General features: G+C 40.9%; 13 protein-coding genes and 1 long non-coding RNA gene across 31 annotated transcripts; 8 read left to right on the top strand and 6 right to left on the bottom strand.

The window, feature by feature from the left end:
* Positions 1 to 49606: 49606 nt before the first annotated feature.
* On the bottom strand, positions 49607 to 103034 carry LOC116061373 (glutamate receptor ionotropic, NMDA 2C-like). 2 transcript variants are annotated; one of them, XM_035997691.1, is made up of 17 exons: positions 101712 to 103034; positions 93243 to 93600; positions 92634 to 92732; positions 83605 to 83670; positions 82544 to 82732; positions 80103 to 80443; positions 79534 to 79648; positions 74941 to 75152; positions 68963 to 68980; positions 68384 to 68552; positions 65827 to 65980; positions 65233 to 65358; positions 61876 to 62105; positions 58843 to 59003; positions 57451 to 57638; positions 53707 to 53939; positions 49607 to 52509 (listed from the first exon to the last, which is right to left on the bottom strand). In XM_035997691.1, exons 2-17 carry the CDS (start codon positions 93582 to 93584, stop codon positions 50965 to 50967), a joined length of 4188 nt encoding a protein of 1395 aa, XP_035853584.1. In that variant the 5' UTR covers positions 93585 to 93600; positions 101712 to 103034; the 3' UTR covers positions 49607 to 50964. The 2 variants fall into 2 exon arrangements, with proteins under 2 accessions (XP_035853584.1, XP_031171398.1); XM_031315538.2 differs by lacking the exon at positions 68963 to 68980 and having other exon boundaries at positions 101712 to 103033.
* A 14081-nt stretch (positions 103035 to 117115) lies between these two features.
* On the bottom strand, positions 117116 to 138491 carry LOC116061102 (regulator of G-protein signaling 9). Of its 4 annotated transcripts, none has more exons than XM_035997407.1 (19): positions 138456 to 138491; positions 132581 to 132682; positions 130356 to 130452; positions 129424 to 129474; positions 129202 to 129308; positions 126958 to 127146; positions 126806 to 126882; positions 126640 to 126721; positions 125257 to 125319; positions 124420 to 124449; positions 124196 to 124257; positions 123392 to 123505; positions 123193 to 123308; positions 122942 to 123029; positions 122393 to 122531; positions 122187 to 122269; positions 121642 to 121759; positions 119374 to 119777; positions 118869 to 119031 (listed from the first exon to the last, which is right to left on the bottom strand). In XM_035997407.1, exons 2-19 carry the CDS (start codon positions 132647 to 132649, stop codon positions 118869 to 118871), a joined length of 2052 nt encoding a protein of 683 aa, XP_035853300.1. In that variant the 5' UTR covers positions 132650 to 132682; positions 138456 to 138491. The 4 variants fall into 4 exon arrangements, with proteins under 4 accessions (XP_035853299.1, XP_035853300.1, XP_031170865.1 ...); XM_031315005.2 differs by lacking the exon at positions 138456 to 138491 and having other exon boundaries at positions 126958 to 127016; positions 127095 to 127146; positions 132581 to 132742; XM_035997406.1 differs by lacking the exon at positions 138456 to 138491 and having other exon boundaries at positions 117116 to 119031; positions 132581 to 132744.
* Positions 133458 to 144114, top strand: LOC116061103 (guanine nucleotide-binding protein subunit alpha-13-like). The gene is made up of 5 exons (XM_031315007.2): positions 133458 to 133934; positions 134838 to 135064; positions 138998 to 139048; positions 139879 to 140079; positions 141727 to 144114. The coding sequence occupies exons 1-5, from the start codon at positions 133652 to 133654 to the stop codon at positions 142096 to 142098; spliced, it is 1134 nt and encodes a 377-aa protein (XP_031170867.1). The 5' UTR covers positions 133458 to 133651; the 3' UTR covers positions 142099 to 144114.
* Positions 144115 to 144998: 884 nt separating this feature from the next.
* Positions 144999 to 152010, top strand: si:dkey-21c1.4 (endochitinase A). Of its 3 annotated transcripts, XR_004896410.1 has the most exons (6): positions 144999 to 145216; positions 147777 to 149192; positions 149968 to 150081; positions 150337 to 150453; positions 150553 to 150823; positions 151137 to 152010. XR_004896410.1 is itself a non-coding variant. In XM_035997792.1 (5 exons), the coding sequence occupies exons 1-5, from the start codon at positions 145207 to 145209 to the stop codon at positions 150579 to 150581; spliced, it is 1683 nt and encodes a 560-aa protein (XP_035853685.1). In that variant the 5' UTR covers positions 144999 to 145206; the 3' UTR covers positions 150582 to 152010. The 3 variants fall into 3 exon arrangements, 2 of the variants coding, with proteins under 2 accessions (XP_035853685.1, XP_035853684.1); XM_035997792.1 differs by having other exon boundaries at positions 149971 to 150081; positions 150553 to 152010; XM_035997791.1 differs by having other exon boundaries at positions 150553 to 152010.
* Positions 152011 to 155006: 2996 nt separating this feature from the next.
* On the bottom strand, positions 155007 to 164148 carry bicral (BRD4 interacting chromatin remodeling complex associated protein like). 3 transcript variants are annotated; one of them, XM_031315440.2, is made up of 13 exons: positions 163928 to 164148; positions 161683 to 161736; positions 161416 to 161461; positions 161052 to 161100; positions 160866 to 160931; positions 159378 to 160649; positions 159217 to 159265; positions 159073 to 159125; positions 158900 to 158949; positions 158654 to 158799; positions 158405 to 158499; positions 158212 to 158314; positions 155007 to 158119 (listed from the first exon to the last, which is right to left on the bottom strand). In XM_031315440.2, the coding sequence occupies exons 3-13, from the start codon at positions 161454 to 161456 to the stop codon at positions 157647 to 157649; spliced, it is 2397 nt and encodes a 798-aa protein (XP_031171300.1). In that variant the 5' UTR covers positions 161457 to 161461; positions 161683 to 161736; positions 163928 to 164148; the 3' UTR covers positions 155007 to 157646. The 3 variants fall into 3 exon arrangements, with proteins under 3 accessions (XP_031171300.1, XP_035853657.1, XP_031171302.1); XM_035997764.1 differs by having other exon boundaries at positions 159073 to 159104; positions 163928 to 164147; XM_031315442.2 differs by having other exon boundaries at positions 159073 to 159113; positions 163928 to 164145.
* tbcc (tubulin folding cofactor C) lies at positions 162376 to 166848 on the top strand. Its single transcript, XM_031315449.2, has 2 exons — positions 162376 to 162392; positions 165421 to 166848. The coding sequence occupies exon 2, from the start codon at positions 165522 to 165524 to the stop codon at positions 166563 to 166565; it is 1044 nt and encodes a 347-aa protein (XP_031171309.1). The 5' UTR covers positions 162376 to 162392; positions 165421 to 165521; the 3' UTR covers positions 166566 to 166848.
* Positions 166849 to 169240: 2392 nt separating this feature from the next.
* On the top strand, positions 169241 to 176252 carry prph2a (peripherin 2a (retinal degeneration, slow)). The gene is made up of 3 exons (XM_031315450.2): positions 169241 to 170219; positions 171836 to 172082; positions 174906 to 176252. Exons 1-3 carry the CDS (start codon positions 169639 to 169641, stop codon positions 175110 to 175112), a joined length of 1035 nt encoding a protein of 344 aa, XP_031171310.1. The 5' UTR covers positions 169241 to 169638; the 3' UTR covers positions 175113 to 176252.
* A 5912-nt stretch (positions 176253 to 182164) lies between these two features.
* qki2 (QKI, KH domain containing, RNA binding 2) lies at positions 182165 to 196213 on the top strand. Of its 7 annotated transcripts, none has more exons than XM_031315444.2 (9): positions 182165 to 182765; positions 185241 to 185389; positions 186498 to 186614; positions 190244 to 190387; positions 191539 to 191626; positions 191852 to 192130; positions 193344 to 193367; positions 194009 to 194083; positions 196081 to 196213. In XM_031315444.2, the coding sequence occupies exons 1-9, from the start codon at positions 182624 to 182626 to the stop codon at positions 196101 to 196103; spliced, it is 1041 nt and encodes a 346-aa protein (XP_031171304.1). In that variant the 5' UTR covers positions 182165 to 182623; the 3' UTR covers positions 196104 to 196213. The 7 variants fall into 7 exon arrangements, 5 of the variants coding, with proteins under 5 accessions (XP_031171304.1, XP_031171303.1, XP_031171307.1 ...); XM_031315443.2 differs by having other exon boundaries at positions 194006 to 194083; XR_004107695.2 differs by having other exon boundaries at positions 182166 to 182765; positions 193344 to 193856.
* Positions 196214 to 202221: 6008 nt separating this feature from the next.
* timm23a (translocase of inner mitochondrial membrane 23 homolog a (yeast)) lies at positions 202222 to 208111 on the top strand. Of its 2 annotated transcripts, XR_004896346.1 has the most exons (8): positions 202222 to 202643; positions 202836 to 202894; positions 203002 to 203095; positions 204100 to 204184; positions 206085 to 206143; positions 206384 to 206494; positions 207265 to 207454; positions 207587 to 208111. XR_004896346.1 is itself a non-coding variant. In XM_031315315.2 (7 exons), exons 1-7 carry the CDS (start codon positions 202538 to 202540, stop codon positions 207384 to 207386), a joined length of 636 nt encoding a protein of 211 aa, XP_031171175.1. In that variant the 5' UTR covers positions 202222 to 202537; the 3' UTR covers positions 207387 to 207587. The 2 variants fall into 2 exon arrangements, 1 of the variants encoding a protein (XP_031171175.1); XM_031315315.2 differs by having other exon boundaries at positions 207265 to 207587.
* Positions 208112 to 208130: 19 nt separating this feature from the next.
* Positions 208131 to 212075, bottom strand: zgc:112285 (uncharacterized protein LOC561476 homolog). Its single transcript, XM_031315314.2, has 6 exons — positions 211842 to 212075; positions 211612 to 211721; positions 209526 to 209620; positions 209114 to 209394; positions 208696 to 208859; positions 208131 to 208597 (listed from the first exon to the last, which is right to left on the bottom strand). Exons 1-6 carry the CDS (start codon positions 211975 to 211977, stop codon positions 208418 to 208420), a joined length of 966 nt encoding a protein of 321 aa, XP_031171174.1. The 5' UTR covers positions 211978 to 212075; the 3' UTR covers positions 208131 to 208417.
* Positions 212076 to 213634: 1559 nt separating this feature from the next.
* LOC116061241 (mucin-5AC-like) lies at positions 213635 to 217670 on the bottom strand. The gene is made up of 3 exons (XM_035997471.1): positions 217323 to 217670; positions 214832 to 216255; positions 213635 to 214423 (listed from the first exon to the last, which is right to left on the bottom strand). Exons 2-3 carry the CDS (start codon positions 216238 to 216240, stop codon positions 214186 to 214188), a joined length of 1647 nt encoding a protein of 548 aa, XP_035853364.1. The 5' UTR covers positions 216241 to 216255; positions 217323 to 217670; the 3' UTR covers positions 213635 to 214185.
* A 589-nt stretch (positions 217671 to 218259) lies between these two features.
* syt15 (synaptotagmin XV) lies at positions 218260 to 221684 on the top strand. 3 transcript variants are annotated; one of them, XM_031315312.2, is made up of 8 exons: positions 218269 to 218480; positions 218559 to 218745; positions 219460 to 219596; positions 219748 to 220040; positions 220122 to 220289; positions 220863 to 220971; positions 221112 to 221294; positions 221408 to 221684. In XM_031315312.2, the coding sequence occupies exons 1-8, from the start codon at positions 218471 to 218473 to the stop codon at positions 221545 to 221547; spliced, it is 1227 nt and encodes a 408-aa protein (XP_031171172.1). In that variant the 5' UTR covers positions 218269 to 218470; the 3' UTR covers positions 221548 to 221684. The 3 variants fall into 3 exon arrangements, with proteins under 3 accessions (XP_031171173.1, XP_031171171.1, XP_031171172.1); XM_031315313.2 differs by lacking the exon at positions 221408 to 221684 and having other exon boundaries at positions 218260 to 218480; positions 219748 to 220289; positions 221112 to 221125; positions 221212 to 221295; XM_031315311.2 differs by having other exon boundaries at positions 218265 to 218480; positions 219748 to 220289.
* LOC118494240 lies at positions 218767 to 224333 on the bottom strand. Its single transcript, XR_004896347.1, has 3 exons — positions 224112 to 224333; positions 221375 to 221542; positions 218767 to 220265 (listed from the first exon to the last, which is right to left on the bottom strand). It is a non-coding gene; the product is annotated as an uncharacterized LOC118494240 (long non-coding RNA).
* Positions 223488 to 227084, top strand: nat9 (N-acetyltransferase 9 (GCN5-related, putative)). Its single transcript, XM_031315096.2, has 6 exons — positions 223488 to 223721; positions 224141 to 224250; positions 224785 to 224925; positions 225088 to 225147; positions 225906 to 226000; positions 226092 to 227084. Exons 1-6 carry the CDS (start codon positions 223645 to 223647, stop codon positions 226239 to 226241), a joined length of 633 nt encoding a protein of 210 aa, XP_031170956.1. The 5' UTR covers positions 223488 to 223644; the 3' UTR covers positions 226242 to 227084.
* The last annotated feature ends 4432 nt before the right edge of the window (positions 227085 to 231516 follow it).

The raw sequence follows: 231516 nt of genomic DNA, 5'->3' as shown, positions 1-231516 counted from the left end.
CGACCAAACACTGAGGCTGCGCTTCAGGCGTGGGTGTGCATGTAAGTGTGTGTGCAGTGGCAGGTTGGTGGGAGAGGAGGCCATCTGTCCTGGCCTATTACGTCCATCACAGGAGGGCCTTTACATACATACACACACACACACACACTGTGGCTCATAGATGGTGTCAGAAAGGACTAATTGTGGACTTTGTTTTCACGTGCTGTGTTTTGTTTAATGGCTGTTTTGAGGGAATATTGCATTTTGACATTATCAACGGGGGAAAGCGGGAACATGGCGAAGGGACACGGAGAGAAGGGCAGAGCGGTGGCGCACAGAGATGACACGGCAGATGGTTGATTAGAGATTATCACCGTGGGAGGAAACACCAGGAAGTCAATTAGGGGAGGGGACGGTGACGCGGGAAGGATAAATACTTGAGGACTCCATACTTGATCATGTATTTCAGATTTGAGTACTGAGAGTTTTAGAGTGTAAATCTGACACAATTTATTTATATATTATGATGTTAATTTTCCAGACATATGGAACAAAAGATTGTGTGTTTGTGCGTGTGTAAAGATACATGCTGCTTGTGTGTGTTTAGTAGTCCAAATCTGTGGAAGTGTGCAGTGCGCTCCTAGCTGCTGGTGAGAGGAAAAACCAGAAAAACAACAGATTGAAAGACAAAGATAGAGGCTGCATATTGTAAGATGAGTCACTCACAAAGCAAACAGAAAAGATGGCAGCAGCAGCTGTAGCAGCAGCAGCAGCGGAGACAAGTGAAAATAGAGAGCTGACTTTGTCAAACAACGTCAAAAAGGTCCTTGAGCTTTCTTTTCAACCTCCCGTTTTTTCTCCATTTCATTTTTCCGCTTTTGGTGTCTGTTTCAGTAAAAGTCTGTGGGCATAGAGTATGTGTTGCTGTCATCCTGCTGAAGAGTGAGGACAGTGTTAGTAAGCATGGCTATCACTTTGTTTCCAAATGACTACAGCTCCCCTGACAGGGTGCACCTCGGACAACTCTCACTTCCTCAGGGGTCTGATGCAAAATCAAAAGTTCCTTTCAAATATACTTCATATAGATGTGTACAACGTGCACATACAACGTTAGAAAGAGCAAACAGTTTCTGGCAAGATGCACACACCTGAGCTGAGGCACGTGTTTAAAGTATCAAGGCTTCCCTGGTACCTATGACTCACCAGGGGCCTCATTTATCAACCGTGCGTATGCACAGATGTGTGTGTATGTAATGCGTAAGAACATTGCTACGCAAAGTGTGGAATTTACCAACTTGTACTTAAACTTAGGAATGTGTGTAAATATAAGCACAGCTCTGGCCATGCTTACGAACAGAATGTAGTGGTAGAATAGCGATACTACAAATAAAAAGCATTTAAGAGTGTCACAGTACGCATTACGCAATTAACATCCACATATGTCCTGTGTTTCCTTTTATTAGAAAACACCCAATTAGTAATTTGTCTAGTTTTCAACAGAAAAGTTGCCTAATTGGTGTCAAACCCTATGAAAGACAGCTGTGACAAATGTTTGAAATATAGTGGAATGCCTTATCTTGGAAGACTTGGCAAACAATGCGCTCAAAGATTGCTCTGATCTGCTTGGCGAGGGCACAGAGGGGCTTCTAAGTAGGTACCGCTTCCCCAAAAATGTACTGCTGGATTTGTGTCGTGATATTCGTGACCTTCTCCCATGCAGCATTTTTTTCTTTTGTTTGTAAAACCTCCTGGACTGAGTGAACCAAACAATATTTGTTGGTTGGATCCAACCTCATCTACCAGTACCTCCATTTCTGTGTTTGAGAAGTTCCTCTTCTTTGCTCTCTTTGCCATTATTGCAGTGAGGGAAAAAACACATTCACGTAGTTGATAAAGTGATGTATTGTTACCATATATGGTTAATTGGAATTTGAATCTGGCGTTTCTGAATGCAAGTGGCCTATGTAATCGTGAACGAGCATGGTTGTTAAGAACAGGTGGGATTTATCAAGATTGATTACTTACTGATGTGCACACGATTGGCTTGCGCACGTCTGATAAATACAGATTTTTTTTGTACTTAAGCACATACTAAATTTCTTTCGTAAGACAGAATTTAGAACAATTTCTACACACTGTTGATAAATGAGGCCCCAGGAGTTTGGAGCTCAAGCCAGCGGCTCCTAAACACAAAAAACAAACTCCATTTAAACTGAAGAAGATAAATGCAATTGAGTTTTGTTCTAAAGTGGACCAATTGTTTTTAAGTGGAGGAAAAAGACTTCAGTGAATGTGTGAAGGGCAGACGAGGAGAGTGAGAGAAGCCGTGAGAAGGGGTTTATGCTATGTGTGTCTCAGTGCTGCTCATGTCCAGGATGTGTTGGTCCTGGAGGAGGCAGACCTGAGAGTGAAAACCATATGTGACCCCTGGATAAGCACTTTGCCCGACACTGGGATGATTGACTGCTCGGCAGCTAAGAATATGCTAATTTATTTAACTTCTCCACGGTGCAAGGTTCAAATTTAACATGGACCAAATCATACAATTAGCTTGGACGAAATGAGAAAAAAATACTGTTCAACCTGCTTCATATTAGGCTTCTTTTAAATTATTATATCCACAATTAGCAGAATCATACTGCTGTCAACCAATAAAACAAGACTAAGGCTACATCCACACTAGTACATTTTTGTTTAAAAACGCATTATCTTTTGCAAAGTTTACGAGCCCCTTAAACAGAGACATTTTGTTCGACAAGTCTGGTGCGTTGCAGTTCAACGTTTTTTAAGCCAAGGACCCCTTAACTATGAGTGAGATGGAGCAGGGACCCCCTACTACATATATTGTATAAAGCGGGACTGTCGTCAGTCCAAGCAAATAAATCCCTGGTCTTACTTTTCGCCATTGTCCTTTCTCCAAAGTTTTTTCTTCATTTTTACCTTATTCATCCATGATTTTCGACCGCACACGCATACCACGTGTATGCGAATGGTCATGTGATATGCGTTGTTAGATGTGTTAATATAGACGGAGATCATTTCTGATTCAGAGCCTACACGCTTGTGTGGACGCTGATTTTTCAAAACACAGTTTAAAAATGAATATGTAGTACTGTGGATGTAGCCTGAGAGTCTATATCATGTTAGCACCTCTGTGTAGGCCTGCTTAGGCACAGCAGCACGTTTAGCTAAATACCAACATGTTGATGTTTTGCAGGTATAAACATCTCAGTTTAGCGTGTTAACATTTGCTCATTACAACTAAACACAAAGTACAGCTGAGGATTATGCGGATGTCAGTAGTTTTGCATGCATTTGGTCAAAATTTGTCAAAACTCTGAACTGATGGCGCAAGATGAAAAAATGATGGAAGTAATTACAATTCATCCTGAGGGGGATGATCATCTCTGCACCCAATTTCGTGGCAATCAATCCAATAGTTGTCAAGATATTTCACTCAAAACCACAAATGTTACCCTCATGGCACCAGTAGGAGTGGATCACCAAAGTCATTAGGATTTATCCTCTGGGCACCATGGATATATGTGCCATATTTTACAATCCATCCAATAGTTGTTTAAACATTTCATTAAAAATAATTCAACATCACACCAACATTGCCATCCCTAGAGCCACTCCACTAGCACGGCTAAAAAAATATACTAATACTAATATAATGTAACAGTGTTTAGGAAAAATCCATCTGTGTTCAAGCCTATAATCAAAACGTGTATCAATACATTTTCTCCCTCCCAGTCAAAGTGTGACTGACTGAGGCCAGGCGGAGCGCTGCTCTTCTGCAACCCTCCCAAGCCTAATTAAGATACTCGGCTGATTACAGACTTGTCTGATTAGGCCGTTCATTATGTCGGCCCAGGGTGAGAGCTTTCACACTGGCTGCAGTCCATCTTTGATATCATTCAACAACACCGGATGAATAGAAGCTTAATGGAACTTAATGAAGCATATTTTCAGTCTTTGATCCCTCTTGAAAACATCATTAACAAGTATAGGTGGCTCCTGATCATCCACAAGCAACACGACCGCCACTCGAGCACCACAGAATTTGTTTTTCTTTCTGCTGTCCCCACCTCCTGCATCTCTCCGGATTGAAAGACAAAGCTGCCAGGCTTCCCTTCCCACCCTCCTCTCCTCTTATTTCTTCTCGTCTCGCCTCATCTGTCAGCGAGTGTCTCCCAGCCATCACTCTGTCTGACAGACGGAGTCGTCAGTCACTCCACTGCCTCTCTGCAGCCGTCATCTCCAGCCAGCAGGGACACCCCCTGCAACACAGCCATCACACTGCAAATGAAGAGAGGCCCCATGTCTCCTGAAACAGGGGGGAAACATGAGAGGAATATTCTACTGATTAAGGAGCCTCCCTTCTCATGTGGTCATTAGCATCGCTATCAGTGGTTGTAAAGTGAATTTTAATTGTCGGGATGAGGTTTGACCTTGGAGTTGGAGTGTAATTCTGCTTTAATCAGATTGAACACACTCTGAACCATAATAGCCAGACTCCCATCTGAAACATGCTATATTTCAATAAAATACATCCTTTTTTCAATAAGTAAAAAACTTCTCAGGTTAAAGAGCTAGAGAGATATGTTGAATACACTCATTTTAAGAGCAGATTTTTCTTGCACATAAGAGTCAAGAGTAAAAAAATAAATTATGTGTAAATAAATACAACCGTATACAAAGTGAAGCTGGAAAAAAGCCAACCCCTAAAAAGGAGGAAGGCTCTAGTGGGTGCAGCTGATTGACAGAGGAGTAATACACAGACACATGTCAGTGACTGGCAGAGACAAGAATTGCCTGTTGCTTTGTATGAAATGGAATTTCCCCTCAGCAATGACTCTTTCTGACAGAATTAGAAGTGAAAGGTTAGCGCTAAAGTGACAGAGAAGGTCATGCTCTGTCAAAATAGTTTTGAACAGGTTGCCTTCAAGTTATAGATGTAGGAGGTAGCTGAGCTCTTATGTGCCTCCGTTTTTCAAGAGGTTATTTACAGGCAACACACACTGTTAATTCTAATATTTTGAAAGCTTCTTTAAGCATCTTTGGCAGATTGAATAAATGCTAATACCGAAAACACCAAGTAATCAAGAAGCATGAGACACAGGTTGCTAACCAGTTGCATAGCCCACCTCAAGATGTAGTAGCTATGCGATTCATTTAAGCCAGATTTTGAAAAGGTGTAAAAATCATTGTGTTCTTGAAACCATATTGTTTACTCATCCTAACTGAGGCAGACTACAGTGCATTAGGGCCTACAGGTCTGCAGCTTGGACATACATCGCAATGTGCAGAATAGGGTTGGGCATTTGGACGAATATATTGGCTTTTTTTCAGATTTTTGTAATTTTCATTTTGGCAATGGCAGAGAGAGACAGCGGAGAAAACAGAGTTTAGAGCTAGCATATTTTAACATCTAACTTGATGAAGTAAGGTTGTATTTTGACCAAACCAGAGATGGTGATTGTTGGAACAGTGGAAAGACTAACCAAGACTGTTTTAGTGAGTACTATTTTGATTCAGTCGAGTTTGAATGAAGGGTATTTTAATGAGTTAGGAAGGCAGTTTAACTAGTCTTAGTTCAGTGAAAGAGAAGCAGTTGTATTTTGCTGTTTAATATGGAAAATAAGTATAAGAATATTTCCTTGCTTGACATTTTGCGAGTTTATTTTGTTGCTTTATTAGACTAAAAATGCTGAAGGAACGTAGGGAACTCGCAACTCGAAGGTTTGAACACATCTCTCAGCTGAAACTATGGGAACTCTAATCCTAACTCCACAGACCTGCACGAATGTATTGGCAATCGGCAGTTGAAAGGCTCAACATTTTAACAATATGGACGTAATTTATAGGATGCTGGGCTGGCATAAAGTAGAATGCACAAGTAAAGTGGATAGTAATCTGGACTTTTTTAAGATAAGGCACATGAAAAATCCAATGTAAATTGAGACATTGAATGGTTCCTCAACTCTGTATGTAGATGCAGGTAAGGCAGTTTAGTTCTCATCAGAGAGGCCTTAAAAATACAAAGAGTGAGTTAACTGGTATTTACACAAAAAAACCTTCTTGAATTTGGGGAAAAATAGGCTGTACCTCTCATCACGGGTATCAGCAACAACATTACAATTGGAATCAATGGTATGAACCAGCAACAGAATGATCCAAAAATAACATTTATATTTCTGATAATAGATAAAGCAAGACTAGCTGTGCTCTCCTGCATCAGTTTTCATTGTAGAAACCATATTTGGATTAAATTGGTTTTCCTGCAGTGTATTGGCTGTAGGTAATGACACTCATGTTTGTGCCTTGTACAGTCCGATGGAGTTTGCGCAAATTACTTCTCTGGTTATGCCAATAGTGTATCCCTCGGAGGCAATTACCATTTAGACCGAGGCGGCCAGATGGAGATGTGGAGAAGACAGGGAGGTGTGCATGTGTGTGCGTATTAGCATGTGTGAAGCCATTCTCGATATAGATATACCCACTGGAGCTTGCACTGCAACTGCACTGACTGTATACAATCTGGGTGTACTTTATAAATTTTCTGTCTATAAATTCTGTCTCTTGTCTTTATCTTTCATCAGACAGTTTTAGTATTCTCAAGTTAACAAAGACAACAAACTGTTGGTCACTGCTCCAGCAGTCTATATCCTTGACGTTCCACTTCCGGGATTGCTTCGTTGCTGCCGGAAAATCCGCTGGATTTCACTCATTTAGGCCGGATATCCGTTGCCTTGGGCTTCCTTTGTGTTGGCATTTTAAACTCCGGTCGATATGAGGACTATGGTTAACCTTTTCTCTCTGCAAGGTAAATCCAGACAGCTAGCTAGACTAACTGTCCAATCTGAGTTTTTTGTTGCACGAACAAAAACAACTTTTAAATGTACACGTTCCACCAAAACAAGTTCCTTCCAAGCCTATTTTGCAGCGGCACCGGGGCTTTTCTCCGGTGCTTAGCACCGCCCAAGACGATTGTGATTGGTGTAAAGAAATGCCATTAAACCAGAGCACGTTTTTCTCCCATCCCTGAATGCTATGTGGAGTAGTCAGACTCTCCTCCAGCGCGCTTTGGAGGAGGGTCTGGCAAAGTGAGACTACTGCTCCAGTTTGTGCTCAGCCAATTAAAGCAGCTCTTCTGTCAAGTGAATGAGCAAATAAAAATAGACACAAACACAGAGGACAATTGTTTTGTGCAGTCCGTTGTTTGAAGTGGCATCAAGTGCAGTTTCCAGGCCAAACATTCAACACCGCTGCTCACACAGATGCCCACAGTGACCTTGTCTGTGTATCCACAGATGACAATGTTTGTGTGTGTGAGTCAAGATGACATCAAGTCAAAAACGAAAACTAACCAAAACAATTGTGTGTACTTACAAAACTAACTAAAATAAAATAAAACTATACAGAAAATGTCTTCAGTTTTAGTCTTTGCCAATTTGGTCAAATTTGAGGAGGCATTGGTGCATATGTTTGAGATGGATGTTGACATCACTGTGAGTCAATTGCCTTCACAAAGTGTTGTGCTGGTACTGTAATACCTATTCTGAACTTCTTAAATCAAACCCCCTGAAATACCCCCCCCCCACACATTTTGATTCAGAGCAGGTGTGTGATGGGCAAAGTTGGGAAAGGCAGCACAGGAACACAGGAGGAGCTAACTGCTATGATTCTTGACTTTTGCGCCGCTTGTTTTTTTCTTTTTCGTTTCTCTTTCTATGTTTATTATTGTGCAACAGATACAGAGGCAAATTCCCTGTATTTGAAAACCAGGCAATAAACCTGATTCTGATTTTAAATTGTTTTATTTAAATCAGAAAAACAGACAGAACAAAGCAAACATACATTTTAATTTCAATTCCTGCACGCTCACACTGTGTAGGGTGCTTCTATAATGACAACCATTAGTTATCAGCATCTGTCTCCCTCCACAGATCCCAGACCAGCAGCCCTGTGCTGACATGTAGGCCAGCTGTTTCACAGCCGTCTGATTAAGACCAGAGAAGGGGAAGGATGGCGTTTCCTGGTCGAAGACAATATGAGAGGAGAATGGATGGCTGTCTGTCCTCACGGGACCAACACAATACTTTAATCACCTCACACCTATCTGCCATTTCATCCTCCCATCCCAGATGCCCAAAGCAGCCAGCCAAAATCTGAAGATCATTTTTTATCTCCGGTTCTCACATTCCCTACATTTTCTATCGCCCTTCTGTGCCCCATTTCACCGTCTGTTTCTTTCTTCCCATGTCCTTAACTCTATTTTCCATCTTGTTGTCCTCACTATTTATTACTTATTGACCATCTCTCTGTCACTTTCTGTTTCTCTTGCCCTCTTTTTTCGTGTCTCAACATGGTACCTCAGAAGACAAATGTCACCCCAAGGATACACGATACCTATTTTCCAGGCAAAGTCAATCTGCCACCATGTAACAAGAATAGATCCTCATTTAAAAGGATAGAGAGTTGGAGAGAGAGAAGATCTTAACAAAACAAAATATTAATATTTTCTACACAAGCATTGGCGCAATTAAATAGGAGTATCCAGCTCTTTCCTGGAAGGAGAGAACATTTTATCCATTCATCCCTTCTCTTGGGAAAAGGATAAATCTGGTTTATTATTACAACCTGGGTCTTAATTTCTTAGTTTTGGACATCATTTCCATCAGTTATGATAACACTGTACTCACAAGAGTAATTGGTGAGATCTGGAAACAAGATGACATCGCTACAACAAAGTCAGACAGCCGTTTGACAATCAGACAGCTTGTAAATAAGCCAACAATTATCTACAGCACTTTACTTGGAGGTAAAACTGAAAGGGTCAATGATAACCCCACATTGCACAATAAGACTGTGTAGCATTCAACCACAGCAGGTGCAAAGAAATTCTAATGAAGCTCAGCGTAAATTCTTTCAGGGAGACTTCTATAACTTTATCACCTCTCTCCTGAAACTGATCAGCTGTTTTGTGGCATTCACTTTTCAGTTAAACCAATCAGAATCAGCCATGTATTTCACAAGCCAATCACAGCATGACATCCCTGTTTTAAATGTGTTCTCTCCTCTGCGGCTGTCAGTAAGTCATTTCAGGCAACGAGTGCGAGTCTTCTTCCAGCAGACCGCTACCATCGACTCCTTCGATCCGGTCTTCATGCTCCTTCACCACCACCACCAGTGTCTAGACTCCATCAGGTGGATATGTCTGGGTTTCTCTACCCCTTTAAAAAATATTTGTTATACGATGGAGTCTAATCTCCAAAGACTTTGTACATTTCATATTTTGCATATCTTACGAATAAATCTTTGCATATCTATATATTGAATTGATATATTGCTAATTTGTTTTCCCAATTACTCTGTGATGGAAAACACAATTTCTCACACAATGTTTTTTCACAAAATGTTACATTTTCATACAAGGCACAGGACTTTGATACTGGTGGAAAACTGGTTCAAAACCTGAATCCTGCATGCTTGGCAACAAAAGCACTTTGGTCAAGGTTAGTGAAATTCTGTGGTTTTGGTTATATGTCAATACAGTCAACAGTGTCTCGTGCTTCAAGTTACTGTAGACTTTTTCTATATTTAACCAAAACGATCTTTCCCTAACCTTAGCCAAGTGCTTTGAGTGCCTACAGCTATACATACATACATACAAATGTGTAGTTGCTATGAGCAGATATCGTGGATAAACAAATGAAATACGTTGCCAGTGAACATTTTCCATTTGCCTCCACATAGCCTATTTTGTGACTTGCCAGTAACTACTCATTAACTAACCATTCGTTCCTCGTTTCTCATTCGTTAATCATTAACTACCAACTAGATTGTGTACCTTATTGTAAAGTGTTACCGATTTAATTAACATTTCCTTATAACATTGATAAAAAAAAATATTATCAGGGCAGCATTCCGTCAAAATGTAGGGTAATGCTTTAGATTGCAAATGAGTAGTCCATAAATGTAATTTCTAGGAGACAGGGCTGGCAAGTACAATCCGATAAGTGTTCATCCAGATCTCAATTACTGTAGGCTAACTAATACAATGTTATTATTACTGTAAGGGGTGATGGCCAAAGCTACAAAAATAAGACCCAGACCAGAATTATACTTCAATGAGGCTGTTTGTCTTCCTGTTTGGTCTATTTTGTCATGGAATTGAAATTAATTTACAGTATTACCAGATGTTAGTGCATGGTGCTTGCTTCTAAACATAATAAATGCCAATGTGTGTGGAGGAATGAGTAGCATACAGAGGGTGTGTGTGTGTGTGTGTGTGTGTGTGTGTGTGTGTGTGTGTGTGTGTGTGTGTGTGTGTGTGTGTGTGTGTGTGTGTGTATTCGGTGCATGACAGGCTAATTAATTCTGTTGTAACAATAATTCTGAGGGATTGTATTGATTGGTCCTGATGGAGGCTGAGATATCAAGTAGAAGGACACTTGTCTCTGTCTGTCTTTGGCACACACACACACACACACACACACACACACACACACACACACACACACACAGATTCAGAGATGTGTCTAGAGTTGCCACATCAGCGGATAGAAATAGAAGTAATTACATAGTCAAGTGATTAGATGACAATTTCAGTCTACGAACCATTCTTTGCCTCGCCCTTGTGAAGTCCCCTGTGTTATAACGACTGAAAGGGGAATTCGGTGGCTGCTCACTTCATCACTGCCCTGCAAGAAACAGTCCCTGGATAAATGTTCTTTTGTTTTACATCCAAATGGCTCGTTTTGGAAAGCTATCTTTAAAGGATTATTTTCTGACAATTTCTGATTTATGTGTTTGTCATCTTCACCTGCCGTTCACTTAAAAATGAACGAATATGATGTCAATTACATGATAAGCCGTGACCGTCTGTCATGTCAGTGTCCATTTCAGCACAACTCAGCGGCTGATAGTGACATCTGGCCATGTGGCTTTCCAGTAAAACTACACTACTCAGGTGTTGGGTGCGCTTTGTCTGTTTGCACAGGTTGGTTCTGACCTAACAGGTACCACTCTTCTCATTATTTTGTAATGGATCTTTAATTGGTCTTTTAATAGTGCTTTTTTTTATGGCCTAATTGGTGTTTTGCAGCGTAGCCAGCAGTCCCTTCCGGCTGCCAGTGAGAGTGGGAGTCCTTGGGGCGCTCTCAGGTGTCTGAGCTGATTGCCTGCCTGCCTATTTGCTCTAAATCTGTCAGTGGCCAGCCATGCTGGCAAGGAAGGAAGTGAAATAGCAAGAGAACATTGTGTGTGGCTTCCTAGCAAAGGCGTCTGCATGGCACACCATCCTTCAGGCGGCACTACGACAGGACCCATCTGCCAGCCAAAACAGAGGGACTGGTCGGAGCAACTCTGTCAAAGACTGGCACAAACACAGCTCTGCCTCACCTCTCCAACTCCCTTTAATAAGCTGTTTCTTTCTCATCTGCATTCATCCAGTTATCACTCTCCTCTGCTTACCTTATCCACCCTCTGCTGTTCATCTTCACCCTTGAATCTCATTTCCACTTTGAGAGCAGCGACTTATCCGGCTCTCTCGTGAAGCCTCTCCTCTCACTACAAACAGATGAGCCTGTCTATTCTTTGTTTAAAATAAGAAATATATAAAGCACACTCTTAACTGGAATCTATTTTTGACTCGTAAAATGTTCCAAGTTATATTTTATTTTTTGCATTTAATCCCTTCTTATATCCATCAGTTACTCCCTTTATCCCTCCCTCTCTGAAACAGGTGGGTGGATTAGCCCAGTATTCCTTATTGATTTATCTCACTGAAAAGGCGGAATGCAGTGGGTGTCTTGCAAACCCATTAGTGTTATATTATACCTGCAGCCTTAAACTGTCTGCACTGTATCCCCTACCTCTGCAGGTTTGACCCCTGGAGTATAAAGTAAGAAGTGTGAAGAGTCAAAGGGGGTACAGGTGGGTGACGCCAGAGTTGGAAATAAGGTTTCTGAAAACCGAGTTGTTGCTAAAGTCCATAAAATTGCTAAGTGTTGTTGTTGGCTTGTTTGGCCCTAGACCGCCTAATTGGGAGGTGATTATCATCCCGTCACTGTTGGAATGTGACTGACAATGAGTCATTCACACAACAACACACACAAACAGGTAGTAACAGCAAACACGGAGCAGGAGCTTGTACATAAATACTTACAGGGCTGATTCGTAGTTAAAACAAAACACATACTATAAATAAATGTAAATAAAGAACACAGAAATACGAGGAAATACATGTATTTGCAAGGGCATACACACACACACACACAAACACATTATTCTGCTTACCTGCTCTGTCCATGTCAATGTTTTTCCATGAGCTTAATTTTTTTGAGAGAGAGCAGGTTCAACCTTTACACATGATGGACTGACCATGATGCTTTCAGGAAGACTGTCCACCACCAGGAACACAGCGAGGAGTTTTCACTGACTTTTACATTCTTCATTTAGCTGTTGTGACGTTGTGAGTGTGCCATCGAACACTGTCAGGTCTGGTTTGGGAGAACGAAGCCCCTGTCCAATAATTGGCAAGCTGCTATGGCGGACAGACTGTTGGGACATGGCTGCCAACATGACGCAGCAAAATTCAGAGAAAACTCATTTTTCAAAGGGGATTGTGTTAATGTTGTTTGCAGATTAAATGTTGCAGGGATTTCTCTCCATGGCCCTCATTTATGAAACGTGCGTACGACCTAAAACAGGCGTAGGATGGGCGTACGCCGATTCCTACGCAAAGCAAGGCATTTATCAAGTTGAACGTGAGCGTAAGCTGCGATAAAATCTCACGTCTGGTCTGAACTTGTGTACGCAAGTTTTCGAGTCAGTGTGGACTTGCAGTGCAGCATATAATCAGTTTAACAGGAGAAGGAGAAGTCATCAGTTGATCACTTATCAGCAATGGCAGATCTGGCTCTTTTAGAAGACCTCTATTCGCCGGTACAACAGTGCACACGTACGCACACGGGCCACGGTGGAGCGCCCCATCGGATTGATTAAGGGCAGATGGCTCTGTCTTGCATCAGCGGGGGGACCCTACTATACACGGCAGAAAAATTCTGCAACATTGTTTTAGCCTGTGGGGTTCTGGAGCCAGATGACCCGATGCCCACAGAGCAGTGTCCAACACAGCCCCAACTGGGGACTATACGAATGAGACAGGATATTATTCCTTGCTATTAAAAGGTATAGTGTTATGTTTGGCAATGATATTCAATACAGGAAACATGACGATGCACAACATTTGTATTTATTCTTCAGGTTTTCGTTTCTCTTTTAAAGTGTTGTCAATGGCCAAGTGAACGATTTATTTCTGCCATTGACAGTTATTTCAGCTTGTTTTTCCAGCCCCTCTGCTGTCAGGAGACACGGTCGGGGTGGTGGTCCAGCACGGGGGGCGGAGGACACGCGCTCTCCCTCACAGCTGTTGCCTGGCTCTGACTCATGAAAAAAACACGAGTAAAATAAAAGACACTGCATAAACTCCGCTACTGTGTGTTTATTTAAATATAGGTAGGCTACACCATGTAGGCCTAAGAGATTGCAATATAAGCATGTATATTACAATTAGGACTATAGCATATGTCAAGGATGTATAAATTAAAAAAACTTCAGCTGGAGTCCGATTTACTACGGCAACGCTGTTGACAGCATCAGTGATCTCTTCCATTCCGCATTCTTTCTACAGCCTTTAATACCAGTTTTCAGGCTGCCGAATCTACAAACGTTAGTGCAAATGAACCTGAGATATCAGGGTTTCAATCTCCACCTCTGAAAAGTGCCGCTTCTTAGCCGGATTACGTCTCACCATGTCGTAAATTGTAGGGGCGAGGCCTCAAAACCGAGAATATATTGGGGCGTGATATTTAAATTACGATCAGTTCCAGCCGCTGCATTTATCAATGTACGACCATTCTCACGCTCTGATTGGTGTGATACGAACGTTTAATGAATGGATTACACATGAAGCCTGTCGTAAGAGGATTTCTGCGCTCATATCTGCGCTGGTTTCTACGATAGATTGATAAATGAGGGCCCTCATCTCTAAAGTTTTATTCATCAGCTTTAGTGACACATTTATAGATCAGTTTTAAAATGATTAAACTTATACCTAAAATGTTCATCGACGGTAGTAACGTTATTTTTGAATAATAAATTGGATATCTTTAAATGCTTTTTCAGTCCTTTATTATCCATTTCATTTTATTTCATTCAGCTCTGCTTTTGTGTCTTGATTTCATTTGATTGTTTACCACTTGATCTCTGACATTAGGCTACATGATGGATCCACTTGAAGAAATGGAGGAAGGTGACAACGGTTGGTACCAGTGCACCTGTCTTACAGTAAAGGTATAATTTTGGGGCTGTGTAACCCCAAATCAGATGGGCTGTTCCAACATCTAGCGTGCCATGGCTGGCAGGCCAATTTTGTTTCTTTTTCATACATTGCTGGTGGTGGCCTTGCGGCACAGGTGGGCCGGTCCACCTGGCATTTGCCAGAATTGCCAGTCCGAGCCTGCACGCACAACAACGAAATCAGTATAAACTGGCATTCTAACAACCACCTAATCAACATAGGTTGTTTAATGTACAGTATTTATTTATTTCATTCACTCTGTGGTTTGGTAAAATAAAATCAAATTGTGTGTTGGAGTCTCCAGGCTGATTTGCCATGGCCAGGCAGCTTACTATTTATGGCTACAGGTCGTATTCACAAGTGTATTCCCCTGTTTGGTAGCCAGATCTACAATAATGACTCACCAGCCAAATTTAGATTTAGGATTAGAAAATACCACACAATGTCTTGCATTTGGCTCGATTTTGTAAACCTTAACAATTTTGAATGACATGATTGGACAATATTTATAACATGTAATTGCACGTTCTTACTGTAGTATGTCATATCCTTTTAAAAACACGCACACACATACACACGCACACACACACACACACACACACACACACACACACGCGCACACACACACACACACACACACACACGCGCGCGCGCACACTCTGTTGTATAAGTGTGAGACATGACCTTCCACAAGCTGTACTTATCACCTCTTATGTAGTGAAAGCTCTCACCTCTGATATCAGTTTACATAATCAAAGATGATTTTGTGATGTGTCGGTCATTAAAAAGGGACAAAATGTTGAAAGTGGAAATCAGTCAGAAAACTAGCTTAGAATAAATGCACTTTTTGAGTTAGTAAATTACATACCAGCCACAGTTATCATTCAAATGACATCGTCGATAAATAAACAGACATATATGTTTATATATTATGAGTGTACATGGATAATGTGTCCTTCTAATGAAGGTTGACATGAAACAGACATGTGAGTGTACAGGCCACACATGCAAGAACAAATGACACCTAACAGTTATTTATGTTGGGAAAGCCTAGATTTCGAAATTGTGTATTCAGATGAATTCATCTGCAATATTTTATGTTATTATGTAATTATATGAACTTGTACATTCAGAGAAAGTAAATTACAACTCATCCTCAGTGAGATCCATCACCATCCCGTTACTTCTGGATTTAAATCCTACATTGGCTTAATGCCTTTAATGATATAGATGAATTAAAGGATGTCTTAAAGGATGTCTTGCTACGTCTAGGACAAAGAGCACAGCTACTTCAGTGAAGATTCAGGTATTAACAATTCTGTAATTATCATTAGTGTCATTATGTCCCTTCCTTTCCTCTCCCCCTCCTCCCTCACTGCTCCTGCTCTTCTCCCCTCTCACATTGGCAAAGTATAATCATCTGAGTTATCAATCACGGCGCATTGCCCAAGGCACACAACTGTAATACCTGCAATGACGGAAATGATTCATATCCACAGCTTGCTCATTATATCAACACAGACGCATTGCACTGGCTCAAACATTTATTCCCTCACTTAAAGTTTGGATTTTGATTCAGTACACAAGCTTCTTTTATCTAAAGTCTAGAGCCTATGGCGGGGAATTAAAATGCCAACAAGTCGGAGTGGTTTGATAATACACATTACATCTGAATATTATTTTCTGTCTGAGGTGCATCATGTTGTTTCATTTCAAACATTGTGTACAAACTAATTTTAATCAAACCACAGAGCTCATCTGAGGCAGGTGCAAATCTCTAAAAACAGCACATTATTAATAGCAAAGTGAGACAAAATTCCTGTGTGCAGTCTTAAGCATATGTTGGGTGTAGAATATTCATGTACAGAAAGTATTATGCAAGATTATCACGCCTTTAGGTGTACTGGTGGGTACGTGCTGTCGACACGGTGGACATCAACTTTCAGGCTATGATAATACTCTATAATCTCATCTGCTATATGTATGTAATCCCATGTTTTGTGTAAACCTTTATCTACAAGGTCAAAAGAAACTACAGTATAGCTGTCAAATAAACGTGAAATAAAGGGCACATTTCTCTCTGAAATGTAGTGGAGTAGTAGCATTCGGAGTACATAAGTGACATAAAAACTGTACATGAATAAACACAAATATTTAATTATAGTTCTTGAGTAAATGTACTTAGTTACATCTTGGGATGCCAAAGTTAAATTCAATCACTAAATAAAAAATATAAAATAAGATTAAATTTCACATTGCACAGTGTGAAAATAATGTTTGAAAGTCAGTCTCTCGTCGACCTCGAGCAAAACTGTCAAGACATATCTCGTAAACCGGTCATGATGAACAAATTGTGACTATAATTGGAGTGTAGTAGTGCATCCCCATCAGAACAAAAACAGGACAATTAAAAGCATCAGCCAGAGGTTTCATGGCTCCTTGCGCATGACCTACTACCCTATTACCTCCCTCTACTTAGCTCTGTCACTTTGATCAACACCTCGTCTTACGCTGTCAAACTCTGACCTTCGGCGTGCATCTGATGGATGTTTGGGAGACATCGGTATGGATGGAAGGCTGTGTAATGGAGGCAGCAGTGGTGCTGCAGTTAACGGGGCAGAGGCTGATTTCCTCCTCACCTTTTATTATGAATTGACATCCTGAGCCCATCTGTGTGAGTAAATGTGTGCATACATATAAAGATCCCCTTCTTTGCCTCCATGAGTGGTTGCAGTCAGTCATCATTCTCCTGGATGACCTATGTCACAACAAGTGCCATGACAACTATTCTTATCAAAACCCAATTTTTTTGTTACTTTGCTAACAATTACTTTCCCCTTCCCTTCCCCACCGTTCTCCTGCTCTGGTTTCCATACTTTTCTTAAAGCATCATACAAGTTGTTCAGTAGCCAATTAGTCTATATCCATGATGTTCCACTTCTGGGATTGCTACGTTGCCGCTGAAAATTTCGCCGAATTTAACTGTTTTCGGCTGGATGTCCGGTACCTTCCGCTTTCTTTGTGTTGGAATTTTAAACTCCGGTGGATTTATGAGGACTATGGTTAACTGCTCCTCAGATCTCTGCAGGGTAAATCCAGACAGCTAGCTGGACTATCTGTCCAATCTGGATTTTCTGTTGCGATTGGTTTAAAGAAATGCCAATAAACTAGGGCTGTCAGCATTAACGCGTTAATCACGATGCGATTAAGGGGCGAGCATGACGCATTAATTTTGTTTAATAGCATTAATTGCATGCCGCCATTTATTAATTTATTTTACACTTCACTCGGCTTTGCGTCGTGCCTAACAGGCTACTATTTTAACCCTTTGCTGCACCTTTACTTATCATCAAGCTGCCATACTTCCTCGTAACAAATCCTGCTGCTGCAGGCTGCAGACATGATGGAGATAGACAGCAGCAACACAATTCTGAATGGCGCTTTTTATTTTCCAAAACTCCTGGACAGCTCATTAGACAAGTCGAAAGCTACATGCACATTGTGTAAAGCCGAATTAAAATATCACCGAAGCACGTTAAGCTTGAGCTACCACCTAAGAGCTAATTAATGTGACTCAGGTGGATGCTAGTCGGCTCAGGGAAAGCACTATTTTGGAGAGTGCTACTCGCCGACCTGTTGATGAAACCAAATCCCCAAAAATTACTATAGCTCTTGCGAAATTGGTGGCAACTAACTGCAGACCTGTCAGCATCGTAGAAGACCCGTCTTATACATTGCCGTCGAGGGTGACAGTAGTTTCACACATACACAGCCTGTACGACACGGAGAAAGCAGCCCAACTGTCTCCTTAACCGGTGATCACTGGACGTCAGTGAGTAATCAAAATTATTTAGAAGTTACTGCACACTATATTGACTCTGGTAAGGATAGGGATTTTTTGTTTTTTAGTTAGGTACTTGGAGGAATTGTGCAATAATGACATTTTTCTTTTGTTTACAGTAAATAAATAATAAACAAATACAAATCTTAAAGTCAAGTTCATAAAGTAACTTTCCTTGCATTCATTTGATTCCCAGTCAAGATACACTGGTAAGAATTGCTTTCCATTGTTAATATGTACTTAAAAACTTATGAATGCATTTTAATCATGTGATAAAACATGCGATTAATCGCGATTACATTTTTTTTATCGTTTGACAGCCCTACAATAAACCTATCCCGGAATGCTGTGTGGACTAGCCAGACACTCCCCCGCAGCACTGTGGAGAAAGGTCTAGCAATGTGAGACTAGTAGCAAATTAACTAAAAAAAATCTATCTAATTTAAATTGCTGTTGACAATTTTATAGGGCACACAGCAAGTTTTTTTATTTTGAAAATTCAGATGAACTTCTGGTATTTGGGACTTGTTATCTGCTGAACATTATCATTTTAATTGCAACGACCAAATTCACATACTCCGTTTTTATAGTTTGCCCATTATCTATTTTCTTCCAGGTGACATACTGTAGCTCATGAATGCAATGCATTTCAGCATAAAACCCATGTTAAACTCTCTTAAACATTTGTTTCTAGCAGCAGAATGCCGCTGTTTTGTGCAAATAAGCTCTGATAAGAACACTACCTGCACGGCACCAAATGCCAGACAGACAAAGTTACGGAGTAAATGAAGTGGAGCATTTTCCTCAGGAGCTGGTGGAGAACAAACAAAGCTAAAAGACCAGTGAAAATTGGACATACATTCCCCAGGTGGCCAGCAATACAACTCCAAATGAATACTAATGATTGACGTCTGCTGGATGTGTAGATGGAAAGCTGTTTGCAAACACAACATTTATAAGCTGTGATATGATCGCGGCTGTGTATCTGTAAGCTTGTTTTGATATTGTTCTGGCCTCTAGTGGCCAAACAAATTAATAATGCAGCTTTCAAAAAAAAGAGTTTTCAAAATGACTGGATAACCTGATTAACAAAGGAAAAAAATTAAATAATAACTCCCTGTGAAGGTTGACCTCTAGGTCCTTGCAACATGATTTCATACTGTGCTGGCATGAACTGAAACCACTGGCTGCCAAGAAGGTAAATATCAAATATACACAATTTTCAATTGTTGAGCTAAAATATGCAGGCTGGTCATTTTAAACAGCCCCAATGGCTTCCACACCATCCTCCGCATCTCTTTCTGTGCTCCCTTACAGTCAATCATCCGCCCTGTGGTGAGCTGCAGGTTGGAGGTCATGTATCAGGACAAGAAGGGGGGTAGGGGGGAACCACCCCTTTGGGTTCTCCATCTGTCTGACAGTGGGGTCGAAGTGATCTGTGCCATAATCTGTGTGTGCATGCAGAGTGGGCAGCAACACTGATTAAGATCACCCATGTCATGTGGATGCTTATGTGCACTTGCATGCTTGAGTCCAGTGTTGTAGTACTTGAGATTGGTCTTGGTCTCAAGAACACTTTTTGAAGGTCTCTGTCTTGTCTCGGAATCGACCACATTTTTACTCGGCCTTGTCTAGGTTCCTGACATCTGAATTCCCTTGTTCTCAGCCCCAGAACACATATGTAGCTCCCATCTCACCTGATTAGGAGATGCGCTTCAGGTGTGTTTGAGAGTGTCCTCGTGCCAATCCCACACCTCTCCCTTGATTAGGAGATGCGCCTCAGGTCTGTTTGGAGGTGTCCTCAGTGTCTGAGCCAGGCAAGCATAGAGAACAACAGCCAAAAGCAAAACAACACACTATATACAATAAACGTATGAAGAAAACACTTGCTGCCTGGCTACACTTAGTGACATATATACTGTACGTTTCAGGGATCTAGTTTCAGTTGTTTGGTCTGGTCTTGGTCTTGACTCTATCTCGCCCTGTCGTGGTCTTTGTCTTGTCTCAGTCTCAACCCCTCAAAGTCTTTGGTCTTGTCTTGGTCTCGATACACTCTGGTCTTGGTAATGACTTGGTCTCGTTTAGGTGGTCTTGACTACAACACTGCTTGAGTCCGCAATCGAAAATCGACAGCTGGTCTTGTGTTCAAATTCTCAAAACAACCAAACTGTCAAAGAAGATGTTACAAAAGTATGAAAGTGGTTCACATTCTTCTCATGCACTATGACCACGATCTTTCCTCAACCTTAACCAAGTAGTTTTAGTTACAGTGGTGTCAGATCAGGTGTTACTGTGTTGGTATGACAACTTCTAATACATGTGTGTGGGAGTAGTAGTGAAGTGTGTATGTACCTTTACATGGTGCGGAAAACCAGGTCAATTAGGTAATATTTTATAGTTTTATTGATGCAGTTTTGTCCTCTGGGATGAGCAGCCTCGCCGCTCTGAAATGGCTTCAACTGTTTTCTTTTAGCTGCATTTCTTTGTCCTGTCCTACATGAAACAATCTAATGATCATTTTCAACTCGTGTGTGTGTGTGTGTGTGTGTTTTATCATGTCTATCTAGCTGTATATGTATGTGTGAGTGTTTTGTTCCGCCATTGGGGAATAATGGATATGGTGTCTGATCTTGAAGTTGACATTTATAGCTTTATGTTGTCATGTATGAAAGGATAAAGAGGACAGACTAGGAAATTTACTTTATCTCTGTCTATGTCCCCCATTCCTCCAGTGGGACCGGGGGGGTCAGTGTATGACAGATGTCCATTTTGACTCCATTGCTTTTGGGTGACACTCCGTAACCACTATAGGATGCCTTATAAGTGGTCGACACAAGATGGGAGGACAAAGCCAGAGAAAGTTTGAGTGAAGGACAAAACTGAAGTGGGGTACTTTACGATAAGGGTACATGATTTATGAATTCATGCATGAATTAATTCATTATTTCATTCCATTATATCTTATGAATCATCAGGAATTGACATGAGTTCATAGCCTCTCATTCATGACCTCATGCGTGAACAACACATCAACTAAAGCATTAGGTAAGGTGGCTACATCATTATGCACAAGTTGTGTTCAAATCAGAATTTGCGCAGTGATGACCACATTTTTTTGCAGAAAAATAAATAATCATGATCGTGCTTAATAATTCATAATGATGTGCCCACGTAACTAATGCTTTAGTTGTGTTCATGTATGAGGTCACGAATGACAGATATGAACACATCAATTCCTGATGATTCATGGGATATTAAGGAATGCAGTAACACATAAATCATTAATTACATAATGCATAATAATACATAGGCTTACATCAATTAATTCATGCATGAATTCATGATAATTCATGTACCCTTACCGTAAAGTGTTACCAGTGTTATTCTAACCAACAACACACACACATAAATGTAATCTCATTTGATAGAGCAGATAGCTTCCATATTGAAAACATTCATTCCGTATATTTGTTAGAGGAGTGAATTTGCTCAAGAATCAATATGTTGGCTGAAAGCCTACTGTGAAATTGTGCACTGGCGACAGCAAAATTGGCCTGTGTGACGAGTAGTGTCTTTAAGGTGGGAATGGGAACGGAATCTCCCTGCTTTTGAAATGTGCGAACATTTCCAACCAGCGCTCGTCCGCTGACTTTCCAGTGGACCTGGAGGGACTGGTTAAAACAAGACAGATAAGAAGAGGCATTGCGACAATGTTTACAAATATACATTGTAACGCTGGCTGGAAAGATTATGCAGACGCAGACCGCTATGATTGACTGACACACACACACACACACACACACACACACACACACACACACACACACACACACACACACACACACACACAGATAAAATCATACGCTGGACGCTCTATTAGTCTTTCTACATGGGTTTAGTTAATGATCGGGCTATAATAAGACCACGTCGGCTATGTAATCGCTGACAACTGGGGCAATTTCATAGTGGTTGGTGTAAACCGGGACATTTTAGCGTCCTGACAGGCTTTTGTCAGGACTTGGGACACGCAACTCAGAATTGGGACTGTCCTGGTCAAACTGGGACGTCTGGTCACCCTACCCTAGCGCCACCTGCCGATCAAACTTTTCACACATTTTTTGAAGTATTTCAACATCTAGTAGATTGGATGAAATACATTTTAAAAAGACAATAACAACCATAATAATAATACTTATATCTATTTCGACAGGAAATGTAATATGGCACATGCACAACATAAAAGTGCTTCTAACATGTAATTCTGCAATTACAAATGATAACAAGTATAACCGGAAATTGAATGTAGACAGGCTCCATTTCATTGTTTGGAAATTAAGAGACACCTTTTAGGTACTTTTTGGTTCTACAGATTAACCTGAAATGACTCTTACGTGAGTTTCTTGATTACAATTCTAATTCAAATTCACCAGTATGAGGGTTTAAAACTCCCCCATCTGCTTCCATCAGTCTTTCCCCCTGTGGTGGGCTCCAGGTTTTAAGTGTATCAAGACAGGTGGGGGGGATGCTGTTTCCGGAACAGACAGACCCCCCCCCCTCCCCTTATGTGTTCCCATCTGTCTGCCAATGGAATCGAGTTAATGTGTTCCATAATCTGTAGTCATAATCTGCAATCTGATCTGACCCATAGCCTACAAAAAAATCATAATCTGTCCCATGGCTTGCTTATCACACAGAATGTGATATTGGGTGAATCATCACTCTGAAAACTGAGTTGGAATACTGCTAATAAATCTGTCACTACAATATACATTTTAGGAAATTGGTCTTCATAAAAATGTGATGTAGGGAGGTCCCACTGAGTTACAACTGAGTTTTCCTTTGACCCATTGGAGAGCAGCAGTCCCTCGAAATACTGCAATGACTTTATTCAGTAATGTAAGGTTAATCAGCATTGTAGTAAAAAAAAAGCTTAATAAAAAATGAAGCAAGGCCAGACGTAACTGAAATTCTTAAAAAGAGAAAATGTAAGGCTGAGATGTAGAAAGAAATGATGGCTGTGGCAAACTGAACAGAAATATGACTTTGTTGTGTAGCTGTTACTTTACATTTCTTTTTTATTGATTAATGTGCCCAGTTAATTTGATATGCCTTATTAAATATTTTGGTTAATTCATTTTTTGGGGAGAAAGGGTTTTCTACTAAACTGAGGACATTATTATGAATATTTCAAATCAAAGACTATAGAAAATGGTAAATTACACAAGAACAGACTGCGATACCTGGGAATTTGCGTACTAAACACTTTTTTAATTAATTTCTAAATAACTTAAGTCAGATGTTAAATTTCACATAATCAATATTATTTGCCTTCATTGCACATATACGTTACTATTTCTGTACATTCTCAAGTAAAGTAGTACATCATACCAACTTCTTACTCCACCATGACTTCATTATTACTTTACTTTTTTGTATACCCTTCAAAGCATCGTCCTACCAAATGACAAGGAGAGTTTTAACTGATACTAGATCACAAATGGCATAAACCAGAAACAAAATGACTTGTGAAAGCTGTGTTCAAAAATGACTTCAATCAGAGAGAATTTGGTGTGCCCTTTTGTAAAGTTGCTGACTTTAACATGACAGTTGAGAAGAGAATAGCGGGTGGGGGAGAGAGAGAGTGCAGAGAAAGTTTGAGATGAAGATTGGCGTTTTATTTAGAAGGCAAGGGAGACAATCCTCCTCATCTGTCGACTGCTGCACCTGTTCTCTGTTCACAGCAACCGAACAGGACTGACACTTCATCGCCCTGCATGAAGCCACTGTGGGGAAGGACTGAAGAGAACATACTGTGTGTGTGTGTGTGTGTGTGTGTGTCCTCCGAGTTCTGCCTCAGGACTGTGGTGTTGGGTCACTTTGGGCTCAGTCAGTTTGTGTTTTAGAGGGAGGAATAACGCAGGTTAATGTTAGGGCAGGAATTTATGGACTATTGCCCTACAGTGCATGTACATCCAAGGGTCACCTTGGTATGAAGAGGAGCTATTATTGAACAGCACTAACCTAAGTTATTGTGCATTTCATTTTATGTTTTTTGGTTTGGTTTCTTGTCAATCCGTCTGTCAAAACTGCTGTAGGGAAGGAAGTCTTTTAAACTAGACTGAAAGAAGAAATTTTGTATGTTGTTATTGTATGTTGATATTTTGAATGCATGTTGTGTTGTTTGAATGTATTTGTGATCCCAATAAAAGAATCCTAATGTTTTTCATAAGAAACACCATGATGCTAATATTCCCACTTGAACACAACAAATAAAAATCTAAAGCATAGCTTGCTATGGATTTTATGAAGCGCGTTCCTGCTCCCCAGAAGATAAACCCCTTTACAAGGTTGGGCAGTCCATGAGTTTTTAGCCTAATAGGCAGATTATCATGACATTTGCTGAGCTCAATCGTTCTCCCAAAAGGCTAAACCCTTTTGATTTAGACAATATCATGGCCTCTCACAGTTTAGTGCTTGCCACTAAAGGCAAGACCACCCCTGGGGCTGACACTTTTAAGGTTTAGACGTTGGGTGTGTTTTTACGGAGAGAAAATTCACTTGCATTCCAGCTCTGCCCTTCTTCACATTCATACAGCGGTGTAAATCCACACGTGGAAGCTGCCCTGTATATCTACTGTTACCCAGCAGCCCGGCAGGCATCTCAGTGGCGATTATGACTGGAGAGATCCCCTCCTACACCAGCTGGTAAGGGCATTACAACTGGTGACACTGTTGCACACACATTTCATGTTTGTGTGTAGATACATTATTTTCATTTGCATGTGTGTAATCAGGCTCAGAGTTCTAGTATTTGGCAGCAATGGAGAAAGAAGAAAGCAGACCTGCCAAAGATAAAAAGCCAGGCAGCTGGCGATACTGCCACATCTCAGCTGTCTTCTGGCTGCTTGCTGAAGATGGTGCTATTTGTATGCATGTGTTTATGTCTGCAAACACTGAAAGTGCTAAAGAAAGGCTATCACCTACATTGGTAACTATATACAGTGTGTCATGTCAAATCAAGTCAGCTCTGTTTTTGGTCTGTACAAACGGGGAAATATCTGGCTCTTTCTAGCTGCTAAATGCTCCACTACAGTAGGTTCACCAGCTAGTCACTACAGGGTTTTTAGAGCTTTTTCACTGAAAACAGCTGCCTGTTGTGGCCCAAAACAATGGTATGAGAGCGGTGAGAGTAACCTAAAATAGTAAATTTACTACGGGACAGCTAAACAATTAGCTAAAACCTGCTATAAAGCTCTGCAAAACCTGAGGGATGCTGCGGATTCAGATGATAATTAAGGTTACAATTGAATCCTTCACATTATTATTTTTTTTTTTACATTGTCATTTGATACAATGTTATTTTAATAGTTGAGTTTAAATATGCTTTGTTGTGTACTTTCTTGGTGACTTTGATAAGATAATACTATGTGGTTGCTATGGTGCTCGGAGAATTTGCAAGGGGATGATTAACTGGTAACTAGGGTGTTAAGAATGGATGTGAATTGCTATGTGGTTGCTAAGGCATTTCTAGGTGGTTGTTAGGTCGCTATGGTGTTCTGTGTTGTTGTATAAGGTGTGGCATGGTGCTTGCTTGTGTGTTGTTGGATGGTTGCTTGTTTGAGTGTATACGGTTTGCCATGGGGATCATTGTTTGTTTGCTACAGAGGCAGGGACACAATGAAAGAGCTACTTGACAAAAACCTTATAATATTAAGCAGAAATATGTTCTTTCCTTGCCTCAATTTAGATTAAAATTACAAAAGCTAACTTTTGTATATTTACTTTTTAGAATAAAGTAGCTGTGAAATATTACTCTTCATCACTCTCAGTCTCCCGCCCCACATCTTTTTTTCCTCCTCCTCTGCTACTCATCCACTCTCACATCCACTTGCCAGCCTGTGATCGCCTTGTGATCTCGCTTAACTCCTGTTCCTGCAAACATATCCACTGTCCCTGTAGGGCTGCTCTGTGGCAGCTCATCCACACATCATAAATGTGTTTGACCCTCTGTGGAGCATCAGACAACACCCTTCTTTGTATTCTTGTTTGCTTTTTTCACAACGCAAAAGCCCTAGCTTCGGTTTGCTCGTGGCTCAAACGCCTTTTGAACTGTCTGTTTTGTAAAGCTACAACATTCTGAATTTCTTTTGATTGTGGGTTTATACTTACATCCTTGAAGCTTGGTTGCATTTGGTTTCTGTGGTGTTATTTTTTAAAAGAACTAAATATTTAAAAAGATAAAAATACAATACTTTACTTTGCCTGAATTGTGACATTTGTTATTCAAATATCCATCTGTAATTCCTCAGAAACTTTACGTTAATTGTGATTACTAAGTTTCCCTTTGTTTTTTTCAGTGTAAATTATTATTTTGCCAATAATAGTTCAGCAGCCAAGCAGACAAACTGCAATACAGTAACAGAGAGTTTAAGAATGTAGATTTTTCATAGGTTTTACACTTAGTTATAAATACATTTTGGAGTGTTTTGGGAAGTTTCATAATCAAACTACAATGTGAGTCTTGAAAGCCAGAACCCTCAAAACACAAAAAAATGTTGAGTTAATTGTTGGTATTTAATTGGAGTGAGGATGTGAGCGTGCCTTTTAGGAGTTGCTCAGTGCCAGAGTGATCACCTGCAAACAATCACCTGAGCAATCAAGCCAGTCAGGATTCTTTAGCCTCAGTCTCCCTCAAGCCTTTGTCACATTGTCTTGTGTTAATGCCAAGCTCTCAAGCCACTTGATAAAGCCTTCTTTCTGTGACCCATTAGTGACTTTGAGCCCTGTTTTCTAGACCAGGGTTTCCCAAACCTTCCTGGAGTGTCCCTTGTCCTGCATGTTTTACATCTGTCCCTGCTCCAACACAGCTGATTAAAATGATTAACTTGTTATCAAGCAGCTTCAGGAGTTCATAACGAGTTGATCATTTGAATCAGCTGTGTTGAAGCAGAGAGCGATGTGGATTTTGCCCAGCCCTTGCCTGTACCTAAAGCCTGGTTCACACGGCAGGATAATTAGGCCGATTTTAGCCCCAATTCACCCCTTCCGACAATCTTAAGGATGCTCCGATTATCGTAAAATAATCTGATCTGATATTCCTGCCGTGTGTGGTGTGTTAAGACTGCTCTCGTCTGCTCGGAAGGACGTCGGGACCGCTCCGATCTCAAATCGGGGATATCCAACATGTTGGATTGTTTTGGCCCGATTTCTCCTCGTGTGTGGTGTCCCCCGGGGACAAACGAGCACGCAGCCTGTGGACTGTGGCGTGTAGCCATTCAGAAAGCGAGGTGACGAGGCGGCGAGGAAAGCACCGGGAAACAAAATCAAAACAGCCGGCGGCATGGCGGACCAGAAAGTCCGGTGGACGTCGGAGATAAGTATAGCAAGTATAGTCCATGCTCGCGTTGTCTCCACTTCTTTGACCATCGCCTTTTCTTTTGATAACGTTTTTTTTCGGTTAAAAACAAACTACAAATTATCGCCACTGCATCCTCTTCGTCCGCCATGATTGTTTACTCTGAAGTCACGTTTGATCTCGAGGGATTTTGCGAGATTTCCCGTCTGACCTGGGAATGCTCGGGAGTCAAATCGGTTCGTGTGTGATGTGTTGATTTTGCCGTGTGCTGCGCACCACACACTGTACGACCAAAACTGTTAGACCCGTGATTTTTTATCGCCGTGTGTGGGGTCTCTCAGGATTGGAAAATCGGCCAACAATTTTAAAATCATCCCGTGTGAACCAGGCTTTACTGGACCAGACCTTTTGGATGTTTGAACTGCTTACTTTTTACCTCTGCCTTGTCCATTGTTCGCCTGATGTTTTGCCATTAAAACTCACTAAAAAGACGTCTGTGTTTGTGCCTGCTTCTGAGTCCTCTCCATGCCTGACGTAGACTGCAGTAGTGATACAAGCTTTAAAGTGCTCATATTATGCTCATTTTCAGGTTCATAATTGTATTTAGAGGTTATATCAGAATAGGTTTATATGGTTTAATTTTCAAAAAATACCATATATTTTTATTGCTGCAGCTCCTCTTTTCACCCTGTGTTGAGCTCTCTGTTTTAGCTACCGAGTGAGGCATCGCACTTCTGTTCCATCTTTTTTGGGAGTGGCACATGCGCAGTACCTAGGTAAGGACTACTAGCCACTCAGAAGCAGAGTATGAGGGCATGCCATGCTAGCAGCTAGGTGAGCATTATAACGTGTGTTACAAAGTGACGCACGTTAGTCACAGAAGTAAAGGCTGGACTACAATAGAGCTGTTTGGAGCAGTTTGTGAACAGTGTTTTCTGTTGGAGATGGTAAGTCCCTTTGGGGTGGACTTTGGGCTTTTTTCACTTTGTAAACCTATTACATGCACAAAAAAGATATATAACACAATAAAGGAAAGGGAAAAAGCCAAAAAGCATAATATGAGCACTTTAATACAACAGCTACTATTATTACAACAACCAGTTAAAACTACACTGTAGTTAGACGGCACTTAGCGGCAACATTGTTTCAGAGCACCAACTGTATAATGTGCAGCTGTTTGTACCACGTTAAGTTTATGAAAATGTGACCTTTACCTCTCCCCCGTGTCTCACTCTGCAATATACATTTAAATTCGATAAAACGGCCAAGGTCGACTCTGCCCTCTCTGCACAGCACTGACCTGTCATATTCTCTTATACCACTCTGCACGCGCACACACACACACACACACACACACACACAGATCCCTCCTTACCTCTCACATTCCCCACACGCTCCACAGACAACGTAACTGTATGATGTCTACGTAGCATTGGCTGCAAGGTTAAATTGTTCTCTACTGATCGGCACTGTGAGGACATATCTACTCTTTTGCTCACATATTCTTTCTCTATACTGTCTTCCATCTTACATAAGCAACATGGCAGAAATTATTCTTGCTAAACATCAGCATTTTAACATTGTCATTGTGAGCATATTAGCATGCTGATGTTGGCATTTGCAGCAGAGTTAAGGTTATCCAACATTTAATTATGTTATGTTTGTAGGTTGAGATGCAACTTTCACAAAGAAAAGCGTGAATGTGTTTACAATCAGGGTGAAAAAATCAACACTACCGACAGCCAAATGGCGATAAACCTTGGCTGTCACTGGTACTACATCTGTTACCACAACACCAGACACTTCTGCAAGTGTAATTCCCAGTCATATAACCACTCTGGACAAATGACAATAAAGTTACTTTCACATTTCTTCCCCATTTTCACCATATTTAATTATAACTTTGGACTGTTTAGAAATAGAATATATTAAGCGTCTGATGCTGCTTTGTTGTAAGATAAAGCAGGTTTTTCATTATTCTCACCATTTAGCATGTTTTTTTTCTATTCTTTGCAGGCTTTCTGAAGAAATGAAGACATTTCATCTCCATGTTTCAGGATAGTCCAGAAACTTAATAATATAAAACTATTAATGTTTCCAAAGCACAGTGCAAGTGCGATTTACAGTACAGGAGAGTCAACTTTCCAATGTGTTCATGTAATTGTGTGCATGTTCACATAAGGTTGATTCAACAAGCAGCCAGCCAGCTCTTCCTCCTCCTCGTTAACATCTTGCTTTTCGGTCTCCCTCCCAGCGAAGCGAGAAAAAGATGACGAACAGAATAGGAAGAGAGAGATGGACGACTGATGTTCCCATTACTGCTCTGTTCATTTGAGCCTTGGAGGGGAAAAAGAGAGAGAGAGAGAGAGAGAGAGAGAGAGAGAGAGAGAGAGAGAGAGAGAGAGAGAGAGAGATGTAATAGACCACTATACATTTGTGGACAGATGAGGAGTCTGGGTACTATTAGTATAGGTTTGCCTAGAGGAGAGGAGCATTAGAAATTAGACATTATAGTTCACACTTCATGTACAGTACTTATGTATTCAAGCAGGCGTTTGAATTTATAGTTTTCTTATATTATGAATCTGTTAGCATCAGTGTGATCTAAATCTCCTGCAGGTGAAAAATGAATTGCCTTTTTCTCACATGTCAGATTTTGCACTCAGAGACAAGACACGAGTGAAAGGCAGATGAAAGACTACTTGAAGGACTACGATTCAGGAGATGCTGTCAAACCGTCTGATTGGCTTGACAAGTGGCTTGTCGGGGGCCACATTCGCCTCTGTGTTAGCCGAGTGTGGATCACCTTTTCATGAAAAAAGAATATGGAAGGTACCTTATGTCAGCCAGTCAGCAGAGGAGACAGTGCTTTTAAAACGGGAGGTATCGGGGTCAAACTACTTCAAACTGTTTATTTTAAGAGGCAATTATGCAGATATGTTTATGTCTGTTTATAGTAAGAAGATCTGTTGAATGGTTGACTTTCATGGCCTTGTCAAAGCATAAATTAAAAACCATGTAGACATAAAGGCGTGTTAAAAAGAGACCAAAGGGTAGGCCTAATCATCATAACTAGTAAAAAATGTGTGATAAGCTTTCATAAAATGTGGATACAATGTAGGACCTAGAAAATGTGTGTTATAATTATCTTATTTGTGTCGGTCAAAAAAAAGGATAAACCGTAATAAGTGTTTTAGTCACCACAACCTAATACCATTAGTTACTTTTGTCCCTTTTGATTACTTCTAATAATTTACTGCCTTTAAAGCATTTACTAAGGTTATTGCAAATGACTCACAATGTAAACAAATTAAGTCTTAATGACATTGTGATATTGTGCTCGCAACACTTTTATAAACTTGGTCACAGTTTTGATCAGTTATAATATTTTTCTTATCAAGTTAATCGCTGATATTTGGGTCCAACACAGCCTTAAGTTTAGTCATTTTATCTAAACGACTCATTTGGAGGTAAAATCAAAATAAGGGTATCTGAAATGTGACTTATAATTATGCATTGCATTAAAACAACTCCACATACAGAAAGTCAAAGATCCAAGACGTTAACCTGTATTATACCAAAACTTCTACCAAAAGAACAGAGCTAAAGCTCTGTTATTCCAGAGTCGTTTATTTACATGTTGTGTCTTTGTTGAGGTTCGGGACTCATGAGGAGCTTTGTGCAGTCAATAGAGTTCTGCACTGCCATATTTTCATTATTCCTTATTCATAGACGTTATATCCTTGCTTTGGAAAGGCTTTCTCAGTGGCCCACCAGCAAAAAAAACACACACATACACACACACACACACACATATATATATCTAACTAACTAAAATTTAAAAAAAATAATAAAAAATAAGGAATCATTGGGGATTTTTAAAAAGGCAAACTTTTTTGCAAATTTTTGCTTCATTTCATCCATTACTGGCCACTGGCTCACCAGGTTAATTCAAGGCATTGGCTACGCTGTCTGTCATCCTGGGGCATTCCCAGGGACATTGGGTATCTACTTGTAACACATGACACGCACTGAGGCAAACCATTTTTAGACTGAGATAGACAATTTTCTTATTAAGTTGCAATTTTCTGATCACTCGTTCATGCCATACTGGACATCATTTATAGCATCTCCAAATCTCAGAAATGGTGGCAGAAGCTACTAGAACAGAGTAATAAAAAAGTAATTTCCCTAAAACAAAACCTCTTTGGTCATCATTAGAAACAAAAAGGAACAGATACATCAGCTAAAGTAGGGTTTATCATGAACACTTGAGTGTGCGTGAGAACACACACACATACATTTTGGTTTAGAATACTTTTAAGGCATTGACTTAAATTCCCTCCCCTCCTACCCCTGGAGGAGGGTTAACCTACACTCACCCCAATTACTAACGTTAACCTAACAGTTAAGACAGAAACCACTTTACATCATGCTGAATGCAGCTGCAGTAAAAATCAATTGGGGACACCAATTTTGTCCCCAATTAGACATGCAGTACCCAGAAAGAATGCACGCACACACACACACACACACACACACACACACACACACACACACACACACACACACACACACACAATTCCAGGTATAGGAAACCACGGGCAGGGGGTAGTTTGACTTTCATTTGCCAGCAATTGCATAGTCCCATTTTTTGTTCCTAAGGTTGCAGGGCACAATAGATGGGGAGGGTTGTAGACCGTGAAGCCATTTAAGTGGGGTTGGGAGTCACAGTGACAGTCTACAAACCTCACAGAGATATTCATTACCTATCCTACTCCCATCTACACTCATAGAAATGCACTCTGATGTCCCTGCTGTATGTACGGAGGCATGTTCGAAGTCATTAGAGTGCGGGGATAGACAAATGGTGTCAAACTTTTGTTCAGCCAAATACAACAAACAAAATAACTCTTCTTTCTGCTGTGGTGAATTTGAGGTTGCCTCATTGTTTGGGGGTCGTGGTATTTCAGGGAACGTCACAATTTTCACTAATTTGTTTGGGGTTCTAGGAAAGAATTATTGGCTTTTTTGTAGAAAAAGTAAAATAACTTTACTATAGAATGGGACCAGAACCAATTGTAACAGTGTCTGTAATCAAGTGATTGTACATATAATTTACTAATTTAAAAGTGGATTTATCGTAAACATTTTGTCCCTTTTTATTGACCGATACATCACAAAGTCAGCTGATAATGTAAACTGATAGAGTTGAGAGCTTTCACTACATAAGAGGTGATAAGTACAGCTTGTTGAAGGTCATGTCTCACACTTACACCTGTGTGTGTGTGTGTGTGTGTGTGTGATCAGAGCTGAGCAGATGGATGTGGACAAGTTTGCACTCTAAGAGAGATAAGATAGGTGTACCTTATCTGAGTCAGCACAAACCACCTCTGACAACACTGATAGTTCTCTCTCTGTGTGTGTGTGTGTGTGTGTGTGTGTGTGTGTGTGTGTGTGTGTGTGTGTGTGTGTGTGTGTGTGTAAAAGACAGGGAAGATAGCTACCAAGATAGCTAAGACCAATTTTCTGAGTTTCAAGCGTAAGATATAGACTCACTGAACATCTCTTCTGTCACACAAACACACTCATCCACTTGCTCACTAAATCAGGTCAGCTTGGGACCACGTCTACCCATGCCATTGAAATATGAAAACGCTTTTTACATGTGAAAACAATAGCTACAGACAGTCCGGTTAAATCTCTGTTCTGTCCTGTTTTACAGTAATAAAACTCAAAATTCAGTTGTTTTACAGATTTTTTTTGTTTCGGTTGTCAGACATCCTGAATTAGTGTAAATGCATGATCCTGTTGGACTTGCAATTTAAGAGCTATGATCTATCACAACCCCTGCCAACTCTTTTATTTTTTCATGGCATATCACTAGCTCTTCTGTCATTTCAGATCCTGTCACTCCCTTCTGCCCTGCAATCATCTCATTCCCATCACCTGAGTGTCCCCACCCATCTCCCCACCTGCACCTCATTACCTCATCAGCCATACCGGCCCAGATCCACTGTTCCTCTGCCAGATTGTCTAATGTGCATTGCCTTATTTTTTCAGTGTTTTTAATTTCAGTTTTGCCTGATTCTTGGATTTTATGTTGCACTGCGACATGAATCAAATCAGTATTTTATGATTGCAAAGACATCTGACAAAATTACCAAAAATTTAAAAATAACTTGATGAAAACACCTCTATTGTGTTATCAGCTATACTGACATTTAAAATGACCCTACAGAATGGGTTTTATGTAACAGAAAGTTGTCTTCTTAGCATGCGTTTTTAAATGTATCTATGATAGAAAGCTACATTTTTGGGGAACAATGCGCTGTTGAGACCAAAAACAGCACGGCATTAAAAAGGGCTTTCGTTGACATGGGAGTGTTGCCTCTGATGGGACAATCAAATATGATCCAGGAAAACCGGTTTGAGCGATAGTTTGATCACTGTGGTTTATAATACAAGGAGGAACAATTTTAGCTAAAACTTTGTAACAACACAGCTGCTAAAACAACGGAGATAAATCATTTTATCTTATCCTTGACGATTGCAAGGTAAACAGTAAAAATGTGCAGCTCATGTGACAAAATAATCTGTGTTCTTGCACATATTTGATTGGCCAACACAGCACCTTGCTGGAAGATGTTGCGTAAAATTAGTCAAGTTATCCCCCCCCCCCAACAACCCTCTGCTGGAACCCTGTATTGGCTGTGCCAACCCACAGTGGTCTCATAGAAATGAATTTCTATTCTAAACATATTTTTATTGTCAGTCTGATGCTGCGTTCCAGGCAACCCGTAACCTGTGTTTTCACAACCTTCTACCCGTGAAAGTGCCCTGGAATGGCAGTCAAACCCGTAACTTACTACCCGTGAACTTGTACCAGATCGTTGTACTCCCAGTTACAGTTTTTGACGTCACACACACATAAACAACAATAGCGACCCCTGTTGATGCTACAGACGCCAGTGATTAACGGTGAGAAATAGAAATAAATAGACATATATAGGCAACGTGAAGTAATTCCGCACATTGTAATCAAAAGAATACACATACAATTGTGTACTACCATAGGTTATGTTTATTAAAGGAACACGCCGACTTATTGGGGACCTTAGCTTATTCATCGTATCCCCCAAAGTCCATACATACCCTTCTCATCTCCGTGCGTGCTGTAACGCTGTCTGACAGCTCCACCAGTAGCTTAGCCTAGCACACAACATGCAGGTGAATGGTTCCACTAATCCTACTCCGAATTGTGACAAAAGTGACAAAATAACGCCAACATGTTCCTATTTAAATGTTGTGATTTGTAGAGTCACATCGTGTACAAAAAAACAACGTAACATAGCGATACGACACAACGACACAGCCATATTCTAACCGTAAACAAACCGGGAACTATATTCTCAGACAGGCTTGCTGCAAAGCAAATCATTCTGCCCAAGTACTATATTCTTCCGCCTGAGAATATAGTTCCCGGTTTGTTTATGGTTAGAAGATGGCTGTGTCTCATGTTACGTTGTTTTTTGTACACGCTGTGACTCTACAAATCACAACATGTAAATAGGAACATGTTGGCGTTATTTTGTCACTTATTCGCCGCAGTAGGATTACTGGAACCATTCACCTGCATGTTATGAGCTGGCCTGATGCCGCTGGAACCGTCAGACAGCCTTACAACACGCACGGAGATGAGAAGGGTATGTATCGACTTGTCTAACTCTGGGGGTTACGGTGAATAAGCTAAATTCCCAATAAGTCGGCGTGTTCCTTTAAATGAAGCCCAAAATATGTCGCAGACTAGAAATCGCTAGTATCAGCTAGCGCTAGCTAACTTTAACGTTAGGTAGCCGCTAGCTAACGCTAGCTAGAAGGGTTTGTCGTGACTTTGCCTGGAACGCTACCAAGTCGTGAATCATGACTTGAAGTCGTAACTTACAGGCTAAAAATTGTGTCTGGAACGTAGCATTACAGTGGAAGAAATACCAAATCTGAGACAAAATTATGCATTTTGAGATTCAGCCAGCAGTGTGTGGAAAGCCTCAAAAGGCATTTTATTGTATACGTAAACTATATTGTAACAAAAAAAGACATACTGACTTGTAAAAACGAATCTACACAAAGTGTAAACTTCAATTACCACTGACTCACTGAAAGAGACATCGACTGAAGCCATTTTGTGTCTTTGTCTCTACTGGTTAGGCTTTAATCTCTCTCTCTCTCTCTCTCTCTCTCTAACACACACATGTATGCACACACTTATTCACTTTCTTTTCGCTCGCATGTCTTCGCCTGCACTTGCCTGCTTGTTTCGTTTCCACTCTCCATATATCTGAGCCTGTTCATTTACAGAGGAGAGAACATCGCACTTTCTGATCACTCTCCCTGAGTCATCGGCCGCCGAGCCGAGGACATGAAGCCTGAAGTACCTGTCAGCGCTTGGGGAGAGAGATCACCATCAGGCAGAGATCAAACCAGACTCAGTGGATTGAAAGTAATGAGAGAAGAGGAGAAAAAAGGAGGGCTGGAAACAAGGAGAAGAGAGGAGACTAGGAGAAGAAGAGAAAACAGGAGTAGGGGAAACAAGGAAAAGTTAGTTGCAGAGGAAGAAAAATAAGGAGGGAGATAACAGTAGGGGAAAAAATGGGGGGAAAAGATGAGACAGTAAAGGAAATAGAAAGGAAAAGGGAAAGGATACAAGAAAGGAGGGGAGTGCAAAATAAAGTAGAAAAAGAGAAGAGGGCAAGAACAGAATTGAAATGAAAGGAAAGAGGAAACAAGTAAAGGAGAGGACAGAAAGTAAAGGGAAAGGAAGAGAAGGAGGAAGTAGAGAGGGCAAGCAAGGAAAGATAGACAAGAAGACAGCAAAGGATTGGAAGGGTACAAGAAAGGAAAGAGAATCGATAGGAAAGAAAAGGAGAGGTGGAGGTTGAGACAGATGTACACTTGGTCAGTTCTCCCTGAAGCACTGACAGGTGAACATGCACACACTGGAGAGCTGCTGCACACTTGCCAGCCTTTGTATACAACTCTTAATGTGTGCCTGTGTCTCTGGTATCACTTGTGTGTGTTTGCATGTGTGAGTGTACGGGGACTCTGTCTACACTGTCCAATCAGCCACGCTTCATTACTTTCTTTGTGTGCTTTTGAATTTGTTTATGCCTGAATTAGCACATCCAGTGAGCCATGCGCAAAGCACCACCTCGGCCAGCAGAGCCGAGCCAGGACTCCATTCATCTTTACCTGTCTGCTGTCACCTCACACCATTGACCGCTAACCTGATACAACAACACGGCGATAAGAGGGACAAAACAGCTACAACAGGAGAGAGAAAGGAGGAGTGAAAAGAAAGAGCAGACAGAGGAGGCCATCAAACGGGTCAAACGAAAGAAACAGAACAAAAAGGAGAGACAGTGGAATGAAAGAAGCAGGGGAGCAATTGAGAGTGAACAATTCTTAAAATCCAACGAGAGAGCGGCAGAAAGAAAGCAAGCTCTAGCAGGACCCCTCTGAAATTGCTAATTGTCTGCTGCTGTTCTCCTCTTTTTAAACAACATCAGGTCGAAGATGGAAATCGCTGCTATCGATTAATATCCAGCGAGCAGGCACTTCTCATCATTGTATAGCCTGGCTGTTGCAGTTTGTTTACTTATTTATCATGCTGATTTTGTTTCTGGTGAGAGAGCCAGTCGCCTCGCTGCATTTAAATAAAGCCTGATGTATTCATCTATTACAAACACTCACACAGTAAGGGAGTAATTGCAGCACAGCATTTAATACTCTTAAATTCAGCGTAATCACATTATGCACTGCCGGTATGTCTGGGTCTGTTTCCGAAGGCTTTCTTCCTGTTTATCTTGTAGAACTTTCTTTGCAATTAATTGACCCGAGATTATGTTTAATCTACAACACTGTCTGGGTTTCGAACATCAATACTTTTTGGTACTGACCAAAATATATCCGTAGCCTGTATAGAGTAGCCTATCAATAACTGTCACGTTGAGTCAATCACGTTTACACACGGACTCAAAACTTTCATCCGTCATTAAAGTTTTCGGAACAGCTTGGATTTTCTGCGTTTTTTCACATCCGTAAAAACCTTTAGAGTTGTTTGACCACCGTACATGCAAACGTCATCATCCAAAATTACCTCTAATAAACTGATTCACTTCGTCTTCCAGCACTAAGCACTTTAAGACAAAAAAAGTAGAACTTAAAGATAGATTGTGACAGGTGATTGCAGATTAGCTTGGAATGGAAGGATGTGCAAAAGATTAGACAGTAGTGATTGTGCTCAAGTCAGGTAAATTATCTCACTCGTGTCATTAATTTATTAGCCCCCGTTTGGGATTAGCGCTATCCATTGCACCCATGTAATTAATTCAGGAAGTGAGAGGACCACAAAATCATCGTCACTGCTTGACGACTCCAATGTTTTCGTATTGCAAATGTTCAAAACAAATAAGAGTAATAAAACACATCGGACTCAGTGTGCAAGAATTCTGTGCATAACGTTTTTTTTAAATGAAATGACGGATTAAAAAAATGCATAGGAAAAATACGGACTTGGTGTGCAAAGGCCTCTACATACTGTAACTTCAGTTCTACGAATTCTGGATGATCGTTGCATTAAGACAGATGAAAATGGGTTGAATATGAGATCCCGGTTATCCAGAGCAGTTTAACACTGCACTCGATTTATTTGACAACTCAGCACATTAAAGAAGCTGCAGGGTGAGAATATAAGTGGAAGGTCACAAGTATAGATTCTGCAGCAGTCAATATGCCCTTCTCCGCTGAATCGCCCTTGCTCCAGAGTTCGACCTCTGTGGTGAACTGCGAGAATTTCTTAACTACTGGTTGTCATATTTAAAAGTTTCGAAAATTGTATCTAGCTGTCCTGAGGAAGCATGTCAAATGCATTGTATAACAGAAAATCAATATCAAACCCAGAGGCAAGAATTAGTTTCTCAAAAGTTTGGGTGGACATTCGGCCTGTGTAGCCGCCTGCTGAGTCTGTATCCTTAGTGGTTGTGTTCAGTTTCACCAACATAACAATCGCACAAATTTCCCCTGCCATTTGTCGACTGATGCCTAAAGAACAATTCCTATCAAAAATAAAGATGAGTAAAATACAGAGTGTGTGTGTGTGTGTGTGTGTGTGTGTGTGTGTGTGTGTGTGTGTGTGTGTGTGTGTGTGTGTGTGTGTGTGTGTGTGTTTTGACAGACGATGACTGCGGTCCCAATGAAGGTGGCTGTGTCCCTGTACCCACTGGGTCGGAATCATCGTTCCAAATATCTAGTAGTTGCTGCTTCTTCGTTGATTTCCTCGGGGGGTACAGACTGAAATGGACTTCGCTCAACTCAGGATTTTTTTAACTTCTTTACTCTTGCCCCTCTAACAGTGCTCTTAAAGAGCCCCTTACATCAAAGTCAATAATGTTTTAATCACTATTTATATGTTTTAATATATTTATATTTATATTTCACTTGTTAAATGGGGTCAATACTTTTCATGGTTTATTTTGTTCTGCTTTATTTAAGCTGGTAACAGTCCACTATGTCATCGTACTTAAACCTACAAATCTTTCTTTTTTTTTGCACTTTGGGGCGCCAGAAAAAGCTGTAAACACAAGACAGACATGTTATCAACTTCTAAGGGCGTTTTCACACCTGAAACAACGAACCAAGGTCCGGACCAAGGTTCATGTTTTTGTTACATTGTATACATTTGATCCGGTAAGTTTTGGTTTCACACTGCAGTTATGCAAACGCACTAAAGAACTATACATGACAAAACTACATCCTGCCGTCATCACATACGTGAGCTGCGTCTCCAGATACTATAATTGATTGGGTTGTAGACGGGTTTCCCCATCCTCTCGTATCTCTCTCTGTGTCGGAGTTTTTTCAACTGACTGCTGCTCTCCCCTACTGCCGCGGCTCTTTTTTGTTTTGTTGTGATGTTGAGAAGCAAGACACGGGAACTTTCTTTCTGGAGAATTTATTCAGAGACAAACGGAAACCTACACTGTACATTTACTACCACTTAACAAATAAACTGCTGATGTATTCTCTGCTCTGATAGCCGACAGCTGTCTGCTCTGAGCGCATTCACCGTCACTCTCTCATGTAGCCTACACACTAAGCACCGAGCTATTCCTTAAAGGAGCTTCCCTGGTCTTGTAACACAAGGAGAGCCTGCCAGAGCTTCTTGTATTTGGTCCGAAAGTCCGAACCATCCAAAAAATGCTTTCACACTATAAACGAACCGGACCATGGTTCAGTTTGGTACAGACCGAGACCACCTCTTTTTATCGGACCAAAATTTGGTCTTTTGATCCGGGCCGTGGTCTGGGGGAGGTTTCACACCTGTAATTTTGGTTCAGATCAAACTGAAAAGTCCGAAAATCCAGACCAAATGAGATATGTGTGAAAACGCCCTAAGTGGATTTGGTAAACTTTCTGGTCTGGTCAAGTCCAATATTCACTCATTTTTTCGCTCAGTTTTTGGTCTCCACCAACTCCTGACAAAAATAAATGCTAAATGCTCCAATATGTCCCCCAGCTAGTCTCTAATTGTGTCTGCTATTTGGTGTTGGGTCAATTGTTAGGGAAGCCTACGTCATTTTAATTGTTTCAACAGACAACCAATGTTGTCTTATTGCTGGTGAGGACAGTCTCAAACAGACCTTTATGTTATTAAAATCTACAAAGACTAGACACCCCACACATAACTGTCACAGTCTGGCTCTGTGTCCAGATGTCCTCAGACTGTTTGTGAAGGCTGGACTGAGTTGTATCTTTAAAAGACTACCTGGCATTATAGTCATTTAAGTTGACTATATTAGTTAGTCTGCCTTTGTTTTCCCTCCGGTCTCCGGTCAGTGTTGTTGTCGTTACTTAGAATTCCTCACGGGGTGACAGAAACTACGCACTATAGATTTAAGGTTTTCTGTTTGCTGTGTTTTTTCTCCTGTGTTCCTGTGCTGCCTTTGCCCATCACATACCTGCTCTGAAGCAGCCTTGTTAGTCCTTCCCTACTCCCAGAGTTTTTCCCAGCCAATCAGCTCCTTTCCTGCCTAATCACCTCATTCCCCTCACCTGAGCTTTTCAGCCCAGCTCTCCACCTGCACTTCATCCTCTCGTTAGATTGGTTTGTATGTGTTTTTCCTTGCATGCACTAACTTTGAATAAAAAGTTATTTCTTTAAGTTCCTGTTACCTGCTCCAGTCTTTATGACACACACCTACTATATTTCAAACCAAAACACAGAAGTCTTGAGTCATAAGGAAGCACATAAATACAGAAGAACATTTAATGATGGTATGATGGTATGAACTCCATCTTCAACAGTTTGCCTTGCTAATTTATGCTGCAGTTTGTGTTGAAAAGGCAACAATAAAAAACATGCTTAATGTAGGTGAGAATGAGGATGGAGAGATGTGGATGACTGCCTATGCTTTTGTGCAGCGAGAATTTGTGTGCTCACACGTGGTGACCTAACGGTTAAAGAAGCGAGCGTGTGACCGGGAGGTCGTCGGTTCAATCTCCAGACCGACAGGATAAAATCTGGGTGGGGAAAGTGAAAGAGCAGCGCTTGTCCCTCCCTCATTACCACCACTGAGGTGCCTTGGAGCAAGGCCCTTAACCCCAACTGCTCCAGTGGAGCTGCTCAGTGGCCAGCAGATCAGATTGTGGTTGTACTGTATGAATGTGTAACTGTGTGAATGTGATTAGGGTGTTCCTGCAAAAGAGAGGTTGCCTTTCAGTGAATCTTGGGGGTGTCTGATCTTAGGTTTCAAATCATCTTAAAATCTTAAGTAAACAACATTAAAAATTGACTCTGTAAAAAAGTACAGAGTCACAGTGTTGCTGAACTAAGAATGAGCAACAAGACAGGAAATGGAACTAAATAAAAGTTCAAGGTAGGAGAAAGACTATTTTGAGTGAGTAAAAAAAGACAAACTGCTGTTAAAACTGTCCCATCTCCAACTGACATATCACCACACACCGATGTTAAGACGGGTCAACCACTTTGATAACAACACAAGTTTCCATTAATAGAATCCTAACTCATATCTTTCTCCGTTCTCTTCTTATTTGGCGGTCCTCCTCCAGGATAGCAGAGTGCTGAACCAAATTTTAGCAGAGCTCAAAGACTCAGAGAGGGGTAAAGGTCTGGTTGATAATAAGGGTGCTCTTGGCTACTGGGTCAGGAGGGTGGGACTGGTTAATTAGAGGGCTATGATTTTGGCTTCTGTAGCCTGCAGTGTATGTGTGTCTTATTGGCAGATCGGAGGATGTCTGTTCACACTCTGATGATATGGCGTGTGTGTGTGTGTGTGTGTGTGTGTGTGTGTGTGTGTGTGTGTGTGTGTAGGGCCTGGTTCCTTGGCTGTGCTTTAGGCGGCTCATCGTGGGGTTTTTGTTAATTTGCTGAAGTAACCATTGCCAAAACAACCCAGGAGCTGTCACCTTGGAAGAACAAGAGGAGAGGCGACAGTGTGCGCTTTATAGTGTCATTCACAGGAAGTCAGCAGCGCAACACCTGCTAATCACAGCTGCGGCTTTCATCTGATGACCTATGTACTGTATCTTTTCAGGCAGAAATAAAGATCATCCAAAGAGCTAATTTTCTTTTTTTGTTAACGAGGTGGCAGTGAGCATAGAGGACTTGTTGTTCCTTTGTGTTTCTGGTTGTGGCTGCATCCTCAGACCGATGATATATAGTCTGTGTATACACAACCCAGACCTGGATGTACCACACTGAAATTGCTCCGTGAAAAACTCATTGAGAGACTGGTGCACTTCAGGATTGGAGCCTCTGGTCTAATAGAGATCGGTGACAGTTTGGAAGGGATGAAAAGTCAGGTTGATCAATATGAAGCTGAGGAAAAGCCACATGAGTTGCAGTGCGTAGAACCACTTCATTGTTCAACACTGCCTCCTAGAAATTATTTCTGATATACTACTAATATGTTTTCACAGTTTCAAGTGAGAGTGCTGTTTGTTTCCCGTTTCCAATCGGGAGTCAACTTTGTTTGTTTTTTTCATTTTCAGCATGATCATGATCATTCCCAAACCTTAACCACATATTTAGCATTGTAACCATGACAACAAAGGTTCCCTAACTTTATAGTCAACTTCTGTAGTCATTTAAACCCAAACTACAATTTTCCCCTAAACCTTACCTTGAATAACAATGTATCAAATGAAAATTTTTGGTGTGAAAGGGATGGCTCAGCTTTACTGATCTTTATACTGTCAGCTCATTGCATAGCTTTACTGTTTTGGTTCACTCTCACCGCTCTCATAGCGTCGTCTTCAACCATGGTAGGCAGCTTTTTATCGCTGAATATCTCTCACTGTGCACTACCTGCTCAGCACAGCATTTAGCAGCTAAAGAGCCAGCTAATTCCCTCGGGTGTTGGTAGAGACTTTAAACAGGTCTAAAAGAGAGTGAATATTGGTTTCATCAGGTCCCGTTCATTTGGAGGACATTCCAAATTAATCAAAATGTTTCTCCATAACTGCTGAATGTGTAAAGAAGCTACTGTTTGCTAACAAGTTTGCAACTTAGAATGATATGTCAGTGTGAGCAGATATTGCTACATTCTGAATCAACATTTTTGCAACTTAATACATCAATCAACAATGTTTCTTCGTTTTGTTGATAAAAAAAAATGCTGGGCATTACTTTAGTTACTTTTCCTCAGTGTATTTGCTGTTGGTTGCAAATTAGTAGTGTAAAAATGTAATTTCTACACGGTTGTATTCTTCATTCATCATTTTAATTTTTGACAGTTTGGAGAAAAATGAAAGCCTGGTTTATAATAAAGTGTAATGCTATAAAAGATTTTTATTTCTGTAATTTTTCCTTGATTTGTTAAGATACATTCTGTCTGATTAAGTCAGTGTAACTCAAAGTCACTTAGCGTCTGTTTAAAATTCCCTGACAACCAAAAAACATTTATTATTCATCATTGTCCCAGCTGTTTTGGAGAAAAAACAGCAAGGAGAATAACTTTTCCATCGCTAACATGCTCGGGACTCCATCTGTATTGGTCTGCTTTCCTTCTTCCTCAAAACAGATTTAAATCGGAGGCTCGTCTGGATCTAGACTTCCTGAATGGCCGAGCTCATTCCCTTCCCAGAGATGGGAGCGATTGTGGGAATTGAGCCTGAAGATTGCTGAAGTAATTAACGTTTCTGCTGGCTGGCAGATCCAATCGTCTCAGATAGGAGACGAGTTTCTGACACACACACACACACACACACACACACACACACACACACACACACACACACACAGATACATACAAAACAGAATCTGAAATGCAAAGTTTAATTGCGTACTGTAGCACAATAAAATGTGTCCTCATATGCACAGACAGCTGTCACACTCAGGGTGCTGTACTGCTTTGATGATTTAGTTAATGTGATAGTGGAAGGCAAAACAACCAGAGCAGCTGTCATTTACGTCACGTTTCTGCATGTATGTCAGTGAAATAGTAATGATGTTCGTTTGGTTTGTGTATCTCCCTTTTAATAAGGCTATCATTGTCAGGAAATGAAGATGTGTTGGATCTCTTTAGGCACTCCTGGAAGTTTTTTACTGGTTTTCCAAATTATTATCATCATCCTGCAATATATATATATATATATATATATATATTAATCCTTTTTCTAACAAACAAATAAATCCCTCCGTCCCTCTCTGCTCACGTCTACCTGTTCTCATATCAGCTGACTTAATATCTTTCTTTTATGTTGCCCTCTTTCAATCTCCTATCCCTCCCTCTCCTCTTTCTCTGCGCCTCCCTTCCGTTATTCTCTCTATCCCCTCTCAAAGCCACCTCATCGCCTTCCCTCCTCCTCTCTTGTAACTTATTCTATCTCTCCTCCTCTGACAAGTCTCAGGCATCTCCTTCGCCATCTCTAGTCCACCTTCTCCTCCTCCTCCTCCTCCTCCTCCTCCTCCTCCTCCTCCTCACAAATACTCTCTACCATTGTCCAAACAATTCTCTGCTTCTCTTGATTTCTTCCCACAGTTTTTTCTTCTTCTCATCGCCTCTTCTCTCCTCTCTCCTTCCTCCCTTTCACCAATGAGGGAAGGGCGGGCCAGCCTTTTGTCTCAAGGTGACTCAGAGCATCTGGAGCTGTTGCTGCGATATGTGAAGCAATTTATTCGCAGGCAGGAGGTGTGAGCAGAGCGGACTTCGGCCCTCTGGTGACTCTGGTTGTGGCCGACAACCCTGTCAAGGTTGCTGCTTGTTGTTTGTACCTACATATAGACAGCATCTGTGTGCTTAAATCAATTGCACCACTTTCTGACATTCATCTAATTTAAAAAGAACACATTGGATTAAAGAGCGGAATATCCCTGGTGGCAAATTTATGAAGTGACGTGTGTCTCTGTGTGTGTGCGTAAGTGAATACATGAATAATGTTTTAGCTTTGAGGGTGGTCCTTATGGACTCCTGTGTCCCCCTGACATGAATATTAAATGTTATGCTGGTTAGGGCGCCTAATTGTTCTTCATCTCTGCCTTTGCTTTTCCCCTCCTTCGTCTGAGATGCTATATTTCAACTTAGCGTGTGTTTGTGAGAGCAGATGTATGTTAGAAAAAGATTATTTGAATATCCACATGTTTATGTGTATATATTAGTGTGTGTGTTTGTGTGTGTGAGTGTGTGTGTGTGTGTGTGTGTGTGTGTGTGTGTGTGTGTGTGTGTGTGTGTGTGGGCTTGTTTAACTATATTCATGGGGTCCAAAAACTGGGAGTCCAGTATACTTGTGGGGTCCCGACAGCTTTGTGGGGCCAAAATGCTGGACCCCACAACTTTAAAGGGATGTTTGAGGGTTAAGACTTGATTTTAGGATTAGGGATATAATTAGGTTATGGTTAGGCATTTAGTTGTGATGGTTAAGGTTAGGGTAAGGGGCTAGGGAATGCATTATGTCAACGGCGGGTCCCCACAAAGATAGTGCCACAAACCTGTGTGTGTGTATGTGTGTGTGTGTGTGTGTGTGTGTGTGTGTGTGTGTGTGTGTGTGTGTGTGAGATGTCTGCAGCCTGTCCCAGGTGCTCCATTGATGTTTTCATATGCACAACTCACATCTTTCATCATTTGGCAAGACAGGCCCTCCATCAATCCTGATGCAACCACTACACACACATGGCTTTTCATGACTGGAGTGACTGCAGTGAATCCTAATTACTGTTTGTTATTACATCCAAACCCAAATTACCATGCTAATTGGCACCAGACACAAAGAACGAATATGGGAATGTCATTAGTTCAGCAGGTATTTGGTCATAAAGGTATTACACAAAGTGACCCCAGTTCATCCTAAGGGGAACGAATGTCAGGATCAAATTTCATATATTAATCCATCCATTTGTTAATTATTTCAGTCTGGACCAAAGTGATGGTTGCTGCCATTATGGCTAAAAAGGCATGATTTACCAACCACAGCTAAACACTAAATGTAAGAAATGTGCATGGATTTAAAACTGGCAGTTGCACAGACATAAACAGTTACACATAACACTTAGACATAGAGCCCCAGCTGGCCTCGTATTGTGGGTGTTTATTGTCTGATGGCTGTTGAAATGAATGACTTCCTTTTCTCCCCTGGAGCGACATGAATACGCTCTTCTGGATGATTGGTGGACAGTTCATAAATACAACCCTGTTTTTTTTTTATCAGTATAACGATGAAACATTTATATTAAACATGCAAAATGCCTCCAACCTCTGCTGTCAACATTTGGTAATGCTTCAGATTACAACTAGTGTAAATATTTTGCACATAAAGGGTATCAAGGAAATATTTACTGGGTACGTATAGGTACAAATGTTTAGGGGAGACCTAGAAATAAATTACTTGGCAATTATACTTTACCCAGTATATATTGAATAATTACAAGGAACAAACAGACTCAGGCTTTATGTCCTTCCACAACAGTTATGATATGAAAAGGAGTCAAAATACATGCAGCACTTAAACTTTAAAACCCAAAGTGTTTTTTATCTTCTCTTGCAGTATTTCTCCTTGCAGAAGTTGTATCTTATGCAAGTGTAAAAACTGATTAACTAGTCTGACTATGTGATGATGAGCTACTTATTTTAGTAATTGATAAGCAAAGTGCTAAAGAAAGCCAACACCTTTTTCCAAAATTTGACAAATAATTATTTTTAAGTGAAGTTGTTGAAGTGAAGTGATGAAAAACCTTCACACAAATAATTTGTTCCAAAAATACAAAGTCAAGTTTCAAGTTACTTTCATTTAATCTGTTATAGGGTATAGTAAGCGATGTTAATCTAATACACTTTTTGTCAAATTCAGCAAATATGTCCTCACGGTCACCTAGCTAAAAATCTGGTGTTCCTACACAGCCCTGGCTGTGTAAATGCAAAACAAACAGAAAGGTGTACACAAGCCAAACAACACTATTCCAGCGAATCAGCACCAGGTGGCGCGTGCAAGCAAGTGATGGCCGCGGAGGGAGAGAGTGGGTAGGCAGCGGCCGGGGCCAGGAGTTATCAACAAGAAGAGTTGGCAGATAAACAGCAAAAGAGGAAAAAGACTGAAGAATACAAATTCAAAAAAGAAGTTCTATGACCAGGAAAGGAGGAAGAGCCTTGTTTCAACCATGGTTTCAACGCTGCAGTAACCTCCGTGATAACGAAGGAATGAAAACTGATGAGGGCACTCGTTATGGACAAGTGAGTAATAGTCTATATCCACGATGTTCCACTTCTGGGATTGCTCTCGTTCTGCCGGAAATTCCGCAGGATGTCACTCTTTCCGATGTCCGTTTTCTGATGTCCCGGTACCTTCCACTTTCTTTGTGTGGTAATTTTAAACTCGATTTATGAGGACTATGGTTAACTGCTCCTCAGATCTCTGCAGGGTAAATCCAGACAGCTAGTTAGATCTGTCCAATCGGAGTTTTTTGTTGCATGACAAAAACAACTTTTGAACGTACACGTTCCACCAAAACAAGTTCCTTCCCGAGGCTATTTTGCAGCGGCATCGTGGCTCCGCTTGGCGCTTAGCACCGAAGGCGATTGTGATTGGTTTCAAGAAATGCCAATAGGTCAGTTTAACCTCATCCGTTTGCTATTGTTTGTTATGGCTGCTCCCAAGTGGTTAGCTTTACAGCAGTAGCAACAGTTTGCTTATGCAAGTCCATGAATCTAGGGGTGGAGATTCTGAAGGGGGGGGGAAGTTGTATTTTTTTGGCAGTTGAGTTCAAATATCTTCGCCCAGTATTGCTTATTGCACCTTTAACCTTTTTAGGAGAGTTTGAGAGAGACTAATTGTACCTTTTCCATAAGTGTCAGGTTTAAAAACATTCACAACTGTTTTATATGAAAATCTGTTCAATCTTTGTTTCTTAGCATTAAAAGTAGATGTCAATTATAACGACCCAATTAAAAAAAAAAAATAGCTTTGTAATGTACATTGAGACAGCTCCTTCTTACTTTCCTTCCTTCTATCCACGCTATCAGATATTAGTACAAAGGATTTTTTCTTTTAAATCCACTTGTACCTGTGTAAATCCAGGCTTTATGTTGGGCCAACAAGCAGATCTTAATTACAGAGAATGCTGAGGCCTTTCTGCTCTTCAGCAATGAAATGAAGTCCAATTACCCTGAACTCAAAGAATATGGGATCAGTAAGAGAGTAGAGTATTACATCCATATTATGGTCCAATCTAAAGCAATGCTCCAGTAACAAAGCAGAGAGTAATGGAAAAATCAAAGCCCTCAATGTTTGGACTCTCCAACATTACTCACCTGGCCTCCTGAATTGAGTCTTATCTCATCATGACAACAGCATAGAGAGAGGGTAATTGCCATGGCAACAGGTCACCTTGAAATAGAGAAGCATATCTTTACCTAAACTTGCTGCAGGCGAGCGCTGACAGATGTTTTAAGATGTGCCATGACTGCTACACTGTCAGGTTCAAGTTTGACAGAAGATTAGAAGTAAAAGAATACCATCGTCACAACTTGGTTCAGTCTCTTTTCTGCTGTGTATTTGTGTCAGTCACAAGCTGACATGTGGCCCAAACACCAGAAGGATATTCCTCCAGGATGCTGCTGCAGATGACTGACCTCCATATGACAAGATTTTCTTCATCTTTTTCTTTCCTTTCTACTTCCTATTTTTTCATCCTCTGTTTCCACCGTATAAGAGTTCTGTTACAAGAAAAGATTAATACCACTCTTACATATGTGCGGTAAATACAGCCAGCAGATGGTTAGCTTTACTTAGCATAAAGACTGGAAACGAGGGGAAACAGCTACCCTGCTCTGTTGTTTAATTTGAACAAAAACAGTAATACTCTAGCCTGGTTGACACCAGACCCACTCTCAGTTGTAACTGAGAGTGGGTCTGGGGAAGGTTCATTCACAGCCCATTTCCAAAGGGGCGTCACCAACGGATGCCGCTCAAATGCCTCTGGGCGCAATTGGATAGTCCTTCAACCAATCAGACCAACGATCCGGGTGACGTAGCAGCGACAGCGGCATCAACGGGTTGCTGCGCTTCGGTGGCTGTCATGTTGAATGTAAACAAAAAGCTGCTTGCCGTCTCTGCTCTATCGTCATCGTGTAAAGCCCGCCTCAACGGTTGTGATTGGTGCCTCGATTTGGAAAAATTGGAAATGGGCTCGAATGGGCTCTTGGCCAGACTGACTTGCAGAGCAAATCTCAAATTTGCCGGAAGTTCGTCAGAGTATTCCCAGGCTATGAACGATTAAACAAATGACATATAATGTGTAAATTAACATTTCCAATCTTTATGCTAGGTTAAGCTAACCGGCTAACCATCTGGCTGTAGCTTTACAATTACCAAACAGAGAGTGGTACACATTTTTCTCATCTAACTCTCACTAGGAAAGTAAATAAGTTTTCCAAAATGTTGAACTGTACCCTTTAAGACTAGCATGTCTCGATTAAGATACAATTTATCTCTACAAAGTAGGCATGGACAGAAAGACAAAGGCTCTACAAAGAAGAGGCGCACGTGCATGTTCATCCAAAAAGGTTCTTTAATTAGTCTAAGTGATTAATTACAGGTTGAGGGAGCCAGGTAATATAGATACTAGAATAGCTTTCAATTACCTCATTTAAATTTGATCATTTAACAGTTAGAGGGAATGGGAAAAACAGCGATGATGAGGGAATATAAAAGAGTGGAAATGAGAAAGTGATGAAAATCGTAATATAGGCCAACAGATAGTTAATACAATAATAACAAATATGTAAGTAAACCAGCAACAGCTTTACAAAAAGAAAAATGTGCTAGAACTGTGTGATTAGAAAATTTTAAGAGTGACTATAAATTCTTATCATATGTAGAATACATGAAAATGACACTAACCAGCCTCAAATTACACATTTACTCTATTGACATAGTATTTAGATACAGAATTTATTTATTGTGAGGCCCTGTGTGATGTTGTGCTGTACTGCAGCCTCATACTGAGACTCAGTGAGGAAAAAGAATCCATGGTTTAAGACACCTAGTGCTGGTCAGTGCTGTCCCAATACTTTCATCATTTTGCAGATTGTGATCATATGGACTGCTTTCACAAAGTCTCTGCTTCCTCTGACTCATCACTAAATGACGACTTGAAGGGATTAGCTCCAAAACATTATAAATCTTGAAAGACGCTACCTGAAATTCATTAACAGACACGTTTTTTGTCTTGAAAAGACAAAAAACTGCTGCTCTTCTGTGTCTGGAGTCAAAATGTTTTAATATTAATTGTTTTTTTTTTTGGAATTAAACTCTTGTTCATCACAGCTGTCTTCACAAATATTGCTACAGTGGCTGCTTGTTTTTGATGGCTGATTTGAAAGAGACAATCCCTTATTCCTCCGCTACTTCTCCCTAGATGTAAACGGTTCATCTACTTGACGACACCCAAGACTGAATCCCAACTATCCACGATAAAATATACACAACACACACAGCATGAAAACTGGTTATAGTTTAACCATGCGCCAACAACGTGGACTGTTGTAAATCTTAGTGCACATTAAAGCACAGAAAACACACAAGCGTTGTAGGAAAGTAGCAAGTGAGTAAAACCTGCCGACTCCAGCTTTCCAAACCTTTCTTGAGGATAAATTGGTAACAGTGCAGTCTTCTTATCTTACTGTAGTATACATCAAAAAAGTCCTAAACATCTGTAAAATTTGCAGACCCAAACTTCTATTCTTTACCACACAAAGTCACATAGAAAATCAACAACTACTTCAAGTCATAACTTCTCCCCCTTACAATAATCTAACCACTTCCCCCTCTCCACAGTGGTTATTTTTTAAGAGTCTTGTCCTCTATTACTCCACAGTATCCATCTTATGAGGTTCCTTTGGTTTCCCATCAGACCTCAGACTCCAGGCTGGACACCCGTCGCCAGGGACGAAGTACGCAGGGGCTCCCCACAGGCTGGCCTCCTGCTCCCTTACCTGCCTGGGCCTCTGATCCAGTCTGGGATCCCTGATAGACCCCATAGGCCCCATACACACTGTCCTGGTACAGCAGAGCCCGCTGGCTTCCACATCTCCCACCCCCACAAGCCAGCAGCTGGCACACTGGGCTGGTGCTCGGGTGGCTACTGGAGGCCTGGCTGTGGTTGTGCAGGTCTAGGGGCCCGTGGTAGAGGGGTAGTCCAGGGTATGAGTTCAGGTAGTGGGTGTACTGTCTGCTGAGCAAGCTGGTGGCTCTCCGTACCATCCCCCGCCCTAACCCAGTCCCATGTCGCACTGCTTCTCCGTACGTGGGGAGGTGGGCGGAGTGAGAGTAGCGCAGCTTCTGGCCCTTACGCCCATTGGGCCTCCTCTGGTCCTCCCTTATGTGGAGGTAGGCCTGGTTCCGGGGGAGGCACAGGTTGTTTCGAAGGTGAGCAGGGTTGCAGGCCTTTGCAGGTGTGGTTGGTGTAAGAGTGCATGGGAACAGGTCTGGCAGGGTGGAAGGTGATTGGCTGGACAGGGATGACTGGGATTCGTCCAGCTGGCGTATCTGCTCGTTGCCCCATGTGGCTTTGAGGAAAGAGGGGCGGCGGTGCCTGCGTCTGCCTCTCAGCACCAGGTCCTCCGGGGGCCAGGATCTGTAGTTCTCTACCCGAGGACACATCCCCTCCCCTGAATAGATGTTGTCAATGCTGGGGGCGGAGATGTGGTTATCTTGGAGGTGGTTGGCTTTGAGCTCACTCAGATAGATGGGACTTTTGTCATTCTTTCCCTGGTCCCTGAGTTTTCTCCTCCCTGCATCCTCATCCTCACACTGGAAACTCTTGGACCTCCTTTTCCGTCGGGAGAAGTCCCCTTGGACATACTGGTTTTGAGACAAGGAGACCGGGTGAGACGCGTAGATGTCAGGTAGTTGGAGATCGGTGTAGGGAATGAAGGGCGAGTGAGGATGGGTGTCTATATAGAGTCTCCCTGTGGTTTGGTAGTGGTGCGGGTGCTGATGAGGAAGCGGCTCACCCACAGCCAGGTGGGGGCTGCTAAGGCTGGACACAGGAAGTGGCCGGTCATACAGACATGAAGAAGAGCGAGTCGGGAGTGTGTAGCGCAGTGGCGTCGGCCTGGTCACACCCCTCTGCTGTTTCAGAGAGGTAACAGCAGTCAGAGGTGGGGTTAGGGAGCAGTGATTCTCCGTAATATAAGCAAATCCTCCTGGCACGGCCTCAGTGGCGACTTGTGGAATACGAACAGGCAAGCTGCCGCCATGACGGCTCAACTGCTCTATCGTCTTGGTGGCATTGTCCAGAGAGGTCTCAACATTAGCAGTGGAGACCAGGCCCTTGGCAGTGCGAAGCATCTTCAGCATGTTTGCTTGAGCGTAGTTGGAGGTCAGGTCAGGTTTTGCCAAACCAGATGAACGTCCAGGATCCTCCATTCCATTGAAACAACTGTAAATACCCTGAGAGATGAAACAGAATGACACAGAATGAATAAGATAAAGAAAAGAATGAGGATAGAATAAGAAGTGAGAAAAGACACAGGGGAAAAGAGAAGTTGAGTATAAACACGTAATCCTTTGTAATTAAATCAATAGTTAGCCACAAACTGTTTAACCTTGAATCAACATAGCTGTCCTAAGGAGACAATTTCACAGACAAAATTTCTATTTGTGCACTCAAAGTGACTCCTAACTAATAAAAACCCCACCGGCAGTTAAATAAAAAATAATTTCATTAATATCTCATTTTATCACTGAGGCAAGACTTAGTCACTAATTCATTATGCATTCTCCTGGGACTCAAAGAAAAGCAGTTTAAGCTCAGAGGATTGCACACACACGCCTAAAGTCCTGTCTCTAACTTCATGGACAAACAGAGAGCCAAATCCCATGACTGCTCTCTGCTTACAGTTGGCTGGGAGATCCTGAATGAGCCAAATTTAATTTGGCCCTTGGGGGCTGCCCCATACGGATTAATGATCAGATAGTCATTTAGCCTTTAATCTGATAAAACCCCAATCCAGACACAATAGTGTAATTACACGGCAGAGGCGCACAGAGGCTGGAGTCCGTAGACATTTCCCTGGCTGCAACTTCAGCCAGAGCTTTTTGCATCAATAACCACATTCCCAAACATCAACACACTGGGTACTGATTAAGGCTAATTGCAAATGGACATTAAGCAATCAAAGTTAAATGCTGAATTAGTGTTTCTTTTTTCTCCTTTTATCTCTCCCCTCCCATCTCATTCTTAATAACAATGCAATGCCATTTTAGCTAATATTTTAAAAAGACCCTCTAATGTTACCGTGTAATTACATGCAAATTCATCCATTTGTGCTTATTTATCATCACCTAAAAGCCACTTGATGTAAAACAGCATATTTCACTGAAAAAGCAAGCAAGCAAGCAACCACATAGAGTATAAATAATCAACCTGCCAATCTTTCAATATCTCAACTGAGCTGTTTACTCAACTCATCCAATCAGCCTCTTAACAAAATAATCAATGTAAAAATCAGTGAAGCAATTTCTCAACCCGACTTCCATTAACCAAGGAATCAGCAATCAAAACAACTGAGGAGTATCCCTAAACAACAAGCTACCTGGCTTAAAAAAACCCAACTATCAATCAAATGACTAATATGCAAATCTCACCCTACTGATGGCCAACAGGAAGTCAAGTTTGGGAGACTTGCGAAGGGAGTGTCGTAGTTTCCAATAAAGAAGGTGTTCCCAGGCAAAGACCAGCATGCTGAGGCCCATGGCCACTAGCAGCATGTAGAAGACGCCTGCCATGTTGTCAATGTCCAGCTTGCTGCTCATTACTTCATTCTTTTCGTTCTGGCAGATGCCTGACAACCACACCGTCTCCAAGCGCTGGGTGTCTCCTGATGGGACAGAGGCATATGGGAGGAAAAAGGGAAGAAAGAGAGAGTATGGGATACCTGACAAAGTGAAGAAGAGAAAGAGATATGACAGCCTACAATAACCTGAAGATAACCATCTCTATTGTCTTGGATGTGTTATACAGTGCATACAGTTGTTGTTGTTGTTGTTGTTTCTCTGCTCCTTCACATGTCAAAGTGTCCTAGCCTAGAAAGCTAGACGCACCCTAGCGGCAGCAAATGGAATTTGCAGCCAGGGGGTCTAGCAACTCTCCGTTGGCTTGCGAGCTGGAACAACCAAACTCTGGCCGGGCCAATCACATTGTGTATAGAGTCGGTGGACGGGCTTATGGCTGCTGCTGCTGGGGAACAGCGGTCTTTCGAATCGGCTTTGACCGCGACTCTGGAAGACTTGGAGTTAAAGCCCATGTTGCAGGGTTTATTTTCTAATGAATTTGTGCAATTTGCTTGTTGGTAATAAACATTTAAACTGTTACCCAACAACATCAAATACAATGGATATCACAAAACGGAATAAAATACGAAAAAGTAGTACTATTTTACAGCGGTTTGCAATGATTCTCTTTTCCCCCACAATGCATTGCACTACGTCACGTTGGAGAGACGACAGACGAAAGCCCCTTCTCTGTTCACTGTCTATGGGCTCGTCTGTGCCACTGGTGTTGCAAAATATGGCTTTTGGTCTCGACCGAGTCCATGTGTCTTTATTATGTGTATAATAATATTGGAGGGAAAGTGAAACACAGCTTGGACGGGGATGCTGTTCGGCTTTTCACAAGTTTAGACAGCTAGCTACGCTGACGTTTGCTAACGTTAGCGCAACAGCGTTAGCCTGGACTGCTAGCTAGGTAAATATTACGACTGCCTTCGTTGTTTCTTATATCTGCGTCCACGTTGTCAACATAAGACATGTTGCGTTAGTGCTCCTTTTGTACCATCATTTTATTGAATGAAATGTTAAGCTTCGCTCCTACGAGATGGGTGGGTTTTTGTTAGCTACATACAAAGCTAACTGGCTATAGTTAGCCTGTATGCTAGCGGAATTAGCTAACGTTGCATAACCAGCCAACAACTTCATCAATCGGCAGTAGTTTCGGTAAGCTAACCACGACAGTATTGTCGCCCACAATCAACCTCTCCTGCTAAAAGCAGTCAACCTGCAGTGATGTTTGAAATAGAGACGCTTGTGGATGTGTTAGCTGTCGTGGTTAGCTCGCCGGAACTACTGCCAAAGCTGCTGGCTGGCTACGCAACATTAGCTAATTCCGCTAGTACAGGCTAACTATAGCCAGTTAACTTTGTGTGTAACGTAGCTAACAAAAACCCACCCATCTCGTAGGAGCGAAGCTTAACATTTCATTCAATACAATTATGGTACAAAAGGAGCACTAACGTCACATGTCTTATGTTGACAGCGTGGACGCAGATATAGGAAACAATGAAGGCAGTCATAATATTTACCTAGCTGTCTAGGCTAACGCTGTTGCGCTAACGTTAGCAAAACGTCGGCGTAGCTTTAGCTAGCTGTCTAAACTTGTGAAAAGCCGAACAGCATCCCCATCCAAGTAATAAATAAACACTAGGCAAATATGTTGTTACTGGAGCTAGTAGGGTCCATCAAAACGTGAGATATCTAATCGAAAATGTGTTTACAACGTCGGGGGATTTCACAGGTGGGACTGACTGACAAGTTAGCCCATAGCTAGCATGATGCCTTTTATTTCTAGATCTAGCTAGATTACCAGTACTTATCTGAACTAATGACATGATCACTGTCACTAAATATAAAGAAAACATTGACTTTCACTCGGTGCTATTCACTGACAGTAAAAACACCTCTTCCACCTCTTCCTCATCCCAGTCAGTCACCATAGTTCTAGTACTAGGCTGAGGCACGTCTCCCCAACGTGACGTCATCACCGAATTGCGTTGAAAAACCCACTAAACGACTAAAACGCTAAAAACTGGCCTTTAACACTATTTGGTGACATTTTTAACAATGATATACATATGTTGAGTGCTTTATGTACCCATTAATCAACAGTGGTGGTTAACCTGTAACATGGGCTTTAAGCTTTTCTTTGAGACAAGAACAAAGAACGGCACTGAAGTCATTCTTAAAAAAGGAAGATGTGTTCGGAGTTTTGCCGACCGGATACGGCAAAAGTTTAATCTATCAACTGGCTCTGCTACCTTCTTCTTTGCTCTGCTTGGTTGTAGCGCTATCCTATTGCATGCAGAGAGAATTTGAAAGACAACCGTTTCTCCCGCCCCTCGGATTGAGCCCTGTCAATGGTGAGTTCCCAGACCCAACATCTTGATGTGGGTCTGGCTTGTCAGGCTAAAAGTGTCCCTGAGCAAGACACTGAAAACCCAAGTTACTCCTACTACTAGGATGGGTTAAACTGCAGAAATAAAACTTCACTCCATTGTACTGTGTGTATGTGACTATTAAGAATAAAGTTTTTGTTTTTTTAAATAATGCGGAAGGGTCTGAAATATCAAAGCAAAATGGATGCTTAATGCCAGCCAAAGTCAAGACGATTAAAAGCTAATTTAATAGGATATAGTGCTATATTGACCATTCACTACGCTGCATTCATACAACAGTCTTGAATTGTCTGATGACAGGAACGCTTGGAGAATCTTTTCCTTTATCACCATTCCAGTTTAGCTTTAATAAAAATCTGATGTTATGATTTCCTTGTTTTGATGTTAAGTATTCTTGTACTACCAAATTACTACTACGTATGTACAAAATGAGCTACAATTCCTACACTCTAAACGCTCTTGTCTTCTAAAGTAATTTCTTCTTCATGCTTTTGTCAGCGTAAAAGCATCTTGCCATGCCAACGAAGCACCTATTGAACGAGAAAAAATTCTAGTGTTTAAACACATCACCATTAGCTATCATTGACACATAAGCTACTCCTCCAGGCCTCTGAACAGGTGGCGACCTCTTGAGCTGCGTCCTCCCCAGTGGCCCTCAGAGAGCACGGCCCATTTTATCTCTCAGTTAGCGTATGTTGACCATAAACACACTATTTATTATATCATCGTGGAAAGCTCAGAGTGAGCTGCGAATGTGTGTGTGTGTGTGTGTGTGTGTGTGTGTGTGGGTTGCTCTTAAGCTCTCAGAGGAGGGAGGATATTAATTCCACACTGGCGGCTGTCATGGTGAGTGTGTTTGTGTGTATATAGGTAGGAAGGATATGTGTGTGTGTGTGTGTGTGTGTGTGTGTGAGTGTGTAGTGGTAGATAATCATATCCCTAACACTCCCTGCTGTTCTGCAGGATATTAACTCTTCCCTGTAAGCCCACTTCCCTGCTGACACAGCACACATTGAACTGGACAGACGCCAATTCCACGGTTCACATACAGCGTGCCAGTCAGACAGAAATAAATACAAACAGATAAAACACAGGAAAGTGTACAGTAAGAGTGTGTGTGCTGGCACGGGTTGTGCATTTTATCATGTAGGGTTTGGATCACCGTCTCCAAGGAACTGCAGCAGTGCAAGGTCAATAGGCCGTTTCCAGCGGGAGTCCTTCTGCAGAGCAATGCCGTATCCTGTGGTGGCAAACACTTTCCCGCTGCCGATGGTCACCAGCTTGCAGCCTTCGTCCTTCCCGGCCATGTAGTTCAAAACAGCAGCGTCGTAGATGAAAGCTTCCAGCTTCCTGCATGCAAACAGATCGTCTGAGAGAATGTTTAGCTCCTACAAAGTTTAACAAGTTCTTACATCGTGTTAGAATTATATTTATATCTCTATGTTTCTCCCTTAAAGGATCCTGCAGCATCAGTGGTTTTGCATGTTCTACGCCATTAAATAGTGGTGTATACTTTACATTGCTGCTGACCACTTTCAAGTACACCACAGGTTTTTAGACTGTTCCCACCTTGCAGGCTGCTTGCAGAGACTTGAAACTAGCTTGAGATTGGTAATCCATCACAGTAAACATTTAGTCAGCTCTTTATAGAAATGTTATGACAAAATTGCATGTGATAGTACCAGCTGTGAGCAGAGACTACGTGCTCATATTAGCTATTTAGTATAAACAAAAAGAACATAAGGTGAGGCTGATGGAAAAGTCGAAAGTCATTAGTTTTGCAGGTATTTGGTCACAAACCAAAGTATTGGACACATTTACATTTTGAACCTCTTGTACTTGAATGTCTGTACAAAAATGTGTGCCAATGTGAGAGATATTGACATATTGCCATTTACAACGGATAAGTAAAAATGGAAACCTGACCTGCTGGTATTTTTAGATTAGAAGTAAGGGAGTAAGGGGATCACCAAATTCCTTAGGATTCCTCTGGTGACCATGAATATCTTTACCAAACCGTATGGCAATCAATCCAACAGTTGTTGAGATGTTTCAGTCTGGACCAACTGGCCGACATTGCACCACTAGTGTGGCTAAAATTGAAGGTAAAATTTACCTAACCCTAACCCTAAAATTAAAGGTAACAAAATATTCACACTAATGGATTAACTGTTTCAGGTCTCTGAAAGTAAATTGTTATTCCACACTGGCAAAAAGAAAACAATCAAACAACATAAAGTACACTGTACACAATTTGTAGTTAAAGGGATGAAAATGTGCACAATTACTCCAAGTGTGTTTTTGGTGAAGGTTAGATGTTTGATAGCACTTTTCTATACAAAGTAAGCAGCACTAGACATGATTTTATTTTATCTAAAAATACACCCATCACATTGGCCTAATTTACAAATAGTTGCTACAACACAAAGCAAATCTCTGCTGTATTACTCAAATTATGATCATTATTACTCATGTCTTCAATGGCAGGAGGATCAGTTCAATTTAACCTCTAATCTAATTGTGTAATACAGTTAAAATGTTAGTAAAACTGTACCCGTTTTTGAGGCTTTCTAGAGCTTCTTCCACCCCCTTCTGGTTGTATTTTATCATGTGTGTGTGCATGTCGGGGTAGTTGCTGCGGATGTTCCTCTCTGTGCTCCCGTTTGGGACCGTCCCGAAGCGGAAAGGAGGGTAATGCTCATGTGGTTTCTGGAACTGTAGGGAGACACAGGATGAGAGGAAAGGGAAAGGAGGCAAGAAGATATGAGGAGAGGGAGACAAGAGAATAGAGGGAAGTAGGAGAGGAAGAGGTTTGGTAAGGAGAAGGGGGGAGAGAGAAAAGTGAGTAAGGATAACATGAAAGGAGAGGAGAGAGACTGAAGGGAGCGAGAGCAGAATAGGGGAGGATGGGAGAGAGGAGGAGCCAACAGAAAGAAAAAGGCAATAAAAGAAAAGGATGAAAGGGATGGGAGGTAATAAGGAAAGAAATGAGAGGGTGACAGAAGGGGGGATGAGAAGAGAAAAGAGGAAGGGAAGAGATTTTAAACAGTAGAGAGGGAAAAGAGTAGAAGAAAGTGAAGATATGAGTGGGAGGAAAAAGGGTGAGTTGGGTAAGATAGAAAGGGGGGACTCAGAGGAGAGTAAGGAGAAGTAGGGCACGATGAAAGATGAGAGGGAGAAGGAAGTAAGTGGAGAGAGAGCAAAGGACAAAAGAGACAGGGAAAAGGCGAGGAGAGGAAAAGAGAAGAGGAAAGGAAACAGGAGAAAAGAAAGAGAGGAGATAAGAGTGGAGGAAAGGAAATAGAAAAGAAGAGAAGAAATGGGAAAAAAGAGAGGAGATAGAAAAGGAGAAACATGGAGATGAAAAGAAGGAAAAGAAAGGAGAGAATGTAAGAGAAAAAAGGAGAGGAGAACGTAAAGTAAAAATAAAGAAGAAAGTAAAAAACAGAAAAGCAAAAAGGGACCAGAATGAAGACATGGGGTGGAGAGGAGTAAAGAGGACGAGGGACTACTCAGTTAAATGAAAGACTGATTTAATCAGCAGCCAAACTCAATGTGGATTGAATGGACTCCATTCAGTTCACCTCCAGTTGATTAAATCTGATATAACAACACACATCTGTTTGAATCATTTCGCAGCCCACAGATGATCCTAATCCAGTTCAATTTGTACCTGATTGAAGTTCACATTTCACGAGCAGATGTATTAATGCAGGATGAAGCAGAAATACGTCTCTTAGAGCTCAATTAGACTGTAAACAGGAAATATCTATTAATCTTGCTTACAGCGTTGACCTTTTGAGCACAAATGAACGGGACAATCAAAATGGGAGCGTGTGAGTCAGTGTGTGTGTATTCATGTTAATATAATCACTGTTCAGCTGCAATTGCAATGGATTCAGTTGGGATGTTACACGCCTTTTTTTTTTTTATCAGCTGTTTGAACAAAATCAAAAGTTATCGAAGTAAGTGAGAAATTAAAGGATAGGTTCTAATTTTTAAAGTCTTAACACAATGCTTACATGCAGATAACCTATATGAAGGCACTGGCCCTCCCTCCATGCCACCAGTGTCCGGATTTGATAAATACAACGCAGCGGGGGAATTAACAGCTCTGTGAGGAGGAGTGGAAATTCTGGACCTTCCACTCTGCTCACATACATTCGTTATTGAAACACAGACAGATAGGCAACTGAACACTGTTTATTGACAGTAACGTGCTTGCAAGAAAAAAAAGAAAAAAAAACAGCAGTGACACAGTGATAAGCTTGACTTTCCGGTGGCCGTGAATTTGTCTACATTGATAATAAAGAATTAATGGACATTTACTTGCTGCTCATTAATTGGTGGTTCATTATGCTGCTGCCGGTGTTATCATTTTCTATCTATTTGGGTCAACTGCATTTTGAATCAGGTCTAATTATCCTCGGGTTTATTCAGATCAGGTTCCGACTATCCTCAGGTCCCTTCGGATCGTGTTTCTGTTTAAAAAAAAAAGATTCATGCTTGTTAGGTTTGGGATGTTTTTTTTGTTTTTTTTTACAGTTCTGTTTCGGATAAATACTTCAACATTGTAGGGAAGTTGGAAAGTACTGAGAGATGGACTAACACATTGATTTTCATCTTTTCATGGCATTTATTCACAATAGGAAAGATATAGAAAAACATTAGCCTTATCCTTTAAACCTGCGAGATGTGAACCCAGCCAGCCTACGACCTAAACCCGCCTAATCCTTTGTCGTGTAGGATCTCTGAATTAAGGGGCAGCTGAGGTTGTGTTGTGCAGGGTAATTTATATTAGTCCCTTATGCTGTGGGATATAATGCATCTGCATAACGTTAATATAGTCAGCTAATACAACCATAGATCACTGAGGTGGCACTGCTGATCCCTGCCAGGGAGTTGTTTTAACTCTGTGAAGAATGAAATGCTTTCTTGTGAAGCTCCTCTGAGGCTCTGTTTCCAGGTTTAGTGTGTGTGTGACTGTGTGTGTGTGTGTGTGTGTGTGTGTGTGTGTGTGTGTGTGCCACGCATTTAAGTGGTAGAAAAAGTCTGCGGGTGTTGTTTTTCCTCTGTGGCTTGACTGTTTTTAATCGCTTGACATTTCGCAAGCTTGTTTTAACAGTGTGAGCGAGTCGAGAGATGGAGACAGCACATGGGGAATATTGATAGACGGACCAAAAATACTGACAGGACAAGTGGAGACTCAGACACCATCTGTATTGACAGAAGGCAGTAATTGATTAGTCATTCATGCCACTGGGCTCTCCACTGATAGGAAAGGAACAGAGACAATCACAACAAAGTCCTTTTACTTGACTTCATCTTGAAGGCTTTTGGCTAGTCTTTTGTTTCTCTTCCGTTCATGGTTTATAAGCCAATGCAGAGTGATGAACAGAGAAAAGAGGAGATGATGCAGCTGGATTTAAACACAAAGACGTGGTTTGCTCTGTATCTCACAGCTCCACAAAAACAGCATGCTTTCTGTATGTCTGCGTGGACACTCAATAAATGTCCTGCCTTATAATCACATACAAACTGTAATTACGAGGTTATTATTCTGAGTGTTGTTTATTCAGTCTCTTACCTTCTTGTCAGAGAGCCCAGACACTGTGTCGATATATTGCTCCTGGATCATGAAGGCAGCCAGGTTGGCAGTGTAAGAGGCCAGGAAGATGACAGCAAAGAAGGCCCAGACCAGGACCATGATCTTACTGGTTGTTCCTTTAGGGTTTTCAATGGGGACCGAGTTGTTGAAGACAATGCCCCACAACAGCCACACTGACTTCCCAATGGTGAACGTCGGACCACCAGGAGCTAAGGAAACAGAGGGAGGAGTGAGTCAGAGAGGCTGTTGCCGTGTAACGAGGTATTTTATTCAATATGGAGACATCCTTAGCCCAGAGTGAAAAAAGAAGGGGCTCTGTAGGGGAATTTCTTTAAAGAACTGATTCATGTCCAAAAAGACAATGGTGTGCTCAAGGAGTAAGTCTTTAGATACACTCAAGAAAAAAACACTGATTCTCTTGAAGATTTTCATAAATGTTAGAAATACATTTTAGTGGTCTAGTGATATCTAGACATGTAGAAAGTTTTAGTTTTATTTGCCTGGGTGCCTGAATACAAAAGAGGTGAATGGAGAAGAAGAAAATCAACGGCAACATCTCTTCCAAAAAACAGCACATTTGCTACTCTTCAGAAAGTTTTCATTTCTCATTCTCCTCCAAACTAACACGTAAGTGCCTATCCATTGGCAGCACTATAGATAGACATTGTCAGTGGCCTTTTCAAACCAGTACAAATTGTAAAAATAAAAGTTTGTTTTCTTACTGAACACAGCTATGGTTAAAGCTTGGTTGGGTTTAGGCACAAAATAGTCTTGCATTGCCAGACCTTCCTCCACAGCGCTGCGGAGGACGGTCTGGCTAGTCCACACAGCATTCTGGGATGGGAGAAAACGTGCTGTGGTATATTGGCTTGTCTTTGAACCAATCACAATAGTCTTGGGCGGTGCTAAGCGCCGCACGGAGCCCGGGTGCCATTTCAAAATAACCTCGGGAAGGAACTCGTTTTGGTCGAACATATGTTGGTTCAAAAGTTGTTTTAGTTGTGCAACAGAAAACTCAGATTGGACAGATTTTTGAGGAGCAGTTAACCATAGTCCTTATAAATCGATCGGAGTTTAAAATTACAACACAATGAAAGCGTAAGGTAACGACCGTAACGGACATCTGGCCGAAGAGAAGTCACCCAACTTTTGTATTCATGAAAATAGCAACATTTCAAAGTGGCTTGTTTGGTGCATATTTTTTCATGTAGCTCTCAGTCTCGGCCCTCCTTCGCTACCAGATGGGTCTGACCCATGAGTTTGCTGGGGGGCAGAGGGAGCACTGCCCCCTTGGTGGCTGAAACAGGTAATTGCATTGTTTAAAAAAAATTGTGGAATAATTACATCTGGCATGACCAGATATTTTATAAATATCTTAAATAACACAAAACAACTAAATGGTGGTAGGTAATACATCAGATTTTATATACTGCTTTAGTAAAAAAAATATTACCTGGCTGACGATGGGAGCAGCAGGACGCAAAAAACGAAAATGACTGTTGCACTAGTCTGGACATCTTGCCATGCCAACCTTGCAATAAAGGTTTCCTAAATGCCATGTATATAAATGTGATGTCAGCTTACTAATTGATTGCGGGTTTTGTGTAGATTTGGACTTTTATACGTTTATTCCACTTTGTTTAAACGGCGAAGTTCACCTCGTTCACCTGTTTGGAGCTGGCTGGTGAATGTGACGCTCGTATAGGCCTTGCTGGAAACACCGTGACCGTTTTTGTGGATCTACTGATCGCTGTGGATTACTTTTATTCAGTGTCATTGGACCACCGTCTGTCTATTGTGTTCCAAAACAGCCGTGCCGCGATTGGATTTCATAAGGGCGAATTGTTAAATTGTTACAATGTAATTTAAAATCTGCTTTACAAATAAACATATATGTTTTGGAATATAATGTTCAGCTTCAGCAGCGTTACTTATGTGCTAAAATATACAATGACTGAGGAAGCCTAGTGACAAGTCCATAGCAACCAGTGTTGAATTAGTTATTTCCCAGCGTCCTTTGCTGAATGGTCTCAATGTTTTATTGTTTTATTTCATGTGAATACTAGTTTACTAGAGGAGTAACTTAGTATTTGAAGTAATGTAGTAATGCATGAAGTGTGCATTTAGTTTCCATGCTTATTGTGTTTCCACAACAATGTTAGTGAGTAAATCTACTGAAATGTCCACCACACCATAACAGAGGAGTGTGATGTGTAAGATGAGAATGCAGAGGTTAACTCCTATATGTCATGGCTGTAAAAATCAAATGGCATCTGTATATCTTTGCTAAGCATAAACTAGCACATAAGGGGAGGGTCATGCCTCTTTTTCAAGTCATTTTGAAGGGTCATAGAAAAATTATTATTGGCGAGGGGAGGGTCAAGTCTTTTTAGCCTAAAGGTCCCAAAAGTCCTCCGGTGGCCCCTTAAATAAATAACGAGTAAATTGTAGTGGAAATAAATCTAAATCCAAAACTATCTTCATAGCCTCTAGAGGTACATGAGAAAAAAAAATCTTGTAATTTGGGTGAAACAACCCTTTACGTCTACAGTCAACATATTTTGCCATAGATGTTGACTGTCAGTGTGATGATTTTAAGTCACATATTTGTTTTGACACATTCTCTCATCAAGCAAAACATGTCTACAGTTCATCATGTAAGTATTCATGAGCCATCTCATGCCCTTCTGCAAACTTTCAAACAACAGAACAATTTCACAGCCTCAGCCCGTTTCCATCGCTCTCTGCCACCGTTGTTCTTGTGCAGCAACGGAGGGTGCCACCGCCATCAATCACACTTCGATTAGCGCAGCGACGAATGCTAATTAAAACAGGAAAATGACCTTTCGGACCCGTAGACGAGGCACGCTCTGTCAGCGCTGCATTCTGGGATTGATTAGCCCTCTCCCCAAAATCCTGTTGAGGAACTTTTAACGTTGCAGGACGTGCAGACTGGGCTGGATTTAGCGGCATGCACGCAGGCTTACAGTCAAGTGCTTTGTAAGATGCAAAGTAAGTACATTTCATGGATGGATGTTTTTCTTTTTTTCACAGCTTCTGGCTATTTTTTAAAGAAATATATACAAATACCTAAAGTTATTCTTTCCGTATTATACTCAGAACACAGCAGACATCGCAAAATATGATATATATATATATATATATATGGGTTTTATATGGGTATCTGTGTGATAAATATGGACTTTACTCGAGTTTACCTCTTGTTTACCTCTGTAGTGATGATGCTGTAGTGACCATTCACTCCTCTATCATCCACTGTACTCAGGGGAAATAACCTCTACCAGTAAAAGTGAAACAAATAGGTTTAAAACTCACATTTGGCGCTGACCAGACTGCGGTTGTAGCCGACTGGACTTAAGTATTCGAACACAAAAACCGTCACCGCCACCACGGTCAGGCACATCACAAACATCATGACCCAAACTGCTGGGCTGTAGGGCTCTGAAGGAGGAGGAGGAGGAGGAGAAGTGAAGGAACAAACATAAAGGATTAAAGTAAGTCTCTTTTGTACTTCCTGCTTCTTAACCTCAGCCTGTGATGGGGGTCACCATATGTGGTACGAGGATAGCAAGATGAGAAAATGAGAAGAGAGAAATACACTGTTAAGGATTTTGTGCTGAATATTGTTGTTTGGGGTTTGGAAAAGGGATTTAGGTGTGTGTGCGGTACGTGAGGGGATTTAGTTGTAGGCTACAGTTATCGGCAGGATAAAAGCTTAATGGGAAGTTTCCTGAAGCGTCTGCAGAGACAGAACTCGTTTAAGTAGGCCATCCTGGGAGAAAGTGGTGAGAAAGAAGATGGCAGCAATATTGGCTTACACATACTGTACATCAAACTGCAGGATAATGGATGTTATGGCCGGTTTGACCCAACAAATGGATGTAGAATAATCAGTTGTTTTTTTCTTACCAAGAAAGGCAGATGGGGAAACTGTCCCATTGCTGCGGGCTACCATGACGCTGATGCCTGTCTCAACAAACGGTACGGAGAAGTCGATGATTTCCGAACGCTCCTCATTGATAGTGAGAGAGCCAATGGCCATGTCAGCTCGTCTATACACAACCTGAGAAGAGAACAACAGACAGAAATTAAAGTAAAGCACTGTAGAGGCATTGGTAGTTGTCAGTGGTGTAAAAAATGATTTCCTTTATTTATTCAGTAAACTATTTTTGCTTACTGTATAATTTTGTGAAATAGACCTGAATGAGTATATATCATCATAACTTCCCAGTGTCCCAAGCTCGTCTTTGCTGGAAAGAGAGCAAATTCTGAATTTCATGAGCAATCCTTTTCGAACATTGAAAGCCACAATGCAGCAAACTGTGTGCTCTACAGTAAGAGATGGCTCTAATCACGGCTGTCTGAAGAGATGCGAAACATATTTGTCTCATCATCCAAGCATCTAGAGAGAGAGATGCCAAGCTGCATCTCAGGAGTGCTCATCCAGGCTTGCTTTCCTGAAAATCTTGCAGAGAGAAATATGTTTTTATAAATGTAGCACACACACCACACACACACACACACACACACACACACACACACACACGCACACACACACACACACACACACACACACACACACACACACACACACACAGATACAGACTTAGAGCAAAGCGCCTGCAGGCACAGAAACACAAGCAAGAAGGCTCTCCTGAGGAACACCTGTTCAGGGTGTTTCACTTTCAGATGCGTTTGATGTGGCTTGGTGGGTGGGAGAAAAGTGTGTATTTGCTCCAAATGTGTATGCATGGCCTCACACCACTGACCTAGATAAAAACCCATCAAAGAAACACTTGGCCATGCAATGCTAGTGCCATTTAAGACACTGTGCATCATTACTGCCATCCACCAACTGTACTGGAGTCCAGATGTGGGGAGCTACTATATTACTTACAGCGACTCAAGCACTGCCCTTGTGCACAGCCTTGAGGTACTTACACCACTACATCAGCAACTGGGTTGACATCTTGCTTTATATTTTACAATTAAAACAAGAGAGAGGCTGATAAAATATGACTGTTGATGGACAGAAACCTTGTATCATTCCACTTTTCAGGAACCCAAACAGGAAAAACAGCCTGTTTAATCTTCAAAACTGCATTTTAGCCATTATAACTTTATATAACTTATAACTTATTCTCAGTTTATAGAGGAGCATGTAATCCTGCGACTGGTCTGGATGTACCAAAACTCGGTTTCACACGTTGTCCTGCTCCCTTTTGATGGGACTCGTGACTTAAAGTGCTCATATTATGCTTTTTGGCTTTTCCCTTTCCTTTATTGTGTTATATATCTTTTTTGTGCATGTAATAGGTTTACAAAGTGAAAAAGCCCAAAGTCCACCCCAAAGGAACCAACAGAAAGCAGTGTTCACAAAGTGCTCCAAACAGCTCTATTGTAGTCTGGCCTTTACTTCCGTGATGAACGTGCGTCACTTTGTAACATACGTTATAATGCTCGCCTAGCTAATAGCGTGGCACGCTAGTAATCCTTACCTGGGTAGTGTCAGGGCACGCCCTCGTACTCTGCTTCTGACTGGCTAGTAGTCCTTACCTAGCTACTGCACTCCCAACAAAGATGGAACAGAAGTGAGATGTCTCACTCTGTAGCTAAAACAGAGAGCTCAACACACAGGGTGAAAAGAGGAGCTGCAGCAATGTGCAGTACAACACAAATATGGTGGGTTTTTTTTAATTAAACCATGTAAACATATTCTGGTACAACCTCTAATTACAATTATTAACCTGAAAATGACCATAATATGAGCACTTTAAAGCTAATTTAAAGATTTGAAAGCTGCTCTCTCTCTCTTGGTGAAATTAAACTCATACTGACTCATCTGGTGGCAGCTGTTCAAATATCTAAATATATGAATAAGCATATTGGACTTTATCATATTGCAGTTCAGGAGCCTCCTGGATCAGTAAATAAGCAACCATTTGCCGAAATAAGTTTATGAAGTGATAATATATCAGTGTTGTGTTTACATTTTTGCTGCGCTGCCCCCAAGAGACAATCAGTTAATTCAGCTTTAAAGTAATGTCTTACTTTTGTTGTTTGACTTTGTATTTTGACTACATGGCGCTAAATTCATGCCTACAGCATATCTTTTAAAAGGGTATTCTTTTATTTCCCCCTGTTTTAAATATTGTTGTTTCTTGACCTCAACAGGATTATTTTGGTTAAATAAACTGAGAAGACAAATAAAGAACAGTAACTATCACTGCATATACTGCTGTTTTTGATGATATCTATAGTACAAACAACACTTACCTCTAATGTAATTAGGGCATGCCATAGCCCAAAGCTACACTTATTTTAGTAAGATCTGTGAATGAACATTTTTAAAACACCTTGCTCTAATAATCGTCTGTAGATGGCCACTATGCGACTCAACCCAGTCACACCAGCTGCTGCATTCAGGGACTTATCCTTCTTTAAATAACTCGGCCCTCAGTCTCACCTCCCCAATCATGCCGTTCCAAGTCCCACGAACCAGCTTGCCATGTTTCCCGTTGGTGACCAGGTAGAGGTCATAGGAGAACTTGATGGTGCGGGACAGTTTCTTCAATATGTCTATGCAGAAGCCCTTACAGCACAGTTTGATGTAGGACCCTGAATGGCCGATAATACTGAAAGAAGGATGAGAAAAAAAGCAGTGTCACACATACGGTAAATAAATACAGGTTGTTTTTTTTTTACATCTCAAAAAACCCGCTCTGGCAGCTGGGACTATATTTAGCTTTGTAAACTTGAAGCTATTGTTTTTCTTTGTTTCAGAGAGTGTGTGAGCTAAATAGTTGTGGGCTCTCATGCTGACAGTGACTACTGTTTACGGCAGTGAAGGGCAGGCGATGGCTGGTTCATTAGCTAAAATCAATGTCTATAACAAGGTGTCGATGGAGACAGAGGAGGCGCCAAAAAATTGCAAACACACACACACACACACACACAGAGGCAGTGTGGACAGTGGATGGTTGAGTGACTGTGATGGCCTCTAATCAAAGGCCATTAAGGTGTGTAGCATGTGAGAGACACTCACTTCCTCTGTGTGGCCTCTCTACTTAATGGGGTGTAGAAGAAGAGAACAGAAGGACAGGAAATGGTGAAAACATAATAGAATAAAAAATAACGGAGAGACACTAAAAGCAACAGTGGACAATAAAAGTTAAAAGCACACAGATTGAAAGACACGTCGACAAACGTCCTGAAAAAAAAAACAGCTAGGGATGGAAAAACTACAAGGCTGTGTGTGTGTGTGTGTGTGTGTGTGTGTGCATGCGTGCTAACGTGCGTGTGTGCTTAATTAAGATAACCTCAGCATGTCAAGAGTCAACACAAGCTCAAAAAAGAGCATGTGAGTGAATAAATGAGCGAGACATTGAATGGAAAAAGAGTCAAGCGAGTAATTAACATTCAAGTTGATTATTTTCAACGAGTTCATTTCAGGCACATTTTAAGTGTTTTTGAAAGGCTTGCTTTTTTCACAGGAGTCAATAGCTCTGATAAACGCTGCGTTAATTAATTGCTGCAGGAGCTGGCCACCTGTTGTAATTATACACACTCCACTAACAATACACACACACACACACACACACACACACACACACACAAAAACACACTTACATTGGGCCGTCTCTCCCCACCACACACACAAACACATGCACACATACAGTATCCTTTGAGGATTAGCAGCAGTTGGGTTGTGTGGTGTGTTCTTCATAAAATGCCCAGAAACTAGTGTAGCGTGGAGGGGAGCCCCATGAGGGAGTGGGAGGATTCTCAGGTGAACGATAGACAGGAAGCACACAAGAACAACCAGCCTGACAAGGCGGTGGCTTCAGTTTGGAGGGAAAGGAGGGCAAGAGCAAAGGAGAACCGATGGAGGAGGCGGAAGAAGAGGAGGAGCAGGATAATTGAAATAATCACCACTCTGATCATGTAAGAATACATGAGGTAAAGTGAAAGTCCTACAGTCAACGTGAGTGGGGACACTGTCATGTTGAATTCCGAATGCCACAAAGATGCAACTCCAAAACATAATTGTATGCTGTAGCAAGATTTACCTTGATTAGATCAAAGGGACCAAACCATTAAAAAGAGCCCCAGGCCAAAAGCACACAAAGATACAAGCAGTATATTCATACTGCAGTACACAATTTACTCCCAATGCCAGTTGCCAGTACAGGACGTTATGTAGCCTTTATGTAGCAAAGGGTGGAGGTCAAGGTGGTGAATTGATATGTAGTTCACTTGCCAATAATCTCCGTAAACACATATTTGCATAAGAATGCACAAGGCAACAGGAAATTAAAGAACATTAACCATTATCCAGGTTTTTCTAAATTTTTTAATTCATTAATTTTGGTTTGGGACAAAGCCTGTGTCCACACTCTTTTTACAATATAATGTGTTTAATTTACAATTATATTAAACCCAGAAAAGATTAGAGAACTAGCAAAATAAACAAAACATTTTTGCTGGCTATTTAATATTATTACTCAAGCAATTATTTGTTCATGAAAATTCTTGGCAATTCATTTTTTTCTCCAAAAACTAATCAAATTATCAACTAATTTAGCATCTGGTCACTGCATGTTGTGCTATATCACAAAGCCGAGATCTTTAAAGTAGGATTTTAGAGTGGTACTTCTGCTCTTAATCAGCGCAGAGAGGTAGGCTCAGTCTTCTGGCAAAGAAGGCCATCATCTGTCCAAAGACAGGATTTTTAATGAGCAAGACAAAAAGTTCTAATCACCCTAAACATCTGCTCTGTGGGGAAGCTGCTCCGACCATACAGCAAGATTAACTGATTTAAATAGCAGCAGTCCTCTCACCCTCTCTCTTTCCTTCTCCCTGTTTGTTGGTCACCGTCCAAATGGGACATGCCAGCCTGAGAGAAATGGTGAAAGAGAAACAGAAAGAGGGTAGGATGGGATAACATTGTCCCATGCTATGACAGATGTCCCCATGTTGGACAGATAAATCTTCTTTACTGGCAATCAATGTGCCATCGCGCCCAACAACAGCCGCACATATCTCTCTCTGTAATTAATGTGCCAGCCATGGTCAGCTCTGCAATCTGCATAACTGACACACACACACACACACACACACACACACACACACACACGTGGAGTCACCGAAGTGAACATGAACATGGCATTTACAGGCTGAATTGTTTGTTTTCTGTTGTTCAATTGATGAAAGGTGATCAACACAAGTTATGGTGTTACATGTGAGGTTTGCTGGGTAAAAGTTACCAAACAGTCCAAAACATTACATTCTTAATCAACACTTCAATTAAAGAAGTAAGACATTTTGGGAAATACATCGTGAGTGTTAGATGAGAAGATCGAAACCACTCTCACAGACTTCTCATCTAATGCTCTTCCTTTAAAATATAACATACTTAAGCTTATTTTTTGACGTAAATCAATATGTTTTCTTATTTCTACCACTCTTTCCATCTCTTTGTCGTCATTGTACTTTTGTCTAAGTAGTGTAAGCTTAAAATATGACAAATTAAAAGCTTTTTCACACCTATAGTTAATTTGCTCTGGTCCAAATCAGTTGATGACATTTTTAAACTTGGAGGGTTTCCCCTTGGTTTAGTTTCTTTTCACACAGAGACAAAATGCATCACTACAAACCATTTCACTTATTGGTCAGATGTTTCTGGGGCCGGAGCAAGAAAGTAAATACAGAAAGAAGTTCCTGTGTTCTGGACTAGTGCATATATCTGTGAGAGAAACATTGTTATGTAATTTAACAGCAGAGTTGGCATTAGCTCATAACTGTGGTAATAATCTAGGCAATATAACAGGCAAAACTATACCAGCAGAATGCCAAATGCGCCTGGAGAAAACCGGACTAAAAAGCATAGACATGAAGACACCACCATATATACCATAAAATCACCTCTGCTAAACAGCTGATGGTTCACATTTTTTCATCAAAAAATGTGGTAATTAAAGGAACTTAAGATGCATGCATGAAGGTTGCCACTGGATTTATTTGTTGTGCATTTTGTTTGGCAGCGGCCAAATGTTGTCATCTAAAAGTAAGATTTTTCAGTATGATCGTACTGTGGCAAATGGACCTGGCTGTACAATTGGTAGGGTTCTACTCTTGGGTAAACTCCGTGCTGCAGGTGAACAACATAGCAGCATAAATACATAGTAACATGATCAATAACAAGCTCAGAGAAAATCCTCCAGTGAGAATTAAGTTAGAAATAACAAAACTCCAGAGTGCAGAGAGGATCTACAGTAGGTGAAGGTTGGGCTCCTATCTTCAGCCACCTTAAGGCCTTAAATAAATGACCAAATCAGTGCAGTGAGGTGTAGTGGGTGTGACATTTAAAGGGCTGGCAGCAAATTTCAGGTTTTGTCTGTTCTCATGTGATTCCTGCATCTCTTGGTATGCTGAACAATATGTGCGTCCTCTGCTCACAATCACACATCATTAATAGATCCTTGGAAGGAGCACATTTCTTCTCTTGTGTTGTACCTCCAAATACTGTACTACAAAACAGCTGGAGAAGTCATTGCATTATGAATATTTTATTCTAAGTCCATAATTCAAACTGTCGGAGAATCAAAATCTCAGTTCCTCAGTTGCAAAGTTATTGTACACAGAAAACATGAAAGCTTTTAGAAACCTAATCTGCTCTCCTAGATGTCTCAAATATGCACACACATCATAAAGAAAACCATAAAAAGACTTTGTAATCAATAATTAGCATTTCATTTCACGCTGACGAACAAAGTAAACCACTTGAATTAAATACATAGATATTATAAATTAACACTATCTCGGAAGATCCAAGAAGAAACAACAATATGTCTGTGATCAGAAATATGTGTGCCACCTCTGACTTATTATTCCAAAATGATTGAAGAACAGCTGGTTTTATGCATCACTTTGTCTCAAATGTCATTTGCAAAGAACGGACTTTCAAATACAAATGAGAAACTGCAGACAGGAAGATGAAGAAGAGGTATTATGTGGTGTGTACTTCTCATAAGTCCAGGTACAAGTTATTGATGAAAAAGATCAGTTATAATGTTCAATTATATTCTAAATAAGTAAAGTCAGGAGCTAATGTCCCATCATGCACACTTGAAACAACCATCAATCTGAAACAAATAGACAGAGACCAGAGATCTTCATAACAACTGGGTTCAAATTTCCAGAAAAAAAAAAAAAAAAAGCTTGGCTCAGAGTGTATTAGTCATAATTTGAGCTCACATTTTTCATCTCAAAGGACATACACATTTTTCATCTCAAAGGACATACACTATTGATTTTAGCAGAAGACCGTCATGTTGTATAATATATTACAGACTTGTACTTCTCTTCTCAGTGTTTTTATCATGAAGACATTGCGTATTCCTGACGAGCACCAGTTGTTGGTAGTCAGAGGTAATAGCTGTTTAATTAAATACCTGTTTTCTGCCATGCTGCGCTCTGAGTTTGACACCAGAGGTGTGGTTTTAAAGTGCTTAGACACTCAGCACACACAATTACTCTGTGTTTAATGAAGTGTGGAGGTTTGCAGTGTCTACTCAGAACTAAACTGGGGCAGAAAAACAGGCACAAAACTGTTTAAATCAGAAACTTTCTGTTCAAATAAACAGTTGAGCCTGACTGAGCCTGAGTTCATTCCTGACACTAAAAACAGCAGCTAACAAAACAATTTCAATTCGAGTGTTTCCACTGTATGGTACGGCTCTGCTTAAGTCAACTCTATTCACTTTTTAGGTAATAGTACTTTTTCTTTTTTCGTTTTGTGAATACAACAATTGCGGTTGCTATTGATGATCGGCTTAAGTGGACTATGAGTTAAATTGCGGTCGCTATTGATGATCTTGGCTGATGATGATCTTGGCTTGTGATGATCTTGGCTAGTGATGATCTTGGCTAGTGATGATTCTCTCTGACAAATCGGGGGTCTACAGTGTTTTAACTCCACCTTTTAGTATTGGCTTAGCTCACTTGGAACCTTGAACAAGGTGGTACCAAAAAAGTACCAGGTACTAGCCACAACTTTTGCTAATGGAAAACCATAAAAGAGCGAGTTGAGTAGAGTTGAGCCGTACCATGCAGTGGAAAAACAGCTGGAGCTTCTGGACTAAATGGACCTTGCATTTTGTTGTTGTTTTGCCAACTGTGTCAAACTCAACTTTTAAGTCAACATGGATGCGAGGATGCTCAGAATCCTGGAAAGTTTGATCCTAGAACTACATTTTCATTGCAACAGAGCAAACTGAATCTGCTGTTATCCAATTGAAAGCTCCAGTACAAAGGCCCCTGTGTGCTTTCACGCTATCCAAGCCAAAAGTAGACAATTGTGAGAAAAACATGTTGAAATGTTTTGTTGTCCAAGATCGTCCACCGAAAAAAATCAGACAATGTAACTGCTGCTACAATCCACATTTAAAAACCAACCAATCAGAATTGGCACACAGCATGACACACAATACCTTGGCACGCTAGTGTAATGCTACAACACATTTACCTCAAACTCACTTTGCTAAATCAGGATTTTATGATACCTTCTTTTCCTAGAACCAAGACCGGCTTCACAATATTCTCCTCTTTATTTGAAGATGTCAAAAAAAGGCAGCAACATTTGTAGCATAAAGAACGTTTTCGTAGGACCAACGTGTTTTGTGTTGCGGCGTGGAGGTCCTTGATGAAGGACACAAATGGAAATGCATTGGTCCCAAAATTGATGTTGTATAGTCTGACACAGATTGGCTTAAGTGGACTATGAGTTAAATTTGGGTTAGGGTTAGGGTTAGGGGAGTCGAAAATTGTATTTGAATGAAAATTAATAAAAACATTACAAACCTGACCAATATTCAATACCAGCTTCTGGTACTTACATTTTTCCATACCCCAAAAATATTGGGGTTCAATACCCAGCCCTGTCTGTGTCAAATATGTATGCTTACATTTACATATTTGTGCACATGTAACAAGCTGTACATGTGTTTGCGTTGCTGTGTGTACCTCTCTGTTTGATTGGACTGCCGCCTGCAGGGCACCGTGTTACGGACACATGTACCAGTGCCCGGGTCCACATTCTCAACCATGACGAAGGGATGCTCCTCCAGCGTGGCCACAGTCAAGTGACGGTCATCAGACACCTGCTCCAGGAAGCTGCCATATCGAGGCCAGACCGGGTAGCGAACCTGAAGGATCCCTCGGGCGTACGTACCCACCTGGAGATGGAGGGCGAGAGACAAATAAGTCAGCGTTATCCTGCACACATGTTTGAATCTCAGCTTTGACCTTCTCTGCATATCAACCCCTTCTATCATCACCTGTCTTATCTTACAGTACTTCACAGGATGAATGATTTTTTTTTTTATTTTAAAAAGAGGAAATTTGCATGTGCTGACCTGGCTGAAGAGGATTCAAAGATGAAACAAGAGTAGAGTTTATTAATGAATAAGGAGACTGTGAAGTGTTAGAGTAAGACATTTAAAAAAAAGCCAGAATATAAAACAAAGAGCAAGCCAATTGTATCACATTAATAATACATCCCAGCATGTGTTGCCTTCAATCTGTGTTCATTTTGTTGACTGATTATTTAATTATTAATTTTCTTTTTTTCACTTTAATAAACAAATTGAAATGTCAATGTTCATAAATGGGAAAACTGTTCAAGTGATTAGTGCTATTTATTATCTGTGTTTTACGTCCTTGTGCGTTTAAAGTATTTGCTGCTTTTGTAGAACTGCTTTAATACTGGGAAAAAAAAGCTCACTGAACTAGCTGGAATTGACAAACAGATACGCTGACAGACAAAGAGAGACTGTACTGAGGTGACTATTGAAAAAAACAAACAGCGTATTGAGATTTTTTATGTCACAGGGAGCCACTTCAGAACAGAATTGCTGTATAATGTCACATCATGCAATGAATAATCCCATCGATGTCGGCACTAAACTCCGTGAAACCCTCTCTGTGAGAGCCAGGACTGTTTGTCATATTAACCCAACCTAATGAGCCATACTGAGCTCAGCCAGCGCTGACTTACTGCACGTGAAACTCGCTCCCTCACAGCTTTAATGAGACCTCTTTTTCATACCAACTCTTGATCTGTTCTTCTGCGCGCTCATACTAACGTTCTTCCTTCGTCATACATGGATGATTTAAAATCTGCATGAAGGTACAGTATGATGTGCAAGACGGTGATTTGTTTCTCTGCACAATCTGTGAATGGCAGCATCGCAGAGATGCGTTGTGAAGATCAGTCAATTCAATCTGTCTTTTATGGGATGTCTCATCCTCTCATGGAGCTTCTTAAGCAGAAGCTCTGTCATTCTCACACTGTTGGGAAGTGCCAAAACTGTTATTGATTATTGGATACAATCACAGTATGAGGATCTTGGAAATGTCCCAATACTTCATGTTAGAAATCAAAGTAAATGGATTATGAATGAATTTTTTTCATCAGATGTGAAACTTCTTCCCACGACAGCCAATTCAAAAATAATGTAGCGCACTACCTGGAAGTATACAGCTGCTTTTCTTTTGATGGATGTCATACTAATGTTTAAAATCAAAGGATTTATAGACTCTTTACACTGGCTCCCCGCTGCTGCCCACATCCAGTTCAAAACTCTGGTGCATCTGGTACATGCTGGCCTACAGGGCAGCAAAGGGAGCCATTAGTCAGAGGCCCCTGTAGTTGCTAGTCTCGGTCAAGGCTCTTCTCAGTGGTGGAATGAGCTCCCCACTGAAGTCGGGACAGCAGAGTCACTGCCCATCTCACGCCACGGGCAAAAAAAACACCATTTCAGATTACATATCAACAACCTGTTGTAGCAAATACATCTCTAAGCACATTTACCATTTCACTGAACATGCTTGTGGTTATTGCTCCTATGTGTCACCTTGGAAAGAAGCTTCTGCCATACCATGACTGTAATGTAAGGTAAAATGTAATGCCTCATGAGTCAGTTGTTTCCTCCTAAAACAGTTGTCAATTTACAAATCCAACAGACATTGGAGCAACATTGGCATTTATTTGGAGTCGTGTTTCTGGCCACCTGACGAATGTAAGTCCAATAGTCACTCTCTTTTTAGCTCTGTCTTTGGTCTCCACCAACTTCTGAGACAACTATCTAGCTCCTCGATGATACACTATGTTCAACAGCTGGTCGCCAGCTTGTTGTTTGGTGCTTTTGGCTAAAATCAGCTACATTCACATTGTACATAGTCTCCTTTTCCCAGACCTTCCTCCACAACGCTGCAGAGCTGCGGAGGAGGGTCTGGCTAGTCCACACAGCATTCCGGGATGGGAAAAAAACATGCTCTGGTTTATTGGCATTTCTTTAAACCAATCAAAATCGTCATGGGCTGCGCTAAGCGCTGCACGGAGCCCAGGTGCTGCTGGAAAATAGCCTCGGGAAGGAACTTGTTTTGGTGGAATGCGTACGTTAAAAAGTTGTTTTAGTCATGCAACAGAAAAAAAGATTAGACAGATAGTCTAGCTAGCTGTCTGGATTTACCTTGCAGAGATCTGATGAGCAGTTTACCATAGTCCTCATTCATAAAATTCCAACATAAAGGAAGTGGAAATCCGGTTGAAAAAAACGACATACGGCGGAATTTCCGGTGGCAACGTGGCAATCCCGGTGGAAGGTTGTGGATATAGACTACATTGTACATAATCATTGATCTTATAAAAATATTGATTATTGCAGCCTTAAACCTTTTAACATATATTTATTCAATTGGATTCCACAGGTAAAATAATAGAGATGAGAAGAACAGGAAAAAGAGAAGAAAGAAAATGAAGTATAGCAGAGGGGCCCAGCAAAGAAAGGGGTCTTTCCTCCCCAAAATGTTACCCAGCAGCAGCCTTCAAACAATGCTAAGGAACAACATCATGTTAAACTGTCAGGGTGTCACAATGGAGGAATTGAAAAGAGCAAGTACACCAACACCTGTCACTATTACAGATGAGCTACATGACGTGAGGAGGGGAAAGAACAAGTAATAAGAGACCAGGTTGTAATAAGGACAGAGTGAAGAAGAATTTAGACACTTTAGACAAGTGCTGTGTTGTTGTCGATAGTGTGCAAACAACAGCAGTACATCTTAACCACACCTGACTCTGAGGACATGAGGAATTGATCTTGTGTTGGCTGCACAAGTGCGACTTTAAGTGCTACACATACACACATACAACCCAAACCCCACTTTAGCACAATTGCATGCCTATGTTCATACACACACATACATACACACCAGCCAGGAGGTGACATTGATAAAGTAGGTTGCGCTTTCCAGGCCAGAAATAAATGAGTTCAACTGTAGCTGTGAGATTAGGTTCAGGTCTCTCTGTTTAGCAGGACTTTTTCAATACACCCTTGGGCTTTGAAAAGTGTGTGTGTGTGTGTGTGTGTGTGTGTGTGTTTGAAAATTGCAAGGAGTAAGAGAAGTGAGTAACTATTTTATCAGGAAACAAACAGAACTTATTGATTTAAAATTAGGCCTACACTTATATAAAATATAAGTATAAATAAATATAATCTGTTGGTGATGGTGATTACATTTTTATTGTAGCCACTTTCCCTCAACCAGCCTTATATTTTCAGCTTCTTCCAAAATGTAGCTTGACATCTCCAATGCAACAGGCATACACTTGTTGCATCCAGTCAGATTATATGTTTTTAAACTGTGTGGTGGGGGGTTAAAGAGGGGCTGCAGAGGAAGAGACGTGAGGTAAAGATACTGCGTGAGGTGAAAGAGTGCATGCTGGTGTTCTAAAAACAACAGATAGATACTGTTTTGAAGGTTGCCGCGCTGATTTTACCAACACGGCCAGAACAGTTGGAGCTGCAGCAGTGGATGTGACACACAACTCCCTGAGGCAATTAAGATACTTGAAAACCATTAGCGTCTGATTGACGTAACTTACATACAAAAATCTCCAGTCAATATAATTCAGTCATAATTCAGTCAAAATATGAACACACAGACATTATACACATTATTATCTCTGATATCTATCGCAATTAAAGTCCAGAAATCCGCCTAGAGATCATAGAGGAAAACACGCTCCTTAAAACTCCAGAACTTGCTTCAGAATCATAATTTTTTTTTTTGATTTTTTCTGTAATCCAGTTATAGTTGTTTGTACATCCATGTACATTGTAAACAGGAACTGCTAATCGATAATTCAGCATACATTTATGGTGTCAATTTGCCAAAAATAAAATATTCAAAAAAAAACATCGGGAGCAATTGCAGTTCAGTGTTTCGCTCAGGATGTCAAAATGACACCTCTCATCTACATTTGGCCTTTTATATACAGGAACAACAACAATACGCAAAAAAAGGAGAAAGATCAAAACACAGACTACATGGCCAACAGCTGTTGTTAACACACTCACAACACTAAGGGGCGGTTTCTCTTGAACCTGTTCCCCTAAAACTAGCCTGAACACTAAAAATATAAGTTATTTTCATTGTCCATAAAACACTCCTCGCAAATGTCACTGTCAGCCTCAGTAACCTGTGATTCCATAATGTGTCTGAGTCCTCCGTATGCAGTGTTTTTGTGTTCCAGTTTCTGGTGCCCAGTACCTTGTCCCAGAGTCTATCCCGGTCCAGAGCGATAATGACCATGGAAGGATTGGAGAGGAAGCCTTGGTTGTTGAATGAAAGATCTTTCCTTTCCCACGTCACATTCAGCATGTGTCTGCAAACCCACAGAAACATAAAGTCATACAAAAGTATGTAGCGTGCAATCAAGGACTTTGATTCTACATCACTCAAGAATTTGCATAATTATTAACACAGATAAACAAACACACACAATGATCACCTCCTAATTAAACCTAAACCTCCCCTCGAGAGCTTAATCTAACATAGGAAACTGGAAGTAGCTCATTAGAGGATGGGAGAGGCAGCTGATTGGTGGAGGCCAGAGTGTTCCTACTGAGTGATTTCGCTGTCTGTTAAGGTTTACATCCTTGACAGACTGGGGCTGTGAATAATGAATACAGGTCAATTTGCATTTCAGAATGTGAAAAAGAGGTACAACATACTTTCACTTTATGCTGTGTAGCTGAAGCTGAAGATGTGCTCTTCTGTTCGTGCATCAGTAATGATCACTAAAAGGAATTGTGTTTACTGACAAAAGTGTGACTCACCTGAACAGAGTATTGTTGTCTAAGTGTTTAGCAGGTTTGTTGCAGTCACCATGTCCCTCAGGAATAAACCCGTACTGCTTCTGGAAGCTCTCAGCCCCTTTAGCTACAATGGCGACACCCTCCCTCACCCTCTGCCGCAAGCTCTTTCTCCCCTGGTCCGTAATCACACCAATAACACCGACAGGGAAGCTGTCAGGTGGAGGGCTGTCGGGGTTGCCCACGGCCTGACTGGTGAGGATCCAGATGTAGCCTGGCCCCAGCAGACCCACCTCAGCTGCCTGTTGAAACAAGTACTGTGCCTCCTCATAGGAGCAATACGCCATCAGGACCTGAGAGTCCACCTGCAGACAGAAAATAAGTCTGTCAGAGAGAAAACATCCTGAACATGCGGCACTGCTGTAGATCTTAAAGAGCCTGTAGCACCAGCTGTTCCTCTGATAAACTTCAACCTGCTTACAAACTTTTTGCTAAGTGGAGATTTAGGCTTTACAAAATTAAAGCGACACCATTAAAAAACTAAACCGAAAGACTGCATCACACAGACTAGTTCTTATATGGACATTAGTTGATTTTAATTGTTTAGACCCAGTAACTGCCAGTATGACTGTTGTAACTGAACAAACCGATGCAGCTAATATTTGCTTGCTAACATATTACCCGTTTGGACGGAAAAGTAAAATAGGTAGGGAATATGGTGGACATCTCTGATCTGACACTTCATCAACATGCTTTCTTTTTTAATTATGTAAAGTGGGAAGATTTTAAATTACATTTCACAAAATAATGTCAACGTTTGGCAGGTAGGGTTAGTTTAACGTTAATCAGATAGGCCTATTTCCCAGTCACTCTAAACTGCATGAACACATATTTGTCCATGTAGATATAATTAAAGCTGCAAGCAGCGTTGGACGGGGCCTCGCTCCACTGTGCGCGTCAGGGTTATTGGCAGATGCTGCTCCTTGCAACCATGCATTTGCGCGGCACTCAGACACTGCAAATCATCACCATTGAAAAGGGAACTCTCTGCTGAGTTCAAAGATACTTCACACAAGTGTCTACGTCGTACAGTTCATTAGACCAAAGGGGGTGGGCCAAACCATGACCAATGAAAACGGAACTCTCTGCTGAGTTCAATGATACCTTACACAATAGTGTACATCAAACGGGTCATTAGTTATAAAAGGGGCGTGGCTAAATCAAAGTGGGCGGGTCAAACCATCACCAATGAATAAAGAACTATCTGCTGAGTTCAATGATACCTCACACAAGGGTCTACATCAAATGAGTCATAAGTTATAAAAAAGGGGCGTGTCTATAGCATAGGGGGCGGGTCAAGCCATCACCAATCAAAAAGAAACTCTGCTGAGTTCAATGATACGTCACACAAGACTCGGGCTTGGCATGAGTAAGTGGGCATGGTTAAAGTATAGGGGGCGGCTCAGTATCCCATGTAGACCACACATTATAAGTTTCATGTAAATCGGATGATGTTTGTCATATAGGGCTGATTTCCTGTTACCAGCAGGGGGCACTATGACCAAAATTTTGGCCTACAGATGACCTCAGGCCTGGACTCTTGTCAATCGTGAGAATTATTGGCCAAATTGGACAATGTACACTAAAGTTACAACAACTTCTTTGTTCATCGATGAATGCTCAAAATGGCCGTCACGCCACGCCCACACCGTTGGACGAAAAGTTTTGCTTTTAATAACTTTTCATCGTTAAAGTCTTTAGATGATACAAACCAAATTTGAAGTCGATCTGATGAAATCTCTCTCCTCTTTTAGGCCTACTTCCTGTTGCCACTAGGGGGTGCTATGACTTTGAGGAAATATCGGCCTTTATATGTCTTCAGGGTTGGACTCTTATGAATCCTGAGCCAATTGGCCAATGTACACTCAAGATACTCCCACTTCCTGTTTCGATGGTGAAACGTACATAATTGCCGCCCCACCACGGCCCCGCCCTATGACGAAAAGTTTTTCTTTTAATAACTTTTCATCTTTAACGTCTTAAGATGGCACAGACCAAATTTGAAGTTGATTGATTTTGTGCGCCTATTCCCGAAACCCTCAAAATACGTACATTTACACCAGGATTGATGCGACCGCCAATTTCGGTGAGTTTTTGAGTATGTTAAGCCCCTCAAAAAGGCGATTCATTTGCAGAAAAGAATAATTATTCCTTCAGTTTCAATATATCAAAATATTTTCAAAATATAACAAATCATTCCTACATTTAATACATATTAACAGCACGCAAAAACTGTTACATTGGCAGTTATGTTACAGCTAATGCTATGTTGGTGGTGGTGGTGCAACCGCATTTAGTAAAGTGCTAGTTTGAAACTAGTAAGAATTTAACTTTACACACAAAGTTAGTGATGAATTTAGGAGTGCTTGTGCAACCCAATCTGGGATTTGTCTATCTCATTGTACCTGTTGCAGCATGCGCTTCGTCCTCCCATCATTTGACCCGACAGACATTTCTAGAGACAAGACATCCTGTAGATTCCACAGGAAATAGGAGGTATCTGTATAGGACTGAACTATATCCACAAAGGTGTCGTAGCCTGGCAGCAAGCTGGTGATCACTGCAAACTCGCCCCAGTCATACTCCTCCATGATCTGAAACATGGATGTAAAGAAATAAAGGACTGCAATGATATTATCCAAGGTAAAGAGGTTATAAAATGTGGGAATTAAGAATGATTGCAAATATAAAATTGTGAAGGACTGATGATGAGATGATCAGTACTCTTGCATCTGTACGGTAAATATGTAGCTTAAGTCACCAGGCGGTTAGCTTAGCTTAGCTTACTGTAAAGACCAGAGACAAGAAGTTGTTTTGTTTTGGTTTTTTTACATATCTGTTTTGTATGGATTACATTTTTCTTATATACTGTTATATGGTGAGCTTTGAGGTGCTCACGGCAGATTTTGTTATATGTGGACATAGCAAAAGTGGTATCAATCTTCTTATTTAACTGTTGGCAATAATTTCTCTGTTCTATATTTCATTCTAAGGATGTATGGAGTCTAATGTTGGGTTTGACCACATCAGTAATGACAGGAACAAACTAGAAAGCTTTTATTATCCTCACTTATTTAAAAAAAATAAACAAACACAAAACGCATTTCATCACAAATACATCTGTCAATTTCACACTGCATATTCCTCAGTTGTAGAAATGCTCCCACGCAATGATGGCGAAAAATTGGACGGAACTGAGATTATCTTGTTGACTCCCAAAACATCAGTGACATTAAGCTCTCTGATCTCAAGAGAATTACAGATTGTAATAGTTTGTGGAAATCGGGCCAGAACTTCAGATCAGGGATTCCCCGCTGATTGTTGTCCCTACATGGTGTTAATCAGCCTGAGAGGTCCCTGTTGTCAGGCTTGACCCTGTAACATTTTGGTATGAAAACCTAGATTTCAACCCCCAAAATATTAGGTTTAAATGAGGTTAGTGACATAGATACGTGCTATTCTGTACCTTAAACATGCAGACAATCTGCTGCTCCAGAGACACTCCCATCTGCAAGAAGGAGGATCCCTCAGCCTGTAAAGAGTAAGAGATTCCCATTTAAGGATTCAGCTGGGAAAAAAACTTTATGGGGTGAAAGGTGAATGACGCAACAGCATCTCTGGAGATGGTTTTGCTCAAAGACGCTTCAGCATGGTTTGCCATCACAGGGCTTTAAAGCAGTTTCTTGACGATAAAGTACAGTTTTATTCTTTATTTAAATTATACCATGATGCCCAATTGCTGATGCATTTCTTTTAAAAAGGTGAAAAAAACATTTTTATTTTAAGAGTGTCAAATATGCACTTCTGAAAGTTGAGTGCTGAATCGGTTTCATGGTAAAAAAAATATCTTGAATAAATCACCAAATGAACATCTACACAGCGTTGAACTTTTGCGCCACAACAGAAGCAAACTGATGTAAGGTTTTTCAAATGAACTCGTCTGCTGCTCTTCATTTTAGCAGCACCTTTGACATTGTTACTGCTGCGGAACAATTAAATTTGGATAAAACCTCACAGCAACTAGGATACTGCATTTTAAGAATTTGTCCTCTTGTACAATCAGCATACTATCGCTGTTAAAGGTCATGACAGAGTGGAACAGACTTCTAAATCCAATTAATTTGATGAGAAGTGACAAATGGGGGGAAAAAAAGAAAGACTTCATTTTAGGTGCTCTGCTTGGAATGGGGCACTTGATATAGCTTAATGAAATATTTAATCTTCAGAAATATCTGCAATGTCCTAAAAAGCATCATTGGAAAGTTAAATATAAACAATAAAGCATTACAAATTTGGAGTAATGGACACAACACAGAAGATGCAGTTTCCACCTCTGTAGTCGCTCACATTCAACGATAGAGCTTTGATTGTCCATATTCTGCCCCGATCTGGTACAAGTGTCTCCAATCTGCGATTATCAGTCCTGCTGCTCTCTTTCTGTCAAGAAGGGGTGGTCCAAAGTATGCATGTGTCTGTGTCTGTTAGCATACATTTGCATACCTACACGCTGTGTGTTGACAGATAAGATGGACGTTACTAGAGCCCACTGAACCCATGTCCTTCAAATAGCATTCAAATAAAGTAGGCTATAGGGATGAGAGGACTATTGAGATAGATACTATAAGAGTGAAAGAGGGACTGGATATAGACACAAAGAGCAGAAATAATCAACTGATAGAGAAGAAAAGATATTTTACATATAACCTATTTATATATAAATATAACCCTAACCCTAACCCTATATATATAACTGAGAAGTCAGCTAGCATCACAACACATTTGTGTCAAGAGTAACAGGTATATTCCAAGCAATGATTTGGTGATTTGCAGGTGAAAAGATAATTAGACATCTCTGACAAAACTGGGTCAAATGTGGATGTAATTCAACACTTTCTTTTAGACATTTAGGTTACTTATAAGTGTTGTTTCAACAGCAAATGTAAAAATGTAGTAATTTAAGCTGTTAAAAAATGGGTGTATGCAGTAGGCGAATGCCATCCCCCTTGTTGACTCATTGATACTTCATCTGACTGAGGTTTGTGCATGTTAGAATCTATGGCTCCGACTATGGCTCTGAAATATTTGTTGCCTTACTGTGCTGTGTATTGTTAAATTCATGGCGCTGTCCATGGTGCTGAAGTAGCAGACGGATTTGTAATTGCGCCTTTCTGTCAGTTTTGTCTTGGATCTGTTAAGAATTGCCTACTGGTTGTATGTCTGAAAAATCTTCATTTGTCAACCAAATTCAGCCTAGTTTACCTTCACAGGTATAGACAGTTTTTAGCCTCCAAATTACCAAAACCAAGTTTCATGGGCAGATGCACAGGACACACAAACAACTGCATTCAGTTGTGAACTAACCGCAAAACTAGAAACTAAAAGTTTACAAATTTAAATGAAATTGTTCCACAGTCTGGATGCCCTGTCCCTGCCTTTTTTTTTTAGATGGGACTGTGTATTAACAGAGCATGGATGGAAGATCTAAGCGCTGCAGGGCATAAGTGGACCTGTGATGTAAGCAGGTGCAATACCATGCAGGGCTTTAATACAAGTAGTAATATTTTGAATTTGATTCAATAACAGACTGAGAGCTGGTGCAAGAAGGCGAATATCAGGGTAATGTGGTATCTTTTTTTATATCTGTAAACTGTACAGTAGCATCCTACACTAAGTAGGGACAGGAAGTCTTAAAATACAGTGAAACACATGCATGGAGAGTGAGAGAGAGAAAGGGACACAGAGAGAGAGAGCAGATAGTGTTAAACTGCCAAGTCCCATTTGGGACCACATCTCAAATCTTCTCAGTCTGTTCTCGTCTCAGAGGTGACTAACTGTCATATCTCCTTCCTGTTGCTCTTCCCTCTCTCACACACCTCAGAGGCTCTGCAAAGCCCAAGAGAGCTGTGCAGCCCGAGGAATACCACAGGAATATCACAACTAGACTATCCTTCACTCAATTTTACCAGTTTTGTTTGAGACTCACCTCTGGAGGCTGAAAGTCAGACCACTGACTTGGCTTAGCACCAGAATAGCTATATAAATAGCAGTGCACAACCATGTCAGGCTGTCACTGAATAAATAAAAAATGTCTCTGGATTGGCAGCCCTTGTTAACTATAGTGTCCCATTTCATGTGATATGGCGGAGGAGTGGTGAGGTGCACATGTGAAGAAGTGTAATTAAAATCCAATTAGTTTTGTCTGAGCTATTAAACACACAAATAATGTAGTGACCTCCCTCTGGCCAATAAGTGTTCATCAAGTTCATCATCCAATTAGCAGCATCTTAAATTGTGAAAAATCGAACAAACTCAGAAGCAAATGTGATGAAAGACATCCACTCTCCTCTTACACAGTGAAATCAAGCAAGATTTACAACAAAATTACCTTCTTTTCCTTGTCCAACTCTCACACTCACACGCTCACATGAGAAGACAGAGTTCACCCTCCACCCCCTCTCGTCCTCCACTTCCCAGCCGTCTTGTTCTCACCACCTTGGCAGTGCGGCTGTCACACACAGACGTAATTAGCAGTCCTACTGCAGGAGCGTATGGTAATGTGACAGGAGGACGGTGGACATGGTGGTTGCTCACATACTCGTCTCCTCCCACAGGGAGAGCTCTAAGCTGTACCAACCCCGTCAGCGGAGAGACCGGTCTAGGTCGCTCGCACACACAAATGCTCACTCAAATCATATGGACCCGATACATCTAAACATTTACAGTATATGTCATTCTTTCTTCGTAAAGCTTATACATATGGAAGCGTCCATCTCCAGAGGTGGAAAATACATTTTTTCAAGCTTTGGTTTCATTATTACCATTTTTTCTGCTATGTAATACTTCTGCTCCATTACATTTCAGTGGTAAATATTGTAATTTTTTACTTTACTACATTTTTCTGACAGCCGTAGTTACTTTGCACATTGAGTTTTTGCATACAAAGCCAGCAGCAGTATGTAAAGTACTTAAACGTCATCTCAATCAACTACAACAGTAATAATCCAATAATATGAATACTGTACAGTATATACTGAAAGGGGCTATGCTGCATAATGACTTGACTTGATTATTTTTACTTTTGATTACACTTTGGTTAATTTTAATTAGGGGACATTTTGAATGTAATTATTTCTACACTACTGTAATTCTACATTAACTTTAAAGGGGCCCTTCGACAAACTTGTTTTCCACCTCTATGACGTTAAAGCTGTGGTAGGCAATTAGTTTTTGGTGTCATGGGGCAAAAAATCCATCATAACCCTTCAGTTTATTGTAATGCAATTGGTCTGAGAGAAAACTACGGCTTCTGCATCTCCTCTTGGCTCTGTTTTCAGGCTTTAGAAAATCTAGCCTGTGACTGGAGACTTTGGCCGATCACATGTAATTTAAGAGAGAGGGAGAGCGTTCCTATTGGCTGTTCTGCGCGTGCATATGCCCTTGCAACAGAGAGGGGAGAGGGTGGGCTGCAGGAAGAGGGTTAATTTTACTTCAAATCCTGACAGCTTTACACCACTGAGTTGCAGTGGAACTTTGAGCCAAATGCTAGCAGCTCAAAACAACAATGCTGATGTTTAGCAGGTAAAATGTTTACCATGTTCATCATCTTAGTTTACTGTGTTAGCATGCTAATTAGACATTTGCTTATATGCACGTAACACATAGTACAGCTTAGGTTGATGGGAATGTCATTAGATAAGCAATTATTAATTCATAAAACAAAGTATTGGACCTATGATAGCCACACCAGCTGCCACACTGCAGATTGAAATGTCAGAAACCCTCCTGCACAATTTAGTTTTCTTTATATTTTACATATAATAGTTCATTTTCTCCTCATTGACTTTTGCGCACATCAGAAAACAGATAAATGATGCCACTAAGCTTTTGTTTCATACATTATACTCAGTATATTTAGTAATTTTATTTGTAGTGCATACATTTAGTTAACTCCTGTGCAGTCACACTTTAGTTTGTCCTTATAATTATTTTTTGCAATTGGGTGAACTGACCCTTTAAATAGACAATCCCATTTTAGTGTTGGTAAATGCATTTGTAACATGTCAACACAGTTTGTTTTAACAGATAATGTTGCTCTATTGTGGTAAATTAAACATTTTGTGTCCTCAATATGTTGGCAAAAGTGCTAAAAAAATTAATTTTCAACTGTGGAGGGAAACATCCCCCTGGATATAAAATCAAACACTCTGACTGACTACCTTATTAAAATTATTAGGCCACCAATGCTGTGAAGCTTGTAGGTGGCCTGGCCATTAACGTGCTTTCATTCCCTGCGATAAAATCTGTTTCCAGTGGGAAAACTGTGCAGCGAATCTAGGCTTCTCATGACCTGTTTATGGAGTTGCTGGTTTGTGGACCATGAAGCCAAGAGAGACAGAAGTGAGGGGGCGGAGAGAAGAGACAGAAGTACAGAAGTACAGAAGTACAGAAGGACAAATGGAGAAAGCGGGTCAGTCTGGCCATAATCTATATCAACGCCACTTCCAGGATTGCTCCGGTGCCGCAGGAAATTCCGCCGGATGCATGTCTTTTTGCCGATGCCCATTTCTTTTCGCTTTCTTCGTGTTGGAATTTTAAACTCCAGTCGATTTACAAGGACTATGGTTAACTGCTCCTCAGATCTCTGCAGGGTAAATCCAGACAGCTAGCTAGACTAGCTGTCCAATCTGAGTTTTCTGTTGCACGACTAAAACAACTTTTGAAGGTACACACGTTCCACCAAAACAAGTTCCTTCCTGAGGCTATTTTACAGCGGCTCCGTGCATAGCTTAGCCCCGCCCATGACGATGGTGATTGGTTTAAAGAAATGCCAATAAACCAGAGCGCGTTTTTCTCCCGTCTCGGAATGCTGTGTGGACTAGCCAGACCCTCCGCAGCACTGTGGAGGAAGGTCTGGCAATGCAAGACTAGTCTGGCCACAGAAACAAACACCCAAAAAAGAAACTGTGATCCAATGAGACACGTCTGGCTCATTGGATCACTTCGGTCCAATATCACAAACAGAGTGTGACCTTAGACTGCAGCCAGGACTGAGACTGTAACTCCTGGAATATAATCTTCTACTGACAGCTTCAAATTGTAATAAATGATGTTATACGATCAAATACTCAACCTCAAAAAACTCAAAAATCCATCATGTGCAAACTTAAAAAGCACTTTTGTTCCTGTTTACTGGCGAACACATAAAGCTGTCAGCTTTGTTTATTCCAGACTTTATCATGGTCTACAACCACGATCACTCATTATTGGATGTTTGTAACCGTAATGAACAAAAAAAAATGGTTGGTGAGTGATCAAACATTCATGTATTTCCTCAAAAACAGAGATTTACTCTTATCTCAATATAATAGATACAAGTTGTCATCTCTAGTTAATTCATCTATTCTCTCTCAAAATATTTAACAGTAGCCATAACAAAACTTTTTTTTTTAACTTCACCTTTTAAGTACTTAAACAGTAAACTGGTTTCACAAAAGCAATTATGTTCTTTTATATGTCCTGTGAAAATCATTTATCTACAATATGCAGCCTTTCCAAAATCTCATCGTAATTAAGCTTGGCGATAATGGTTTTTGAGATAGTCCAGTGTGTTTTGAAAGGGTTGTATCATAAAGTCACAGGTGGCTGTCCAAATGATCTTTGCCGCTCGTATCAAGTCATAGCTACACAGAACATTATTTTATTGGACTCCTAGCAGCCTTTACACAGTGAGTTGAATTGGCTTCCATCAGAGTGCAGGTTTTACCTCCCAAGAAGTGGCACTGACGTGTGTGAGATCTTCTATTCTAAGTACTGTACAATTATACAATAACGGGTTGTCTAATGGTTTTTCATTGCTTACTTTTTAATGGTTTTGGTGATCCTGATGAGGATGTCAACCTGTGTATAACTGTATGTGTGTTTTTTGTATTTATTGCTGTATTTTCTTTCAATGGCAATGTCGGTCGTCCACCTGTTTCACTGCCATGAAATATGGTACAGATATCCATGGCCAAAGCTTTCCAACTTCCGGAGCCTGTCTGTGGCTGCATTCATACATGCTGGAATCTTAAAATGGGTCACAAATAAATACTTTTTTGATTTATTTTTTAAAAGGCAAAATAACATTCCTCACACTCCCTCATTTCCTCCTCTTCGCCTTCGCTTGATATGTGTGCGCCATCTGACAAACAACACGCTTCCTCTCCTGCCTTCAATCTTCTCATCTTTGTTTCATTCCGTCCTTCCTTGTTGTTTGCAATAGAGAGATCACTGAGACAGGAACCATAAATAGGAGGCTCGGGCGGGTGCTGCTTCTTTTCAAACCCGCCATCAAAGATATTCATCGTCATCAGGCTATTGATAATCAAGCACTATTGAGCTCTTTTATCCCTGAAGAGAATCATGCACTCACACATATGTCTTTCTCCGTCCAATCCACCTGTCCCATTGTGCCAGACACCTCTGACAAGCTTTTTTCTCGCTGCTGACAACAAAGGAGTGTATAAGAGAGAGAAAGAGACTAAGGTGGAGTGTGAAGAGAAGGGCTGAATGAGGCCTTCAACAGGCAGGCCTCAGAGGAGAGTGCTGGTACTCTTTGTGCTATATAGAGAACTGTCACTCAACACGTTGGGTTCGTCAGACAAACGGTCGCTCAATATGAGAGATAAAGTCCCATCTGTGCGTTTGTCTTTTGACGCTGTCAAGCAGAGAGGTTAAATAACCCAGACTGAACCTGCCGCGATGAACTCTGCAAATTAAAAACCAGAGATTGTTGATATCTGACAAACATTGCCCCACATATTTTGGAGGCTCAGAGATTTTACACAGGGGAAGAACTGCCAAAAGCACTTCTGGGGTAAATACTAAAACCTCCTTGCCAATTTTAAGATGAAGCAGCGACTGGTAGGGGGAAGAGGGAGGTTATGCAAGGCAGCAACGCAGAAAAATAAAGGAAAGGAGAGTGAATGGTTTGGATATTTGCGTGAATGATGAGAGCTATGGGAGGCCTCAGCCTCCTGAAGGGTCTAATTAACAGTTTAATGGGGTCCTGGAGCTCAGAAAGAGCAAAGAAGAGAACAGGCCTCTCGCTTCTGGCCACAGCCTTAATGGATTCATCCAGCGCACAACGGAGCCCCAAAAAAACTGGATTGAAATGTGTCAAGAATAAAGATGATGGAGGGAAAGATGGTGAAACTGGAGGGATAGAGAGACTTGTATTGGTGCAAATATGGAAAGGAGGGGGAAATGAGACAAAGTGAAAAGTGGACAGAGAGTAGGAAGACAAAAATGGAAAAGGAAAGAAAAAGGAAGAAGTGGAGAAACAAGACTATGACTATTTCACTCATGAAAGAGGGAAGGGAGACTTCTCTGTGAGGCAGTAAAACACTGCCTTCAGGCAGCTGTCAGCCAAGCTCCATCGAAGCGTCTTTCTCATCTCTCTGTCTCTTTCTCACTCACTCTGCCTTTCCCGCTTCTTCATGAAAATACAGCATATCAATCACCCTCCTGCAGCTACAACTCTTCCTGTTTAAAACCCATCTATGACGTGACATCTGCAGATACCTTTTGATTAACAGGAAGTGATAAATACAACATGCTTTGGTTTACAAAATGTTGTAGCCACATGCTACAAATTGCAGCTTGTTTTCGATGCTTCCTGTGGTGGATACGTGTAGGAATGTGCTCTAATATGTGAGGGTGTTCATTTGCATGTGTGTTTTTATGTGTGAGAGTTGGCTCTATAAATACAAGGTGTTGATGACAGTTAAGCAATTAAAGGAAGGATGGGAAGACAGGCGGAAAGCATGGAGCATGGAGAAAGAAGGGGTGAAGCCATTTTGCAACTCAAAAGTAGAGAGAAAGTATAGATTAAGAATCTGTCTGATGTCATCAATCTCCTCTTTACAATCTAACTACACAGCTCACAGCTCTCCATCTCTATTCATCAATGAGATACATGCTAAATCATAGCAGGAAAAACCTGCTGCTCTTCAAGTGCGCCAGGATGATTGATTGAGGCGTAGATCGCCCACAGCACTTGTCTCCCCTCGCAAAGTTTCCCTTCCTACAACAGACTTTTCCCAGCCAGGGATTAGAGGAGCTGATGAGGGTCGATGGCTGCAGTCATCGCTGATAATTCACCCATCTGTATTGCTCATATCGTTTCACCGCTCTGACCTACGTAAATTGTTTTAAGCTGAATGACAATGGTGTAGAAGAGTTCTGACTAAGACAGGAGGCTGTGAGCTGGTGGTGCTGCTGCTGACAGGGTTTATATTACAGATTTCTGTTCATTTTATTACTAGAATTTTGCTTCCTAAATTGCTTATTATGCTGTTTGCGACACGTTATATCAACACCTCTGGGACACAAAATGCATTGTTTGTGTTTTTTTTACTGTGGCATAGCAAGAACGCAGACTACTCTAGCCCCGGTTCAAGCTCTAGGGTGGTGATGGACCAATGCTGAAGTGATCGCTCATTATTTTGACAGTACCTTGTATGGTATGACAACTGCAGAGCCACCACTGATGCCTACGATTGGCAGAGCTGTCTGAGTGGAGAGGAAGTCCAGGATCTGTGCCACTTCTGCCACCTGAAAACAAAACAGACAGATTCAGTGATTGCCGAAAGAAAGTTTGTTTGAACTAGTGATAGTGCAGCCCTATTTTGTTTTTGTTTTTGTTTAATAGTGCAGCACTATTGTGATCAGGTTGTACAGTTACCTAAAATTCAATTAGATTCTAAATTCAGATTTGTGCACAAGTAATTTTACAATTAAGTAAAATGTATTTAAAGTGACAGTACTTTGAGCCCTGTTTAGCCACTATTTACATTTCACTTTCATGATTTGGTGTTACAACTTCTCCCTTTACAATCAGAAACCATACTAACACCATAATTTAATTTGAGCAAAGATGTACATGCTTGGCATCTCAATTAGTTCTTTTTTGCAACCCTCTTTGTGATTTAAGCTGACAGAACAGGTGCTATTTTACATAAACATGTTGCCTTGTGCAACTTTAGAAAACATGGATGTGGGTGACTGAACACCATGACTCTGGAGAGGATGTTTTATCAGAAAGCCTAAAAATGCATAAATCACCTGAGTGTCTGCACCAGAGCCCACATCATCCTCAAACACTACGGCGTGCAGCCTCTCCGTTGCCATGGTTTCGCAGAGGCGTGTCAGCAGGTCGCGGGGGTTGGTGTCATTGACCAGCACGGTCACTGGGCTGACCACAATGGGCAGGTCGACAAAGTTTTCCCCGCTGAGACGACCTCTGACCTCATTCTGGTAGCTGGAGCCACTGAACACCACCGCCACATTGATGGACGGGTGGAGGAGGAGTGGCCGGGCCTGCAGGGGGAGCGGGGAGGAGATGAGGAGCAGGAGGAAGAGAGGAGGCCAAGGAGAGGGAGGAGGATGTCCCCTGGGAATGACCATGTTGGTGGCCTACTGCCTGGAAAGGACGAGTAGAAAAAGTGTGAGAGAGGACAAGGGAATGAAAGGAAAGAGCAAGAGTCAAACACAAGATGCTTTCCTTATCTGATGTTTTTGACATAATTCATCATAGTCCATCTATACATACTCATCCCTTATATCTCTCACCTGGTCTGTCTCTGTCTCTGACCCTTTTGTATGACAGTATAAGCCCTGCATTTTGACTCTTGTGTCATGTGTTAAACTGTGTGTGTGGGTGTGTCAATGTGTGCAAGTATGCATGCATGTAATCCTCCATAATCCAGCCCCCAGTGTCATGACTGTAATCACCTCTTCATCTCTACACATCTCTGATTCAGCACACACAGACTGCAAGCGAGATGCCAAAACTGTCACACAGGTCCTCGACCCTCATCACTGGGATTACATTACATGACATTACTTCAGCCAGCCTCTCACCAAGTGGGGTGATGTCATCAGCATATCCACAGCAATACAAGGAGTGAAAAAGCTACAATACTAACTGCTGCTGAAATCTGTAAACTTGTATGGCTGGTGAAAATGTAAAACTACAGTTTTGTTGACTTACATTTGAATTTAATTGCATGTGCACATGTTGTCAAAACCACTTGAATAATTGTTTAGTTTTGGCAACACTTCAAGGAAGGTTTAACACAAGTTTGGTATCGCCTTAAACACTAGGTTTAGAGGTAAATACATTTATGTTCATTGCAAATAGTAGTGGAAGAACTACTCACATCTTTTAAATAGGTAAAAGTAGCAATAGCACACTATAGAAATTACCATAAAAATACTTAAATCTCCTCATTATGCAGAATGGCCCATTTTAGAATAATCTAGATTGTATGTTTGGCTTATAATTATTAATGCATTAATATATGCATCACTTTAATGATTTTATTTATACTACTGCATAGCTTGTGAATGTCCCCCAGAGATCAAATAAGTCTTATCTTAATCTATAATAATACATCCTCATTTATTTGTTTGTTTTAGCTTTATAAATATAAATCGGCAAAGTTGTGAAAAATAAATGTACCCCACATGTGCATACAGCAATGCTGTCATTTCACTGAGACATAAAATATATATATATATATATATATATATATATATATATATATATATATATATATATATATATATATATATATATGGTTTAATGTCTCAGTAACCCTAATCTTTAAAAATGGTTCACTGCTATAATCAACACACCATACAACTCACAAGACTCTTATATCTTCAACATTGCATTTGCATTTTTCATTAAAATGTTAGCTGTTTGAAGCTCTTCCTTATTGAATCAATACGTTTGAAGCATTGATAAAAGAAGGTGGGCTTTCTTATAGCAAATAAAGATGTCACACATATTTGGAAGGGGTTTTATATGAGTGTCGGTCTGATCTGGGGCCATCAGAGGCACCCTGATAATTAACAACACCTCCCAGCTTTGATTCAAAGCTGCTTTCAAAGCAACACTGGGTTAAATGTGTCCCACCTCTCCTCACCATGCTCCCGGCATATCAATCATTCATCTTAATAAGGTTTTCAACTCCTGGGCTTTAGGTGCCCTTAGAAATAAATATAGTTTGAACCTTTGAAAGACAATTCATTTCTGATGTTATTAGATGCTTCTGATAGATTAACCTTTAATTTATAAAGGGTTATAATGGACATGGAGCTGCCTTTATTAAGGATTACTTCACAGATCTGTGTTGTTGTTGTTGTTGTTGGTGGTGGTGGTGGTGTTGTTAAGCGTTTATGTTTTGTGGATGATGTTAGGTTCCACATTTCAAAGACATTTTGTTGAAGATATTTGGATTTGCAAAACGTAAACGATGTTGCACATTTTCCTTTTGTAAAACTGAATTCTGTAATAGCAATATATTGAGCAGTGTCATCTGCAAATCGTGACATTTTTAACATTTGGCCATTTTAGCTGTAGTATCAAGTCCATATATACCTGGGTTTATTGGAGGACACACAAAAGAACAACGACTCAAAATCGGAAATATGATTTATGCAGATCCTGGGGAGTTTAGAAGGTTCAGAAGGCTGTTATTTGTCTCTTATAAATCCTGGGATTACTTGTTTTGACTCACTGAGATCACCTTTTCTCTCTCCAATGAATCATTACGTCTTGATGTTAGCACAGTGCACCCGTTAACTCACCACCCACTTGTGCTAGGTGGAGATTAAAAACAAACAACCTCCTCCACGCAACTCAAAAAGGAACAGATTCTAAGAGTTTCAGACATGAGATAAACAGCATTTGATTGTATTTTGAATCATTTGTGGAATAACAGACAAACAGTTAGTACTATAGATATCAACCTTTATATACAGCTAAAGCAGAACTATAAGGTAACATGTATGACCTCCACCCACTCTTTAATGTACCAACCGCTGTGCATATAGATAATTTTACAACCTGGGAGGTACAGAGGGTGATAAATATTGTAAACAGAGACGGCTTGAGGTGGTGAGATGCTGTTGTTTAACATTATTAAAGTCTGCGGATCAAAATATGTTTATATTCTGAAGTAGATTTATGACCGAGCTGCAAATATACACTAATTAGTGAGAGTAATTACTCTGAGTGTCTACTATCTTAAGGAAAAAGATTATGAGATTTTTTTTGAGGAATTTTTTTACATCTATGAAATAGGTACGTAAAGTAACACTCTTCAGTGCTGGACTGCCAAAAATGAAGTATACTTTGTTCATTCTAATTATTTTGTAAATTACTGCGTATTTTAAAACAACCAGAGGAAACTGTGAAGAGTTTGCATTCATATATCTCTATTGAATTTTACCTGTTGTTAAGAACTCAAGCTTCCTGCATTTGCAAACAGTACTACACAAATGACAGTGGTTCGGGGAAAGCAATGAGCTTCAAGTATGGTTGTTTGCACGAACACTAACAAAGCAAAAGTAATTTTAGAAGTAATCATATAACTCAAAGTATAAAACCTTTACGGACCAAAGTGTTGCAGGGAAAAGTTAATTGTGTAAAGGACGACGATAGGACGATAGCAAACAATAGTAACAGCAAAAGAGAATGCTGACTGGGTAGATCATTTGACTGCAGAGCAGATCAAGTGATCATTTAATCTAATTTCCAGGGAAAAAAAAGCATCATATTGGGGCCTCAGATTAGCAGTGTGTGTATGTGTATGTGTGTGTGTTTGATGGAGTGGGTGTGTCTGCTCCAGATTAGCATCAATATTATAGTTATAGTGTGATTACAACACAGAAAGCATGTGAACAAGAGGGACAGACCATGCATCTAAATTTACACACAAACACACAACAAGAGTCAGCTGATTATGTTCAGCTCATCTTTTTAACTGAATTTTTAAAATTACATAAATGAAAAAGGACGACTGACTGGCAGCCAGAGACAGACAAACAGCAAAACATCAGACTTCTTATTATCAAAAATTGTGTAATCCTTAAATCCTGTTGTGTCAGTGCACTTACTTTCCAAAATGATATTCACGTGTGCAGATTGAGCGAGTGAGTGTGGTGGTGCAAGCACAGGTTTTCTATTATTATAGAGACTTCCAGATGGAGTGCAGCTCTGCCATGTGGGATACACTCTCTCACTGGGACCGCGTCAGACTGTACCTGCGTCAGCATCAATATGACTACACACATCCAAATTCATCATACAATGTACTATTAATGAAAACTAACTGTAGTGATACATTTGGAAGACATGATGAAAAAACATGTAACATCAGAGGAGTGTATAGCTAGTCACCCTTCATCCCCCTGCAGCATCTATCCTCCATTATTGTTGGGCCCTCTTACTACCCAAGTCAGAAACCTTATATTGCAGCTCTCAAGAAGATTTTTGGAGGATTTATTGAATGACAAAAACAAACTATTGATATGCAAATGTATGATTGCTTTTTAGTTTTTTTCCTTCAAGAAAAATATTTCATATTTTTAGCCTCTTAGCCTCTGATAATTTATCAAATAAAACATTCTAAAAATGCTAAATAATTCTTCCATTAAACTGTTAAACCTCTCTGCTCGTGCAGCCTGCAGCAGGCATTGATGAAGGTGTTGTGGTATGTACATCTTTGCTCAAAAAATGTGGGAGTATAAACACAATTGCTTGTTTGTCCAGAATTAATACACAGTTACACAGTTTCACTTTCAGGTGACTAAAAAGAACATAATAATATGATTTATCCTGTAACTCTTCCATAACAAAGGGCACATACAATTACCATGTATGTCTATAATAAACAATACTATTATGTATATGATGAGAAAACCTGTAGGACAAGCTGATGCTTTATTTCTGTTAAAGTACCACATACCTCCTGGGCCATAGAGTATATATACAGTACAGAACATTCCGTCATTTAACTACTTAGCTGGGATATGATGTCCCTATATTGAGTCCCCAGGGGGTGAAGAGGAAATGAGCAGAGAGGATCTAGTTGATCGGATGAGCATCATCACCAGAGAATTATCAACTGTCTGGCTTGAACCTTTTTTTTTTTTTTTTTTTATAAAGCACCTTCGAAGCTGATTTAATTGCATTAATTAGGGAGCTTGAATTAGTGGGCTAGTATTAATGTAGTAGACGGCCTTCCTCTCATCAACATACTGCAGGAGTTCTGCTCTGACAGCTGCATGAAACATCAGGATTCTCTAGAGCCTCATTTATGCAGACTTGAGATCAGTCCAAGAAATCCCAGTGTGAAAACTTATTCTGCAGCAATGATTTCATTTCTTGATGCTGGTATTCTAACTGATACTTAAAATTCCTATTTAATGCTTGATTTTTGCATCTTGCATTATTTTAATGTTGCACGACTAAAGGTTTATTTACTGTACACACTGCTGGATAGCTTTTGAATTTCCCAGGTTTAAGAACATCTTAACTGATAATACATCATAATTAACGTGTTGATTATGTTTCGTAGTATTATAATCTGCAAAGTAGATCATAATTTATTTGATAACTTCTTATCAAATGAACTGAAGTTGTGAAAAAAAATGTAGTGGGGTAAAAGTATAAAGCAGACATGTAATGCACAAGTACCTTATCTAATTGTATAGAACAGTAATTGAGCAAAGTTACTTAGTTACTTTCCACCACGGAAATACTGATGTAGGAATATAAAATATGTTCTATATTATAGTTTCCAGCGACAAGTGGCAGCACTGATCTGAATGCTGCAGCTTTATACTCAATGAATGAGGAAAAAATGATACACCATCTTGGTTTTTGCATGATTTGTATCACCTATTCTATCTGGGCAGGTTAGGTTAATCAACAATTTCATATTGACAGTGGATCAAATGATTACATATATGTGAAAGGACGCGTTCGTAGTGACAAACTCACAGGCAACTCTCACCAACTCTACAGTTTCTCTGAGCTCTATGGAGCGTTTCATTGAACCTCATTGTTTTGCTTCACTCTCAGCACTCTGATCAGTATCATCAAACCCACTGTACACCACCTGCCCAGTCCCAAACAGCCGACAAACAAAGTTAGCCACTAGCTGGTGAATATAGCAGAGCATTTATCAGCTAAAGATCCAGATATCGCCACCATCGGTGTTTGTGTGCGAGTGTGTGAATGAGAGGCAAATTGTAAAGCGCTTTGTCAGGTATGGTTGAAAAGTTCTATATAAATGCAGTCCATTTAACATATTTGCCTCAGGAGTTGGTGGAGACCAAAAACAAAGTGAAAAGGAGAGTGAATATTGGACTTACATTTCTTAGGTCGTCAGAAAACACAACCCAATATACATGTTAATGTCGCTCTGTATCAGCTGGATGTTTTATTAGGCAACTGTTTGCTATGTAAATGTTGTGTTTACAGCTTGTTTGTGCTGCCTCTAGTTGGCAAAAAAAACAAGGAAAGTATTGGGAGGTTTACTAAAGCATTTTTGCTTTGGTGTTTCCATTGGATTTGTTAAAAAATCTTTAGAAATTAAGAAACAATAACATTAACTTTATCGTTTATCACTCCACTTCCACTCCTCTGAATCACCGCCTACATCTATGATTTTTTCAGTGATAGAAAACAATTACATAAAAAGAAAATATCAGGCTACACCTTATTGTTGGTGACTTCACCTTTGTTTTCAACATTCTTTCAGTAACAAATTATGAGTAATAGATGTGTAAAATGGGTGGGTTCCCTCAAATACCAGTACAGGCGTAGATCAGGGCTACATTGTCTTGTGCCTTTGGACATGTGGTTACAAACATTTAACAAATTGGTTAGAACTCCAATACATTTCAGTACACTTTGGATTAATGTGACTCCACTCAATGAAGCACTTTCATCACTCTTCCCTGAAGTCATCATTAAAACAGTTACATTAACAGTTATGCATATGACAGTAAACACACCATAGAGACACTCCGTCAATGTCAACCAGCTCAACTGCGTCACCCTTCTTTTCCTAATTTTATCCCTCCATCCCTCCGTCTCTCCTCCCTATGGATGGATTGTGAAAGACGAGTTGATTTGCACACACACACACACACACACACACACACACACACACACACACACACACACACACACACACACACACGCGCACAGCTAATAAACCTTCACATACAAACTCCCAATAATAATAACCCCAGAGCTTATTATGTAACATATCACATAACGTCTGCCACATACATTCATCATAATTAGGGGTTTTAACTGCTAACATTGCAAATCCATTTCTCTGTGGGTTCCTGCTCTCACACATAAAGATCTGACAGCTTTACAGGAAATCGTTGCAGGCCGGACGTATCAGTCGAGATGAGTGAAGTTGATGGGACGAGGCCATTTCTAGATCGGCTTGGCTCCCTGCCAGTTAAACGTAAAGCAATCAGAATCTCAGTGACACCCAATCTGCTGACACACATACCAAAACATACATGAAGTGATCCAAGTATGTATTCCTTCACACGTTCACACACATACTCCTGATTGTCTGTGTTAGTAATTCCAACCCTTTTTTATCTCCTGACCATTGAACACACATCACAGTCTACTTTTAACCCCTTTTTAGTGTGACATTAGTTGTGAACAGCTACAGTTTTGTTTTTTTGAAGGATTCTTAACAGCTTAGAAAGGGTAAAAATATAAAGTAGAATTAGACAAAAGTCTAGTTGTAGATAGTAAAAGAAATAGTTATTTTAATATCTAACACCCTGTCATCTTGTGATCCCAAGCCCCATGTTGGGAACCACTTGTCTACTTGTCTATGATGTTGCAGCATGATATATTTAAACAGGAGCAGTTTGCAGCCTCGGAAAAGATTTCAGAAGCTAGTATTTCACATTCACAAAAACAAAAGAATTAGACAAAGAAGACAATTAAATAAATATAATTTTGTGCAAGATAAATGTGTTTTTTTCCTTCATCTTGGGACCCTTTTGATTTATCTTGGGACTCTTTTGATTTATCTTGGGACCCTTTGGGCGGCCCCGAACCACATGTTGGCTACTACTGATCTATGTTACTGTGAACTATGCAGCTAAAAGAAACTGTTGTACATGATGCTGCTGCAACATGATGTATGCAAACTGGAGCAGAAAGCTTCTGTCTCTAATGGAGAAAAATGAGAGCTGCTGCATGCAATTTATAAGACAAATCAATGAGAATTACCAGATAACTGATACAACAGTAAAACACTGCAACCATAACATCTATAATCCATAAATCATATTGAGTTAGCGTGCAGGTAGATATGGAAGGATTGCGCACACAAACACACACACACACACACACACACACACACACACACACACACAATACAGGCCACCAAAACTCAGAGTGAAAAATGCTAATATGTCCTCTTACACTAGTTCCTGTTATTGTAACAACTGGCTGTTCTGTTTCTGTCAGCAGCAGATGGGAGATTTCTCTCGAGGAAACTCTTCACTTATGAAACCTGCAAGTATGACTGCACTCAAACTGCGTGTCTATACTGAGCTTCTGGTATAGTATCTATTCTGTCTCTATTGCTCAATATCACACATATATTCCTGACAGTGGATCAGATTAAGTGACAAAATACGAGTGTGAGGGAGTGTGTATATATGTGTAACATCTTTCTTAAGACTTACCTGTGCTTTCTGCTGTCATCCAACTTGAACTCCTGCTGCTCCACCGTTCCCAGGCTGCTTTCCTCCAAATGTCTTTCTCTCTATTTCCTTTTCACCTGGTTTTCACCCGCCTCTCTCAGCACCTGTAGGAGTATGCATCTAGACCAAGTCTCTGTGTGAGAGTGAGTGTGAGTGAGTTATCAGTGACTGTGTGCGTGTGTGTGTTTGGCAGCTTTGGATGTCTGCACACTCCCCTGGAGGACTTCACAACGTGACAGCGAGTGTGTGTGATTCTTCCAAAAATCTCTCTTTTCTAACTCCACAGTTTCATCACCCCTTCTCTCACTTTCCTCTTTTTCCGTACGTGTCACAGATTTACAAGTGGTCATGAAGGTGAAGACAGGACATCAAAATGGGAAAGGAAAGTGAGGGAAGAGGAGGGGGATCGAAGACGAAAGGTGCGGGAGCCCCTAGAAGAGCAGCATGTGTGCGTGTGTGTTTGTTTGTGTGCATATGTGCATGAACCCACTGTGTTTAGCTCCCTGTCTGTATTCCTCAGGCTCCCTGCTGGTCGGATGAGGAGAGGAGCGAAAGGGGGGGAGGAAGAGTGATAAAATGCCTCTTCAGCGGAGGAGCACAAACGCCGGGAACACTTCAGCAGCGGCGGCGGTGACGCTTCCCCGCCGTCTCCTCCTTTCTCCCCCTCTCCACCTCCTCTGTCTCCTTTTCCCTCTCCCTACTCGGGGGTAACAGACACAACAGATCCATGGGAAGTTAGAAAATCTCACAGACAGATAAGAAAGGGTCCTGTGCATGCCTCTGCATCTTTGGAGCAAAAGTTTTTCCCTCCTCTGGTCCAGTTATCAGCCCTGAGGTGATATACTCCGCAGCAAGGGATCCCCAAGGTGATGATGTGCCTTTCTCAGGTCCTGTGTGATCAAAAAGGATGAGTGGTGGATATGATTTGGATTTTTTTGGCCCCCCTCGCCCTCTTTCCCATATGGGGATGTGAGGTTATCCAGATGTTGGTTGGTGGTGGGAGCGTCGGGAACGCAGAGAGAACAGCGGGACAGATGGCAGGTCTGCGGGGTCTGGCCGGCTGCGCACTAGCAGGTCCTCATCCTGTTGCACTGATTTGATGTTTTTTTTTCTTTTCCCACTAGAGTACCTCTCTCTCCCTCACCGTTGCACTGCCGCTCATCTGCCGGTGCTGTCACACCAGTAATCCTGCTTTCCATTTCCTCTTTAACTCCATCTTTTCTTTATCTCTTTCTATCTTCTCTCACTCCATCACAGGAGGGGCTGCATGTGAGTCTTGATAATAATGGTGTGAGGATTAAGCCTGCCTCTCTTCCTCTCCTCCCTCTCGCTCACTTCAGAGCAACCCCTCCTCCTCTCCCAGCCCACTTTTGCTCCTGTTTTCTCGGTATTATTCACCTTCATCCTGTCACGTATCCTGCCTTCTTTCCCTTAAATCACCTCACTGTATTGCTCTGCTGTTTCACTTCCTATCTCTGCCTTTTTTCTCTTTCCCTTCACCATCAACAGGTCCAAAATTAATCCCAATAATAGTATTGTTCTTCCAGTCTGGAGCCCTTAGGCTATGTCCTTTGTTTATCAATGTGAATACATTTTTACAAAGGCTATAACCCAACATGCATCTCATTTTTGGAATATTGACAGAAAACACACAAGCTAGTACAGCAAATATTGCTATGATCTTGGTGAAACAATTAGTCAATTTAAGGGGAATTTCCACCAATTTTACAGATGACGTTCAGACAGAATACAATACAAATGTTTGCCTTGTGTGATTTGCATTAATTTGACTGGGACTGTTTGTATAGTCTGTGTTTGTTCAACCAATGTAGCAACTGCCATTTGCTATGGCTAGCTAGCAACATGCATGTGTATGCAGTATGTTCGTGTGGTCGCTCAGCCTCTGACAGATCTTACCAGGAAGTCCAAGTTGAAAACAAGTTGAACTTCCGTTGACTTTTGTATACAATCATTCCGCTTCTGAATTTGCTTCACGTTCCGTATGAACACACTTTAATGCCAAGTTACATCACTTCCTTTTGCATAAATTTGCTCAAGAATGTAAAGTCATAGAGACTCGGGACCAAGACTGGCGTGGTCAGCAGGTGGGTTAGGGTTAGGGGGATTAGTGGAGTTTGGGTTAGGGTTTGGTAATTTGGACCCCGGTGACTTCCCTACGCGTCCAATGACTACGCAGTTGAAATGGAAGCTAAAGGTAATGCACGGGCCGGCGCATGTCAATCAGAGTTCTCCCTACTGTATGCCACTGAACCCAATGAATGAATGAAGAGGTGAATTCCTTATGCTATCAATTTGCATTATGGGAAATGTAGGATTTTTCACAAGTTTCCCAACTTTGTGAAACTGTAATACATTATTATTTATATTCACTAGAAGAAAAAAAACATAGTCAACAATTTTAATAATCATAATGTTAAAGTTATTTTCAAACCACAGTGTCAAACATTCACTGGTTCCAACTTTTAATCTGTTTGTAAACAAAAAAAAACACATCCACCAATTTGACAACACACAAGCGGCATAAAAAGTGTGGTACAAATACCGAAACTGCATGTCTCATACACAAATGCTTCTGAAAGTTTCTGGAAGATGTGCAAGTTTACAGTACAAAACATTGAGCTTAGTGGTGTTGGAAAACGATAAGTGCATCATGAGATGTGGTTGAAAGCTCAAAAAGCTGGTAAGTGGACCTTTGAGTTGAGATTATTTTGTTTCAAGTTTATTTTAATTTATATATTCTAATTGTATAATGCTGGAGATTGTGGATATATGTACTGTAAGTTAACCTTGAACTAATAAATAACATGTTGTGTGGGTGCTGCATGCATTTGTTTGTGTGTGATCTATTTGCAGCATTTTTTTTACACGGAGTGAATCGATGAAGAAAATAAAGTCAAGCCTCCAAACATCACATTTACCTTGGATTATCGACAGGGAAAACACACAAGCCAGTAAAGCCAAAGAGACAATGCAAATATGACAATGGACCTGGAAGTCCTACACCCATATGTGTAGCTCGGAATTGTATGCTGTCCGCTTCATTCACGGATCAAAGTGCATATTGTGAAGGCAATCATCTGCCTGAGAGGAAACTGAAAAGCAGGAGGGGAAATTAAAAAAACGACCTCCAATATAATTCTCACTCATCACACATGGTTTTTAAATAACATTGACTGGAATCGTGTTGACATGCATGTGTGTGTCTGTGTGCTGAGAGGAGAAAGTAGAGAATAATACTGAGTGAGAGAGAGAGAGAGAGAGAGAGAAAACTGTCTGATTGCCTCTCACTTTTTTCCCTGTCTTCATGGCTTACTTGTGACAGTAATTTTGCATTGAAAAGACAAACAGTTTTGCTTTGCTCTCCTCTCCTCTTTCACTCACATTGTCCGACAGGCGTTTCATAGTTTTAAAGAGTGCTGTCGTTTGCAGGTTACCATCACTCCTAATAAAAGCTGTTTTCTTCTTTTTGCTCACTAGGCAGGCCTTTTAGCACAGCGCTATAAATACAGGCGAGTTGTTAAAATAGATTTTTTGTGTTTTTTGTTTGAGATGTGAGACGTGTGACTGAGGTGTCTATATCTGTATGGGATGTGTGTAGTAGATACAGTGATACCTCTGATGAATGGAAGCAGACAATAGGGGATAGATGTTTCAACAGATAGTCTCTCTCAGCAGCTGGACAGTGCGTAAACCAGCCAGTAGAGAACATGTGTTCTCTGGCCGGCAGCCCGATCAGATCCACAGATTAACTTAGATTGATTCAGTGAGAAACAAAATGATGTTTACTGGGTAAAGCTTGCTGGTAAATCATTAATTCTACAATTTTGAGTTTTGTTAAGGAGGATTTATGTTTCTTGTGAGATGTGTATTTGTTGAGAACCAACACTGTGTGCTGATACCACATTGGTTCTTCTGAGATTGTCAACAAATCCTTTGTATGTACAGCTCCTACCGCGGATATCTGCAGCTCTATGCGTAACATACTCAATGTAAAGTATTAATGTCTGAGGTTGGCGTGCGTAGAAATGAAACAATTAGTTAAACAACAGTAAATTTACAATTTTGAAGATCAATTAATTGTTTAAGACACTTTTTCAAGCCAACACTCCAAACATTTGCAACTTCTCAAATGTTATGATTTGTTGCTTTTCTCTGGTTTATATCTAATTTAAATGGAAGGAGTCTCTGTCTGTGTGTCTGTCCTTCAATTTTCTTGACAACCGTTCATCCAATCGCACATTTGGTGGGTGTATTAGAGACGGCCCAAGGAAGTGCACTGTCGAATGCGAGCTCTTTTACAGTCTACGGGACATATTTAGAGATGTTACATTGTAGCAAACTCAAACATTTCAAACATCAGCGATGTAACTTTCGGAATTAACCCTTGATAGCCTGGTCCCAAAAAGGTAATTGTTGTCAAATGATGGGTAGAATGCATTGCTAGGAGACGCAACTATGGTATGGCAGGTGTATTGCTCAGGACCCACAGTCACAGTGTCCAGTGTGAAGTGATTTAGATGAAAGATTCTCTAGTAAAGCTGCTGCAAGCAGCAATATCGAAGGCCAAGAAATCGGCCCGTACAGACATGTTTTGTACAGGCACTGCACTAGTTCAGGCTATTCTCATGAACCATTCATACATGCTACGAAAAGTAATGCACCACATTGACTGCTGCTGTATAAGACCGCTCAGGTCCGCGTAGGGAGGAGCTTTATGGGTGGGACAGTGATTTGTAATGTTTTCAAAGGCACTGACAAGATATGTTGTCCTTCCAATATGGCCGTCAGATCAGAAAAGGTATACATGAGTCTACAAGCAATGTATTTTTATTTGGAGAAATTGTTGGACTAGAAAAGAATAAACCATTAGGTAATCAGAAAAATCATCAACAGATTATTCCATTATGAAGATAATATTTAGTTGCAGCCCTAATCATGTGTAAAACAGCTTGACAAAGGATTTAGCACCATGGACAGTGCTTCACATCGTGGCCACTCAAAAGACTTCCTCGAGGTCTTGGCATAATTGGTGAATCATCCTCCTAGTTGACAATTCTGTTTTTGTTTTAGAGGTCAGGCTATTTTTAGGGTTAGTTGTGCAACTTGTTTTGCAATGGCTCTCTGTAAAATAGCAGAATGTGCATTTAGTTAATAGAGCCAAGCCTGCAAGCCAGATCAAGCAGTCAACTCACGTTGTGCTGCTACATTCATACACCGCTCTCTGCAACACATACGCAATACACACTTTACTATTTAAAGCTACACTTTTTCTGGCAAAGAGTTAGATAAGAAAATTGACATCGCTCTCATAATTACAAGCAGCAGCCGGCTAGCTTATCTTAGCATAAAGACAAGGACATGGAAACAGGGGGAAACAACTAGCCTGTCCAAAGGTAACAAAATCCACCCACCAGCACCTCTAAAGTGTTGTGTGGCAGACAAGCACATAACCCCCGTAGCCAGTCAATTGTAGTTTTTACTCAGGTTTTGTACGAATTAAACAAACGAGACATGACGTGTTCATTTGTGAGATTTGCCTCAGCTAACTATACAGATACAGAGAGTGACACCGATCTTCTCATATAACTTTCCACCAGAAAGCGAAAAAAGCGTATTTCCCAAAATGTCAAAACTTTCCTTTAAGCCGCTCAAGTACAAAATAATGTCCATATATGAGTGTTTTCTTAATTTTTACTGCCTTCAAAAAAATAATTCTGTTTCAAATAATGTAAAGGTCAGGTGCCTTTTCAGAATCAGAATCAGAATATTTGATTGATCCCCTCAGGGAAATTGTTTAGTTGCAGTTGCTCACAGTCAAATTCAAGGTAAAAATAAGAGTAACAAAAGATCAAGTCAATAAGTGTAAAAAGTAAAATAAAGTAACATAGCTACAGTGAAATAAATAAAAATGTTAAGTAGAAGTAAAGTGAGATTAGGTTGAAAAGTAAGATCAGGTTAAAAAATGGATTAAACAAATGCTATTGTAATGCAGTGTGAATTTAAACAGCAGCAGTGAATAAATAACAGATATTGCACAGGCAGCTGATAACTGATAACTGTAACTGATTTTCTAATCTGACAGAGCTATGGTCACGTTTTGCTTAAGTTTAGACACACAAACTACTTAAAGTAAGGAAAAGATTTTTTTTTAAATAAATACTTAGCTATGTTAAGAGAAAGATTATGGTTTGGGTAAAAAAAACTTGGTTCAGGTTACAGAAAGATCGCAGTCATGGTTAAAAAAACAAAAAAAACAAATCACTGTTGGAAGGAAACAGGATGTTTGTCTGTGAAATTTCACAATGCTTGTTGGGTTAATTGACCCAACCACCCATCTTGACCTAACAACCCCACACTACCTCCTTTGCTCTAGATAGTCAAGAATCCCAATTCTCTAAAAAAAAAACAGGTCATTTTAGGCATTTAAATAAACAACTGATGCTGTTGTTTGTCTTGGACGGGCAGTCTCCAATAGCTCCGTTCTCATTCTGCTAAAGGACCACAGTTTTTCCACAATAAAAGATTGTAACTGTAAACCCAGTGAAGTGGTGCAAAGTGGGTAATCGCACAACACCAATGAAATAAAGGACTAAAACAAAAAGAAAAAAAGAAACACGTTTTTAAAAAGTGATCAAATAGAACAGAAAACACCTAAATATGAGGGATACCTTGTTCTTTAGGTTTAATAAAATATGCTTTTTTAAAGAATTTTAAAGAAGACTTTAAAAGACTGAAAAGGAAATACTATGATACCCTGACTGGGCTCCTCCTCCTGGGCTTTAAACCACAGAAGCTCTAAAACTGACAGAAAACCAGTAAGGACAGGGAAAGATACAGGTGAGTTAGATAAAATGCCCGCAGGGAGGAAATTGCCTTGATAGTATGGAGTAAAGGCCGTTTTATGGTCCTTCGTAGAATCAACGGTGTACCCCCGCAGACTCCAGCAGATTCCTCTGCGTCTACGCCGTAGCCTGACATGCACCTCTCAAAAAATGTAACTACACGTCACGGCCACACACGTTGTTCGGCCGTGGGTTAGTAGCGTTGCATTTCCCCCGACTCATTTCCTGGTTCTCCTTCTCCATTAACAACATGAAATCAAGGAGGGTTAACTTTTCCTGCTACATATTTCCCACCGTGGTCAGAAAGCACAGGGGAGACACTTTGTTTCTTTCACTATGCGTCTAGAGTCACAACTTGCTCCAAAGACAATTGCCGTCACTCTCTCACTTTCTCCCTCGCTCTATCACCCACTCCCCACACACACACACATGCCGGCTCAAGCATGGATGTATTAAGAGAACTGGATACAGTGTTCGGCGGGAAGCCCCGTACGTTCCAATGAGAGTGCTCAAAAGCGCATAAAGCAAACATGGAGCTTGGCTTTTCCGCATTGTTGGCCCATAACGCTGGTTGGCTCACGATGGGCATGCGCACTAGCAACAATTTGTTTGCGTTGTCGTAGCAACCGGTAGCAACATGCGCGTTCATGAGCTTCTCTGTCGTGTCTCTTACTGGCGAACTCATGAACTCGCCGTTTTCATTGTCTAAAATATTCACTAACGTTAAACATTGTTTTCCTTGTTCCCGATCGTTTACATGCTTAGCTAAATAAACGATAGATATATTTAGCTAGACAACCAAGGAGATTTAATAATTATGTTGTGCTACTAGCTAGCTACCTACTAACTAGCGCTAGCTAGCTGTTAGCCTGCAGTTTCGTGAACAGAGCTCATCCATGGCTTCAGCTCTCATCCACGTTACAAGCTTTACAGCATACAGCCTTCGGATGTATTATAAGAGAGAACCAAGGTGATGTAATCACTATGTCTGTAGTAACGTTATGTAGGCATATAGCTAGCTATGTATAGATCTTAATACAGCCATGCTAGCTACCCCTGATGTTAACAACTAGCTAGCTAGCCGATAGCCCGCCAGTTTGGGAAACGCTAAGGACGTTACATCCACGTAGCTTACATCCACGTAGCGTTCATCATGCCAAATTTAATAATTCTGGATTCGCTTCTAGTGAATGTTAAAAATGTTAAAAACGTAACGTTTTAAACAAGGACCCTTTCAGTGTTCGGGCTGGTAAGTTGATATACCCAGAAACAAATTATCCGCTGAAATATAGACGTTTCTTTCGCCATGCAAAGTCTATGTGAAAAGTCTTTCTGGGCCATGGGGTGCAGTACCACCGTTATCCGCTAAGCCCATGGTGGCTTTTAGACTCGGCGCTCTTCCTGGGGGCTTGGGCTCAAGGCACACACCAATGCACAAGTAAACAAAGAGTTTCGCGATTGACCCTCTGGAAACCACAACCCCCCCTAGCGTTCCGAACTCCGAAAGGGTCACGATGTTGTAGGAGCGACGGCGTAGCTACGGCGTGGAGTTTACGCACAACCGTAAAACGGCCTTTAGAATAGTCTATTTAAAGATGAAAACCTTCTGAAGTGCAGCCTAAGAATGAAACCCCTAATTTTAGAGATGTTCTAAAAGAAGACTGAACAACCATCTTGACCTGAAAATTAAAAGAACAACAAGACTCTTAACCATTGAGACTATTGAGACGCTGTTAGTGATAATGGTGTTAAAAGTGACAAACAAAACAATCTTTGATTTGAAGCAACTACAAGGAACTTTAATTTTACGTTGATTTTGGCGGCCCCTGTGGATAAAAGCATTGTGTTTCCATGAGCACCACCGACTCATGTCATAAAGATCTTGATCTGGCTAGCACATTTCTTTTAGAAGCGAGTGAAAGAAAGACGCAATTGATTTCTAATACTATTTTTCTTTTTTAAATACAGCTGTTTGCAGGATGGGATGAGGGAATGTATCTATGTGTGGCTATGTATGATCAATAACTTTAATATGACGATGGGGGAACAAAGCAAATATTGTTTTAGCCACCAACATTAATTCATATATTGATGTAAAAAAGAAAAAAGAAAAATATCCTCCTGCTTCCTTTTTGTAAATCATTTCGTTAGCCTGGTTGACACCAGACCCTTCTCAGTTGTCACTGAGAGTGGGTCTGGGGAAGGTTCATTCGCAGCTCATTTCCAACGGACGCCGCTCAAATGCCTCTGGGCGCAATTGGATAGTCCTTCAACCAATCAGACCAACGATCCGGGTGACGTAGCAGCGACAGCGGCATCAACGAGTTGCTGCGCTTCGCTGGCCGTCATGTTAAATGTAAACAAAAAGCTGCTTGCTGTCGCTGCGTTATCGTCATCGTGTAAAGCCCGCCTCAACAGTTGTGTTTGGTGCCTCGATTTGGAAAATTTGGAAATGGGCTTGAATGGGCTCTTGACCAGACTGACTTGCAGAGCAAATCTCAAATTTGCCGGAAGTTCGTCAGGGTTTTCCCAGGCTATCGTTTCGTCTGATTTCACGGGGAATCTGACCCAGGGCCAGGCATTAAGAAATAGTCAACGTTCTCGCTGATGGTCTCGTTTGCTTATGTATGTCATCAGCATCAGTATTAAATTGAGACTGTTTAATAACCAGTTAAAAACTCCTTGTAGCTGCTTTAATGTCACTGAGCTAGAAAGTTCTTAGACATACAGTTAATATATGAGAAACAACAAGCCAGCAGAATCACTGTGTTTCAGTTCGACACAAACCTGAGTAATCTGCATAACAATTAGAAACAATCTTATGCTTACAAATGATGAGCCCTAAAGGAAGAATGCAAATTTAAAACAATACATCCTAAAATTGAGCCCCGGGGAACAGAGACAAGTGAAGGGAACCAGAGATGAGCAAGCATTTCTAAAACTCTGACTTTTTTACAGGAACATATCCACTATAAGTCACAGTCTGTGTTGCCAACCCCTTTTATTCAGACAGTTGATTAGGATTGTAAGGTCAGATGTGTTGAAGGCAGAGCTACGGCCTAGTAGCATTAACATATGTGAACAATAAGCTTAATGACAGTAAAAAAAAAAAAAAAAAAAGCTGAGAGATGAACCGCAGAGTCGGGTGATAATTCTCTGTGGGTCAACTTGATTGTCTATACATCTTTTTGGCATTTTAGGCCTTTATCGGATAGGCCAGTTTAGGCATGAAAGGGGAGAGAGGGGGGCAATGACATGCAGCAAAGGGCCGCAGGTCAGAACTGAACCCTTGGCCACTACGGCCTCTGTACGTGGGGCGTACGCTCTACGAGGTGAGCTACCAGGCGTCCCTATACTGTCATTTTAATGTTAGTCTATTCTGTTCACACAACATCTATCGGTCTATCCAGAGAGGGAAATCCTTCCTCTGTTACTCTTCCTGAGGTTTCTTTAATTTCTTTCCCCCTTTAAAGGGGTGGTTCAGAATTTTGGACATAGGACCTCATTTCCAAGTTAGCCAGTGTGTTATTTATCAGTGGAGACCATTTTCAACACTTTTCATCCAGTCCTTCCAGTTGCAGAGTTCGCTGGTGCTAGGCTAGCGCAAGTCAACAGTATCTGCTAGCCTGCCATTAAAAACAGTCTTACCCACTCCACAGTACACCCGAGGCAAATAAATGAACGCCAGACTATCGATGTAAATGTCTGTGTTGATAGAATAATGTTAGAAATAAAACTACCCTTGCATCGCATTGCAATAGTTATACTTTGTTCCCTGTAGTTGGTAGCATAGGCTACAGCAGCGGCGGAGTGATATTACCTAGGCTACTGAGAAAGCCGGTTTCCATGACAATCACACAAGTTTATTTACCTGCCGCTGCAATTTGCATGTAAACTGTCCGAGCTTACATGACTTTTCTGTCAGCAACTACCTAAAGTTAGCGGTTAGCCCAGCCATAAGTGTAGCTATACCGTTAGCCAATGTTGTCACTCTCCACAATGCATTGAACTGTAACATCATCTCCACTAATGTTGTCAGTCTCAATCTATCAGTAGCAACTAGGCTAACGTTATGAAAGGGGCTAGCTTTATTAGCTAGAGTAGCCTACCAAAAGTTATTACCTGTTCATCAGTAGCTGTTGGTGCATCTGGAAACCGCATTCGTTGTTAGTGACTTGTGGTCCTTTAGATTGCGGGGTTTTTCAACGTTTTCTGGTCTAAAATGATCACTAGACATTTGCCACTTGAGTAGAGTCTCCGTCTTGATGTCCAAGCCAGCCAAGCAAGAAGCCACAGTTGGTTTGGTTTATTTTTACAATTTCTAAATGCACACTGAAACACCATGTTGCCTAGTCCTTAGTTTCCAATCCAATGCTTCAATACCACTGTACTAGGCTACTACTAGGTGTCCCGACTGTAGTACGCTTCTCTGTTTACTTTTTGGCGCAGTACTACTAACCGGAGCAAAGTAAAATTACGCCGCTGCAGAGAAACTAGTCCCTCAAAATGTAATGCGATCATTGAGATGCAAGGGTAGTTTTATTTCTAACATTATTCTATCAACACAGACATTTACATTGATAGACTGGCGTTATAATTTATTTGCCTCGGGTGTACTGTGGAGTGGGTAAGACTGTTTTTAGTGGCAGGGCTAGCAGATACTGTTGACTTGCGCTAGCCTAGCACCAGCGAATTCTGCAACTGGAAGGACTGGATGAAAAGTGTTGAAAACAGTCTCCACTAATAAATAACACACTGGCTAACTTGGAAATGAGGTCCTATGTCCAAAATTCTGAACCACCCCTTTAAGTTTCTTTAAGGAGTTTTTCCTTATCTGAATCGAGGTACAGATTGTAAAGCCCCTTGAGACAAATTTGTGATTTGTGATATTGGGCTTTGTAAAAAAAAGCTTTTCCAATTGTTAATTTCAAAATATAGATTAGTGCAGCTTTAGCTTCAGTCATCTTTTTTTTGTTATTTGTCAGTCCTAAAATGGCACTGAATATAGTTGTTGTAGTCGACGTGAGACAATTTTCCTTTGACTTTAATCGCTTGACCTGCTTAACATGATATAATTGGATATCCAGTTGGAAATACATTACATGTTCCATTTGAAGGCAGCATGCAGCTAAAGCAAATTCTCATTTGATTCAGAATAATTACAATAAAGAGTATATGCATCAAATATATATTCCCAGTATTCCAGTACACTAAGGTTGATTATCAATGTGTTTGAATTACTGCATTAGTAAATCTTTAAATCTTAAAGCCAAGTAGACACTTATGTTACTGGCTTTCTGGGATACAATCTGGCAGATGTGTGTGTGTGTGTGTGTGTGTGTGTGTGTGTGTGTGTGTGTGTGTGTGTGTGTGTGTGTGTGTGTGTGTGTGTGTGTGTAGCTGTGTACACTGGTGCGGACAGATGTTTAAACAGGCAATCATCACTCAATGAGTAAACAGCTCTGGAGATTGGCCTAATATGTGTGTGTGACCGTGGAGGTGAATACTAAGAGAGGAGGACAGAGAGCGAGAATGAAAAGACAAAGGAAGCCAGACAGAAGGGAGAGTAAATGAACTCCATCAGCTCATGTTAGAAAGCAGCCATAAGGGCTGGATGCAGATTTGTGATTGGCCCACATTTGTGGTATTTTTATCACCCAACGCAATTCTTTGATCTCGGCCATGTGTCAGAAATGAAAGAATCGTCTGAAGGGACATTTTATCCAAAGTGTGGGTTAAAATACCAATTCCTCAGGGCTTCACTGGTTGATCCCTTTGGCTGCCGGCCCACACTCCCAGCACTCGGTCAGTTTGTCTGTCTGCATCTTCATCTTTGCCCCATCCTCCTCTTCTCTTCCTCCTCCTTCTAAAGACACACTTTGAAAACAAAAATAGCTTGAGAGCAGTCGACATGAGAAGTGTCAGATCCATAAATAAATTGGTTTCTTTGTGCACCTTGTTTGAAACTAGCTGACATTTTAAAGCCTGCCAGGTATTAATACCATTTCTCATGAGACAAAGATTGTATGCGTGGGCATGCATAAGTATGTGTGTGTGTGTGTGTGTGTGTGTGTGTGTGGTTGGTTTGTTATTCTTGTGAAACTTCACCCTCCGGCATCGCTGTCAGAATTCTTAGTGTTTTATTCTGGCTGAAATTCATGACCAAATTGCCTTGCCTCTCTCGCTCAAATTTCAAATTCAAATAAGCTTTATTGGTATGAATGTTTAAGTTACATTATTGCCAAAGCTCAGTTACATATTGAATAAAACAAGCATTGATATTTAAGTTTTACACAAGAAAACAAAATAGATAATCACAAGATAGCAAAAACACTTTCACCACACACTCTCTCAAATCAGAAATAAAGTGCAATACACATTGTTGTATGTATTTCATTTTTATGTATGCATTAGCTAAATAAAACATTGGTCATTATGTACTTATCCTTATAAAATACCTACTAAAATACATAAAATCTATATCTCTTGCTCACGACTCCCTTGAAAATCAGATCCGTCTCACTACCTAAATAAACATGATTAAAAAATGTATATGAAAAAAACTAAATATCACTGATAATTTACTAGTTTGTGAAGTTCCTTTCTTCATGCGTAGGTTGAAGAGTTAAAGGAGCTCAAGAAGGTGTGAAGAAGGTTAAAGGCTAACACAGAGGAAGATAAGTGAGGTGTTGTGAAGAGGAGGCCATAAAAGGTGGCCTAAATATAGTTGAAGTTTCAAGGTCATTCTTCCTCTTCCTCTTCATGGCTACTCGCTTTCTGTCCTCGGTTGATTTTGTGTGGGGTCACTGGTAATTATCTGCTCTTGTCAAACCTAGGAGGCTAAGCGAGCCACCAGGTCACCTGTGATTCTGATTGAGGTCCTCACACACAGACACACACACACACACACACACACACACACATGCATACATAGGGAAGCAGCAGGCGAATGTGCGGCGTTTCATTATGCTTCTGATTTGGTCATTCATCATGTCACAGCGAGGTCACACATGGCGGCCGACACATGTTTATGTCTGCGGAGACTGTGTGTGTGTGTGTGTGTGTGTGCGTGCGTGCGTGCATGCGTGCGTGTGTGTTGGCTTGAAGGGTGCTTTGTTTTCCTGTTTGTCCTGGGGTCCGGTTTTTTAGTGTCTAATCAGATATTTAGGTCATAGAATTAGATATGTTTTTTTTAGTTTTGGCTACAATTTCCTGCTTAAAATACTGATTTCTCTTCTATTTTGCAAATGCAGTCCAATAATTCCAGCCATCAGTAAATGGTAAATCAATGAGTCAAAGGCAGAAAACAGATAATGAACAAATCAAACTAAGGCTGTGTGACAGAAAAACACTGCAAAAACAACATAAAAGCCATGATAAGTGTGTATATGGCTTTTGAAAAACTCATTCAGGTGTAACACCAAACACCAAGGGCTTCATTAAAAACAAATGTATTTTAATATATGCACACCTCAGATGAATGTTAAATGTGTTGCATAAATTCCCTCCGCCTTGGTAAGCTAATGTATGAATGGACTGTGTGTGGACGTCCCTGTATGGGTATTGTGAGATAGCGATCAGACGGTTCTGCTCGGAGACATCAAAGCTGTGCCCCGGCCTCAGTTCAGTAACCTCGGTGATGGCAGAGAAATGATGTTGACTACAAGCACACATGCCTGTTTTTATTTACTCTGCAGTAATATCTGCATGGACATGAGATTGTAGAATGGTCCTGTTCGTACCTTTACCGAAGTATTGACCTTGGTTAGGTTTATGTGGAAATTAGAGCATGGCAAATTCACTCAAACCTGTTTCTGTCAGCTTGATAGTCTCTGTTCAAAATATTTCACATAATCTAAATACTAATGACCGGAAAATGTATACAAACATTCTGATAAATGATAAATGCAGATTGTTTCTTTTATTATTTCAGGTTTTAGTGAACTAATGCACCACATCCATCCACCAGCTTGTGTTACTTTATGTAAATGGCGTCTTGATCCCATTGCCATTGTTATATCACCACCTAGTGGTTAATCACTGTCATCACCACTTACTGAGGCTGGAGAGGAATGTTACATAAAAACATCTTAGTATAGGTTTTGATCTGTCTCTGAGATTTCTGCCACCAGATATGTTTGTTTTTGTTACCCACAGCATTAAAAAAATGACATTTAAAAAAAACTTCAACAGCAACGTCTATTTCTAAATTAAGTGTCCATGTTGCTCTGAACAATTTACAGAAGTCACTGTGAAGAGTTGGCATCGGAACCTCTTTCTATCAAAGAAATAGTCCCTATAGATAAACTGCTGGATTGACCAGTGTAACCAGAACACTGTTTCTGGAAAGAGACACATACATTCCCTTCCCCTGCATTGTTTAAGATGGAGGTAGACAGATCTGAAAACCTGGCAAAAAAACTATCTGCATGTACAGATAAGTGAGAAAATGTTAGTTTTTTTGTAATTTCACCGTTTAAGTTAACATGTAAAGGCAACATCTAATTAAGAAGGTGAACATTGTTTGTTAAGACAGTCATTTATTGAGGCACTTGACACAAGCCATGGAATGTACAAATCAAACACAATAAATTCAAGGTATTTTTCACATTCTTGCATCTGTAAACATGGTAAAGATAATACATTCTGACCGTACTGTGTCTCCCCCCCACCCCCAACGGAGAGAGACGTAAGAAATATACCAAGACCTTGCTCAGAGTAGTGCACAGTATAATACGGCAGCTACAAAACACCAGTGGACCTAAATACAAAACTATCACCCGACCCCACGTTACAGTAACTCTCTGTCGGGAGCGGATCAGAAAAAAAGCAACATGCAGACAAGCTGTCTCTGTGCTCTTATTTTACCTAAAACTGCATCTCTTCAGTCATTTTCACGTAATGTGTGTAAGAGGTAAGTAAATTGCGGATGAGGCATCTACAGTAAGTCTATTGAGCAGCACAAGAACACTTCTCTACTTCAGAAAACTGATCATTATTCAATAACTATATCAATACGTAATCTATATTTTTTAGCAGGCATGTGCACAGGCAGAGTCCAAATATGTCTGTCTGCTTTGGCTCATCACTCTCTAGGATGTAAACATGCATTTTTTGGATACTAACTTTTATTTAAGCTCCTTGGCAATCACAAAAATAATGCATTTCTTTTCATTTGTAGTTTTTGTTATCTTGAGGCCCTGAATGTCTGTGTACATGCCTGCTTTGTAGACACTTCTGAGGCCAAAAAACACAAAATATTTCAGGTGTGTGAAGGTGGATAAGGCTGCTGTCGGGCTACTGTTTGTTAATAAATACAGAATGAGGTTTGAATGTGAAAGCTACAGCTCAGTTTCCCAAAGGGCTTGGATGTTTGTGCACCCTGTTGTCCTCTAGTTGAGCTGCCATCCAACCTAAACAGCTGGCTCAGCTGGTGCTCACCTCAATAAAGGCTCGTGTCAATAAATTCAGTTCAGTGTATTCCTTTCAAAAGTTAAAGGAATACAGTGAACTGCCTGTTGGCTTTTAAGATGCAGGTTCGTTCCAAACACCAAATGTGCCAAAATATGGTTGAATATAACTTCTGTTGCTGTGCCAAAGACACCAAGATCATGTCCTCTGTATTTAAATTACATACAAATTACTAACAGCGGGTTTAGAATTATAATCCTGGCTGTAAAGAAGGCTTTGAAACAGCCAATCAGCTGGAACACAATTTAAAGAAAATATAATCGAACAGTTAAATGAATAAACAATATTCATCGGTTTATTCATTGGTCTTGAATATTCAATATTCAAAAAATCTTTACAGCCTTTTTTGGTGGCTTGCCAAACATTTCTTTGAGGAGAAGAGTTGCACTTGAGGAATTGGGAGAGTATTAAAAAATACTGAGCGTGGACAGTGGAAAAGAGGATTATACTGCAGCAGACATAAAAGTGGGCCCTTTCAGACCTACAGGCAGTGTGTTTGATGCTCTAAACATACAGCAGGTTTCCTTTAAGGAGTTAAAACATGGACACAGTAAGTACTCAGTCTAAACAGCCATCTCTACAGTGTCCCAGATTGACCGTTGTGTCATGTTGTTTGGTATTTATGTTGTGGCCTAGTGGTGAGAATGCGGCCACATTTACACAGGGATTTTCCGCCTTTTATGCTCTACGTGAGATCTTTTATCTCTGTCAGAACATGGGAAAAATCTGCCTGCTCAGACAGACACATGCGACACAGATTTAAAAACCCCACCTTTTTTTTTTCTACCTGCGTAAATGCAGCCGATTAGCCCGTCCCGTTCTGTGGAGTGAGGCTCTCCCAGGGACAGATGATCTCTTTGGCTCCTACTCCTCCCCGAGAGGCAGCCCTGTTCTCCTCGTCCTCGTCCTCAGACTCTATGGGGTAGATACGGCACTCTGGAGGAATATCCACTTTAATCTGGAAAAAACTGTGGAGGGTTGCAGAGAGGACTTGGTCAGGCACGTGTGTGATATCCATAGTCATATAACATAATAACAGTGAATTTGAATTGTAAAAAATGAGAATGACTTTCAGCTTTAATTTGAGGGTGTTTGCATTCATATTAGAAAAACTATTTAGAATTTGTAGTCCTTTGTATACTTACTCCCCCATTTTAAGCGGACAGAGTGTAATTGGATGAGTTAACATATAACCTTAAACTAAATCATCACATTTAAAGAGTAGAGTAACTGGATTAAAGAGTATCTGACTGCAGTAAGTGAGAGGACTGTTTTTGTGTGCAGTTTGTTGTATTGTGTCTCACACTCACTTGCCAATCCGTCTTGGCGGAGCCTGGCTAGGTTGATCCGGGCTGATTGGCTGAATGCGGCTACTTGTCCCGGCAGCTGAGTGGCATTTGGGCGATAAGCTGGCGAACATGGTTGCGGGGGTGCAGCCACGCTTCAGCAGACGGTGCAGGGACAAAGCCATGCGAGACTTGGACACATTTCCACCTGCCGCAGCCTGAGCCGCAGGGTTCCCCTCGCCTTCCCCTTCACCGGCCTCCACACGCCGCTCAGAGGCCGACGTGCTGTCCAAGGCCACGCTGATGGGGGATGGACAAGCTGGGGAGTGGGCCAGGAAGGGGAGAGAGGGCGAGGCATTGGCAGACGGGAAGTCAGTGATGCCAGAGTAGACGGCGAGGTGGGGGACGGGAGTGGTGAAGCGGCACAGCTGTGAGGTCAAAGGGCAACAGACACAAGTCAGGAAGAAAAAAATGCATTTTTGAAAACCTTTCAGCAGACACTTCATTGAAAATGTTATACTTACTTAAACAGCATGATGTTCAGAACATGTCCACACCAAATAGACATTATAAGCATAGAGTATTATAAGCAATACCTAATTTGATATTAGAATCAAACTTATTAATACATACTAGGCTCCAACTAACTATTTTTGGGCTACATGACAATCAAACTACATGAAAACAGTAAATGAATGACAACTCAAGACAAACACATAAACATGAGGTGGTTTGTGGGTGTTTTATTAGCTCATGAAACACAAAGAAAACACAGTACAATAAAAAAACAGTGTATGCGTGAAGATGTACAGTACAATGTGTGTATTACAAGAAAAGCAAGACAGACAACAGTTACAGCTTGTATGGACAGAAATGTAACAGATAGTAACAGATGTCTCAATATGGCCGTTTGTCTAATGCCTGTTGTCAGTTCTCAACGTGACTTGTGTTATAGACATGTGAGAAGTTTAGGATGTGTTTAAAGGCTCAGTTCACACAAATCACAAACCTTACTTCTCATAATAGTTTTATGAGACATTTGCCAGGTAAATACATTTAATATGTGGTGGAAAAACACCCAAAAGTCTTACATGTGCAGGGCTTGTTACCATTAGAGGTAGGTGGGGTGATGTTGGGTGAGCTTTAAAATAGCCTCATATTAGTTTACTATTTGTACTTCCACTAGAGTTCCACTTTTTTGTTTTTTTCTAGACGATTTATGTGATTTATGATAAAAAAAATTTGATTCAACCTATGTGTCGTATTTAATATATGCCTGTATAATATTGAGCTGTATGTTTCTAGTTCCTTTTCACAGAAGCATGCTCTGTCTCCTGTGTGGGAGTATCAGGCGGCGTCATTCAGCTCTGCTGTGTCTATATTTTGCTCGTTCTGCTTTGTGGTGGTGATTTGACAATGCTGACCAAGATCTCTGTCTCTCTCTCGCTCTCTCTCTCTCTGCTCAAACCATTACACACTTAATATTGCTGTGAGCTTTTAATACAGTGTGCAGATCTTTTGTCTGATTCTTGTCTCAGTAGTACACGTTCCCATTCCCAATCACTTTACGTATTGTAAACGTACTTGTACTTGTTGAAAGAAATTTACTTTTTAGATGATGATGTAGATCTAATTTTATGGCATTTTGTGGCTGAAACAACCACCAACTAAGAGGTTTCTTTCCACTGAACGTCACATTGGAAATAGATATTTGTGATTCTTTGACATTAGTATGGATAAATGTACTGTATGTCTATGAGTATTTGAATATCATTAAACTTGCAGGCTGTAAACCCAAAACAACGAGCTGAAAGATGCTATAAAGCTCCCTAGAGTTAACCTGCAGTGAGGTTATAATTTTCTGCAGGTTCATCACTAAGAGCATTTGATCCATTGTCATTATAAAAAACATTTAAGTAAAAGTAAAATGGCATTAAAATGTAAACATTAGCATTAAGAAATAAACTGCAGCGTCTATTTAAAATGATTCCACTAAATCATTTCTTAAAATCACTGAACAACGTGACCGGGTTAGCTCAGTGGGTAGAGCAGGTGCACACATACTGAGAGGCTTATGCCTCAACGCAGCGGTCCAGGGTTTGAATCCGACCTGTGACAATTTCCTGCATGCCTCCCCCTTCTCTCTCACCTAGCTGTCCTATACATTAAAGGTGGAAAAGCCCAAAAAAATTATCTTTAAAAAAAAAAAAATTATTTCTTAGGTGGAGGACAGGGAGGAGGACAGGGAGGAGGGGGCGCCTCCTTGCGCTGCTTGCTGAGTTTGCTCATGACCTGTGTGATGTCGACAGTGGCGGCCATCTTGGCCCTCTGCTCCTGCTCCATCTGCCGCAGGATGATGGGGCTGAGACTGGGCCGTCTCTTCTTTGCATTTTGCTCCAACTGGGCATCCCTGGAAGACGACAAATAGGAGAAAGGAAGGATATAGAAACAGGAGAGGGATGGAAATAAGAAAAAGAAATAGACCAGCAAAGGGAAGAGGAGGGAGGAAAAAGCAGCGTTAAAATCAAGTTTTGGAAAGTGATGGATGTGGTGGTTTTAGGGAGCTACAGGGACATTAGTATCAGCCAGACAGATGAGACACATAAACTTGGTTTCCCAGACCAATGTCACTCCTAAGTCATCCTTTGCAATGAATAGTCAATGTTTTTTTCCTCCTCATTTGGCATTCTTTATCAGGCTGGTTGAGATAATCAAATCAAAAGACAGACTTTTTCAAGTTTATTTCCCAATTAAAGGGAATAGATTAAAGCTCAATGTCATCTAACAGAGTGTCATTAATCAAATGCAAAATGTATCCATTAAAAGCTGTCACTCACGTGAAATGGTGCTCCTCAGGACAGATGGCCTTCTTCACTGTTTCCTTAAACACTGGAGATTTCTGGTACCGGCCATACGAGTCCTGCAAAATACACACAGACTCATCATGAATCAGTACTTGTTTTGATTGTGAGTACAAGCTTGCGGGAACTATAACATCATACTTATCTTGTGTTTAAAACCGACTACTGCTGTGTTTACTGACCTTCTTCATGAGCATGTAGATGTGAGTTTGGGCTGCGTCCAGGACGTATCTGTGTGGGTGTTTCAGGCCCTTCACCGTGATTTCCATCGTCTTTCCGTCGATGTTGATCCACCGCGGTGCACCACGTGCCAGGAATGTCCTGGGATCAGGAAAGTGGAAGAAACAGATGTTATTACTAGCATCACGCACTAATTTGAGGGACTTGTAATTTACTTGTTTATGATCTTTTCATGCCACTCCAACATATTTCAGAGGGAAATGTACTTTTTATTCCACTACAAATATCTGACAGCTATAGTTCATGCTACTAGTTCATCGTCAATGAAATGTTTAAAAAAAATTGTGAAGAAACTTCCAAGATGTCTTGTTTTGTCTGAACAACAGTCCAAAACACAAATATATGATGATAAACTGCAACCAGAGAATGTTTGGCTTGAACTAATCGACTAATTGACATAGATGTTAGTGATCGATCTATCACTAACATCTATCAACATTTATCAGAAAAGGATTAATATATTCTACGCAGATAATAAATGAAGACATTACTTGTAGATATGCTCTGCTTTCTCACTCATCGTTGCAGCTTCGCCCCACTTCAGATCTTCACAACTCTCCCAGAATGCCAAGTTCTCACCTATAACGGTTCAGAATAGAATCGAAAATAATAGAAAACTATTCTTAGCCCTTTCTAATGGCAAAACATATTAATGCTGTGTGAGCAGAAACAGAGCAGCATGTTTGCAACAGTAACACTTCTGTAATCAGAGCTGTGATCTAATTATAAATAACCATCGTACCACTGAATTCTTTCTTTAGGAAGAGTCTGAAATCATTTCGTCCTCGAGGGTCTGAGAGCAGCTCCGCGAAGCTAAACGTCCACCTCTCCACGCGCATTTTAGTTGGCATTTCCACACTGTTACACACGCACATAAAACGAACAAGTTATTTGAAATTATACTCAGAATATAGATTATGTATCGTCGTCAGCTGACTCACTAGGGCATGTTTAAGGTCCAGTACGTGACATCATCAGTGAGCCAGGGGTTGCTGGGAAGACACTTGGAGAGGAAAGGGTCATGGCTGTTATAGGTGGCACAGTACTTCACCAATCTGCAAAAACAGCAAAAAAGAATTTACTGTCTGAAGGAAAGAACTTTAAGATCACAGACGAGGATGCAGCCAAAGAGAATGGAGCCGTTCTTCATAATAAAAGAATAAATCTGTAAAAGAATAAGAAAATACATGTGGAAATATAAAAATAAATAACAGAATATAAAAGAATAATTACAAGCATTTTCTGTATATATATATATATATATATATATATATATATATATATATATATATATATATATTTTAAAATATTTATTTATGTGTGTTTTGCATAGAAATTACAAATTATTATATAATGTCAATTTATTTTGATCCCTTTATTTTTCCTCATTGTTTTCCCTATTGCCTTTGCTTTTCACATCATTTCAGTCATTTACTTATTTATTCTTGTATTTATTCCTCTTTATATTTCCACATTCATTATATTATTCTTTTACAGATTTATTCTTTTTTATGGCACTCGTATGACTCCATAATAAAGACTTTGACATACTTTTAAAAAGTAACATCAGTATTCTCCAGTGTAAAAGGGAATTAATCCCTTACAGGAGTGGCCATTTATTTTGCTCACACCACTAAATGTTAAACAAAGTGGTAAGTTATGCACAAGAGTCACCACAAGAGTCACCACTGACTGTGGTTTTGTCACAGATAAAAGAAGACGGAGAATATCATGGACAATCTTACGCGCCAATTGACACCGATGACTTCACTCTGGGCCTCATGATGGACTGCTGAGTAAAGATCATCTACAGGGAGGCGGAAGAGAGATGACAGCTATAAAGAATCTCAGGAAAACAGATCTGTCTCTAGGGATCACTGATGGATAACATAACTATTGGTTTAGATCAAACAGGATGACAATAAAAATCATGGAAAAGTCAGTGAAAGTCGACTAAATTCTCACTCACGATTCTCGCATAGAAGTCGGGTGTTTTGGCCTGGGGCAGAAAATATATGAAATGTTACATTACAGATTACATGTCATATCACAAAAAAATCTATCTACATAGACAAAGAGGGATGTTGTGCTGTACGTGTTTGTGTATTTGTATCTTTCTGAGGACCATTGTGAGGTTTAGACATTTGAGAGAGGATATTTTGGATAATTCATACTTCTTCAAAGGGCTGATTGAGGGTTAAGAGTTATGGTTAAAAGAGTACTTCACCCGATTTAGCATTGCACTCCTATAACATTGTTGGATTCATAACAATGTTATTTCATGCATTCTTCTTCCTTGTCAAAACCTGATGCCTACTTTACCCACAATGCAACTCGACCACCAACAGTTCGGTCAAAGATTTTGCTACTGCCTTTTATTAAATCAAATAATTATTAATGTATTACAGTGCATTTTAACTGTTTAGCTTTTTAGATGTTTTGTGTAAAGCACTTTGAATTGCCTTGTTGCTGAAATGTGCTATATAAATACATTTGCCTTGCTTGTGTGTGTGTGTGTGTGTGTGTGTGTGTGTGTGTGTGTGTGTGTGTGTGTGTGTGTGTTCGTAACCAGTTTAAAAGTCTGAATACAAAAAGAGTCATGGAAAATGCCTGCAGAAGAGAAGAAAAGAAAGAGAGGATAAATTAACTTTAGTAAAGGGTAAGTTAAATGATTGAAGCAGCAGACAGATAAGGGAAAGGAAAGACAAGCAAAATTTACTGCACCTAGCATTAAAGCCTCTTATTTAATATAAGCTGATTGGCAGGAATTATTTTCATACAGGTCACACAGAGACTCACCTGTTACCTCGTCTGCGTTGGGATCTATTAGTCGATCCAGTCCATAGTCCATGGCGCTCACTGTCCCTGGCTACACACACACACACACACACACACAACCACAACAACAACAACAAATGATTTCACATTGTGTGTTTACAAAATGACTCATTAATTAAAGCAGATGGCTCTTTTATAATGGTAATCACAGGCTGCTAATGTGTCACACTTTTTGTGAATTCACTGTTCGACATTACAAATACAACTTAAAGTAATGTGTTCGTTTCCAGCAGAGGACTTAAAAATGTATTGCCACATTTAACAACAAACAACTACAAATAGACTCAGGAACAGCTTCTTTCCGCAAGTCATCACCACACTGAACACACACAGTCACTAGCACCCCCCCCCCCCCCCACACACACACACACACACACACGCGCACACACACACACACACACACACATACACATTCACACCTTCACATACGGACCACGTACAATAACTCATGTACAATAATAGTACTTTTAGTGTTTATATTTCTTCTATTTATGATTGTATTGTTTTACTATTAAATTCTTGTCTTTTTAGATTTAGATTTATGTTTACTGGGTGAACTGCTGCTAAGAATTTCGTTGTTCATTTTTGTGCAATGACAATAAATCTGCTGATTATGATTATGAAAAGGATGAGTCTGTGGGACAATAAGTGCAAACAACAAACTACTCAAGACAGATTCATAAAATGTTCACACAAAAGTAGAAACAACAAGTACTCAGACTGAGCTAAAGGCCCCAGGTTTCTTGTGTGTCAATTAGTTTGAGATAGTTTGATGAAATACTAATTTATTCAGGAATATGCAACATATTAACACAATTTGCCCTGAAATAATTAACGTCTGGGCCTCAAGATTATGTAATAAAGCAGACATTAAGGTTTCACCATATCAGTTGATATTTGCTTTAATGGGAAATTGAATTACCACAAACTCAATAACACTTAGTCAACCTGAGCCTTCAGGGACCCTGAGGGATTGGGTTAGCCTCCTAGCCTGGTCAGAGATCCAAACAGGGTGAAACTCAGACTCACGATGCCGCAAGCTCAAGTTGCAAACCGCTGCAACCCATTTCTCCTACGCAGTGTGAAATATTAATCAGCGGTGCACTTTTCCTCTGACTGGACATGTAATGGTAATGAGGCATCATGGGTAGAGATAATGAGATACCCTGGGAAGTATAGAGGTGGAGTGCAATTTATTTTTCAGACATCTGTCTGCTGGCAATCCACTTACAAGCATGAAGCTGTATCGTGTGTGAGCAGTGCATGTCTGATAACTATCTGTGTGTTGGTGTGTGTGTGTGTGTGTGTGTGTGTGTGTGTGTGTGTGTGTGTGTGTGTGTGGTGTTCTCACCGGAGGTCTATGAACCACCCAGTAGGCTCTCTCCTGACAGTCAAATACCACACGGTCCGGTTTCTTCCTCTCCTTCGCAGCTCTAAAAGTCACACACAAACACAGAGCATCGTAACACCTTCTCGTCCTTTAAACTGAGTGATGTCCGAGTATCTCACACACCTACCTGTACTGTTCTTTAGCTTGCATCACTATGAAATCCCATTTATGATTCATCCACTTGTGAAGACGGTTATAGTGCTCCTGAGGACATAAAATAACACCTCAGCAAATGCCAGCAGACAAAAATGAATCACTCTCATTTAGTAGCGTTCTCACCTGCTCATGCAGCTCCAGGATTCCCTTCTTGCGTATGTTTCTTTTCGCCAGGTAGATTGCTTTAATAGTGTAAGGGAAAGTGTAAGTGTTGGTAACAGGATGTGAGATAAAATGTGAACGACTTCCGTCACACTCACCATAATCTGTATCCTCCACAGGCCACTGCTGTGTGGGCCAGAAGTACGGTGTCTAAAGAGGACAAAAGTCAGAAGTTTTATTGTGATTTATTTTTACACACCAGAACCAAAGTAAGATTAATGTATCATTGCTCAGGAAACTAAAAGCTGACCAATTTGACATTTTACATAACAAAAGGAATAGTGACACTCTTCTCTTTGCTTATGGTGAACTATTTTACAGGCAGTTTTGCAAACATATTTAAAGCTGGAATGCCCTAAGTTCCTCAGTGAAGCTTCACTTATCCTTCTTTTTTTTGGTCAAATATCAAGAAAAATTGATCACCAGTTCCAGCTTCTCATAGATTAAATATCTATAATATAAGGCTTTTTTATAAGGGTTTTTGGAGTTTTATAGACATAACTATCAAACTATTAGTTCAACAAAGTGATCAAAAGATGCATCCATAATGATCTCCTTAGAAGTTAATGTGTGCTTAAGCCAAGAAAGGCAGCAATGAAAAATGCAATGAGTCTCATTATCACGGTACTATGGTCCCTACCCAGCCAGCTTCCTGATATAATTATAGAGCATATTTAAAGCCAACAAATGTTGACTGATGCATGTTTTTATCAGAATTTAGCTTTGATTGACTCGGGTGAAAATGCACATTGCATCGAAACTTCAGCCTTTGCACCTAATAAAAACTGTCCATGGATTAATGTTTAAATGTACTAAAAAAAATCATAATGGTACATAATATATCCATCCATCCATCCATCTTCTTCCGCTTATCCGGTAACGGGTCGCGGGGGTAGCAGCTCCAGCAGGGGTACATAATATAGCCTATTAATAATTTTACTAAGAGTTTCAAACATATTTTAACAGTCAGTGAGTTTAAAAAAACATCTTGTATTGTATTGTGGGATGGGATGTGGCTGTGTTTAAGGCTGTGTTTAATTTAAACGGTTACCTGTGGAGTTTTCTTTAAAACAAACAAAAGCACATTTTTTTTATATTTAGTGTTTCTCAACAAAATGTGTATTCTTGCAGATTAACAAATGTGTGGAATTCATTTCCACCACCAACACCACCAACTGTTGTTTTAACTGTTGTGCATCCCCTTTCAAATGCACGATACAAACAAAAACTGTGACCCATTTGGAAAAACATTGCTCCATTGCGCTATTCAACGTATTCTCTCATATGAAATCTTACGAAAAGTTTCCTTCCTATGAATGTTCATCAACACGAGTGATCAGTGTGCCTGTGTAAGCCCCAGCAGTGAAGAACCGCGTGGTTTGGGTTAAAAGAAGTAGTTTTCTTATGTAAAGTAGATAAACGTACTATATTGCTCTTTATACTACGTCAACTGACTTCCTCCTTAGAGGCAGCCCTGCGCGTCCTGTCTCACGATTATATGGGTTATATACAAATTAGTCTAATAAAATATAATAATCTAAAATAAATATAATATAAAATATATAATAAAATATAAATTAATATATAAAATAAAAAATAAAATAAATAATCTAAAATATTTCATTTTAAACACTGGTGGATTTATGAGGACTATGGTTAACTGCTCCTCAGATCTCTGCAGGGTAAATCCAGACAGCTAGCTAGACTATCGGTCCAATCTGAGTTTTCTGTTGCACGACTAAAACAACTTTTGAACGTGGTTCCACCAAAACAAGTTCCTTCCCGAGGCTATTTTGCAGCGGCACCGTGGCTCCATCCGACACTTAGCGCCGCCCAAGACGATTGTGATTGGTTTAAAGAAATGCCAATAAACCAGAGCACGTTTCTCTCCCATCCCGGAATGCTGTGTGGACTAGCCAGACCTTCCTCCGCAGCGCTGTGGAGGAAGGTCTGGCAATGCGAGACTATATACAAATTAAATAGTGCATTATTTTTAATAGGTATAAGTAGGAACAGTGAATTAGAACAGTCTTCGCTATTAGTGGTTACAAACTCTACAGGGCAACTTTAAATCAACAAAAAATGGAAAATTCCTGCATCTTATCCAAAGTGCTACAAGGTGAAAATGACATCAGTCAAACTAGATATACAATTTTGGAAGATAGTTTCCTTGGGGTCTGCGATTTTGACATGTGGTGTGTTCACCTGGAAGCGATAGAGGGACGCATCTGGTTTGATCACCAAGCGTTTGTGGTCTTGTAGAGGGTAGATGTATCCTAGCGCCACCAGCATTGAGCCAAAACTCCTCGCCTCTGAAGACAACAGGCGCAGAGACGAGCAGAAATGTAATCAAAAGAGGCACTTTCAGCTGGCTCACTCTGTATGTCATGTAAATATATAAATGGCATCAGCTGACACATCTCTCACCTTGTGTGTCTACTTGGAATCTGTCTGCTAACCACGAAATTATGTCTTCCCCTGAGGAGGAAAGACGGAAATGAGAAGTCATAGGTGACAATACCGTGATCAGTGACATTGAACATTACGAAATAGGTTTTCGTGTGTCGATAGGTAATTGGGCTTCTAAATGCCAGTGATCACAGGCCTGTGAGCCTCTGCAGCTAATGTGGAGGAGGAAGCACAGCAAGAAACAAGGAGAGGAGAGAAAGGAAAGACAAGAGGGGGAAAGGAAAAGAGGGGAGAGAAGAGGAGAGAAAAGAAAGGGAGAGTCTAGGAGAAAAGGAAGGCAGAGGAAAAGAAAAGAAAGGAGGGAGGAGTAAGGAAAAGAGAGGAAAGAAAAAAGAAAAGGGGAGATAAGGTGAGGTGAGGAGAGACAGAAAAGAGAAGGAGAGGGAAGGAGGAAAGGAGATGAGGGAAAACGAGAGGAAAGGAGAGGAGAAAAAGGAGATAAAAAGTAGAGGTGAAAAGAAAGGGAGATAAAAAGGAGAAAAGCAAAGGAGAGGAAAAAATTAAAGAGAAATGGTAAGGGGAGGAATAAAAAGGAGAGGAGAAGCTGTTTGCATGTTTGCTTGGTTTCTTCATTCAGCTGTTTTACACTGCCTGGATTCAAAGTTCACTAGGTTTCCTCTCTTCTCCTCCACTGTCTCTCTGCTGTTCCCTTGTTTCTGTCTCTGCTACTTGCTCTTTTCCTCTTGCCCGCTCAATCATCCTCCTCCTCCTTCACCTCCTACTTTTTCCCTCTCCCTGACTCCCTGAGACCGCAGGGGTTGTCATGGAGATCTGTAGCTCTTGAGTTTGAGCCCGGAGCTCCAGTATCCTCCAGTGAGATTATGCAGGCACACTCACTCAGCAATATGAATAACAATGTGTGTGTGTGTGTGTGTGTGTGTGTTTTTTACCAGTAATAGCATGTGGTATTGTTGTAATAACCAGTCTCTGGGGCTGTGACTTAACTCCTGTTTTGAGGTCCTGCATCTCCAGCAGCACCTTCTCTGCCTGCAAAGGAATATGATTATGAAGGGGTGAGGAGGAGTTTACCACGACAATTGATTGTGAGTAGGTGTGTGGTGGTGGGGAGGGGCAGAGGTCACCATGCCAACAGGTTGCTTTGACAACAGGTTGTGGAGGCAGCCTCCATGATGAGGCTGATAATAATTATCATTATCCCCATGATGCACAACATCCCTGTTTACCTCTTTTCTGTTTAATACAAGATTTGGAAAATGGCATCTAATTGCCTTTCATAGATTTGAAACCTCTGAGGCAAATTGTCCACATGGGATAATAAGGATCGCTATCAACACTTGTAATTAATACTTCTTATAAGGAAAATGCTGCATGATTAAAGACTCTCTCAACACAATTATACCAAAAACTTCAACTTAACTCTGAACCTCAATGCTGCATTTAAACAAGGAGAGAGGTGAGATGAGAGGTCTGTTTCATGCCCTGGTCTCATGGCTTTTGTTTGGCTTGTGTGGGAGGTTTTGCGGTGAGTCACTGCTCCTAAACAGTTTTTTTTATTTATCATATCATCAGATCCCACAGCTCAGGTGTGAACTGGAAAGCAAGAAAACATGCAGTACATTCTTTCAGCTTGTGTGTGTGTGTGTGTGTGTGTGTGTGTGTGTGTGTGTGTAGGCTTGTTTAACTATATTCATGGGGTCCAACAACCGGGAGTCCAGTATACTTGTGGGGTTCCGACAGCTTTGTGGGGCCAAAATGCTGGACCCCACAAGTTTAAAGGACTGTTTGAGGTTTAAGACTTGGTTGTAGGATTAGGGATAGAATTAGGTTATGGTTAGGGTGAGGGTAAGGGTTAAGGTTAGGCATTTAGTTGTGATGGTTAAGGTTAGGGTAAGGGGCTAGGGAATGCATTATGTCAATGACTGGTCCCCACAAAGATAGTGCCACAAACCTGTGTGTGTGTGTGTGTGTGTGTGTGTGTGTGTGTGTGTGTGCATGTGTGTGTGTGTGTGTGTGTGTGTGTGTGTGCGTGTGTGTGTGTGTGTGTGTGTGTGTGTGTGTGTGTGTGTGTGTGTGTGTGTGTGTGTTTATGAGACGGCTGACTCCCGGGCCTGTTTGAAGTGGCTTTGTGCTTTGAAGTCATCCTGGAGAGGCTATAAGCCCCGGGCTGAGTCGGACCAAAGTGGGCTTTCATGGACCAAAACACAAAGTTCTCCTGGAAATGAGTTAGCATTATATCTATGGTTAGCATTTCCCTGGTGAGCAGGACATTGTGAGTGCTTTATCTAGGATCAATAGACTCTGAGAATATTTTGCTAATGACAGGGCTTTTGAATTATTTCCTGTCCATTTTTTCTTATGCCAAAGTTATTTTACTATGATACATATTCCAGCTCCTGAAGTGGATAGAACTTGAAATGTGAGATGATAAATTGAGCCCTGCTCTGTACACAGGACCGGGCTTTTGCCGTCCAGTACACAGTGCCTGGATTTACTGCTCTCCAGCAGCTGGTTGGTTGGTGTATATGGAGGCACTGATACTGATCCAGGCTTAGTGCTTATTAAACTGAATGACCTTATCACTGTGATAGGATGCAAAAAAACAGTTTAGTAACATTTAGTGTGACAAACAGATTCAGTTCCCACTGAAACCAAGATGACATTTGTTTGCTGTTCCGACGTCTTGTCATTCTGTTACATGTATTTCTAAATTCTTGGTACTTATGAAGTTTTTTTTTTCACTAATTCTGACCAATCGGGTAACTACAATTCAGATTTGCACGCATTTTTGAAATATGGCATATAGCCTACGTGTGATCTGTTTTGTTGTATTTCCTCAAAGCATTCTGTAGTCCAAATGGTACCTGTAAGCGTTGTTACTTTAAAAAAAAATGTCTAACCTAAATAAATCTCTACACTTAAGCTTAAGGAAACCAGGATTCCCCTGAGGACCTGTGGAAAATACAGATAGGCTAGTTTTTTTCTGAGCTAACGCAGTTTATATGAACAAATATCAACAGCCACGGTTTATGAGGATACAGCAGACAACTCAAGCCCAAGCATTGCGTTGGAGAATTACCAATCTATCATATCTATAGGTATAGTCCAGCCTAAGCAGGGCTGTGGTCATCATCTCTGATGTAAAAGGATAGCCTACCTTCTTGAGACAAGCGATCCTTGGTCGATACCTCTGTCCGTGATCCCGGAGAGGGTTTCTAATGGTCATGGTGTCTAATGATCAATCTCCCACACACACACACACACACACACATGTAATGCCACTGTCGCCTGTGAGCCCTGTGTTGTGTGGGGATGCTGAAAGGAAAGTGCAATGATAGACACTGATGCTGCCTTCAAGAGTTCACCATAAACTCCTGTTTGAAAGGTTGGATATTGTAAATATACTGTCATTTTTCGCATTAAAGTGGACTTTAAGATTAAATTAGCTTTGAGACACTTAGAAACAACTATGCAAATGCAATATCATTATACAATATAGTACAATATCATCAATAACGATACAATATCAATCAATGACATACAAGTATAAAGGATATTCCAATTTAATAATAAAAAAATCATACTTTATTCAACAAATATTGACAACTGTTTTGTGGTCGAGTCTTTTCTGTCTGCATTTTACATTTTATTGACCGTTTGAAGTACGTTCAAATATAAATTGTCATATTTTCAACAGCCTTTAAAGGCAGCATACCTAAGAGAGAAGGGGGATCAACCAATCAGAGCGCGGCTTTTTCTATAAAATACGCAATTACCAAAGTGAACCAGCAGAGGGCGAAATAGTACCGTGCCGTTATCAGTCAAGTCTAGCGTTAAATTAACTAGTAAATGTTGTATTATCTTGTCAGTAAAACACAGTACATAGCGTTTGAATTGAGTTGCACATGCACATTAATGTGTGTTTTAATCATAAACTGTGTGTTAGCGTCGTAAAAACCGTTAAGACTGATAAATGCTTGAATTCAAATATCAACTGACATATTTCTACATCGACCTCATGTAAATATAGTTGTTTGTCAAGGCATACGTGGGATACAATGTTACGTTTGTTTGAGTCAGCAAGACATAAACGGCAAAGCAAAAAGTGATTTAAGATTGATGGTAAACAGTCAGCAGCACTACTTCCTGAGTTTAGGGAAGGGGCTTGGTCCCGTGCCTGAGCTCCGCGAACGCGCATCAAATTAGCATCGATGAAGTTTGTGCGAACATGGCGGATTTCCTGCCGACCAGGTCCGTGTTAAAAGTTTGTCTACCCGTCTGCCTGCTGAACAGCGGCGAGGTGGAACAGGTCCGAAAGTCAAAGGAGATCGACAGATGTCTCTCCCGGGAGAAAACATACGTGAAACGGCTGGTGAAGATCCTGCTGCTCGGCGCTGGCGAGAGCGGCAAGTCGACTTTCCTCAAACAAATGCGGATCATCCACGGCCAGGACTTCGACCAGCAAGCCCGAGAGGACTTCAGAGCCACAATTTACAGCAATGTTATCAAAGGTAACCTCGCTGCTAACGTCAGGTACATTAGGAGACGAGATAAGCCTTGTTTTTGCGACAGAGGGGCGCTTAAAATGGTTTGCAAAGTTTCAACATCTGTTTAGAGGACACATAAACAGTCTACATCTGCTGTCGGCACACCCATATGAAACGTGTTTGTACTGAAATCTCCCTTTTTAAGAGTTATAGCCGTGTAGCCATAACATATTTAACGTTTTAAATTTGTAGCATAGTCATACACACGCCAGTAGTTTCAAATGGCCATCGGCAAGTTTAGTTGCTCAACAGCTAACGTTAACATAGGGATGTAGCTAGCTAATGGAGGGTAAACCCACCACCACCAGTGTGCTGTAAGGTGTTCCTGTTTGTCCAGCCTTTGTATGTAACGTTACAGGGAGTACTCTAAATAACATAGACAACTTATAAGACTTTATAATTTAGTGTAAAAAAAAAAAATGCGGTTAATTGAATTAATACCTGTATCAAAAATTATGAAAATGTAATATAAAATATTAAGACCTTCACAAATGTATTTATTTGTACCATTTGCAAGATCAGCTGTTGCTGTAACTGTTTATGAAGTGAATTATTATTATTATTATTATTATTATTATTATTATTATTATTATTATTATTACAGAAGCAGTTTCAAATGAATGTAAATCATTGGAAAATCTGCACAAATATTTGTGATACAGTTTTATGTTAATCTTGTGGTTGTGGTACCTTTTTAACATTTTACTCTTGTCAAATATAAATATAGGACACCTGTCATTTTTGGTTGGCATGCAGTTCACCTGCTCTTCTAGTCTGTCTTCCACAATAGGTTTCCATTACATGTGGTCTATTAGATTTTACTACCAGTGGGCCTCTCTGATTGTGAAATCTTCCCTTCCTTTCCAGGTGTACGTGTGTTGGTTGATGCCCGGGAGAAGCTGCACATTCCGTGGGGTGACCCAGAAAACCAGAAGCATGGGGACAGCCTGATGGCGTTCAACACCCGGTCGGCTATGATGGCCAACGGGCAGCTGGAGACACCCGTCTTCTTGCAGTACCTGTCCGCCATCAAAGCTCTGTGGGACGACTCGGGCATACAGAACGCCTATGATCGCCGCAGGGAGTTTCAGCTGGTAGGTGGCTGTTCACACTCACATTGACGTAGCCTTACTGAAAGACAGTGGTGGCCCAGTTCCTCTCTTTCACCAAATCCAGTAATAGTTTTCTGGCCTTTTTAAAAAAAGTCCAGAATGAGAAAGATGAAAGTCTGTGAGGCGGTGGTGGAAATGGAAAGTGAAACTGGTTTTCTTTTTAATTCAGCCTCCCTTTCCTCTCTCCCTGTAATTCTTGCTCTGGTTCTCTCTCTCTCTCTCTCTCTGTCTGTTGAGCAGTCAGACATGTGATTGACTCAGCTTCCTGTTTACACCTCTCCCCGCTCCTTAAGGCTTGCTGTCAGCATGCACACACTTGACGTTTTACCCCAGAATATCAGCCTGTGGTCGCCGGTATGTTCACGTGTACTTACCGGGACCTTCCTGTGCACATATTTTGCCTGGTAATACTTTCACAATCTGCTGTGGTTTTAAACCAAATTTGTTTAATTTGATGTGATTAACTTTCTACATTATCCAGCATTTCAGACGGAAATAGGGGACACATTTCTCCAAGTTGCTGTCACTAATGAGACACAACCAGAACATTTTCATTTTCCTGTCAGTTGCATAAGGCCGAACTGTTCTCAATGGCGTTTTGTTAACAGTCTCACACACACTCAGCTTGTTGGTGTGAGCTTGTTGTGCAGACCGAAAGGGGAATAAGAGTGATCAGAGCTGGAATGTTGATCTGTAGTTAAACAGCTTTATGCTTACAAACAGAGCTCTGGCTCTCCCACTCAGCGTTATTTGTTCACAAACATTAAGAGAGTCACATCTCCAGCTACACAAGTACAAGGACACACACATATACATTCTGTGTGCATGTAGGGCTACAACTAACCACTATTTTATCATATTTTGGTATATTAATGTCAGAAAAAGGCCCATACAATAGTATGACATCTTCAAATTGCTTGTTTTGTCGGACCAACAATACAAAACCAAATATAATCAAATTACTATAATAGAAAATTAAAAAATTAAAAAAACAGCAAATCTGTTATACAGTTATTTTTGCTTTAAAAACAAAACAAAAAAAAAACAATCATTAATCAAAATCGTTGCTGAAAACCTTTTTTTTTTTTTTTTTTTTTTTTTAGCAATTGTTGGTCAATATACATGTACTGTTTCTTCAAAGTCTGTCATCTGGGATGTTACTATCATTTATGTTAGTGCAGAAAACTACTTTTTAGATTATTCACTTAGTCAATTTACAGATAGAGATAATAAATTAACAACTTGGTCATTTATGAAGCACAAATAACCAACATTTGCTGCCTTTCTGTTTTTTTATGATCCTATATTTGATCTTTCAGTTTAGGAGAAAAAAATTGTTGTAAAAGTTGAAAAAATGTCTGACATATTTTGATTGTTAAAGTCTTATTCCTTGTTTACAGTCAATGTATGCATAACACAGACACAGGACTACACATACATACTGTACATACATACATACTGTACATACATACATACATAGATTAATTAGTAAGTCAATCATCAGACAAGTAGTCAACGACGTTTCACTTCCGGGATTGTTCAGGTGTCGCCAGAAATTCTGCCGGATGTCACTCTTTTCGGCCGGATGTCCGTCACCTTCCGCTTCCTTTGTGTTGGAATTCTAAACTCTGGTGGATTTCTGAGGACTATGGTTAACTGCTCCTCAGATCTCTGCAGGGTAAATCCAGACAGCTAGCTAGACTATCTGTCCAATCTGAGTTTTCTGTTGCACAACTAAAACAACTTTTGAACCTACACATGTTCCACCAAAACTGGTTCCTTCCCGAGGCTATTTTGTAGCGGCGCCGTCATTGTGTCCGAGCTAAGCGCCGCCTAAGACAATTGTGATTGGGTTTTCTCCCATCCCGGAATGCCGCGTGGACTCGCCAGACCCTCCTCCTCCGCAGCGCTGTGGAGGAAGGTCTGACAATGCGAGACTATCGGATGCTAAACAAAATGCCAAACATTTCATGGTTCCACCTTCTCAAAAGTGAGGATTTGCTGCTCAACTAAATATTCTGTTTTTTTTTTTTGACAAAACAAGTAATTTGAAGATTGTGATAGACATTTCCATCTATTTTTGACATACCAAACAATTAAACCATTAACTGAAGAAATAATGACCAGATAAATTGATTTAAAAAAAAAAAATAATAATTGCTGCAGCCCTTTGTAGTGTATACAACCCTGGTGTATGTATATATATATATATATATATATATATATATATATATATATATATATATATATATATATATATATATATATAAAAAACCAGAGGGCATCATCTCTCCTAAACACAAGCTCTACCATTCAGACAATAACACATAAAACCCAGAAGCAGCAGCTGAAGAGTTGTTCTGTTGGGAGCGGTTTAAATATCCCCTGCTCTTGTTTCCGAGGACTAATTTGTTTTTCAGTTAGCAGATACAACCCATTGTGTTTTGGCATATTTGCATTTAAGTATTTGCATCACAAATCAGACGTGCCCCTAGACGTGCTTGTTAATTATCATTAAAAACACATGTTTAGACTGTAATCTCCTCTGGGTCCTCTAGTTTTGCATAGTACAAAGTTCCCACAGTCTTTAAAATCAGCCATACACATTTACTCACTTACTTATTTTTTGCAATGTAGTAACATGTAGTTATGATAAGATGGTAAAACACAGTAGACCTGCCTAAATATTAAGTGTCACAATTCAATTGGCACACACTGTTATGTTTCAGTTTTGCTTTCACAGCACACTCGTAAAAACTGCAGGCGTTGTCATGCTGTATAATGAACAGAAAGAGCTGAGAGTGACTGCTCTTCTTGTTTCTCTTCTCCTTTTTTATAATCGGACAGATTTTTGAGGATTTCAAAACCCCCAGTCCTGTTTCAGATTTGAGCTCTCGTATACCGGCGAAGCCAGAAATGTGTACAGAATTCAAATTAGCTTCACCGAAAGGTAGCTCTTCTTTCTTTTGGCTTAAGTGTACCACCACGCCAATCTATTCCTCCCTTGTGTAATCTTAGCCTTGCACACAGTTTTCACGTGCGCGCACACACACGCGCGCACACACACACACAGGTTTTACAGGTCAGGTTAGTTTTTTTAAAAGATCAAAAGGTGAGTATAGAAGCTTACAGTGAGGAAAATGCATGGTGCATGCCGCTAACACTCAGAAATACTACTACTAATAAAATGTAGGTTTTATAGCAAGGTGTCTGTGTGCTGTGTCATTAATGCAAAACACATGCAAGCAATCCTCTGTAAAGGCGTGGTGTGGTATTGTAGAGAAACTGCGGGTCACAGGAAGGACGGTAAGGAAAATCTGCTTTGCTTTTTGCAGTCAGTTTTTGGTTAATGTGGAGGACAGGACTCTCACACACACACACACACACACACACACAGACACACACACACATAAAGGAATGCATCTCAGTCTTGGCAGCCTCATGTCCGGACTTGCACTAATTGCGTATGAACAGCGTTAGAACGGTCTAGAAAAAAACACCCCTACACACACACACACACACATGCAGAGCTAGCCACACTTATACATCAAAGACACACTTACAAACGAGTCTAGTGCAATACCAAATACTTTGCATCCTGCTTCAGCTACTCAGAGCAGACTCAGCTCTCAGGAGACAGTTTTGGTAAGGAAAACAGATTACCTGTGTCTGTGTATTACTCGTGTGTGTGTGTGTGTGTGTGTGTTTGTGCGTGCGCTTGTGTGTGTTTGTGCGCTCGTGTGTGTGTGTGTTCGTGGCAGCTAAAGTGAGATTTTGTCCTGCTTCTACAACAGCAACACATGTATTCTGTTGAATGCAATATTAGCGGTCAGTAGCCTGTGCTGTTTATGATTAAAATGACTGAATCTAATAAATTGTGTAGAATTAACAAATTCCTCCTCTGTCCTGTCGCAGGGTGAGTCAGTGAAGTATTTCTTGGATAATCTGGATAAGCTTGGCGAGCTGGTAAGTTGTTTCCGCCTGCACCGATTGTTATAATCAGACGTGTACATGTTATAGTTAATATTGCAATGCATGGCGGGGTGCCTGGGTAGCTCACCTGGTTGAGCGTGCGCCCCATGTACAAAGGCTCAGTCCTTAACTGCAGCCACCGCGGGTTCTACCTGTGGCCTTTTTCTGCATGTCATTCCCCCTCTCTCTCCCCTTTTATCTGCCCAAAAGATCATCTTTAAAAAATAAAATGAAACAAATATTTGAAAAATGTCTGGACAATTTTAAGGTTAGATGATGAGCAATTAAGATGGCTGTTTGAAAACCTGTACATAGTAACTCAACAGATGCTCCACCAGGGTATCTGCAGGTCTTGAAAAGTCAAAAAAAAAAAGTCAAATTTAAATTACAAAAGTTTTAAATATTTCTTCTTGCCATGTCAGTTTAAAAGATTGTGTATGTGATTGCAGGCTGTAGGGAGATGTTATACACCTATAATCAAAGAGTGGCATTGTTGCAACACTGGATTGGGCGCCCAGGAGATTATTTCTTATTTTATTTAGTGGAGTTTCAGTCAGCACCATCAGACCTACATCAATCACTGTCACCACTGCTTGCAGATCTCCTTATCATAGGCCTACTAATTCAATGCAAAACAAGCTTTCTCTACTGTACTTTCAGCTGTAATATGTTTTTCTTGGGTTGTTGTTTTTTCTCTTTGCATAAAAGCAACATTTTTGTCTTCATATTGTGATTGTAGAAAAATTTGTATTTTTTCTCAAATTCATCTTCTGTAAATGTAGCTATTCATATATATTCATTGCGTTTTTCCGTGTCTCGTCTAGGATTATCTTCCCAGTCAACAGGATATCCTGCTGGCTCGTAAACCCACCAAGGGCATCCACGAGTATGACTTTGAAATCAAGAGTGTTCCCTTCAAGATGGTGGACGTGGGAGGGCAGCGGTCAGAGCGGAGGCGCTGGTTCGAGTGTTTCGACTCGGTCACCTCCATCCTCTTCCTCGTCTCCTCCTCTGAATACGACCAGGTGAAAACGTGCCGCTATGCCGAACACTGGCCATGGCGTCTCATTTCTTCTCGCACGCATGCAAGCACACACACTTGAGATAGCCTGATAAGTGGGTCATTAATCCGTTTGTTCTAACAGATAATGTTTGGTGACTTTTTGATAAGTCGTCGTCATCGCTGTGTCTATAGACACACTCTTATTCTGTTGTGCTTCATTCCACACCGTGTGTAGATTGCCTCAAATAAAACTGTCTCTTATTTTGTGCTCATGTAAAAGTTGTTCTCTGTCTTACCATTAAAGCGTAACTCTCGCCAAAATGCAACCTAGGGTCTTTTTGTGAATGTACCCGAGTCAAACTTTCGTTTAAAAGCATATTTAGGACGGAATCGCCACTTTTAAGATTTACCGTATTTTCGTTTTTCGGTCAAATGGCCTTTTGAATGGGAGAGCTAGGGGCACTTTTATGATCACATCAAAATAGCTATTTTTAAAACACTAAGAAGGCTCAACACAACATGAAACTTTGCTCGAAGTATCACCAGGGGCTCTACACCTTAACGGAAGCATTGAGAACATTGTTTGTATACACAGAGTTTACTAAAAAGAAAGGTTTTGAGCAACTCACTGTAGCTGTTGTTGTTTACGCTATCAGCCATTTTCCCAGTGAAAAATAGGCGATCTCCGAATGCAAATGAACGGACTCCATAGGAGGAAATGTCATTCTTATATAAGGCTCCTTTTTCAACTACAAGGTCAATATTGTGTTTCACTAACGACAAAACAACAAATTATCCGTGCATTTATATGGAACTAAGCTTTAGGAGCTTTTCATCTTTACTCTCCTCCCTCGACTATTTTTGACTGGCTCGATAGACGGCGACCGGAAAACCAACAGCTACAGTGAGTTGTTAAAACCTTTCTTTTTAGTAAACTCTGTGTACACAAACAATGTTCTCAATGCTTCCGTTAAGGTGTAGAGCCCCTGGTGATACTTCGAGCAAAGTTTCATGTTGTGTCGAGTCTTCTTAGTGTTTTAAAAATAGCTATTTTGATGTGATCATAAAAGTGCCCCTAGCACTCCCATTCAAAAGGCCATTTGACCGAAAAACGAAAATACGGTAAATCTTAAAAGTGGCGATTCCGTCCTAATTATGCTTTTAAACGAAAGTTTGACTTGGGTACATTCACAAAAAGACCCTAGTTTGCAGTTTGGCGAGAGTTACGCTTTAACAAGGCCATAAGTCTAATTTAGTATATTATATATTGTCTTTACAGTAGGAGAGAAAGGTTACCCAAATGTATAGTTTAATGTGCACCTTAGTTTTAGCATCATGGTTCAGTCTGGCAAAACGCAAGAAATGCACACACACTAACATTTGTCATTTATTCATCCATTCGTCCACGTACATTTTTAACATAAACACGTAACATAAACTAACTTTTTTGACAGTATTCCTTCAATTTGGTTATTACATAACTATGCCCAAGATATGTACTGAGCAGGAAAATATTAACAATTGGAAAATAAACTGCCTAGGGTGCCATTAATTTCTGCCTGCAACTATGTTTATTTTCATCACTAGTTTAAATTCCATCTGGTACAATAGCAACAGTACTAGTACTCGCAGTAGTAATTGTACTTAATCTCTGGGTTGCCTCTGCCAGGTGCTGATGGAGGACAGGCAGACCAACCGGCTGCGCGAGTCGCTCGACATCTTCGAGACCATCGTCAACAACCGCGTCTTCGTCAACGTTTCCATCATCCTCTTCCTCAACAAGACGGACCTGCTGGAGGAGAAAGTGAAGAGCGTTCCGCTCAAGGACTACTTTGCTGAGTACACTGGGCAGGAGCACAACCTGTCAGACGTCCAGGCGTTTATGGTGGAGTGCTTCCGGGACAAGAGACGCGACGCCACCCAGAAGCAACTGTACCACCACTTCACCACGGCCATCAACACGGAGAACATCAGGCTGGTGTTCCGGGACGTCAAGGACACCATCCTCCATGACAACCTCAAGCAGCTCATGCTCCAATGACCCCTGTCAACTTGTGAAAAAAAAAGAGGACCTGAACAGGGACAAAACCCCCCCCCCCCCCCCCGCTCCTGACGAGGACTTGACGAGACCTTGAAGAATCAGATAGACGTCAGCATTCTTCTTCAGCCGTTTTTACTGTATATTAGTTTTTACACTCTTCTTTGAAGAGTTGGCCTATTGTTGGTTCAGAGTTTGGTAAGGGAACGAGTCAGTAGGGCAGTCTGTGGTTATAAAGAAAGACGAGCAGGCGGTTTTAAAGTTGGATAACATTTGAACTTTGCTGCTTTGTCTAGAGACTCACTCCTCTGGTCAGAGCGCCACCTTACAGCACAAGATTTGCTGCGGCTTTTCGACTCACAAGTTGCCGGTGCTGGCGCAAACCAGCAAAACCTATTACAAACCGGGCACATGGTCTCTAAACCAGATGCATAACTTGCCAAGCAACACATACAGGAATTAGTTTGTTTAAACAACATGTAAGAGTTTAGGTGGTCCGAGATCAGCTTTGCGCCCACGTTGATTTGCCAGTCTGTGTACACAAGCATTGAATTCATCTAATCCAAGACCACTCCATTAGTTCTGTTGCACCCCTCTAGTGCTGCTTTGTGAACATAGTTTCTAAGCCCCTGTAGTTTGTAGAAGGGTTTGCCAACTTGCGGATGATCTGGTGACTGCACGATTGTCCTCATTTTTTCTCATATTGCAGCACCGTTTCCTCCCTCTTCCAGACCCAGTCACAGAGCCATTTTTTGCCGGGACAAGGACTAGCTCATTGATTGCGAAAGCTCTCAGAACGGTTCAAATATTTGATCTGGAAAATGGCTCCAGCACTGGTACCTTGTCTGTGGAAAAATGCTAGAAAAGGGCACAACCGCGAGACTGAACCTACAATACCTTTTCCCTATATTGTCTTATGTAGACCTAATCACTGTTTAAATCCTGCATTTGTGCCTGTGCCTCCTATAGAATTAAAGCCAATCCTAGCTGCCTTCGACAGATAATTAAGATGCAAGTTGTCCCTTGCTTTTGGTTGTAGGACAAAATTACCTTAAATGGCACATTAGGCAGGTGTGTCAGCAAGTGAACATGCAGTCCACTGTTTTCTCAGGGTTGAATCAAAACCAGCGTACATGCTGATGTCATTGTTGGTGAACTAACTGAATAATTTAATCTTTATCTGGGTGGCAGAGCGGCAAGACTCAGCCAGGCCTCAGTACAGTTAGCTGGGTGGTGTGGTGTTTGGTACTGTATCCTCCTGGCTTTGACCCTTGAAAGTTGACCCAGAGACCCCCCCCCCTCTCTCTCTCTCTTTGTTTTGTATCTCTGATTAGATGACTTGTAAAGGGACAGACCTCCCCTGTTTGCCTGAATGATGAATGTCTGTTAATAGATGTACAGAGATTTGATTTTACTGTAACCACCATTGTAATAGTAAGCTGTAACTTACCGAGTTGTGATTCCAGGCGTCTCTGAAAAAACCTTTGTAGGTTTGTTTGTGTTTTACACGCCATCTTGTCCTGTTTAGTAGTTCACTTTTTTTTTCTTTTTTTTTCTGAATTTGTTGGGGGGAAATTAGGGGGAAAAAATGCTACTGTATTTTGTAGGGGGCCAATCTTTGTTAGAGGACAACTTCCAGGCACTGTTCAAATCTGTGCTTCTCTGCCAAATCACCCCATGCTTTCTTGGGACCGTTCACATCGACAGTTTGTAGTTTTTCTCCCAAAATAAACCTCCTGTGAGCTTCAGTTTGCTTCCAGTTCTGGCTTTGTATATACTGTAATCTGTTGCCATGTAAATAATATTCAGGATTATCTCTGTGTATGTAAATGGTTGTAGAAATGGAGTATTTTTTTCCATTCTGAATGTGTTTCAAATCACTGCTTTTCCAATGAAGATGACCTTTTTTTGATTTTAGATGCATTTTTGTGTATTTCTTTCCATCACCTTAAAATTAATTCCTGTGCCAAGTTCCATGCCACTCTAACCCTATCAATAAAATACACGTTTCTAATGAAAGTAGGCTCTTTTTTTTCTGAATATTACATATCATTAAGTATTTAGCCTCTTCATGATTAACATTGGCCCAGAAGAGACACGTGGATATGCTCAGAGATATGTTACAAAATGAACAACCACATTTAGTATTCCTACATTAAAAGTACCGCTAAACTAAACATTCTCTGGACAGTTTTTTTTAAAATACAAGTTGACAGTCAAATATACAGGGTCAAATATGATTTAAATTAATAAGGTGGATTTTTAAATGTTTTGAACCATATCCTTAATAAAATCTTATTTCTTCTAATAAATACAAATATGTATTTATTTCATTGTACACCTTCATCACTTGTTTTCATCTCGGAGAGAACGAATTAAAAGTCAAGCATAGTTCCTGGCATACATAACCCAAATACTACTCATATGTGGCTGAAAGCTTCAAAAACATCAACCAACTTTATCTTGTGTATCTTTATCTATGCTGAGATTTGTTTTTGTCGAACTTTTTTTTATTAATTAAATGACTTGTTCTGCCAGATAATATCAACACTACTGTGAACAACTTAAATACCAATTTGACAGAAATATCAAAGGCTTTAGTGGGAAATTTTGACCGACAACATAAAAAAAACAAAAAAAAATAAAAATAGCGGTTGGGTTTGTTCGGGGATTTACGCGAAGACGGAAGATGGCTCGAGTGAATCATCTCAATTCGTGCGCCACACCCACTGAACAGATCACTACATGATCATACAGGTATCTAACTGTACCAGACAACCCCGTTATAACCCAGCATCACTTATGAATATAGTTTTTAAATCTGCTGTTTAATTATACAGCAATACGTTTAAGCTAGTTTAGCGACATTTATTTAGCTATTTACACTCAGGCTCCTAACGCGCTACCTCCTACAGGGTCCTTCCCTGATAACAGCAACAGTTTTACGAGCTGAATGTGAGAATGTGTCTTAACTAAAAGTGTTTAAAAGAGACAACCCCTGCGTATAAATGTGATAATTGATTATTGTTTGACGCTGGTACAACTTTCCTGTTCTAACTTTTTTGGAAACATGATTCAACCTGATTGCCTGTTTTTACAGACGCATGCAAAATGAGTTCTGGTAAGTGTCTCGACGTTGTTTTGTCATTCAGAAAAGCAGAGCCACCACACATGCCCTGGTCACAAACAGTATTATATGCGTTTGAACTTACTGCCCTGCTGAGTAATGAAATACAGTAGAATATACAGTAGAATAGCCTCTACTGTACTTTCCCTTCAATGTCAAGGTCAGCCCATAAAGTAAAGAAAATGTGCATCATGCAATAAATAATACAAACTGTAAGTGTCATCTTTAAAGCAAAAATGACAATTATATCAAGTTCCAGCTTTTCAAATGTGCCGTTTTATGACTTTCTTGTCATGTGTATGATGGTAAACCAAATATATTTGTGTTTTAGACAATATAAGACAATATAGGCAATTTATATAACCCAGGGCTCCAGACCGCGACCACCATTATTAAGACGAGTCATTTTTTGAAACTACTCGCAAATTAATTAATTTCATATTGAGAAGAAGGAGAGAGCGAGTCTGTCTGTCAGAGTTGGCCAATGTGTGTGAGAGGGGGAGGGTCCGTGAGGCGTGATTAGTCAACGTGGTTAACGTCATCTACACATGGATCTCATCTAGACTCGTGCGTCCTTCCCTTTCGTAGCGTGCGTCTCACTCATCGTCCGCACATGCTGTTGCACATGCACAGCGCTGTATATACAGTCTAAGTGTGTTACCGTGTTTCCGTCAAAATCATGATGTTGCATTCCATAATACATTTCCGAGTGGTGAACCGTTCTCTTAATACATCCATGGTGAACTGCAGCCATCCATTTTGTTTGCTAAAGACCGTACATTGGCAAGAAAAATGCTGCGTAGTAATAGCCGATAAGAAGTTAGCCTTAGCCTAACGTTAGCCCTCCTGACGTCTTTGTTTACGGTCTTACAGCAACACTGAAGAACTTTTTCTCTCCGAAGGAGTTCTCTCTCTGTTTTTGATGCAATACCTTCAGCTGTCGTTGCACTCTTTTAAGGTGTTAATGGAGTTGCATGTAATCACCCTATATTGTTAAACGTGAAAGAAACAACTGTTGGGAATATTTGTTTTTCACTACAAGCTAAAAGTAAGAAGGCAACTGGTCAACTTTTTCAACAAGTACCCCTGCTGCTGTATCGTACTGGTCTTCATATGTTGAAGAGACTTGTTGGGAAAAGGTTTGGCTATTGCCACACACGTTTTTCTTAACCAACAAAGTTAAAGAGATCTCTTTTAAAATGCTACACAGGTTTTACCCAACTAACCATTACCTGCAGAAAATGAAAAAAGATATTGATATCTCTGTACTTTTTGTGGAGAATTCAACTAAACACTAGTACATTTATTTTGGTCTTGCCAATATACCAAGAAACTTTGGAGCAGATTGTCACATTTTATTGCTGTTCATATTTACCCTCAATTCACATTACTTTGGAAAAATGTATTGTTTGGATTCACTCAATATGATATCAAGTTTTACTCAGAGTATTATGTGATACATTTAACAATTATTTTAATAAAATTTTATTTACATAAGTCAAAGTTTTTGAAAAAGAAGCCAAGCTTTTTGGAACTGGCTGCCAATATTAAACAATACATTTGTTTCCATATCTAACTCTACAAACCAAAAAGCTGTTAGATCATATGACCTGTGTAAGCTTTACAAAATATTTATATGAAGTTTTTTTTTTAGTAACCCCCTGGCTTGTTTATGAACGTAGACTCTTAAAGGGTCTGACACACCAGCCCGATTATCGGCCGTCGGACAGTCTGGTGAGGTCGGTGACTCGAGTCTGTTCGGTGTGTTCCGTGCCATCGTCAGTCGGAGGAGCCGTCGGTGTTCATTTTGGCTGATTTGACTTGTTGAATCGGCCAGTGGGCAGTCGGACTCAATGACCAATCTGATTGGTGGAGTGCTAGCCCTTGACTAGCGAATCAGTGCTTCTTCCACAAGAAGAAGCCCGAGAGCTGACAACGGCAGTATCTTCTTATTACTAGCGTATTTTCTTCCGTTCAGCGAGTAATGACAACAACGATCCTTCTTGACTACTATTAACACTCTCTGATGAAAACAATGACTGACGACAGCATTTTTTGGACGACAATACAGATTAGCGCCGCCTGCTGTTATGGAGACGTATTACGTCTTGCGAACTCGCAAAACTGCTGGATATCGCTTAAATGCCTTTGCATTTACTGGTTTATTTGCATTTTTACATCTATGCTAACATTGCTAATGTCAGCTCCGACATTTGCCACACGCTGCGGTACCGCTCCCTCACTTGGGCCAGAGAGGTAACGTTAGAGACAGAAGGGAGCGGAGACCACTTCTATGAAGAAAAAAAATACATACAGGCTGCTAAATATTGAACTATTTACCTCGTAAAACAAATTAGTGCTTGTGAAATTAGTGCTTGTTTGAGTGTTGTGAGCTCATTGTCTCTGGCTCCCTCATCACTCAATATGTTCCACACTGGGTGTTAGATAGTTAGATATATATAACTGTACATATTGACCACATCTAAATATAGATGGGTTTTAGCCATGCCATATTTGTTTTAACCACACACTCTGTCACTGTTCTTCCCCACAGAGGTGTGCCCATTCTGCGGGAAAACTTACAAAAGGTTGAAGAGTCACCTGCCACATTGCAAGGCAGCAGCAAGCTCCAAAACACCTCCAACCAAACATGATGTCACAGTGAATCAGACAACACTGTCTTCTCAGTTGGCCGCTCTATTGTCCAAACCGACAGCAAAGTCCACACAGACATTGTCAATAACGGCAAATCCACTATCAAAGAAGAGTAAAAAGATGTCTGTGGTATCATCAGCACCATCAAATGCATCATCTTCGTCAGAGTCATCATTGCTGAGTTCTGCATCACTTTTACCATCAACTAAGAAGAAGAAACAGAAGCTGTCCGATCAAATCAAGACAGCCAACATGCCCTCCTCCACAACCATTTCCCTCACCTCCTCCCCATCACTACCTCTGTCTCCCACCACCTCTAAGCCCAAAAAGCAGAGTCTCCGCGCTTTGATAGAAGCTGCAAAATCCAAACAGGTTTCTAAGGGATCACTGAAGGGAAGTAGATCTGCCTCAGAGGACCTGCCTTTAGGTTCAACTCCATTTGTGGAGGATCCTTTCAGCTCCAGAATTACAGCTGGGACCAAAACTAATCCCGACAAAGACTCGATAAAAGATGACGCTCATCCTGCTTTTCAGTCCACAGACACCAAACCCAAAGCTGTCTCTAAAATGAAGGTTTCTAAGACGAAGAAGGCTGCACAATCCCTTTCCAAAACCAAAGATACCTCTAGCTCTCTGGACTCTAAAGTAAATGAAACTACTAGTGCAAGAGCCCATGACGACTTCTTGGTGGACAACGAGTGGGAAGTCGAGGATTTATATGTGAATAAGATGCTCTTGAAATCAGGAAGTGGTCACCAGGCCAGGATTACCCTCCAGGATGTTAAAGCCACGTTAGGCCGAGCTAACGCCACCCGTCAGTCTAGCAGGCCAAGCATCCTGAGCCAGATTGAAACTACTGATGATCGAAGCAGCAAAATCCGACTTGGTACAAGTCTCAGTCCAGTTCCACTTCCAACAGGGAATCAAGGTAGCTGTTTGGTAACAACTAAAGCTCTGTCAGATCAGCCGCCCTGCAACAGTTCACAACATACAGAGCTACAGGCAGTTAAGAGACAAAGTTCAAAGTCTGAACAAGCAACTTTACTCCCCCTGCAACAGCCTGAACTAACCTCCCCTGCTGCTCCTCTCTTTTCTGGCCATCTATCGTCTCTGATGAGCAAAGCCACATCCCCTCCACATACTGTCAGCATGAATGAGGGGCTGAAGGTGACAGGACTCCTTACGATATCACCATCACTCACAAAGTTGTCTAGCCCTTTGCTGGCGGCGAGGGTGGAGACATTGAGAGCTGATGATGGGTTGAAGTCGCAGCTCGAGGTCAGGAAACAAAACACTGCTGATAATGGAACTAAAGGTCAGTATTTGACAATAAAAAAAAGTGTTTATCCAACCTTGAACCTTTTTTGGTAGACTGAAATGTATAAGACTACAGATTTGTAGTCGTATATACTTAATCTTCAATTTCAGTTTGTGATTAGTCTATATCCACGACCTTTCACTTCCAGGATTGCTCCGTTGCCGCCGGTAATTCCGCCGTATGTTCTTCTTTTCGGCCGGATTTCCGTTACCTTACGCTTTCTTTGTGTTGGAATTTTAAACTCTTGTTGATTTAAGAGGACTATGGTTAACTGCTCCTCAGATCTCTGCAGGGTAAATCCAGACAGCTAGCTGTCACTAAAACAACTTTTGAACGTACACATATTCCACCAAAACAAGATCCTTCCCGAGGCTATTTTGCAGCAGCACAGGGGCTCCGGTGTCGCCCATGGCGATTGTGATTGGTTTAAAGAAATACCAAACCAGATCTCCCATCCCGGAATGCTGTGTGGACTAGTCAGACCCTCCACCACAGCGCTGTGGAGGAAGGTCTGGCAAAGCGAGACTAGTTTCTGATTGATCATGACAAATGGTCATTTTGCTAACCAAAGACTACTTATTTAGGCAAAGTTCTTATTCGAACTTAGGCTTCTACAGTTAAATATTCAGAAAGGGTTTCCTAGAAAAACATATTTGTATTCCTCAAAGTGAGGTACTGAAAAAAAACCATTGTTTTGGTATCTGCAGAGGATGTGTTTTGAGTGTGTATTCATCTGTGTCCGTGCATTGATTCTTATGGGTGTCATTATTAGTAGGTGGTCTGACACAGCGGAGTCTTGGACAGGTGAGACTGAGGGAGTTGCCTGAGTGGCTGGCCTGCAGAACGCCCAGCCATCCAAAAGATGTGGTGGAAATGGTGCAAAGAGGTGAATAACACACTCATCTCACACACAACAAATATATGTATCACTCAGAAAACACACCACTAGGCCTACTGTTTGTGTAAGCTAACCCGGCTGCTGGCTGTAGCTTCGTATTTAACAGACAGACATGTGAGTGGTATCAATCTTCTCATCTGACTCTCGGCAAGAAAAGAAATGTCAAACAATTTCTTTAAGTATTTAGTAAAGTGTAAGGTTTTTATGTATGTTTTTTTCTTTCCTCTTCTGTGCTTCCATCAGGCTGGCAGTGGTATTACAAGAGGTATATTGATGTGAAGAAAGGTGGTGTAGGTGGAGTGGGCATGTTGTTAGCAGGCTACTGCGTGCTCGGCTACATCTGGAGTTACCCTCATATAAGTAAGTGTGTGGATTCCTCTTAGTGTTGCTTTGTGTACTGGGCTGCATAGATTTGGAGCTAACTGAGCACGTTTGTGGCTGTTTTCTTTTTTTTTTTAGAGCGTGATCGCTGGAGGAAGTACCACTAATGTCAAGGGAAGATGTTTGGATAAGCGTGACTCTGTACGAGGGAACAGCAGCTTTGACAGAGGGAGGGTTCAGGACTTTAAGACATCCATCTCTTAATAATATCTTATTTATCCAGATCCAAACATTTCCACAGGGTTTATGTCCGAGAAATTGATTGAAATTGATTGGCGTCAAATCAAAAGTTAAACAATTTAGATAATGCACTTATTTGTTTGATTTAGATGACAAGATCCATATGACTGTCATGTCTGTCCGTTAAATATAAAGCCTCCGCCAGCAGCTGATTAGCTTAGCTTAGCTTAGCATAAAGACTGGAAACAAGGGAAACAGCTAGCCTGGCTCTGTCCAAAAGAAACAAAATTTTACCTACCTGCACCTTTTAAAGCTCACTGATTAACCCGTTCTTATAACTTGTTTTTCAAATCCGTACAATTTAATCAGGATACCATGACCAGTAACTTCCTGGTTTCTCCGCTGGTTGCCTGGTCACTGCTCAGAGTCAGTAGTCCTTGACAAATTGTCTTTTTTTTTTTACACTTCAGTTTTTGGTCCAGATTAAACAAACGAGCCATAATAAAGCCAAATTGGGTTACCCTTTGATAGAGCCAGAGTAGCTGTTTCCCTCGGTTTCCAGTCTTTATGCTAAGCTAAGCTAACCTGCTGCTGGCTGTAGCTTCATATTTAATGGACAGTTATGAGAGTATGGTGTCAATACCCAATATGAGTCGAGTGCAGATGTGAGTTGCGCATGCGTCACTTTGCGACAGCCCCACACAGGTAGGCTAGGCTAGACCCGTTCTCTTAATACATCCATGGCTAGACCAGATTTCATGCAGATCTGCTGTTTTGCTGTTAGCCACAGAATAATGAGATAGGTACATTACATAGCAGTAATTTATGATTTAGCGTAAGGCATCACATTTTCACGGCATGATCCCTGATGTCAGTTCTAGATTAAGGCTGAAGTAGCCTACAAGAACCTGCTAACGAGAGACTTCTGTAATGTCAATACAATAAAAATGGACCTACATAACGAAGTTCGTTCACTGCTGGCTACAAGTTAGCAATCAATCACAACAAAGGCTGTCACTAGAATGGCGTTTTGAACTAACAATCGCAATCAAACAATCATAGATAGCTAAAACGTTTGCCGGATCCGGATCCCTTGGCGTTATGCCGTAAACCGTTTAAATCTGAGCATGTGTAACTCACATCTGCACTCGACTCACATCGGGTAGTGACAATGGTATCTATCATCTTACTTAACTCTTTGCCATAAAGGAAATAAGCAAATTTCCCAAAATGTCTAACTTTTCTTTAACAACTGGAAGAGTTGTGATTCTGATACCAGCCGTTTCATTCTCAACTGATTTGCACCTGCATAGGGCATCTGAAATAAAAGCCTGTGGGCACTGCATTATTTATTTACTTATCTGTTTTTATATTATTTAGTTTACTTTGTATCTTAAGCCGCTTTCCGACTGGAGGGATTTTTGCAGTTCCTAGAACATAACATTCCTAGAACCCTTTTTTTCTCGTGTTCCGACTGGACCAATTTGGGGATTTTTAAGTTCCTCTGACCGCAGTTCCTGTAACTCTTTCAGCTCCTACTTCAGGGCAGGGTCTTTTCTCTTTTCCCTTTTCAGCATATGAACCTAGGTCAACGAGGGTCGGGTTTCCGGTACAGACAGACCAACAACGGGACAATTTTAACAATTTTCGCCATCTTATTCATCACTAAATTCACTTCTGACAACGTTTTAGGCAAGAAATGAAATGTTTCGATTTCGAATATAGGCAGTCTTGCGAAAACTGATGCCGAATTGACAATTTGCTTCAAAGTTTTCGAAGTTGAGAAGCTCCATGAAGTGAGGTGACAGCCAGCAGGCGCCTGCCCCGGCCGCTAGCTCGTCGCTCAGCCAGTCATGCTCAGAGACCCCGCTGTAAGCTGGAGGTCTCTCAGACCGGTCCCGTAAATAAGAGGCTTTTATTTCACCGTTGACGGTTTGTTTGTTTAAATATCACAACACATGTCCATCGTAAGATTAACGGGAACCTGTGGTTAACTGTCTTTTCGGAGTTAAACTCCACCTCGCTGGCCGCTGTTATGTCCCTACTGGTTTCCACACTAACTGGTTTCCGTATATTGTGTTTACCTAACAGCAGCAGTTGTTGCTGCCTCTCTCGCCAGATTCGTCACACAATCACAAACATATTACTTGAAATCTCTTCCCAGATCTACTGCGGCGAATATGATGGTATAAGTAAGTACTACATCACAGCCACATACAAAAAAGCAATTTAAGTTAATATAATGATTGCAAGATTGTGTCAGGTGGTTTCGATCTCACAAGGGCAAAAACATACCTGTTAACAGCAGCTCTACGCTGTGAGCTACGAAGTTCATGGATCTTCTGCTTTCCAGTCACGTATTAATTAACTACGTCAGCACCCAGGTAACATGTTGTCTTGAGTTGATCTGAAACAACTGGTTACCTGGGTTTAGTTTAGAAAATACCCAAACGTATTTCACGTTTCTTTCCTCGCGGCTACGGCTATATTGACCACTGTAGCCTACATTACAGCACCCTACGACACTACACAGGTCTAAAGGTAAAAAAAAGTGTTTTAAATAGTGACAATCTAACTCAGGTAAAACTGTAAACATACAGTTCGAGCCGAGCAAGCCACTGAGCCAGGAAATGTCGAATACAAGTGGTAATATTCTACCCACAAGTTCTGAAGGCATGGACGTAATGATTTACAGTAAAGCTTCATTTTGTGTAGCCTATATTGAATAGTAAAACATACCTCTGTGTTTGCAATACAGTGTTATTTGAGCTTGTGTGTCTATCGAATGATTCTATCCAAAGCGATGTTCTAATCATAGACTGTTAATATTTACAGTCTATGGTTCTAATCAAACTCCAACACAGCATATAACGTTATTTAAATTTTTAAGGAGCATTGAGCTCAGGCGATATATGTTTCTCTCTGGGTTCAATAAGTGCGCCCCTCGTGGACACAATAAAACACTGCCTAAGCCCAGGGTAACAAGTTGTTTTAGCTTTTCATGTGGCTCAGTGTTAGCTTGTCTGAGTTATATCGTTACTGTTTAAAAGTATTTATAATCATATGTGTAATGTTGTAGGGGCTGTAATGTAGTGGTAATATAGCCGTAGCCGCTAGAAAAGAATAGTGTATTTTCTAAGAGTAACGGTTTTCTACAGCCTATGGGAGTAACCAGTTGTTTCAGACAAAACCAAAACAAACTGTTACCTGGATGCTGACGTAGTTGAGTAATGCCTACTGGAAATAAAGGCCGACAGCGTTCGAGTATCTCGCAGTGTAGAGCTGCGGACACAAAGAGTATGTATTTTTGCTTTCGACAGTTCGAAACCAGCTCAACGCAAACTTGCAATTATTGTATTTTCTTAAATTTATTTTTTGTATGTGGCTGCAATGTAGTGCTCATTTATACAATCATATTCGCAGCAATAGATATGAGATGCCACCTGAAAATTGAAAATCGCCAGTAATGTGTTTGTGATTGTGTGATGAATCTGGTGATAGAGGCAGAAACAACTGCTGCTGTTAGGTAAACGCAATATATGGAAACCAGTTAGTGTGCAAACCAGTAGGGACATAACAGCGGCCGTCTCACACACACACACACACATGTCCACAGCGCAGCAGGCAGAGGCGGGGGAGAGAAAGATACCCGTTTCTCTCTGGAGACTTGTTTAAATTATGACAAATATGCTATATACATTAGATTTAGTATTTAGGTCATACTTTTTTTGGTGTATTTGTTTTCTGATTTTAACGCTATGAAGATCGTTGCCGTGCTTGCGTCACTCCCTTACCCCTCCTATGGCCACTTGGCCAGTGCGAATGCAAATGGAAAAAACGTATAACTACGTTCCTGTAACTACTTGGTCGGAAAGCTGCTTTAGTTTGAGAAGGGAAAATGTTCACAAGAGAACTACTGAAGTTTTAATTAGGATTTTTTTTGTTTAGAGTCCCACTGTTTCCCAAGGGCTCCACTAGGTGTCATTGTTGTGTTGTGTAACCAAAACCAAAGGGGCTGGGCAGCCAAATGTTAGAGTTTTCTTTGCTTCTTTGTGCAGAGGCATTGGTGCTGGGGTCCATGAGAGGATTAAAGGGAACCAACAGATTTTTTAACGTGATTAAAATCTTACTCTGGCAGCCTAGATGTAGAAAAAACATGGGAATCTAAATGTCCTGACTTCACTATCCGTGAAAAGATCATATCTGTGTAGCAGAGGGTTACAAATCTTGTTTTTCTTTTCCCTGTCACATGATGTTATTATGCATGCTCAGTCTGTCAGTGCCAGTATGTGAACAGTCACAGAATAGTAATGGAGGGACGCTGAAGGAGGTTCTGATCTGGACTGGAACAGTTTGTTATTGTATTCAAAATGAATTTATTGTTGACTCTCCTTGCTGCTGTAGTGAACACACATTAGCTACAAATGAAGAAATGACAGTATTTTTTGTAATGATTTTTCTTGACGCCACCGCTTCTTAGCCAACACAATAAAAAACAATTTCCTTTTTTTTGTTTTTTGTTTTTACATTCTTCTTATTTTCTCCATACAAAAATTATAAATATTTTGTGTTTCACTTTTCATTTTTGTACAAAACAACAAACAACAACAAATCAAGTGAGACAAAACAGTGAAAATGAAGACAGAAAAAACATCTCTGCACTGAAAACAGGAAAGAAAAAGCACAGTATGTTCCCACCAAGCCCTCAGACAATGATGTGCATCCAAATAACGCGTTTCACCAACACGTCCCTACTTTGTGCAAGTCCAAAACTAACTTTCTTGTGGATATAAGTGCTAAAGAGGCACAAAGTCTTGCAGCAACCACTTGAAGGAGCAAATAACAAATCTGACCCTTACATGTCATTAGAGAAGCAGGAGTTTTCTCAGTGTGCACTGGTAAATATAAGAGGTCTATAAGGGTTGAGGCAGAGATACAGGTGGGCTGCTGGCCACTGGCACTCAAACACAAAAATAGAAGACAGGTGTGTTCTCTATCACCTCATATAAAAGGCCTATAGTCTGCTCCTGTAGCCTATTGGCAAGCATATTTCATAGACACGTTTATAGGAGAAAGGTGACACTATCTAGAATCAACCCCAAGAGCATTTAACCTACGCTTTGGTTCTGTGTTGGCTTTGGCAGAAATCACCCTTTCTTGCTTATACCATAGATTTCTGTAGATTTGCATAAATGCCCTTCGAAAAACAGAAATACATAGCCAATATTTGGGATTAATTCTTTATCATGATGACATATCACAGTAAGTGAAGTTTGGGCTCTAAGAACTAAATGAAAACTCAACAATTCTCAGACAAAACCAGAACACAGTGGGAGCTTTAGGGGCACAGCTTCAGAGGAAACACTACAGAGCTGTTGTCACCAGCACAAAGACATAAAGATCTGACGGTGATTCTGGACAAGGCCACACTCTCTCCTGTCTTGAGTTTTGGTTGCGCTGCTGAGAGGGAAAGGAGAGGAAATGTGGGAAATGCTTCAAAAGAAACACGGGAAAGTGAGAAAAACATCATGGGGGACCCAGCCAACACTTGGGAATAAAGTCAAGAAGAGTATGGCATCAAACAACCAAACACGAAAACACATAGTCATAGACCAGTGTGTATGTTAAAGATTAACGCGCGCGCACGCACACACACACACACACACACACACACACTGAGAGACATGTCATGTCAAAGCATAGATAGCTGGATATGATCAATATAGAATTATATGCAGAAGGCAGACCAACATACGTACAATCAATGATCATCATTTGAACTAATGATGATATTGTCATCTTCACAAAGCCGGGGAACACATCATAACAAACAAAAAACAGTCATCTTTTTAAATGTCATTTCTAAAAACAAAAATAAAGAAATAAAAATCTAAATTAAAAAAAAGATACTGTAACATATCTTCCTCAATCTGAGGACTAAGCTCCCCTGACACAAACACACTGTGAAATGATAAAAGTGGTTGAGATCGAGTAGTTGTCTTGTGTCTGTGTCAGGGCTTGCATACCTTTAAGGTACAAAAGAAAAATGCCAAAGAAAATGTGACTTAAGCACAAGAAATAAAGCATTGCCGAGTACAGTAACACTACCATATATGTATATGTGACTAGTTTAAATGGTTTCTAGTGTGATTAAGAGGCTATCCTTGTTGCAGGCAAGTGAAAGCAGACAAATAGATTTTGGTTCTGTTCCAAATATTCACATTCTGTTTAGCCTAGCAGACACTGGATATCAACGACAGCCACATATTCATATAGTTCCTGAAATAAGCAACAGTACGTTTAGTGCAATTGGTCTATGTGAATGTGTCTCTACTGAAGCATGGATCTACTTAACACGTTGTACTAAAGCGTGGGTGTGTGTGTGTGTGTGTGTGTGTGTGTGTATGTTTGTAATGCAGGAAGGAACTATAAGTAAATGGGTATTTTCGAATAGAGCTCCTTCATGTAAACACTTCAAAATAAAAACCTAGAATTAGGCACAGAGTCGTCATTTTGTCCCTCCTCCCGCTCCCTGTTTTTCAGCATAGGTATTGGGGGTATTCAACAGGCACAAAATTAATGAGGCTTTGTGTGAAGAAAGGGACACTCTTATATTCAAGCTACTGGAATTGCAGACCCTACTCCTTTAAAATAATGTTGAAGTAAACAAAACAAGAACATTTTCCACCCGTGCGTACATTGCATTGCACACATTCCCGGTTCTTTATGGGTCATTTTAAGAGCCTGCATTCATCTGGCACCTTGATGCCTCAAAGCCCCCCCCCCCCCCAAAAAGTAAACCAAAACAAACTAAATACATGCTACATGGCCGGAGATCACAAAGATAATAGACCTGAAAGACGAGTCAACCTCTCTTCACACAGGGTTGTGGGGGAATTCAACAAATATTACAACAGGAGAGTGGGACAACGATGACAAAAACGTACACACACAAAAGGAGTCAAAACCATACATTGGGGGTGACATCAGTCTTAACATTCCAAGATGCTGTTGACTGCCGCCTCTAGAGCAGAGTCTGTGTCGGTGTGAGGGGGTGAGGTGAGCTGAGGGGGGTACTGGGGCTGGATCGGTTGAGAGGACAGGGGGTGAGACACCTGGTAGTGCGTCTGTCCTCTTGACGTTGCTGCCATAGGTGAGGGGTTACCTTGGGGAAAACTGTTGGCAGCGATGAGGCTGTTGTTGCTGGCGCTGCTGGGCCCGTAGTGTTGCTGGGATCTCTTCAGTTCCAGGACACTCTTGTTTTCTAAGAGTGAAGGGTGGAGTCTATCTGCCGCACCTGGTACTACAGCTCCACCCCCTCCCGGGTCCCCATACCCGGGCTTGGAGTCTGTCCTGTACGGCGGCTCCGTAGAGCCTCTGTCTGACTTGGACGACGACTGAGAGGGGAAGGGATCTTGGAAAAGTTTTGATTTCATCCCACAGCAGAAGTCTTCCAAGAAGGTGTCTAAAAAAAAAAACAGAAGAAGAGAGGGAGAGTTAAATAAAACGTCTGTGAGAAAATTATTTGCTTTACTCTTACTTTTTTATTTTATTTACCTGGATCCACTAATACCATGCGTTTGTCTTGTGTCAAGTTGCCACGCTCCTCTTGGTTGAAGGTCCTGTCAATCATCACCATTTCTGATGACGGACTGGAACGCTGCAGGGAAGGGAGAGGCAATCTGTTAGCCCGGTGCATGTCGTAACATGAAACGTGTGTATGAAAGTATTTGCTCATGTGTGTGCCTACCTCAGCTTCCACCAACAGTAGCCGTCTGTATTTGTTCACCATGGCATGGGTCCTCTTTAGCACTTGAGTTGCAACTACCTCAAATTCTTCATCCACTGTAAAAAATAAAATAAAAAATAAAATAACTTTTTGGAAGTACAAGTACTTTAATTCTGCAAAGGTACATGCATAAACATGCTTTACTTCAGGACTGCAGTTTTCTGCCTTGCCTGCAGATTTAGGGTGAAGCTAATCAATTTAAGGCTGTACCTTGTGAGAACTCCTCCTGGCTGGGTGGTGCCCCCTGGAACACGTGGTACGGGAGGAGTCTTTGCAGTGCATCATCGATTGAACTGAATCGACGCTGATCTAGGGTCTGAACTCGAGCATGATCCTTCCTCAACTGTTGTAAAATCCTACAGGAATGACAGGAAAAGGAGACAAGATCTTTCAATGGCCAAATGACAAACACAAGACAGCATTTGACATATGAAGAAATATATCTTTTTTTCTCACATTTCTCCTCTTGTAAGTGGCGGAAGGGCAGGTCTCTTCTGAGCACTGACCTATAAAGAGAAAGTGTACATAATAAATTTAAATACCATATTTACCCTATCAGCATAATCCAACTTAAATATACACCATATACATGAGTGCAAAACAAATACGGTGTAGGATGAGTGATATACCTGAGAGTTCAGCTTTGAATCTTGAGTCATGGTTGTCATGGCTAAAGGGAGATCATGCAGACAACAAGGCAATCTTATTTAGTGTGACAGACTACATTTAAATACGTCATACTTTGACAAAAAAATGTTATCAGTCTTTGTTACCATGGATGCCGCTGAGCTGTGCCTGTTTTAGGGCAGGTGATGAAGAATTCTGAAAATGTTTAATGAAAGGGATGTCAGATAAGAGTTTTCAGGAAAAAAAAAAAAAAAAGGAAACAGGTGAAAATGAATGAAATGCTACCAGTAACTTGTTGTGATTGTACCTGTCTGTAGTCTTGTTCCTGCGTCACAGTACCAGCTAAAGGGGACAGAGAAGTGCAATTCTGAGTTTGAGTCACTAGAAGGCGCTGAACGGGGCTCGATGACACTTGGCTTTGACCGCCGATCCCTGCCGCCGCTGGGCCAACGAGAGTCAGACGCCCAGGAGCGCACGATGTCTGCACAGGGTTCGCACAAGAAACTCCGGTCCATGTTTGAGTTACAACCCCTCCAACCTGACTCCTACTGACTGCTCCCTGATTAAAAATTAGCTGGCCTCCTGGTGGTGCAGAGAAGTTCTGCCCCGCAACAATCTGCACCGCGTTTTGACTGCTAATTAGGGCATTTGAGTTGGGGTCAGCGGGGCCATTGTGGATGGTGTTAGCTGGAGTGAGTGCCAAAGAGCTGGGCAGCAAGAACTGTCCCTGTGGTATATTTGTCTGGGCCTGTGCTTGTTGCTGCTCCAGGGGCGACTGCACTACAATGGACCCATTGGCTGTGTACTGTCCCCCAGGAGAAGCAGTGTTAGCGTTAACTACATTAGCCATGGTGGTGGGAGTGGCCTGAAGACCAAGGCTGTAGACAGTTTGAGCCCCAGCTTGAAGGGGTTTAGGCTGGATAGGTCTGACAAGAGTCTGGGTCCCTCCCGGGCCTCTCTGGATGATGATGTTTTGAAGGGGGATGTTTTTGAACGGTAAGCCAACTTGGCCTACCTGCCCTTGGTTAGGGGCAAACACCTGCCCCCCTGTAGCGGCCCCCGCTGCAGCTACAGGCGTACCCGGCCTCAGCACAAGCTGAGAAGTTCTCTCCAAGCTACTCAGAGTCATCACACCACCACCCGCCCCAAAGGAGCCCAACACCTGGATGTGCTGGGCGGAGCCATTTGGCAGCTGGGACACCCCTTGCAGGAATTGACCTGTGGGGAACGCAGCTGTCGCCGTTGTTACCACACCCACTCCCCCTCCATAACCTCCAGAGACCAGCTGGGAGGGGAAGGAAACAGGAGCCTGCACCAAAGTGGGAGCCGGCTGGGAATCTAGTAAGGCCTCCTGGGCCAATGTCTGCTCCGTGATGTCGGCCTCCATGAGAGACTTCTGTAGGATGTCAAAGGGCTGGTCCTCTCCACCGAAATCCACCCCTCCAGGGGAGCTCCCAGACCCCAATTCATCCTCGATAAATGAAAGGGTGCTGGAGAGCTGGAGGCCTGCCCCTGTTGAATCCTCACAGAATTCACCCATTGTTGAAGAGCCATCCTTGAGGCCAGAGTTGGAGCCAACCTAAATGAAGCATTTAGAGCAAATGAGCAGAAAGTGGAGAAAAAAACTGTTTGCATGTGAACTGCGTATAAGACAGCCTTGTAGTTCTGTCTCATAACACCCATGATGGTTTTTATCACCTGTACAAAACAGGTAACTATTCCATGAACTTTTTATAATATCATTTGTATCATGTAGTTTGTTTTGTTGGATCAAGGTAATCACAGGTACACTCACTGTGTCACTAGAAAAGAAAGATCCATCCGACCCATAAGCTGCATTTGTTACATCATCCTCCTCAATCTGCAGAAACAAAAGAGGTAGTTTAAAAGAGCTTCAGGGGATTCGTTATGCATTAAAATGAAGTATCCATTCAGAAAAACTTGGCAAGGAATGACTGTAAATACTGAAAGAGATACTAACAGACTTGCTGTTGCTGCCATGGAGATAGTCATTCAATGCATCCACATCTCTGAAAAGGGTACAGAACAGATTTTAACATAACATAAGTTTCTTTTCTCTTATGTATGGTTTAAAAATGGCTTAACTGGTCCTGGAGTAGAGTGACAGAAAATACTTTGGATCAGACATTGGATTATTAACTTTATCTAATTCAACAAAAGATGAAAAAATAAGTTTGCAGATACTTGTGCAAAACTTAAGGACAAATGTAAAAATGTGTGGCCACACTGTGAATTGCATGGTGAAGACAAAGGTCAGTGCATCCATTCATAAAGTGATGGTATGTCCATAACATAAATGCCAGTTTTATAAAGGGTTTTTTTACCCTAAAATATCCAGAAGATGGCGATCGTCCTCATCATCCATGACACCTGAAAGAGTATGGGGGGATAGAATGTACCAGGTGAGAAGATGGTATGGCTGGTATGAATTTTAGTATAGGTTATTCATGTTTAAATTTGCATTGAGCAATGGCTTCATTAATCATGACAATGAACCCCAATTGAACACTTTTTTTCTGAAGTAGTAGTGTATGAGCTGTAAAGCCTTAGCATATGTAGCATTATGTTAGTAGTAAGTACATCTCACTCACAGATTTCCAGCAGGAAGCATGAATTCAGTCATTTAACACCCTTTGCTTCCTGGGCTGCAGGGTGAGAAACTGCATTTAGTAATATTACGGAAATAAACATGCGAGATAGAGGGTGAGATAAAGTAAGAGATGAGTGTGTGAAATGGGGGAGTGGGGAGAAAGAGGCGGACAGATATGTTATTCAGTGCTATGGGAGTAAGTTAAGGGCAGGATGGCCTTCATCCCCTCCTACAGATGTTTGTCTGACACACAAACTCCCACCCATTACCCTCCTCTGCTGTCCCACATTGGTTGTCTGCCCAGACTGAAAATGGCCAATCGAGTGTAAATAACTCCACCCTGCTTCCTTTATACCTTGAATGGTTGTTTGAATTTCTACTAAGCGGTGTTGGCTTTATGTTATGTCAGCCAGCAAAAGTATGCAGCTATATTGGTGGTACATTATAAAAGGGGGACAAAACTAAACCCATGAGCACTAATTTGATTTGAACAGAGTAATGGGTTATGAGTGTTTGGATACCTATCAATTGACTTTGTCTATCGTAGCCTAATAGTTGTTTTAAGCAATGTGGAGCACATGGTGAGGGAATGTCAGAAATTCAAAATTCCTATAGTCAATTAATCCAGGATTTAAAATATATATGCTCTTTCAATCATAGGTTATGTTGTACTGTGTTGAAGTCATGGAGAAACGTAGGCTGTGTTCCTGGGTAAGTGCAAAAACGTTGCTGCAATGCTTACAAAATGGCTGTTACCATGACATAGGCTGTCTTTACAACAGAGCCACGTTCAGCCTCCATCTTTAGTTCAACGAGAACAAAGAACGACTGGGCTGCTGTACAAAATATGCTTTTTAAACGTACTGCATTGTGACTTTTTAATACCAAGAAACCTGCTATACGCTCATTATATTACCGAATATTGTTTTCTTTTTTTTCTTTTTTTTTTTAAATACCCACACCAAATAGACTACATTTTGTCGTCAGAGGGTATATGCTACCACAGGCAGTGAGGCTACTTTGTCCTTCAAAAGTGGACAATGCTTTGTAAAATGTGCGGAAGCAATGTCGACCTTTCCAAACAAAAAAAGTAATCCAAACGATTAACAAAGTAATAAGTTTATTTCACAACAAAGCTCCAAATGCGGACGGTTTATATGCAAAATAAACAATAACGCCCCAATCCTTTCTCTCAAAAATCCAAAAGAATCAAACCAAAAATGCAAATGTTAATACCAACATGTTACCAACGTTAACGTCAACAGTTGAGCACTTTATATTCCACTAAAAAAAGCTAAAGCATGCCTATTCTGACAGAAATTAGCGTTTTATGTAGCTCAAAAGCACTATTTGCACGTTAAGCGACAATATTGATCAGGGTTGTTAAAATAAACACAATCTTTTCTAGAAATGTGTTTGTTAGAGCTCAAATTCTTAAGTCTCCGAAATCCGCCCTAGCATGCATGTCTCGACGCAGAGCAAGCTAACGTTAGTCCCTGCTGTAGTCCTGCTACTGTATAGTGCCGTATGGTTGGTTTAGTAAGCCAGCTAATGTACAGCTTGCAAGTTTTATTTCCAAAAATAGACTGAATCGACAGAATGATAATCGCATTCAAGCAGCACAAAACGCCCGTCGCTGACGTGATCTTTCTTTCTCTGTTGGGGAGGCTTTCATTTGTCCTCTATGTGGCTCATCTGCCAGCATGAAAAACGTCACATTTGTCTCGATATACTGAACGGACGCGTTTCAATCGGGGGATTCTGTACCAGCCCGTGTTCTAGTCGGGTAGCTCTCCGGACTGGACGCTCCGCAACATTTTAACGATAAACACCGGCCTGTTCTGGTAAGCTAGCCGCGATGTCGACGACGCCTATTTTGGAAACGTCGGGTGGAATCCGTCGAAAATGCCAGGACTAAACCGTGTCGAGCCATACATATTTATCCCGATTTGCACAACATAAAGACGACTCAAAGAGGCAAACCCTTTACTCCTGTCTCACTCCTCTTGAAACCCAATATCTCCATTTGGCAACTTTTAATTTGCTCCCCCCTCCTTCTCCTCCTCCTCCTTCTTCTCCCTCTCCCACTCATATATTTTTCGCACTGTCCCTGTTCTGTCTCGGATAGATTTTTCTCTCCGCTCAAACTCTCTTCCCTCCCTGAAGGAAGGGAGGAAGGAGGTTGTGTGTGTTTTTTCCTTGAAATTTTTATCACAAAATTATAATACACTCAAAGGGAAACTCACCGTCATGAAAAAGCAGTGCCTTGTCAACGGGGTTTCCTCGCCATCACCGCACGGGTTGTTGGGGTAGTGCACAGAACAAGGCAACCCAAATCATCAGTCCACAACGGTGGCATTCAAGTCTCTAAATTTGAATAAGAAATATAAAAACAACGACAAGTTGTTAATAAACACATTTTTTTGTATTACTATGAATTATAATAGCATGATTCACTGGCCTAATGAATACCAGATGTACCAATACCAATGTTATTAGACTTAATTATTACCAACGGTAGAGGGCGGGCCTCTGATGTGTGCTTGTGCCACACCTTGACGTTTCTCAGGTATGATGAATATCTATATGAAAGGGCCTAGTTACCCACTAATTCACATATTTTATACTCGGACATAATTAAAAAAATAACCTATTACAGTAATCAATTTTGTGATTGTTATGAAGATTTTGCTTAAAATTATATTAATATGTGCTATTTTAGTTTTTACCTTCTGATATGAAACTACAGACTCTATATAAATATCAAATATTATAAATAAATATAAAATGTAACATGCCATACTGTAATAATGGCAGGTTTTAACAAGTATTATCAAAAGAGATAGCTTAAAAAGTATAAGTAAGTAAAATATAAACAAACAAAAAACTATAAAAAGCACATAACATATATATATATATATATATATATATATATATATATATATATATATATATATATAGATATATAGATAGATAGATAGATAGATAGATATTATGTCTAAAATTGAATTTTAGATTTTAAAAATACAAAAAGTACATAATATAGGCTAGATTTTGTATTTTGTACCAATCTCTCCTCTTTTAATTTCCTACCTGTTTTTCTAAACAACTTTAAAGGTTTGAACTACGCTGTATATCATCTAATAAGATGTTTCAAATCTTAGCTGCCAGCGCTCAAAATATTTAGATCCAAAAGAGCAATATCTAAATTTGGACTATGTTAATTACCTATAACACCTGCAAATATTCTGGTTAAAAAAATGTAGTGCAATCTGCAGGCGACCTTATTCATGCTTAAAGAGATTAAATCACATGCATTCAACTGTTGTTCTTGTCATTTATTCCTACTTACAGTAATACACAAAAACCCTTTACATTCATGTTTTCAATGTGTGTTTTATTGTATCTTGCTTCTTACTGTTCTAATCTCTTAGTTTCATAAACTGTATTGCATTCGCCATAAACACTATGATGCTTTCATCGGATAGCTGCTTTCAGTTTGTCTACATTCCATCTGTCCATATAAATAAACCATAAATAACTAATAATAAAACATTTTAGACAGGCACATTAACAATTACCAACAATTGCCAGATACATTTTGATTAAGTATTATATGTTGGTGGGTTGAAGGCATGTTACTAAAACATAAATAGATTTTAGGTTGTGTTTGGTTTTTAATGTTAATTTACAATCATTGTCCAAGTGATTCACTGCCATGACATGTCCGATACAATAGGGGGCAGTAAGCACCTTTAACTTTGGTCTACAATAGTCACGAAGAAGAAAGTGTCTGACGTTATCACTTCCGCAACAACGAACTGACAGTGCAACAACAACATGGATGTAGTGGCTGAAGTTAGCCAGGAAACTGGCTTTGCCGGCGAAAGCGGCGCAGACAAGATACAAGAGCGACTACAGAAGAGGCACCAGGCGAGGGTGGAGGATGCTGAGCGGAGGAAGGAAGCGAAAGAGAGCCAGTCTGTCGCGGAGGAAAAGGGCGAGTACTTCTACACCACTTTCAACAAAGAGCGGGCGTCCATCGAGGAGCTGCTGTCCAGTTGCTCCGGAGCTGACCGGGCTGCGGTGACTCAAACACTGGAGGAGGCGACGGCCAAAACGGTCCAGCTGCAGAAGTTTCTTAATGACAGCATGTTGTTTCTGAAGCAGTACGACCTGAGACAAGCCCAGGCCGCTCTCCAGAAACTCCAAACCTCCCTCACTGAGATCAGAGAGGAGGCTCTGCCCAAGAAGAAGTTTGGCTTTCGAGCTCGCACTAAAGCAACAGATCAAGTCTCTGCACCAGTGTCAGCCACACCTTTACCTGATGTCGGCACACCTGCAGATTCTGGTAGCACTAAGGTGGATGGAGCTGCAGCGCCTGAGCAGTGCAGCTTCTCCAACATGGACAATGTGAGTCTGACAAAGACAGCTGAGGAGATACAGAAACGAGACGTGCTGTTGACTCACCTGACTAACTGCAAGGTCCGTCTGTTTGGTGCCCCCAGCACGCTGCACCTGAAACACATCAACAGCTGTGAGATCCTGTGTGGGCCTGTGTCTAGTTCAGTATTCATCGATCACTGTACAAACAGCACTCTGGCTGTCCCCTGTCAGCAGCTGCGGACTCACAACACCACGGACACACGGGTGTATCTGCACGTCACCAGCCGAGCCATCATAGAGGACTGTCGTGGAGTGAGCTTCGCCCCGTTCTCCTGGTCTTATCCCACCCTAGAGGAGGACTTTACTGTGGCTGGCTTAGACCAGGACAGAAACAACTGGAACCAGGTGGATGACTTCAACTGGCTCGCTGCAGGAACACCTTCCCCTAACTGGACTGTCATTCCAGAAGTAGACCGGAAAACCAACTGGGACCCCTAGAATTAAACATTCAAAACCTTTTTATCTGCCAAAGTAACATGTCAGTCAAACCATCAAATGAAATGTTTTCAACCCAAATACACAAATATTATTTTGTCTGTTATTCCACAAAGATCAGTGGTTTTAGTGAAGTTTTTTTTTTTTATTAAGCCAGTGACTGTGGGTTTATTATTTTTTTGCTGTTGTTGGTAGGTGTCATCCACTGATTGCATTGCACTGCTACATAGAGCTGGAGAAAAGGGTAGTATGGATGCCAACCTTAAAACTGCACTGAGATAAAAAAGCAATCCACCAAATCACAATGGGACCTTTGGTACAGAAGAGCATCACATCTCAGCTGATTCGTTGCAGCCACTCTTTTGCCAAAATGAAACTGATTTGGAGACTTGTATTCTTCTGCTCATGCTTAGCGAACAATTGAAACTAAACAGCAAAATGCAAAACTCTTAAAAATAGCAGTTAAAGACGACTTCACACGTGGCCGGGTTGGGTCAGTGGGTAGAGCAGGCGCACATATATTTAGAGGTTTATGCCTTGACGCAGAGGTCCAGGGTTCGACTCTGACCTGTGACGATTTCCTGCATGTCTTCCCCCTCTCTCTCTCACCTGTACTGTCCATTAAAGGCAGAAAAGCCCAAAAAAAGACAACATCACACAGGGAAGGCTAATGTCTTTTTTTTTAGTAGTATTCAGAAATTGGTAGATGTTTGCAGTTTTTGTTTGTAGTTATCTCTGTATCACGCAAACATGAACTTCATAAATGTAGAATTTATTGCAGGAATGTTGTATTAGACTGCATGGCTAGGTGTACCTAACAAACTGGCACTGAGTGTAGTTAGCATAGAGCTGCAACTAACTAACATTTTTTTATTAATCTGCTGACCCCCCCGACCCTAAATTGCACTTGAATTCTTTAGTGGTGGTCTGATCTTACACAACGCAACTCCATCTAATCTGTTCTTTGTAATAAAATGTACTGGAATGGAAATGAGACACAAATAAAAGGCTTCCTGCTCAACGACATGTTTGTTTCTAGTGTTTGCATACAGATATACCCAGCCCACTTACAAAAACACAAATTAATATGAAGCAGATCCAGAATGCACTTCATAGAATTTTTAATGACGCTACAAAAAAGTAAACGTAATATTTCACTTTAACCCTCCCTATTTAGCATTTATAGTAACACTCCCTCACACACTTAACCCTTGTGATGTCTTCCCTTCAACCTTGAAAAAAAAACTTTTTTTCTGATATTTGTGACGCCTTTTTTTCACAATTTGTTTTTGCTTTTTCCAACGTTTTAAATTTTTTTATTTTTCTTCTACACATTTTCAGCGCTTATTTCTGATATAAAACTAAAATTTAAAATGGGGCTTATTTCTGATATAAAACTAAAATTTAAAATGGGTCAATGTGACCAGAAGTTAACACAAGGGTTAAAAGGTGACTTACGATTAAAAATAGACTGAGACGAGGCAAAGCAAGACATACATGACATTAAGAAAACAAAACAACGCAGTAACAGTGATGTAATGTCGTTATAAACGAGCAGAGAGGGGCTGTAAGTTGGATTTGATATCCTCTTAGATTTTGGATATCGTAATATCGCAAGTGTTGTCTTTTCCTGGATTTAAAGGGTGCGTTAGAGTAAATTGATGTAATTTTCTGAACTTACTAGACTGTTCTAGCAGGGTTTCATTTATTTGCCTTTACCCACTTAGTCATTTAGTTGACATTATTGATGATTATTTATCTGAAATCTCATTGGGAAAATATTTTGTTAAAGCACCATTTGTCAATCCTACAATATCGTTGCAATATCGACGTCGAGGTATTTGGTCAAGAATATTGTGATGTCTGATTTTCTCCATATCACCCAGCCCTACAAGAAAGTGTTGAGGGTTGGTTCTAAATTGACACTTAAGGCATCGTAGTATGTACAATACAGAGGAAACTTCTTAATTGTAAGTAATTGAGGACAAATATCAATAAACAACATGATTTTAAAAAGACACAAATGCAATTATTAAAACATTAAGAGAATAAATAGATGAAAGAGGGGGCTAAGCATTCAATACTCTTAATAGCATTTGGCTCGTGTTTGTCACAAACAGTGTTGATTCCAACTGCCAAGATGGCAAGTAACAATAAGATAATTGAGAGCACTTGAATGAATGTATTAGCTTGTAAGATTACATTTACTACTAAGTGTCTTAAAGGTGCATATTTATTGATGTGTGACCATGTGTTTTAACCATCCAATTTATCTCAGTTTTGTGTAGCATATATTTAGTCATACTAGGGGGGTTGATGTGTGAGCCTGAAAGCTCTTTTGTCTCTGTGAATGGGTTACTGGGGCTTGAGTAACATAGCACAAATTACTTTGCTCCACTGTGAAGACATCTGGTTTGAGTCGAACTTGTGAACCCCTAGCTGTGAATGAGTATGTTCCATTATTAGCTCCACTGTCATGTCCATGGTCTTTGTCAGGCTTCAGCTGATGCCATTACAGCTCCTGGTGTGTTCGATCAAGGCGACCATGACCACGTGCATGCTCAAACCAATTATTGCCCCTGGCAGAGGCTTACATTTAGGCTCATCTTGTGTAGAGGGATTTCTGCAAATGGGATCAGGCTGCTTACAGGGGCTTAGCATGACGTACTGCAACTTTGAGTTTGATCATGAGGATACTCGGCAATCCTCAACTTCTCCAGGAGAACGGAACATCACGATTAGCCTCACTTGTGTGTAAAGGAAGAAAAAACGGTAAAACTTGGGGGGGGGAAAGCCTTATGAAATTTTAAGTTTCTGTCACAATGGGAGAGGAGATAGCTTTGAAGAAATAACAATCCTGTGCTACTCCCAGGTCCTCCTGGGTGCTTCATCTCTGCTGTTTTGTCGTGGGATGGATTACAGGCTGAGCTGACTCTCCTGTCCCGTTGGACCAGCCAAGGAGACCTTGATAGCAAAGAGACGGATCGCACATTCAAGAACACCTTGAAGCTCCTGCTGTTCTAGATTATTATTTGACTCTCTTTTTCACAGGCAAGGACACATCCCAGGTTGAACAATGGTTTTGATGTCGGTCAAGTTTGACCTGAAGAAGCGAGTAAAGCTCGCTCAGACGGTCTGGTTCATGTACTGGTTCGCTGTAATGGGCGGCGTGCTGGTCTTCAGCATGGGCCTGTTCTTTAAGATCGAGCTGCGAAAGCGCTCAGAACTTATGGACAACAACGAGAGCCACTTCTTGCCCAACCTGCTTATATTAATGGGTCTAATAGCCTGCGGCATTAACGCCTTTGGAGGCAAAATCTGCTACGACTCACTAGACCCTAACAAGTTTGTAAAGTGGAAGTCCATGTTGAAGAGCTTCTTGGTGTTATGCATGGTACTCAACAGCCTACTGTTCATAACGGCCCTGCTGTGTTTCTTGACGAGGATTCCTCTGCAGTTCACCCTGGCTGAGGGGCTGAAGAACGGCATGAGGTACTACAAGGACACGGACACACCGGGACGCTGCTACATGAAGAGGACCCTGGACCTGATGCAGATGGAGTTCCGTTGCTGCGGAAATGAAAACTACAGAGATTGGTTTGAGATTCAGTGGGTTAGCAACCGCTACCTGGACTTCGGAGCAAAGGAAGTCAAAGAGTAAGTGACAGAACTAAATCCCTCATGATAACCTTTTTAAAAAAATTATCATTAATGTGTGACGTGACCGTGAAATGACTACAAGAGATGAGCCTGAGTGTATCAAGGTGGAGGGCTGTAGGGGTGGTCTACACAAAGTAAGAGTTCAGTATAAGTGGATTTGAGATGAAGGTAGGTCAGAGCAGGTGTATTATTCACTTTCATCCACTCAGGATTACCATCACAGAAATGGTGACAGCAACAGGGACGTGGCATTGGGTGCAGCGAGGGTGAAAGAGGTTACTAGGCAGTTTTATGGATAAAGTTATAGAGGAGGGACTTGAGGAGGTGATTAGGTACAGAAAAAGATACAAAGGTCAAAAAGGCACGAGCAGGATTAAAGGTACATTGTTCCAGTGTAGTGATATGTGGCCTCTTTGTGATAACCTGCTCATATCTGCACTGATTTTTGGGCAACAAGTAACAGTTGGGTTTGTGAGTGACGATTGTGAAGAGGACAATTTTGCGCATTGGCACATAGTTAGCATTTAATCTCAAGGATTACAGCGTCCATGTCCTTTAAGAATCAGTGTCCCGTTCAATCAGCAGAGAATCTGGCACCACTCCAGGAACAGCACTGCACAATAACACAATATGTAGTCGGGATTTTAAAATCAGTATGAACACTGGCTGTCTGATTACAATAATACTGGAGAGTAGGCCTAACGTAGAGAGGTGATTGATGAAAGCTCGTGATGCCATTACCGGACAGTAATCATGGAAAAGACCTTTATTAAATATCAGTACAGCAATCTTTCTAGTTCATCATTTTCGTCATTAGTATCCAGAATGTATACTTATCCTATATAGTGTAGTATTGCATATATGTTCTGTAGTATGGACCAAAAATGTTATCTGGGACATTATTTTAGGCTTGATTGATGTTTCTATAAATCACTAAACCAAATCTGGCCTTCTCAAGTCTTAGTGATCCAATCATTAGTGTCTTTCCATTGACGTACAACCATCAATGACAATTGACAGGATTTGGGTCGAGCTCTTTAAGTAAAAATTGTTTTCATATTTAGTGTACTTCTGTCATCCCGTGTAATGGAGATGTCATCACAGTACTTTACACCTTGACTGATTTACAGTTGATGATAAGTAGTCCTTGACTGCTGGTTGTACACCAGTGACCGTGTTGTTTAAGCTCCACACAGTGAAAACAATTAAATAAACTATTAACACAATAAAAGCAATACAAACCACAGCTCTGCAATAATGCTAAGTTTGTGAAGGGTTAAATGTTGATTTATGCTTAGCCTCTGTTAGGGACATGGTAAGAAGAGTTGGCAATAATGTGTGCTGTTGTATTGCATAATATTGTAACTATGGCCTCAAAGACTTTCTTCCTATGCTTATAAGCAGAATTTTATTCAATTAAATTGTAACCGAAAAGAAAAAGAAACCTCACACCTTATAATTATTTTGGTAGAAGAAAAGTTATAGCTAGTAGTACAAGTAAATTTAGCCCACACATACTACAAATATAGTTCCTGACCTTTAATCTCCCCTCACTTTCACCTCCAGCCCATCATAACATGGCATTAACGTGACACTTTGCCTCATCCTCTTAGCCGCATTGGGAGCAACGTGGACGGCCAGTATCTGATGGATGGAGTCCCGTTCAGCTGCTGTAACCCCAGCTCCCCCAGACCCTGCATCCAGAACCAGATGACCAACAACACTGCCCACTACAGTTACGACCACTACACGGAGGAGCTCAACGTGTGGAAACGCGGCTGCCGTGACGCCATGCTGTCCTACTATGGAGGCCTGATGAACACCATCGGAGCCCTGGTGCTGCTGGTCACTATACTGGAGGTCAGGGCCAGCGATGCATCAATACAAATATTCCCTGCTGATATATAAACTTACTTCAAAAATGATGTTTACTCCATCATGTTAAGTTTCGCTAGATTACCTACACCATCACTTAGCCTCATTGGGTACTGCTGATCCACTGTGTGGGAGACAATCCTGCTGCAGTTTAATGGAAGTGGAAATTAACCAGATGTGCATTTGACAAACCAACCTAGTCAGTCTTCACCCGTAAAGTCTTTTTTGTTGTAAAACCAAAAAATACAGTTTGAATGCACTTATGATAAAGCATGAATCTCGGATTTGTGTCACTTGTGTCACCAAAAAAAGTTTTCTAATGCGCCGTCTTCTTCACCTCATTATCATGTGCCAAGCCGTAATGGGCTTGGCACATTGTTGTTTTCCATCGAGGTCAAGGAAAAGTGGTTAGGACAAAACATAGGATGTAATTATTTTGACTATTCAGCCACAGCGGCCACAAGGGGAAACAGCCCATTCTATACTCCAAAAAACCCCGAAAAAGGTAAAATGTATGCTTTTCGGAAGTGTTTTCAACCCAAAGAGAAAAGAAACAAGGCTTTAAGGATGAGGACTAACTGAGCTTTTCTATGGAACCATCCAGGACTGTCTCCCACTGAAACAGGGCTTACCATCACTTTACTATGAAATGTGACTCTTAAAGGGTATATTTTAAGACATATAATACACATAGAAATACTCTGTTTTAACTAATATGTTTATATGATGGGGTTTTGGCATAAGGAAGCTCACATGCTTACTACATATACGTGCTGGATACTTCAGTGAAATGTCAATCAGCTGTGCTGGAGGTTAAAGTTCCCTCATGACTTCATATTGGACCATGATTGGTTTCATGATTGTACGTACACACCTTAAACTCAGATTTAATATGAACACAGAGAAACTTTCCTCCTTCAGCAGATGAAAGTGAAAACAGCCTTCTGGTGTAAAACTTCTGCACAAAGAAGCTCAAACATCCAAGTGAAGTAACAATAAGCAAAACCGATTGTTGAGTGGAGGGGGACATTAATGATTCAATCGATTGTTCAGCTATTTTGTAATAAATTCAGGGAGGGCAAAGAAGTCAGTTGAGGACTGTGATGGCCTAGCAGCAAGCAGTGAGGTGAGGAGCCTGTAAACATGCAAGGCCTTGAGCCAGTTGGCATGTCTGTCATCCATCACCTCCCTCCTTTCCTCTTCCCTCCTTTCCACACTCTGCCCCCGTCATCTACACTTGCTGCATCTTCCCAAACAACTCTATCCTCTTTGCCTACTGTCAGGTTACCCTACGCCACCTTTGGCATGTACGTACGTGCAGCTTACCTACAGCATCTTACCTGCTACTTTCTACCCAAATTGTAATCCTTCAGCAGCCAAATGGCACCTTGCCTCTCGTCAAATCTCCCCTGAGCCTCCATTGCCAACATCTGTTGTTGTTGTTGTTGTTGTTGTTGTTGTTGTTGTTAATGTTAATATCCAAGAATCTGAGCGCCATTACACGGAAAAGCAACATGTACAGATAAATCCTTGAAGTCAGTGAAAGTCAGTGAGACCCTGTATCACCTCAAGCAGACAGTACACAGCACCATTTAGATATCACCTCTGTCCCAGAAATCCAGCAGGCAACCCCTTGCTCTGAACACTTGGGCGACACCCTGGAAGCTGATCAGACGCACAGTTGGAGGAATCTCAGATTTAAGAGTAGTTACGCAAGCATCTCGATGCTGACACAGATATTGGGTTCAGAGGTGGAGTAATGGGTTAATCTGAGTGAGGTGACAAGGACAGACCCACTTCCTGGAGCTTGAGCTCTCAATCTGATCTAAAGTCACAGTCTTAAATTACTTCTTGACATTTCTAATGATAGACTCGACCTTTAGGCTGCAGATTACTACAATATCAATATGTACATGTACATTTTTATTTTTTCCACCACTTCACACATTTTCCTTACAATACACACTTTCACACATGGACAGAAATAAATACAATACATTAATATGTGTTTTTCTTTTTTACATATTATATATACATCAAACAAACAACTCATAACTTCTGCTTTATTTGCCCTTTTGTTGATGTCTGTACATTTTGTCAATTTATGCTGTCTCTTTGCGTTATGTAACAGAAGAAAAATAATTTCTAAGATTTTTAAAGGATAATCAAAATAGGGCTACAACTGCATTAATTAATCTGCTGATTATGTTCTGGATTTATAAGTTCATTGTTTTGGTCTACAGACCTCAGAAAATAGTGAAAATCCTTTCAGCTCAAGCTGCAGATATCATTAAATGTCTTGTTTTGTCTGACCAACAGTCCAAAGTCCCAACATATTCACTTTACTATAATGTAAGAAAACTAAAAGCAGCAAATTCTCACATTTTTAAAGCTGGAACAAGTTTGACATTTGTGCATGAAAAGGGACTGAAACGATTGATCCATTATCCAAATAGTTTCCAATTCATTTTCTGCAGATCTAATAATCGAGTAATCGTCGCAGCTCTTGTTACAAACTAATAACTAATAATATTACAGATTTGTATCTACTTTTTCTTTAAAAACTCTTATCTTGATGACAGTATGTTTCCTAAGTCAAACAACATTTGATCAATTTAAATGCAGTTAAACTAAGTTATTTTTCCACCTATCTGTTGCAATTCATTTTGTCCTATTGTGACATAAGCAGTTAATAATTTCCTGGAGTGTTATTGTTGCAAACAAAACCCCAAAACATGTACTCCTTGATCGTCCTTTTGTTCAGAAGATTCAGAAGGTTGATCTGATATGTGTTCCCGTCCGTTGCAGGTTGCTGTGACCATCGGCCTGCAGTATGTCAACAGCTCCCTGTCCACCCTGGCTAACCCGGAGGACCCAGAGAGTGAGAGCGAGGGCTGGATCCTGGAGAAGACTGTGAAGGAGACGTTCACCGACATCATGGCCACGATGAAGTCCATGGGCAAAGGCACAAAGGTGGAGGAGGGGGGTGAGGCAGCGGTCGCCACGGTCAGCTGAGCTAACCCCTCCTGCAAAAAACTGACATCACTCCCACCTGAAAAGGAGAGGAAGGGGACGTGTGAGATTGCTACGTTTTTCTACCAACCTTTATTATGTAGACACTACCACACACACAAACACATATTTGGGTATGAACTCCTTTTAAATGGACTCCTTTCAAATGGACTCCTTGCATAAATAATTATAAACGGTATATTCATACATAGAGAGAGATAATGTGTAGGACGAGTTATGTGATGGTTTTTCATTTTGGTAATCCCCAACCAAACCAGTCCATCTGAGGCTTCCAACTGTCTTTGTGAAGAGAGTTACTGTTTTGGTTTCCAACACTCGGTGGGGTTTGGATCTTTTCAAAAAATGATGAGTCAATTAAATGTGTTATGTATTGATAAATGGCAGATGCTTTGCAATCACAAGTAAATATGTAATTTTTTCCGTTGTATTGTTGTCGGATAGTTTGGCGGGGATGGTGGTTGCTATGCAACCCCCCCTCTCATGGAAGCCAGAGGTGCAGATGGAAGATATTTACAGCCCAAGAAACGCAGTGTTTTATTTTTGTTGACCTGTCTATAGTACTTTGGCTTGTAGCTGATACTGTATCTAAACAATGCAAACAAATTAACCGCCCCACACAGCTCTTTTGTACTCCAGTCCCCCGATGAAGACTGGATAAGCTCCTGAGATGGAGTAAAATTATGAATTGAATGAATCGGTATGAATTATGCTTGAATGTTCTGGCACACGGTCGAAGAGCGAGGCATGGGAACTGGGATGTGAGCCCTGTAGAGAGGCAGGGCCAACTCCAAACCTGTGGAGGATGACTGAATTTGGCAGCTAAATCTTGGCTCCTGACCCCTGTACTGTAATCTCAGATCCTCCAGTATCTGTATATTGACACACATGTATGTATATTCTAACAACTGGGTTGCTGTCTTTGTACATAGTGTAGAAATGATGACAAAATGTAACTTTTTTAAAAAACATGTATAATGTAATTAAGCTAAATCTTTTATTCAAATCCATGTACATTTTTTCCATTTTTTTTTGGCTTTATGTGTCTGTGTAGGAGAAGCGCTTATGCTGATTGTATAAACAAATAAAGGATTTTAGAGATGTGATTCGACAGTGAAATAAGAACGTTGTGTTGTCTCGACCTTGAGTCACACAAACCTGAGACGAGGCGTGCTGTGAGTACTGCAGGGTTCCTGATTAAGTCAATAGGATGAGGACAATTAGGGCATTACTGCTTTCACATGGACATCGGATGACTCTTCACATGGGGAGGGGGGGCGGGGGGGTTATACATGACATGCATTCACAAACAAAAGAGTGCATCTACATGTTTGCAAGTGACCTTTCTTTGTAAAATTAGTTTTTATTGATTTCAGCACAACCTGATATTTTTTTTTATTATATCAGCTCTAAAATAAGCTTTGACTTCTGAGGATGCAAGTCAACAATCCTTTGATCCCTTCAGTCCATATATTGATAAATAGCAATCAGTATGGTGCTGTTTATCCATTCTCTTTAAACACAATCCACTAAAAAAACATGTAAATCTGAACTGAGATCCACATATTCTGCAAACTCCACACATGAGGAGCCATGATGTTGAAGCCAGTGTGGCTTAGTTAGAGCTGTTAAGAGTCAGCGGGAACGGTAAAGAGGCCAACCCTGCGTGGTATTTTTGTTGGACCAAAGCACATAACAGCGCCTGAGTAGATAAGAAGCCTAATCGGCTTTAGATTAGCATGAGCCCCTCAGCCAGGTGAGCAGGTGATGTCCTGATGGCTCACGTCACGGAGACAGAGATAGAAAGACAAACAAGAGAAAGTCATGATCTGAGTGGGATAAAAGAGGCTGACTTGAGTAAAATAAGGAATGACTTTTCTACAAAAAACAGTGGTCGAAGAAGTAATCAGATCCTTTGCATAGGATGTAAAGTGACAGTCCTGCATAAACAATCTCACTTTAGTAAAAGTATATTTAGCTAAATATACTTATCAAAAGTAAAATCACTCATGCGCCGGCACAAATACTCACTGACAATGTTATATATTATGAAGTGATTTATATTGCTGATGCTTTACCTTGTAAACAGCTTCTTGGTGTAAATGTGAACAATGCATCATATTTAAAGTGTTCATAGGTTGATTTTGTATATATTTTTTTAATCTGTAAAGTAAAAGTAAATAGTATCTGAAGTTATTAAATAAATACAGAGTAAACAAAATGACAATATTTTCCTTAGAAATGTAATGGAGTAGCAGTATAAAGTAATATCAAATTACTTTTTAAAGTACTAGTAGTTACTTTGCACCACTGGTTTCGAATGTCCGTTTGGCTTCTAGGGGCAGACACTCAAAATAACTCTTATTGCATGTCAAAACTACTATCAGAGATACTTTTGTTTAATAGTAATACATTTGTAGAAGAAACTACCTTTAAAATACATAATTAACCAAAGAAAACCTTGCATCCAATGTTTTTTTCCCCAAACAATTCTTACTCCCAAAAAGACTGTAGCTTCTCCCACAGAGCCAACATCTGTTAACTATCCTGTAAGAGACGCAAACAAGCTGCAGACAGCATCCTGTGTGTCTTCTGTATTCTGCTGCTCTCTGTTGGTGACTGCAGGTCATCAAATTTGATAAAAAATCATATACAGAATGTGTGTGAATCTAATCCCTTAAAGACCTCCAACAGCAATGTTATAGTTGTAGTTAGGTTTCCAGCTCATTCAATTTCTTTTCCATGACAGTCTGATCTGTGATTTCACCAACACTCCCATTGTTTTGCTGATTGGTTGCAGCCAACTTTTATACTAAACTACTCTTCGGATGTGATTTATTTTGACTCCAAACGCCTTCCAAACTTCCTCTCTGTCTTTGACAAATGTGCTGGCATGCATCAACACATGCTTCTCACTCTGTAAGGTTTCAGTTACATTAAAAATCCACTAGAGGGTGTATTTCCATCAGTGATCATGTAACAAGGGTGGCGTCCCCACTGCTGGAATCCCTTAAAGGTGAAGAGAATCTATTACTTTTGGCGTGATGCTAATTAACATGAAACACATTGCAATACAGACCCTTTATTTGTAATGTTGTAAACCCCTTAATAAGACCCATTTTACTTACACTGAAGATGGAAGTACAAAACCTGACTCAGCAACAGAATTCTCCCTCGAAACAAAATGGAGTCAGGCTGGAGATAAAAAATAATTTTCAGCATTGATTGATGAGTTGATTGCTTTTCTGAAAATCGATTATGTTTAGTGTATCAAAAAGTGAAAGTGAAAAAATGTTCTTTCTTGTTGTTTTGTGCAACCAACAAACCAAAGGCCAGAAATTTAATTTATAATGAATAATGCAATTAAGATACTCAAAATGTGGCTGGCTGAAACACGGCTTACGGCTATTTATTATTTTTACTTCTGTTGATTATTTTTTTGATAATCATTCATTCTATAAGATGTCAGAAAGTAGTGAAAAATGAAGACAGCTGTAACTAACCATTACTGTATCTCCAGTATCAATTAATCTGCCAATGACACAGTATGGCTCTCTGTCCATCTCCAGCCACATGCCCTATTCCTCAAACCACATCTGTGACATTCTCCCTCCATCCACCAGGTGCCCTCAGATTTTCCCTCTTTTCTAGATCACCTGACTGCCACACCCATCCACACACCTGTTCCCACTTCACTAATCAGCTCTGCCTGGCCTTCCCCGCACACCTCCTCACCTGCATCTCATTCCCTCGTCAGCCACTGCACATATACTGGTCCATTTCCAGTTGTCCCTTTGTCGGTTCATCACTGTTGCGTTGATGTTTGGAGTTTTGTTACCTATTATGCCTGCCTGCGTTTTGCACCAGTCTGCTTGTCCTCGTCTGCATCTGGTGTCTTCCCTGCTGCCTGCTCTCCAACCCCTAACAGACAATTATTACTTTGATTAATCGATTAACTGATTAGTCTATAAAATATCAGAAAACGGTCAAAAAAAATATATCCATTCCAATCTCCCAGAATCCAAGGTAACATCTTTAGATCTTCCTTTATCTGACCAACACTCCAAAACCCTTAACTATTCTATTTAAAGTGATATATAATGGAACATTTTTGCTTGATAACTGACTTACAACGATTAATCAATTATCAAAATTGTTGCTGATTCATTTTCTGTCATTGACTAATCGTTACAGCTCTTAAAATGACCATCACAAGTTTTCAGAACCCAAAGTGGTCTTCAAATGACTTGTTTTGTCCTTAAAACAGTCCCAAACACCGAACATTTTATTTTAATCAGTAAAAACGGAGAAAAGCAGCAAATCCTCACATTTAAGAAGCTAAAACCAGAGAATTCCAGGCAATTTTTGTTTGATGAACGACTTAAACGGTTAATTGATTGTTGTCAACCAATTAATTAAAGGACGAATTGTTTCTGAGTTAATTTATGGAACGTAAACTTATACGTGAATGGAGTACATTAGATCAAATCAGTGATTGCTATATTCTCATCAGACAATTTGCATAACGCCATTATCATAATGTGTACAGCTTATCCCCTGTTTTTTACTTTTTTTTTAATTTTATTTTTAATTTTTTTATATTGTGTTACTGTACTACTCTGGGGAGCAGAGCATTCAGCCGCTCTGCTCCTCATCTCTGGAATTCATTACCACCCCAAATTAGAAACATCGATTCATTCCCCCATTTCAAATTGCAACTCAAAACACATCTGTTTAAAACTGCCTATTCCACTTGATGTCAATTGCTCTGCCTCTTTCTGTTGTTTTTATTGTTGTTGTAGTCTTTGCTTTTAATGTCTTATGTATCCCTGTACGGTGTCCTTGAGTGCCGAGAAAGGCCCCTTTAAATAAAATGTATTATTATTATTATTACTCTACATGCCTCTGCAAAGTGCCACCTATAGGGACAAATAAAGTATTTCAATTCGAATCAAATGAATGTGAGCTATTAATTATGCATAAAGGAGCTGCAGTGATGAATACATGCAACATTTGAGGCATTTATTAATTATGTAACGTGATAATGCACATGTAAGGTGTGAAGTCTTTCCGGTGACACATGCTCTCATATTAACTGGGGTTATGGGTTGACCTTGACGTTTCGTCCAAAGGTTAGGGAGGGTACTTTGTATCACATCTCACTCTACACTTCACTATGACTGAATAAATATGGCAGACAGAAAGAAAAGCAGAGGCAGAGAGAGAGAGGCCCGTGACTGGTAGATGTGTGGCCTGCTCAGAGGGGCATTGTTGAAGCTATGAGAGGACAATGCACTGCCCCCGCCCTGAATACTCGCCATACCAGCTGACCAGCCATTACCAACACTGCTGCCCCGTTACAATTCCTGCTGCTCACACACACACACACACACACACACACACACACACACACACACACACACACACACACACACACACAGCATCACACCCAGCATCAATCATAAGTTTAGTCTTAAGGCAAAAACACAGTGCATATAACAGTGGACAAAGAAGAGAAACCAGGTGGGAGGCCAGCGGAGTCTGACAAAAGGCTTAAGTCAAAGTATGCATGGGCACATGTTGCCTCGCCTGTGTGTGTGTGTGTGTGTGTGTGTGTGTGTGTGTGTGTGTGTGTGTGTGTGTGCACGTGCGCGCGCGTGTGTACACGTGTGTGATTTACAGCAAGTTAAGTTTAGCCACTAGCACCTATCTGTTCCTTCAGCAATAACATTTCCAAGCCTTGCAGCCACCCAGAGAGAACCAATGCACAGATCACACCTTCTTATTATTTCAGGATTCTTGACAAAAGTTCTCAAAGTGGAGGGTGTGAACAAGAGAGGGGCATTTCATGTTGTGTGAGAGGAAAGTAAGAGGCAGAAGTATTCAGATCACTTACTTCAGTAAAAGTAGCAATACCACACTGTAATAAATACTTTGTCACAAGTACAATTCCTGCATTTTAAATCTGAAGTAAAAGCACAAGACTATTATCCGCAAAACATACTTAAAATGTCAAAAGTAGCGGCCGGGTTGGCTCAGTTGGTAGAGCAGGCGGTTCCAGACCTTTTAGGCCTGTGGCCCCTTACAAAAAACACTTTAGATATAAGGAGTGTTTAATTTAAATCGCTGGAGGCCCAAATAAGTAAAATTCTCTAATATTTCAGAATAAAAGCACAGATGAGAGAAAAGTCCAGAAAAATGAATTTGTCAAATCAGATTTATCTGGTGACTCTTTGAAGGGGCCCCGACCCCTAGAATGGGAACAACCAGACGTTACCGTATAAAATAGTTAAACTAGCTCCACACCTCGACCAGCTACAACTGTATGTGGCTTGTAGATTGATGCATTCATATTAACAATCTTATAATTAAGTATATAACCATACATCAGTGGAATTTTGAGCAGAACTAGTACTTTTACTTTTGATACTTTTAGGCTATAGCCTAATTTGCTGATAATACTTTTTTACTTCAGCAGGATTTTGAATGCAGGACATTGTTGACTGTGGACAGTTTCTACATTTTTGTATTGGCACTTTACTTAAGTAAAGGATATGAATTGAATCCATCACTGATGGGTATCCTAGTTGCACTAATGGGTAGCAACAATTGCTGTCAAATAAATGTAGTGGAGTAAAAAGTAGGTATTTATAGGCTAAAGTTGCACAACATGGAAATACTAAGTACAAGTAGCCTACTTTAAAAATTGAACTTCGGTACAGTTCTTGAGGGCACCTGGACACACACACACACACACACACACACACACACACACACACACACACACACACACACACACACACACACACACACACACACACACACACTCCATTGTACAAGTGATGGACAGTAACAGGTGTGCATACATATGTAGAGCTGTTATATTGTTATACTGCGGGCGTAGGGTGTGTGTGTGCTTGCTTGTGCGCGTGAGAGAAAGGCGGGGGCTCTGAGGGGCTGCTGAGGGGACGAGCACGAGCCTCCTCCCCTGTGATAACGGCGACGCGCGGCGCGCTCCTGACAGCCCACTTGTGCAGTTGCTATACTGTAATCATATGATAGGGAGTCGATCCCCGCTGCAGAATACCGACACACCGGGCGGACACCAGCGGAGCAGCCAGGGCGGATGAGACCTGTTGTTGGTAGATTTTTTTTAATTTAGTCGTTAAAGAAGTGCTTCGAGTCCGTTAAAGTTTCGCCTGAAGTGTCAAAAAGAGCCAAACTTCCTCCATAAAGGAACTTTTTCAAACTCTGGAGAGAATTGGACACAGGGGGGAACCGTTTGGAAGAAGAAAGGGCACACAGACGAAACGTTAACCGAAGGACAGTCGATTTAACCAGAGCTGAGATTTAAGTTACAGAGAGGCGGTCAGCGGGTCGCGGCCGGTGGAAACCCTTGGGGTCCTCGCATCGCTTGTTGGGGCGTGTGTGTTTTTGTGGATTTCCCCACAAGTTTCTCAACTAGTATAGGTCACTTTACTGTAGAAGCTAAAGCCATGGTCGGGGAGACAGAGGTGAAGGAGAGACCCAAGTCCAACCCGGACTACCTAATGCAGCTGATGAACGACAGGAAGGTGATGAGCTCCCTGCCCAACTTCAGCGGCATCTTCACGCATCTGGAGCGGCTGCTGGATGAAGGTAACTCGGGCTTCCCTAACCCTTTCACTAGAGACTTTAACCACTTGTCACACTACAGAGAAAATGATCTTTTTCTTGGCTAGACACGTTCAGTTTAATGATGAGTGTTCATCATAAAACTGACCGTTATTGACTTACCTTATTGAATAGTCATTAAGTGCTTGAATTCCTCCCTGGCTCCTAGGAAACAAGTGTCATCCCATCCAACCCTGAAAGATGCTAATGATAAATCATTTAACACTTGCATTGTATTTAGGCCTATACTTTTTCACTGAATTCCTTAACAGAGCTGTGGTTCTAAATTTAAAATAAAAGTGATGTGATGTGAACTTTACCTTAAGTCCCATTTTTAATTTGTGGAGAGCAGCAGATGAACACGCACGCGCGCGCGCACACACACACACACACACACACACACACACACACACACACAGAGACGGGCAGTTGGTGATGGGAACAAACAGACAGTTGTTAGTCTTTCCCAGTGACCTAATGCGCAGGCTTATGTGAATGCTGCAGCCCATCCCTGAGCAGGAACGAGAGCATGTCACCATGTAAAATATTTGATTTGAGGCTGCTTACATGCTGTCTGTACAATGCACTGCACTTGTTGATGTCTAACATATTTTTGCAAGCAGTTTTAAAATAACAATAAAAGATAGGTATCACAGCATTGCAACAAATGCTTTAAAAGTGGCATCTTATGTTTTTAAATGTCCCCTTTTTTCAATGTCAGTTCCATATTGGAACAATATGCCAAGGCCTGTTGTTGCTACTGTTGTTGCACATCAGGATCACCGAGGTCCTGACTATGTGCACTCTGACAAGTCTCATGACGCAGCAAGGCTGTTCTCATACCAGATGACCTCTACGGCCTGACAAATAGGTCAACTTAACATCTCTAGTCGTGTTCCTGTTGAAGGCTGACAGCCGAGCACATTCATCTCTCACCCATGATAATGTGACACCCTCGGTTAGAATGAAAGGCATTGTACCGTGCTCATTTTCAGCCTGGCTGTATCTTCTGCCTGAGTAATGTGGACAAGGGCACAGTACCAAAAGTTTGTGCAGGGTAATAAGGAAGCCTGCCAGTCACAAATATTGTCAGGGTGAATGTTTGTGGCATATTTGGAAACACTGCGACGGTGTTCGGTCTATATATAAACCAATGACAGGTTGAAGTGTTAAGATAAGGCCTGCTACAGCTCCCCCTTTATCTCTCTCTCTCTCTCTCCTTTCGACTCTCTTGTTCTTCTTTCACTTCTCATTTTCCTCCCTGCTGTAACTGAAGTAGGACAAAAGCCCTGCTTGTCTGTGCAGATTTGTTTGTGTATGTGTGTGTTTTTTAATTGTCACTTTTGGTCTGTAACAGGTCAGAATGGGTTATTAGAGGATCATCATTGTCACTGTAGCTGTAGCTGTAATTATAGAGTCCTACTGTAGTTATTATGGTCGGACTTATCACTCTGAGAGCTGGAAGACATGCCTGTCAGCCTGCTTAGGTCAGATGATATTTGTGCCTCGAGGCAGTTATTCTGCTGTGTGTGTGTGTGTGTGTGTGTGTGTGTGTGTGTGTGTGTGTGTGTGTGTGCGTGTGTGTGTGTGTGTAGTGCAGTAGTCAGTTATTATTGTGCCAGCATGTCATTATAAAGGCATCAGAGGCTAGCATCGGTCATTGAGACAACACTAAACAATCACACAGGCAGACAATCATAGTCTCATTTATGATGGTGCTTCTGCACCAAACATAAGACAAAAACGTACCATTTAAGTAAGCAAAAATGCCAACAATTCCATGGTTGCAGCTTCTCCAGTGTGCTTTTCTCAGTATTATATCATTGTACACTTAATATCTTTGAGTTTTGGAATGTTGGTTAGACAAAAAAGACATTAGAAGACATCAACAAGGAGTCAGGGAAAATGTGATTGGCTTATTTTTTTTGGCATAATATAGGCCAGAAGATTTATTGATTAATCAAGAAAATGGTTTTAAAATATATTCTAGTTTCAGCCCTTGAATAACTGCCCTTTACTAGAACTTCATAAACACTGGCAGGTAAAGTAGGTTACTGTGACCCCCGCTGACATGTATGTTGTTTTTTCCTTGTATTATTTACAGAGTGAAAGGGGGAGCTCTGTGTGTGTGTGTGTGTGTGTGTGTGTGTGTGTGTGTGTGTTTAACACTGTTGCAGAAATAAATGGAAAGAGAGAATTGTCAGTAATAGAGGAGGCCTGATTGCAAAGCATTCAGTGGTTAGATTCTACTTTGTGTTGCAGAATGCTTGTGTCTGTCTGTATGTCTGTCTGTCTGTCTGCTGTCACACTCAGAGCCTCCTGTAATTCTGGTGACAGTGAGTCATCGTCCTAAGAAACGGGCGGCCTGAAGAAACGTGACACTTGTGGTAGCTCATTGACACTTTAATGAACGTCCTCAGTTAAATTTACTTGACTTTACACCCTCTTTCTGTCTCCCAGAAATCGGCAGGGTACGCAAGGACATGTACAACGACACGGTGAACGGTGGCATGTTTAACGGGCGCGACGTGGAGGAGCTTCCTGAAGCTATCGGTCCCGTGGCTCAGCTGCAGGAGAAGCTCTACGTGCCTGTCAAAGAGTACCCCGACGTGAGTGGACACATCCATGACCTATGACCTTTTAGAAGAGTTTCTGTTTACTTTATCAGGTCACTTTATCTCCTCTCAGTTAAAGAATGGCTGCCAAAGGCTTTAAATCACAGATTTACATTTTATCTCAAAGCTGATTTCCTTCTGAGATCATCTGTGCTCACACCCAATGATGTAATCTAGACTTGAAATAGATCAATAATGAACCTTGGCCTGTGTTTCTAATAAAATAAAAAAATTATCATTTACAGTAATATATTGACTCAGACACAAGTTTACACCATAATCATTTATAAGAGCTTAAAAATTTGCATAAACTCTTTTTTCTCCAAATATAAAGACAAGTGCACCGCAGCAAGAGACCTGTACATCCCTGCTCCCGCCAAGTACAGTTAAGCGCTGCCGTATGAGTTGCGTTGATCTAGATTGAATGACTCACATGATTTTCTCCACGCATCAGCTTGCCAATCACCGAATACAATGACAGGCTGTCCTCACTCACATGACAGGAGGCTAACAGGACACACACACACACACACACACACACACACACACACACTGGAAAACGGTTGAGATCAAGGTTAAATTTAGAGAGCAGTTCCTCTATCTGCATTTGTGTGTGTTGGTTAGAGTTGAGGCTCATTGTAGAGGCCGGAGCGAATATGTCGCAACTGGAGTGAACGTTAGGTTAAACTTCAGTGGAGTTAAAAAAAGTAGGAAAAGGCTGAATAAATGTTATGAAAGGCAAATGAAAGAAAGACAGATGGATAGTGGCAAAAAAAAAACACTCACTCAAACACATACACACAGAGGGGCAGCTGTCTACTTAATCACTCAGTCTTAGTGACAGATAAGGTTAAGAGAACGGCGCTGTCCTGTTATGCCACCAGCACCAGCCAGCACCCATATAATGAGCTATTTTTGTCTCTCTTAGTAACACATCACAGATGCACAAACACAAACTTGCAGCTCTTGCAAACACACACACACACACACACACACACACACACACACATTGTAAAAAGACAGTCTGTGATGTGAAATGTGTCTACACTCCTTCAGGCCTGTTTATTATTATTATCAATAAGTGATTTGCTCTTTTGTGTAGTTTAACTTTGTAGGGAGGATCCTGGGCCCACGGGGACTGACGGCCAAACAACTGGAGGCAGAGACCGGCTGCAAGATTATGGTGCGGGGAAAGGGCTCCATGAGAGACAAGAAGAAGGTATACACACAGATAAACACGCTCACAAAAACACACACGATACATGCTTTAATTTCAGGAATAGTTTGAAATTCTTCCTTTTTTGTCAAGAGAAGATTGATACCACTCTTTTGTGTCTATGCCAGATATGAAACTACAGCAAGGAATAGCAAACAGCTAGTCTGGCTCTGTCCAAAGGTAACAAAATCCTCAAAGTCTTGTCTTAACCGGGAGGTTGCCGGGCAACCCAGCAGAGACCCCAGCAATTCACTACATCCAGCCAAGAATAAATCCCGCACATAACCCCGTAAAACCACAACGTGTCATTTTTACACTGCAGTTTTTGTGTGGATATAAACAAACAAGATATAACGTGTTGTATAGATATGAGATTGGTATCAATCTTCTCATCAAACTCTCTGCAAGAATGAATAAGTAGCCACAAAATGTCAAACTATTCCTTTAAATAGCTTTTTTTACTTTGCTATTTATATGACATCTAGGCAGCAATTGATTTCTATTCATTTTAGCACATTCTAATAAGTCAACTTGTGGAAACTTTGGTTAAGACAGTTACTCCGTCACACTGCACATTATGTGTACTTTCATTACTGTCAAAGTTACATTCTCAATGTGCCCTCAAATTGAACTAATTTTGAGATGCAATACCATTCAGCAATAACAAACGATAAAGATGAGGAAATTATGTGTGAGAGGACTTTCAGCCGCTTTGACATGAATGGAATTCAGTAGCAACCTGAAAACTGAGAAAGATACAATTAGAGATGTAAAATAATCATGATTTGCTGGAAAATGTTCAGCAGTAATATGGAGCCTGTGTGACTGAAACATGCAAAGATCTGTTTTAGCTCGTGGTCATTTCTACACCAAAAACACTTTTTTTGCATAGAATTTCACAGGGTTAAAATAATAATCTAACAGATGCACAAAACACAGACACACAAAAAAAAACATGTCACAAAAAGCTTTAATAGTCTTCTTTACTAATGCTTCCTACTGATTGAGAAAGAGAGATTGAGAGTTGACTGCAAACACATGAGTGCAGCATTCTCCCACCTATCTATCTATCTATCTATCTATTCCTTCTCTCAAAATTAGTTTTTGGTTGTTAGTTTTTCTGTCCTGGTGTTCGGTCCATCTGTTCCCCCTTCCTCTCCCCTGGTGTCTGCTGTTGGACGGAGTCGGCTCAAGCTTTCCAAACGGCAGGTGGAGCAAGTCCAGCATTCCTCCCCCTCCCCTCTCTCTCTCTCTCTCTCTCTCTCTCTCTTTCTCTCTCTCTCTCTCTCTCTCTCTCTCTCTCTCTCTCTCTCTCTCTCTCTCTCTGTCTCTCTCTCTCTCTCTCTCCCTCTCTTTCTAGAACATTCCCTACCCCGCACGCCCCTCAGAGAGAGAGAGACACACACAGAGACAGAGAGGAAGGAAAACAGAGACACAGTGGGAGGCAACGGGGGAGAAGAGAGAAAGATGTTGACTTTTGGTGTTTTTCAAAATGATACATCTCACTTGACAAAACATCCACAGAGGATACAGTGTCCCAGCATGCAATACTGAGACAGAAGACTTCATAATTTTAAGTTTTAACTAGGGCTAACTATCAACTAACCATTCTTTTCTTAGAACAAGATTTTTTGATTAACTGATTCAGTTCAGGCTATACAATGTAAGACTGTACTTAAAGGAATGGTTCAGTATTTTGGGAAATATGTTTATTCGCTTTCTTGCAGATAGTTAGATGAGAAGATTGATACCACTCTCATATCTGTCTGTTGAATATGAAGCTGTATCCAGGAGTAGGTGGTTAGCTTAGCTTAGCATAAAGACTGGAAACAGGGGGAAACAGCTGGCCTGGCTAGGAAGTCACTGCTCCTAGCCAAGACATAGTTCCAGCACATAAGGGTCAGGTTATGCTTAAACATAACTAGTCAACAAAGTGTTGTCCCTCCACAATAAAAATTAAAAGCGATTAAAAGTTGTTTGGAGCAGCAACACTTGAAGGTGGAGTGAAAAGTCGTCTTAGAGAGCTAGCGTGCAATATCCTTTTAGTATGGGGATAACTCAGCACATTTCAGACAGTTGTCTCCTTGAAGACAGTCACTCCTGGAAGATGTTCATAGTGTTGCACTTGTACACATAATAAGTAACAGAAATAGTTGTATAACAAATGAAAAAAGAGAGACAAGTTCAAACCCAGCTTACTTTCTCACATCTGCACAGCTGGCCAATCACAGTGTGAAATGGGTGTGAATGTCATATTGTTGGTTTCCGAAAGTTACAGAAATTGTAGGACACAACCCTGCCTAATCTGATGTTGGAAAGGGGGAGGGGGTGCGGGTTTCCGAAGCTATTCGACTAGCCGACAAGTTGTTCTGGAGAAGCATACTGGCAGCTAAACCCGCCATAAAACCACAACAAATTAAAGGAACAAGATATGATTTGGTAACTTTTGAGCTTTAGAGATGCTATTAGATGGATTTTGTAACCTTTGGACAGAGCCAGGCAAGCTGTTCCAGTCTTTATGCTAAGCTAAACTTACCGTCTCCTGGCTGTAGCTTCATATTGAATGGCTATATGTGGTATCGATCTTCTCATTTAACTCTCAGCTAGAAAGCAAATAAGCAAATATCCCAAAATGTCTTAACTTTTCCTTCAAGCACAGCGGAACTTTCAGCTAAATGCTAATAGCAGCAATGACAATGCTAACCTGATGTTTACCAGGTAATGTTTACCATGGAAACCATCATACCTTCATGAGTTATCATGCTAACATTTAATTAGCACCAAACACAAAGTACAGCTGAGGCGGATGCTATTTATTTTGCAGGTATTTAAGACATGAATGTCAGAACCAAATGTCATTATTAGTTGCTTTTCAGGCCGCCAATGTAAATAAGAACTTGTTCTTAATGACCTGTCTTTAAAAATAAAAGTATGACAACCCGTTCAAAATTTGCTGAGATATTTCTGTCTGGACCAAAGAGTGATGGAATGACTGACCAAGTTATCATGGCTAAAAATAAAAACTAATGCATCACAAGTTCTGATGGATTTGAACCCTAGCCCCACCCCAAATATTTCAATAATCTGAAACAGAGAAAAGCAGCTAATCCATTTTGTGTTTGGTATTTTTTTAAACTATTTGGAACACAAAAGTTTTCCAAACCATATGCACCTGTTTCGTTATACAACGACATGGAAGGAGACCAACAGTGTCAACAGGGTCTGGAATTTTTTATTTGATAATGACTTACTAAACGGTCATTCAGTCATAAATGCTATTATTGTTATTGAATCAATATCAGAATATAAATAAATTGATCATCTGTTCAGCACTAGTTTAGATAAAGTGAATGAAAGAAGGAAGGGAATAGATAAGATTAAAAAAAGCAACATTAAACTTGTGGAACCACTGAGGAGCAACATGATTATTTCATGAGTTTGATAACGCTTCCAAAGCTGCATTACACAACCTTGAGCCTTGAGCGTGTTTGTGTGTGTGTAGTTTGAGGCCGATCCAAAACCCGAGCCAAACAAGAAGAAAAGTGAAATCCTGTTCCCTCTGTGCCAGTAATGGACCGAGCTTGTGTGGTGCATTCAAACGGAGCTTTTAAAAAAGTGTTTTTGTGTTTCAGGAGGAGATGAACAGAGGGAAGCCCAACTGGGAGCACCTCAGCGAGGACCTCCACGTCCTGATCACAGTGGAGGACACACACAACCGGGCCAAGATCAAACTCCAGCGGGCCATCAACGAGGTCAAGAAACTTCTCGTACCAGCTGTGAGTATCAGTCCGAACCCCTCTATGTCAAATATTATGGTCTGGACTGATGGAAGAACTGTGTGTGACTGGATGAGGGTTTACTGTGTTGGTATGCATGGAAGGGGGAAGGGGATTGTCAGTCCAAAAACTGTGTGTTTGTGTCTTTTTGTGTTTTTGTGTGTGTGTGTGTGTGTGAGAGTGTGTGTCTCTGTGCGTATGAGAGAGTATGTGTAAGGAGTTAGGGTAATTAGGGAACACGCATAAAGGGGTTTCCATGGTAACCCTGGGTTGTTTGAAAGGCTGGGGGAATGAATGGAGAGTCTGTTCACTTGTTCTCCCCACTCCATCACTCCTTTCACTCGTTCACAACTCACTTCATTCCCAACTACTGGCTACAGTATTCCTTTTTCTCTCTGTTTTTTTGTCATCCACACAAGAGGACATTTTGATTGCACTCCTCAACATTTCTCACATTCTCCAGCCCACCTACATCCCCCCTACAGACACACACGCGTGCATAAACATGACGACAAATCAGAAACACATTGGTTGCATATATAGACACAGGGACACACTCTCTCAAAGTTATCCCACACACAAGTGCAATAGCACATATTTTGAAAATCACAAGCTCCTTTCTTTTTTCCGTCCTTATTATTTGCAACAAAAGAAACAGATTGAAAAGACCAGCAGGGGGATTTCTATTGCGGCAATCAGCCGTCACTTCCGCTCTCAATCACAGCACAGTATCGGCCAACCCTAGAAGTTAAAAGATGTGAAGTGTCTATAAGCAATCAGGAGCTGGACACCTGTTAATCTCTGTTTGTGAATGTGCAAGTGTGTGGAGAGCAAAGTTATGTGTTAGTTTAACTCCGCCGACCTTGCCTTCTGACTGTAAATCAGTCGAGCTTTTCACCGAGCTGTAACTGGAGCTAAGAAGTTAAATATGTCCTGTGTGGTGGAGTGGCTGTGTACAAAGTATGGTCAACTAAATTTCAGACAATGTTTTTATTATAAAAAAAAACAAAACAAGTGCAAACTAAAAAAATGCATATTGTAACATTTGCTGACTTTTTAAACCAGAATCCCACAAAAGTTAATTCATTCACTTGTCGCTGAATGACAGTCCTCGCTAAGTAAGCTGATTGTGCTGCTCTGCCCTGGTGTAGGCTGAGGGGGAGGACAACCTGAAGAAAATGCAGTTGATGGAGCTGGCCATTCTCAATGGGACCTACAGAGACGCCAATGTCAAGACGCGTAAGGATGACATCATAGTTAACATGTGGAGGAGGGTTGGTGTGTGACAAAGGAGGGGTCTTGGTACAGGAGTCCACTGTATATATGAACAATGCCTCTGTTTCTACTGTTAAATAGACTGTTTGTCCTCTCCTCTTCTTCCCTGTCTATTGTATGTGTCTGCACTTTGTGTGTGCTCGCGTGTGGGTGTGCGCAAACTTGCATTATTGAATGTGTGCCGCACAGCCACCGCCGGATTCCCTCTAGGGACACCTCAGGCGCCTCGGATCATCACAGGCCCAACGCCCGTCCTGCCTCCATCCATGCGCAACCCCGCTCCCGTCAACACGCCGACCCTCATGCCTCTGATTCGTCAGATCCAGAGCTCCGCCCTCATGCAGGGAGGCAATCCGCATATGGTGCAGCAAGGGCCCGAATCTGGAATCATCTACACTCCCTACGAGTACCCATACACACTCACACCCTCCATATTGGAATACCCGATTGACTCAACTGGAGTATTAGGTATTTGGAAATCAAACGTTCATTATTTCTTACATGGTCAATGGATGTATTATGAGAACTGGATATTGGACTCCAATGGAAGTTGCTCACCAATCGCATATGTCAAAACACCTTTACCTTAGTCTTTCTGTCACCGCCCGCTTGTCCCATAGATGATCCCGCACAAAGAAATAGCATTTCTAGAGTCTAAGAAAGAAATACGCAAATTGAAATCCTTCATGGTCTAAAGATTCATAGTGCATCATAATTGGCCTTGTTTCCAGTTTTATAGACAAGCTTTATAATGGAAGTTTATGGAGAAAATGTTTTTGAGCAACAGTAAAGTTCCGCACTCAAGGTGGTCGAGACTTAACCCTGGCTTGTATCTGCATCTATAAAGGTGTGTTCAAACAGAAAGCAAAGCTTTTATTTTATTTTTTTTCATATTTGACGACTTGACTGTTTGTGCAGTCTGTGTTTATTCACCCCAAACAGCCAATGTACCAACTGTACAGACGGCACACAAGCAATGACCCTGTGTTTGTGTTCAGCTCAGCCTCTGACTGAACTTACAACTCACCAGAAACACCAGTTCTTTTTTGATTCAAGATGAAACATCTTAAGCGTATCCCTTGACTCGACTTAACCATACAGTCTATACACAAAACAGCCTGGTACTGCCTAATTTGAAAGCCAAATTTCATCCATTACTAACTGTTAGCTCGCCAGGCTAAAGCCACACATTGGCTTTCCTTCCTTCTTTATTTCTTTATTTCTTTCACTTTTATAAGAGACCTGGCCAACAGGGCGGCGTAGAGTAGTTAACACAGTCACCTTAAAGCACTAATTTACAACATGCACATATGACAGGACCTGAGAGACATGAAAGAATGGAGAAGCTTGAGAAGTGTGTATTTGTACTTGCAAAACATCACATACATAGATGCAGCGCTTAGTTAACTAGTTAACAAAACTGAGAAATTTCTTTACGAGCTGCTTTTAAAAATAGCCAAACCGAGAGAAGCCTGAAGCTTTGCGCGTCAAACAGTCCGAACACAACCTGATATTTTTTGTTATTGTCGGGTTAGGAAACAGAACTCGCGGCAACAGGTTTTTTTTTTTCTGTTGCAGTACCACGCTTTGCCACTGAGACAAATTGGCAGCCATATCCAGCTCTTGTAATACATCCACAACATATATTGATGAATGCTGAAGCTCATTGTTGGGCTAACAGTCCCTTCTTCCTGTGTTTTTGCAGGTATGGCTTTCCCAACCAAAGGCTAAGCGATAGCAACCCTTCCTAGCACACACATGGACTGGCTTGCAGAGAATCCCCCCCCACCCCCCACCCCCCCACATACTTGTCCCACAGAGCAAACACTCAAAGTTTGCTCATACTTTCGGATGACAGATTCCTCGACAGTCATTCTGTAGTCAAGTGTCCATTCCTGTTAATTTCCTCTTTGTATTAGCAGACTAGTGTTGTTGTGTGACAGCTATTTAACTTTTTTTAATAGTTCGGCTTCCGCTTGTAATTTTAACACATTTTAGTGAACCCATAGATATTTTTAGCGCCGCTGTTTGTGATTTAATATATGAAGCTTATTTTAATCACAGAGCTATAGAGTGACTTTGCTTACAGCTGATGTTGAATCTAATAGTGAAGCTTAGTGAGAAATTAGTGGTTTGGATTAATATTTTCTTCAGAGAACAGAAGACCACAAAACAAGAATTCTGACTCTTAGAAGTGAGATGTTTTTACTTATTTTCACCCTCAGCCTTGAACACTTTGTAAATTCCTGGTTTCACTGATGTTGGTGCCATGGGTGGACTGTTTGATGTCTTTCTGATGAGTAACCTTCTGTGTTCTGTTTTGGCGATGTCAATGGCTGTTAGCAGGTGCCATGACCACTAAGGTACGACGCCACGACAAGAGAATCCATCCTTACCAAAGGGTAGTGACCCCAGACAGAGGTTAGTTAGCTCACCAGCCACTTTATGTGTATGTGTATGTGTGTGTGTTGGTGTGCGTGCATGCAGACCAATGGACCAATTTCAGTTTACATGTGTCTGTAATACGGCATGCCTAAAAAAAGAAAAGAGGCAGGTCACACGCTGAAGCAGTTTCAGTGTAAAATGTGATTGTTGCAGTGAAATAAGTGAGCAGATTGGGAGGGACCACATGAGGGGTGACAGCTGCAGCGGTTATCTTTACTCTCCTGGTAGATAAACTGGACGGCTTGCAGGCCGGGACCCTCTCAATTAGAATGGATCGCTCCATTCATGTGACTCAGTCCTTGTGACTGTGGATTTGGAGTCCTCTCTCAGAAACCTTTTTGTTGTTGTTTTTATCTCTTCACTACTACTTTTGACCATACAAATAACTGTGGGAAATTTTATTTATACCCAACTTCATTCCAGTAGAATTCCACAAATGTTTTCTTTTCTTTTTTTTATTATTATTAATTAAATCCTGTGTTGTGCCCAATGACTATATGACACTTAAAGTAACAGTGATTGTCTTTTTTCTGAAGGTCATTCAATTCAATATGATCTTTGGTCTTTACTACTAAAACACAGCGTGTGATAACTACTGAAGTCTGTGTTACAAGCTCTTTTGTATGAAATACTGTTTGTGGTCTTATCAGTCGCCCACTGGACTTTATCATTGGGGCTGTTTACATCTTTCATATATTTCCTAGCCAGAGTGGTGCTGTTACCATGTATTTAGCTGCAAAATAAATTTGTATATAGGGATTTTAAGGATTTAAGTGCTTATATGAAGCTTATGGAACAAGATCGCTTTGGAAATACCTGTAGTATTTTTCTTTTTTTTTTTAAAGTTTTTATTAGTTTGTAAATCTTTATTTGTGTTTTTACGATATGCTTTTTATAGATGAAGTGTCTCCATGTAAACTTCAAACTTTTATTCAAGGTGTGTAGCTACTACTGTTTTAGTCACCAAGAAAGGTGGCAATGAAGGCAGTGTTTTGCTCTGTCTATTTAAGATGAGGTGACCTTCTCGATTCACAGGCCTCGTGACTGTTTTATGCAATAGAAATGGACTAGCTAGCTACAATATATGTGTGTGTGTGTGTGTGTGTGTGTGTGTGTGTGTGTGTGTGTGCGTGTGTTTGTGAGAGAGAGAGCGGTGGTGCTCTTGTTGTACACGATGGACAAAAAACACTAAAAGGCAATAAAGATGACTATTGAAAAAAATCTCTAAAGAAAACCAAAGCCTCTAAATTCTTGTAGTTAGTCTGTCTATTGTTAAATTGTGTCTTAAGTCCCTCTAAAATCACCATCTCTTAACCTTTCATCGCTATCTCTTATGGTGCCTCTTTGCTTACTGTAGTCATTAGGTGCTCTTCTAATACTTCATAGCAAATAGATCAAACCATAATCAAGTATCAGTTAATCACAACTGTTAATCATTCGGATCTTATGCCTGCTGCTAAACAATAGCTCTACTTGTCAGTAAGCGAAAGTATTTCTGAGGCCCAGACACTTTTCTTTGGACATAAAGGTCACTCTCTCACCCACATGAAACCATGCTGTCTCCCTCCCTGTCCATGGTTTCACTGTCTGTCCGTGCTAGACGTAGCCCAGCTAGCATGAGTAGTATCACTTTAGCAGCGATCACACGACAGGAGGGGCATCTCCTAAAACATATCCCTGCAAACACCTTCATGAGCACACGTGAGCATCACTAACCAGCCATTCCTCATGTCACCACCCGGTGGTTGATGTGAGTCCTTCTGAATGGTTATGCAGGGCTCATGAAGGTGTTGCGCAGCTCTTATGAAGTGCCCCTCATGCTGTGCGACTGCAGTAGATCTGCCTTGTTGTCATCCTGACGCCACTAGCTGACACTAATCTCTCTTCTATCTTTTTTTCTTTTTTATGTCCCCTTTTATGTGCCCTTTTTGTTTCCTTTCCACGTCTGTCCGTCTCTGTCTGTCTAACTCTAGCTGCCACGGCAACTAACCCATGACCCCTTGACCTTCTGACCTTTCCGCCCACTGATGACCCACCCATCTCTGCCTGCTGGCGTGCTCATTGGCCCACGGCCCCGTCACTCCCCCAGCTCAGCCAACCAGACCAGCACATTGGGAACAACCCGGCTGCTTCTGTCTAACCAGCCAACCAGACGACAGCGATCATGGGAATAGACCTCAGGACCCCGCCGTCACCAAGTCCTAACCTAAACTTTACCAAACGTGCCTTCCTTCCAAAAGTCCAAAGCCAGTCTAAGAATGTTAAAACAGTCGAAATCCCAATCTGTAACAGTTGTTGCCATGCATAACCAGTAGACTTTACTGGGGACGGGCCCCAAACTGGTGAAGGGCTCCTAAACCAATCCCACGCTGTGCCAAACCCTGCCCTCAGTCCATGTGATGCAATAATAATGACTCTATTAATAACTATAACTATAACTATACTGATAATAATGTTACTTATCCAGCAAAGAAACATTTTATAAACACTAAAACCTAAAGACATATGTTGACATTTTGAAGCATCTTTCCTCATTGGGCACCTCTTACTTAACTTTTACACACACTCTCACTCGACTGCTATTTTTCTGGGCCAACATACATTAATTAATTTACACATTATTGGTGTTATGTTATGCTTTGCCAGACCCTCCTCCAAAGCGCACTGGAGGAGAGTCTGGCTACTCCACATAGCATTCGGGGATGGGAGGAAAATGTGCTCTGGTTTATTGGCATTTCTTTAAACCAATCGCAATCGTCTTGGGCGGCGCAAAGCACCAGAGAAAAGCTGCGGTGCCGCTGCAAAATAGGCTCGGAAGGAACTTGTTTTGGTGGAACGTGTACGTTTAAAGGTTGTTTTAGTCGTGCAACAGAAAACTCAGATTGGACAGATAGTCTAGCTAGCTATCTGGATTTACCCTGCAGAGAGAAAAGGTTAACCATAGTCCTCATAAATCAACTGAAGTTTAAAATGCCAACACAAAGGAAGCCGCAGGCAACGGATATCCGGCCTAAATGAGTGAAATCCGGCGGATTTTCCGGCAGCAACGGAGCAATCCCAGAAGTGGAACGTCAAGGATATAGACTATTCATATATTAACACGCTTTCTCTTGAAATGTAACACCAATGATGTGTTCAAATTGTCACTTTTTTTTTTTCTAAAGAATAACAGTTCTCTTTCTCCTTTACACATTTGAACGAGGAAAACTAAAAAGAAAGCTGTCGTCCAGTGAAGTAAAATGCCAGCGTAGAACCTTTTTCGCCGTAAAGCAACAGGTGCTCAGTGAGGAAAAATAACAAACTGGAATCCAAAATGCCAAGTATCTTTTGAGTTTTTGTTAATAGCTAAAGAATCCCAATACTGAGTCAATATATGCAGTATAAATGTCAATTACCAAGTAATGTCTGTTCTGTACAGATGCACACACACACAGAGGGAAGGTTGCACTTCTTTTGTCTAAATGGAGAGGACTTACACAACGATGCCTTTGCCTTTTTCACACTACAGTATTGTATGAGTTTGAACAACAGTGCCTTTATTTATTTGAGAGCGATGGAACAATGTTACACCTAAATCTTTTACTACTACAACGTGGGTTTGTGCCTAGCATGAAATTATATCCTTTGGGATTTATGCAGATTAATTGTCATCATCTACATTTTATGGCTTTACATCCATAACTCTTCCAAATTCAGATTTCAGTGCCAAAAAAACAAAACAAAGAAGTGGCTCATTTGAATTGGAAGTGCAATGCAGTATTGAAGCAGCAGCTACGATGTCCGAAATGTTTATGTGTGAGGTTCGGATACCTCGAGAGAATAGTGTTATAGTTTATCTTTTTGTTTGTTTGATTGTTTTTGTTGGAGATGAAGTCGTCCATATCTATATTTCTGCATGTGTATCCGCTTTTTCAGAAGGTGTGGTACAGTTACACACACATATACACACAAATCAACTGATGCCTTGACATAAAAAAAAAGAAGAAAAAATCATGGAGCCGTAACATCTGTAACAAGTTTATAATGTATTTTTATATTCTATTTTGTACGTGAAAATAACATTAAATGACCTTTTCAGATAAGAACATTATGCCTTATTACGAAGAGTAATTTAATGAGTATAACTATCCTTCATGTGTCATTAGGAATCAATGTCCTGATAAACTGGAGTCTCTGATGTCCTCTGTATTAACTTGAGATCGACATTGCTTGCCGTTTGTGCCTTTTGTATACTATGAGTGTGACAATTAACAGTGTAGTACAACATTAATCTACTCTTCAAGTGTAGGTTACTAACGGTTACCACTTATGTGATTATTAACCACTTTAATGGTATCTGTCTCTGCTTTGGATTCCTTTAAAAAAAAAAATACATGTGTGTCTAAAAACGTGAAAAGAAAGATATGTGTTGAACTTTTAACTTTTAAAATGAGCAGGAATAACTCTTTGTACACTATTAAACTCATAGTTGTAAAACTAACAAACTTTGTTGCTTTTTCTCTGTAGCTCTTAATTATGCAAATCAGCTTCCTTTCTGCATACTAATCACCAAACACTCCTTTTAGATACTGAAGGAGGAAAAGAAACCCAGCAGATACTTGCAGACAAATGCAACGAAAAGGCCACAACATGTTTTTCCCACTTCTCCTTTTCTGTGCTCTTTCTCTTCTTCTCTATCTACTCCTGCTATTTAAGTAGACATTACACACATTGATCCGTGTAATAAGAGGGAACAAAACACACCCAGCTCACCATGGTTTCTCTGAGGTATGCACATGTATAACAGAAAAAAAGAAGGGGGGGGTTCAGGTTTGGAGGACTAGATGGCTGGGAAATTGATTGTGCAAGCTCGCCCTCAAACATCTGCAGAGTAAATATTACACAGGATCACAGTCTGTCCCTGAAGTCTCTGAAAACTCACCGCTAATATTGTGTCATGGTAGCTACATTTGTTCTAATTAGGCTCTTTTTGATACTCTCTAAGGGTGCACTTATTCAAATGAAAACATAAAGAGGGTTAAAAGAAATCCTGGGAAATTTGAGCCTTTGACACTTAAAGTTCCCTTCAAACTACGCATTTAAGGTTTCACACGCAAAAAAAAGGAGAAAATCACATGGAGGTTTTCTGTGGTGAATGCAGCAGTGGGTGGCTCATTCGTCCTCTCTCTGCCCTTCCTGCTTTCATTGTGGAGTTGAGGGGTGATATTGAACTTCAGGCTTGGAGTTGAGCCTGCTCTGTGGCCGCCAACCCCAACCCCCCTGATCACTGAGAGAGAAAGGACATAATGTGACTGCTGCTGACAATCCTCTGGACAGGAAGAAGCCGAGTGGAGATAGCACGAGAGAAAAAAGTACAAGAGAGACTGTGTGGATGTATAAATGGGTGGGGGTGCATGTGTGTGTTTGAATGGGTGTGTACTCTTGTCTCTGTTTTTCCTGTTTTTTCTCAAGTTCTGTGCTGTTTTTTTTCTTCCTCCTAGTCTGGTATGAAACACTCTTCAAGCATCTGGTAATGTATTCTGCAGTCAGCTCTACGCCATTGCCAACACTGGGGCCCAGAGCTCCCAGTGCTTACAATCAAAGTGTGGTTTTGTGTGTGTGTGTGTGTGTGTGTGTGTGTGTGTGTGTGTGTGTGTGGGGGTGTGTATGGGGAATAAAGCGAGAAAAGTGAGAGGAAAAGACAGGTTGATTTACATTACTATGTATGCACAGCATTCTCCACATAATGAACAGCTCCAGATTCCCTCTGCTTGGTAAATATTTGATGGCCGAGCAGCGGAATGATTTTTAGTTGAATAACAGGAGTCCTATAAGCTGCTCAAAAGTTGTATTTCAAACGCCTCTCTCTCCCTTGTCCTCTTCCCATGTAAATAAGGCCAACTCCCCCTAACTCCACACACCCCTCTGAGGCAGTTTAAAGACCCAACACTGTCTCCTTGTCTCCTTGACAACCAGCATACACTGGAGTCCTGTCGTGGCCTCTCTGTCTTTTGTGTTTGGGAGCTCAGAGAGACAGAAAGAAAGAAAAAGAGAGAGTGAGAGAAATAGGAAGAGAGGAAATGAAGGATGAAAACAAGGCTGAAAAAAGATAACAAAGATGACATCACAGATATTTGATCCCACAACTGAAAATTTGGTTTGTAGCTCGACGATGATGATGGTGATTATGATTATGATGATGATGATGATGATGATTGCCAGAGGCACAAAACGGGTGGCAGCTTAGTCTGAGAGAGTTTGAGCAGAGAGAGAGAGAGAGAGAGAGAGAGAGAGAGAGAGAGAGAGAGAGAGAGAGAGAGAGAGAGAGAGAGAGAGAGAGAGGGAGAGAGAGGCCCAGGGCTGAATGGAGCATTGTGGGAAAGACAGTGGGCACACTGGGCAGTAACACAGACAACACTAACTCACAGATCATGCCAGAGAGTCTGAAAACACCCACACTGGGCGACAATGGCAAACTTCATCGCTCCACTTGGCCCCGTCTGAATACACACATACAATGGCAGAATCCAAATAAGATGCTCTGTTATTCGTGAAATTTAACACACTAAATTCCTTCAGTGCCTCTGTCCTTTGACCGGCAGCAGATGGCCGGGGCTGTGCTGCATAAAAGTGCACGTACGTGTGCATGTGCTTGTGTTCTTGTCTTCCTGTTGCATCATGGGTGAGTATACCCTGTAGGTTTGAAATGTGAGAAACCGTGCATCTAAAAGCCAGACAGGTGTCCTATTTATTTAACTCAGCTCTGCCTCACTACATCAAGTGATGCCGGCAGTCCAACAAATCCAACTTGTATCTGTCATAACTGAGTACAAATTTAACCAAATCAGTCAATTAAATCAGGACTATTAGAGTGAGGACTGAGGAGTATACCAGAACCAACAGGTTTGACCCCTGGTCTGTATTTACTATCAGCTCTCTGCTGCCTCCCTGTGTATCTTGTGAGGAACTTTTCAGACTAGATTTACAATAAATGCAACAAGTGAGCAGCAAAAAACTATATGTGAGAGCTGAGACGATTGGTGGACAGAAAATTAATGCGGAAACGGCTTCTTATATGTGTTTTCTGTTTATTTTTTGAAGCCATTTTGTGCCTTTATTACGGATAGAAGAGAGATGACAGAAAACAAGGGGCAGGTCTAAGAAAGGCCCTTAGCTGGACTTAATAAAACAGTGACATTGTGGTTAATGATGTTTTTCAATTTTGAACTATTGTTCAGAAAACAATTAGCAATTTCAAGACGTCCCCTGAGAAATTGTGATGGGCATTTTTCACAACATTCTGACATTTATATAGTTGCTGCACTAGAAATGTAGGCTAATACATCTTTTTTTTAAAGATTATTTTCCCTTTATTCAATAGTGACAGTGGATAGACAGGAAAGGGGGGGGGGGGGGAAAGAGAGGGGATGACACGTTGCAAAGGGCCGCAGGTCGGATTCGAACCCTGGCCGCTGCAAAGGACTCAGCCTACATGGGGCACACGCTCCGGGTGAGCTAGAGGCCGCCCCAGAAATGTACTAAATCTTTAAATTACCCCATATTACCCAAGGCTAAAGAAACCCATTTCATAATAAATGATATCCATGCATATCTATCAAGTTTAAAATTCTGTTTCAACAATGTATATTTTTTCTTCTGCCAAACAAACGTTGAAACCACTGCACAGTTTGTTTCTTGTTGTCATTCCCAGAAATATTGTGAGCAAAAGAAAGATTGTAGAAAAAGTTTGTTTTCGGTTATACTGCAAGTCCATATGTTATAAGTAGAACTTTGAAAACTAAACTTAGTATTTTTTTTACTGTGATATAGTTACTTTACTTAATAGCCTACTTCTTCCATCACTGTTTATATGTCAAATGTTTCAGTAATATGATCAAATTATTGACTCCTCTCCTGGAGTCAGTTTTGTAACGTCCTGGCTGCGTTACAGTTTGCACTTGGGTTGAGTAAACAGATCCCAGATCTGTGGAGGTTTCGTAAAGTCGTAGGGCTTACAAACGTTATCAAAACAGTTTTGTTCCTTTACTTATCACGTCTAAACGAGGTATGTGATTGAAATCACGAGATGAAATTGATGTTGAGTGAGGACAGTATTATCTCTTCTTTAATGGTCGGGTTTGATGACGTAACGACAGCTCAGCGTCAGTGTAGTCGTTTTACGGCAGAGCGTGCTGCTGGAGGTCAGGGGTTTGAAAAGAAGCCTAGCAGTCTGTAACGAAAACCTTGTGTTTTCACTGGTAAAACTCACTTAGGGTTCAAAATACACATTGACAGGACAGCGTATGTTGGTGTCGGTGAATCCAGCAGCCCATCGTTTGTCTTGGATTTTCAGTATTGCGACATAGCTAGCCTTGCTAACGTTAGCCAGATCGGTTTGGCTAGCAGCTCCCTGCTAGCTTCAGTGCTTGACCCCTCGGATCTTTTACAGCCATGGACAACAGCTCACAAGGATCGGGAGGAATGAAAGGAGGTATCGGGGGTCTCTTTGGAGGCGGTGCACCTGAATACTCCAACACGGAGCTCGCCGGTGTTCCCTGTAAGCGTCTGTAATTTCACCATAACGCTAGCTTTCACGTTGCTTTGGTTAGCTTTAGCCGGGTAACAGCCATAGCAGCTGTAATATTAGTCAACTTCATGGCCTTTTAAATGTCTTAAATACAACTTTCTAAATATATATGTTGATTTATGTTAAAAGTGAGCTAATATTTCTGTTGTAATGTCATTTCAGTGACTGGAATGAGTCCTCTGTCCCCTTACCTCAATGTCGACCCTCGTTACCTGATTCAGGTAACGTTCAGCTAGAGCTAAATTAGCATTTTAGCTTATTTCGGTGTTAAATGTATGTGTTTTTGTGTATTTTTCGCACTGTAACAGCCGTTGATGTTGTGTTTCAGGACACAGATGAGTTCATTCTACCCACAGGTGCCAATAAAACAAGAGGGAGGTTTGAACTGGCTTTCTTTACCATTGGAGGATCCTGCATGACTGGTAAGAGATAATTAGCACTTCCTGTAACGTTTTCTTTCAACTGCTATCTTTCATTATGTATTGGCTGTCTTATCTGGGTTTGTCCTTGTGTGACTTGAAAGGCGCATATAAATAACATGTTATTATTCATTTTGTTGTTATTATAATAGTGTCACACAACTTCTTCAGATTGTACTTCAAACGTTATTCATTCTGTTCAATAGGATCAGTTTTTTGTTTTCTATAAATGTGAAAAGTAAAAATAGTACTGTACTTGTAATATATATGTCAGAAGTATGTGGACACTGCTGTTCACTTAATTTTTTGTACTTGTACTGCTCTGTGACTGTCTTCCATGTTTTGAGAGCGAGCTGTTTATCTGTATTTTAAGCCCCCAACGTCTACTTCCAGAGAAGTCGATTAGGCTATGGTTAGGGTAAGGTGCCTTGAAGTCAACGGTCGCAGCGCTGCCTGGAAGGAGACGTTGGGGGCTTAAAACACCATCGAGCTTCTTCCCCCTTGTTTAAATTAAGAGGATGGTACTTAGACAACAATGTGGTTTTGGGAGGGCCCTTAACTTTTTCAATTTGACAATGCCACCATGCACAAAGTCAGATCCATAAAGAACTGTTGGTTGTTTAAGTCTGGTGTGGAAGAACGTGACTGGTGCCTTGACCTTGGCATTCAACATCTTTGGGATGTATTTGGGCGCCCACTGCGAGCCAGGATTTATCACCCAACATCAGAGGCCGACCTCACTGGTGATCTTCTGGCTGAATGGGAGCAAATCCCTGCAGCCACGTTCCAAAGATCTTGTGGAAAGCCTTCTCTAGAAAAGTGGAGATGACATGTTATAGCAGCAGATTATGGCTCATAGTTGACATGTTTAACAATCAAGTTTGGGTGTCCACATAGCTTTTGGCGTATAGTTTACCTGGGGTACACATCATGGAAATAGCTGAATGTTTTCATTGTTTTTACCTAAAGCCTCACTCAGCCTTTCTGCCTTTTTGTTTTGACTTCAGGAGCAGCACTTGGAGCTGTAAATGGTCTCAGGGTGAGCCTGAAGGAGACTAGAGACATGGGATGGTCCAAACCTCGTAATGTGCAGTGAGTATGGAGTCAGAGTTCTGTTTACCAGTCACATTACCCCTAATATTATATCTGGATTACTTCACCTGGGGCCTGTTTCACAAAACCAAGATAAGGGATTAAGCCGGGATTTATCAGTTATCCTGGATGATTTAAGCCTTGACTCGGTTTCACGAAAGTGGAGGCACATAAATCACCATGGAGATTTATTCTGTGCAGCTAGCCTGCTCCCGACCAGGCTAACAGCCAGGATTTATTTAATCCTGGAGCCTTTTCTGATCACCCAGCAGTGGTTTTACCCTATTGTTATCAGCCTGGATTAAAATACAACAGGTGCATATTGCTGTTCATTTAAGTACTGTTATTATTTAAAGTTGTGACCATAATTGTTTTTAATAATTATTCATGTGACAGTCATTGTTACTGTTATATTGCTGTATGCAGACTGCTGTTCATATTGTTGTTAGAAGTTTGATGAATATATTATGACAGTTGTTGAGATAAGTAGAAAAGGCTGATAACATTTCAAATGTGTTTTAAATTACGTCTGTTACTAAGGGCAATACATACAATGCTGTACATTTCTATAGTTGACTAATGCACCTTGAATTATTTTAGTTGATTAATTTTTTTTTAATTCTTTAACAATAAGGATCATGTTTGTTCCTCTTCCATGTGCATGGTATTTGGCATTCTTAGCACACAAATTGTGTTGTCCAGTAAACTGGGACTATAATTTGGGAGGATTGTACAATTTAAAGAACATATCCTAATTGTACAATCCTCCCAAATTATAGTCTTAGTTCACTGGACCAGTAACTATCTAGTGATGTAGGCTACTGTACATTCATGTAACAACAGGGGAGAGGACACCTCAATGGTTTTTGACCTTATGTTTAGCTGGGGGGGAAATAACTGATGAATATACTCTGTTCCATTCATGTTTACAGTGTGCATGGGATTTATCACTTAATTATCTTTATAGTTTCTAGATTTTAGAGTCCAATTTCTTCAGTGTCTTTATTTTCTATGTCCACAAGGGAGCAAGGCATATAATATGTAGAGAAGAAACTCGTCCTCTATAAAAAATAAAAAAACCGCGAGAAAAAGCATGGCTGATAATAGCGGACCGACTGAATGATAGTCTAAAAATATACATTTATGAACTACTGCTCTTAACTGAATTTTTTTGCAAGAGCAAACAGTTGTACACTTTGCATTAAAAGCGAGCAGTGGAAGTTAATATGACTTAGGAAATTTATATTTTAGCCCATGAGAGAGAGGGAGGAACAGTGAAAGAGATATTTACGCATCATACTCTAGCAATTGATCTTCATGGTAAATTTTCTGAGTAACATTATCTTCTGCTTACTTTTAAGGCAAAGAGTACAACTGTTAATTTGTGCAAATGATTAGTAACCTAATCCTTGAATGGAATGATTATGACGGTTTCAGTTCAGAGCAGTGGTCAGTTAATGTATATATTTAGGCTACTTACGCATTCAGTCGGTCCGTGATCGTCTGCTACGCTTTCTCTCGCTGTTTCATTACAGCGGCCGTGTTTCTTTTCTTTTTATACAAAAAAATGTGTTTCACATCATCATACTTCCACAAGAAGCTGCTGCTCACTCTGTATAAAGTATGTACAATGCGTATTCTCCATTTTGGCATCAGTAAATCTGTGATCGACCTCGCGGTCTTTTGAGGAAAGCCGTGGACGCGCATCTATCTGAATTACTTCAGCCTGGCTCGACCTAGTCTCTCCTCCTCAGCCTGGCTTGGCCTTCGTGAAACGCACCAAGCCAGGATGCACAGATTAGACTAGGTCAAGCCTCGCTTTATCAGTTATCCTGGATTTATATATTCTGCTTTTGTGAAACAGGCCCCTGTCCTCTAAATGTTTGCTTTCTCTCTCCAGGATTCTCAACATGGTGACCAGACAGGGTGCTTCATGGGCCAACTCTTTAGGCTCAGTAGGTAAGACCATTATAATGTAACTCAAAAAACAAAACAAATGCCATGGATGATAATATACATATAAGAGAACATTACTTATTTAAATGTATAATATTAGTGTGCTTTTAGGGATTTTTTTTATGTTGGATATGTTGCTTTTCAAGTTTCCCTCTTTTGAAAGACTTGACTCTAGTGTAAGACAGATTGTTTTTTTTTGTTGCCACCTCTTGTGAAACTGTTTACTTTTCTTTGCCCTTGCAGCCTTGTTATATAGTGTTTTTGGTGTAGCGATAGAGAAGGCCAGAGGAGCAGAAGATGACATCAACACAATGGCTGCTGGGACGCTAACGGGGATGCTTTTCAAATCAGCCAGTAAGTGTCTTTTCTGCTTGTATATTTATGCGTAATGTTATTGACTTTAACCTAAGAGTATTTGCATGTGTTTTAATGAGATGAAGATAACTGAATTATATAACATGTATTGTCGCCATATAAAATCCTCCTGTTGAAATAGTGTGGGTTCACAAGTTCTCATCTAAATGAGTGATGGCTTTAATCTTACTGAACAACCACAGCATGCAAAATTTTGAGTACTATTAAGCTGCGACAAATTATTATTGTCATTGTGTATTAAGCTGGGAGTTATATCATTTTATTTATTGGTTAATCTATTAAATTGATGCCCCTTACAACTTGCCAGAGCCATAAATGAAGTCTTCAAAATTCAGTTTTTTGTTTGACCAACAGTCCAATTTCCAAAGATATTCATTTTACAACGATATAAAACAGAAAAGCAGCAAATCCTCATATTTAAGAAGCTGAAATTAGTGATAGACATTTTTGGCAGTGCTACTTTCACCACCTCTATATTTTTATTTATCTTATACCTTTTAAATACTCTGTAGGCATGTTGTGACGTTCAATGGGCACTACAATACATGCATAGATATTGAAATCAATATTGGAAAGCACCAATTGTTTTTGAGAGCTAATAAATGACACTGCCTGAAGTGAATCTGTTGAGCCCTAACCATCTGGCACTTTGGGTAAATTAAAATGAGAATTATTTCCTGACGTTGCTGTTTATTTTATGTTCACACACAGCTATTTTCAGTCGTTCTGCCACTACTGTGTGTTTGCAGGTGGCCTAAAGGGTGTGGCACGAGGAGGTCTGGCTGGTTTAGCCTTGTCTGGTGCCTACGCTCTTTACAACAACTGGGACCACCTCACCGGCTCCTCATCCTCCTCCTCCAGGCTATACTAACCCTCTCCCACACACATCTGCTTCTACATTAGGGCCAAATAACTCCCCAGGACACAGCCTTTAACCACAGCGCTAAGTGGAATTAGACTCTGGTCAAATGCAGTGTGCTTTTCAGGGAAGTATGGGTTGGTCCCAGTTCAATGGTTCCCCCCATAGTCACTTTCCTTTCCAGGAGCATTCTGGGGTTAAAAAAAAAAAAAAGGAGATTGGACTAAATTCCACTGGGAGTCCAGATGTAGACCGTCCAACAACACCCCTCTCTTCATTTGTTTTTATCCTCTGAGGTGTTCCTGTCCCTGATCTGATCAGTAATGAGAAGACTCTGTGAGGATGTTTTTATAGAGGTGTCTCATTTGTTATATCATTGTTTATCGGAGGCTTATTAGTCTTCATTGATGCTCGTTCTGAAATCAATGAACCCATGATATTTGGGTTAAAAAAGCCAATGTGTAAAATGACTTGTCACATCTGGTGTGTGTGGTTCACCGGATGAACGGCAGTGGATTCATGTACTGATTCTGGACTGAAAGACTCTTCTGTAGTAGAAGAGCAAAGAGATTTTCAACTATGATCTACAAACGCAGAACTAAGCCTTATGGTTCTACTCTATGTATTTATTGAAGCGTATAAGCAGTGGTCTCTGTTTAACTGTGCAAGAAGAAATCACTGTAAAGCAGTTTGTGTCTCCATCAAACCCACTGTATTAAATGCTATATTAAAGGAAATGGTAAATGTTGACAAAGATTTTGCTTTTAACCAATTTTATTGCTCAAATGTAGATGTCATGAGTAGTGTATACTATGCAGTGCTCTGCCACAACTTTCTGCCGTTTAAAATCAGAGCAGTGCATAGTGAAGACTTTAAAAAATGATGTGTAAGAAAACAATAATTTTACATTCAGAACACGTATTTACTTCTTGTTGAATGAACTGTTGCAATGAGACTTTTATGAAAAACGGATTGTAGTTGTCTGTAGACATGAAACAGAACAGAGCTTATATTTGCTGTCAGCGATGAGTCAGGCGGCCCGCTTAGTGCAGGAAGAAGTCCCTGACGCGTGTTGCCTCGATCCAGTGGATGTAGGCTGCGGTGCGGGTGAAAACGCTGGGTTTATTCTCCACGGTGCAGCCAATCGGGCCGAAGCTCACCACGCCGTGCACCTCCCAGCGATCCTGCCCCTGCTGGCACAGCAGAGGACCACCAGAGTCACCCTGGGGGAGGAAGAAAGAGAGATCTGTGGTAAGGAGATGTGCTTTTTTTAAATTTTATTTTGATTCATTCTCACTTCAAAATATAATCACAGTCCTACCTGACATGCAGCTGGTGGGCCCTCAGTGTCCCTGAACCCGGCACAGATCATGGAGTCTCGGACACGATCGCCCCAGAATTTCTTCTGCCGGCAGGTCTTGAAGTCAATGATGGGCAGGCGGGCTTGATTCAGGGCTTCTGCCAGAGACACATTCTCCTTCCCACCTGAAATGTGTTTAAGGAAAACAATTTAAACTGCATTTAGATTTTTTGAGTCCCATCGGTTTACTCCAGACTGAAATATCTGAAAACTGTTGGACATTTTGTACACACATTCTTGATCCCCAGAGGATGAATTATATTGATTCCCTGACTTTTCCTATAGCGCAACCAGCGGGTTGACAAAAGTTAATCAGTGGACCTAATGACTTCTTTCAGAGCTTTTCCCTTCTCATTTACATCCCCTCTCCTCTACTCACCCCGGGTGTCTCCCCAGCCTGTGACCCAGCAGTAGTGTCCCGGATTGAGGCTGGTCTGCTTGCGTGGCAGGCAGGCGTAGCGGATGAAGTTTGAAGGGACGATATCTGTGGCAGCCTTCACCAGGGCGATGTCGTAGTCCAGCTCGCTGTGAGTCGGGTAACGGAAGTTCTCGTGCCGGTAGATTCTCTTCACGGGGAAAATTCTCTCTGCTGTCTCTGAGCGCTTCAGCTGGTGTTTCCCCAGGACGATCCTCCAGCTCCCAGCATCCTCAGCTTTACCCCTAAAAGGCCAATAAACAGTTAAAGCAAGGCCTCTGTGGTTATCATATGGTTCTTATGTCACAAATATGTATTGACACATCAAACTACAACTAAATCTGCTACTGTTTCTTCTGTGTTAATGGTTTCTTACTTTTGGAAGCAGTGAGCAGCAGTAAGGACCCAGTTCTTGTGGATGAGAGTTCCTCCACAGACATGAATGTAATGTTTACTTCCCCTGGGACGAACCTACGAGAGACATCCAGACAGCCCCCTCAGTGATGTGCGATTATTTGTTAACACTTCATAATAAGGGTACAAAGCGTACATTTAAGTAGTGCTTAACTGATGTATGACTCATGATGTTTTAATGCATGAATTAATGCAGGATGTTTCATAAATTCCTGTTGCTCACACTTAAAGGTGCTCTAAGCGATGTCACCTGTTTTTTAGGCTACAACATTTTTTGTCACATACAGCAAACATCTCACTATCCATGAGCTGCCTGTCCCCTGAACACACTGTAAAAAAAAAAAAACACGGTCTCTGTAGACAGCCCAGGCTCCACAAACGGCAACTAAAACAAACTGCCAACCTGCACCACAAAACATAAGTCTTCCAGTGTTTCAGCCAATAACCGACAAGAAGGGGTGGGGGTTGGGGGGATTAGTGCACTGAAGGGAGGGAGAGGGGACGGGATGAGGATGAGGGAGGGACGAGCTAGCCTCCATTTTGTTTAAAAAAACTTTGAACGTCAACAAGAAGTGCCGTTACCCAACGTCACTTAGAGCACCTTTAATAGATCATCAATTAAGGAATGTTAATCAGAGTTACTGAAAATTAGCTGGATTTAGTCAAAAATGTAATTTCCGACCTGTGCAATTGCTCAGCCTCTCCAAAAGCAGAACACCTTTTATCTTATTAGTGCTATAGTACTAGTCCTATAGTACATGTCATCATATAAATACGCTATGAAACTATTTTTGGTTTCTTTCTTGGTGCAGAACATTGTGGCTGATATGCTGAGAAATCAAGACACAACTGCACCAACAGATCATGTTATGATCATGTATACAGTGACATGAGTAATAATGAAGGTTTCTCGTATATACACATTCCGAATGTGATCAAAACCAGGAAAAGGCTCAAAACTGACATACTAGAGCTACTAATGTAAACACACTTCTTGTTTATAAAAGATAATTTGTTTTTTACTAGACCTACAATTGTTGAAGTATAGGAAATAGTAATATGCCCAAATGATTAGTCAATTAATCCATAAGCGATTGACATAAAATTAACTGACAATAAATTTGAGTATTTGACAAATGTACACTGGTTCCTAATCCTAAAATGCTAGGATCTGCTCATTTTCTCTGTTTTACATTCATTTAAATTCAGCATATTTGATGGTTTCGTGTTAAGCAGTTGGTAAGACGAACAAGGAATTTAGAGACGTGGCTGTGGCAACATCTCATTGGCATTTTTCACTATATCCTGACATTTTATGCGCTAAAAGATTGAAAAAACACATAAACGGATCTAAAAATAATCTGTAGGGGCAGCCTCATACCAGCCCAAGAAGGGATATAAATTTGGCTGGAGGTAAGCTGTGGTGGAGGAAGTATTTAGATCTTTTGCTCAAGTAAAAGTAGTAATACCACAGTATGAAAATTACTCCATTACAAGTAAAAGTCCTGAATTCAAAATCCTACTCAGGTAATGTAAAGAAGTATTAGCATCGAAATGTACTTAAAGTATCAAAAGTAAAAGTACTCCTTATGCAAAATGACCCCACTGAGTTATATATATATATTCTATATATGTTATTGGAATATTATTATTGATGCATTCATGTAAGCAGCATTTTAATGTTGTCAAAGTAGGGCTTATTTTAACCACTTATGTTAATATACTCTTTTAGAGAATAGTTTTTAAGAATGCATAATGTTTTTTAAACTGATCATATGTTCTACAGTGGTCAGATAAATGCAGTGGAGTAAAAAGTACAATAATTCCCTCTGGAATGTAATGGAGTAGAAGTATAAAGTAGCAGAAAATGGAAATGTTCAAGTAAAGTACAATTACCTCAAAATTGTACGCTACATGAGTGAATGTACTTAGTTACATTCTACCACTGGTAGTAAGTGTACTGGTTTTGAGTTTTGTATTTTACTTTTTAATGCAGTCAAATCAAGATCTCTCAATACTGAACCACGTCAATACAAAGGCAGATTTACCTGTAGAGAGACCTGCCAGGGCCAAGAGTGAGGTCTGGCCTCGTTACCGGAGACAATCCTCTCAGCCATGTTGGGCTTAAAGTGAGCCATACCACAATCCTTAGGCCAGTCTAAGAGGATAGAAGAACAAGATAAGGCCCCAAAAAACAGAGAGCAGACATTCAAATCAAACACTTTTTTTAGTATGTTTTAACAGGTGTGTGTGTGTTTCTGTGTGTGTTTGCCCTCACCCAGGTGGAGGAGCTTGTGCTGTTGCTGTCGTCCGGGGGTGAGTGTGTATGCATCTGCTGGCAGAGATGCCTTGCTCAACAGCAGCGGCAGCAGTAGGGACAGAAAGAGGAGCAGAGGAGGTCCTGGTACAGCCATCGTCTATCACAGAGTCACCGGCCGGCACACATCCCACTATATTTATATCAGGCAGCAAGTGCACGCAGATGTATACACACAGGTACACACACACACACGCACACGCACACGCACACGCACACACACACACACACACACACACACAACAGCAGAGACAATGAGCTGTGTCACTACAAAGGCCAAGCGCTGGATCGTTCTCCTGTACAGCTAAAGTTTCCACTGCCGCTGAGAAAAAGGGGATTTCGGGGAGTCCCATCAGCACTTTCACATACATATAGTATGCACACAGTACACCAACATGCACACAGGACAAAGGCAATACAGCACTGTACACAAACAAACATCACATCATGCCACATGACTTACAGCAGTGACATAGTGACCTGGGCATGCCCTTTATCTCTGATATCCCACATCTCCACTATAGCTCATCCTGTGTAAACATGACTCAGTAGAAACAATGTTACCGTGTGTTTACCTGCTGAAAGATGGCTTGTATTAATATTTATACTTGTCAATCTGAACTGGGAGTTAGAGGAGTCAAATGAGAGAGGAAAGACCAGAAATTAAGTGGCAGTTCGAGATAAATCGGTTAGGCAGATATTAGATTATGACAGATATTATATGTTGGCTATACATTTACAGGGAATTACAATACAGAAAGACAGTTAAGAATAAATAGATTTCAATAAAGTTGAAGAATAAATTGTTTTGTTTTTTTATTATTCAGAGTGACAGCTACTCTGATTTGACCTTAAAGCCTGGGCAAATTAAATAAAAACTATCTCCGTGGCTAGATGGTAGGTCAGTGGATAAAAACACATATATTTATGTAATTTGGGTGCATTTACCATTTAAGACCAGATAATAAGAGTAAAGAAATGCCTGCTCTACACACCTCTAAATATGACAACAATAACTGCAGTGGAAGCCACTAGTGAGTTGATCTTTTTTCTATGGTGAATGAAAGAGAATGTGCCTGCTCATCCGAATGGCAGCGCCTGAGTGGTCAAACCTCACCACTGTGGTTCACCAAGTTTACATACAACTCAACGTTGTGTACCTTTTCCACAGTGAATGAGTTGAGCGAGTGTGGAAAGAGAGGGAGGGAGAGTTTATTGGGTTTTTGAGTTGGTGTTCATACTCAAACAACATGATTGAGCTGAGTCACATCCTGTGTAATGATCTGTGTGAATATTTGAGAGTAAACCTGACACATGCTTCCGCAGCGCTTCCCTCATTTGTCAGCTGTAAAGGGTCAGACATCTTGGCTGGGCTTTTTTTCCTATGTCTAAAAAAATAAGTCATCTCAGACTCAAAGATTTATGACAAAGACTAAAAAAAACTTATAAAGTGTACAAAAACAAAAAGTGGAGGTACTGTTGACTAATTTACATACTGCTTGGTAACGTTGGTAGTGCATTACATTTTATAAACAGATGTTTTGTGTTTATGCTTATGCTTATGTTTAAGCAAAGTAACAAGTAACTTTAAAATTGTTGTGGATTAAAATGTTTTTCCCTCTGAAATGTTGTGAAGTAGACATGCAAAGTATTATCGTCCGATGACAAGTACATCAAAACTGTACTTGATTATAATACAAGTTTTCCAACTGCCATCTAAATACAAAAAAAAAAGATTTTTAGAGCAACAAAGATACAAAGACCAAATTTGGTTTTATTGAACATTTACATGAACAAATGCATTACCTGGTAGTTGATTTAATGATTTATAGGTAACCCTTGACTTTTATGAAGACTTCACAAATGCATCTACCCACCATTAAACTGCAAGAATGTAGGTGTGTTGTCGCTGTTTAAAATGACGTAAAAAATAAATAAAGTAAATATGTATATATAGTCTTGATAGAAATGATAGATTATGTCATTGCATCTTTAACATTAATCAGTTACTGCCCTTTTTCTTGTTAGGAGAATATTAACTGTAAATAAAAAGATAGATAGCTCTCACAACCAACAAGTTAGGGAAGCCTGTATGGAGCATGTCCCTTCAGAGGAAATTAAGCGATCCAGTGGAAGGAACACATTTTCTAACATTGCATCTCCACATTTGACCAAATGACGAAAAGAAACAGCAGGATAAAACCACATGAAAGTGAGAAAATACTCCTAAAGTCAATGAGTTTATTAGTGGTGCTTTTGTGCAAATTGAGCTACGGATAATCAATAGCCCATGTAGTCTCCAGGATCAGTCGTCTGCCTTTCTGGAGCCTCCACACCACCCAGGCCTCCTCAGTGACCTGATCACACTCTTCTTGCGGCTGTGTCCACTCCCATGCAAGGGTGACTTAGGATGGCTGGTGCCTTCCTCTCCGTACACCTCATCCTCTTCTTTTGAATTAGCTCCCTCTGCTCTGCTTATTCTACGAGCAGCTTCTATCGTTTCCTCCTTTTTGCCTCCTTCTTCTCCTTCCTCCTCCACCTCCCTCTTCCCTCCGTCTGCTTCTGGTGGCCCCTCACTCTCGCCCTCCACCGTACAAGTCGAGGTTATTATCATCACAGGCGGCTGAAGTTCTAGGGTCATGGCCTTTACCACGTTCGATATAAGAGGAGACTTTGGTGCTTTCTTCTTGTTGGAGGTACGTCTTGGAGCCAGGGGGCTGTTCTGGAGCTCCAGGTGTTTCTGAATGGCTGTGCTCAGCACTTCCGGGTCCACAGATGCTCCGTGAACATCCCATGTCATCCCGTTCTCGTCCCACTGCACCTGCTTCATGCTGCCCCTCCTCCCCAAACCGTCCCTCTCCTCCCCGTGGTTCTTCAGACACGACCTCCTCCTCTCCAGATGGTGCGAGAAGGGAGAGTTAATGTCCAACGTCAGGTTGTCTCTTCGCCACTCCTCCTCCTCCACTTCCTCCTCTCCGCTGCTCACTGGGAACATGCTGGAGGACGGGGACACCAGATTGGAGTTGGACCCCACTGAGGACTTCAGGTCCAGCCTTGATCCAGGCGGCGAGCCCAAGAGGGAATGGGAGTCCATGTTGGAGTTGTTCGTCCTGAGGCCCCACAAGGAGCCGATGGGAGAGATCGTCTGCACCGCTGCGTCTACCAGCTCCAGCTGTGAGGTCATTGTACCTTCCTCCCTGAACACCTGAGCCTTTGTGTGGCCCTCTCTGGTTTTCAAGTGGCACTTGCAGCCCAAAAGCGAATCGCTCAAGGAAGAAACCAGGGGTGACCTCCAACCCCTGCCTGTCGGACAGCTTTGCCCCGGCTGCCATGGCAACTCAAGATGGCAAACGGAGGTTCCACTTTCCTGTCCATCTGCTGGAGAATTAGGCGCCAGGTAGCTTAACATTTGCACTGGGCTTCTCACTCCTCCACCCTCTGATAATTGTTGGCCTCCAGGATTGTGCAGCTCTTCTTTCACGTCATTGACAAGGCAGCCAGGATCTGATGACACACCTTCTTCTGCTAAGCTAACAGACAATGGGAGCGGGGATGGGAATGTAAAAGAAAGCGAGTTGTTCTCCAGGACGCCCTCATCCTCCGTGCTGGTGGGCTGGAGGAGATCGGAGGAGTTGGATGGCAACGGTGAGGAGGTGCGAGCCTGCAGAGGTGATTGCAGTGGAGAGGGTGTGGGTGTGGGTAAGGAAGCAAGTGAGTCTTCCTGCTGATGTGTGCTCAGTGTTGAAGAAGAAGAAGAAGTTAAAAGATCTTCATGTGGTAAAGTTGGTGCCTGCAGGGGGGGGATGCAGGGAGAGAGCGTGGACGGTGGAGAGGTTGGTTTGGACAGGGGAGAACACAGGGTTTCTTGGGTTAGACTCGAGGGGCGTGAGGTCCCACCTTTCCATACAACTGTATCTGGAGTGCTGCTACGGCTGTGTGTGCTGCCGCTACACTCGCTCCAGCGATGCATGTTGGTGATCCAGCGCTCGCCGAGGGCAGGAGGGCTGTGCACGTCTACGTGTTGGGCTGTGAGTGACAACTGGTTGCTGCTGGTGGAGTTGATGTGCTGCCACATGCGAGGGTGCAGCTGCTGCAGCGACACTGAGTTCTGCTCAGCGTGTGTGTTGGTGCTGGAGCTGCGTCTCAGGTCCAATTTGGTCCAGGCTGGGTCCCGCTTGTGCGGCGGCCCTGTCGCCATGACCACATCCATGGAGCTCTTAGATAGGGAGAAAATAGGCGCATGATCATCCCCATCCTCCGGCCCCACAGCCCTAGCTTCACTGGAGTAAGAGGCCGACTGACTGACTGAACAACAGACTGGCTGGTAGCTCTCAGACGCAGGGCGCCCGGGCCTCGCCATGGCAACAGCAACAGCCTGCGAATAAAAAAACCCCACCTTTGAGTGTTAATTCCATTTTCTTATTTGAGGGAAACCAGCACAACAAAGGAAAACAGCTCGCTCTTTAGCTGCTAAATGCTCCACTAGTTCACCAAATGTGCTTATTCTTGCAGCGAGTTAGATGAGAGGATCGATACCACTCTGAAATTGCTGTTTAATTTGGAATTGCAAGCGGTTAGATTAGCTAAGGTTTTAAACAGATTAAACAAAGAAAATAAAACATGTTAGTTAGTGATCTTTAGAAGTGCTATGATGTGAATTTTGTTACCTTTGGAATGAGTCGGGTTAGCCGTTCCCCCTTGTTCCCAGTCTTTATGTTAAGCTAAACTAAGATAACCGGCTGCCTGCTCAAACTTTTTTTTTAACTTGAATTTAATGAACAGACATGAGAGTGGTGTCAATCTTCTTATCTAACTCTCTGCAAGAAAGCAAATAAGCATATTTCCCTAAATGTTGGAACTATTCCTTTAATCTTTTCTTTCTTTCTGACTCTACAACACTTCAAGCCAGTACATACACACACACACACACACACACACACACACACACACGCGCACACACACCAGATTAGCCTAATGAGATTACACAATCCAGATTATTTGATTATTTAGACAAAATGGAGATTGATCGAGACAGTTTAAGAGAGCATTTGGCCTTCAATTGACCAAAGATAAAGAAAGACAGAGACAACAAGATTGGATGGTAAAAGAAGTTATAAGACATTTTCTTCCAATACCATTTTGTGCTTAATTTTATTCTTCTTTATATTAATTCTTTCAAAAATCAGAGTACACCAGTTCTTTAGTCCTTCACTTATTGAAAATCATTGCTGCTCTGCCTGAATTAGTATCATAAAAACATGAATCCATATTTATATAAAAACTAACTGCAAAACCAAATCCACCGCTGTCCCAAATTGACCTAGTAGTGTTTTGACCACATGACTACTACCTTATAATGTGTCTGTAGTTAAAGAACCAACAGCTAGTTAACCCACACTGTCTGTGTGCACAAAAATACAGTGCGACAAAAGTGCAACTTACCGTAAAGTTCACACCTTGTGTCCTGTTTTGCCCTCTTCCCTGGCACAGAGCAGGTAGCACTAAATGGCGTCTCTCCTTCCTCCCCTCATTCCTCTCTCTCTTTCTCCCTCACTTCTTAGGAAAATCGTCCGTGTTTCCAGCCGCTCTCGAGCCTCAAACACACACTGTTGTGACTTGTCTTCAGCTTGATCTTCTTCCCTGACTCTTCTCTCACACCTGAACCTCATGTGAAGTTGACATCAGCGTGAGTATGAGGATTTCTATTTGTAAATGTTTTGTACATGTACAAAATCACACACATATGCATGTGCATAAGAGAGAGGGCCATTACTCTACCTTTAGCTCTGAGGATTAGCTGTCATCTCGTTAGCTGCCGTCCAATCTCTGAACAGTCTGTGTGTGTGTGTGAGGGGGGATGTGTTGTGTGTGGATAAGTGGCTAATGAACATTTTGATTCCGAGTTAAAATCAGATCAGTTGTCGCAGCAGCCATATTACATGTATATTATTTAGTTACATAGGTGCTGCTTTAAATTCCATGGCAATCCATCCAACAGTTTGTGAGACAGTTCTCTAAAAACCATGAATGTTAACCTCATGAAGGCGCTAGAGGAAAGGTCAGAGGATCACCAAAGTCAGTAGGATTCCTCCTCTGGGTACCATGGATGTCTGTACCAAATGCCATGGCTATTCTTCACATAGTTTTTCAGATATTTCAGATTGGACCAAAGTGGTGCACCAACAGACCGAAATTGCTGTTCCTAGAGCCAATGCCGCCAGTGTGGCTAAACATAAAATGAAGTGAAGAGACAAAAATCTACATGACTACTGCATCAGTCTTTTGCTAATTTTAGCTCCTTAACTATAAATTACACAACAGCATAGTTTGCAAATGGTTGGCTGTAGTGTGAAGTATATGTCATTTGTAAATGGGCTCCTAAATCAGTGGTATGTTCCTTTTAATGCGCTACAAGTGTTGCCGCCAGATAACAGCATGACACAGTGAGAATCAGCCAGCTGTGGCATACTTTCTCTGCTCTCCAGGGTCACATCCAGTACACGTTTCACAGCTAAACAGGTCAACAACAAGAGACTCTCACATTAATAACTCATGCCAAAAGGTAGCTTCAGCTACAGAACTAACGAATAATGATGGCAGGTAAGCTGTAAACTGAATTAGACCCATACATTACTACCTTTGGATTTATTACCCTTGTAAATGTGCTTGTTTTATTAGACCAGGTGTTACTGTTGGCTGTCGGTCTGTCCGTGGCTCTCCTGCTGCTGCTGTGTCTGACGGTTTACTATCTGTGGAGGAGGAAGAAGAAGGGACAGAGTCAATACGAGGAGCTGCTCTCCACAGTGCCTTCAGTACCAGCATGCTCTGCCCCAGTGCTCCCGGTGTCTCAGGGCTCCTGCGCCACGTTAGTAAAACCTACATACCGTAGTGCTTTTCTCTTACTGTTTATTCATTCTTTCTTTCAAAGGTATATTTATTACATTTTGTGGAACAGTACAAAAGTTGTATTTGATCCCATTGAACTATTTCTTTTGCCTTTTTTATTAGAAATTGTACAGTAGAGAGCCAACAGGAATGAGATGAGAGGAGGTTTGAAATGCCAAAAAAGGTCCCCAGCTGGACTCAAACTGGAGATGTTGCAAATATATGGTCAACAACTTTACTGCTTAAAAAATACATAAACAATACTAATGGTTTTAAATCAGTTCTGGCCAACAGAGGCAAAGCAAGCTTTTATATCACATTTCAGACTTTACATGAAGATTGAGGAGAAAAATGGGGAAGAAGATGAAGAAGGAAGAGAGAGTTGAGTTTCTTCAGGTCAAATTATGTGATACACCTTGCTGGATTTCTTAAAGGCAAACGAAACCAGCAGTTGTTTTAAAAACAAAATGGACTGAAGCAATGACAAAAGTATGGAATGATCCTCTGAAACATGTTGCTACTTCTAAGAAAAAGTCCCTTTGCTGAAGAACATCATCCATTGCTTGGAAGCATCAGGGTTTACAGGACTTGTAGTCTTGATTTTAATATATATATATATATCACAATTAAGTTGATATTGAAAAAAGCTGCAAATAGCCACAATTAATAACATTTGTCTCTGTCTGTGTGGAAGGCCCTGTGAGATCCCTTTTACCTTGCCTCCTCGCTTCACGGCACAAAACCATGGTAACCTAAAAAATGAGGAGGAGAAAGAAGAAGAGGAGGACCGAAGGGACATACTAGCCCATCGTGGGTCACTCACAGTAAGGAGTAGGTCATTACTGCCTTTATTTGACAGCATGTGTAAATGGTTATAGTCCCTTTGAGTACATTTAAAGTAATTTAAAACCTTAATTCAAGAATAATACATGTACTAACTAATGTGATCTACTTTCTATATTGCTGTTACTGTCTCCATCAGGATGGTACCCAGTGGGGACGGTGCTGGCCGGTCTCTACTCAGTTCCTCCTCTGAACGAGGTGGTGGCACCTCCTCCCGGCATGGCCACCCGTCTCTGCTTCTCTGTGGAGTACCGACACAGCTGCGAGCAGCTCATGGTCTCCTTGCTCCGCCTCGGCAACCTCCCTCCCCGTTTTCATGGCAACATCATGCTGGTGGAGCTCCGGCTTCTCCCTGACGACCGGCGGCCCCGCCAGGCCAAGGCCCGGCGCACGGGGCCCGACCCCGAGTTCTGCGACTGCTTCGTTTTCCAGGCGAGGACACTTAAAAAAAGGTGCAACCTTAGAGACGAAAGAACAATTTGTATCTCAAATACTTCCTGTTTCCTTCTGCAGGTGTCAGGTGTGTGTGTGCCTCAGAGCACCCTGAGCGTGTGTGTGCTGAGTGTGGAGCAAGACGGCAAACGCCACGCGGTGGGCAGGGTGCTGTTTCCTCTGGAGGGGGAGCTCGGTCAGGCCGGCAGGGTGCTCTGGAGGGACCTGGAGACAGAGGACGACACACAGGTACCAGTGGTGGAATGTAACTAAGAGCATTTCCTCAAGTACTGTACTTGAGGACACATTGAGGTACTTGTACTTTACCTGAGTATTCCTTTTTATGCAACATACTTTTACTCCACTTGTCTGACAGCTTTATTTACTTTTCAGATTACAATATGATGCATTGCTGTAGATTAAACTACCCAACAGTAATGAAAGGAGTTAAAATGAGCACAACCTTAAACATCTAGAGCAGTAAAATGCAATATGCACATTAATGCATCAGGAATATTAATCCAGAATCATCGGATACAATAGTAAAACACTGACAGGGAACATTTTACTGCACAATGAGTACTTTTATTCTTACTTTAAATACATTATGTTTATGATACTTACTTTTGCTTTAACAAGGTTTTGAATGCAGGACTTGAAGTGAATTATTTTTACAGTGTAGTATTGTTACAGATATATTAACAGAAGTAAAGGATCTAAATACTTCTTCCACCACTGACAGGTGCAAACAGAAACACCGTAGACGTCTGCATGTGCACAAAATTGGCCATGAAAGCTCATAATCATTGCAATCTCTTTCAGTGTTCAGAGCTGGGTGACGTGCAGATATCACTCATGTACAGTCCGTGTCTGCAGCGCCTCTCTGTGGTTGTTCTGAGGGCTCGCGGCCTACAGCTGCTCACAGACGCAGGTAAGTCTTTCAGGTAAAAAAATCTGTGGATGTGTGTCCATGTAAGCATCGTTCAGCTGACGTCTTCACAGGAATGAAAATATGAGGTAAGTCTACATACGTCTGAAGCATTAGTAATACAGCATATGCGTGTTTCCCAGGTGTGTGCGTACAGGTGAGTTTACGGATTCACACTCAGGTGGTGAAGATTAAACGCAGCTTTGTGGCGAAATGTGAAAACGACCCCTATTTCGACCACAGGATGACGTTTAAACTGCACTCGCAGCACCTGGACGAGGCCTGTCTGAGATTTGAGCTGCAGCAGCCAAACAACGTCCACTCAGGTGAAAGGGTCAACTTAATGTGCATGTTATCTTATGTCCTGCTAACATGAACTTCAGTATTAGATCAGTTGTGTACTCACCTTGGCTTGGCTCTGTCTTTATTGTTCTCCCAGAGCCTCCGGCCCTGCTAGGAGTGCTGGTGTTGGGTCCCTTCATGTATGCCAGGGGCCCGCAGCTGCAGCACTGGATGGACATGGTTAACACGCCACAGGAGCCGGTCGAACTGTGGCACGGACTGGGCCGAGCCACTTAACACACACACGCACACACGCACACACACACACACACACACACACACACACACACACACACACACACACACACACGATGAATATATTCACAATGTTTGACATAATAAAATCAACATTTGCAATAAAGGAAATGAATCAGGAATTTGGGAATTATACAAACAGAAACAACATTAACAATAACTTCAATGATTTATCCAAATTCAGAATCCTTGTAACACACAGGAAACCAGAACCTTGTTTTGAGGGGGCAGAGATATCAGACAGTCCTCAGAAGCACCTTTAGGCCATAGCTTTTATTTCTGAAGTCATTATCGCTAATCTAGAACTAGATCCTTGACTAATAATCACCCTCACCTGAATCATATGTGAACTTTTTATAGCTCAGAACTTCTTTCTTTCTTATTCCCTAATAGCATAGAATAAAGTGACATAGTGAGATTATCTAGTGTCGGTGGATACCTTTATAACACATCCTACATCCTTTGGGTTCATAGTTGTTAAAACTAAATCAAAGGCATCTGTATATGTTTAAAGAACAATAAATAAGATAGTAGATTGGGCAGGAAACTGGGAATGGCCGTGGGGAAAAATATGATAAAATTGGTTATAAGAAAACAAATGCAGACAGTAAAAGCATGGTTAAATTTGATGGACACTACATAGTGACAGCTTTTGGAGCTGGGAGAAGCATACTTTATAACATATTTTTTTTATTTACACTATACTTTTTTATGTATACAGTATGTGTCTATGATTAATGGTGGAATGTAACTAAGTACATTTACTCAAGTACTGTACTTAATTACAATTTTGAGGTAGTATTTTCTGCTACTTTATACTACTCCACAACATTTCAGAGGAAAATATAATCCCCAGCTTTACCAGCTCAGCTGCCACATTAAAGTGGTATTAATCTAGCAATAATCGTAATCCAATAATATAATATATATTATTCTGAAAGGGCCATTGTGCATAATGAGTACTTTTACTTTTAGTACTTTAAATACATTTTCATACTAATATTTTTACTTGACTAAGATTTTGAATGTATCAGAATCATAATCAGGAAAAGATTTGTTGCCAGCTAAGTAGCACTTACTAGGAATTTGCTTTGGTAGATTGTGCATGCATAAAAACATATTTAAACATTAATATGAAACAAACAAACAATACAGAGACAAAGAACACATTCATATAACCAGGGTTAAAAATTAGCACCATCTTACCAAATGCTGGTAAAATATGCAAGTGAGCTGGTAAAATTTAAACATTCACTAGCCATTTGGCTGGCAGATGAACAAGTTCATTTTGAACCCTGCATATAACTATATAACATTAACAAAAAGAAAAAAAAATGACTTTCACTTGTAATGGTGTATTTTCTTATACTGTGGTATAACTATTTTGTATTTACTTGAGTAAAAAATCATTTTTAAAGACGGCATAATATCTCCCAGCTACACCCCACATCCCTGTATGCTAAACAACTACAGCGGATAGCTATGGCCATCTTAGAAGATAGCCTACACCCCTTTGAATAGGGAATTCCAGTATCCCCCCTCTGGACGGAGGCTAATAGTCCCTGGTTGTAGAACTACAAGATTTAAAAACAGTTTTGTCCCAGCGGCAATCACTCTGTTAAACAAACTGTAGGATTACTTGCACACAACACACAAGCACCTTGGTCATGTACTAGCTGTAGAATTTCTGCATACACAGTAACTGCACAAGTCATTGTGGTCATGTACTGTTTTTTTTTTTATCCATCTGTTTTATATATTTTAATGTTTTGTGTGTTGCATGTTATGTGGTGGTCTACAAAGTTTTAAGGATGTCCTGCCTCTTATTTAGACTGTAAACCTAGTTTACCTACGGGTACCAATAAAGTAACCTGACCTGACCTCACAGGCTCTTCAGTACTCTCTGATGTTGTCCAGCAGGTGGCGCCCACTGCCTGTGTATCAGTGAGCGCAGCCGCAGTTTGAACCACCGAGAGACAAAGCGGAAGTAGAGTTGAAATCGAAATGGACGTGAAGCTGATTTATTATTATTATTATTATTATTAGCCATATCGGTGGTTTGTGTCTGGTTTTAACACCATGAAGATAAATGAGAACACTTTACTGGAGGGACACAACGCCGTGTTGGTTCCATACAATGCAGAGCACGTGCCCAGGTAATACCAAAGGCCGTTAGGCACGAGAGCATCTCTGTCTGTTAATATTAATTCATTCAGTTTGTCTCTTTAATTCTCTTTTATGCTTATTCCTTTCATTTGTTCATCTGCTCGTGTCTTCTTGTTAGCAGTGAGTTTATTATGTCTTCATGTTTACATTTGGCTGATCTGGTTGCTAAATATAGTGTTAAATGAATTTTAATTTATATTTGGAAAAATGTATTAAATAGTTTATTACAGACCTTGTACTAAGAAATCGCCCCGTTAAAAAAATGTTTTCACCAATCTGAAACAGGCTTCTTAAAGATCTTTAGAACATGACGATTTGTTGTGGTGTAATAATCATCTGAGAAATATTTTTCATTATTTTTCTGTGATTTAGAAACCAACTTCAGTCCTTTCCGTGTCTTTTGTATCAGGTATCATGAGTGGATGAAGTCTCCTGAGCTGCAGCAGCTGACTGCTTCAGAGCCACTGACCCTGGAACAGGAGTACGACATGCAGAAGAGCTGGAGGGAAGATGATGACAGTAATGTGCACACAAATATCACTTTCAGTTCTTATAAATGCTCTGAAGAGTCGTCTTAATAGCTTCAGATCAGCCAAGATATATCAACAGAAATCCTGTATCATGATGCATCGCGATGCAGACCTGGATGATTCTGCATCGATGCAGTGACAGACCATAATCGATTATTGCCTAATGATGTTACGGGTTGATTTTCCGCTTGCGGCTTTTTTTGATTTTGCCTTTTGGTCTGATGTCTGCTTTGTTCAGACTCCACTACATTCAGTAAATGTCTTTTTAAAGGGCAGATACAATAAAAAGGGGAGTTCATATATATCTGGCTGCTTGAATTTGTTGATGAAAACCATGTGTAACAATATATAATAATATTGAGGATGTGACGCATCGGGATATCAATTCTAATCGTTGACAGGATAATCGTAATCGACTAGTGACACCAATGAAGATTCACACCCCTAATCATCTATATAACATATTTCAACCTTATGGAAAACCTGTTTCATTATCATTTTTCTTAAAATTTTGTCTTTCCAGAGTGCACGTTCATCATCTTGGACAAGCAGCGGTGGGCGGACACCAGTGTAGAAGAGGAGCAATGTATGGTGGGAGATGTCAACATCTTCCTGACTGACCCCACAGACCCATCCCTGGCTGAGTTGGAGGTCATGATAGCAGGTGACGCCCATGTCCAAAAGCAAAGGCTTATCAAACACGTACAATCTACCTGTGTTTTGGTTTTGACATGTTACTCTATTCCTGCATTTATCTTTCTATTATGACACTACAGTAGTTGTATTTTTCATTCCCTAATACTTATGAAGTTTCTTGTTTTTACAGAGCCCAGTCACAGAGGCAAGGGCATCGGGAAAGAGGTGACACGCATGATGATGAGCTACGGTGAGCAGCTTCTAAGATCTGTCAGAAGACATCTTTTTTTTTTTTTTTTTATTATTTCTTGGGCATTTTAGGCCTTTATTTCTATAGGACAGCTTAGACTTGAAAGGGGAGAGAGGGGGGAACGACATGCAGCTGTAGGTCGGAGTTGAATCCTCGGCCGCTGCGTTGAGGAGTATAGCTCTATATATGGGCGCCCACTTTACCAGATGAGCTACCCAGGCGCCCCTGTCAGAAGACATCTTAAGGCTTGTTAATGGGGCAAACGTTACTTAGAGCTGACTGACTTTGGCGACCCCTTGTCAGGTTCCAGACCTTTTGAATTGCTGCCCAATTTTCTTTTTGGTCACTTGCTACTGACTTGGTTAGGGCAAAACATCATCTTCTCAAACAGAAATGGTGGTTTTATAAAATAATGAGACTGCAGGGCCGAGAGCAATGACAGAAAACGACACAAACTGCACCAACTTCCACCAGAATTGTCATTTTTTCCAGCTAAAAAACTTACATTTTTCATAATAATTTGAAAGATTATATAATCAAATACAAATTCTACACACAGTGGCTTTGACTTAGTTTCAGGTGGGAAAATATATATTTTTTTCTGGGTTTTAAATCATGTATAGCAGAGAGCTGCTGCTGCTGCAATGCCCTATACTTTATTCATGTTTCACTTCAGACTACAGCCAGCACGGGGTAGTAAACCGGTTACCGTTTGTGAACAATAGTATGTGAATGGTGGTAATCTTGTCTTCCACCAGGAGTCACCAAACTCGGGGTCAAAAAGTTTGAAGTGAAAATTGGGCTGGACAACCAGGTCAGCGTCGCCATGTTCAAGAAACTCCACTTCCAGGAGGTAATAAGGTCACGATCTCACCGCGTGAAAAGGCCCCAGAATGTGAACGTTTTGCAAGTGAATCTAACCTTGGTCCTCGCGTCGGTTGCAGGTGTCTGTGTGTAAGGTGTTCAAAGAGGTGACCCTCGAGATGATGGTGGACGAGCCCGTCCGGGCGAGGCTGCTGGATGACACCGCCGACATGAAGGAGAGAGACTACAGACAGACCTGCAGCAACAGACAGGAACTGGTGTCACAGTGAAGGGCTGAGCTGCACTCACACGTCCGAAAGACTTCCAGCAGTGAGATCATTCTGCACACAGAGGAGGGGGAAGCTGAGCGGAAATCTAGCGTGTGCTTTTACCTTTTTAGACATTTACCCACATCTGGAGAGGTGGGAAGTACAGTACATTTATTCAAGTAAAGTTTTGAGGTACTGGTTCTTCATGTCAGTATTTTAATTTTGGGATATATTCTACTTTCCCACCACTACATTTCAGAAGGAAATATTTTACTTTTCACGTTAATATATTTATCTGACAGCTGGAGTTACACTCTATGGTCAAAAGTATGTTAAACCATGTCAAACCGTGGCTGTCAATCTGCTGCTATAACAGCCACGCTTCTGGGAAAGCTTCCCACAAAACTTATCATTCAGCCACAAAAGCATTAATGAGGGTGGGAATTGATGTTGGGTGATAGAGCCTGTTCATCCCAAAGGCGTTGGATGGGATTACAGTCAGGGCTCGTGTTTAGACCAGTCAATTTTTTTTTTTTTTTTATGGGCCTGACTATGTGTATATGGGCATTATCATGTTGAAACAGGAAAGACTGTTCCTCTAAAGTTGAAAGCACACTATTATCTGAAATATTATTGTATAGTGTAGCATTTAGATTCCCCTTCATTAAACTAAAGGGCCTAACCCAAACTATAAAACAACCCCTGTCTACTGTTGGCTATATAGTGTATATTACAGATTCAGATTTTACCTTCAACATGAGATGAATGTCTGTCTCATATTTTAAATCTTGTATCTCCATTTTTGAAAGTGTTCAGGAACCCTGAAAAAAGCCTTTCTTTCTTACTTTCTTTTTTGTCTCTCTTTTCCTCTTTTTCTCCTATTTTTTTCATTCCCCTTTTCTTTGGTGACATGAAATTCATCAGTACACTTATTGCTAACACTTCTTAACTTAAAGAGTAAAAATCTCCCTGTAAAACTTGTACCTGTGGAGTATTTTTCCGTTTCTGTGTCGCAATTTCTTCTGAATGCGTCTTTCACAACTGTACGGATTAAACAAACAAGATATAGCGTGTGTTAATTATTGAGCTTTAGTTGTGCTGGTAGGTGGATTTTGTTACCTTCTAACAGAGCCAGACTAGCTGTTTGCCCCTGTTTCCAGTCTTTATGCTAAGCTAAGCTAACCAGCTGCTGGCTGAGACATCATATTTGCGGTACAGACATGAGAGTGGTATCGATCTGCTCATCTAACTCTCTGCAAGAAAGTGAATAGCTGCTTTTGTGCTTTTCCCCGTGAAACGTTTTGTAGTTTTTAATGTGTTTGTTTCTAGTGGAAGTGGTTAGTCTATTGGGGTTGGCAGCATCTAAGTGACTCCTCATCAATTGAAAACAAAACCTATTTCGGGTAAACCATTTTAAGATTGTAATATCACAGGGCCCCCGGGCGCTTGTTTTGTAGCAGCATTACATACATAAAACAGAACTGTAAAATTTAAACAAAATAGAGGCGAAAGGCAACTTTGGGCCTCTTTACATTTGGGTGTTCGGTGTTTTAAGCCCCCAACTTCACCTTCCAGGCAGCGCTGCCTGGAAGGCACTAGGATTAGGCAATGGTTAGGGTTAGGTCAAGGGGTAAGCTTCTCCTCGGAACGCATAGCTCCTATGGCGCCATTTTGATGCTACCAAGCCATCACCTCCCGTTAGCATTCCATTGACTGCCATTCATTTTGGCGCCACTTTGACAGCGAATAACTTTACATCTGAAGCGTTTAAAGACTCTATTTGTCCATTGTTTATTTCTAAAGAAGCATGACAATGTATAAAAGGCTCCATTACCTTGTATCTCATGTAATGGTTTCCGTAGCAGACTTTTTGTAAAAATAGGCTAACGATTGTGTCATAACCACGCAACTTACTGTCGCATAGTAGAGGAATTACCATATAGTACAGGAGAAGCTCGCAGGTAGTTTGGTTTTCGTTAGCTGTTTAAGTTTAATTACTAATGTTAACTAGCATTTTAGTTATCAATAATTAGCCTGTGCCTATGTTATCTCCTTACATATACCTACGCTCTCCGCTCTCCGTCCGGAATGATTGAGATTTCTCTTGGCACAGCTACCAGAAGACTTCCAACTTTCAGACAGGTTGCTCACGTCACATTTACGTTGTCTCTCTCAGTTGGAGGCTGCTCAGTAACGCTCAGCCATCACCGGAAAAGTGCTTCTAATATACTTCACTGGTCTCCGTCCAGAGCAGCGGGATCTGTTGGTCCATTTTATATATGTCACTGAGTTAGGTGCCTTGAAGTCAACGGTCGCAGCGCTACCTTGAAGTTGACATTGGGGGCTTAAAACACCATCAAGCTTAGATTTGGTCCAATATAACTTCTGACTTTTTGTTTGTAAAATTCAAACAGTTGACTTTCAGAAGAGACCAAGATCATGCCTTTGTTCAAAATGGTTCAAGAACATCCCACTTAGTCTATTTGTGCACCAAAAACAGGGTGCTTTTTAGGGGGTTAAAAATGTTGTCTTTAAAATTTAAGTGCAGAATAAATCATGTAGGAAAGAGTAGCATTTCCATTTCCTGGTGCACAACCAGTAACCACTGAGGCCTAATTGGAGTGGAACACATCTCTTGTACATTACAACAAACATTTGTCTCATGTTCCTCCTAATTGCCCCATTAGTCTGCTGCATTTCTTAGAATTGTCTTGTGAACCGAAGGCTGGTTAAGATCAAATGCCAACTGCAGTAGCTTTAATGAACGCCTTTGTGACACCAAATGTAAAGTGGAAGCTTATCATTCGGACTTGTTGTATACTCTCAAACCTCAGTATGCTAGTCATGTAATTTTTGGCATCAAAAGAGATATTTATTTGAGGCATATAGATTTTTTTAAAGGTTCAATTTCTTTAACAGTTAGACTTCCCTCTACTGAGTGGACACATTAAAGGAGTTTCATCAGGCTAGTGGCAACAGTGGTTAATTGCTTTCAGGCTTTCAGACTGTTATATTCCTCATATGAGCTCATTCACATTAATGTTGAAGGTATTGACTGTGGAAGTTAATATGCAGTTAAAGTTATGATCGGGAAATGGATATTATCCATCAAGCAAACATATTTTATACAGTATATATTGCTAAAAGCAATAGTGCTTTACTAATTCCTTTTTACAATTAATATGACAAATGTATCTGTCAGTTTATTGTTTCAGAAGTGCAGAAAAGAATACTTTTTGCCACCTTCAAAATGTAACAATTTCATCTTCCAAACATTATTGGGGTTTAGAGTTCTTGGAAATTGCAGTTGATGAAACCACGACGTCCATGAAATAGCTATGATCATCATCAAGACGTCCTTTAGAGTGCAGATACAATATGGAAATTTGAACATCTACAGTTCTGTGACAACTGATGATCAAAAGCTCCAGAGTAGCTACTAATGGTTCTTTGTGGTGACATTTTCATGAACTATAAGTCATTATTTTTCTGTCATTAATAGCTTAAAGGTGCTGTAGGTAGGATTGTGAAGCTCCAGGACTTAGCCAAAGAATTTGAACATCAACAACTTCTCAGTCCCTCCCCCCTTTCTGCTAAAGCCAAAACGGTCTCCTAAGCCCCTCCCCCGGCAAGGGAGAACAAATGCATGTGTATGAGCAGTGATTGACACACAGTTAGACACCTCCCCTGGCATTAAGAAATTTGTGTCCGAGCCCGACCCGAGCCCGACACAGTTAAAATCTCATTTTTTCTCATATTAATGACACATGTAGCCTACGTTTGTTTGTGTGGAAAGCCCGCTTTTATTAAGCAGTTGTAGGAAGGCATTCAGAAATGTCAACAGATGAGGTCATCAGCGCACACGGGGCAACAAGGGCACGTTAATAAGCTGTTTAATTTAAAATGTTCAATGTGTTAACCTTTCCTGATTGCTTCTTTTCCGACTGTGATCAGAAAACCAGGGGAGACTCGTTACCTCCAGGGCCGACGTTATTCATTTTATAACGTCGGTTAAAATCCCGTTTCTGGAGAGCAGATGAATGAACTTGGCTTTCAGTCTGGAGTTTATCTCGGACACCACATACACTGTGTATAAAAACTTCAACTTATTCCACCAACTCTGCTCATAGACTGTATATAAGAATGGACCAACAGATCCCGTTGCTCTGGACGGAGACCAGTGAAGGCCGTTAGAAGCACTTTTCCGGTGAGCGCTGAGCGTTACTGCGCAGCCTCCAACTGAGAGAGACGACGTAAATGTGCCGTGAGCAACGTGTCTGAAAGTTGTAAGTCTTCTGGTAGCTGTGCCAAGAGAAATCTCAATCATTCCCAATCTTGCAGAGACGGAGAGCGTAGGTATATGTAAGGAGATAACATAGGCACAGGCTAATTATTGCTAACTAAAATGCTAGTTAACATTAGTAATTACACTTAAACAGCTAATGTGAGACGAAACTGCCTGCACGCTTCTCCTGTACTATACGGTAATTCCTCTACTATGCGACAGTAAGTCGCGTGGTTATGACACAATTGTTAGTCTATTTTTATAAAAACGTCTGCTACGGAGCCATAACGTGAAGTACAAGGTAATGGAGCCTTTTATACATTGTCGTGTTTCTTTAGAAATAAACAATGGACAAATAGAGTCTTTAAACGTTTCAGATGTAAAGTTATTCGCTGTCAAAGTGGCGCCAAAATGAATGGCAGTCAATGGAATGCTAACGGGGGGTGATCGCTTTGTAGCATTAAAATGGCGCCATAGGAGGTTCGCGGTCCGAGGAGAAGCTTACCCCCTTGACTCTGCTCCGGTCACATCTACACGTCTGCTTCCTCTTTCTCTATCTCTCTTCTGCCCACTTTACACACACACTGAGCTGTCTTAAAGGAGCCACAGCACCATTTTACAGCAAATGCCTTATCGCGCTGATGTGACCGAGCCCAACCCGAACCCGACCATAATTTCTAAATATCTGTCCGAACCCGGCCCGGTCCGACCTGGGACCCGTCAGGCTCGTGTCGGGTATCTATGCCTTAGCACGCACACACACACCCACACACACAGATAAATAATCCCTCCAGCATGTTCTGTGTTTACCCCATGGTCTCATACCAGTTGGACATGCCCAGAAAACCCCCAACGAATTAACAGTTAATGATTGGTTAACAAGCATTGGCTATTGGTCAGAAAAAAATTCTAAATTAGCATCCCTAGATATTCAACAAAGTTGATCATCGATCTTTGGTCTAAAGCCTCTTTCCGACCAAGTAGTTACAGGAACGTAGTTATAGGAACAGC

Source organism: Sander lucioperca, chromosome 22 (genome assembly GCF_008315115.2).
Source record: "Sander lucioperca isolate FBNREF2018 chromosome 22, SLUC_FBN_1.2, whole genome shotgun sequence".
NCBI lineage: Eukaryota > Metazoa > Chordata > Actinopteri > Perciformes > Percidae > Sander > Sander lucioperca.
Note: the sequence above shows the minus strand (reverse complement) of the source record. Positions and strands in the feature narration are given on the sequence as shown.

Excerpts from the sequence above, each read along its gene's own strand:
- LOC116061103 (XM_031315007.2), top strand. The coding sequence starts at position 133,652 with ATGGCGGATTTCCTGCCGACCAGGTCCGTGTTAAAAGTTTGTCTACCC. Across the intron at positions 135,065-138,997 it reads GCCGCAGGGAGTTTCAGCTG|GGTGAGTCAGTGAAGTATTT; the intron begins GTAGGTGGCTGT and ends GTCCTGTCGCAG. Across the intron at positions 139,049-139,878 it reads TGGATAAGCTTGGCGAGCTG|GATTATCTTCCCAGTCAACA; the intron begins GTAAGTTGTTTC and ends TGTCTCGTCTAG.
- LOC116061102 (XM_035997407.1), bottom strand. The coding sequence starts at position 132,649 with ATGACCATTAGAAACCCTCTCCGGGATCACGGACAGAGGTATCGACCA. Across the intron at positions 125,320-126,639 it reads GGGTGGTTCATAGACCTCCG|CCAGGGACAGTGAGCGCCAT; the intron begins GTGAGAACACCA and ends GTGTGTGTGTAG. Across the intron at positions 122,270-122,392 it reads TCTACATGCTCATGAAGAAG|GACTCGTATGGCCGGTACCA; the intron begins GTCAGTAAACAC and ends TGTATTTTGCAG.
- LOC116061241 (XM_035997471.1), bottom strand. The coding sequence starts at position 216,240 with ATGGCGAGGCCCGGGCGCCCTGCGTCTGAGAGCTACCAGCCAGTCTGT. Across the intron at positions 214,424-214,831 it reads GAGGAAGTGGAGGAGGAGGA|GGAGGTGGAGGAGGAAGGAG; the intron begins GTGGCGAAGAGA and ends CGGAGGGAAGAG.
- si:dkey-21c1.4 (XM_035997791.1), top strand. Across the intron at positions 150,082-150,336 it reads GGTGGAAATGGTGCAAAGAG|GCTGGCAGTGGTATTACAAG; the intron begins GTGAATAACACA and ends TGCTTCCATCAG. Across the intron at positions 150,454-150,552 it reads CTGGAGTTACCCTCATATAA|AGCGTGATCGCTGGAGGAAG; the intron begins GTAAGTGTGTGG and ends TTTTTTTTTTAG.
- tbcc (XM_031315449.2), top strand. The coding sequence starts at position 165,522 with ATGGATGTAGTGGCTGAAGTTAGCCAGGAAACTGGCTTTGCCGGCGAA.
- bicral (XM_031315440.2), bottom strand. The coding sequence starts at position 161,456 with ATGGATGATGAGGACGATCGCCATCTTCTGGATATTTTAGG. Across the intron at positions 160,932-161,051 it reads ATGGCAGCAACAGCAAGTCT|ATTGAGGAGGATGATGTAAC; the intron begins GTTAGTATCTCT and ends TTGTTTCTGCAG. Across the intron at positions 158,800-158,899 it reads CCACTTACAAGAGGAGAAAT|GATTTTACAACAGTTGAGGA; the intron begins GTGAGAAAAAAA and ends TCATTCCTGTAG.
- zgc:112285 (XM_031315314.2), bottom strand. The coding sequence starts at position 211,977 with ATGGCTGTACCAGGACCTCCTCTGCTCCTCTTTCTGTCCCTACTGCTG. Across the intron at positions 211,722-211,841 it reads GCACAAGCTCCTCCACCTGG|ACTGGCCTAAGGATTGTGGT; the intron begins GTGAGGGCAAAC and ends CTATCCTCTTAG. Across the intron at positions 208,598-208,695 it reads GCCCACCAGCTGCATGTCAG|GGTGACTCTGGTGGTCCTCT; the intron begins GTAGGACTGTGA and ends TTCCTCCCCCAG.
- syt15 (XM_031315311.2), top strand. Across the intron at positions 219,597-219,747 it reads TGGGTCACTCACAGTAAGGA|GATGGTACCCAGTGGGGACG; the intron begins GTAGGTCATTAC and ends TGTCTCCATCAG. Across the intron at positions 220,972-221,111 it reads ACAGCTGCTCACAGACGCAG|GTGTGTGCGTACAGGTGAGT; the intron begins GTAAGTCTTTCA and ends CGTGTTTCCCAG.
- timm23a (XM_031315315.2), top strand. The coding sequence starts at position 202,538 with ATGGACAACAGCTCACAAGGATCGGGAGGAATGAAAGGAGGTATCGGG. Across the intron at positions 202,895-203,001 it reads ACCCTCGTTACCTGATTCAG|GACACAGATGAGTTCATTCT; the intron begins GTAACGTTCAGC and ends GTTGTGTTTCAG. Across the intron at positions 204,185-206,084 it reads TCCAAACCTCGTAATGTGCA|GATTCTCAACATGGTGACCA; the intron begins GTGAGTATGGAG and ends TTCTCTCTCCAG.
- LOC116061373 (XM_035997691.1), bottom strand. The coding sequence starts at position 93,584 with ATGGTCATTCCCAGGGGACATCCTCCTCCCTCTCCTTGGCCTCCTCTC. Across the intron at positions 57,639-58,842 it reads CTAGAAAGCCTCAAAAACGG|GAAGCTGGAAGCTTTCATCT; the intron begins GTACAGTTTTAC and ends GTTTGCATGCAG. Across the intron at positions 52,510-53,706 it reads TCCTGTTGGCCATCAGTAGG|GGTATTTACAGTTGTTTCAA; the intron begins GTGAGATTTGCA and ends TTCATCTCTCAG.
- prph2a (XM_031315450.2), top strand. The coding sequence starts at position 169,639 with ATGGTTTTGATGTCGGTCAAGTTTGACCTGAAGAAGCGAGTAAAGCTC. Across the intron at positions 170,220-171,835 it reads GGAGCAAAGGAAGTCAAAGA|CCGCATTGGGAGCAACGTGG; the intron begins GTAAGTGACAGA and ends TCATCCTCTTAG. Across the intron at positions 172,083-174,905 it reads TGCTGGTCACTATACTGGAG|GTTGCTGTGACCATCGGCCT; the intron begins GTCAGGGCCAGC and ends CGTCCGTTGCAG.
- nat9 (XM_031315096.2), top strand. The coding sequence starts at position 223,645 with ATGAAGATAAATGAGAACACTTTACTGGAGGGACACAACGCCGTGTTG. Across the intron at positions 223,722-224,140 it reads AATGCAGAGCACGTGCCCAG|GTATCATGAGTGGATGAAGT; the intron begins GTAATACCAAAG and ends CTTTTGTATCAG. Across the intron at positions 224,251-224,784 it reads CTGGAGGGAAGATGATGACA|AGTGCACGTTCATCATCTTG; the intron begins GTAATGTGCACA and ends TTGTCTTTCCAG.
- qki2 (XM_031315443.2), top strand. The coding sequence starts at position 182,624 with ATGGTCGGGGAGACAGAGGTGAAGGAGAGACCCAAGTCCAACCCGGAC. Across the intron at positions 182,766-185,240 it reads GGAGCGGCTGCTGGATGAAG|AAATCGGCAGGGTACGCAAG; the intron begins GTAACTCGGGCT and ends TCTGTCTCCCAG. Across the intron at positions 191,627-191,851 it reads AGACGCCAATGTCAAGACGC|CCACCGCCGGATTCCCTCTA; the intron begins GTAAGGATGACA and ends TGTGCCGCACAG.